The 287,298-nt window shown below is 47.8% G+C and overlaps 4 protein-coding genes and 2 long non-coding RNA genes across 7 annotated transcripts in view; 4 read left to right on the top strand and 2 right to left on the bottom strand.

Annotated features, from left to right (window-relative positions):
• The first annotated feature begins 34,101 nt into the window (after positions 1-34,101).
• On the top strand, positions 34,102-42,633 carry KCNK18 (potassium two pore domain channel subfamily K member 18). The gene is made up of 3 exons (XM_040992487.1): positions 34,102-34,594; positions 36,002-36,130; positions 41,831-42,633. The coding sequence occupies exons 1-3, from the start codon at positions 34,102-34,104 to the stop codon at positions 42,631-42,633; spliced, it is 1,425 nt and encodes a 474-aa protein (XP_040848421.1).
• Positions 42,634-59,530: 16,897 nt separating this feature from the next.
• On the top strand, positions 59,531-91,286 carry SLC18A2 (solute carrier family 18 member A2). Its single transcript, XM_040992046.1, has 15 exons — positions 59,531-59,651; positions 60,708-61,065; positions 70,296-70,354; positions 70,557-70,640; positions 70,953-71,045; positions 72,173-72,262; positions 72,354-72,397; positions 72,480-72,540; positions 73,157-73,252; positions 80,573-80,651; positions 80,825-80,876; positions 81,476-81,539; positions 83,514-83,633; positions 83,763-83,896; positions 89,561-91,286. The coding sequence occupies exons 1-15, from the start codon at positions 59,531-59,533 to the stop codon at positions 89,660-89,662; spliced, it is 1,557 nt and encodes a 518-aa protein (XP_040847980.1). The 3' UTR covers positions 89,663-91,286.
• A 2,216-nt stretch (positions 91,287-93,502) lies between these two features.
• On the bottom strand, positions 93,503-152,438 carry PDZD8 (PDZ domain containing 8). The gene is made up of 5 exons (XM_040992044.1): positions 151,299-152,438; positions 134,143-134,265; positions 118,707-118,809; positions 99,440-99,602; positions 93,503-97,741 (listed from the first exon to the last, which is right to left on the bottom strand). The coding sequence occupies exons 1-5, from the start codon at positions 152,168-152,170 to the stop codon at positions 95,541-95,543; spliced, it is 3,462 nt and encodes a 1,153-aa protein (XP_040847978.1). The 5' UTR covers positions 152,171-152,438; the 3' UTR covers positions 93,503-95,540.
• Positions 135,772-137,947, bottom strand: LOC121164121. The gene is made up of 2 exons (XR_005885027.1): positions 137,302-137,947; positions 135,772-137,009 (listed from the first exon to the last, which is right to left on the bottom strand). It is a non-coding gene; the product is annotated as an uncharacterized LOC121164121 (long non-coding RNA).
• Positions 152,439-152,590: 152 nt separating the features above from the next.
• Positions 152,591-216,470, top strand: LOC121164119. Its single transcript, XR_005885026.1, has 5 exons — positions 152,591-153,022; positions 168,853-168,931; positions 185,580-185,704; positions 199,338-199,440; positions 216,313-216,470. It is a non-coding gene; the product is annotated as an uncharacterized LOC121164119 (long non-coding RNA).
• Positions 216,471-284,417: 67,947 nt separating this feature from the next.
• EMX2 (empty spiracles homeobox 2) overlaps positions 284,418-287,298 on the top strand; it is a 4,418-nt gene continuing 1,537 nt past the window's right edge. Inside the window, exons 1-2 of one of the 2 annotated variants that reach the window (XM_040991763.1) lie at positions 284,418-284,823; positions 286,721-286,905. In XM_040991763.1, coding sequence (XP_040847697.1) covers positions 284,418-284,823; positions 286,721-286,905 — 591 coding nt within the window. The remainder of the gene's footprint in view (positions 284,824-286,720; positions 286,906-287,298) is intronic. The other variant, XM_040991765.1, reaches the window with a different exon arrangement.

The raw sequence follows: 287,298 nt of genomic DNA, 5'->3' as shown, positions 1-287,298 counted from the left end.
TGGGGTCCAGGACAGCCAGCTAGCCAGGGTGCTTGGCTGATCCAGATAGTGGATGACAAGGCTGATTCCATCACACCAATTCAATATTGCAAAGCAGTGATCAGCAAGTAGTATTTGTTAAGGGCTTGTTGGCTGCCACTGTCTCCTTTAATTCTTTTAACAGCATGTGTCTACCCATTCAGTTGGAGCAAAGGTGGCCATAGAGTCTCTGTCATTCTTCTTACAAGAGGCAGAGTCACTGAATTTTGCTTTTGTTGATAAAATGAGGTGGACTGGACCCTGAACTACTTCTGGGGCTGGGCTTTCAAGGGCTCGGAGAGCTTCTGTTCTGCTGAGAGATCCTGACAGCTCCATGTGAGGCAGAGGTGAGCCATCTGTGCTGATTTCTAGTTGTTGATTTCTTAAACCACCGAGCTTTAGGGAGGTTTGTTATGGTGCAGTGGGTAACTAAAGCACTCATAATAGGAGAAGAGACTAAACAACCTGTTTCTCATGGCTGAGAAGCATCCCAGGCTAGACTCAAAATCAGGACTGTCAGGGCCAATGTAGTGGCTTTGCATAGTAAGCTGTAATTTTGGTGCCAGCATCTTGCACTGGAATGCTGGTTCAATTCCTAGATGCTCTGCCTGTGATCCAGCTTCTTGTTGCTGTGCTGGGAAGGCAGTAGATTATGACCCCAGTATTTGGGGCCCACACCAATGTGGGAGACCTAGATGGAATTTCTGGCTTTGGCCTGTGCCAGCTCTGGCTATTGTGGCCATTTAAGGAGCAAACTAGTAGATGGAAGATAATACCTTTCCTCTCTTTCTCATTACTCTGCCTTCCAAATAAATACATATTTTAAAAAACAAATCAGGACCAGCGCAATGGCACAGTGGATAAGGTCCTCGCCTTGCACGCCCGGGATCCCATATGGGCGCCGGTTCTAATCCTGATGGCCCCGCTTCCCATCCAGCTCCCTGCCTGTGGCCTGGGAAAGCAGTCGAGGACGGCCCAAAGCCTTGGGACCCTGCACCTGTGTGGGAGGCTCCTGGCTTCGGACAGGCATAGCATCGGCCGTTGCGCTCACTTGGGGAGTGAGTCATCGGACGGAGGATCTTCCTCTCTGTCTCTCCTCTCTGTATATCTGCCTTTCCAATAAAAATAAAATAAATCTTAAAAAAAAATCAGGACCTTCTAGCACCAAAATCCGTGATCATCAGCAATGAATGGTTCAGCATCTGCATGGAATAACTAAATGCTGAAGAATAACTCAAATTCAGCTTTGCTATTTTTCTATTGAGAACATTGCTTAATGTAAACTGGGTTGAAAAGTGAGATAATGTGTTACCCTTATGATCACAGGAAATAAACTGGAAATGGAGCAAAAGTGGTCTCTGCCACTGTCTTTACTTTTCAAATTATTTGTTTTTAAAATTTATTTGTGGGCCAAGCACGGTGGCCTAGCGGCTCAAGTCCTCACCTTGAAAGTACCAGGATCCCATACGGGCACCGGTTCTAATCCCGGCAGCTCCACTTCCCTTCCAGCTCCCTGCTTGTAGTCTGGGAAAGCAGTCTAGGACAACCCAAAGCCTTGGGATCCTGTACCCACATAGGAGTCCTGGAGGAAGTTCCTGGCTCCTGGCTTCACATCGGCATAGCTCCGGCTGTTGTGGTCACTTGAGTGAATCATCAGGTGGAAGATCTTCCTCTCTGTCTCTCCTCTTCTCTGTATATCTGACTTTCCAATAAAAGAATAAATCTTTTTAAAAATAAATAAGTAAAATTTATTTGTTTTGCTTGAAAGTGTTACAGAGAGAGGGAAAGAGAAAAAAAGTCTTCTATTTGTGGCATTACTCCCCAAATGGCCACAATGACCAGAGCTAAACAGGTCTGAAGCTGGGAGCCAGGAGCTTCTTCTATGTCTTGCATGTGGATTCAGGGGCTTATGGCCTTGGGCTGTCCTCTGATGCTTTCCCGGCCCATTAGTAGGGAGCTGGATCAGAAGTGGAGTTGCTAGGACTCCCACTGGTTCCCATATGGATGCCAGCTCTGCAGGCGAAGTATTAATCTACTGTGCCATTTGTCTGCTGACTCACTCCCCCAAAGGCTGGAACTGGGCCAGCCAAAACTCAAGAGAGCTTCTTTCCTTGTCTCCCACATGGGTGGCAGGGAGTTTGGCCCATCTTCCAGTGCTTTCCCAGGCCCCATAGCAGGGAGCTGAATCAGAAGTGGAGCAGTCAGGACTGATGCCCACATGGGATATTAGTGTCACAGGCAGCAGCTTAACCTAGGTGCCACAGCTTTGGCCCCCAATCTTCACTTCTTAAGAATTGAAATTCAGAGCTCTGAACTTCTTTAAAATGTCATTATTTCATGAAAGGTTAGCGGGGGGAGGCGGGGGACAGGGTAACTGTCTCCCATCTGCTGATTCACTCTTCAGATGCCTGCAAAAGACAGAGCTGGTCCAACCTGAAGCTGGGAGCTGAAAACTCAATCTGTGTGAAGGACTCAGCTACATGAACCACCATGTGCTGCCTTCCACAGAATGCGTTAAGCTAGGCATGCAAGAAACTAGAATCAGGAGCAGGGCTGAGCCTGGCACCCAGGCCCCTTGATACAGGATGTGGGCATTCTGAGTGGCGTCTTACTTGCTGTGCTAAACATCTGCTGCTCTGAATTTTCTTTCTAAAGAACAAAGAGAAAAATGAGTGTGTTCTTCCTTCACCTTTAGGAAATCAGAGATACATCAGCACTTAGGGTGGTGAATGGAAAATGACAACAGGTGGTTGTGTGGCTTTTTGAAATTCTCCAAGTAAAGCATTCTAGGAGAAGGAAAAGAAAGCATGATTTTATTACAACATTTTCTGGGTCACAAAGAACTTTGAGAGTTTTCTAGGAAACCTGGCTTATAAATTTTGTATCTTTCTGATAGCAGTACATTTGTGTTACAAAGTGTCTTAAAACCCATCATTTTCTAAAATTCCTTACTGCCTGCAAAACTACTGGAGCCATTTATTCAACAAGCAGCAATGACACCTACTCTATGCCAGTCCCTAAGAATTCCCTGTATCAAAACCGTGGAGTGTTTTTATTTCAATGTGGAGGAGGGCTTGCCTGGAAGTCGCTTGTTCTATAATCTTCACCCCACACAGAATCGAGCCATACTGGAAAGCAAAGAAGACAAGGCCACTGCGCCATCCAAAGCCCTGTGTCAGGGTGTGGAAATGAACACTTCAGTTTTTTGCTCAGAGGTGATGTTTTCTTGGGTCATCATTTGAAGCTGAGTTATGCTTATCTGAAAAAAAAAAAAGAATTTATTTTCATGCACATTGAAAGGCAGAGAGAGATGTTGGTAGATGGAGAGATGGATAGATGGATGGAAGGATAGAAGCTGCATAGCTGGAGGCATAGCTTTCTTCCTGCTAATCTGATTTTTTGATTCCTCAAATGCACACAGTAGCCAGGACTAGGTCAGGTCAAAGTCAGGTGCCAGACTCCATTGGGTCTCCCACATGGTTTGCAGGACTCAACTCTTGAGCCATCATTGGAAGGAAGGAACTTGGATTTGAACCAGCATCTCAATATGGGATTTAGACAGCCTAAACTGTGGTTTAATCTGATCATTCTAGTAAGCCTAATCCTCCTATCCCCTCTACCCTTGGCTGAAGACTAAAGGCAGCAACAGGAAAAGAAAGTCTATTTAAGGCCGGTTTACCGAAGACAGTGAGAATCTACAACGGCAGTTTTTGGAGAGGGATGGAAAACAAGCCAAGGAACGCTAAAAGGATACCATGCTAAAGCTGTTCTGCTTGTACACAAATGACGACAACCTCAAGTGCTCTCAAGGGCGTGAATGCGGCAGAAGGCAGCGTGACCGTGGTTAGTCAGGAAGATAACCCTCAAAAGCATGAAATTGTGTTTCATTTAAGAAGGCAGACACAAAATAAAACATTTGAGATCTATTTTAATGTAAAGTAAGAAATACCACATTTGTTGCATTCATTTCTTTAAGGAATAAGGGGGAAGTCGCTGTAATTTTGAAAGGCAAAACCATATCCCTGTGGAAGAAGCGTGAAAGCACTGCTGATCTCCCTTCACTCCTAACTTAATTCTGGCCAAGATAAGGCAACAGACCAGGAGTACAGGACTGAGCATGGCAGTGTCTGTTGGCTTAAAGGCTGAGAAGTGACAGACATATGGAGCTCCTTTACAACACAGGGAAAGGGAATGTGGAAAGCAGAGAGATTAAATGACTCATGCAGGGTCATTCAGCAAAACCAGAAGCTCAGTGAGAAAAGGGGGCCAAGAGGAAAGGAGTGCCTGGTACATGGGAAGCATTCATTCATATCTGAAAAAGGAGGAAAAGAAAATGGGGAGACTCCTTGTTGTGGGAAAAGATGCTTGATCTGAGAGTTTGTAAAAGCTAAACTACTGCCAGAAAGACTGTGGTCATTGGGTCACAGATGGCAACAAGTACTCTGGAACCCAACCTGACCCTAAAGGAAAACTCCTCGGGGTGGAGTCATGGTGGAAGCTGACACAGGTCCCCAATGAGAAAGAAGGGATGGTGCTTATGGACTGACGATGCAGCAGAGTGAGCCGAACAGCTCGTTCCTGCTTAGTACTTGTTCTGCACTTTCCCTCTTCAAAATGCTTTGCAAATATTAACTAATTGAAGCAGCATGACATCTGGAAGGGAAAATTGAGCCTCTTTAATCTGTTTGAAATCTCTGAAAAAGCTAATAAAATTAAGGTATAATGTTCATGAAAAGGAATACACAGAACCACAAACAGCTTTTGTGAGGATTAATTATTGGAATATGGTGATGGCAGTTGATGTCTCCCGAAGCTGTTGATGGTGACTAATTTTATGTCATTGCCACGTAGCTGTTGATCATTGAAGACCAAGTCTCAAATTCCATGCAAGTTTCCTTGCTACAAGCAGCCTGGCCACTTCTTGCTGGCAAGGGCTTCTTGGTCCAGGTTGCAGTAAGAGAAAACAGAAAGGTGGAAGCCTGCCTCGTGGGCCAATCAAACTCTGGGACTCCCACGTGAGTGACAAGAACCCAAGTACTCAAGCCATCGCCTGACGCCTCCCAAGGCACATATTTCAGAAAGCTGAAATTGGAAGTGGAGCTATTGTAAACCCGGACACTCAGCTATGGGCATCCCAAATGGCATCTCTGCATCTCTGTGCCAAGAGGCCTGACCTCTAATGATTAAAAATAAGAGGTCTTCATTTAAAAACTTGAGTTCGATCACAGCCATGCAACGCGTCATGGACCGACAGGAATGCTGACATTGACCTCCCTACCATCAGTCATTTTACAAATGAGAAAACTCGGGCTTAGAGGTATCAAAGGAACAACGCTAGTTAGGAGCTCATCGTTAGCTCCTTCAAGGCCTGCATTCCCTCTCCTACCCCAGGGAATCTGTGGAAAATGCTGTGGATTGGCATTTGCCCTGCTCAGATGGGCAGCCATGAGATAACACAGAGCTATGCCTACAGCTGCAAAGAAAGAAGCCTTCAGCTCCGGAAGAGTCAAGAAGAAAAGTGAAAGGAAGGCCTAACCTGGAGAGACAGGTTCAGTCATGTGGCTGGAATGGAGAACGGAAAACAACAAAGCCATCTCCACCGGTTCATTCACTTGGTACTAACCCAGTCATCTAGGTAAAGGCCTCTCTCTCTTTCAAATATTTATTCATGTATATGGAAGGCAGTTAGAGAGAGACACGGAGAAAGATAACTTCCATCTGCTAACGCACTCCCCCAGGTGGTTGTAATGGCCATGGCTGAACCGAGCTGAAGCCAAGAGCTTCATCTGGGTCTCCCGTGTGAGTGAGTGGCAGGGGCCCAGGTGCTTGGGTTATTTTGCACTGCTTTTCCCAGGCACATTAGCAAGGAGCTAGACGCAAGTGGAGCAGTCAGGACTTGACCCAGTGCCCAAATGGATATTAGCAGTACAGGCAATGGCTTAATCTGTTCCTGGTAAAAGTCTCTTTAGATAGCTTGTCTTTGCCAGCCAAAAAGGAAGAGAAGTACAGAGGAGCAGAATTGTAACTGTACAGCATGGTGACTACATAGTAAAGAGACATTGCCACACAGGACCGTCACTCAGGTGGATGCCGAGAGAGGGACAAGAGAACTGTTCTCACAGCCAGAGAGATAGGGCAGAAGAGGAGTGGCAGCCGATACTGGCATATAACTAGGGTCCCTTGCCAAGCCTGGGAAGGCTGGGAAAGGGCATGGAATCAGGACAGATGTAAAAACACGGAGTGTGTCTTCTGACTTCTCTCTTGCTTTACAACACATTTTAAAATTACTGTTTTTTCAAAAAACAAAGACAGAGCTCTCCGATATGCCGGTTCACTTTCCAAATGCCTGCAGCATTTGCGGCTGGGCCAGGTTGGAGGCAGAGCTGGAACTCAACCCAGGTCTCTGAGTGAGACAACAGAGACCCAACTGGCTGGGCTGCCTGCTGCCCCCAGGGCCTGCTTTAGCAGAGTGCTGGAATGGGAAGTAGAGCTGGGACTTGAACCTGGGTGCTCCTGTGTGGGATGAAGGGACCCCAAGCAGCGTATTAATCACTGCATTAATCCACACTCCAGGCCATGAACATTTTTGAAAATGAGATCTCTTCTCTCCAGACTCTGCCTGGGCCAGCCTATGCTTCTGGCTGTGAGCACATCACAGAGCCAGACCCATCTGAGCAACGCCTCCTGTGCTCTGCGACCAACCCCCTTAAAAAATTGTTTATTTTCATTGGAAAGGCAGATCAGACTTACGGAGAGGAAAGACCTTCCATCTGCTGGTTCACTCCCCAAGTGGCTGCAATGGGCAGAGCTGAGCCAGTTCAAAGCCAGGAGCTTCTTCTCGGTCTCCCATGTGGGTGTAGGGTCCCAAGGCTTTGGGCTGTCTTCCATTACTTTCCCAGGCCATAACCAAGGAGCTGGAAGGGAAGTGCAGCAGCTGGCACACAAGCCAATGGCCATATGGGACCCTGGCATTTGAAGGGGGAGGATTAGCCAATGGAGCCATTGTGTTGGGCCCTCCTTCACCCCTTTATGTCTGCCCAGTGGTTTAGGGTCTTGTCAACTCATGCCTTTCCCGAGGTGATGTTTTCTTTCCAGGTGCATCACTCAGGAGTTCTAAAATTTTGCTTTATTTCCATCTTCCTTTTTTTTTTTTAAGATTTATTTTATTTTAATTAGAAAGGCAGATATATAGAGAGGAGGGGAGACAGTGATGAAGACCATCTATCTGCTGATTCACTCCCCAAGTGGCCTCAATGGCTGGAGCTGAGCTGATCCGAAGCCAGGAGCTTCTTCAGGGTCTCCCTCATGGATGCAAGATCACAAGGCTGTGTGCTATCCCTAACTGCTTTCCCAGACCACAAGCAGGGAGCTGGATGGGAAGTGGAGCACCTGGGACTTGAACCAGTGCCTATATGATATCCCAGTGCGTGCAAGGTGAGGATTTTAGGCAGTAGGCTACCACACCAGGCCCTATTTCCATCTTTAACTACATTTAACCAAATCTTTTCCAGCAATGCTAATAGCTGACACTAAAATGGTATCCTAAGAGTTTTCATATATTACATATAGTAATGTATTCTACTTTATTTTTTTAAAGATTTATTTATTTTTATTGGAAAGTCAGATATACAGAGAGGACGAGAGACAGTAAGGAAGCTCTTCCATCCGATGATTCACTCCCCAAGTGAGCGCAACGACCAATGCTATGCTGAGCTGAAGCCAGGATCCAGGAACTTCTTCCAATTCTCCCACACGGGTGCAGGGTCCTAAGGCTTTGGGCCATCCTTGACTGCTTTCCCAGGCCACAAGCAGGGAGCTGGATGGGAAGTGGAGCTGCCGGGATTAGAACCGGCACCCATATGGGATCCCGGGGCGCGTTCAAGGTGAGGACTTTAGCCGCTAGGCCACACTGCACCAGACCTAATGTATTCTACTTTAAAGGATGCATTTATTTATTCAAAATAGAGAAAGACTGAACATGCAAGCTAGCTTCCATCTACTGGTTCACTCCCCAGGTAGTAACAGCAGCCTGAAATCAGGAGCCAAGAACTTCATTCAGGTTTCCCATGTAGTGGCAGCAGCCCAAGTACTGGGAGCATCTTTGTTGCTTTCCCAGGCACATTAGTAGGTAACCGGATCAGAAGCAGAGCATCCAGGACTCCAGCTGGCCCTCCAACAAGGAATGCTGACTTCACAGTGGCAGCTTAACCTGCCATATCCTGACTCTGGCCCCTAACCTGTTTAACTATGGACCACCACTCTGCAAAGCAGTGACTCTAGAGATGAGAAAGCCAAGACACACAGAGGTTATGTGACTGTCTGAGGTCAACCAGTTACTAAATGACTGTGTGAAAGTGTGTGTGTGTGTGTGTGTGTTAGAATGCCACAATAAAATAGCTACAGACTGGGAGCTGTAAAAAAAATAGAAATACATTTTATGCCTGTCAGGTGGATAGAAGTCCACGGTTGATGTTCCATTGAGGCTGACTTGAGGTCACTAGCTGGCCAGTGGATGGCCGCCTTCTTGTTGCATGCTCATGTGGCCACTCGTAAGTGCTCACATTCAGAGGAAGGACAGCATTGCTGTCTCTCCTCTTCTGGCAGGATGCCATGCCTCTTGCTTTAGGGCCACTCCCCAATGACCTCATTTGACTTTGATTTCCTCGCTGAAGTCTCTATCTTTAAATACAGTCACCTAGGCCAGCAGGACTTCAGCATATGGATTTGGGTGTGTGTGGGGTGGGGGTGGAATCAGTGTTCAGTCTCTGTTTTTCTGCTCTGCTGAGCCTGCAGTCATTGCCTGACCCTGGGAAGCAGAGCGAGTAGAGGAAACGGCAAGTCTGGCTCTATGGGGAGAGGCTAAGAGCAGACAGGAATGTGGTAATTCAGTGAGTTAGACGGTCTCAGACAGCACTGAGCATCCGAGGACATCGTCAGGGAACACATGATTGGGACCATTTTGGCCAAGCACATGCAGAACCAAGGGAAGAGCATCTGAGCGGGGGAAAGGCAGGTGGAAAGGCCCAAGGGCATGGGAGCTCCTCTAGTGTATTAGCAAGGAGCCAGGCTGGAAGTGAAGTAGCTGATTCTCAAACTGCTAACCATATGGGGTGTAGGCTTTAGCTGCTATGCCACAACACCAACCCCAAAGTCCCTGCCTTTAAGAACTCATGATCAGGGCCAGCTCCGTGGTGTATCAGGTTAAGCTGCCCCCTTTGACACCAGCATCCTGTATGGAGAATCAGGACAGTAAGCACTGTGGAACGTGCCACTTGGAAAGCTGACTTGGCTATTAGAAAAGCTGAAACTAATCTGTCGTCAGGGACCTTCTAGGATTTAGTGAAAATCAGATGCAATGTATACGTGGAGGCTTTCTACAAATTCTATCAACTCCAAATCAACAATACCAAGAAAAAAATCGAACGTCTTGTTAAATCACAACATATAGGAAAAGTACAAAATTGTGATTAAATCTTAAAAGGTCCCAAAATGTGATGCCAGGTTGAGTAGTATGGTGCTGTTTCCATCTGGCCTGGGGGAAGAAGGCAAATGTGATGGGATTCATTGTGTTGTGTTACAAACGTTGCTAAGAACATTTATGTGTATACAATTTGAGTGACGGAGTCTTACTATCCCCATTTCACAGATGAAAAGACTGAGGTCGATGGAAGGAGAGGCTTGCCCCAGATCAGCAAGATAGAAGCTGAATATGTATCTATCTTAACCATTTCTGTTCCCCCCTCGTTTTGTGTTTTCTTTGTCCTCTGTGAATGCTGTGTTCATTCATTGTTCATTTCTTCCCTTCATCCTCAGTGCAGCACTGGATCCTGCCAGCCCTGCCTTTTAACCATGCTGCCTTTAATCAGCTGAGTCCCTCAGCTTCTCCCCTTCATTGTTTCCTGTCAGTGTAGTTCTCCAACAGCTCTTTCGAAGGTTTATTTATTCATTTAAAAGGTAGAGTTAGGAAAGAGAGACAGAAAGAGAGAATATCTTCTATTTGCAGGTTTACTCCCCAAATGGCTGTAACAACCAGTGCATGGACAGATCCAAAGCCAGGAGCCAGGAGCTTCTACCAGGTCTCCCACATGGTGCAAGGACTCAAGCACGAAGATCATCTCCACTGCTTTCCCACACACATTAACAGGGAGCTAAATTAGAAATGGGGCAGCTGGGATACAACCCACCACCCATATGGGATGCCTGTGACCCAGGGAGTGGCTTACCCCATAATGGTACAAAGGTGACCCCATCCCCAGCTAATCTTGACTGCTGGCAGAAGTGGGAGTTTTCTCTGAATCTCCTTCTGTGGTATGAGACAGCAACACACATCTGCGTTATCCCTCTGCTGGTTTTCAAGTCCTTCCTGTTGGGAGCTGAGTCTGCCATCACAGGCCCTGCCCAGGTCCCAGCGCTCTGTTGAGCAGAGGTTGAGTGAACTTGTCTGCAGATCAAGCTGGGCCTGTTGCAGATGTTTGGACTCCACCTGTCTGTCTTTCCATTTAGATCGTACACCCGTCCTTGAGCGTCTAGGTTGAGTTTTTTTTTTTTTATCTTCGGAGAAGCCATGTTCCATGCTCTAACCTTGCTTCATCCGAACCTTCCTTTCTTCCGGACACCTGCACTTGCAGCCTGACCCACAAGTACAGCTCCGGGTGATGTCTTCACTCTTGACATTTTAGTGAAAGAGAGTGATCCCCCACCTGCTGGCTTACCTTCTAAATTCCCACAGCATCTAGGAGTTGAGAATTCAGTCTGTGTCTTTCTCACAGGTGGTAAGGATCCAGCACCTGAGCCGTCCCTAACTGCCTCCCAGGTACACATTAGCAGGAAACTGGAACTGGGGGAGCAGGAGGGAGTTGAACTCCAATGTGGCATGTGGGCATTACAAATGGCATTTTATCAAATGTTCTCCCCCACTGACTTTTTTTTTTTAAGATTTACTTATTTTTTTATTGGAAAGGCAAATTTACAGAGAGGGGAGACAAAGATCTTCCATGCACTGGCTCACTCCCCAAGTGGCTGCAACTACCAGAGCTGAGCTGAGCTGATCTGAAGCCATGAGCCAGGAGCTTCTTCTGGGTCTCCAACGCAGGTGCAGAGTCCCAAGGCTTTGGGCCATTCTCTGCTGCTTTCCTAGGCCACAACCAGGGAGCTGGATGGGATGTGGAACAGCCGGACACAAACCAGTGCCCATACGGGATCCTGGTGTGTGCAAGGCAAGGACTTTAGCCACTAGGCTACCCTGACTTATTCTTACACGCAAAGCCACTGATGCTTGAAAAGGGAACACGCGGATGTTTATGACTACCACAAGGTCAAAAGGAAACACCACAGCATCCAGGTCACTGTGGAATACTGGACGGTTTGCAAATATAACACATATCCAAAGACATGTAATGGGGTCACATCACAAATAAGTCAACAGTACGATCTTTGGAGCTGATACTGTGACTCAACAGGCTCATCCTCCATCTGCAAGTGTCAGCATCTTATATGGATGCTGCTGTCCCAGATGTTCCATTTCGATCCAGCTCCCTGCTTGTGGCCTGGGAAAGCAGCAGAGGATGATCCGAGCCCTTGGGACCCTGCATACCCACACTGAAGACCTGGAAGAGGCTCCTGGTTTTCTTGCATCTACTCTCATCCACAAAAACAGCATGTTACACTCACCACAATTTTTTTGCGATGAGAAGTAACCAACACCCTTTAACAGAGCACGGCCCCAAGCAGCACATTTGCAGGGTTTTTATAGGGGTACTTTACAATCGCTTGTTGTAGCTAGGTAGCCTGTGTCTGCCTCTTCTCTGGTCCAGTATCAACATAACCAGACTTAGACCTTGAAGCCACCTGTGAGATAACTAGACTCAGATCTTGATTCTTGGGACAGAACTATCTGTACTGAAGGTCATGTGGGCAGCTTGGCCTGCGGGCTCACACAGACTCACATAGTTTCATAGCCGGGCAAGCAAAGCGGAAGTTACAAAAGCAAAAAGTATTGCAGTTAGCAAAAAGCCATGTTAACTCCATTTTTAAATTTCTTTTTTTTAAAATTATTTGTTTACATTTTCTCTTGGATTTACTTAAGAAAAAAAAGATTTACTTATTTTTATTACAAAGTCAGATAGACAGAGAGAAAGATCTTCTGTCCAATGATTCACTCCCCAAGCAGCCACAACAGCCGGTGCTGTGCTGATCTGAAGCCAGGAGCCAGGAACCTCTTCTGGGTCTCCCAGACAGGTACAGGGTCCCAAAGCTTTGGGCCATCCTCAACTGCTTTCCCAGGCCACAAGCAGGGAGCTAGATGGGAAATGGAGCAGCAGGAATTAGAACCGGCACACATATGGAATCCTGGTGCGTTCAAAGCGAGGACTTTAGCTGCTAGGCCACGCTGCCAGGCCCCATTTTTAAATTTCAACTCTACAATTTTGGGATGGGCTCAGCTCCAGCCATTCGGCTGTCTGGAGAGTGAATCGGCAGATGGAAAATCTTTCTCTCAGGTTTTCCCTTCCTTCTGTAAATCTAAATTGCTAATAAAAAATAAATAAATCTTTAAAAGTATGATCTGAAAATATAACAATTCCAAATTAGTAAATTTAAGATCAGGGGACGTCAGGGAGAAGCAAGTAAAGACAGCCATACAATTTAAGAAAATTCTCTCACACTAAACTGAGCAGACCTCTTTCGTTTGTAGACTTTTCTAAGTTTCAAGTCATCATGAGGAAAATGAGAACTTCCCACAAGCCACCAATCTGATCACATGATTGACATTAACTTGAAAAGAAAGTCTCCCAGTCTTAGGCTTCCCTTAGAAAGGCTGGACTGTGGTTTGGCTCCTGCCCCTGACTCCAGCTTCCTGCCCACGCACACCCTGGCAGCAGCAGGGGGCTCCAGTGGAACAGCTCCTGCCCCTGACTCCAGCTTCCTGCTCACGCACACCCTGGCAGCAGCAGGGGGCTTCAGTGGGAGCAGCCCCGCAGCCCACAGAGCAGATCCCGAGCCTGCTTCCTGGGTGTGAGTGAGCATCGAGGGAGCGACCCAGTAGATGACAGCACTCTGTCCATCTCTCCGCGACAAGTAAATAAAAACAAAATTAATAAAAGTATAACCCAAATTGACCCAAGAAAGTTCCCTCTTGTAAGTCTCCTGGGATCCTTGGCAACCCATCTGGGAAGAACTGCAGGGCTGGCATCTGTGATGGACAGTTCTGTTTATTATAACCACCTGTTCAAGTTAGAGTCACTAACAGCGAGTTCTGACTGCTTAGCACAGTTAGGAATTCACTCAGCGGCACCCAGAGAGCCAGTGGAAGAGCCAGGATTCAAACCTGATCGTGTCTGTCTCCAAGCTTCAGCTCTGAAGCCTCTGCCACCTCATCCTCCGTCAGAGCTCTCTCACTCTGCAGCAGGACCTGGGCTCAGGACATTCTACTAGCTGATGGTGGGTGTGCACCAGTCGGCCCGGGGGAGGGGGGCTGCTGGAGACCACGGTCATTTGCTACCACCCAGAGCAAAGCCAATCAGCGTAAGACCTTGGCTTCATTAGCACAGATTCAGTCTCCTCAGGTAGCCAGCCTCAGCCTGTTACACTTTTATTACACGCAGCTGTTACATGTGTTCGTCTCAAGTTACTCCTAGCTAAACAGGAGCTATAAAGAGACAACAACTACAACAGTGCTGACGGTCAGTTGGCTTCAAGTCCAAGAGCAAAGCCACGCCGGACATGTCCTATTGACTCCTCAGGACAAACAAGCCTTTGTGCCACCAGTGTTATAGGAAGCTGCCATGCAGGTCTGGGTTGGAATTTGTAGGGTGACAGAGGCCATGGTTGACCAGCAGGTTTCTTCCCAATCTGTGGCCTTGGCCCTGTTCTGTGGAAGATCTTAAACGCACCAACATAGCTCCAATGATGTTTGTTCATCAACATCTGTCACGGATCCCAGAAACCTTGACATGTTGTCCTCTGTCTGTCTCTGTCTGGGAGTGTGCATACATGTTCACACGCCACATATAATTCACATCTGTATTTTAAAAGAAACAAACGGGGAACGGTGTGGTGTGATGGAAAATGTCGGAAATCCTCTCATTTCTGATCTTTCAGGATGTGATAGGCAACAACACAAAATTATAAATCTTTGTGGGATTCGCAATTCAATAACACGAGACCAAAAAAATGACACAACTGCAGATAAATCCTATCTGGCTGATTTAAATTATAGAGCTTGAGCAGCTTGAGCAAAGCCTCATGCCCGAGCCACGGTGAGCTTCCTCTTGATTGAGAAGCGAGTTTCTGGGCTATTTTTCAGAGAATGAAATTACAAAACACAAGATAGCAGATTAAAAAAAAAAATTGTCGCCAGGTATCCCTGCTGGATATCAAGTGATTGGGTCAGAAGCTCAGTCGGAAACTCAGCTTAAGGAAGAGTAGAACAAATCCCCCTTGCCTGGCAGGCCAAACAAAACATTGTTTTAGTTCCGCAGGAGATAATGACAATGGAATAGAACATTGTCCCAGGTAATGGTCTCCCACTGGTAGGGAAATGCTGAGGCAAAAACAAACAAGAGGTTGACCAGCTACCCCTCTTTTAAAGCAAAAATGGAGGCTCTGAAATAGCCCCTCCTAGCAGCTTCTATTCTGCTGTTTTCGGTTTGGTCTGACTTTTAGAGGCGCTGTGGGCCAAGGGTCGCTGGCTGGGGAGAGAGCAGGTACTGAGGTTAACTCAGCTCCTGGCCCCCCAGTGGTTTTGAACTGCTGGTTTCAGAGTTGGGTTCAGGGGACCATTTTGAATGTCTTCAGCCTTGCAGTAAGAGAGGGGGTTCAGGGACACTGTTCCCCCTCCGAGACTATATCAAGTTTGGCTTCTTAGTTAAGATGTCCCTGCAGCAACATTTCACACCCGCCTTGCTCTGGAAGATAAGACTGTTGGCCAGTCCAGCTCTGCGTCTACCAAAGAGAAAAAAAAATCTTAATTTTTAAGTGCCAATTAAGAATACCTTGACGAATAAAACCACTAATCCATTCCTTTGACTCAGAAAACCAATACTTACTTCTTTTTCTTTTTTTATTTGTAAAATCATATAAAATGTCACAACTGTCTAATGCTCATCTCAAAAATAAAACTGAGACCAAAGTGAAAAATGTTTTGAGGGTCTACATTTGATAAGATAGCCTTTTATTTATATACGTTTTTTTAGGAGGGACAACAAGAACAAATGAAAATTCAGGGCAAAGGCCGAGCTTCTGCCAACCGACGTATTCACAGAACTCGCAGCTCAGACTCAACTGCATGGATGGGGAAGCAGCTCGAAAGGGAGCCGGCAGGATTCCTTCCTCCCACCAACTTCGATGCTCTCCTTGATAGCAGCCAGGCATTCAGAAGGGGAGGTCCAATTCATCATTGCTGTGAATAAGACATTTTACATTTTACGAGTGTACTTTTTTCCTTGGGAAAAGTTTTTGAATTGAGTAAAAACAAGTGGGAAGTGAATATTTAAAAAAAAAAAATTTCTCCCAGACAACTCCTGCTCAGACTGGTGATTGGCTTGCTAAGAATTCTCTGGGCAAACATTTGATTTCTGATGCCTGCCACTCCCCCCCTCCCACTCCAAAGTCTCTCTTCTTGGGGCTGACACAAAACCTGAAAATACTCATTTGTGCTGCTGGCGGTCCTTCCTGTATTTCAACAAGAGGATTGTTTTATACTCCAGATCACGGTGCCCCCTCCAACTTTTGCATTTCCTCTGTGGCCAGGTTTTCCTACAAAGAAGGATGTCGAAAGAGTTGGCTAGCGACAGGATCTGAGCATTTTGGGGGTCAGACACCATTTTTTTTTAATGGCTTATATGGACAAAGCATATTTTTATGGTATTCCTAACAACAAAAGATCCTGGCCAGAGAACCCATTGGAGAATGGCAATTTATGTTTTTTTTGGTTACAGTAATTCAGCTGATATTTGTAATTTAAAGACATTCGTTAAAAAAAAAAAACGCACCGATTACAGCAGCGAGTTTTTGCGTGTCCCCCCCACCCCCACCTGGGTTACCCTATGCGACGAGCTCATTTTCCCCCCTGGCTTCTCCGGGATGATGAAATGCTAGTACAGTAGGTGAGAAAAGGCAGCAGTCCCCTGGCCGGACACTTTGGAAATTTGGTCATTAATGTAAATCGCCGTCCAAGACAGCTCTGGCGGTCGGAAGAATATGTGAGGGCAACAAGAAGCGAAGAAAGTTTTTGTACAAAGATAAAGTTGGGGGCGGGAGGAGTAAAACTTTCAAAGAGACTGCGGAAACTCTTTACTTTGAAAATTCAGTTGCTAAAGAACCAGCCTGAAGAGTACAGTTCTGAGTTAGGCAGGATCAGCTCACATCAGCTGCTATTTAAAAACACGGGGAGAGACCCAAGAAAACGGTTTCTCGGGGAAGGCCCCCAGACACTGTTGGTCAGCCATAACAAGAAAAAGAAAAGGAATGACCATCATTCATAAATACAAGGACGCCTTGCCACCGGGACGATCCCCATCTTAATGCCTCTTCTCCCTCAATACGCCTTGTGCTGCGAGCACAAGCAAGGGATGGCCTGGAATTGTATATTTCAGCCTCGACATATCTGATCAGAAAGTTTTTGTTTCCACCTCATTTTTCCACGAGGCCCAAAATATTTGCTGGGATCCCACATCCCAAATCCGAATGGCCCAGATATCCACTGGGGTTCGTTCTTGATTTTGCCATAAAGCAGGGTTCTCCAGGAAAGATAAAAGGATAAGAACCTGTGTTTCAGCGAGAATAAAACACCCAAATTCAAAGGATCTTGCAGGAAAATTGATTTCTGTGAATTTGGGCTCCAGCCGTCCCTTCTTTCTGTAAAGAGTCCCAGAAACATGATGTTGAATGTGAAAAAAGTTTGTGGGAAGCATTTTCAAGTTTCAGGAAAAACCTGTTTGGTAAAGGTAAAAAGTTTGTGACTTCAGAGGCATTTCCTTTTTTTTTTTTTCCTAAAAGAAACAAATTTCCATCACTTTAATATACACTTTAAAGTAATTTATGATAACTATAGCCTTGCAATGACTAAGGTTACTGGGAAGTTTCCAGGTTGAAGCATTCAATGGTCGTATTCAGGAAAAGTCCTCTCGACAATTCAGAAGAATATTAAAAATATGGAAGCAATTGTAAAATCGCTTTCACCTGTGCAATATCCTTCCTTGAATGTCTCCAATTACATAGCGAAGGTTACAGATTTTCACAAACACAGTTTCATTTCTGATAGGTGGCCGTAATTCCAAGCTGCGATTTCACTCTATTGAAAAGTGTGGGGCCATCTTTGCCCACCCAAGAAAGCGTGCAGAAATTAAAGCAGAAGAATGGAAAACAAGAGGTGGAGATCTCGTTCCAAACACCGGAATCCACCGCGTGAGAAAAAGCCCCTCGCAGCGGTGGGGTTACCTCCCAGCCCCGCGTCTTCCATCTGGACAATGGGCTAACGCCCTGCGCTCGGGCCGTTCGGGGAGAAAGTTCGTCCCGGGCCAGCACAGGGCCGTTAAACACAGCCCGCTGTCTCCGACTCGGAATTCGGGAAAGTTTTCAGGCCTCTCGGAGGAAATCGCTCCAAATCCACCCCGTGGAACCACGGGCTACCTTTCTTTGGAGTTGTGGCGGGGGTGGGGGTGTTCGAGGTCCTCTCGGGACAAACTGCAGAAGAGCGAGGGCGGGCGGGGAGACTAAGCGGGGTGGAAGGAATGGGAGAGGAAAGCGAGAAGCCGGGAGGGTGGAAATGCCGAAGGCGAGCAGAGTCCGGTGAGGGGCCCGAAGAAGCGGGGCGGATCCCTGGCTGGGTCGCCTGGGAGAGGGGCCGCGCGCCCCGCAGCCCGACTGGACACCCCTCCCCGATCGGCCTCTCTCCGGGAGATAGAAGCCGCGGAGACCCCGCACTGCGCGCCTGTCCCCGCAGGCTCGGCCCGAGCCCCGCACCCGGAGGCTCCGAGCCGCGGCCGACGCAGCCCGGGGTCGCTGGCTCGCCAAGGCTGGGTGGGCTGGGCGCATTTTGCCGGCGGCGTGGGTAGGAGGGGAGGAGACAGCGCCACCCGGGGCCTCCCGGAGCATTGCGGGCCGGGCCCGGGCTGGGGGCAGGGGCAGCTTCCTAGTGCAGACGCCAGTCCCGCTCTCTGCGCTCTGCTGCTTAGCAGGTGGCGGCCCAACGCGAAATGCATTAGCGCGGGTCCCGAGCCCCCAAGTCGCTGCGCTGGCGCGGATCCGCACGTGGAGCCCGGGAGCTAAGCCTGGTGCGGGACGAGCTGCGCTCCTCGCTTCCTGCGCGCCGACGGCTGCGAGCGCCAAACCTCCGCTCGAAGCTGGGGGTCGCGTCCACCTCGCAGTCCAGATCCTCCAGGGGTGAGCTTGGGCGCGGATCTCTGGCCGGCCGCATCCCTACCGAGCCCAGAAGGGCCTTCTCGTTCTGTCCTACCCAGGAGGAAACTCCCAACTCCCCGATCTTGCTGCGGAGAAGGCGGGAACACCGAGCAGCACCCCTGGTCCCGCCCGCGGCGCCCCAGGAGCACTCCAGGCCCCGCGGTGTCACCACCCCACCACCCCGTGGGGGCGGGCGTCGAACCGGGCCTCCTGACAGGGTCACCCACCGCGACTTAGGCTTTCTCCTTTGGTTGGCGCCGGGGGAGCTGCCCCTGCCCTCGGAGGAAGGCCGCGCCTGCACCCAAAGGTAGCCTGGTCGCCCTGGGGCGTGGGGCTGTAGGCTGGGGGTGTCCGTTCATCAGAGCCACACGGCAACGTCCAGGTAAAAAAAAAAAAACTTCGGGTGGGACCGGGCCGGGGATAGTTTGTTTTGTTTTTTAAGAGTCTCAACTTTTGTATGAGGCCTTTCTGCATGCATATATGTGTATATATTAATGGCTATGTATTTCTCTGTGGCAGGGAGGGGACAGGTGGGAGAAGGACCGGCCTCCCCTTAGGTCTGCGTCTAGGTCGTCTTCCGTCATGGCCTTTTTTACACTGTGGCCACCCCAGCTTCCGCTCCAAACAGGTGTCTCTGTAGAACCCTGACCTTAAAATGGGCGATTTCTCCGCTTGGCCAGAGGTTGCGCGGCGGCCTCTGACCCGCCTCCAAGCCAGCAGCCGTCCACCGTGTCCTCCGCTTGCTATGCACCGTCCCCTAAGCTTGTGACCACAATCGTTATCGGCATCATCAGAGCAAGTGGGGCCCAGGCATCTCGGGAGAAGTCATTTACAGCTACCCCTTCTTGGGGGTGACACACACACACACCCTCGGGGGACCCGTGTGTCATGTGTACTAACGGTGGCTCAGAACTGCCAGGGTGTGTGTGTGTGTTTTTAAAATGATCTATTTACAGACTTGTTAATGTCTTCCCAGCAATCCTGTTTATCAGCCCCAGAGTTGTGACAGGGTTGGAAAATCAGTTTAAAGTGTTAATCGGCTACAAAAAGGGTCTGCGATCGGCGCCTTCACTTACCTTTGAAAGATCATAAAAGCGACGTGGCACACTGGGATGAAATTAGACAGCGACAAAAATCATTACCTTGGCTTCCCACAATAAAGCCAGCCTTAAAAGAGGGGCTATTGATGGTTTCAAATGACATATCGGGGTTTATAAGTTCTTCCTCTGCGCTTGCGGAAAGCAATTGCAAAGTGTGAATTTTTCAAAGAGCAGCCACTAGCATTCAAACACCGACAGGCAGCTGCCTGCCTATTTTATTTATTGCAAAGCGGCTATTTAAAAAGAGACAAAACCAAAAATCCCGGGCGAAGGAGGCTGAGCCTGGAGGAACCTGTCGGGTTTCGCTTTCACCAGGCTCCAGGCTCCAGCGCTTGGCCTGGGAGCCAGGCCGGCCCGGCCTCTTCCCACCCCCACCCCCGCTCCTCGCCCCCTCCTGGGGCGGCTGGGCGCAAAGGAGTCCTCCTCGGATGGGACCTTCCCGCGTGCGTGTCACCGAGCCCCGTGTGCCCACGGTCAACATGGGCGCAGTCTCCTTTTGGGACAAACGAAGGGCATTTGCCAGACACACCGATCCAAGGAGTGGGAAGGGCCTGGGGCTGCGTCCCTGCGCCACAGGTCAGCCTCCGACTCCACCTAGCTTCTACTTGGCCGAGGGTGGGCCCTGCCTTCCACCCCCGCCTCTGCTCCAAACGCTCTCTAAGTGAATCCGAGCAGTCGGCCCGCCTCGAGCGCTTTCTTTCGCTCTCCAAGTTTGGCGTCCGCATTCCCAGGACTCCCAGCCCAGGCTGACACAGTCTCCCCAAACCCGGCCTCTATGGAACCCCACGCTTGCGCTCTCAAGCGCGCGGCCTGCAACAAACCCGACGGGGCGTCCCCGCCCCCGAGTCAGTGGGCTAAACCCCAGCAGGTGGCAGCTGTCGGTGGCAGGCTCCAAGACTGGCGCGGCCTCCCGGAGCGCAACACGGGGGGCGGGGGAAGCCGGGCCCCCTTTAGCGTGTCACAGGCCAGCGGGGCTGCTGGGGTCTGGAGCGCTCCGGGAGAACCTTGGCAGCTCTAAGGAAAGGCGGCGGGGGACCCAATGCTCGCGCCTCGCTGGGTGGCCGGCTGGGGACGGCGCATTCGCTGCGCTGCACTGCCCCCTGGTATCCGGCGCCGAAACTGCCCTGCTGGGTCGCAGCTGCCCAGGACGAGCTTTTCCTCCTTTCCTGGCGGCTAGCCCTTCTCGCGAGGCTGTCCTGGAGGCCTTGAGAAGGGTACCGTGCCGTGTTTGAGGCGTTCCTCTCTCACCTCCTCACTTACCCAAAAAACACCCAGGGCAAGGCTGCTGGAGCCAGGGCCTCAGTAACATCTGCGCCTCGTCCTCTCTCGAGCCCTTCCAGTTTTGGCGGGACCGGCAGGGAGGGGGCTGGAAACGCAAGAGCTAGGGGGCGACCTGGACCACGGATCTGGGCATGTGCAGACTCTCTTGATGCTGGGAATGCTCAGTTTTCAAGAAACATCAGCTCCCCAGGGCGACTTGCATCGGTGCCTGGATTCCCCGGGGGCGAGGAAAGAAGCCAGAGTGGGGACCAGCCCATTCTCCTACCCTGGGACGGAGAGGTACGGGAAGCCCCGGTGACCCAGCCCAGTACCACCAGAAGACACAAATTTGGAGCTCTGAGTGCCAAGGCAAGAGCTGAGCTCCAGGCCAGCTGCCTCCTTCTCCCTTGGTGTGGCTCGCCACAGCCTTTCTGAAGGTGCTAGAAGACTGCCCCCAATTGCCAGCCAGCCTCTGGCTTGCAGAGAGGCGGAGAGGGGCAGAGAGGTCTTTGGCCTGGAGCTGGCTGGAGAGTAGGGCTGGGGTTCTGGCTCAGCCTCCCTCTGGCTGTGTGAGCTTGCAGGAGTCACTCCAATGCTTCTCCCCGCACATTTCTTCATTTCTTGTTTGTTTTTCAGACGTTGCAGCAAGAGATGGCGTCTGGGATGCACCTGCGCATTCAAAGTAGTCTGCAATGGTCGTGGGACTTATTCTGTAGCCAGCCTCTCAGTTTCCAGGACGCATTAGTGTCCTCAGCCCTAGGGGTAGAGTTCTGGAGGCCCCCCAACGATGCTCCTGGGGTCTCATATATCTCCCAACCCCACCCCATCCCTGCAAGCCATGATTGCACTGGTTGGAGAGCATGTGCTATCAAGCCCCCAGTTTGGGCCCAGAACTAAGTGCTGGGCGCTCATGATCCCATTTCACAAGAGCTGAAACTCTCTCTGTCCCCAACAGCAGACTTAGAAAAGTTAACCGAGCTTCCAAGACCACACGGAGGGGAGGGAGTCCGTGGAGGGGCAGGGACTTAAGCCACATCTATCTTCCTTCAGATTCCGAGGCCGCTCTCCGGGTTTCCTCCTCTGGCCTTGGGACAAACAGAAGCCGGCCTCTGGGGATTAATGCATCCAACCCGTGCATCTCCAAAGAGCCTCCAACCAGCTCTGAGCTCTGGGGGTGTCCCGAGACCTCTGGTCGAGTGCTCTTGGGGTTTCTGGTCACCCCAGCAGTCTCAGATCACAGTGACGCCCCAGCCAGCACCATCCAGGCCTGGAGATTCCACTCCACCGGAAGTTCTAGTGGGGCCAGGAATGAAGAGGTCGTTGGCTCCGAGAGCCAGCTAGGCCCTGGGGTTTGCACGAGGCCGGAGCGCTGCAGGACTGCGGGTCGCCTCCCGTGCCCTGCTGCCCCGGGCCCGCTGCCCTGCGCCCAGCCCTCCAACCGCGCGGGGCTCGGTGCCCCCTGGTGGCACGAGACCGAGCGCACACCTTGCCTTCGCGGTTCTGGGATCACCCACCAGCCGGGTCTGGCATCCTGTCGCCCGCGCTGCCAACTCGTACTGTGGCAGTCGGTCTGGCTGGCTTGGATGGAAGACATCTAATGCCGGATAACCCAACTGTGGTTGAGAGTCCAAGGTCAGAGGTTCGCACCTGGACAGCTGTATCCACCAGAACGGACACACCTTTTTGTCCGCCTCCCATCCCACGCCCATGGCGCAGGAACCTTCCAGGCTTGTCCCGCAGGGTACCACACCCTCACCCCGAGCCTGTCTGGGCGTAAAAACGCTGCTCTCACTCGGAAACCCCATGGACAGAGGCGGCTCTTGCGAAATCGCCGACAGCGCTCCGAAAACCCAAAGAACTAGTGGATAACAGGTGTCACCCACCCTGTTCCCAGCCTGGCGTGGCACATCACTTCCTCCACCCTAGATAGAGGGCCCTAGGGTGGAGGGGAGGAGTTGAGAGCAGAAGTCCCCGCATTCTGCAAAGTGGTTCTGGGGCTCTGTGGAGCTGGGGGTGACGGGTCCCTGCAGAGGCCCAGTAGAGCGCGAGGACAGAGTACAGCAGGCATTCATTCCAGCTGTAATGGTCCAGGTTCTCGAAGCAGCTTCACACAGAGGCCGCTCCTTGGGGGAAATGAAGCTGTCAGACTGTGCGGGGATGTGGAGGCGGAAGGGTGAACTTGAGATCACGCCCCCAAATTTACATGTCTTGAAAATCATTTGATGGAGAATTTCTAGCATGCGCGGAAGCAGAGAGGCCTCCCTCCCTCACGCACCCCTCTTTCACCTGCAGCCATAAACTCCTGCCTCAGCCGTGTCCCCGCCCCCTCCCCACAGTAACCTCCCACACCCGCAGCCTCCAATCCGCAAGCATTTCCAGTTTACCTTGGCAAAAGAGACGGCGACATGGCCACAACATTGTGCGTGCACACACAATGCTGTGCCAACCCTCCCCTACCGCCCCCGCTAATCATTCTGACTTCTACTGGACTTTGACCCTAAGGAAAGCACCTTCACCACAGAGGACTTCCGTCCAGCTACTCACCTTTCCTCGGAGCTTCAGTTTAGTGCCGGCTCTCGGGGGGGTTGGTAGCAACATTCAAACCAGTTGCATCGTGTCTTAGAACACCTGCACTTAGATCCACACTCTGCTTCCGTTTCCAGCCTCCTGCCTGTGTATGTCCTGGGAGGCAGCGGGGAGGGTGTTGAGCACTTGGGGAACTGCCACCCGTTTGAGTGACCTGAGATGAGTTCTTGGCCCCTGGTCTCAGCCTGACCCAGCTCAAGGCTTTGTAAGATGAACAAGCAAATAAGGTTTTTCTTTTTCTCTCTCTTTTTCAAATACACAAAATAATAATTAAAAACTACAAAATGTGTTTATAATTTTATTTTTCATGATACAGTTCCATAAGCTCAGGGATTTCCCCTCCCTAAACTACAGAATTCTTAAAAGCCGTGCACGTAGGGGTTGGGGCTGTAGTGTAGCAAGTAAAGTTGCTGCCTGCAGTACTGGCATTCCATATGGGCATTAGTTTAAGTCCTGACTGCTGCACTTCTGATCTGGTTCCCTGCTAATGGCTTGGGAAAAAGCAATGAAACATGAACCAAATGCCTGGGCCCCTATCATTCATGTGGGAGACCCAGATGAAGCTTGCTCCTGGTTTCCAGCTTCAGCCTGGTCCAGCGCTGGTCATGATGGTTGGACATGAAGAGTGAACCAGTGACTGGAAGACCTCCCTCGTCCCCATCTCTCTCCATTATCTATAACTTTGAATAAATAAATGTTTAAAGCAAAAAAAAAAAAAAACCCAAACAAACAAACAAAAACATACAGGATTTAACATATGCCAAGGAAAGTTACCTTGATTATTTTTTTTAAGAAAAAAAAAAGATCTATTTATTTTTATTGGAAAGTCAGACTTGCACAGAGAAGAGAGACAGAAAGATCTTCCTTCCACTGGTTCACTCCCAAAGTGGCCATGACAGCTGGAGCCAGGAGCAAACAAGGGAATAACATATGGGCACCAGTTCATGTGCCAGATGCTCCACTTCCCATCCAGCTCCCTGCCTGCTTATGGTCCGGGAAAGCAACAGAGCCAGCCCAAAGCCTTGGGTCCCTGCACCCACGTGGGATACCTGGAAAAAGCTCCTCGTTTGGATTAGCTCCTATCTGGCCATTGCCACTACTTGGGGAATGAACCAGCAGATGGAAGATCTTTCTCTTTCCCTCCTTCTCTCTGCAAATCTGCCTTTCCAATGAAACTAAACAAATCTTTAAAAAAAGAAAGCTCATGTTCCATGTCAGCCTGGCCGGGTGAGGTGGAACCTCAGGTTTTCCCAGGGACCTAGCCATATTCTTGAGCTGCAGAGGGCAGGGCTGGCCTTCCTCGCCTGTGTGTGGGTGGCAGGTGGCAATGCCAGAGATGGGCACATGAGACCAGCGCTGCCTGCCATGCATGGACGAGATCAGCCTATCATATCGTCTTTGTATGGGCTGTTTGCTCTGCCCACCTTCTCCGTGCCTCACCTCTCTAAATGAACCCACCCCCATCTCTGCCCACTGCCATTAGAATCACATAGTTGGCCTCTGTTGAAACTTCCCATACTCTTGTGTGATTTGTAGATGGCTTTTTCTTGCTAGAAGCTTCTCCCTGAAGGCAGAGATCGCAGCTGTTTTCTCTTTATTATGTCCTCTGCACTTAACACAATGCATAATTATCCAGTGACTTTTACATACATACATACATAGTAGCTAGACTCAGCAACTGGTTTAACCCTCATGTTCACCCTCACCCATCTGCAGCCGTAGTAGATAAGCCACAATGCACCATTTCAATGTGCTGTATTGGAAATTAGCCTTCAGATGCATGGCCTGGCAAGCTATTCTGGAGGGGACAGAATAGAGAGGCTACAGAGCATGCGAAGAGGCTTGAAACACAGATGATCAAATTAATTCAAAACAGCCAGTGAGGTAAATGGAGAGAGATGGAGCAGGTTAATGTGACACCATCACGTGGGAGCAACTCACTGAATCCTGGGAGATGTGCCATCCAGGGTCCACTGCAGTGATAAGGACCCAGACCTGGGGTGGGAGGGGCAGGGACCCATCGTGGGGAGCTCCCAGTAAGTGGATTTTCTGCTCCACTACCCTGGGCGTGGCTGTGCTCCCAGGACAAACACAATCATGATCACAATCAGGTGTCGCCTACGAGTGGTTGAGAGATTTCTAAGAGGTATTGCATTGTCAGCTATCTGACTATATGGCATGACTTGCTCTCTGGTTGGCTGAGTGTGCCTGGCACCCTGGTTTACTGTGTCTCTGGATGGCTGAGTGTGCCTGGCACCCTGGTTTACTGTGTCTCTGGATGGCTGAGTGTGCCTGGCACCCTGGTTTACTGTGTCTCATAGCCCACGTATTCCTTCCACCTTTAACACATCACACAGCTGCTGGTGGACTCCTAGCTCCTATGACTTGAGCCTGTACCCCATAACCTGCTGGTGACTCATCCTCTCTCTACTTAGCACACTCCAGGGGCTTCACCCCTATCTTGTAATCTACCCATTTGCGTGCTATTCACATCTCACGCTTCCAGCTGTCTTCCCTGTCTCCAATAGTAGGTCTGGAGATTGTCAATTAATATAGTATACTTGTGCTTCACATTTAGTAAACGCTTACTATGTACTAACCATCGATGAGACTCTTTGGCAGCCTTCCATCTAGTGGACATAAATGAAATAAACACCATAGTCCTATGGAAGGACTCACAATGATAACAGAGAGACATCAGGTACTTGCTGCTGTATGAACACGGGGTGGGCAACCAGGGAGGGCTGGCCTGAGGAGGTGACACTTGAGCTGAGATCTGAAAGGGGGGTACTCCATAGCTCCAGGGTTCCAGAAGTTCTAACAACCAAATAGCAAAGAGAAAGGCAATACTGTGTCCCATCCCAGTTTTGCTTCTTCTGGGTCTCCCACATAGGTGATATGGGCCCAACCATTTGGGTCATCTTTCACTGCTTTCCCAGGCATGTCAGCAGGGATCGGAAGTGGAGCAGTCAGGGCTTGAACCAGAGCCTCTGTGAGATGCTGCAGGTGTCAGCTCATACCTGCACACCGCAATGCCAGTCAGGCCCACCCCAATTCTGAGTCATATTCAAGCCTGCTTTCCACCCAACTTTCCCAGGAATTACCAACCTGTTCCAAGCCTTCAAATGCGCAAATGTTGTGTTTTACACAATAATAAGCATGTAACATACCTATTGGCAGAGCTGCGTTTTAGGCATCTGCCTAACACGGACCAGGGATCAGCAGCCTATAATTAGAATTTAACAATCTGAGAGAAGAGTGCTGCGTGCCCTGCACGACACACTGGAGGCTTACCTTTAGTCCTGCAGGTCTGGTGGGTAGATCAGTCCCCACCTTGCCTCCCACAATAACTGTCCTGCCGAGGTAAACATGTCACAACAAGAACAATGAGATCGCCAATAATATAACACTAATACCATAAACAAAAGGAACGCCACCTTCAGCTCCAGGGGGAAGGAAAAGCACAATATGGACCAACTCACAGCGCTATTTAAGAAACAAATTGCTCCCAACCAACCCTCCTAGCTCTCCAAAGGCAATTTTCTGGGAATGTTCGTGCGGGCAGAAGGTTTTCCTGAGTCCCACTCGCCTGCGCCGCCACGGACGGTGCTCACAGATCCCAGGCACCGCACACAAAGAGACCCGCGCCCCCACAACACACCTGTGACATTTATTCCCGCCCATTCCTCCCACTTTGCTCCTGAATGGAGGCATTTCTAGGGTCACAGGTGACTGTAAATGGGGACTGCGCAAGTGGACCCCCATCGGTGCCATTTTCTCGACACCCCAGGCTTCCCCCAAATGCCAAAGCCTTCCCCTCCCATGCCCGGCATCCTGCATAAGGCTGCTCTTCTTTATTTCCCTGTGGACTTCTAAACAGAGGACAGAAGGTCAGAAGGGTGTTTCCTGATTAGTTGGCCCTCCGCTCTGTTTTGTGAATGAGGAAATGGGCTCCAAGTCTAGACCCCAGATGACACAGAGGGCACTGCGACAGAGAAAACAAATCAGGTGAACCAAGAAACAGGCTGTGCCAATCAGCTCATGTTTGTTTCCTCCCACCCCAAGAATCAACGCGAGGCCTCTGCCAGCTTCCACGTGGATTGACAAGAGAAGTGTTGACAGAAGCCAAATCCACTGTGGAGGATGGACTGAAGGCGACGTTCAGAACAAGATGGCCTCTGAACCAACTCACACGGGCTTAAGGGCCAAAGGCCTTTGTTGGCTCACGCACTCCGGTCAGGCACAGCTGGGTCCCCAGACCAACGGTGCCATCTGGTCCTGCTCTGTGATGGACGCCTCTTGGTGACAAGATTGCTGCCAGATGCTCCATGCTTGCATCCTTCCAGAGGCAGACTGTTTATCTCTCAATGCTTCTGTTGGGTTGTGTGTTCAAGCCTCCACCATGCACTGGCCATGGGGAAATGCAGCACCGAGTGGCTAAGCCTGGGTCACACACTCATCTCCAAGGTAGGGGTGAGGCATGCAGAGGAAAGGAGGGCTGCTGAGTACTGGGTACCAGAAGCAAATATGTCCACATTCTATGCAGAACTGGACACATGCAGCAGGCCAGTGCTCCCGGGGGAGATGGGAGGGGGGAGCCTTGGCGGTTCCCAAATGCACGTGGCTGTCCCCAGATTCCCCGAGCTCAGGCACAGCCTGCCATCACCAGGGAGCGCCCCAGCTTTGTAGGACCTTCTCAGTGATCTGTTGCAGAGACCATCAATTTCGCAGCTCTAAAATCCAGTCCCTACCTCAGCAGGCTCCGGGAGGCTGGTGTGCCTCAGTTTGCCCAGCTTTGTGACAAGGACAGTACAAGGAAAGTGCAAGCTGTTTGCAAAATGCAAGTCATCCCAGTGAGGACAAGGGGCAGCCAGGGAAGCAGCAGGAGGCAGATCCCATGGTGCAGGGCTGATGCCTGGTGGAGGCTGCAAGCTGTGGCATGATGAGGCCCTCGCTGTGGGGTGGCTGAAAATCATGGCTGAAGGGGCCTGAGGGTCCCTGAGCCGGAGCCCCACATGTGCAACTCCCTGCACAGCGAGTCTGCAGTTAGGGGTATGCATGAGATGAGAGGAACCACAAATATGCTTTGGTCCTGGAGTTCCGAGCCCAGACGCCCACCTGGGATGCTAGTCTGTACTGCCACGTGAGACCTGGGGGCAGCAGCAGCTGCATGCTGGTCCGGACACCTGGCTTGCTGAGCGCATGAAAGGCACCAGTTAAGGAACAGCAACTGGTACAGGCTGTGGATGTGGCTCCTGAATGCCCACACCTGTGAGTCAGGGCCAGTGCCTTCTGCCACTACCACAGGTGGACCCTGGGTTCCACCGGAAAGCCAAAGGCTCATGGGAGCCCAAGGGATCACCTTTCTTTACAGCTCTGTCTCCAAATACACAACAAAGAAAATTGCCACAGGAGCAAACTAGCCCCCAGAAGAGGGAAAAGCTGTGATATCCTCACGTGGTAACAATGATGGAAACACACATGGGAGACCTGGATGGGGTTTCTGGCTCTTGCCCTTGGCCCCGCCCTTCCTGTGCTTGTGGGCATTCGGGGAGTGAACCAGCAGGTGGAAACTATCTTCCCCCTCCTAGCAACTCCTGTCACTTTGCATTTTAAATAGAGAAATCTTTAAATAAGAGGGGGGAGGGGCACAGGAATCCGATAGCCAGAAATAATCTCCAATTCCCATGTCTGGATGAAATGGAACTTGTGGTCTGGGGACCACTGGATTTTCAAACATTTGAACCCTCCACGAGAGCAGGCATATCCCACCAGGCATATTTTTCACGTAGGAGAGGTGAAATTAAAGCGCTGGGCGGTTTGACCCACCTTGGCACCTCCAGGAAGCGGCCTCGCCCCGCCCTCTTCCCTGAGCCGGGAGGAAACAAATTCTAGATGTTCTTGGAGCTCCCTCTCCAGCCGCTGCCAGAAACGATGCAGCTCGCAGGAGTTCAGTGAGGACTGAGCGACACACTCAGGCCTCCTCGGACACGGGACGACAGGCAGGAGCAGGAACTTCTCTGCGCCCTTTCGGGGTGGGGCGGGGTCAGCCGTCTGCGGGGTAGCGCTCTGCGGCTGTGCACGCGTGTCGTAGGAGTGAGGGTGAGGGTGCCTTGGAGGGCGGCTCTGGGCCCTGCTGGGATACCTGTCGCTAGTTTGGTGTCAGTCCGGCCGCCGGACTGGCAGCTCTTAGCGCTGGGAAGGCTTGTTGGAGGACCCAAGCCCGGTGATAGGTGAAGCGCAGCGCAGCGCACGCACACACGCACGAAACAGGTGCAGATAACCCAGCAGCCTCCTGTGGCTTGGCATGCACGCCCCAGCCCAGTCTCGGACTAGATTTGGTAGATTCTGTGCTGTCACTTTTGGCTCCGGAGATGGGGCAGGAGCGTGGGGGTGGAGATGAGCTAAGCTCCTGCCCTCGCGCAGGCCGGACTCCAGCTGAAGGCAAAGCTCTGGCGGTCGGGAGGCTGTGGCGCCAGATGAGCCAGTCGCTGCCCTCTCTGTGCCCAGTTTCTAGATTGGTACAACAAAGTGGTTGGACATGATGTTTCCAAGAGAGGTTTTTTTTTTAATGATTTATTGGTATTGGGAAGGCAGTTACAGTGATCGAGCGAGAGAATCATCTGTCCGCTAGTTCACTCCCCAGATGGGCACAATGGCCGAAGCTGAGCTAGCATAAAGCTGGGAGCCAGGAACTTCTTCTGGGTGTCCCACGTGGGTGCAGGGGCCCACGGACTTGAGCTGTCCTCTGCTGTTTTTCCAGACCATTAGCAGAGAGCTGGATAGAAATAGAGCAACTAATACTGTGATGTGGTCCTTGATTTACTATTGATTTGGAAGACACTAGAATACATTTTGGATGATGTTAAAAAGTGGAAGTGCTTGTGGCTAGTGAGTGGCATACCACGCTAATCCACTGACAGCAATGGCATTCCACATGGGCAACAGTTAATGTCCCGTGTCCCAGCTGCTTCATTTCTGATCCAGCTTATATCCTGGAAAGGCAATGGAAGACAGCTCAGGTCCTTGGGCCTCTGAACCCACATAGGAGACCCTGTAGAAGCTCCTGGTTCCAGGCTTCAGACTCGCTGAGTTCCACCTGTTGTGGTCATTTGGAGAGTGAACCAGTGGATGGAAGATCTCTCTCTCTTCCTCTTTATCTTTCTCCCTTCCTCCCTCCTTAACCCTCTCTCTGTAACTCTTTTTTGTAAAAAAAAAAAAAAGGAAATCTTTAATAAAAGAATTTTCAGTGTGAAAATAAAGGAAAAAATAGAGCAGCCAGGACTCGAACCTGTGTCCACATAGGATGCTTGCTGGTGCTACTTGTGGAAGCTTAATTTGCAAAGCCATTGCTCTGGCCCCTCTGAGAGAGCTTTTAGGAGAACCAACATTCACTTAAAAATTCATGTGACTTTTTTTCTTGATGGTCGATGGTGTGTTTAGTGGCTTAGGAATATTTGCTATCACTGTTAGTTGACAGAAATTCAAGAATTTGCCACTCAGAGCAGCCGGGAGGCCATCGCCTGGATACCACTGCCCTCTTGTGGTGGCGAGTCTAAATGTGCAGGGTGGTGGCGAAGACTCCCCACAGTTAAAGGTTTGGCTCTGGTAGCCCTGGGTTTATGAGGGATCATGTCCCCAAAGCTCTTTCCAATCCGGGGAAGAATCCAGGCCTGTGACCTCGATGCTCCTAGCAACTCACCCTGTAATGCCCTGCTGAACCCTCCACACCGATACTGGGAAGCAGTCTGTAAGTGGATTTACAGCCAGATTACTTAAAGCTTATTTACAAATTAGCTACCAGATCAAGACATGCGAGCCTGAGGTCGAGTACACCCCTCCGCCCACCCCAAGAGGATTCATTGCAAGGGGAACAGGCAGGGAGCCCAGGCGGCACCAGCAGAAATTAAACCCCCGTGGTTGGGCGTGCCTTATAGTCAAGGGATATTAACATAACACAACACCAACTGTTTCCAAGCGCTCAACATCATTCAGGGCATGCCACAGAGGTCAACACCTCTTGCTGGGTCCAAAACATGTCCAGCTTCCCCCGGAAAGACCGCAGGCCTGCTGGCTGTTAGCATTCAGCCGCCATAGCCTTGTCTATCCTAGATGTTTAATGGGCATGACATCGAACAATGTGTATCCCCTGGAGTCTTAACTCTTACACAGCATGAGGCTTTCTGATGTTCGTATGTAAGGCAGTGTATAGTAGCGCGCCGTTGCTTTTCATGGCTACATATTATTCCACTGCTTGTCCACACTGCTTGGTTTATCCATTCATCTGCTGATGCACATTGTGGTTGTCTCCACCCTTGAATATCACAGATAACGCTGCTGCGAGCACTCATGCTCAGCTACACACTTTGGTCTCTGAGTTCAGGTCTTTTGCTTGTCTATCTAGGAATAGAATTTCTGAGTATTTTTGTAGTTTTATATTCAACTTTTCCAAAGAAAGGAATCTTCAGAGTGAAGCATATTAGGAGAGAAGGCAGCAGGACCCAGGGGCTGACAATCCCTGGGTATTCTTCAGCAGCCACTGCAAGTCATGGACGGGCTGGGCTGGGGCCAACAGCTCCCAGACACATGCATTCCTCACCAGGCATAACGTGCAGATCACGGGTCGGTTGGTTTGGTTTGGGACACAATGGAGATCCAGGAAGCCCGACCAATCCCTGCAAATACATCCCAACCCTCTTTCTGGCATCGCATTTGCTACCCTCCTCTTGACCCAAGCGAGTTACATGAGCACACCCACTCGTGGTGGAAGAGCAAGGCTATCCTCATGGAATCCACTGGGGGACGCTGCCACACCAGCTGGCAGGTGCAGTGGCTGTGTGTTGACCTACAGTAGGCAAGCAGAAAACTGGAAGCAGTGCCCTTCGCCACCATTCCCAGGGTGGCTTGCTAAATGTTAATGTTAGTTGTTCTTCTAAATGTTAATATACATTTTCTCTGTCGTATTTCCATTTGCTTAGTTGAGAGACAGAGATCTCCTGTCTGATGATTCACTCTCCAAATACCTGCAACAACCAAGGCTGGGCCAGGTTGCAGCCAAGAACCAGGAACTCCATCGGGGCCTCTCAGGTGGGTGGTGGGAGCCACCTTCTCCCACCATCACCTGCTGCCTCCCAGGGTGAACGTTAGCAGGAAGAGAAAGCAAGGTGGGACTCAGACTAACTGAGGCCCTGCGATGTGGGAGGCAGGTGCCTCAGGCATCATCCTCCCCAGGCCATTTGGGCCATATTTCCCCTTCATCCCAGCGACTCCCGGTCTTAAGGCAGAAGTGTTTTTACTGTGGATGTTTGTAGGAACCCACCCCGTCCTGGGCTGGGCAGCAAGGCATGCTGCCTACAGGAAATGCTCCCAGAAAGTTGGGATTCCACTCAATGGAAACTTTTAGGTGTATTTAACCCAGCCTCTTAAGGATGATGATCAGTAAGTGGCATAAATTATTCACTACCAGGAGCGTTCTCAGAAATGGCCCCAGCTGCAGAGCGCCCATGGGTGTGCCTTCTCTCCAGCGCGTGCCCACCCCTCGGCTCACCTTCTGAGGGCTGGGCTGCTCTCCCTAACATGGCAATGCTGTACATTCGGGCACCGAGGGAGAGCGGATCCAAGCAGAGACTTCCGTGCACAGCTGTGTGTCCTTTCCAGGTGTCCGGCACAGTGTGTCCGAGGCCAGCTTCTTGCAGACTCACACATGTGCGATCCTGATGGCCAGGCCTACGTGGGTGCACGATGCCAGGGAGTGATGCCCGGGCATGACGAGCCTCCGAAATTCACACCATCTCAGAAACCCATTCTGAGAACCCTGCCTCTAGGGAACACTCAGAAGGCAGAGGCTTTGGAAGGGAGGAGACACATTTTTTCCCAGCATTACCCTGGGGTGCAACCTGAGTGACTCCCCTCAGAACTAATCTGTCCCAGTCACTGCGGCTGGCTTGATCTTCCCCAGACTGGAATTCTCTCAGCTGTGCAGTGGGTCCCCATTGCAGGGTGGAAAGGGGGAGCCCACGTCCTCAGGGGACCTGACACAACCTCTGCAGAGGAGCAGGGGGCAGGAAGGGAGCACTGGAACCCTCACTACAGGTGGCAGGTGGCCACCATGGGGGGGGGGCAGCGCCGGGTAGGCTCTTGTCCCCCTGTGTGCTCAGCCACAGGGCAGCGGCGGCCCTGAGAGCAAAGCTCACAAGTGGAGGCCAGCACTGAGAGAGTCCGTGATGGCCACTGGGGGTGGTGCTGCTGGGACCTGCCTGGAGCAGGACCTGGGGCCGTGCGTCCCTGCCTTTGCCACCTGGATGATTTTCTGTCCTGGCAGACAAGGTCCCAGTCTGGCCACACAAGCACTGGGCAAACACCAGCACCACCTCAGCCCTCCGTCTTGCATTGTACCTGTCAACCCTGAGGGCTACGGCAGGTCAGGTGGTCCAACCTTCAGGGAAGGGTCATACACCCTGTACCCAAGGACGGGGTACACCCATGCCCACCATGAGGCTGCTGCAAGGACAGAAAAGTTACAGGTGTGTAAAGAAGTGGGGCCATGTATCAGGTCCACCTGGGATCAAAGCCCTTGGGAAACTGGAGGGCTCTGGCTGGGAGCCCAGGTGTGCCAGGCCGAGGAGTGCTGTAGACAACCCCCAGGAAGGGAAGCCCTTGGTGACACCCCCACGAATCAGATTTGGTACCTGGAAGCCAAAACTGTACTTGAGGGGTGGAAAAGCCCCAACGAAGGAACATGAACCTGGCACGCAGCTCCAAGGTCAGCTGTGGAGATCCAGAGCGACTCAGGGCGCCAGCGGGGCAGAGCTACTCCAGTGAACAAAACGCCCTGCTTTCCCGACGGGAAGCTTGCGCCCTCCTCCTAGCGCCGCAGGATCCGGCCACTCCCAGCACTCCCGCCTCCTTCACCTGCCTAGCCTGGAAGCTCCCGGCTCTTGCAGCAGCTGCTCCTACTCCAAACTTCAGCTCGGGTCCCGCCCTCAGCGCTCCGGAAGGGATGGAGGCCGCTGAGGGGCCAACGCTTGCACCTGCCAGAAGGTGCTGCCCGGACGCCGTAGGAAAGCTGTTCCCCAGCGTCTGCTTCCTCTGCTGCCTGGTGACCTACGCTCTGCTGGGAGCTGCGCTGTTCTCCGTCGTCGAGGGCCACCCGGTCCGCGGGGCACCGGACAACCAGGAGTTTGAGGCGTTCCTGGAGCAGCTCTGTGGCATCTTGGAATGTAACACAACAGGTAGGAGCCTCCCCCAACCCCTATTCCCCGCGGAGTTGAGAGCAGAGGCCGCCTTGAAAGAGGCTGAGGCTGGGAGCTGCCTGCAGCATCCTCCACTTTGCTGGATGAACCAGGCCAGCTGCAACCTGCGGGGCCTCAGTTTGCTCCTCTGGGAAATGGGGAGACTAAGGACCACTCAGGGTTGCAGTAAAGAATGCAGGAAAGGCACTGAACCCCTAGGTTCATGCTGCCTCCCCAAGAGGGGGACACGGAAGCTCTCAGACAACTTCCCTAAAGGAAACTTGCAAAGGGGCATGTTCCAGGGCAAATGGGAACAAGAGAGAGAGCAGAAAAGATAGAGACAAGACAGGCTCTAAAAGTCCCAGGAAGAATCCTGGACCGACGGTCCCCTGGGGTCTCAGCCACCTGCTTAGGGGCTACCTGCCCCTTGCTTTGGGTAGGTCTGCTCTGAGGATCTGCCTAGGCAACGCCTCTTGCCACTACAGTCACCCTGAACCATCCAAAGGTCTGGGTTGTTGCAAGTCCAGAGCTCACCTGACAGCCCAAGATGGGCACCCTCCAAGGAGCTGGTTCCCTGGGTTCCTCCCCAGATCCTCATAATTGGGCTGTCCAGGGCTGAGCTGGGCTCCTGAGACCTACCATGCTTTCCGGGTCTTTTCAAACACACAGCAAAGTTAGGGAAGCCAGGGTGGGTCCGATTCCCCAGGCACTGTTTCTAGCTCCCTGGAGGCCTGTGCTGGGCCCTTTTCACACAGCGTCTCAGTCCTTATAGCAGCCGTAGGCAGGAGGTGTGCGGGGTATGTGCTGGCCTCCTCTTTCAGATAAGGACCTGAGCCAGTGAGAGAAACTTGTGCCAGCCCACAGAACAGCAGAGCCAGGGAACTTGCCCTGACTGTCTGGGCTTCAGAGGCAGCCTATGCAGACTGCCTCATGCTGAGGTCAACAGAACCCATTGGGAGGCTTTTGCAGAAACCAAGGTGCCCAGGCCTTCTCTGTGGGCCCTGGGGCCAGGGCTGTGGAGGAGGAATCAGCCAGAGCTGTCCCCCAGGCAGCCCAGGCAGCCTAACCCTGCTGCCCTTTTCCCTCGGTGGGCTCCACACTTTCCATTTGCACGAGTGCTGTGAGAGAGGCAAGAAGTTGTCACGCCCTCCCCTTAGAAAGAAGAGAGAAGTGGAGGCTCAGAGAGCTAAGATGCCCTCCCCCCTGCCCCCACACCTGCATCACAACCTCAGGCCAGGGCGGCCTGGGGCTGCCTCGTAGCCCTAGAGTTGGGGTGTTAGACCTAGGCTGCTGAAGTATTGCAGAAGCAGGCTTTAAGAACTGCAGATGGGGCTGCTTGTTGTTGGGGAGGACCCCCTCCTCTGGGAAATGAGCTCCTCCCTCACCGCGGTCTCTCTCTTCCTGGAGTGGCCAAAGGCAGGCAGGCAGCTGTGCGGAAGCACCTACAGCAGCTGAAGCCGCAGTGGCTCCACAGCCCGGCCAGCTGGACCTTCCTCAGCGCGCTGTTCTTCTGCTGCACCGTGTTCAGCACCGTGGGTGAGTGCAGGGGGCAGAGGCTGCGGGAGGCCAGGAGCAGTGCTGGGACACTCAGTTAGTAAATGGATGGAGGAGCGGTGGGGCTAACCCCTGGTCTGCAGATGTTCTCCAGCCTCCAGCAGTGAGCAGGGCTGCCCACAAGGTGCCCCTGGGAGACACATCCTCCCCGTCTCAGGTGGGAGCCCCTTGGGTATGGCCCCAATAAAAGCAGAGCAGAGATGGATATCCGTCCCTGCCTGGCTTCCCTAGACTGGGTGCACCTGCCCAAAGTACAGCCTGACTGGTCTGGGGAGGGCGGGTTTGCCTGGATGTGTCCTACATGGGTTGAGCCAGTGAGGGCAGCCGAGAGAGTGTCCTGGGCGGGGCAGGGATCTGAGGTAGACGCTGAAGCTCCAGGTTCCTTTGAGGCTAAGCTGGATGGGTTGGAGGGCAGGGGAGATGCTGTGGGTGGTCAGACTGCCCTGGGCTGGGAGGATGGTGCTGGTCTCGCACTTAGGCCTTGTGTCATGGGCTCCAGGTTGGGTTGCTTGGGGGGAGTGGCATAGTGGTCCAGGATAAAGGAACTAAGTCAGGTCTGGCAGGAACCCCTCTGCTGGGTCAGGGGCCATTGGGAGAGGAAGAAGTAGAGCTACCCCCAAGCCTCAGCATGGGGGTTCTTGGGTGAGAACCTTCTCAGGAGTGTGGCCATGACCCAGGCCCTGTTCCTCTAGACCAGCCAGAAGGGCTACTCAGAGAGTAGGTGTCCATCCCAGAGGGACCACAGTGCCTAGGGCCTTGTGTTTGGGTCTCAGTAGATCCTAGAGGACCCATCTGCCCTGGCCTAGAGCTGTGTGGTCTCCAGAAAAGGCATGTAGCCCTCAGCCTGGAACCCCAACCCACAACCCTCCTGGGCTTGCCTGTCGGGGTCCACCCGGGGTCAGCTGCTGACCACATGTGGGAGCGGCAGCCAGGAAATTCCCCACCCCAGGCTGCAACCAGCATGACACCCAATCCATCAGGCTTCCAAGTTCAGGAAAACACATGGCCAAGGAAAGGAGGATTCTGGAGGGATGACAGCCGTGGGGCTGACGGGCAGCTCGGCTGTGGCACTGCATGTGTGCTGCTTCTGTCCTGTGAATTAGAGAGTTGCCAGAGGACCCGAGGCTCTGCCCACCTCAGTCACATCTGACAGAGGTAGGGTGCATATTCCTTCCACAGCTGTCAATCAGCAGGGCCGTCTTCCCAGAAGCCCCCCGTGCCTCCTACCCACACCCAAGCCAGGGCCCAGCAAGGGGGTTGAATGACGTATGAGCCCCCCAGCATCCTATGGTTTCTCCTTTTGGGGGGATGCAGATGCAGGCAGCAGGTGTCAGGCAGAAAGGATAAGGGAGAGGCCTACATGGCCCAGCAGGTGCCCCCACAGGGCAAGGTGCCTTAGGGACTTGCTCTTATTTTGTTTTTAAAGAGAGAGAGGTGTCTTCCATCTATTGGTTTACTCTCCAAACAGAGAGTAATGGCCAGAGCTGAGCTGATTTGAAGCTTGGTGCCCACTGTACTGGCCCTGGTCTTACTTAATTCTCACGGCCCTGGGGGCTCAGGTGCTGGGAGAGAACTAACAGGCATCGAGGCAGAGGCAGGGCTGAGGCCCTGCTGCTGAACCTCCAGGGACAGCCAAACCAGATTTCTCAGCCTCAATGCTGTAGCATCTTTGATTGGATAATTCCTTGGTGTGGGAAGGCTTAGCCTGTCCATTGTGATATAAAAAACAGAGGGAGTCAGAAAGGAAGAGAATCCCATGTGGTGGTTCACTCTGATTCTTGCAACAGCTGGGAGTGGGACTGGGCTGCAACTGACAGCTGAGGGCTCACTCCAGGCCTCCCGTGGGGGTGGTGGAGACCCCTGTACTTAATCCATCATGGCTGCTCCCGGGCGGCATCAGCAGGAAGCACTAGGGTCAGGAACCAGAGTGGGGTTCAAGGCCAGGCGCTCCGATGCGAGATGAGGGCATCTTGGGTGCTGAGTCAAACACTCACCCCCGCTGTGAGATGCTGAGCCGTGAGCTGGCCTGCATTCACAGATTCAGGCCACTTTCTGTACCAGAGCACCTCCAGATTCAGTGTCACCCCCACTGTGCAACAGCACTGCGGGGGACCTTGTCACAGTGCAAGTACATTCTCAGGCCCCAGCTAGGAATGGTGGCAGAGGGACCAGTAGCCTTCACAAGTTCTCCCCGTGATTCTCATACACCCTAACATGTGCAAAGCACCAGCCCAAGGCACAGGGAGTCAGTGGCTGCTGCCCGGTGGACTCACCTGGATGCCTTTGTTTCCGTGCCTGGGTCCTGCCCCGGGCCGATGGAGCCAATCTCCAGGCGCCAGGCCCAGGCCCAGGCGTCCATGATCTCAGGCCTCCTCCAGGTGATGCTAATGGCTGTCCAGCCAGCAAGGCGCTGCTGTAATAATGGAGATACATTAGCTGACTAAACTCATAAGGAGGTTATGCTACACCACCCACAGTACCGGGCGATTAAGATCTCAGGCCACTGGGTAATTGGAGCTGGAAGATGATGTGGGGGAATGTTCACCGTGTGGAGGTCCCTCTGGTGGTAGCACTTCCTGCTTGCATCTCCCATCACTGGGAATGTACTTGGCCTTGGTCCTAACCAAGGGATGCCTGACCTGTGTATGAAGCCCATCAACAGCCTCCACCCCCAGACACTCCCAGCGTTCCCTTTACGCTAGAAGTGCATGCATTATGAAATACTTGCTGGCCGCATGCAAGCTGGTTGGGTTGCCATGTGTGGATGCATTAGGAGCAAATGATAAGATTTTTTCCACTGTGCACATTTTCAGAACTGGGCTGGGTAGGTCCTTCCTGGCACAGGGGTTGTGTGCAGAGACTTGCTTCCGTGTGTGGGCAGGTCTGTCTTTCATCTGAAGCCACAGCTCCCCCAGGCACGTCTCTAAGTCACTAACCCGCCTCTGCCAAGGAGAGCCCGGGGCTTGTCATGTCGGTGGGGAAGGTCTTCAGGGTAGGAATATAGGTTCCTGTGGGCTGTGTGGCCCTGAGCTCTTCACCAACCCCTCTGTTCATTGTGCATCAAATGTGGGCAACATTAGGAGTTTTGACTTTACAATACTGTATAGATTCTGGCGAAAAGTGTTATATTCTTTAAAGAAAAAAATCTTTTTTTACTTATAATGCAGAATAACAGAGATCTTCCGTCTGCTGTTTCACTCCCCAGATGCCCACAAGAGTAGAGGTGGGCCAGGTCAAAGCCAGGAGCCAAGAACTGTACCTGGGTCTCCCACATGGGTGGCAGGAACCCAAGTTTTAGGCTATGATGTGCTGCCAAGTGAATCAGAGGGGGAGACAGGACTTAATCAATCCTGCAGGTGTCCTAAGTGGTAACCTCATCCACTTACCACCAGCCTGTCTCTTATTCAAAATAAAACCCAGGGGCTGCTGAGGTGGCACAACAGGCTAATCCTCTGCTTGTGGTGTCAGCATCCTATATGGCTACTGGTTCGTGTCCCAGCTGCTCCACTTCCCATCCAGCTCCCTGCTTATGGCCTAAGAAAACAGCAGAGGATGGCTCAGGTCTTTGGGCCCCTGTACCCACTTGGAAGACCCAGAAAGAAGCTCCTGGCTCCTGGTTTTGCATTAGCTCAGCTCCAGCTGTTGTAGCCTTTTGAGGAGTGAACGAGCAGATGAAAGATCTCTGGCCTCTGTAAATTTGTGTTTTAAATAAGAATAAATAAACATTTAAAAAATGAAATAAGCCCAAGAGGGACCATTGGCCTGAAGGATAGCATAATGTTTGGGGAGGGAGGGGTTGGTCCTTTATTCTGGTGGGGGAGGAACTTTCCTGACTTCCCTGTGGGGACACAGATCAGGACGCTGCCGGGGCTCCTCCTGGCAGCAGCAACATCTGAGGGCTGGCAGCCTTGCAGGGCCCATGCCAAAGCTGCCCCTGATGCTTCTCTGGGCTCCTGTTACCCTAGGAGTGGCTGCCGGCGCCCTCTACAGGGTGTGACTTCTGCCCCTTCCTCCCTGGAGCCTCCAGCCCCACCCACACACGTCTGGCATTCAGTAGGAAGTCAGTAGTTGCATATATTAATGCAACCTCTATTTATTTGTTCACACAGGCACTAAATGAGGCACTTGTAGGGCCCAGGAACAAAACAGACCGAGATCTCCATGGTGGTGAGGCTGAGAGTGCACAAACGTTCAGAGTTGGTCAGACGGCTGTGGGTGTTAGGGATGGCAGGAAGGGAGGAAGCGTTCGGATGAGGGATCAGGAACTCCCCTGAGAGGATGCTGTCCACACACAAAATGGAAAGAGCTGCCACATGGCTACGCAAAATGCAAACCTTGCAGGCAGAGTGGAGAGACAGTGCAAGGGGCCTGAGGCAGGTGCCAGCTTGGAACAGGAAGCAGGTGGGTGTGGCTGCCGCGGGTGGGACTGGAAGCTGGCTCTCACAGGCATGGGGGTTTCCATCCTGTGGGAGATGAGAGGCTCGGGAGGGTCTAATCAGGTCTGGTGGGAAGCGATTATTTGATAAGAAAGAGGATGAACTATCGCGTGCACAAAGAGCACAGCGCGGTGGTCATCACTGCTGTGGGCATGGAGCTGGGCATCGATTGTGGCTTACTCCCCATTCCCCAGGAGTCCAGAGCTGCTCCCAGGTGTGACAGATGCTCCGTGTACCAGCCAGAGCCACAGCTGGGCAATTTCCACTCTAGCCATTCTATCACATGGCCCAGGGCTCAGACCCATGACCGCACTGACATTCCGGCCCCACCTCTCCCTCTGCAGGAGAGGCACACAGAGGCCAGGTCGCCTGTCTGGGGCCTTGAGGACATCAGCAGGTAGGGCTCTTACTGAGATGCTATTCTAAAGGCGTGGTCCTCCACCCACTGCTTCAGCACTGGCATTACTCAGCCTGGTGTGCATGGGGAAACTGAGGCACCTGTGACAAAGCCCATGGCCCCAAGTCACACAGGGCACACAGGAGCTGACTGTAGAACACCTGTTCTTAGCCACCACCCCACACTCGTTGCCTGTCTTCTGGGATGGTTCTGGATTTAGTGAGGAGTCCTTAGAGAATCGCTCTGTGGTTGAGGATTCAGGGAGGCCTGCTTTCTGTTCCACTCCAAGTTTCTTCTTGATTCCCCAAAGCCGAAGCATTCTTCTACCCCATCTTGCCAAGATTTCTGTCCCACCGGAAGCATGGCAAGCCCTCGCCCTCCTCCCAGTTCCCACGCTAGCCAAAGCCCCCATTGCATCCCCCCCGGAGGAGTGTCAGAGCCTCTGCGCCAGTCTCGCTGTGTGCCAGGCGGCCTCCTGCTGGCATGCATGTAAGTGAGGACTGGCATTCTTATCTCACAGATTAAAAACCCACAAGTGGGACAGGCATTTGGCATAGCAAGGGAGATGCCATGTCCCACACAGGAGTGCCCAGGCTGCAATCCCAGCTTTGCTCCAAGGTACAGGGCAAAGATCTGCCCAGGAATTACTCCCTGTTCCAAAGAGAAGTTGCTGCTCCCACCACAGCTGGCCCAGCACCGGGCACAGGATGGCACTTTTCCAAGCCATGTGTGAAATGGTACGCCACAGTGGGGACATGGAGGCCCATTGTTCAAGATTCCTTTGGTGGGATGTAGGCGGCATGGGGAGGAGGGAGCAGACCATGACCCCCGGCCCCTGTCCTGTTTCAGGGTACAGCCGAATCTTCCCGGCCACCAGGCTGGGCAAGTACCTGTGTATGCTCTACGCCCTTTTTGGCATCCCATTGATGTTCCTGGTCCTCACGGACATAGGCGACGTCCTGGCGACTGTGTTCTCGGCCTCTTACAATCGGTTCCGCAAACTACCTCTCTTCACTTGCCACCCCTCCACGTGGCTGTGCTGGAAAGGGCAGCAGCCAGACGCGACGCCCCCCAGGCAAGATCACAGCACAGTCCCACAGATCGTTATCAGTACCGAGGACCAGGAGCTCCCGGGTCCCAGACCTGGCCGCTGTTCCTCGGCTCCGGGTTTCAGCACGGAGCTGCTGGAGAGACTTCTGTCCCCCAAGAACACCCTGCAGCTGTCGCCACGGACCTTGGAGAGGAGCAGCTCCTGCCCGGAGCTGGCTGGGGGGCAGCTCTCCTACTCCATTATCAGCAACCTGGACGAGGTGGGGCGGCAGGTGGAGGCCTTGGACGTGCCCCTGCCCGTGGTCGCCCTGGTGGTGTTAGCCTACATCTCCTGTGCGGCGGCTGTCCTTCCCTTCTGGGAGACGCAGCTGGACTTCGAGGACGCCTTCTACTTCTGCTTCGTCACCCTGACCACCATCGGCTTTGCCGACACCGACCTGGAGCACCCGCACTTCTTCCTGTTCTTCTCCCTCTACATCCTGGTGGGCATGGAGATCCTGTGCATAGCCTTCAAGCTGGTCCAGAACAGACTCCTGCGCGTCTACAGAAATCTCCTGCTCTGCTTGGCCACGGGAAAGCCTCACCAATTCGTTAAGCAGTGAGGTGACCTGCCAGCACCTGTTTCGTGAAAGACGTGGGCTGAGCTGGTGGTCAGGCCCTGTCTTTTGGGGTGGCATAGTCAGAGAATTTGAGATGCAGAGACAAACCCATCTGGTCGTTGGTCCCTGCAGTGAACTGGCCAGTACAGCATCCTGCCTTCCCACCAGGACGTTGGTGGGGTGGGGGTGGGGAAGCAAATAACAAAACAAAACCAAAAACCCTCACCATCCTCTGGGGCCTAACTCGTTCCCATGAATGCAATTTTCTTTTTTAAAAAGACTTATTTATTTTTATTTGAAAGGCAGAGTTGCAGAGTGAGAAGGAGAAAGAGAGGGCAGTCTTCCCTCTGCTGGTTCATTCTCCAAATGGCTGTAACAGCTGGAGCTGGGGGCCAGTCCAAAGCCAGGGGTCCCCTCCAGCTCTTCCATGGGAGTGCGGGGTCCCCAGGACCTGGACCATCCTCTCTTGGTTTCCCAGGCCAACAATAGGGAACTGGAACAAAAGCAAAGCAGCCAGAACTTGAACCCGCACCCATATGACTTGCAGGAGCCACAGGTAGAGATTTAGCCCGAGTAGCCACAGTGCTGGCTCCTGGCTCCTGGCTCCTGCTGACTACATTTTAAAAACAGCCCCACCAAATCCAAACCTGTCTGCTGAGTGCCACAGGTTTTCTTGTGACATGAGAAGAAAAAAAAAAAAATCACCTTGGCTCTTGCGATTTGTCCTTTCAGCTGCAAGCACTCTCCCCAAGCTGCCCCCGTCACTCAATGGCAGCGTGAATGCCCGTGACACCGGTCCCAGGCTCTGGGGGGGCATGGACACCATGAGTGGAATCACCACTGAGTTCACAGCCACCTGGGTACTTACTGGTATGAGTCTCTGAAGATGACTTCTCTCCTTCAGTGACCTGTGGCTAGTGCACCTGCACAAGTCAGCACGTGCAATACTGATGTCTGGATGAGCGGCCGGTTCCTGCAAATGTATGCATGCACTGGGTGAATGTGCAGCTGAACTGCTCACATGTGGTTGGGTGGACCTGTGGGTGGGCTGGTCAGAGTCACACCCACACAGCCTGGCACCCCAGCACTCTCTGCCTGAAGACTGCTTCACACCATGGGTACAACAGGGCAGGATGGAGTGCCCAGGAGCTGGTATCTGGGAAAGTTGCCTCTGGCTACAGTGAAGACATGGCACCCTCCTTCCCTTGCTTCCCAGGGACTGAGTGTGGGGCATAGCCAACTCCAGGGGCCTCACTGGTACTCCCCGGCTCAGCTTCCTCCATATCCTCACTTCTCGGGGCTTCCCAAGACCACCTCCCCATGTGCCCACTCACCTCGGGGGTCATTGGTGGGAACCCCAGCCTGAGAGAGAATGTCAGCAAATCCCTGTGGAAATGGGTGGGCATACATGCAGATCAGCACCCATCTTACTGGCTCCCTCATGAATTTTTGCAAACATCTGGGACTAGTGTCATGGAGAACATCTTGTAAAATCCACCAATGTCTTGTGATCAGGGAAATGAGTCAGTTCCAGCAATGGTCAACATTGCTGCAAGTGTAGCAGAAATGCAGAAGAGGCCCTGGGACCGGAGAGGTGGAACCCTATAAAAAGAAGGGGGAACACCTAGCCTGAAGTCTCCTCCATTCTGTCTTAGGTCCTGGCCATCACCCTGACCTATCTCTGGGAGGGTTCTAGGGTCTTCCTTTCTAGTTTTTCCCCCACAAATATTAGGCCTTCTTCCCCTTCAAGTCTTGAGGACCAGGCAGTGGAGCTCAAGAAAGGTGAGAAAGATGCCACAAAGACTCAGAGCCCTAACAGGTGGCATCTCAAGCAATATCTTCACACTCAACTTTGTCCCAATCCTATAGCTGACACATTGTTCAGGAGGAACCGGAGCCCTCCCTGGGAAGCAATGGTCAGCCCTGCAAGCCCCTTCTGGGGCCTGCAGCAGGCTCAGGCTCTTGGTCGTGTCTGCTCCAATGCCATGGTGCTGGGACACAGCCAGGTCCTGTGGTCCACCAAGACCGGTGTACCTGGGATGTGGGATTGAAGACAACCGCGGAGCTGTGTCTGCAGCTGAGGGGGTCTCACTGCCTGATTCTGTTCCTGCCAGCCACTGGGACACTGGCTGGGGCATGCCAGGGCCACAGGACTCTACTGGACACTGCAACAGGGTCAGAGGTTTGTTATTACTGTTAGCATCTGGACATTGCCTGGTGTGGTCAGCTCGGGCTTGATTCTCTGAACATTGCTTTGATTCCTGATGCCCAACCGAGACTGGAGGACATGGGCAGGCCTTAGGGGGTCCCACCTGCATCTCACAGTCACTGAGCCAAGAGCAACCTTGGGAGTGGACAGCAGGCCTGAGGAGGCTACTCGGGGAGGGGATACACGCCGACACACGTGTGTCTCATAGGGATGTGCCTGCAGCTGACACAGGCAGGTGCAGACTCCACCCACCTACAGGCACCGATCAACAGGTGGATGCACTCAGGATCTGCCCAGCATGAGGCTTCACCAACCCAGCCCTGAGTGCTCCTGGGGCTGCTGTCTGTCTGAGGTTGGAGCAGGGTGTGAGGGCCACACAAGCTGACTCCAAGTTGATTATTCTGGGCCCCATGAAGCCCAAATGGATCTGACGCATGGGAGCACAGGTGTCCTCCTAAAGGTTCCATCCGTGTGCACCTGCTGGGAGCGCAGGCTTCACCAGGAGCCAGGTCTCCTTGCAGCCCTCCTCGGCTCCCTGCAAGGCTTGCTTTTGCTTTCTGTGAGTAGTTGGGGGAAGGATGGCCAAAGCCACCGGAGGCTGTGAGCACCAGATGCTCACTCCCCGAGGATGGCTCCGGGGCCAGAGGGGTTTTGTGGAGCTGGAAGAGGGGTGACACGCTCATCTTCCTTTTTCCATGCAATGCTGAGACAAGGCACCGAGTTCCTGGCTTCCTTGGCTCTTGGGAAGGTGACCACCGTGTGTACCTGCACTTCTGCTGCCTGCGAGGCTGAGCCCTTAGAACTGGGGGGCCTCCTGTTGCGTGCACTCCACATGCACAGACCCCAGGCTACTGCCTCTCACACCAACAACATCCATCTCATCCTAGGGACCCTCGGGACCGCCTCTCAACCTAGTCACCTCCCCAAGGCCTCAGTCCCCAACCCCCACAGTATTGGGAACCAGGGTTCTAATTGTTGGGGCCCACAGCACCCCAAGACACAGATGCCATTGGTCTGGGGCGTGTTGCCTGGGCCCTGGGATGTTTGAAGGGTCCCAAGTGACCTGCATAAGGGCTGAGTGGAGAAGCAGGACAAAAGTGCTTGCTGGACCTAAAGTGCCTTCTTCCACGATGAGGCCCCGACCTCCGGGTTCAGCCCCTCCTACCTGTGCCAGGTGGTGTCCCTGATTCCTCTAAATGCACCCACCTGCCCTGCTTGTAACCAGATCATGATGCTGAGCTGCTTGAATAAAACCATCATGGTCTTGCCCAGGATTGTTCTTGCTCCTGGAATGTGGGAGATCACCCCGGGATCTCTGCCTGCTCTCTGGGGGGCACGTGACCCACAGCCTCCCTGCCAGTCTACGTGACCTGTGACATGATTGGAAGGCCTAAAGGGATAGACGTCATTCTAGCCAATGACAGTTGGGTGGGAAGACTGTGGGGGCAATGCCTGCTGCCGTCCCCTTTCTTAGTCTATATAAGCTTGTGCCTGCATTACAATAAATGGACATGCTCATTCCGTCTCCGGTGGTTCTTCTGGATGAAGAACCTGTAGTCCCATCCCCTCGGTGGTTTAGGGGGCCTGCTGGCAGAAAAAAAACCCAGAGACAGGAACCCTCCCAACTCTATCTGCCACCTACGTGAGAACTCGAGGAGGACCTCAGGTGCACACAGGTGCCAAGGACAGTTGCCAGCCCTGGTGGCACACCTGCTCATGCCAAGCCTCCCATCTGAGGCCTTAACATACACCCTCTCACCCCACGCTCTGTGAACCGACAGTTATGCCCAGTTTTCCCCATTTCACAGGTGAGTGAACCAAGACCCAGGGCTTCACTACTGGAGGTAAGTCATGGGGCCAGTCACTGCCAGGTCTAGCCTGACCCTCAGTGGACAAGAAGCACTGGTGTCCCCTGGAACTTGCCAGAAACGCATGCACGCTTGCAACTTCCACCCCAAACTGTCCAGGCAAAGCTGTGCATTTGCACCAAGTCCTACAGATGGTGTTAGATTCAAAGCGCTGAGTTCTCAAATCTGAAAACCACGCCTTGCAAGGACTGGGCTCACAGGGCCCTGCATAGGGAGCACAGAGGACAGGGTCTCGCCAGGACAGTAGGAAGAAAGCGCTGGAAAGGGTCAGGACCTCTGGGCCGCCATGCCGCCTGCAGACTAAACCGTTCCCACAAGAGGAAGAGCGCAGGTGAGCTGCTTCCTGCCTGGCTCCGCCTCCCCACACCTGGACTGAGTCCTGCGGGGGCCGCGCGGCCGGGCTGCGCTCTTCCGAGTGGCCAGCAGGTGGCGGTCCCCGACCGTGTGGGGCGCGTGCTCCGGGGGCCGGCAGGTGGCGCGCCCGCCTCGCCACGCGCCCGCCTCGCCACGCGCCCGCCTCGCCACGCGCTTCGCCGCCGCCGCCCGACCGCGCCGCGGGGGAAAAGCAGCCAGCGGAGCCTCCGACCGGTCTTGCGTCTCTTGTCCTCACCTTGGTCCCCGGGGAGGGGCGCGTCCTGCTCGGCTGAACTCGGTGTTGGGCAAGTTTCTACTTGGTTCACCTGCGCTCTGCGGTCCTTGATTTCAGCAAAGGCTCCGCTTCCCCAGGCCGTTGCCTTCCCGGCCTCGGCTGCAAGGGACTCGGGGGGCGTCTGAGTTACCTCCGGGCCTCCCAGCCTCTGGGAGAGGCCCAGAACACGTGACGACCTTGGCAGTGGTTCTGCTTTCTGCTGTTTTTGACCTGTGGGCAGGGCTGGGGTGCGGAGTTAAGGGGACTCCCCAGGGGGAAGGCAGGCACATGACCAGGCTGGTCCAGGCCAGGAAGTCCTGCCTCCAGCATTCTCACTCTCCTGCTGACCAGGAAGTGGCCGTGTAGCCTGGCAGTTAACACCTCTGAGGACCCCGGTGCTTGGCCATAGGCGTGGGAGCAGCACTCATGTCCACGTGTTGCAATGGAGGGAGGAGCTGACGGGTGGGCAGCGCTGTGGCACCACACCCGGCTTGGCAAGTTCTCCAGGCAGGCGTTGGAGCTGCGGTTCCAATGCTTGCATCCCCTGTTGGAGGACCCCGGTTCCACTCCACTCCTGGTTCCAGCTCTCTGCTGGGGCACCCTGTGGGAGGCAGCGTGGTGGCTCGTGTAATTGGGTCTGTCACCCACACGTGGCTGCTCTGGGCTGCAGCCTGCTCCAGCATTTAGGAAATGGACCAGCCACCAGAAGCGCTGTTTGCCTGTTAAGACAAACAAAGCATGCAGCTCTACCAGGAGGTGGAGAGAGGCATGGTGCTGCTTCCTCCAGCAACCCTCCTGCTTGCGCCGCAAAGAAAGAGGCCTGGGCTGAGGCACAGTTAGCCAAAGCTTCTAATGCAAGTGTCCTGAATGAGAGCAGCACTCAGAGTCCCAGCTGTCCCACTTCTGGTCCAGCTCCCTGCGAACGACCTGGGAGGCAGTGGATGACGGCCCAAGTGCCTGTGCCTCTGTACGCACCTGGGAGACCCAGATGGGCTTCCTGGCTCCTCCTGCCTTCAGCTTGACCTAGATATGGGTATTGTGGCCATCTGGGGAGTGAACAGGCACATGGAAGATCTCACTGTCACTCTGCCTTTCAAATAAATCATTAAAAAAAAAAGAAATAGCCTCAGGCCTGGGGTATTCTGCCCTGGCCTGCAGGACATTTTCACTGTGACATCCCTTGAGATGCCAGTCTGCCTGGCCCAGCCAGTGTGGCCAGCCCCCGCACACCAGGCACTTGGACACCTGGCACACTGAGGGTGGGCTCAGTGCCACAGGCTTCCCCAGCCTGGGCGGTCACTTTCTGCTATGTCCTAGAACGCCCACCTCCTTTGCCGCTGTTCCCGTGCTCCAGGGCTTGCACCTGTGGCCTCTGGGAGTTCCCGATCCCTGTGTGTAACCTCCTTTGGTCCCATCACTCAACGCCGTCTGCATGCCCACGACACCCCCACTGCTCCAGACACCCCACTGCCCAGCAGTACCTCCGACTCCACCTCCACTCTCATGCCACCCCTCTAGGCCTGCCAGCTGCTGCTGCCCAGGCACACAGAAGTTACTTGGGCACAGCCTCTCCAAGTGGGGGCCGGACCCTTCACAGAATGAAAACTCAGGGCATCCAGGCTGTCCTTGAACTTCCCCATTCCCCAAACACTGCCTCCCTCCCTGTGTCCCACCCTGCTGTCTTGGAAGCCCAGCACGCACTGAGGAAGGAGTGGCCTGGGTGGCTCAGTGGTTGTCATGGTGACATGCTCACTGTCTGCCTGGTAGAGGTCGTAGACGTTGCTTGGGACTCGGGACCACAAAGAGCGCATGTCTTGAATGCAGATTGTGACCCCCCCACAGCTTGTCCTCTGTTCTTGACACTTGGCCCGGGACCCTCTGTAGAGCAATGAAGGACCAAGTCCCCCGAGTCCTTGGGAAGGGAATGGCATTTGTTGACTGTGTGGAGGATGCCAGCGTCGCCTCCCAGCCCCATCCCGTCGACTGAGCACCTGCTCTCTGCTCAGCAGAACCCCGGTGAGTGCCTGAATACAGCACGGCACGAGACCCACCTGCACTCTGCCTCCAGGCTCATGGTTAGGATAACTTCTGTGCCTCAGTGTCCCCAGAACGCAGCACTGCCCGGCCCTGGTAGTTTCCGAGTGGGAAGATGCTTGTCCGCCATGCCTGCTGTGGTGCAAACAGCCTGGCTTCGCTGTTGTACATACTTGGCTTTCCAAGAATCATTTTCTCTTTTTAAAAATGAAGGCAGAGAGACAAAGAGAGTAAGAAAGATGGACTCTGCCAGTTTACTCCCCAAATGGCTGCTAAGAGCTGGGGCGGGACCAGGCTGAAACCAGGAGCCAAGAATTCCAGCTGGGTCTCCCAAGCTCTTGGGCCATCTTGGCTACTTTCCCAGGTACATAAGCAGGGACCTGGATTGGAAGTGGAGCAGCCAGCACTCCAGCAGTGACATGGGCAACCCTGAAAGTAACTTTACACACTGCGCCCTGGCGCTGACCTCTGTAACATTCTTCTTGAAAGAAGAACTCCGTATCTAAAAGCCGAGTGCTGTGTAAGGATGGAGACCGACGGCCAAGGTTTTGCTGGCATGTTTTCCAGGTGGAAGGTTCTGTGTGCTGACAGCCTGGGGCTCATGCGGGTGACTGATACTGCCTGGTTTTTAAGTAGAGCAAGCATACAGAGTGCTGACACATTGCCAAGGGCTTTATTCCCAAGGAGCATGCCCTGTTCGTGGCCCCTCACTTGCCCACCTCACGGAGCATCAATGACAGAGCAAGCCCTGCAGGGGGTGCTGGCTGCACACAGGTGGGCCCCCCAAGACAGTGAAGTGACCATCGCTGGGCTTTGCGGGCTCCTGCAGACACTGGGTTTCCAGGCTTTTGTTTAGTGCGATTCTGAAGTCATACAAGTGACTTCACATACAATAAGTTTCTTTTTAAAAAAAGATCTATTTCTTTTTACTGGAAAGGCAGATTTGCAGACAGAAGGAGAGACGAAAGATCTTCCTTCCACTGGTTCACTCCCCAAATAGCCGCAACAACTCAGCTGAGCTGATCTAAAACCAGGTGCTTTTATATGGGTCTGCCACACAAATGCAGGGTCTCAGGGACTTGGGCCACCCTCCACTGCTATCCCAGGCCACAAGCAGGGGGCCGGAAGGGGTGTGGAACACCCAGAATGTGAACTAGTGCCCATATGGGATCCCAGCACTTGCAAAGAGAGGATTAGCCAATTGAACCATTGTGCCGAGCCCAAAAAATCTAAAAAATTATTTTGTTCCTTACTTAAAAGGCCAGTAGACCTCTTGTCTACAGGTTCACTTCCCGACATGCCCACAACAGCCAGCACAGGACTAGGCTGAAACCAAGAACTTGGGTCTCAATTCAGTCCTCCTGCAGGGTGGCAGTGATGCGAGCAAGTACCTGAGCCACCACACAAGGTGCACATGAATAGAAGCTACACTTGGAAATGGAGCTGAGATTCTGGCGTGGGTGCGGGTGGCCAGGCCACGTCCCAGTCCGACATACAGGTATGCTCATTTTTGAGAGCTTTTTGTCTTATCTGGGCTTCTTAGCATTTGGAGTATTTTCCCAGTGCCATGGGTGATGGGCAGCATCTGGCCATGCCATGCTGCCCTTTAAGGAGGTTCACGGTTGTTCTGGCAGGGAGGAGTTAGGACTGTGCGGTCTTAGATTCCAGAGGCCACGCTGCCAACAGCAGTCACGGAGCCTGGGTAAAACCTATGAACCAGAACCTTTCCAAAAATCTCTCAGAAAAGAGGCAGCTCTGTATGTGTGTGCACCTGTGTGTATCCCTGTGGCACCCAAACAATGGTTTCGCCAACAGCCAACCTCCCCTCGCAGCACATCAGCAGTCGATAGCAATCCAATCTGGCATGATGACTGGGTATCTCTCGCCCGTTGGAGATGGCGGCAGCGATTTCTCAGGTGCCTTTCAGTTACACACACGTTTCTGAACAACATAATTAGGTTTGGGTGTTTGCGGCCTGCCCTATTGGACTATTGATTATCCACTAAAATCTCCTGCCCGGCAGATGTCTGGGGGCCCAGTCGGCATTGCAATTAGGTGAGGATGGCTCCAGCGGGGGGTGCGGGAGCCTGCACAGGCGGTGCTTTCCAGCAGCTCAGCCCCCCTCCTGAACCCACCTGCCCACGCTGACCTGTGGGCACCTACGGCGTCGGACATCAGCTGCCCTCAAACCGCTAAGGTCTAGGAAGTGAGATCCGGTTCTCACTGTCCGGAGCTCCCAGCTGCGTGGCCTTGGACAAGGCACGGCTGAGGGTCTCTCCCCCGGCCCCTGAGTCTCCTTTCTTGTGTGTCCGCAGACCCAGCCCTGTGGATCTGCACACGGGCTCTGTGCCTCATGCAGGGGGAGTGGTGGGGGGCCGTTTCCTCGGCCTTCAAAGGCCTCCCTGCCCGGTCGGAAAAAAGAAACGAGAACACACCCAGGTGAACCTGGTGGGCAACAATGCAGGCTGCAAATGTTTTGGTGGGAATGGCTGCCCGTGACCTTGAAGCTTTGCTAGAGGCCAGTGGGGCTCCGTGACTATTTTCTTTCTTTTTTTTTTTTTTTAAGATTTATTTATTTTTATTTAAAAAAAAAAAACAGATATACAGAGAGGAGGAGGAGAGACAGAAAGGAAGAGCTATTCGATGATTTGCTCCCCAAAGGGCTGCAACCACGGGAGCTGAGCTGGTCCAAAGCCAGGAGCCTCTTCCAGGTCTCCCAAGTAGGTGCAGGGTCTCAAGGCTTTGGGCTGTCCTTGACTGCCTTCCCAGGCCATAAGCAGACAGCTGGATGGGAGGTGGGGCTACTGGGGCACAAACTGGCGCATATGTGAGATCCCAGCATGTGCAAGTTGAGGATTTTAGCCACTAGGCTACTGTGCCAGGCCCTCTATGACACTTCTCTAGACAAGAAGAACTGTGCCTTGTTGGTAGGAACCCCACTGTGAACCCTGACATGCGCAGAGCATTTGCGCAGGCACAGGCTTTCTTGGCCTCTTCCTCTGTGTCAGGCAGCTGGCGGTCCTGCCCTTCACACAGATCAGCAATGGGGTGGAGGCAGAGAAACGTCTTCCGTCTACTGGTTCACTCCTAAAGCAGTTGCAGGGCTGGCGCTGGGCTGGCCTGAAGCCAGGAGCTTCTTCCAGGTCCCCTAGGTGGGTGATTTCCCAGCCATAAGCGAGGACCTGGATTGAAAGCATAGCAGCTGGGTCTTGAACTGGTGCTCATATGGGATTCTGGCTCTGCAGGTGGAGGCTTAGCCTACCTGCCATGGCACCAGCCCCTCATCTGTTTGCTTTCCTCTCCCCTGTGTCTTGACTCAAGCAGTGAAGGCTTAGAGGGAGTGAACCAGCTAAAGGGGCATAGCTTCTGCCAAGGCCCTGGGGTGGAGAGGAGACTGAATGAGAACCAGATAATCAGGGAGAGAAACATCCCGGGTGGAAGCAGCTTTGTTGGAGAGATGGGGGGGTCTCAGGTTGGGGCCCTGGAAATACACCAAGATGGATACACCAGGAGATCGAGGTCAGGCAAGAGACCCCACCAGCGCAACTGAATCAGATTGAAGACTAGAGGCAAGGCTGGGATGGCAAATGCAGCCGGGGGCAGTGAGCAGGGCTGCTCAGACTGGTCTGTGGGAACCACCAAAGACCCTCAGATCATGTCCCATGTGTAGGCACCCATGAAGGGTTCCAGACAAGGCCCAACCTGGCCAGTGTGGTTTTTTGTGGTCTATCAATGAGAGGACTGGACTATGGGAGGCCTGGGTGGCTGGTTGGCAGGCTCTGGGACCCATAGGGGTAGGGGTGCAAGTGAGAGTGGGCCAGGCACAGAGCTCATGGAATACTGCTCTGCACAACCAGCCGGCTCCCCTGCAGGCTCCAATTACAGTAAATGTCGTCAGACAGGTTAGTGATTCTATTAAAGCAGCCAAACCTGGAGACCCACAGCCACAGCTCCTCCTGCACAAAACCAGTTAATGCAGGGATTGAATTATTCAGTTAGAGCTTCTGGGACTTAATTTCATTGGCCATCAGCAAGGCATCCTTCAAGTCAATTGACATTTGCTTTGCCAGGCCCTTGGCATCAGCACAAATCGATTTGGTTTAATTTTCTAAAGAAAATGTGCTTTTGAAGTGTCACTGTGGAAGGCCCCAGAAAGGCATGCAAATGAAATGCATTGTTTAACTTGTAGTATCGTGATCTGCATGAAGGTTAAACAACTAATAGAATTGGTGTTGGGGGGGGGGGGAATGTCTACCTAAACAAGAGACATCTGTGTCGAGCTCTTCGTTCCATGAATACTTGAAAAGCGTGCCAAGTTGGCTGCTGTTCAGCATGAAGATGACCCACGCCTGATGCTTTTGTCTTGCTCTTCCATGTCGGCTGAGTTTTCATTCAGGTGTTGTGGCATTTGTTGAGGACCAGGTGTTTGGGTTTCTGCTTGCTGTGGAACTGCCTGCTTCTGTCTGTTTGTGTTTCATGTGCTTTCAGGACCGCAGACGGGGACAGGCGCACTGAGACAGGGACAGGCGCACTGAGACAGGGACAGGCCCGCAGACGGGGACAGGCACACTGAGACGGGGACAGGCGCACTGAGACAGGGACAGGCGCACTGAGACAGGGACAGGCGCACTGAGACAGGGACAGGCTCACTGAGACGGGGACAGGCCCGCAGACGGGGACAGGCACACTGAGACGGGGACAGGCGCACTGAGACAGGGACAGGCTCACTGAGACGGGGACAGGCACACTGAGATGTTTGTGTCTTGCTCCTGATTTGTGTCTCTGGGTGATGTTTGATTCTGAAATTTATGTGGACCCTTCAAAAGTTTGTGGAAAGTGCAAATACAAGTTTATTCAATGCAAAAGCATTTCAAAATCCATGTGTAGTGTTCCCATCATGCACATTTTCCATGGACTTTCTGGAGACTGCCTCATCATTGAGCTTCAACGAATGGGCTTCAGCTCTGATGCTTTCCGTTTGCCTGTTGGAACTTTCCCATGTCCCTGTTTGTCGTTAAGGAGTGTTTCATAGACAGCTCATAGTTGAGACTTAAAAAAAAAAATTCCTTCGGATAAGTTGTTGTTCTAATTGCAATGTCCATGAATGCATAATGGAATTTGGAGTTACCCGGGGGTCCAGTGACCAAGTGGCCTTTCTCAGGGGACACCCCCAGCTCTTGACTCACGTATCTCTTGGAGGTGGGCACCAAAGTAGACCTGCCCTGGTGCTCTGCCCCTGGAGCCGGCAGGAGGAGTGCAGCCTGCAGGACCCTCCTGCTTTGGACCCCTGTGTCAGCCCTGGACGCACCTCCTGCCATCCCGTCCTTTGTGCCCACGCCTGACCAGCCACAGTGGTGGGAGCAGAGCCCCGCCCTGTAACCACTCAGTAGCACCCTTGGCTCTGCCAGGGGAGCTGCGTGAGCACAGGCCCGGTTCTGCAGGGAGCCTCTGCTGAGCTTGGCTTTAACTTGGCTTCCTGGGGTAACGGGAGAGAGGTTTCTAGATCAGAGGGTGGACGCTTACTTCATTCTGCCCAGAACTCCTTGCAGGTGGTTGTCAGGAGGCACTGGCCTGGAAAGGTCCCATTGCCTTGCACCCTCACCTGCTGGCTTCCTGTTGCTGCCCGGCCTCTGGCTGTGGCACTCTGACACATGCTGGGCAGTTCAGTTGCCCCTTCTCTCCCAGAGTTTGCTTGCCACTTGAGGGCCCCCCTGCCTGCTTGGAGGTGCCCAGCTCTCCACTCCACCTTCCCCTCTCCCCGTGTTAACTAGCACAGCAGGTGGGGCTGCCTAGAGATGGCTGTGTCTCTTTTGGACGCCTGGGTTCTGATCCACTGCTTGCATTCCACAGCTCCTTGCCCATACAGTATGTTTGTTTTCCTTAATTCCAAGTTCTCTGATGGAGGGGCACCTGAGGGGCTCCTCACGGACCACTGACATCTTTTGTCTTTAGTGCCTCTGTTTTCCAACACAGAGGGCCTGTGAGAGTGTGATCACAGACGATGCGTGGGGTGCCGTGCACACGGCTGCTCTGGCCTGGTGTCTGTAACCACTCAGAGGAGGGAGGAATAGGAGGTATGAGTGACAGATGGGAAATGGAGGCAGGTGCACAAGGCCAAGTACCTTGTAACTGCCTGGCTAGGATGCCATTGATAGGTTCCCACTCATGGGTCTCAGGCAGTGGCTACTCCACGTAAGCACTGGGCTCCATTGGCCTTGTGCCGCAGCGTTCCTAAATGGTGAAGTGGAATGCAAAAGCCAACCCTGTTGGTAGCGCTGCTCCATCTCAGTCCCTAAGGTCTGCCAGGAGTGCACGGGGCCGGAGGTAGGGGGCTGGGTGGCTGAGCTCCTCGGGGGGTCCCAAGCAGCTTCCCCAACACGTCCAGTGCAGCAGCTGCTGGTGGGGGAGAAAGCCGGAAGCGTGGCCTTTCCCTCCCAGCCACACGGGCCCGCAGGCTCTGCGCAGGGAGAGACCCCTGTGCTGGCTCACGCATCCTCCTCGTGAGAGGTCAGGAAGCACAGACTGGGTTCTAGGCTGTCAGTATGGGACGAGCAAATAGTACCCAGCCCTGGTACCTGGGGAACAGTGGTTCTATGGGGTGGGGAGGTCAAACGGAGGGGCCTGACATGGAGTGTGTAGTTCAGCGAAGGCTGGCCTCTCCCTAGAAGGGAGCTGAGGCTGGAAATGGGGAACGAGAAGGAAGAAATGAGGAAAGATGTGCAAGTTTCTCAGGAGGAGGAAAGGATGTGCAAAGGCCCTGTGGCAGAGAAAGAGAGGAACCAGGAGACTGAGTGGTAGGGGAGGAGGCGGTATAGGGTCCAAGGCCAGGCAGGTCCCCTTGGGTGCCTTCAGCTTGGGGTGCCAAAAGCCTAGCAGTACGTCAAGGTTTGCTTCCCTCTCCCTTTTAAGAAAGATGTATTGGGCCCGGTGCGGTGGCACAATGGTTAAGGTTCTCGCCTTGCACGCCCAGGGTCCCATATGGGCACCGGTTCTAATCCCGGCCGCCCCACTTCCCATCCAGCTCCCTGCCTGTGGCCTGGGAAAGCAGTCGAGGACGGCCCAAAGCTTTGGGACCCTGCACCCGCATGGGAGACCCGGAGGAGGCTCCTGGCTTCGGATTGGCTCAGCTCCGGCCGTTGTGCTCACTTGGAGAGTGAATCATCGGACGGAAGATCTTTCTCTCTGTCTCTCCTCTCTGTGTATCTGCCTTTCCAATAAAAATAAAAAATAAATCTTTTTTTTTAAAAAGAAAGAAAGATGCATTCATTTATTTGAAAAGTAGAATTAGAGAGACAGAAGGAGGAGCTTGAAGCCAGGAGCTGGAACTTAGGACTCAACTCCATCCTGGTCTCTGCATGGGGAAGACCCACACATGGACTCCCCAGCAGCTGGGTCGTCATCCGCTGTATCCCAAGATGTGCATGCTTGGGAAGCTGCATCAGAATCGGATTAGCTGGGCTGGAATCAGGCACTCTGATGTCCCAGCCAGCAGCTTAACCTGCAGCGCTGCAACACTACTGGTTCCAAGTCGTGCACTTCTAACAGAACTTCCCCTTAGATGTGGAATAATTATCTGAATTCATATTAAAGGTATGACATTGAATCCTTTATATACCACTAATAAGTGTTCAAATCATATAGTTCTATGAGGAATGTCTAAAACTCAGAGCCTGATATCCATAAGGAATAATTTGTTTTTATTGGAAAGGCGGATGTACAGAGAGGAGAGACAGAGAGGAAGATCTTCCTCCAATAATTCACTCCCCAAGTGATTGCAATGGCCGGTGCTGCGCCAATCTGAAGCCAGGAGCCAGGAACTTCATTCCGGGTCTCCTACACGGGTGCAGGGTCCCAAGGCTCCAGGCCATCCTCGACTGCTTTCCCGGGCCACAGGCGGGGAGCTGGTTGGGAAGTGGAGCTGCTGGGATTAGAACCGGCACCCATATGGGATCCCGGTGCATTCAAGGTGAGGACCTTAACCATTACACTATCGTGCCGGACCCCAAAAGAAAAATTTTTTTTAAATGAATGCATATTCATGGTACAGTTCACATAATAGATAAGGTTGTGAATAAGGAAGTTAAGTGAGGACTGGCGTGTGGCTCAGGGGCTGAAGTCCTGGCCGTTGTGCCCATATGGGTAGTGACACAGCACACGGAAGGTTGGTCCCGGTGCCTGTGTTCTGACGCTCGCTCGGGAGCTGGCACTCCAGGGCACTCCACACAGGTGGCGCCTTCACTGCCCTCCACGCAGCTGTGTCTGCCGCCGCCTCCCGCGAGTTTCCTTCTCCGCTCTGTGTTTAATATTTCAGCTGCACACGACCTGGGGCATCTTGGGGACCGGTGTGGCTGACCCACTTACCCAGCCAGCCGTTTTTCTCACATCTTGGGCTGAGAGCACAGGGGGTCTCCGGAAGAAAAGCAAGGAGGGGGACAGGGAGGGGTCACCGCGCCGGGGCAGCTGCTCAGCCAGGCTTCTGCTGACAGCAGCAGACAGGAACCAAACAAGGGCAGGCTGGTCGGCGATGGCCACAGGGGCCACTGATGCAAGTGGCTTCCCAAGAAATCAGCTTTGATCCCCTGGCCTGCGATGGTGGCGTAGGGTGTGTGTGGTGTGTGTGTGTGTGTGTGTGTGTGTGTGTGTGTGTGTGTGTCTGTGTGTACACAAACCCCTGAGAGTGTGTGTGTGTCCCCCGCCCCCAGTCTGATTATTTCTACTATTTATAAAAGGAACCGGAAATCAAAGGTGTAAATCTTACCCTCGGCAGTGGAGACACCAGCTTCATCTTTTTTCTTCTCTTTTTAAAAAGATTTATTTTTATTGGAAAGGTAGGTTTACAGAGAGAAGGAGATACAGAGAGGAAGATCTTCCATCTGCTGATACACTCCCCAAGTGGCTGCAACAGCCAGAGATGTGCTGATCCGAAGCCAGGAGCCAGGAGCCTCTGTTGGGTCTTTCATGTGGGTGCAGGATCCCAAAGCTTTGGGGCCGTCCTGCTCTCCCAGGTCATAAGCAGGGAGCTGGATGGGAAGTGGGGCTGCTGGGATACGAACCGGCGCCCATATGGGATTCTGGCAAGTGCAAGGTGAAGACCTTAGGCGCTAGGCTACCGTGCCGGGCCCCTGCTGCTTTTTCTCACCGCCTGGGACCTCCGCCCCTTCCCCAAGAAGTGTCACCTTCACCACCTTCAACATCATCAGCTGGAGACGGCCTCCGGTCCAAGCCGGGGGTGGGGATTGGGTGTGGAGGGCAGAGGCTAGAGAAGTGCCTCACTGCCAGCGGGGAGGGCGGCTTCCCCATGAGGGCGAGCGAGGTCTGTCCCTGGCTCCCGGCACCCTAAGGACGCCTTTTCCAGGCATTCACCCATCCTCATTGGCCACGACAGGAACAGCGGGTGCCAAGGACCTGCTAGACGCAGCTCCAACCACTACTTGGGACCAGAAAACAGCATTATTGGTGGTCGTCTCCTCCCTCAGCTTGGTCCCCGACTTCTCACCCCTGGCCCTGGCTTCTGCCTCGCCTCGCCGTTCTGAGCCTCTGGCTATCACAGGCCTCAGGTCTTCAGGGCGCCTGGCGCAGGGGCGGCTCCTCCCGAGGCGACGGCGGGGCGGGCACACATCCGTGCCCCCCGCCCCCGCCCCGTGCCATCCATGACGTCAGAGGCGGACCCGCTAAAGTGAGCTGCGGCGGCGACTCGGAGCCTCCAGCACGGACGGAGCCCACACAGCCGCACAGAGGACCCCTGCTGGCAAGCCGTACAGGACCGGGAGGTACCTACTCCCTGTCCCTGCCTTTGGGCTGGAGGAGCGTGGGGCTGGGGGAGGGCAGGGGGAGCTTCCCCAATGCTAGGGGCGCGGGGTTCCGGGGCCCAGGGGGGCTGGGGAGAGCTGGGGGCGCAGGGCACACGGTGTGCGGGTCCCCGTGGCGCGCCTTGAACGCATCCCGGGAAAGCAGGGTGCCTCCGAGTGGCAGGGAGCTGGGCAGCATCCCGGGCTGGGCCCCCCGACGGCGGTCACGGGCGCTGTTGCCTTGGCGCGCAGGCGCTCGGGGTAGCTGCCCGACGGCCCTGGTGCACTGGGCAAAGGCGGAGCGGGCACAGGGTGCTGATCCCGACTCCATCGCCCTCACTTCGCGCTGCGCCCACAGCCGCGCCCCGGAGCCATGGCCTTGAGCGAGCTGGCGCTGCTGCGCTGGCTGCGGGAGAGCCGCCACTCGCGGAAACTCATCCTTTTCATCGTGTTCCTGGCGCTGCTGCTGGACAACATGCTGCTCACCGTCGTGGGTACGTAGGCGCGCCCGCTGCCCCTGCGCGGCTCCCCAGTGCCCGGAGTGCAGCCGAGAGCCCAGGCTTTGCCGAAGCGCTGGGGAGCTGCGTCTGTGGCTAGGCTTTCCTGGCCACAAACTGCGACTTCCGATGAGAGTCGGCGCGCGTGTTTCCTTCTGATAGTGGCCGGCTTCCCCTTGCCCACCATCTCCGCGATGAGAGAGATTTCTAGTAGGGCAGTAATTCTCAAGAGTTCAGTGAGCTGGTCTACTTTGACTGCTGGGAAACGTGAGTGGAGAATTTGACGTGACAGCTGGGGGAACGCGTCGCCATTTCCATGTAGAAAAGTCAGGGAAAAGCATTTGACTGGAAACAAGAGCAGCTCGGAGCTCGTTGGCTCTAGCTTTTGTCTTACATGGAGTGTGGAAAAATTCAATGCACATTAGAAACCCCAGAAAAGGGATGTGGAATACTTTCCCTTAAAAATACCCTGGCTCTTCCTGACTTTAGTCCCTTGGACCCCTCTCTCTTTGGGAGGCGTTCAGACTCTCAATCGGGCTTTCTGGGTGATCAAGTGTGACGAGGCACATTGGGGTTCAGGCGCAGGGTCTCAGCACACCTCGGTCCCCCTGGATGGCTGCTGGGTGCCTGCCTCTTGTATCTGGGTCTCCTCAGGTTGCCCGTAGCAGTGCGTGCCCCCCACCTGCGTGGCAACGCTGAAGAGGGTGTGTTGCTCAGTTTTAATACTGTAACTTCCTGCAGGTGGATTGCTACCCTCTCCCACCCCCCCAGAGAGCAGGAGGACACTGAGCCCTCTGCTTTCTGAAACCATTCTTGATGTCTCAGGAGCTTTCTTCTAAGAGCGTGGGTTGAGGCTGGGTCATCCTTGACTTCAGGTTTTGTCTCCCTTTGCTGACATGCTGCTCAGAAGGGACACCAATGGCAGAGGTCCGGGTCACTTAGCTCCACACAGCCACACCCAGCCTGGGTTGGTGTCTGGCCCAGTTTGGCTGCTGTCACCCAGGGAAGGGGTGTTGGGGAGCTCACCATGCCCCACTGTGCCCTTGTCTCCAGTCCCCATCATCCCCAGCTACCTGTACAGCCTGGAGCACCAGAAGAACATGACAGAAATGCCGACAGCCAAGCCCGCACTGCCGGCCTCCGGCCCGGGCCGCTTCCAGAACATCTTCTCCTATTATGATAACTCCACCATGGTCACTGGGAATGCTACCGGGAACCTGCAGCAGGGGCCTCTACTCCGGGCCTCTGCCACCACCCCGCACCCGGTGACCAACGTGACTGCCACCCCCTCCGACTGTCCCAGGGAAGACAAAGACCTCCTGAATGAGAACGTGCAGGTTGGCTTGCTGTTTGCCTCCAAAGCCAGCGTGCAGTTGATCACCAACCCGTTCATAGGGCTGCTCACCAACAGGTAGGTGCCATGCTGGGAGGGCGGGCAAAGGACTTGATGTTCCTGCTGCAGTGCTGCTGGGTGCTTTCCTGGACGCTGAAGGGCCCCTGCTGGCCACCCCCCCCTCGTGTTTGTCCTCCACTGCTCCCCACTTCCCTGTGTCCCACGTGGTCCTGCTCCCCTCAGTTGCTCAGAAAATAACAAGAAGGTAATTAGCAAAGGCAGAGAGGGAGGCCATGCTTTTGGCTGCAAGTGCATCTTACCAGTGCCTCTGGCAACAGGAGCCCCACGCAGGCACAGCCACGCCCTATTAGGTGGGAGGTTTTCTCCTTTCTTCTCTCTGGGACCACAGACTTTGTTCTATTAAGGACAGGTGATTTCTTTTAGGGCCCAAGCCAGCGCAGGGCACACCAGGAGGGGTCTGTGGCTGATTGATGCCTGAGGTGCACCCTGGACCTCTCTGTTCACAAGCACAGGGGGCAAAGAACAAGGGTGGGGAGGGGCTGCCATCTGGGGAAGGCAGGTCCCCCAGCCAGCTCTGTAATAATCTGGGTGTTCTTGATTCTTCTGGATCCACATGTGTGAAACAATTGTTCTCTTCTGTGTCACTGGTGATAGCCTGGCTAGTGTTTGTGGCTGGGGTGTCCCGGGTCTGCCTGGTGACGGGGACTCGCGAGGCAAGGCACAGGGGGTCCCTGAAGGGGTCCCCTGAGAGGTAGTCAGAGCCAGTAGGGCTGCATAAGTGACGGAGGCCGCAGTGTGAACCGAATAGCCCCCAGACAGAAATGCGCAAGGGAAGTGTGCGGAGGCCAGGCTGTGTGCCAAGCCCTGAGCAGCAACTACGAGCAGAGAGGCTGGAAGACGGGGGGCGGTTGGGGCCGAGGAAGGCAGTGCTGGGAGGGGCACGGGGTGGTTGAGAGGCATCAGAGGCAGGCGTTTGGCCTTGTGGCCATGGGCCGACTTGGCACATTGCATCTCATGTGGGGTTTGAATCCAGGTTCTTCCCTGATTCCAGCTTCCTGCTGGTGTGTTGCCTCCTGAGACACAAGGACCTGGGTCTCTGCCAGGCACCTGCCAGCCAGCTGTGGCTGGGGCAGGAGAGGGAACTAGTGGGTGGGACATCTCCTCTCTCTCTCTGCCTTTCCAATATGTAGCTATATCTTAAACAAGCCATTCCAAAGTCAAACCAAAGAGCTAACGAGCCAAGCTGAGGGGGAGGGGACGAGGGTCAACTTCCTCATTGGTGGGGCGCAATGCCAAGTGAATGTGAAAGCCTCTAGTATGGAGATTGGGCATTTAAAAAAATATTTGCTTATTTTTATTCAAAAGGCAGATTTACAGAGAGAAGGAGACATAGGAAGAACATCCATCCATTGGTTCACTCCCCAAATGACCCCAACCACCAGAGCTGAGCTGATCTGAAGTCAGGAGTTTCTTCTGGGTCTCCCATGTGGGTGCAGGATCCCCAGACTTTGGGTCATCCCCTGCTGCTTTCCCAGGCCACAAGCAGGGAGCTACATTGGAACTGGAGGAGTGGGGACATGAGCCAGTGCCCGTATGGGGTGCTGGTGCTTGCAGGCGTAATATTAGGCTGTTGAGCCATCACACTGGCCCCAGAGATTAGGCGTTTTGAGACAAAGCAGCAGAGCATTCAGGCAATTTGAGGAGCCCTGTACAACTCTGAGGTTGGGGTTTAGGAGATGAAGAGCCCTGGGATGCTCCGAGGAGGGTGATGTTCACAGTCAGTGAGAGTTGGCTTGGACACGTGGAGGTGGCTGGTGCTGAACTTGGTAAGGCCCTCAGGAACCCAATCTCTGTGTCTGTGCTTGGATTTTCTGCATCAAGTGATGGCATTGAATGATTTTCAAGAGCCCTGAGCCCAGTCCGGCCCTCTACCCTGTGCAGAGCAATATTATGAGGTTTTCAGCCGATTAACCTAGCGACCGGCTCTTTGTGCGCCCCGCCCGCTCCTGCCCCAGCACCATTATCCTGGTGACACTTGGAGGAGGTGCCTCCATTCCCCAGGAGGAAAACCAAACAGACGATTGCAGTTGTGGGATTTGTGTTCTGTTTTTTTATTCAAGACCCAGCCCGCTGCTCAAATGCATCTGGCGTAATTACAGAAAACGGCGTAGGGTTTTGTGTTCCGAGAGAGCAAATACTGGATGTGAAAATGGAGTACATTATGATAATAGTGCCTTGCCAGTCACTTGGATGGGCACGTTAGTCGCCAAACAGTGGAGTACTTAGAAGCCTGGTGAAACGACGCAAGCTTTCTGATCTTCTACACGCGAACGGCGAATGAAAAGCTTTTCAGAAATCCCATCCTCGTGTTTAATGATTTGCTTATGCCATGGGCAAGAAGCTTGTTTAAAAGCATGGCGGAGGGCCCACCCCTGTGACATGCTGCACGTGCTTGGAGCACACAGCTACCCACGGCTCCTGCTGGAGCTCCCCAAAATCCATTATCCAAGCAGGTTTTCAGATTGCTGTCAGCAAAACCATTAAGCGAATTCTGTTGTGCCTTAAAAATGATCAGGCTCTGTACTTTTCCCGCTATGTCCCAAGCCCTAGGAGACAGGAGACTGGAGAGTGACTCTTCCTCTAGGCTTTGCCACCCAGCTGCCCTGGCCACCCCTGTCCCCAGGGCTCAGAGGGACACTGGCAGAAAGGACAGATACGTCCCACTTCCCCGTGTGAGCCGTTGCACGCCGCCTTCAGATGCAATTTGTGCCAATCATCCTCAATTGCTAACAAGATGTCATGACGCACATTGTCAGTGTTGTAAGCAGGTGTGTTGCCAACAGCCTTTTAAGTATGGTTGATATGTTTCCGATGAAAGGGTCATTAAAAATCTATGTCACTCACTCTGTTGCTGTTAAACAAGCATACGCCCATAGCGTTTTCAAGCAGCTCGTGTGAAGGGGGCATCAAGCAGCTCATGGCAAATGGATTGAAAGGTTAGGTGAATGCAAACAGTTTTGAAATCCATGCAGTTTCTCCCTAACACGTGTGTTCTGAGAACTTTCTGAAGTGCCTTTGGTGTTCTTGATTGGAGTTGCTGATGGCACAGGGCGTCACACCTTGCAGGGCTGGTCCTGGTGTCTCGCAGTACAGCACCGGGCACCGTCTCTGGCCTCGGCAGACCCCGTTCCCACGGGAGGCTCTGTCCTCTGCGTCCTGTCCTTCCCACCTGCTCCCTGTTTGTGCTGTTAGTCAAACTCTGGCTCTCTTGCATCCATCCGTGTCCCTCCTGGTTATACCTGGCTGAGTAGGGAGAGACCCAATAAGTTGTTGATTTATTTATTTTTGTTGGAAAGGCAAATTTACAGAGAAGGAGAGAGAGAGAGAGCTTCTGTCCACTGGTTCATTCCCCAAATGACTGCATGGCCAGAGCTGAGCCAATCTGAAGCCAGGAGCCAGGAGCTTCTTCTGGGTCTCCCATGTGGGTGCAGGGTTCCAAGGCTTTGGACCATTCTCTACTGTTTTCCCAGGCCACAAGCAGGGAGCTGGAAGGGAAGTGGAGCAGCCGGGACACAAACTGGCACTCATATGAGATCCTGGCATGTGCAAGACAAGGACTTTAGCCACTAGGCTCCCACACCAGACCCTGCTGATTGCTTTATAAAATGTATAGAGAGACTTTACAAAGCAACCAGCCTGAAATCTTTTTCCAGCTTGTGGTGTGAACTGGTCCTGCTTAGCTCTGTATTCCTGAACCTCATAGGGCAGACTGCTTTGGCCCCCTGGCCTGGATTTAAGTGGGAGCTGCTTTGAAATGGTTCCCCCTCATCCCAGCAGGCAGCAGCCACGGTTCCTGTACCGATGGCTGTGAGGGCGTGTTGGGCCTGGCTTATGTGTGTGTAGTGAAGTAGAAAAGAAGGCTGCTTTTCTTTTGTGTTAAGACGTGGATAAGATCTCAGATCTGACCCTGAAAAACCAAAGCAGCCGTTCCTGGGAGGCCTTTAGGTGCTGGCCGGGCTGTGCTGGGATACAGCTTAGTCTCATGTGTGTGCTTGGGGAACTGTTTGCTCACTGAAGACATGTGACCAGGGAGGGAGTGAAGGATTTGGGCAAGGCCCGAGGCTGCCTTAGTTGAGTGGGCATCTGTCTTGGACACATGGGCCACTTTCAATTGCAGTGGAACTGTCTGTCACCCTTGCAGTTACGTGTAGGTGACAAGGGGGGTGGGGATGATAAACTAGTTACGGCTGTCATGATTTGGGCCCGTGAATGAAGCGTAGACCTAGGCGACTGTGTGTAGGAGAGGAATGTTCTAGGCACAAACCTGGTGTGATGCACCTTTGCCTCTCCCTGTTTGATGAGCTGGGTAGGGTTGTTGCACCCGGGTCTTTGCTCACTTAGCCTGAGGCTGATGGATGGCTGGCCTCTTCAGGAGCGCCCTGATGCTGGGGCCACATCCTGCGACCTCCTCCTCCGCTTGTCGTGGTCTCCGTGGTCTGCTTTTTATCAAGCTGGTGTCAGGGACTTAATTTATTTCCATAGTGACCTAGTGTATTTCGGAGCGATTATTCTCCCTCCCACTTCTCAGCTCCCAGCGGATCGGGGAAGGAGGAAGGAGGCCAAAGGCCATGAAGAAAATCTCTCTGAAATCTCCTGTGGTCACTCCCCGCCCCCAGTGTCACAGCCATCGCCAGGAGAGGGCTGCGAGGGAATCGGCAGTGACCTTTTCAGCTGCAGGCGGGGGAGGCCAGCAGCCGCTCCGGAAAGGGGGTTTCGCGTCTTAGAAGCTTCTAGAAGCCGGCAGGGAGGGCGTGCCGGGTCCTCTTCTGTAAAGCCCATTGAGTATTGAGTATCGTTCTGTTTGCTTATCGTGAGGAATGGGCCCAGAGCATTGAAGAGGGGGAGTTCACCCCCTCCTCTCTGCATGCTGCAAAGCCCCTCACTCTGGCTGTCACTCACCCTCGTGGAAGAAACGTGGCGAGCAAACCTTTGGTTATTGTACATATTTTTCTAGAGATTCGAAATGTGATTTTTTTTAAAGTCTCCTTCAAACTGGATTAGCTGCTCCCTGATTGTGGGGATGGCCGTGGGCTGGGATGACTCACGAGGATGCTCAGGGAACGTTGGGTTAAAGGTTGGCTGAACCTGCTCTGGCCATGCTGAGCAACGCTTGAATGGAGATGGCATCGGCTTGAGATGAGATGGCTATGAGTAATATCAGCTACATTTCCGTCCGTTTGGGGCCGTTGCTGTGCTGCATCCTCCTCCATGGCCCTGAGGCATCGTACGGCTCTGCGTGGCTGTTCAGGGGGCCAGGAGGACGTGGGGCGGGGGAGGACCACAGGGCCACAGAGGTCTGAGCAGGGAGGTCCAGGTTCAGGAGGATGCGCAAGCTACCCACAGCAAAGATGTTGCCCAGTGTTATCCACCGGGCAGCCCTGTCGACAGCTTGGCTGGTGCTGAAACCACAGAATGGATTGGGGGTGGGGCGACATCTCCAGCATGGTGGACCTGAAACCCTCAGCCTGTTCTGCGTCCCTGCTGAGCTGCTCCACCCCCAGAGCTCAGCTTGTTCCTGGGTGCGGCCGCTTTGGGCGGGCCAGCCTTTGAGTTTTCCATCTAGCTTTGCCCTCTGCTTACTCCCTCCAGGCTTTGTAAAATTAACTGCCAGAGGAATAAAGGCAGGAGCTGTGCTGTTTGTAAAGACAGCCCAGTACCTGGTGTGGTGAGGGTACAGCCCATGGCTTCTGGTGAGGCTTCTCTGGCCACTCACCATTGGGAATTCCTGCCTTGCCACCGGCGTCCCCGGTCAAGGGCCTGTCAGTGGGGCTTACTGCATGTTAGACACTCACAGCGCGCACATCATCCTGAGGCTTGGGGTACAATCTTTACCTTCCCCTAGCCTCAGGGTTGACCATCTAAAAAGTGGAGGCAGGGCCCGGCGGCGTGGCCTAGCGGCTAAAGTCCTCACCTTGAACACGCCGGGATCCCATATGGGCGCCAGTTCTAATCCTGGTGGCTCCACTTCCCATCCAGCTGCCTGCTTGTGGCCTGGGAAAGCAGTCGAGGACGGCCCAAAGCCTTTGGGGACCCTGCACCGCATGGGAGACCCTGAGGAGGTTCCTGGCTCCTGGCTTCGGATCGGCACAGCACCGGTCGTTGTGCTCACTTGGGGAGTGAATCATCGGACAGAAGATCTTTCTCTCTCTGTATATCTGACTTTGTAATAAAAATAAAATAAATAAATAAACTCTTTAAAAAAAGAGTGGAGGCAAAGCTGGCTCCTCCCCATGAGCTGGCTCCTCCCCATGAGCTGGCTCCTCCCATGGGCTGGCTCCTCCCCATGGGCTGGCACCTTATGTCCAGGAGCCCATGGGTCTTCTGTGGCTGCCAGCCTTCCCCTGCTGTGTCCTGACAGCCAGCTTACTTTGGCAACTGGCTCATACTCTCACTGGGTATGGTGTCCCTTAAACATTAGTTTAATGAATAGAGACAGGGACTGGCAGAAATTTCCGGTCTACTGGGGTACCACCTGGGCCTGCGACAGCTGGGGCTGGGTTAGGCTGAAGCCAGGAGCATGGAACCCATGAGGCCTCCTTCATGGGTGCCGGGACTCCACCACTTGAGCCAGCAGCTGCTGCTGCCCAGAGTGACTGGAAGCAAGAGGCAGAGCCAAGGCTTGGCCTCAGATACTCCACTGAGGGCTGTGAGTGTCCCGAGTGGCATTTTCACTGCGCTACCAAGTGCCTAACCGGTTGCCACGTTTGACCAAGATTTGTCCTGAAGCCTCCCCAGGCTTTCCTCTACCGTGTGCAAAGGGCTGCTGTATCTTGTTTGGCCAGAAGAGCTCCATGCACAAGCCTTCTCAATCAGCAAAATGGAGAACCTGTGGAGGTAGAATTAAGCTTCAGACTCCAACATCTTTGACCCACGCATCGGCTTCTTACTTCAGCTGCTGGGTTTTCTGAGTGTTGTGTGGCAAGGAGTGGGAAGCCCCTGTCTCCACCTGGGCAGGGCTGCGAAGTGTGTGGTCATGTGTGTGTGCTTTGCTGATCGTGCCATCATCATTAAACACCAACTACTGTCCAGGTCTCCCTTTGAAGCCCCTGGGGACACACCCCTATTTAGTGTCTGACTTTTGGCGAGAGGCACTACTGCTTGTTTCTGTCTGCATGGGGAAACCAGCTAGGGGTACAGAGCAGGCAGCCCGGGCTGTTGGAAGCTGCCCCCTGACGGTGCCCCATGAGCTGTTCACAGACTGGCAGGAGAGGTGGTAAAATGTAAATGTCCCAGGCTGGTGGGCATGGCCTGAGTGTGGTTAGCTGCTGGCCTTTGCCTCAGACCCCTCATCTCAGGCTCCTCCTCTGTCTGCAAGGTGGAGGGAGATGGTGGAGTGGCCCTAGGCAGATCCTGGAACTCTGGGGTGCAGAGCTTGGTGAGCTGAGAGTGACCTCCACTTAAAAGGGTTTAGATTCTAGACTCACTGTGACAGGCTCCCTTCCAGGCACCTCCTGGGCCTTGGCCCACTTGAACCATCTGTTCTTGTGGTTTTGTGGGCACCTCTCCAGGTTCCTGAGATTCGAGGCTGGAGAGACAGCAGGCCTGGGTGTCTCTGGCTCTGGGCTGCTCTGGGGTAAGGGCTAGGAGGAGCAACAGAGTGAAGATACAGAGAGGTCTTCCATTTGCTGCTTCACTCCCCAGTTGGCTGCAGCCACGCAAAGCCAGGAGCCTGGAACTCCACCTGTGTAGGAGCCCAAGCACCTGGACTCTGTTCTGCTTTGCTGGGCGCATTAGCAGAAGGTGGGATTAGAAATGGAACAGCCCATAGGCTGGCATTGTGCTGTAGCGGGGAAAGCTGCCGCTTGTAACGCCAACATCTGATATGAGCACTGGTTAAAGCCCCAGTCCAGCTCGCCGCTAATGTGCCTGGGAAGTATGCTTCCTGCACCCACTTGCACGATCCAGAGGAAACACCGGTCTCCTGGCTCCGACTTTGCCCAGTTCTAGCTGTTGCTGCCATTTGGGGGTGAACCAGCAGATGGAAGCCCTGTCTCTTACTTTGCACCCCTTCCTGTCCCTTGAAGCCCTCCCTCTGTCTCTAGCTCTTCTGTTGTCTGTATAACTCTATTAAATAATTAAATATACCTTTAAAAAAGGGAACAGGATTCAAACAGGACATAGGCATTATTGCAGCTGAGCTACAGTGCTGGCCCCAGAAAGTGACGTTTCTAAAGCATGTCCTGTGCCCTGGGCACCGCTGGGGACAGCTGCACACACACCTCTTTTCCCTCCAGGGGCCTGATTGGAGATTTGCCTGAGTCAAGTGGTGGCGCCCAGTGTCCAGCCTGACATGGGGCAACGGGAAGCCAGAGCCCTCTTGTCCCGCTCTCCCTGCCTGCTGCTGGAGCCCCTTGTGTGGGCAGGGCTGTCGCTGAGTCCTTTGGATACTGATTTTTAAATTATATATATAAATATAAAGATTCGCTATTTTTTGGAAGGCAGAGTTACAGAGAGTATCTTCTATGCCCTGGTTCACTCTCCAAATGCCCACAGTTGGTCAGGCTGAAACCAAGAGTCAGGAGCCTCCTCCAGTCCTACTTCGTGGGCACAGGGCCCAAGCATTTTGGGGGTCATCCTATGCTGCCTTCTCAGGCCATTAACAGAGAGCTGGATTGAAAATAGAGCATCTGGGATTCAAACTGGCAGCCGTATGGGATGCTGACTTTGCATGTGGTGGCTTAGCCTACTGTGCTGCAATGCTGGCTCTTGGTTTGAATTTTTGCACAGCAGGTGAGGCTGCTCCTTCTAGGCTGGCCTTCCCTAGGCCAACAGGCAGCAGATGTATAGCGTTGTTTCCCGATGCACTTTAGATGTGGTGTGGTTGCCTCTGCTGATGGTCGAGTTACCTGACAGATTTTTTTAGAATCACTTGGTTTTAAGGTGTCCCTTTGGGGAAGGACTAGAATTAAGGAAGTACATTTTTTTTTTTTTTTAGAGTGACAGAATAGAAGCTATGTATTTGACTGCATTCTGGCCTTTTTGCCAATAACACGTTAACATTTATTCCAGCTCCATTTCTCTTTGGAGCGGCAGTCTGTAAAATGTATTCATGCTCCAAGACGAGCAAACACGGAAAGGTCACATAGGGAGTGCTGAGTAGATGAATACTGAGAAAAGTCGACCAGATGCTTATTCACCAGATCCCCAAGGGTGCCAGAAGAGCTTTGGTCTAAAGCTTTAGAGAAACACCTGCGGGCACCAGCCTTTCCCATGCTTGTGTCTTACAGGATCGGCTATCCCATTCCCATGTTTGCCGGATTTTGCATCATGTTTATCTCAACCATCAGTAAGTGTGTGACGTCTGTCTTCCCAGGCCGCCACCTGTGGACTGAGGAGGAGGACACAGCCTGGGGGGTTATGGGAAGTGACAACAGTTGCTGGAAGAAGTGGGTGCAGAGAGGGCTTGGTGGGGTGGTGGGCCTGGGAGGTTTGGAGCGCTCCAGCCCAAGGGCCAGCGTCGACACAGGCCTGGGCTCTTTTCTCGGCAGTGTTTGCCTTCTCTACCAGCTATGCCTTCCTACTCATCGCCAGGTCACTGCAGGGCATCGGGTCTTCCTGCTCGTCTGTGGCTGGTAGGTATGGAAGCAAGTGAGTGAGCAAGTGAGCAAGAGAGAGAGAGAGAGTGTATGTGTGTGTACATTGCAGAGGGAGTTCCTCTTTAAGCCCAATTGAGCTAATTCAGGAACTTGGGGTGGGATAGGGCATGGCCGTGGGGATTCTCTGTGGAGCTGTGCGTTGTCCCTTTGGGTCCTGCCTGGTTTACACTGCAGGTTAATCTGGCAGGTTCCAGGAGATCAGGGGTCTGCTTGGATGCGAGGGATGGTGTGGGCACTATTTTGGCACCCCCGGGAGCTGGGTCCCCACTGTTTCTTTCCCCTATTCAGGGATGGGCATGCTGGCCAGCGTGTACACAGATGACGAAGAGCGAGGCAATGCCATGGGGATTGCCTTGGGAGGCCTGGCCATGGGGGTTTTAGGTGCGTATGGGCCCCCTGTGCAGGCCAGTAAGCGGCAGCAGCCTACCTGGTGCTGGGCCTTGGCCAGCGGCCCTGGACACACTAGAGCCAAGGCCGCTTTCACATGAACTGACACCCCAGCTGCCACCCTGATTTCCTTTGGGTAAGGATGGGAAGGGCCCAGAGCTGAGAGACCCCAGGCTTGCTGACTCTCTGACCCGAGTCTCCCTAGAGCCAAGTTTAGACATGAGGATGGAATAGGACAGTGTGCCAGAAGCTTTCCTCCGTGAGCTACCAGCTGAGCTTCTGCCTTTGCTGCCCCTCCTGCCTCGCCATGGAACAGCTGCGGTGTCCTCAGCCTGCACATCCTGGCCTTTGCGGTATAGCTTGTGCTGTTTATAACCAGTGATGTCCTTGCCACCCACCTCCACCCGTACCACATGGGGAGACAAGCTCTGTGACCAGGATCTCACTTGGCTCAGATCTTGGCCTTGGGCAACCTTCATGCAAAATACAAGATCAGTAGATACATAGGTAAACATGTGTATACATATATTTATTTAGGGGAACTGTATAATCGAGGCAAGTATATTGTGAAGTGAAGATACATTGCAGTATGCATCTCTACTGCTGAATAAAAGATGGACTCCCAATGAAACTGTTAATTACATATTGACAATGGGATACTAGACTTTCTACTGTTGTCTACACCTACAATGTCATGATACACTTAAATAGTAGAATGATGGACTTGTGACTGTTGTTCAAGGACTCTGCTATTGTAATAATATAGGGGAAAACAGTAGGGGGCACAGGGAGGGTTCAAGGGAAAATCCCTGAACCTAAGGAAGTGTATCATGAAAAATAAAAATTTAAAAAAAAGAGAGAGAAAAAGATAAAATAGGAGCCAGTGTAGTGGCATAGCTAGCTAAGCCTCAAAAAAAAAAAAATCTTGTCCTTGGGGTGATTCTTATTCATTCGTCAGATATTAAGCTGCTTGGAGGGAGTTTGAGGCTAACAGGGCCTGGGACCAGCACCCTTAGCCACTGTGAAGCAAAGTGGAGAAACACGGAATGCCGGATTGTGCTGGGAGGAGGAGGGCCATGGCCCTGGGGGCCGGCACCAGCCCCTTTTCCTAATTCTTGCAGTGGGCCCCCCCTTTGGGAGCGTGCTGTACGAGTTTGTGGGGAAGACAGCTCCGTTCCTGGTGCTGGCCGCCTTGGTGCTGTTGGATGGAGGTGAGTGAGGTCTTGCGGGCACCTTGGCCGTGATCCTGGCATACCTGTCGGACATGCTGGTCACAACAGCAGCTGTCTTCTTCTCTTGCAGCTATTCAGCTCTTTGTGCTACAGCCATCCCGTGTGCAACCAGAGGTAAGCAGCTGGGGGTGGGAGTGGAGGGCTTTGGCACGGCCAAAACCACAGTGACAAGCTGACCCCTGCTTTTGGTTGGCAGAGCCAGAAGGGGACACCTCTGACCACCCTGCTGAAGGACCCGTACATCCTCATTGCTGCAGGTGGGTGCCCGGTATGCTCAGTTGGCGGGGGAGGGGGTGGAGTAGAGGAGGGAGTGGCCAGGGACATTTGGTGTCTTGTTGCTGGGGTGTGGCCTTCAGGAGATCATGACAGCCAGCAACGTCTAAAAATGCAGCAAATGGCGTCCTCCCACACCCTACTGAACCCCAACTTCTGGTTTCCATTTGTTTTTCAATCTGTTAAATATTTTTTTCTAAGATTTATCTTAGAGGCAGAGTTTGAGAGATTCATCTGCTGGTTTCACACTCCAAATGGCTGAGTTGGCTAGGGGTGTGCTAGATGGAAGCCTGGAGCTTCATCTGGTTCTCTCCCTTGGATGTCAGAGGCCCAAACACTTGGATCACCTTTCACTGTCTCCTCAGGCCATTAGCATGGAGCTGGATCCAAAGTGGAGCTGCCAGGGCTCAAACTGGGATTGTTAGTTTTTACAGAATGGTAATGCTCATTTCCCCTTACTCTCCCCTTGGCTTGCTGCTCACCCTGTTTTATATTAGAATGGTCTCACTGTTGGCTGTAGGCCATGGGGTCTGCCCATGTCTGGGGCCAGTGGGTGTTGCAGGAGGAAGCAAAGACACTAACCTCCTTCCTCCCTTCAAGGCTCGATCTGCTTTGCAAACATGGGGATCGCCATGCTGGAGCCAGCCTTGCCAATCTGGATGATGGAGACCATGTGTTCCCAGAAGTGGCAGCTGGGTAAGACCTCCGTGAGCACTGCCTCAGGCAGTGTTGGGGTCCGTTTCTGCTCTGGTTTTTACATGGTGTCTGAGTGGTGCTTCCTCTGGGTGAAATGTTCAAGTACGTTGGTTATGTAACGATGGAGAGGGAGATCACATTCACATAAACATTATCATCGTTGTCATCATTCTGTTTTGTGTTTTGTTATTGTGGATTCTTTCTCTGCCAGATTGATAAACTTGGTCATGGACATATTTTTATAGGCAGAATATACAATATATAGGACTTGATGCTATTCTCGGTTTCAGGCACCAGTAGAGCCTACAAATATAGCCCCTGGGTGGGGAACGCTGCTTGTGGTGCAGTTTTTTGTTTTTGTCAGGTTGGAGTACAGCATTGATATTCTTGTAATTATCGTTCCAAGCTGAGCAATGCAGAAGACCATGATTAGTTTTCTTTATCTTTTGCAAACTTGTTTTCCCTGGAGTTGGCTATTGCCTTGCCCTTTCATCTTCTTGGTTTTCTGTGACATTTCTGACTGCCCCACAAGCCTGTGTGGCAGAGATGAAAGGTCCCCTCGATGGAGCTGGGCATATACCTGAACCTGGCCTTTTGGGGTCGTGGCTCGGGAGTGGATGTCTGTGTTGGCTTCTCTAGTCTCTACTTGTTGCTCTCAAGGTCAGTCTGGGACTTCTTCCTTCATCACCTGTGACTTCTCTGTCCTTGCATCTCCTGTGTGTTTCTCACCTGTAGTCCTCTCCCAGGCTTACTCCCTTCTTGTGGAATGTATCCTTCAGCAGCTTTCTGAAAGAGAGTGTGCAGCAAGTGAAGCCAGGAGGGATCCAGTCCCCATGCAGCCACTACCCTCTACCCTCCTTCTGCCCTTGGTTGATGTGGAATTCCAATTTGGAATTGCTTTGTATTGGAGGTTTAAGGCCAGAATTCTATTGTTTTCTAGCATCCAGGGCTGCTCTTGGGGAGAACAGTGCAGCCTATATGCTTGCTCTTCCTTCTGGGTTGACTGTCCATGATGGAGATGTGCAGAGTGGTGTCTCTGCCTCTGCAGTGCTGAGTCCTTGTTTAAGTAGCCCTTTCGCTTGGGGGAACCACCTCTGATGTCGGCATGGAATGTGTTCATCTCATTCCAGGCTCGTATCTTATCCTCAGGCAAGCATGCAAAGTGCAGACACATAGGAGGTGCATAGAGTGACTGCAGATTTTATTCAGGAGGTGAGGACATGAACGCCATGCCTGCATGAGGCTGGGTGACCCCACACAGAGCAATGCATGGCCTGAGTGGGGGAGGGAGATAGTGTACCTGGTAGACCTCCAGCCATGATCTGCAGCTGTGATGAGAGAGCCCCTCCCAGTTGTTGGCCTCTTCTGTGAGGTTTGGGCAGTGCCTTCCCAGGCGTGAAGCCACGTGGGAGTTATGTGGCACCTGTACAAGTTGCCATATTTCATGGCATTCCCTTCTCCCCCACTTAGTCCCGGATGCGTCTTGGAGAGGTGGTGTTTTGATTGACAGATAGAAGGATAGAATTGCATGGGGGCTTGTGACTTCTAGTTCTAAAGCTATCTGCCTACCCACAGCACCTCCTTTAATCCTGAGAAAACATTCGTACTATTTAACCAGCTCCCCCAACCCGTTTTACTTTTCCAGTTGGTTCTATATTGGACCCTTCTTTTGTCTTTCCCTTTTCCACCTTCATTTACTCACCTTCATTTTTCAAACTATTCAGTTTTTAAATCAGTGCTGTTGTATCTTAAAGAGCCCCTTTCTATATACACAGAGTGGTGTAAGTTACTTAAATTCTTGTTTAAAAAAAAGCATTGTTTTATCACTTTTGTAGGAAGATTTTTTTTTAGAAGATTTATTTTACCTGAAAGAATTAGAGAAAGAGAGAATGAGAGATAGGGCAGGATCTTCCACCTGCTGATTCCCTCCCCAAATAGTCAATACAGCCAGAGTGGGGCCAGTCCGAAGCTGGGAAACAAGAGCCTCTTCGAGTCTTCCATGTGGGTGCAAGGACCCAGGAAGTCATCCTCCCCTGCCTTCCCAGCACATTGGCAGAGAGCTGTATTAGAACTGGGACACCTGGGACTTGAATTGGCACCCATAGGGATGTGGGCATGGCAGGTGACAGCTTTTACCCACTGTACCACAGCAGAGGACCATTCCTTTGATATTCAGCAATGCTATCATAATTGTGCAAATATTGTTCCAAACAGAGGTGTGCAGAATGGCAGTGGAGGAAAACCTGGAGATAGAATCTCCCCTAAGTGCAGGCCCATCCTCCATCTTCATAGTTGCACATTAGCTTCCTTTGATGGTTATAGCCAAACTTTCATTCCTCTTGCTGGGCATTTGGATTAACTCCAGTTTTTTGTCATTGGAACCCCACCTCCCCCACTGCAGAGATTGCCCCTGGCATGCATTCGTTATCTATAGGACACATTGCTAAAAGCCAAATGGGAGTTTTCCTGTTTGGTAGTTAACTGTAGTGTCACAGGTATGATCAGTGTTTTAGTCTTTCTCAACTGGATGAATGAGAAAAGAGGTTTCATTTAAGTGTATTCTTTTAGAGTGAAACTGAACATGTTTTCATATGTGTGTTGGCTATGTATATTTCTTTTATTGTGAAGATTATTATGACTTATTATTTATGTTGAGAGCAATAGGGAGAGAGAAAGAGAGAGAGAGAGAGAGTTGGCTGAGAGCATGAGTGTCTGCTGGTTCATTCTCCAAATGCCTATGCTGGCTAGAATTGTAGGCAGGAGCTGGAAATGCTATCCAGGTCTATTCTGCCAACATTGGTGACAGGAACCCAGAGCTTGGAGCTGGAGAGCTTGACTGGAGGCGGACATCTTTCCAGTACTGGGGGAGCAGCCAGGAATTTGGCAAGGGGCTGTTGCTAATGTACACTATTGATGCTTTCCAGCTTTGCCCCCTCCCATTCCCCTTCATGGCAGAGACCCAGGCCTCAGGAGCTCAGGAGAGGTGCCCTCCTTCTGGGAGAAGTGGGGGGTACACATGGCTGGGCAATTAATGCCCCGCCTTTGCTTTGCAAGTGCTCTTGGACACGGAGGCTGCTGCTCATTGTTTCCGCTGTCTGCCTAACTGACTTATGATCCTAATTGAACGTGTCCTAGCCGCAGAGGGCACTTAGCTGCCGTGCTCTTGGCCTCGCCAGACTAAGCCCGAGGCTCTTTCTATAAAGTCTTTAAGGTCAGTCAGAAGGCCAGGGCCATCCGGTGAGATAGCTGAGCACAGGCTGCTTACACTGTCATCAGGAGAGGTCTGGTGGGTTTGTTGCCAAATGAGATGTTTGGGATTGGACTGACTAACCTGGTGTCTGCGTGTTCCCCCAGGCACTTCCTTCCATTTGCTTCCCAAACTTACTTGCCTTTCAACAAGAGAATCCCATTTTTGCATCTGTTTCTTGTGTCATCTCTAGTGAGAGGAACACACTTGCTTGCATGAGTTTCTGTAACTTGGAGCCTCCAGGGCCTGAGTCTGGGGGGAGGAGTCAGCACCCCACACCTTGCAGCAGCCCTGTGTGCACTTGCTCTAGCTTGATGCCACCTGCCATTCTGCTCCCCTCGTCCTCCCTGGAGAAACTCATGTGAGAGGTTGAAGTGAAACTGCTTGCTTCACAGACAACATGAGACCACTGTTGTGCAGTGTGAGGTTTAGGGGAGGCATAGATGGCAGCGCACACTCCAGCTTGTCCAAGCCAGGAAGTTCTGGGTCTGGTTAAGTGGAGACAGCCTCTTTTCAAGGCGTTCTCTCTTTACTCTTTTAAAGATTTATTTATTTTTATTGAAATGCAGGTCAGATTTTACAGAGAGAAGGAGAGACAGAGAGAAGATCTTTCTCCTTTTGGTTCACTCCCCAAATGGCCACCGTAGCTGGAGTTGAGCCAATCCAAAGGTAGGAGCCATGAGCTTTTTCTGGGTCTCCCATGCAGGGTGCATGGTACTCAGACTTTGGGCCATCCTCTACTGCTTTTCCATGCCATAAGCAGGGAGGTGGATGGATGAGAAGTGGGTCAGGTGGGATTCAAACCAGCGCCCATATTGGATCCTGGCACATGCAAGTTGAGGATTTAGCATTGAGCCATCATGCTGGGCCCAAGGTGTTCTCTCTTAACCTCAAGTTCTAGGTCCAGTGACCTTTATCAGCTTGAGGCTTAGGGGCAGACCCAGAGTTGAGGGGGAGGTTTGTGGATCTCAAAATCAAGCTTAACAGGCTCTGGGCAAGCACGGACCCAGACTCTCTTTGTTCTGATTCTTTGAATCCAATTTTCTGTATTGAGATGTGGTTGTGCAGTGAGAGGTAGAGGGAGGGACATTGGAACTGCTCTGCTCCTGCCAGCTTGAACCTCAGGCTTGTCCTGTGCACCCAAGCTGTATACCAACACGCAAGAGGTATACTAACATCCTGTGGCTGCAGGGTATGACAATATCAAGTCTTCTAAGCCCCCTGTGGGGTAGGGTAGTGCGAACCCATCCGTGTTCCCAGCTGAGACCTTGGGGACACTCAGGGCCACCTTCACTGGGAAGTAACAAGGACTCGCCTGGACTGTCATTGCTGTGGATGAGCTCTTATGTCAGCTGCCCTTGGTTTGCCTGATGGTGCAAAGTTTTCCCTTGGGTGCTGACGGAGGCTGTGGTTGAAGTCAGGTTACAAAGTGCAGCATGGTCACTGGCAAACTTTCTAGTGTGAGCAGAGAGCAGGGAGGCCACATTGCTCTGGGGAGGGAAGGAGCGGCTACCAGGTAGAGGGCTGGTGTGTGCGGGTCTGGGGACGATGTCGGTGTGCAGCAGCAGGGTCTGGGGACCAGAACGGAAGGGCCGTTTGATAAGGATCTCACTGTGAGGTGTTTGTTCAAAGCTGCCTTGTGGAGAGGCAGATTTTATTTAGAGGAAGAGAAACAGATCTTCCATCTGCTGGTTCACTCCCCAAATGGCCACCACAGCCAGGACTTCTTCCAGGTCTCCCATATGGGTGCAGAGTCCCAAGGCTTTGAGTCGTCGTCTGCTGTTTTCCTAGGGCATAAGCAGGGAGATAGATGGGAAGTGGAGCAGCTGGATAATGAACTGGTACCTATATACAATCCTGGCATTTACAGGGAGAGAATTAGCCAATTGAGCCATTGCAGTGGGCCCCCAAAGCTGCCCTATGCCTATGAAGTATGTTCCGAGGGAGCAGTGGGTATTTCTTGAGCTCTGAGATGGCAGAGTGCCCTGCTCAGCCTCCAGCTAGCAACCTCATGCTTCCAGCCTTCTAGTACAGTGCTTCTCTTGATGTTCATGAGATGAATTTTGTTGCCCAAGAGTTTTGCCTGTTTGTGGAAAGTAAGATGCACCCTGCTTTTGGGTCGTGTGGGGCACTCAGCCTCATGCAGGTTCAAAGGGGCAGCTGTCCTGTGGCTTCCTCTGGGGCTTGTCTGATCCCTGCCTGAAGCCTTGGTTTGGAGATGCAGTCCAGGCTCCACTCCTGGAATGGGAATCCAGCAGTAGGTGTGGAACCCAGGTCGGGTTCTCTGGGAACCGCTTCCCTTGACCAGAGTTCAAGATGGGCAGCTTGTAGATTAAGTTTGACCCTGAATTAGGTTCTGGTGGGCTACAATTTTGTGGGACTGCAAAAGCTTTCTGTTTTATGAAACTTCATTACCAGCATTTCCAAGTCAGGAGATTTCCTATTAGGAATCTAGAATTCCAGCTTATCGAGAAAGCACAGATCTTCCAGCCCTAGCCTGCAGTTCCCCCAGGGCAATGACTGGCTGGCAGTGGCAGATGGGGTTTGGGTGCTTTAGCCCACACTGTTAATTTTCTTACAATTTGTTGCTTTATTCACTTGTGCCTTCTGGGCTTTGGAGACACTTCATGAGACAGAGCTCATCACATATGCTTAATATCTGAACTCTCCATGTTTAGTGTGGGAAGTTGTACCATGTGGCTTTTGAAGCCAGCTTTTAGTAGCATCTTCTTGAGGCAGCATCACCAGCTGTAGGATCTGAGCTCCCATAGCAAGGCATCCGTCATTTTGTTGTATTAGTCACAGTTCAAAGTTCATCTGATTTTTTCCTTAGAGACACTTATGACAGGACAAGAGCCATGTTGTCTAGGTCTGTGCTACAGGCCAGTGCTGTGCTGGACACGTGACTATCAGTACGTGCTGGCTGAGTCAGATGGCGCTGAACAATTAATTGGCCACTGCATATGATAGGCATGATAGAAATGACTTTCTGGGATGTAAGAGCCTTTTTCCAGCATCTCATAGTTTAAAATGATTTGATTTGGGATTTAACTCAGGAAAATTCCAACTATTAGGAGGTCCAGCCTCCTGTGTGTTTGCTTTAGTATTCTGACACTAAGGAGACAAGGTCACACTTGTCCCTTTTGTGATGGTGATCTCCCAGGACCAGAAAGGCCCTTGGGCCAGCTACAGTTGTATGCATTTACCATGCATATGTAATGTCTGCAATCATACAATGGAGAACACTGCAACTTGTACCGTTTGTGGGAACAAGGCTTGGGATCAAATGTGGTATGTCCAGTTTCTGAAAGAAGTTTGGAGAGCTGTCTATAATATATTGTTCTAATGCAAGGATGCAGATTGCTGGGAGCAGCGTGGGTAGAGCTCTGGCACCCAAACCTTTTCAATGCAGAGGGCATGTTTGGCATGAAAATGTCAGACACATATAGCTTGATCACAGAGGGTGACCACATAATTGACAGTTTTGGGCTAAAAATATGTTTATAAGGTTAGTGAGAAGGAATTAGAATATAGAGCAGAAGGTATAGTACAAGCCTGTGGGTTTTTTTTTTTTTTGAGACCTATGTATATTTTATAAATGTGTATGAACTCATAGGGAAATCACTGGTGATTTAATGAAAGTGTTTGGGATAATTTCTACCCTTTTTGGCTCACCCAGTTTTCCCCTATTCTTTTTATGACTGCCTTACCTCTGTCACATGAAATTACACAGGGAAGGAAGAGGCTACCTGGCTTAGGGACGTAGAATTGCCCAGCTCCCACAGTCAGGGGCTGTTCGTGTTGGTCTCCACGTACACCAGCCAACAGGGTGAGATGGAGCATTGATAGAGAAGTGATTTTCATTTCTGGAGAGTCTCAGATGCTTTGCGAGACAGATAAGCCCGACAGGGTCCAGACAGGAGCCGTCAGCCACCGGATATGAGCTGCCTGGGTGCAGGCCCCAGGCACCGTGTCATCTGCTCTAATCGGCAGAGTGGTGTCTGTGATTATTAGGTTTTCTCACATGTGCCTGATGTCAGCACTGATAAAGTGTCCTTTTCATAAATTTACAGGCATTGCTTTCTTGCCCGCCAGTATCTCTTATCTCATTGGAACCAATATTTTTGGGATACTTGCACACAAAATGGGAAGGTAAGATGAAATGAAAACTGCTCATTCTAATATAGTTCTTAAAATGTATCTCAGGATTTCTGCTGTAACTGTTAGAAGCCATCATTTTTATTTTCATTGGAAATTTTGAATACTTTTTATTGAAAAGTATTCTGAGTGCTTGTGTCTTAATGCCCCGCCTCTTCTTTCGACAGGTGGCTTTGTGCTCTTGTAGGAATGATCATTGTTGGAGTCAGCATTTTATGTGTGAGTAAAAGATGACACTTGACAAGTTTGCGATGGGGACTTTCTTGTTTGGGGCTACAATCACTAAGCCACATTTTAAAGCTGCTTGTTATTTGGTTTTATCACATTTTTCATTTTATCTTAATTTCTTATCATCTCAAACATTTTGGATAAGAACTCTGCAAGTGATGTATTTTTGTTATGTCAAAGATTGTTTAGAATGTTTTTAGCATGCTCTCATCACCACCTGTCACCCTGCCTCCTCAATCATCTTAAACATTTACAATGTCTCACACTGTTTCGGGCAGAGCGCCTGCAGCAGCAAGGTTTTCTGGAATAAAACATTTTCTACCGATGGTGGATGTCCACGCTGGGACCTTCTCTGCTTGTCAGAGTCTGAGCGTGGACCATGCTGGCCTGCACTGGGGCAGCTGACTAGGGTTCCGGATGGTCACAATCATCAAGCTTTGATGTTCCCTCCTGACTCTTCTTTTCTTCCCACTTACCTCAGAAAGGAACAGGCACACTAGACCCAGGAAAACATTTTTAGATTTTTTTTTCCAAGATAATTTTTGAGTTGAGTAATGTTATTTGACAGTAACACTAATTTCCACTTACAGATTCCTTTTGCAAAAAACATTTATGGACTCATTGCTCCCAACTTTGGAGTCGGTTTTGCCATTGGTAAGTCACAGTGGTTTTGTGTCTAAATTTAAAGCTAGTCTCGCACCAGGAAAGAAATCTCTCTTTCATCAACTGTAGTTACTTAATTTCAATTTCTCAGAAGTCAAAGCAGCTATGGGCAGGTTAGCTCAATTACAACTTGTAGATTACCCATGCAAAGATTTCTGCCTCCATGCCCTAATCAGTTATTTTCTGAAAACCAGCATTCAAAAGGCCTCATGCTCACAGAAACAAACTTAGCTGTCCATTGCTGTGTGTGGGCAGTGGAAGGAAGCTCTTATCCAGGTCTGTGAACAGACCTTCCTGGTTGGAACAGGGTATCCTGAGAATGACCATGTGAGCTGTAGGGATTTTCAAGGCAAAGCAGGTAAGCCTTCCTATTTTTAGGGGCAGTAATGAACATGTTAGGAAAAATCTTATTAATGTAGGAGATGAAGAGTGCATTTTTCTCATTTATATTCACTGGTCCTGACAAACTTTATCACACATTAAGCCCAAGTTTATTCTTTGAGTGGTACAACAGGAAGACTGACCTGGCCCTTTTCTGACTCTCAGGTGAGGTTGGGTTCACTTAGTATATGTGAAGATACTTTAAAAGTGTGGAAAAGTGGAGTGAAAAGTTAATTTTGAAGTCTGTGTGTGTGTTTAAAGATTTGTTGCTTGGGCCCAGCACGAGAGCGTAGCACTTAAAGTCCTTGCCTTGAACATGCCAGGATCACATCTGGTCGCTGGTTCTAATCCTGGCGACCCTGCTTCCCATGCAGCTCCCTGCTTGTGGCCTGGGAAAGCAGCTCCAGCCATTGTGGCCACTTGGGGAGTGAACCATTGGATGGAATATCTTCCTGTCTCTCCTCTTCTCTGTATATCTGCCTTTCCAATAAAAATAAGTAAATCTTAAAAGATTTGTTACTTGAAATTCACAGAGAGAAAGAGGGAGTGACAAAGAGAGAGCTCGTCCAACTGCTGGTTCACTCTCCAAATGAGTGCTGTGAACAGAACTGGGCTGGCTTGAGAGCAGGAGCTTCCTTTGGGTCTCCCACATGGGTGGAGGGACCCAAGGGCTTAGGCCATACTCCTCTGCCTTCCCAGGCCATTAGCAGGAAGCTAGATCAGAAGTGGAGCAGCCAAGACATTAACTGATGCCCATATGGGATGTCAATACCACAGGCGGAAGATTAGCAAGCTATGCCACCAATGATGGATCATTTTTTGTGTGATGTGCTCTTTCCTTGAACTTTTTGAAGTGCCTTTATATCTTCTCACACAGCATCCCTCCCTTTCTTCAGCACCTTGCACATATGAAGCAATGAACCAATATTATTTGAATGAGAGGAATCTCCCTCACCTGTTAGCCACTGCCGCCATACAGCTGAGTGCTAACATTTGAGTTCCCCAATGAATGAGCTCGTGAAACCCAGCGCGTCATAGCCAGACACTAAATCCCATTTTATGATGGGGAAGGTAATGTTTACAGAGCTAGGCATGACCACTGTCACTCAGTCAATGATTGAAACCCAAACTGAATGCATGCACTTTCTTTCTGCTGCATGCCCCAGACCATCCAAGAGACTTGAGTGATTCAATCTCTGCTTAGGGTCATCATTCTTTTTAGTTAAGTTGAATGAACCAGCCTCGGAGTTTGTTCTCCACGTGGGGCTGGACTCCACTGAGATCTGGTACCCTCTGATCCACCTGTGCATTTCCCCATTGGTGAGGCCCAGGGGTGGAGGCCCTGGCTGGGTGAGATGTCTGGTTTGGAGGAGGACAAAGTTAGGCATGGCTAAGAGCAATTGGTGGCCTACAGGTGACTTGAAGAAGGCCCTGGGTTTCATGGCCAGCTTCAGCAATTACCAACCGTGCTGGGTGACAGTATGCTACCAGGCTTGGCCATGAGACCCGCAGGGAACATGGCACAGGGGAAGAGCTGGTGGGTGGCTGTTCAGATTCTACACCCTGTTCCCTCCTTGTCCACAGGGATGGTGGATTCGTCAATGATGCCCATCATGGGCTACCTCGTGGACCTGCGGCATGTGTCAGTTTACGGGAGTGTATATGCTATTGCCGATGTGGCTTTTTGTATGGGATATGCAATAGGTAAGAGCACTGGCTTTTCTGAATAACCATCTGAACAGAGGACAGAATATTCTTATGAAAATGGTTGAAATCTGCATCTGTCTCCCAGACATTTGAGGCAGCTTTGTCTAATTTTCTGTTCCCTGAAAGGTCCCTCTGCCGGTGGTGCTATTGCCAAGGCAATTGGCTTTCCATGGCTCATGACAATCATTGGGATCATTGATATTCTTTTTGCTCCTCTCTGCTTCTTTCTTCGGAGTCCACCTGCCAAGGAGGAAAAAATGGTAAGAAAAAATGTAGGATACAATGGTGTGCGTGTATGTGTGTGTTTTGGTATAGTCTTCTGGGTACTCTGAGTAATTTCCTCTGTTTGACTGAAATATTTCTTGCCAAATGCATTTGTTTAGTTTCTAACACATGCTTTATTTAACTGCTTTCACTTAAACTTGAAGAATCAAATTATGCTTGTATATAATTAGCATTTATATAGTTCTTTTGTCAACCAGATATAAACCTGTCATAGTTCAATTTGATTTTCTAGGGTTCTTGTAAATCTTGAATGTAATTTTCTGCCTTCTGTATTCAATCCCAAGATCAGCCATTTGTGCTACTGTCTGCTTCTCTCCTAACCCTTACATCTTTTGGTGGAAGATGATGTCTTGGTGTGTACTGTATATAGGATTCTGGGACTGGGCATAGGTTTTTTATTCTTGTATATACAGTTGGGGTACAAACATGAGCATGTACAGCTGTGTACCTCACAACCTCATGAATAGAATCTTTGTCAGAGGCAAGAGATCGTGTCCCTCTTTTGAACAACTTGAGCTGTTTTGACTCTACCTGTGAATTTTCCAAGTCATTTTAAGCTAAGGTGTTTACCCAGCAAGGAAAAACTCAAGTGTTTCTGAACATCATTCATACCTGGCAATGACGCTGTGATGTTTTAATATCAGATGTTACCAGATCCTTGCCAGCTGAAGGAATGCCTTGCACTTAGGATGAACAAAACAAATGAGGGGGATACTTCCTGTGTTTATGAATGGATGTGAGATTCATTTGGGATGAGCATATTACAGTGCTTGGAAATTTTCTGGACTGCCCTCCCATGACTCTCCAACTATTTTTAACATTCATCATTTAGAATATTTAAAAATATCAAGCAGTGGGTACTGGCCTTGTACCCTTTATCATAGAGGACTTCACATAATTTTGAGCTATTCTGGACCCATCTGACTCCCAGAAAGAGTGGAAGGAGCTTGGGAAATACCTGGTTGGCTACATCCTCTTTGGCTTTGATCATCCCTGGCTCTGTGCGACCATGGGGTTTCCTCAGGGAGAGATTTTCTTAGGAGTTTAACTCTCTCCAGTCTAGGTGTATAAATTCCCAATCCATCTTTGGCTGATGCTTGCACAGAAGCTTGTCCAGATAGGGTCTGAAAGTTCTCAGTAAAACACAGGAAAACATTTGTTCTGTTGCTGTTGTATCGATTTGATTAAGGCTGCATGAAGGTTAATTTCAACCTTTTAAAATTGCTCACAGTTGCTGCTGTCACCCAGGAGTCTGTTGAAGGTTCCTGGGAGGTAGCAAAGGACCAGTATGGGCCAGGAAGCTGAGTCAGCCCCGCCAGGCAGGGTTGGTAAGACCCTGTTTTCTTTTGCATTGTGTGGCTGAGGAAATGGTAGCAACTACCTCATGGGTTGTCATGAGGGTTAAAGGTAAGAATCCCAACAGAGTGCTGGGAACTGGCTCAAGAAATGTGTTTTCACTCTTCTTTCTCCTATCTGACTCTGGCCAAAGGAACCAGATTTTTCTCCCTTTCTTCTCTACAACATGCAGGAATTTTCCTTTTGCTATACAGACTCTAGGATAGCTGAGCTGGCTCATCTTGTCAGGCAGCAGTTAGTGGCTGTGGTGTATGTGTTTAGTGGAAGTTGCATGATGGCTTATCTGAGGCAATGAGGGAAGTGAGTGAAGTCTACTACTTTGTTTAGCAAAAGGAATGGCAAGAGGAGGCCTCGGTGCCTCTTCTTTCCCTGTTTAGACCAGTGCTTTAAAGCTCACCTAAACAAATTCCCAAAGGAAGTGGAAGAGGGAAAATAATAATTACAGGTTTCCAGAAAACCCAGTTTCATTATAAAATGTCACAATCATTAGAATGGCTAGCACATCATTAAAAACTTAAGAAAATATGCATCTTCCTGTTCATAATTGGTGCCCATAAATGGAAATATGTTGGATGCCATTTGATTGGCAGAATGCTAACATTTGAGGGTGGAGGACAGAGCTACAGCCTGCTCATTGTGTAAGCAGGAAGGAAGCAGGTGGAGGCCGATAACTCCTAATGATCAGGGGATATGCGGACAGCACAGCAGTATGCCACGGAGGAGAAAAAATTGATCGTTGTGCACTTGAGAAAATCCAGCAGAGATGAACACTGGCATTCAGGGACACCAGTTACCAAGTTCCGGTGGATTTGAGAGTCACAAGGCAGGCATTCAGCCCTTGGCAAATAAGTATCTCATTACACAGCATCTTGATAATAAGGAGTTTGGACCTAAGTTGTCAAGCCACAGAGTTATAAATTAGCTTATGAGCACAAATACTGTTTGGTTTACTTGATTTGTTTTTCTTCACTGTTGTCAATATAGGTGTGGAAATCACTGCTCAAGTTGTCTGTAAGAAATGCCAGTACTGCCATTTGAGAGCTATGTGCCAGTTTTGGTCACATAGGTGTTCTTAGTTCTTCTCATCTCCGGCTGAGAATAGCTGTGCTTGATGAGGGTTTATTCTCCAGGTAGAAGAATTAAGTTTTGATTGTTTCTAATTATTGTTCAGGGAAGAGAACAGGTGGTTTGAAGACTGCAGCTTGCTTAACTGGATGGCTCTGGTGGTCATTATAAAGACCTTGCCAACAATTCTGTTTTTGGGGATACCATGGGTTGGGTCAGGATGACCGGTCAGAGGCTAGGGAGAGCCAGGGTGCTCTGAATATTATGATCCACTTACAGGAATCTATTCCTTTGCAGGACATATCTGTAGACACAAAACCAGTTTTCTCTAATTATGTGCAAGAGAATACATTTTTTTTCCAGTATGAACCTCTGGTACATTTCTAAGTTTCAAATATGGGGTTCTTACTTTTTGAGTATTCTTACTGTTTTCCTTTCAGACTTCACTTGGTCCAATTATGTTCTTACCACTTGGAGACCCTGACTCTGCTCAGTGAGATGTGAGCTAGCATTTGGCAGGGGCCCCAACTCAGCTCTCAGTAGCTGGGCTTTGCTTCGAATTCAACATGAATTCTCTTCTTTTGCGTTTTCTCTTCTCATAGCAGTGTGTGGAGTGTTGCTTTAAATTTATCTGCTTGTGTGACGTGCCATTTTGCCCTTGTTCCTCATGCACTTGACTCACTCAAGTTCATGCCATGTCTGAAATACTACACGCTATCCTGCTTAATCACGTGACATGAAAAGTATGCCATATGTATTTCCTGTGAGGATCAGAAGTCTAGAACCTGTTTTGTTTTTAAGCTGCTGACAAATACTGTTCAGCTGAATAGATAAAATCTCATGCCAGTCTGCATGATGCCAAATAATCAGTCTGACTGAACTTTTTCCCTTGCAGTGTAGTGTTTCAAAAGTATTTTTTCAGAAAAATTTTATTTTAAAGGGAAAGAGTGAATTCATTCCCCAGGTGGCCACAACAACCATGGCTAGCCCAAGGCTAAAGCCAGGAGTCCCATGCAGAATGGAACCCAAGCATTTGAGCATCGCGTGCTGCCTCTCAGGGTGCACATCAGCAGGAAGCTACATCAGAAGCAGAGTGGCCAGGAATGCAATCAGACTCAGACAGCAGAAGTAGGACTCTGAAGAAGAGAGTTATCTGCTGCACCCAATGACCGCCTTGCGATGCAGTCTTATTGAGTTCATAGTATGTGCACAGTCCTGGGCCTCAGAGTCCCTTACACGTTGGCATGTATCTACGTTGTCTGATGGGGAGTGAACCAAACAGTGGAAGACATCTGCAAGGCAGAGTATGGGCCAAGCAAGAATCAAAGTCAGGGCTGGCATTCCTTCAGTCTTTGGTTTGTCTGCAGCTATCTGTCTCATACCAGGTCTCTGCGGTGGCCAGGCTGGCTTAGTGTCCTGTTTAGGCGAAGACATGTGCTTTGCTTGTACCATTTTCCTTGCTGTCTAGATCCTTTCTGTGTTCCAAGGTTCACCTCAACTCCTACTTCAGATGTGTCTCAACACCATGTGTGAGGGTAGGGACCTGAAATTGCATTTTTAACCTCTTCTGTCATTCCCATCTCTAAATTGAACCTTGGGCATGTATTTCCTTGAGAATCACTCATCTGTGGAGAGGAGACATTTAACTGTCATGGGATAAAGCTCCATGTAATGTAAGACGGGTCCAGATATTCAATGTCTAGTCTCATCCAATTTTAGAAGACAGTTAAGTTTGAAGCTGACAGTTTCAGCTGGCTTAGGGGATCATGGAAGTCCTTATCCTCATGTCACACAGGTGGGTCATTTGAGAATTTCTTGGAAAAAGATAAATCTGCAGGACAACAGTGGAGAGTAACAGCTAATAGACCCCAATACAGGCCAACATGTGACACATTTTAGTGCTTAGATTTGAAAACTGCATGAAAGGGTTTTGGGGGGAATAGTTCACACCATAGCAGGAAAACTCTAGCAGACTTATTTGATGAAGAGACTTCGCCTGAGCTACAGGTGACATCCTCAGCAGTCTAACTCCTGTGGATTTACAAGTGGACTCTGCTATGAGGCTGCATGGCTTCTGTTTGCTGAACAGCCACCCATCCATACCACAACTTCTGCATGTATCAGTTCAACCAACCACAAATAGAAAGCATTCAGAAGGAAAAAAACAAAAAACAAAAAACAAAATCAAAACCAGTGTCCTCTGTGGAACATGTATATATTTTTGCTATTACTCCTCATGCATCTGACTTACATAAGTTGTCTCACACATTAACAGTGTGACAACTACTTACATAGCTTATACAGTTAATACTAGGCACAATCCAGAGATGTGTAGATTCTACACCAACTACTCCATTTTACATAAGGGACTTGAGCATCTGCAGGGGGTCATGGAACCTACTCTGTACCCATGTTTTGAGCCTGCACCATGGGGTTAGTATAAAGCTGCAGTTTTGCTTCTAGAATGCTCAGCATGGTGCTCGCACGCATGGCATCAGCTGCCTTAGAGTACAGGCTTGGTTCTGCACATGTTCAGGAGGAATAAGGACTCTTGATGTGTAAGTTTAACATTCTAGTCCCTAGTCACACAGTGCTTTTAAATGTTAACTATCAGGAGGAAGTAAAAAAAATTAGAAAATTACCATTAGAAAAAAAAATTTAAATCATACATTTGCAAGAAGATGAAAGCTTTCGAATGCTTAGACACAAGTGTCAGGAGCCATGGTGACATGGCCTTAAACTGTTTCCACAGTAGTCTCTGTATATAGCTGGCTAAGAGAACTGAGACTTTGGTTCACTCATAGCTATCTTTCTAACCTGAGGGTGCCTGTTGTCCCACCAAGGGCACATCCAGAATGATGCAAACAAGCTGGCAGTGGTTACTTCTAGAATCCTTATTCCAACTCCAGAAGTCTACAATGAATGCTTCTTAAACCCAACCTGTTCAGCCAAGCTTCCCAGTTGGTTCTGAGCACTGACTTACGGTTCCCAACAGGCATGATCTAAGTTGCACAGAGACCACGTCTGCAATCTCCTGTTGCCTGGAACTGCCCTGAACTCCAGGTCTTCCAGGCATTGCACCTGCTGATTCCTCCAAATGACTAGTTAATAGCAAATAATAATACAGAACTTTCAAATAGTAATCTCTATGAACAGGTAAAAACCATCTTTCGAAAAAAAGCATAAAATTAATATTCTTTTCCTTCGCTCTCTTGTAGGCTATTCTCATGGATCATAACTGCCCCATTAAAACAAAAATGTACACTCAGAATAACATACAGTCATATCCACTAGGTGAAGAAGAATCTGAAAGCGACTGAAGCCCTCATCATCATCAGAGTATTTAATTGTAGGAAAGCTTCTCCAGTGACACGACTCATCCAGAACTGTCTTAGTCTTACCATGCCTCCCTGGTGAAAAACAACCAAAGGTCATTATTTCTTTTCCATGGTTATGATTGATTGCCAATAGCCTTATAAAGAAAAAGCTTTTCTAGGGATTTGTATAAATAGTGTTGAAACTTTATTTTGAGTATTTGGTTTTATTAAATATTATACAATATATTTTCACGAAATATGTAAATCTATAAATGTTTGAATCCAAATCAAGTATTTTTTAACTTACATTCACAAACACTTGGGCAAAAGAAAAACATATTTTTTTTTTCTGAATATTGGTAATGAATGTTTAAAGCACATACTGAGACTCTTCCGACGAGACACTAGAAGTCTGCCAAATAGAATCCAGACAGCGTACGTTATGTGGTGACACTGAACAAGTGGTACGAACTTGACTTATTACTATACCCACGGTTAGAAGCTAGTTATCTTAAGTGCAAAGGACAAGGATTTGAGTCAGTTACCTTTTAGGCTCACCCACAGATCTCACCTGGCACAGGTTTTCTTTGATACCCTACCCGGATTGAGATGGCTGTCAACTGTGTTTACCTGTCATGTGGTTGGCGGCAAACTGTAAAGGTACAAGGGAAAAAACCAGTAATGTTCTGGAAACAGAAGCACCCAACTATTCAGTCAGGAACAAGAAGCCTTCCTTTTACAGTGTACTCTTATGAGAGAAAACTAAGTGTATCTTACATTGTCAAGGTTGCTTGAGCATAGTACAATTTATCAACACCAAGTTCAAGTTTTAGAAAAGGAAACTTAAAAAGCTGCTGTGACCTGAGCAATCAAACTACATCTTTGACTTCTTTCTAGATCATCTAAAGTGTTTCTTTGGGATTAATTTGGGGTTGTCTGAGACTATTACTTTCCAGACTCCTAAAAGTGTTTTACATCTCCAATGTTAAAGTAATTCTTAAAAATTAAGGTAAAAGAATGAAATTGTTCTGAATAAGGGTAAAAGTAGGGTGATAACACATCCCCTTCCCCAGGCAGAAAAAGCAAACATCTGAATATGTGTGTCCCCGTGTCATCTTGTGTGCTGTGTACTCGTTTTCTAAGCATGATTACACTGATGTGCCTTTTCCGTGTATCAGTAAATAGGAATCATCAGTTTGCATTGTTTTCTATGATTGGAGAGTGAACATAACGTGCCACACAACTCTAGTGATGCTTAATTCTTCACTTTTGTAACCACAAACAAAAACTGACCTAATGTCAATTAAGCTAAGTTGTGCTTGTGTTAACCTGGACATCAAGGAACAAAAACCTTAAGAACAAAGACTCCTCAACAAACTGCTTCTTACTGTCTAGGATGAAGTGGCTAAGACTGCCCTTGCTTTATGAGCCTTTCCTGGGGAGCTTGTGATGGTCTGAAGCCTGCTTCCCAAGTGCAGGTGGTTTCATGCACACACACTTGTTACTACTTATCTGTACTGGGCAGTTTCCACAGATGTGTCCTTTCGGGAGAGGCTGACATGGAGTTATATGGGTAAAATAAAAGGCAGGAACACTGCTGCTTCTAAGGGAGGACAGACTTCAAATGGCTTTCCTTGCCACCACTACCACATAATTTCTTCCTATTTCATTTGTGTCCTTAAGGCCCCAGTTTACTTTCAGATGACAATTCTGGGTTAGCCAGGCTGTGAAGCCTTTTTAGTGGGAGGGGGAATTACGTATTTAGCAGAACCAAACATGGTTCTCTGAACGTTTGTTTGAAAAAAATATATATTTTGGTGTTGGTGGTTGTCTGTACCTGGTAACGTAGGTACAAGAATTTTAATATTCGGCCTTCTTTATTGACTGCTAAGTGTATCTGTCCAAATTATGTTTTAGGCAGTTTATTTAATAAATATTCTCAACCCTGTACCATGACTGTTTGTATTCCTTTATAAAACAAATATTGCCGTGGGAATAAATTATTGTTTTGACGTGGATATTGAATTAAAGACTATTCTCTAATGCTTGTGGATATCAGGTAAAAGCCATTTCAAGTTAATATGAAGACATACTTTCTAACTTTCCACAACTTGCTTATGTTGAAATAGTCATATTAGTGTAGAAAAAAAGCACCAAGTTATCATTGTACATTTTTATGGTTGTCCTGACTGCTGTGAAACAAAAACTGGTGAAAATATAATATGCAGGTGATTTGCCCTGACAATGCTTAACATGAGGGCCACAAATGCCTGACATGTTCCCTAAAGTCTGTGACACTGGGGACATCTGAATGGCTGTTCCCCTGTGCTTCTCATAGCTCCAATCGGATCACTAAAGGGAGCTGCCACCCAGAAAAGATCAGGGCAGTTTTCTTGTTGCTGTTAAAGTTATCATGTCAGTCAGAAATTAAGTCCTCTAGGGTCCAGCGTAGTGGTTAAAGTCCTCGCCTTAAACACGCCGGGATCCCATCTGGGCGCCGGTTCTAATCCCGGCGGCCCTGCTTCCCATCCAATGCCTGTGGCCTGGGAAAACAGTGGAGGACGGCCCAAAGCTTTGGGATCCCGCACCCGCGTGGGAGACCTGGAAGAAGCTACTGGCTCCTGGCTTTGGATTGGCTCAGCTACAGCCGTTGTGGCCGCTTGGGGAGTGAACCATCCGGACAGAAGATCTTCCTCTCTGTCTCTCTTCCTCTTTGTATATCTGACTTTCCAAAAAAAAATCTTAAAAAACAACAACAGAAATTAAGTCCTCTAAAAGTGAAAAAATTGAAAATCATTTTGCTTTAGACACAAGTTGTGCCAAGGTTTTAAAAAGCTGAGGGGCAGAGAGCCAGCTAAACTATCATTCACTTGCACCAGGTGGGTTAGGCCAGGCTGAAACAGAGTCAAGTCCTCAAACCACGTCCCTGGTGTTAGTGGCAGGGACCTAAGTACTTATCACCACCTGATGAGTCAGGAATGCATTAGCAGGGAGCAGGAACTGGGAGGATTCAAATCTGGGTACTCTCATATGGGATACAGTGTCCAAACCTGCATCTTAACTAGCTCATCCTGAGACCCATCTCCAAACGTTCCAAGATATTATTCTTTATTACAATATTAGTAACAGCCAAATAATTTTAAATTGTTAGATACAGATTTAGAATTTGATAGTAGTATCCAGAATTTTTAGGGTTGTTTTCTCAGAACACACAAAAAGCCCATAGTATTTCAACAAGTTCCTATACTGAAGAATGTAAGGTTTGAAATGTAGCATTTTATGATTGCAAAATAATGCTCAAATTTTGCTGTTTGTCTAACCCAGTCTTTCAACTAAATATCAATATATGAATACACTTTAAACAGACTAATTAAACAGGCAATTCCGTAAATCTGAAATTTTACAAGTTAAAAATTAAATTTTAATGTTTATCGGCAATTTGCAAAATAACCAGTTTATTTAGCAAAAGTAGACTCTGCCTGGCCAAACTGTACCAGGCAACTGTCCACAGTGACACAATGCTTTTCTTTGATGTTGTCAAATGAAGATTTGTCTTCTGTGATAGGCTCTATTAGTTTTTTTAGCTATTGAAAACCTAGCATGGCAGCCAGATTACATCAGTAACATTATACAGTTGTTTCCACCGAAGCCACACACCTTTCTATGCGCTGGGCTCTTTGGAGTGTCCCCACCCTGCACTAACACCACGGTGATGCCGCCACTGCCTTTCCCAGGATATGGAGCTATTGCACTACATTAAAGGTATACGTAACCAATGTCATTAGCAGCATTACTGAGCTTTCCGTAACTGTGGTTCTACAAAGTTAAAATACTTTAAAAAGAAGACTGTTATGTGAAACCAAGCTTTATGTTACTTCTACACCTCTTTCAAATGCATCAATTTCAGCAGCATGTTTAGGTATCATTACTTTTCCATGATTTAATCCACAAATACCACCCACTTACAGATACTCTGCCTTCCATGTTATCAATGATTAAGTTGTTGTTTACAAGATGAAATGTGGGTATATGTTGGGCAAATTGTTTCAAGCATGTTATTGGAACATTTTAGAGTTGAGAGAATTTGGTATATTAAGTCTGCCATGGTAATGTTCTCTTAAAATGCAGGCATGCTTAAATAAACACCAGAAAAGGGGGCACACAGAGATCTCTGTTTGCTATAAACTTAGCCAAGGAAAATATTCAGTGTTCTAATATTTCACTAAATCAGACAACAGGTGTGACAATTAACTCTTGACTTTAAATGTGGAGTAACTCAACCCTCAAGAATGTTCTCATTCATACAAATAAGACCTTTCATGTGTACAGTTTTGGACCATTCGTAACACTGTTTCCCTCACAACAATCATGTGAGGTAGTTAAAGTGTCATTCCCATCTTAGAGATGGAAGAACCTGCAATATGGAGCCCTTTGGGACTTACCTACAGTTAAACAGTTCACTAATGGAAGAGCCTGAACGTAAACTCTTGGAGTACTGGACTAAAAACCCAAGCCACAATCCTCAATAGCATTATATGAATTTTCCAGCCAATTATAAAAGCTGTTCCATCTAATTTAATTTCATGTTAGTTTCACTGTATCTTGGTTAACATAGCAGTTACCTACAAAAGGGAAAAACACATCAACTGAGTCAATTACATATTTTCCTCACTCATTCATTACTGGAATCCCTAAGAGGGAGTCAGAGTACATCCTCATTTCAAAGAACTCGTTCCAATGACTGTGTGTATATATTGTCCATTTTTCACTTATCTGTCTTTAACAAAGAGTCTGAACTATACAAGTACTCAGAATGATCACATTCCTTTATGCCTATGTCAGATGAGGCAATTTTGCATGATTCTTTTTCACAACATATTCCTGCAGGTTTTAAAAACCAAACCAGCCAAAAGTAAAAAGTAATTTTAAGAACAGTCCTCTGAAACTTAAATATCCTTGCACATGCTTTATTTCCTATGAGAGAACTAAAGATGAAAAAAATCATCATGAATATTTAAAACTTCCAGTTAAAAGGAAAGCATCAACATTTTGAAAGATATTTCAAAATCCTATTGGTTACTGTTTTTCAGTAAATTTTTGTCATCCTCCCACAAAATCCTTGACCAACTGCATATTGTAATTCCCTATTACACAGTACTTTTCAGTGCAAGCTCTTCAAAGTAATCACTGTTTTATCTTCAGCTGCACAAAAATTTTGGGAAAAAATTTTCACAAAAGCATAGAAAGCAAGCAATATATGTAATTTAAAAAATCAAACCTGCATAACAGACTAAAGCTGCAGCATCTGCTTTCATGTTACATTTGGCAAAAACAAAACACCCCTGAGAACCCCAAAATAACAAAAATATCTCAAGTATATTGAGATGATAAACTTTATAACAAAATATATATTCAAAACTTGTTCCCTCAGTGACTGCTGTCAATCTGGGCATGCAGCAAAGCTGTTATATAATCATGATGGCAATGAAAACATTGAGACGCTGGACAGTATCCTTCTTCAAACTAACTCAAAAGCTAAGAGGAAGGAGAATACACTGACACATCACACATACATAAACATGAAAAGTTAGCTTACATAATTACATAATTAGAAAAAGTTAAAAATAAATTAGTAAAAATGAATTCCCAGTATAAACCCAAAAAAGCATAGCTATAAATGCAACCTGAAGCAACCAATTTAGTGAGCTGGTCATGTTTTTGCCAGAAAACAACCTTTTTCATTCTTGTTCTTACACAAGCAAGTAACTGTGGAGAAGCAGGCCAAAGTGCGTCCTTAGAGGATTTTAACATAGTTGTAGCTGTGGTACTTGAGATGCAATTTTTCCCCCACTGTCACGGAAAACCTGAAGCAGCCTGTGTGTTACACAGACTCAGAGGGGCTAAATAAGTCATCTGCTATGCTGCTGAATGGCTGTGTGTCTATTAGTTGGCTTATTTCATTATTCAGATCTTCTTCTGCATCATCTGTGAACTTGCTTACTTTTTTGGAGTGCTGGTCTAAGGACAGGCTTTCCAAAGTTTCGATATCTTCGATGCCTGCTCTGTAGTGGATCATAAGAAGTGTCAGAGCTTGGAGTCTTTCACCTGATTTAGCCAAAGCAGCAGAAAGAAGAGATTTTTTCCTTGTATCAGTTGTATCTTTTTCTTCTCTAACAAGGGAATTATTATGTTCTAACTCCTGATCAATTTCATTCTGCAGCTTGTCCAACATGAACTCTAGTTTCTGGACCCTCTCCTCGGTAGGCAAGCCCCTGTACAGATCCCGGCCAATTTCCTTGACGGCAATGAAAACACTGTCATCCAGCCCACCTTCCTTTCTCACCAACTTAATTCCCGCACTGTTTCCCCGCTTAGAAGGACTGTTTGGACCACAGACCTCTGTGTCACTGCCTTCGTTGTCTGATGTGTTGGGTGTATGTTTTGGTGAAGGTTCTGCAAGATCAGTCCCTGGTTCAGAAAGGCGGGTTTTAGAGACTTGACGCAAATTTAACAAACGTGAGCTAGTGTTGATGATGTGCCTGGTTAGACCAGTTGTTCTGTTGACTGACTTGCTGGCCTCTGCGTCAGCACGAGGCAGGCTTACAAGAGGGTCCTGTCCATCAAGCCTGAGGTTTTTCAGGGTCCGGTCTATTCGCCTGTCAGTCGCTCCACAAAGAGGTGTCTCAGCCAGACACTTTTCTTGACATTTTTTATGGCAAACGTAAGCACAGAACATGCACTGGGAAGCAGCTTTAGTCCAGACTTTCTTCTTACAGTAATCACACCAAGTTGGATTCTGGAATTGAGTATCCTGAAAACTGTGTTTATTTTCTGCAAAACTCAGCTGCCCAGCAAGGTGCTCTTCTTTAGGGAGGGCAGAACCTTCTTCCACCAAATGCAGTTCTTTTTCTTTTTCTATGTTAGGAACAATCTGGTGGTCTGGTTCTCCTTCTTTCAGATACTTAAAGTGAACAGTAATGTCGCCAAAGCAAAACTTGTCATTGAATCCTTTTTGCACACTCAGATTGCGGAGTGCAGTTCTAGTGACGACAGCCTTAGGGGAGGGGGCTTCCAGTCTGAACTTTGAAAGATATTCCATGTTTGATGTAGCTAGGCATCCTAAAGCCACCTCTTCAAGTTTTAAACTAATGTGTCCCAAACAGATGAGACCTCCCAACTTGAAAGGATCCCTACACCACAGTGCAATGTTTAAGTATTTGTGGCAGGCTTCTATGTCAAACACACAGGACGCTCTGGTTCTTGTCCATTTTCCTAGCTTATTACGGTAAAGAATTTCTGAAGATTCCCATGTTTGAGGATCGTCTGTATTGTCCTTAGTAGGGCAGGAAGTTTCTGAAATAAAATCTTTAGCCACTTCTTGCTTTGCTACCGATGGCTTGGGTACAGTGACATCTTCTCCGTGGTCCACAGTTTTTGCTTGCTTTTCAGTGGATTTATCTGTAGCAGGAGGAGCTGCCAGCACCTTCTCTGGCTTTTCAACCACATCTGGTTCTGCCTGATTAGGAGCATCAGCAGATGGCAAAGCAACTTTCAGCTGGGGTCGTGGTGGCACAGGTGGTTTGGAAGTGGATCCCTGGGCAGGCTTTGACATTTGTGCTGGATCTGTTACCTCAGAAGTTTTTAGGGTTGAGGGCTTATTTCCTTCTTTGGGTGGGATTTTTGGTGGTACTGGGTGACTTCCTGTAACTAATTTGCGGTTTAAAACTGGTGATATAGCTCCCAGGGGTTTTATAGAAAGTGTTGTTGGTGTACGTTTGGGACTATGACTTAATGCTTGTGCCTCATCTTTAGACTCATTTTGTGTCCTGACATCACTCGCCAAATCTTCAAATTCAGATTCCAGGTCTCTGTTTTCAGCATCTACTGCCAACCCTGTGGCCTCGTCTTCATAACTCGGTTGGCATGTGCCTGACAAGAAGTTTTCTTCTAGTTGGCCGAAACTATCTTGCAGCACTGCCCCTGGGTTACTCTGACCAACAGGCCTTTCATAGTACACCAGGACTCGGTCACCAGCCTGCTTAATAAGCTTCAATACTTGCAATGTCGATGTTATTTTCACACCTGTTTTAAGGGAAATCATATACATTATTGCAATAAAAATTGCCAAAATTTGTTGAATATAAGCTTCCATTGCCTCACAGTTGCTGAACTAATGGAGGAGTAACAGGGAAACACCAAAATATTTTATTTGGTTTTTACATGACTCAGTTATTTGCAAAGCTGGACACACTGTTATCCTGGATTGTTGACTGTTCTGAACCAGATGATAACACAGACCTTCTGAGAGTTCAAGCTGCTAGCTTCTATCCCCTCTGGAGTAACAAACAATGGATTGCTTGGTGTGAACTGAGAGGGTAAGCAGAGGAAGACCTACTGGAAAAGGATTCTATGATTGATAAGGTAAGGATGATGGGTCGCTATGATTTAGCAAAGGAAATTCCCAAATATCCTAGGGCTCAAAGTGATGTGACAAATGATTCAAATTATGAGACTAATGCTTGAAATAGACAGTAAAACACTACTCTATGAATAACATACTCTTTTTAGACTTGTTCATTAAACTTCTTTTTCCAGGACTGGGAAGAACAATAAGGAATAAATTACTTTAGTCAGGCTGGTGTGCTCTCACACTGCAGCTGCTTGGGGAAGATGAGCTTTGACCTGTCACAGCTGGGAAAACTTTCTACATCACAGATCTTCGACTTACAATTACTTTCTGTCCACAGTCCACTATTTTCTTCTTTTAAACTGTTAGGATCCTATGTGCTAAGTGAATCCTTTTAGGTAATCTCTTGGCCCAGCCATTCATTCATCCTTTGGATGGTGCTTTTATCTGTACTTTAGATATTATTCTTCCATCTCTCTCAGAACTATTTTAATTAATTATTCTAATTTATTTTCTTCCTTTCGTAAGTTCTTCTTTTGCTATTGAATCTGGTATGCATCTTAACATTATATCTGGGTGACTGGCATACACATTAGAGTTTGGGAAGCACTGCTGATGCCAGGGTCATGTAACAAGGATAACTGATTTGTTACTTTATTGTCTTATCAATAAAGAAAACATGCCACACTGCATATAAAAGATAAACTAAGACCAAGCACATATTTGATAAATCTCTTAACAAGCCTACAATTGGTGGGTCATGTCTTTGAATTTCTGACAAGGCTTAGAGTCCCCCCACTGCTGCGTATAAGTCCTGCTGCTCAGCCATACATATCCAAGCAAAGAAACTTCCTAGCCACAGAAGTTTTCGCTGCTGTTAACAATTTAATTGATACAGACATGCAGGTGACACTCTCCACCAATGATCTGGGCTGAAATTTGAATGAACAATTGCTGGATATTCAGATAATGTGGGGCAACAGGCTACATCAAATATACCCTCTTGGACCAGGAAAATTACTTGCTTCTCTGTTTGTTATCTGACAAGTGATAAGGACAATAGTGCCAATTTATTGTTGTGCCAATTTAAAGTTATTGTTGAGATATCTTTTATACTCGATGAAAAATGTAGGAATAGAAGGTAGGAAAGGAGGGGAAATAAGAAAAATGGTCTAATGTTGAATTTAAAGGCTTGTGCTTTAGGACTAAAATGGCATGCGAGGCTTCCTTAAGATTTTTATTTATAATAAACTTTATTTTTGTAACTTTCTAAGCAAAACAAAACTAACAGGCACTTATAAAAATATGTAAGGGAAAACTTCCAACTGCTCTCCAGTTTCTTTGTAAAATACACTGCATATTAATATAATTACCTCCAATAGCAATAAGTCGATCTCCTCGCTGAAGATCTGCAATTGCAGCAGGCGAGTTTGGGGCCACTGTTTCAATTATGACGTGTCCAGCATATCCATCAGTTGACTGGACTAAACGAAGTGTAAGTCCAACACTTTGTAAATTTCCTTTTATTAACTCAACCTTTGATAAAGAGGAAAAAAAAAAAAAGAATCAACTTCAAGGATTCACAGTAGATTACGAAAACAGAATACTGAGAAGGCCCAAAGTTGCTGCTGTTTATACCACCATGGTGACTGCTATTATGGAAAAACAAAAAGAGGGAATCTTTTCCCTAAAACTAGAACTTATTTAAAAGGCAGAATGACACAGAGAAAAGAGACAGTGATCTTTCACCTCCTGCTTCACCCTTCAAATGTCGACAACCCTGAGGGCTGGGCAAGGCTGAAGAAGGGCAAGGTATTCCCTGCTGGCCTCCCCGATGGTGAGAGAGGCCCAAGTACTTGGGATCTTCTGCAATCCTGAGTGAACCTGCAGGAAGCTAGATGAGATTGCAGCACTCAAGACTGTCTGACGTGGGATGCTGGCACTGCAAGCATCAGTTTACCCACTGTGCCACAATGGCAACCTGGAAATCACCATTTAAACTATATAAATCAGCATATTCCCAGACTATACTATTAGGTCATCAAAAACAACCCCAAAAACCAAGCTAATAATTGTGTTCAATCCATGATCACTGTAGAAAATTTAGGGATAAAGGTGAAATGAAAGTTATTCCTCATAATACTCTGTAAAACCATTCATCTTTCATATTTTCTGATATATCTTAATGCAAAATTGAGAACTTTTAAGGCTGAGTCATTATAAACATTATATATAATAAATGAAATTCTGAGTCCTGTTTGCCTCAAATTTAACAGAAGTAATATATGTCTGATATATCTTTGAAATCCCCCTTTTGACGGTTATCCTCTGTATGTGCAGACTTTCACCTGTGGATTCAGCCAACCAGAAAGTAAAAAAACTGTATCTGCACCAAACAATGCAATATTCTATTTATGTAACATTCATACTGTGTTAGATATTGAAAACAATCTAGACATAAGTTTAAGAATACCAGAGGATGTGTGTACGTTATATGTAAATATTATGCCATTTTATATAAGAAAACTTAGTGCCTACGAATGCTATACACAGGGGGTTTCCTGTAGCTAGCAAGAGATAGCTGAATTTTCTCTCTGGAGGGAGGCAAAGAAAACAGCTTACATTATGTTTTACTCTGAGTTAATGAGATACTCTGCTCTGATTTATATGATCATTTTATTTTTTAAACAAATTTGTCATCTATTTATGAGGGATATGAATCCCAGATTCACATCATTGTGAATGCAGAAAGGCACACTAGTTCTAATTTTATTCAAATCAGTAACTTTAAAAAAGGCTAGGATACCACATCCCTCCAGATGACAAGAATTCAATCGTTATTTACTGAATTCAATTACAAACCAGTCTAACTACTGCCCACTTGCCCACATCCCTTACCTGTTCTCCAGGAGTATGACACAAAGAACTTTGCAAAAACCCTGCTAATATCCACATATGTCACTATGCTGCTTTAAAACACAAACTTCAATGAGAAATTCAATTTTCCTACTTGTCAGTGCTGGATGATAAGATAACATTTATTTGAAGATATTCTTTAATTTGGGCATTAATACATTTTGTAAAGTTATTTTTATTATAAAAAAGTCTTATGCTCTGAAAATGGGAAATATAGTCAAATTGTGGACTACCTGAAGATTTATAATACAACCCCCTAATCACTTGTATTTCAATATATCCAAACGCCCACCTATTCTTGCCATATCACATTGTAAATAACTTATTTATAATATTAGATTTCATTTACCAACGCCCTCAAGGACACATTCCGAGAATATAAAAATATTTTGTAGTAAGCAGTAACAAAGTTGAAATTTAGAATGCAAATTTTTTTAATTACAGGAAGCTAAGGACAACAAATGAGTAAAAACCAAAGCTGTATGAATCTGAGTACAGTAAAGTTTAACAGTTGAAATGTTTTTCCTTTTTTTTTTTTGGTGATTTACCTTTAGCTTTTAATGTAGAACCAGGGCTGAACCAAGAACTGAACCGAAGTTAGTGTAGGTATTTTTATTTCTTTTTTTTTTAAAAGATTTATTTATTTTTATTACAAGGTCAGATATATAGAGAGGAGGAAAGACAGAGAGGAAGATCTTCTGTCCGACGATTCACTTCCCAAGTGGCTGTAACGGCCGGAGGTGAACCAATCTGAAGCCAGGAGCCAGAAGCCTCTGCTGGGTCTCCCACATGGGTGCAAGGTCCCAAGGCTCTGGGCCGTCCTGACTGCTTTCCCAGGCCACAAGCAGGGAGCTGGATGGGAAGCAGGGCTTCACACAGAAGCAGCACATCAGGAAATTAGCCCATCATGATATTATCTGTCAGTTAAGATTTACTGGAAGATAATATCCTATCCTGTTCATAACAGAACATGTTTTAATAGGAAAAGCATGTTTCATAGACAATAGAATCCAAATACTGTGGTTATCTAATAAATAAAATATTACACAACATACTATCTTCTAATCAATATGCACGATGCTTATAACACCAATAATATCAGTCTGTCATAAATACTTTCTAAAACCTGCACTTTATGGCATAAATGATATTTTCTAAAAGAAAAAAGAAATTAAGTTAATAATACTTATAAGTAATGAGTATATGCTTAGTAAAACACACCAACATTTACTAAGTGTTCTCTGGCTTTAGGACTGTCCCTGCAGCCCTCTAACCCAGAGTATGGTGACAGTGTGAGCTGTCCTGCTGCTGTAATACATGTTCACTGTCTTGCCACACTAGATGGCACAAACTGGATCCAAACTGTATCAACTGAAGTTTCTTTCTGGATATCTAGAATTTTGATTCAGAGATTCTTAAGATGAATATAATTAGTGGCTGTGGTCACCTGTGTGGATTCCTCTGGACTGGAAGTAGAGAACGCTTGCAAGAACAAAGCACACCAGCAGCTCAGAACAGGGAGACAGCAAATGGTGTTTTACTCTCTGGTTTCAAGTTCTCTCTTCCCGTCTGTCTCTTCCTCTCTGATTTATTTATTTCAAATCAGAGCCATGGAGGGAAGGATAGAAAGATCTTCCATACATGGATTCACTCTCTAAATGGCCACAAAGGCTGGGGCTAGGCCAGGCCAAAGCCAGGAGCTTCTGGGTTTTCACACGTATGACAGACCCAGAGATCTGGGCCATCTGCTGCTTCCTCAGGCACATTAGTAGGGACGCTAGATTGGAAGTGGAGCAGCCAGGACTCAAACTGGCACCCATAAAGGACGCTGGTGCTCCAGGTGGCAGCTTAACTCTATGCCATAGCGCTGCCCCCTCCCTCCATCCCCCGTTTGTTTCTAAGGCCTGGTCATACTCTTGTTTAAACTTCTTGTTAAAATCTGATGCACACAACCATGAACGTGGCCATAATACCTGCACTCAGGTCCAGCAAAGATTCTGGTATCCTTTCTAAACTAAAACTTTAATGTTTAACTTACCAGGCATTGTGTCAGAAACTATCATACCCATCATCTCATAAAACCCCAAGAGTTACATTACATTGGAAAGTGACAATATTTAATAACATATAGAATGTAAGTATTTATATAGCATTTAAATTATAAATATGTAAAAAATAAATAAATTATAAAGGTAGGATACACTCTCTGTTGCTGGGCCTATATGAACTGATTTGCTATTTGTGGAAACCAAGCAATAGATCTTTACTGGGCTAGAAATATAGCTTCAATGGTACTCAAAACAAGGCAAAAACAAACCAAAAACCCCCTAAGTTAATTATCAAAAATTGCAGACGCCTGCTAATTATATGTGTTGGCTCACAGGGCCCAATATCCACAACACTGTAGACAACCTGTACTTAACTTCACCAATAATGTAAAAAAAAAATCCAGCCACGTGTTCATCCTTGCTGTAGCGAGCAATTTGGCAACATCGAGACGGGCTTTAAGAGCTTTCACACTCTGACATCCACTTAGCCTTTCTTGGACCCAGCTGTAATGTCTTATTTTCGCTTAGGGTGAGGGGGTAGGGGAAAACATATTGATTTTTTAATGTCTTTCTAACACAGATAATAGTGTAGAATGGATAGAAGCCATTTCAATAACACATCAATATAACTTATTTTACAAACTGTTCTCCCCGTATGAGCTTGTAACACTGAGCAAAAAGACCTCAAACTCTTCAAAATAGTAAAGAGATCACTAAATGACAGACTCTCACCTGCTGGGAGCAGGTACACTCTGAACATACATGCTTTCATACAGCAAGTTTCTGAAAAACACATCATGAATACTATTCCACAGCTTTGTTTTATTTTGTTTTCTGTCAAATAGTGGAACAGGAAGGGTAAAATGTGACATGAAACACAATATATACAATGTCAGTATAAAACAACTTTTTCACAATATTTTTTACAAATCCCATGTTTCAAATTTCATGGAGTTTTCTAAATTATCCACATTCAAAAGTTAAAGTCCTGTAGACTCAACTGAATATCCAAAACAAGTCTAAGACTCTGAAAATACAGTAACAAAGTCCTTGCTTGTTTCAGGGAAATCTGCAATCGAGAAATTTTGATGAGGATACCAGTGATTTGACGAGAATACTCAAATAGTAGGGAACTGTGAAGACAGAACACCTAACTCTTGAAGGTATAAAAACAATGGGCATGTGGTAAAAAGGCCAGGGTGTGGACTCAGTAACACCGCAGTTCGCTCTAGGCTCCTGGTCCAGTTCTGGCTGGGATCCGGGAGGAAGGACCTATGATCTATCTCCTTTCCACTTATTTGGGCAGATAGAAACTTAGTCCCCTTCTCCCTCCCTTTTCCTGTACAGCAGGTGAAATGCTGAGCCTTCCATCAAAAAGCCAGGACAAGATTTAATGGGGAAGAGGCATCCAGTAACTTGACACTTAAGGCCACCATGATCTACAGTAACAGATCTTCCCACAGAAGTTTTTAAGAAGCATGCGCTCACTTGGGGAGTGAATCATCGGATGGAAGAGCTTCCTCTCTGTATATCTGCCTTTCCAATAAAAATAAAATAAATCTTAAAAAAAAAGAAGCATGATGATAAGAGATGGCAAATGATATGCAGCATCAGGTTGTAAAAGAGGGGAGTCTTGAAGGAGTCATACATAGTTTAATTCCTATCAATCAGACATTTTTTGGAAGGGTACTTGCAACTCACTGTAGAACTCCCTTCTTGAGCAACTACTATTGCATTTGTGTGCAGTGAATTTGTTGCCTACATTTTAAAAGAATTGAAATATGATTTCTGTTGGTGTAACAATGACTCAGTAAACTGAACAAGGAACCTTCACTTTCGCACAGGTTTTATGGAAAACCCCATGTTTCTGCTTTTCCTTCATTTTCAGAATTGTTACCTAGAGTTGTTTCTGGCTTCCTTAGTCATAGTATCCCGGAGAAGTACATAATCTTTGTTTCAGTGCTTGCTAGATAAACATTACAAGCAACGGAAACAAATGTTCTACAAATAATTTGTTTACAAATACATGTTGAAAGTAGAACTATTTGGTTATACTGTGCAAGTGCCCTGGAAATGGAGATTCTCCAAAGTTAAAAGTTGTCTTCACAAATCGGTCTACTAATGAAGTATCTAGGCATTTCTGTCAAAACGCCTCCTGCATTTGTAAAATATAGTTGTTGTGTTCCTAAGAATATGCAACAGTTCCTTCGGTCCAGCAACCAAAATTCTATAAGCCCAGGAGCCCCCACCCCCATCCTGCCCAGAAGGTGACTGCTATGAACTGACTACCTGATGTGTCCCCACTCCCTAATTTGGAGCTTCCTAGCCTTCAGAACTGTAAAAATAAACCTTTGTAGTTCATAAGACGGCTGTTTTATGGCATGTAGATATAGCAGGCCAAAGGGCTAAGACAGTGACTATATCACAGCCTGGGATGGACCAGCATACAGGTCACTGGGGCTCGGCTTGCTTTGGGGGCAGGTTAATTAGATTCTGATCATTAGGAACTCTGGACATTCTAATTAGAGCATTAAAAGATTAGAGTGTTAAATGATCAGAGGATTAAATGATTTTCCTCCAAACACCTGCTTACAACTGAGAAATCATAACTAGAAAAAAATTTATATTAAATAAATGAACTATTTTACACAGTGAGCATCTATTCATACAATATTTGTCACAGAGTATGCTAAAAATCTAGTTTTCTAGTCATTTCACTAAATAACAGGTGTCAGGTCAATCTGCTTATGGGTACAGAGAACAAATTACTGCCAGGCTAGGTGCTAACACTCTACTGCCCATCCCAACTAGAAGCAACAGGCTTTCTTTGAACAGATTTCTATCTTACCACCTATGATTTTAAAAAAGGCAATGATCTAACTAATGATCTAGCTCCATTAATACTATGACAAATATTTACTACGGAAAGTATCCTGTTTGTGTTTCTTGCCTCCTGTTCCCCTCATCTGTTCCTTCCCTCTCCCACACAAATGAATCACTTGGATATAAAATAATATGAAATAATTTAGAAGTCAAAAAACTAAAGAAACAAAACCATCATTCAATTTGCTTATATAGCATATTTCAGCCAAGTTACACCTCTGAGAAGCTAACAAATCTTTTATGCTCAAGAGTGAAAAAGAAAGCAAGAAAAAGTAAATTATAGTCTCTGAGGGGTCATTTCATATCCACCTGATTTACCTCTAAGCACACACAGATTTTATAGCACAGAAAACACTTCATGAAATGCTTCCTAGGCCCGTCGGCACCTTAAATATTGTCCTCTCTGCTTCCATGAATCTCACTAAATCCTCAATCATGTTTCACTCAGGTCTATCACTCTAACGGAAAAAGTCAGATACTGTGTTTATGAGGGATTTTCAAAAAGTCTGTGGAAAAGATATGATGAAAAAGTATGTGTGGATTTCAAGCAAATGTATAATTCTATTATACATTTATTATACATGGGATTAGAACCAGTGCTCTGGCCCAAGATGGTGGCCTAGTGGCTAAAGTCTTCGTCTTAAATGCACCGGGATCCCATGTGATTCTAATCCCAACGGCCCCAATTCCCATCCAGCTCCCTGCCTGTGGCCTGGGAAAGCAATCGAGGATGGGGCCCAGAGCTTTCAGACCCTGCACCCGTTTGGGAGACCTGGAAGACTCCTAGCTCCTGGCTTCAGATTGGCACAGTTCCAGCCATTGCAGTCACTTGTGGAGTGAATCATCAGATGGAAGATCTTCTCTGTCTCTCCTCCTCTCTCTCTCTATATATCTGACTTTGCAATAAAAAATAAAACAAATCTTAAAAAAAAATAAAAGAACCAGCACTCATATGAGATCCTGATGTGTGCAAGGTGAAGACTTTCGTCACTAAGCTACCGTGTCTGGCCCTTCAGTAATTAACTCTTAAAGGATAGCTGGAAAAAAATATTACTCAACCATGGCAGATGCAGAATTCTCTCACGGGAAACTGAACACTGTGTGGGGGTAGATTTGTACTTAGGTTTGGGTTTTGGCTTTAACAGTATCCTACAGCACTTGGACTGTCAAGGCTAAATGGAACTATAGGCATAAATATCTAGCATAAGCCAGTCACTTTTGTTATCTCCCCTGGGGAAGATTCCTTTCTGGGTGAAAATACGAGAGAGGTCCTTCAAAGCTGAATGTCAGCCCGCCATCTGACCAATCGGTCCCTAAAGCAAACACAGGTGAATCAGAACTGTATTCCTTGGTTCCCTCATCTTAGAGACAACAAAGACTCATAAATATGCTGATAAGCTCCATTATCCAAATAACCCTATCCAGGGAGATCTAAGAATAAAAAGGATCCTCTGCTCAAGTTCAAAAGGCTAATAGGAAAATAATTACAACTGAGCAATTACCTGTACTGCACTTTGGTCTCCTTTCTTCTTGGCCTGACTGAAGTTTCCATTAATGTTATGATTTAAAATGAATCTGAATTTTATACAACCATCACAGTGAAATAAGCTCAGAAAAGTATACAAAGGCTAACGTTATGAAAACAATTAGAGTAGAGCATTTGATCTTTTTAATTCTTCTTTTACACAGAAATACCTTATTCTGAATTACCAAGTCAGTCCTGAGCTAACTGTCTTGTCCTACACTTCTGTCGGGTGGTTTATATCTTACTAAGGAAGTAAGAGAACCTTAGAGACGGACAGCTGGCTTTATTTATTTTTTTAAATAGCCTTTTATCTGGAAATAATTTCAAGCTTACAAAAAGTTGCAAAAATGCAACAAAGTGTTTCCAATTGTTAGTACTTTGTTACATCTGTTTCCTTTTCAGTGCTTTTGATTTTCCTGAGCCACTGGAGGTAAGCTGTAGATGTGAAGCATCCTACTGCCGAATATTCAAATGTGTATCTCTTAACACCACATTCCCTTACAATCACGATACAACTGTCAAAGTTAAAAAAAGAATTAGCAGGGGGATTCCATATGGGCACCAGTTCTAATCCAGCTCCCTCTTGTGGTCTGGGAAGGCAGTCTAGGATGGCCCAAAGTCTTGGGACACTGCTCCTGTGTAGGAGACCCAGAAGTTGTTCCTGGTTCCTGGTTCCTGGCTTTGGATCAGTTCAGCTCTGGCCAATGCAGTCACTTGGGGAGTGAATCATCGGACAGATGATTTACCTGCCTTCTCCTCTCTTTGCAATAAAAATAAATACATCTTTAAAAAATTTTGGAACAGTAAGATAAATGACAGGCCTTATTCCAAATGGAAAGCAGTTTTGAAATATGTGTTAATCCCTTTTCATTTCTGCATAATCTGTGACCAAGGTTACTTAAATCAGCAGCAGTTAGTATACTATGGTCTGTGGACTGTTGGTAAGAAGGGTGTGTTAGAAACAGCCCTGCTCATTGTCTACAGCAGCTCTGACAGCTACAATAGTACAGGGGAGCACTTTGAACAGTGACTACAAAGCCTAAAATAATTATTTGGTTTTTCTATACAAAAAGTTATGTCACTCATTCTTCAGAATAAATGAGCACAAATATACACATACTGGCAATAGAAATTTCTTGAAAGCATCATAAAATTGGGGAAAGATCTAATGTTTATTAGCAAGTGAAACATTAAATTAAGGAACACAGTCTGCATATTTATGCAGACAAAAAAACAATGACCTGAGTAGCCAGAGAGAAACACGACCTTAGTATATAAAATTATCAGGTAGGTTACAAAAAGAAATGATAAACTCATTTTATTCTTTAAACACATTCTATATGTGAACAGTATATGTAAGTATACATTTTATATAGCTTTTCTAAATCAACAGTGACCTCTCTGAACAGGATTATGATTTTGTAATCTTCTGTATAGCTTCCTGAAAAGTAGTCCAAACATGTATATCTTTTATCTTATAAAGTATACAATATCAGAAAGCAAAGGAAGATGGCGCCTGCACCTGCGGGAAATGTGGACGAAGCCCCTGGCTCCTGGCTAGCCCGGATCCAACCAGTGCAGCCTACCAGGAGGAAAAAAGCAGAGGGAAGATCTACTTCCCCATGCCACCCCCTGCCTCTGCCCAGAAGCCTTTCCAAGATATAAAACAAATCTTTTTCCAAAAAGAATCTGCTTTTCACGATATTTACTTTCTTATGTTAAATGGATTTATACTTAAATTGTTGACAACATTCTCAGTGCTGATAAAGTCAGGAAAGCTAAGGCACACACTTCCTGTTGGAAAAAGAGATGCCATCTGTTACACTCGATCACTCGCTAGTCTGTAAAGAAATGTTAATTAACCAGAAGCAGTCTCATTCACAGTGACTAACTTTCTTCTCCAGTGTACAGCATACCTTTTATAAAATTTCAAGTATAACCCACTTATTTGTCTAGTACAACGTAATATCAATGTAAATCAAAATGTTTTCAAATATAAACAAAGATGTCCTCAACCTCCTTAACCTATCCATGCTCAATATTTGTGGAGAAATTTACATCACCTTATGGAATTATAAGACTGATTTTTAACAGGCCATTCAAATTAAGTGTTGCTGTTATTGTCTATTTAAATTTGTCTGTTTGAAGGCAAAAGCAAAAATTTCAACTTAGTTTTACTTTCAGCTTATTTATTTTTAAACTCCTTTCAATTACTAAATCATAGAACTTTACTTTTAAAAATGGTGACTCACATTAAACCCAGAAGAAGCTGCTGGTTTCAGTCTGGCTTAAAAGCAGTCTGAGGAGTGAACCAGCAGATAAGGTACCTCACTGTCCCTCCCTCTAAATCTGCCTTTCAATGTTTTTAAAAAATCTTGAAAAAAAAAAAAGGGCTCTTATATTAAAGAAAACAGCAGTGACTGCCAGAGGTCTCCGCCAGGTTAGTACCAGGTATTCCTATTTCCTCAATGTCCTAACAGTACATTATTATTTAGATATCTATGGCATGACATTCACACTCTTTATATCTAAGAAATTCTTGAATCTGAGTCTTCCTGAAACTGAAATTTTTCTCCATACTTTAATGCTCAGTTGAAATGGACAGCAGGTAGCTAATCTCCAGCTTTCTACAAGAGCCTTACTAAAATTGCTCATGTTCTCAAGTCATTATTTGAAACATTACTTAAAATTTAAAACAAACAAATTTATGTATTTATTTGGAAGCCACTGGAGGGGGACAGGGAGAAGGCGACATCTTCATCCGCTTGTTAACTCCCTAAAAGGCTCCAATGGCAGGGATTGGGACAGACAGAAGCCAGGAGACCAAAGTGCCATCTGGGTCTCCCATGTGCATGGCAGAATTCAAAGCACTTGATCATCACCTGCTATTTTCCCAGGCGCATTGGCAGGAGGCTGGTTTGGAAGTGAAGCAACCAGTACTTGAACTAATTCTTACATGATGTTGACCTTGCAGGAAGTGGCTTACCTACAGTGTCACAATGTACCCTCCTAAAAAAAATTTTTTTTAAGGATTGTTTATTTAGAAGGTAGACTTATATGGGGAAGAGAACTTGGAAGAGGGAGGGAGAGAGGGAAAAAAAAGAGATCTCCCATCCACTGGCTCATTCCCCAAATGTCTGCAGGCCTAAGCCAATAGTCCCATGTGTGGCAGGAACCAAAGAACTTGGGCCATCACCCACTGTTTCCCAGGTGCACTGAAGAACAACCAGATGGGAAGTGCGGAAGAGACAAAACCTAATCACAGGCAGTCTGATATGAGTTGTGAGTATCCCAACAAGTGGCTTAAGCCTCTGAAATGGCCTTCCTTGGCCCTCCACCTGGCTATGTAAGGAGTTAAAAGGGAGGGCAGGCCTGAGTTTGGTGCAGCAGCTATCCCACGTCAGAGTGCCTGTGGGTCGAGTTCCAGTTCCGCTCTTCATTCTGGTTTCCCACTCGTGGGTAACCTGGGAGGGAGCAGGTGACAGCTCTTGTTCTGCCCTTGGGACCCAGGTGGCCCAGCCTTGGCTGTTGCAGCCATTTGGGGAATAAGAGAGAAGACAGGGGAAATCTCTAACTAAAGAAACATTTAAAAAGGGAATAGATGCAAGGAACATATAAGATCACGCAGATATTTGCATAAAAGCAGGGACAAAAGAGGTAGCAAATAGCCCAATTTCAATAATAAATTGTTATGCACTAAGCATTTTACTTACATTTAGTGCTTATACACACTGAGGCATTTATCTATTTTGAAATGTATCTATTTGTTTGAGGGGCAGAGGAACAAATGGGTGGAGAGATGGGCAGATGCAGTAATTGCACCTTCTGTTTCATTTCCCAAGGCAGCAATGGCCTGGCTGTTCTGAGGCCAAGGCCTGGAACTGGGACAGAATTCATGCTGCCCCAGGTGGGTGGCAGGAGACCAACCACCTGAGCCATCACTGTTTACTCACAGGGTCTGTGGTACAGATAGCTGGAGCCAGAGCTGGGCACTCCACCCCTACGAGGGACACAAGTATTTGAAGCACCAGGGCAAACGCCTGGTCCTATACCTCCATTGCAGAGCTTATGCAAGGACTCGTTCCTAGTCAGAGAACTGGAATAAAAAGTTTGGATTTGTGCACATGATATTAAAGTAGGGACAATTACCAGTGTTAGATTCACACTAACTTTCTGGGATGTGGGACAGACTGGACTAGTCTGCTGCACATACTGGCAAACCAGGGTAGAGGGCGGGCCTGGTGGGTGTTATTGTGGGTCGCTCTGACTAGGCTACAGCTCCCACTGGTTTATGTGAGGGCCAAGTATGTGCTGGGCAAAATCAGGCTGGACTGTAACACCCATTGGTTCCAGTGGAAGACAGAGCTGGAAACAGAATCAACCCAGCAATTGCAACCACCAGGTGATCGGGGTCATGGACTGTGCCGGTTCCTGTACTTGTTAGTTCATACAGGAATCTGGTCTAGAAACACCTCAGACAAAGTTTTTTTGGGGATCTCCCCAATCAAACTGCCGGACTTGGAACCCTAACCATGAAAAGACAGAGGCCAGAACAAGCCAATCAACCACCTCAGCCATATGTTGGCAGTGAAAAACTGGACAAACGGAGACTGTATGATGGACTACGTCAATCAGTGTATTCTTCAATGATCATCATGCTTGGAGTGGCGAGATTAGCAGCAATTCATAACTGTTGAACTATCAAAACCACTTGAGCAAGACCCGCGGAGCATGCCCCACATCAGGGACCTGGGGTGGGTGGGAGACTGGGTGGGGCTTCTCCCTTACTATCTCCCTTTACCCCAGATACATGAAGGAAACAATGTGGAAATAATAGTCTTACCCACTTTCCTGTAGCCCTTGAACCTTTTTACCCCAATTAACTATGAAAAGATTGTCAAAAATATAATTTAAAAAAAATATATATAAATGGGAAAAAACTCCCTTTCTGGACTGACCTGTTTGTTACTGCACCTTAAACCCAACGTGCTCAGAGTGAGAGCCCTCCTCTCCTCTTTCTTCTTCCTTGCCAAACCTCATCTTTCTAGTTTCTTCTTTCCTCTGAAAGCCCCTCTGTTTCAAATGGTATCCAAAACACAGGGATTCTATTTTGTATTTCTATTTCCACTAGCCTGGCTCACACGGTCATCACCCCTCATCTGTTTCAGATCTTTGCCTTGCAAATCATTGGACGTTATTTACCAGTTGCTGCCATTTTTGAAAAACACCATTAGTATTGATATGCCAGACATTTTAATATAGAATCTCATTTAGCCTTCAGATGACCCTGCGCAGCCTCTTAGCCCACTACCCAGAAGAATGAAGTGCTTGTGGATGAGGCAGGTTTAGGAACTTCATCTGAGGTCATGCCGCCAGTAAGTGGCTTTTGGTCAAGTCTGGCCAACGGAAAATTGCGATTAGATCACTTTCATTCTATTGTCTCAGACAGTAACAGCCAAACCTCCTAGCCTGATATGTAAAGCACTGTAACGGTCCAATCTTCCCCTTTCTGCTTTGCATAATCATCCTATGTTACCATATTCTTTACCTCACTATAGCCTAGCCATACTGAGACATTTTCCCTCCTTACTGTGGTTTTACCTGGTTCCCACCTGGAAATGCTCCCTCTGTCATCTCAAAAGTCTACATATAGTGTGAAGCTTAGATCAAAAAGCACTTTCTTGATATATTCTTTTCTGGTTTTCCCTAAAGAATGTTATTTTCCTGTTAAGTATTTTATTCTAAATCTCCCTCACAGCAATACTCAAAGGACTGCTCAACCTGTTTTCCCACTGCTTCTTTTCCTTGAAGGGAAGAATTATACATTGCTTTCCATTTCTTATCCAGTTTTCTCAAACTCAACAGTAACTTAATGTTGAATTAGAGTTTATGTTCCTACTCTTTTCCAGAAAACACCTGAAAAGGGAAATTGCATTTTTTATTTTTAACCAAGATGAACTCAGAATGGAAATGCTTGATGCATAGGATTTACTATTAAAGTTTCAAAAGCATTTAGTTGACAAAAGAGTCCAAATTATAGAACCTTATGTATGGTTAAAATTTCATCGAGTCCCTACTGTATTTGTAAATATTACCAAATTGAACTAAACCAGACTTTTCATAAAAACTGACATTTTCAAAAAAAGCTTTATTTGCTTTAATCTTTCTCTTCCTTTTGATAAGATTAAGACTGTAAATGGCAAGTGGTTAAACAGGAGCACCAAAACGCTGTGTGCAAGGCATCTAGCCTTAAACAAACACTGCAAATGCCAACTTGGAAGCTTCTGGGCTCACGTATTTATGAGTCTGTCTATCTTGGATGTTCTCATTTAAAACTGCAGTTCTTCAGGGAGAGCTCTTTTAAACTCTTTGCATGAACATTCAGTAATATGTGCATAGATCTAGACTTTGCAGGTTCATTCAATATCACTCAGTAAGACTCTACACAACTAAAAAATAGAAGTAAAGCAAATAAAATTTGAGATCATATCTAACCATTTTATTTACACTACACTGAACCTGTACAGTTAAAAGTTCTTTTGATATCTTTGGCAATGCCAAATACGCTCATTTGTAAACTATAATCCTCACTTTAAAAATTAGGCTTTTCCCAAAAGCAGCATTAAGAATGAATTTCATTTTGTGGACTCCCTCACCCTAAATGTTTTTATTTGGTTAAAACACATGAGAGACAGGCTTGAAGGGAGAAAAGTAACAGAAGAGTGACTAAAATCTATGTTGAGATTCTGGAGGTCGGCAAGAAAAATGACCAAGGGTAAATGGAGGCTTATGGAGAGGGAAGTCAGCAGTCCTTCTAGAAACATTTTCTGAATAGCTGCTGAATGCCTAGGATTATGAGAAAAAAGCAATTATTATGCCTGCTGTAATCAAAGGCATTACTAGAGGTAACACTGATCAAATGAGATTGATCATGCACATATAAATGTGAACTCCTCCCAACTGTGATATGTAGTTAGCACAAAACTGCATGGTAATCAGGAAAGGTCTCCCAGAAATCTTTTTGTATGTAAGTCAAGTTCTGATACAACCTCACAGTACCAAACAGGAGATGGTAAGGAATCTGATAAGAGCAGCTATCAGAAGTCGTTATTGGTTTCAGGCTGAAAAGACAAGGAGAGAAGAGAGGTGGCCAGGTGCTACAACACCAGGAAGCTGGGAGCACAGCAGACCTGTCGTGTGAGAAGCATGTGGCCATAAAGGAGAGTGGCTGCAAAATGCACAGAGGAGAGCAAGAGCGTCTTGGGTTCCTCATCAGTTATTCACACTAGTCAAACTCAGCTGAATGCTGGCTGTAACTGAAGATTTGAAATACAACCTGCAAAGGTCAGCCCTCTAAGACACACAGCTGGTAAGGTGCCAAGAGAATGTCTAAGGCCTGAAACAAGCAGAGCGCTGTCTATGAGGGAGAAATGAGTCAGGGAAGGATACGTGTGTGTCAGACAGTTTAGGAATACAGTAAGTAGAGTACGACAGATAGAAAGGAGTGAAACTTGGTCAGCATGGTTAAATTAAAGCAGAGAATGGGAGGGCTGAAGGGAGAGCAGAGAAAAATAGAGCAGGAGGTAAGGAATGACTGTTGGTTACACCAATGATTTGTGCTTATTGAATAAGCAGTAAGAAGTCACTGAGGGATGTAGGCAGGCAACGGACAGAATCAGGTTTTCTATCAAGAGACCACTTATCTTCCCAGGACGCTCCCTGAACAACTTTAACACTTAATTCTACCAGGTACAGGCCCCATAACTTAAACAGTATAAAGCCTATCCATGTTGCTGTGCAAACTGCAGCATGCAGCCCAAGTATCATCATCAAAGAGCGTTTAATATTCGTCTGATTATCATCAGGAAGGTCATATTGTCATAGTCCCACTGACTTGGTTTTTTACCCAGTAAATTTAATTAACTGTCCTAGTGTTAACTTTCCATGTTAATTTTAATTCTCTTTCTTCCCACCTTATCCATCTTCCACAGTCTTTCCAGGTACATTACCAGGAAGCTAGATGGCATTTATCTGGGCCTTGAACTAGCACTCTAAAGTCAGAAGGAGTGACTTCACCTGCTATGCCACAATGCTGAAACTTTTGTAAAATTTGAAAACTCCTTAAATTTGTTTCCTAGTGAAAGACAAGCAAATTATCATCAAAGACCCTTGTGCTAGGACTACCCCTGCAGCCTTCCCAGGTGCGTCAACAGGAAGCTGGATGGGAAGCGTAGTTAGGCCTTGACCTGGCATTCTGATGCACGAAGAGGGTGTCTCAAGTGGAACTTCACCTGCTCTGCTGTATCAACCACCACTTACTATTTTTGAAGAGGAAAACCACAAGTTCACTCATTTCTCTTCTGACAATGAGACAAGCAGTGCACTAATCTCAGCATATTAGCTTGTCCCAAATTTTCCTTGGATTTCCAATAAGGTATTTCTAATGTTGGTTTTATTTAGGCTAGTATTGCTTTTTTATTCTACTACTTTTTATGCAAAATCCACTTAAAAATAAAATTTTATCAGTTGGATTGGCCATTTTCTGGACCGGCAGCACAAAAATCATTCATAACTACCCATCCTGTGGACCTCTACTTTCTTTTTTTTAATAAATCCTGAAAATTTTCTTTTTAAATTAGAAAGTCAGATACACAGAGAGGAGGAGAGACAGAGAGGAAAATCTTCCATTCACTGACTCATGCCTCAAGTGGCTGCAATGGCCAGAGCTGAACCAATCTGAAGCCAGGAGCCTTAAGCCTCTTTCGGGTCTTCCACGCAGGTACAGGATCCCAAGGCTTTGGGCCGTCCTCAACTGCTTTCCCAGGCTACAAGGAGGGAGCTGGATGGGAAGCATGGCAGCTGGGACAGGAACTGATGCTCATATGGAATCCTGGCACCTGTAAAGCAAGGACTTTTAGCACTAAGCTACTGCGCTGGGCCCTTGGACCTCTACTTTAATTGTTGAAAAATTAAGATGGTTACCTACATTTCCTTGTCACTGGAAGTCATGTGATCCAATTGTGACCAGTGAGACTTAAGTGGAAACCCTGGGAGGATCTACCATCTCAAAAAGCCCCTGGCCTGCCTTAGTCTTCACTCTTTTTCCTAAAAGTTGCATATGTAGGAGCTGACATGGTGGGGTAGCACGGTGGTCCTCAACCTCCAGCACTGGCCTCTTATATGGGTGCCAGTTCGAGTTCTAGCTGCTCCACTATCAATCCAGCTCCCTGCTTATACAAGACCTGTGAAAGAGGTGGAAGCTGGCCCAAGGCTACTGGGTTCCAGTTTTGAACTGGCCCAGCTCTGGCAGCTGCTGTGGCCTTCTGGTGAGTGCATCAGCAGAGGAAGACATCTTACCCTGCCCCCCTCTCTGCAACTATAAAATCAAAGTTACATTTGTAGAGGTACTAGATGTCTTGCATCCATGAGACAAAAAAGGATAATGTAAAAGGAAGCCATGCTCTTAGTAACAGTATCTTAAGACTTAAGAAAACTTAAACATGGAAGGGATTAGTTTCTTTTATTCTGTGTCAATGTTGAACAAGAACTGAAACCTAAAGTCTGTGTGTACAAAGACAGCTTACTAAACTCATCAAGTGATTTAATATATCTGCTTTTTATCTGGTTCTGTTTTCTACCCAAATCTAAAATAGATCTCAAATGATCAAATCCTGCTGTGTTGGACAGACTAATTTTCCTTAAAGTGATTAAATTTAGGGCCTGGCACAGTGGGCTGGTCGCTAAAGTCCTTGCCTTGAATGCAATAGGATCCTACATGGGCACCAGTTCTAATCCTGGCTGCTCCCACTGCCCATTCAGCTCCCTGCTTGTGGCCTGGGAAAGCAGTCGAGGACGGCCCAAAGCTTTGGGAACCTGCACCAATGTGGGAGACCCGAAGAGGCTCCTGGCTTCGGATTGGCTCAGCTCCAGCTGTTGCAGCCACTTGGGGAGTGAATCATTGGACAGATCTTCCTCTTTGTCTCTCCACTTCTCTCTATATGTCAGAGTGTTCAATAAAAATAAATAAATCTTGTTTTAAAAACTGATTAAGTTTAGACATATGTAACTAATGCCTGCAGACTCTTAACTATTGCTGACACTGTATTTTCAAAATTATCCATGTCAGACTAACATTTGACATAATGACTTAAGATTAAAGTATTATTAACTTGCATTATAAAATATTAAAACTGTCTACTCTCATAGCTTTTAAATATGAGAAACAGCAATGCCAATTAGAGCAGCAAGTCAAAACCAGTTCAGAGGAAAGCCAAAACCTACCCAATATTTTTTCATGTAGTAATGTATTTCAAGACAAATTCTAAAACTAGTTATTTCCCTAAAGAGCTGTACTAAATTGTTTGAGATGTAACTTAAAGGAACACTGGGACAAGAACAGCCATGAAAGAAAGGAGAAATCTCTCCTACCATCTGCCTTGATGATGTTACCATGCTCAAAATCTTCACCAGCTCCTCACTGCTTCTCTAAGTCCCAAATCCCCGGGCCAGCCCAGCCTCCTGTAGCAGGTTTATTTCTCCTTATTTCTATACTTTGATCGAAATCTATTTCTTCCAAAAGAACGCTGTACTGCCTGTCCTTTTATGTAAACATGTTCCTAGTGGTGATGATACAGAAGTTAGGAACATCTGAAGCAGAGTAATATCCCTAATGATACCACATGATTGCCCATAAAGATTTGGAAGCATTTTGTTCCTTACAATAAGAAGGATGTATTTACATTAAAACAATTATTCTAAAACTAATTTTTTTTAACCTAAAACTAAATTTACCTAAAACTAAAATTTAACTGAACATCCCAAAGTTTCTTCCAAGCCTATTCCACACACACTCTTCTAGTTCATGTTGGTGTCACAGGGAGCGCCTCTTTAAGCAGCTTGAATTGTCCTCCAGCATCTAAAACAGGGGACAGCACAGAGTGCAGGGAAATACCTTCTTCATGACTGAATGCTCTGAATTCACAAGCCTTCTAACGTGTTTAGTAAAATTATTTCTAATTTTATAATTGAAACATGTACAAAGTTCTAGAAGCAAAATTAGACTATTTTGGTTCAGGCAATGTGCATGCTAAAACTAGTTTCATGCAATTTGTTGCTGTTATTGTATTGTGACAAGGCAAACAAGTAAGATTATTCATAATTATCTGTACATAACCAAAAGTAGCTCTAGGAATATAAGAAATATTAATATAAAGACATGCTTATCAAATAAACTTTATACAGGTGTAAATCTATGTAAATCTATTTTACCGTCTTAATAGAACTCCTCTGTTTTTCTTCCCAAACACTACTGCTCAACTCAAGTGTGCAATGAATATTTGCCTCTCTGTCATAGGATCCAAAAATGAATAACCTGTGGTACAAAAATAAAATGAGAGTATTATTCCAGTTATACACATTAAAATTTTACTTCCTAATCATTTAACCAGAAAAAAAATACATTACTCTATTATTATTAAAGTCTTAGCAAAAGAAAAAATAGTAAAACATTTGGTACACCCTCTAGTGGAAGACTGAGGCAAAGGTTAAAATTAGGTGAGATTCCACAGCTTGTTTTTCTCTCAGCATGTAAGTCAAATAATAGCATCTATGAGGAAAAGAAATCGACCAGGTTCCTCACTGTGGCGGTAAGCGCTACAGAGATCTTCAGAACAGACAACTGAATCTGAAGCAACGCTACGCAGTGGTTTCTACAGTGCATCATCTCTGCAACAATTAAACACACGGATGTACACAGCAGTTGTTTATAAACACACATAATTCACCATCTATTACCTCTCTCCATCACCTGTTAATGTGCCCTTGGGCAAATTGCTTCACTCTAACCCTGTCTCCTCCTCTGGAACAATTACAGCAAATGCAGTACTTACCTCTGAGCTGAGAGGGTAACAGAGGACACGTACACAGAGCATTTGGGTAATGCCTTACAACAAACAACAAACGCATAAAAATGCCTACTATTTCTATTATTATCTTGAAAATAACTGCCATAAAATGGTACCATTCAATTTTACTGTTTAGAATTCTGACCTAAAAAGGACATTTGAGGTCTAAATTTAAGATTATGAAAAAATCTCTATATTGAAAAAGAAAAAAGTGTTGCCCACCTTCTATGCTGTCTGTTAGCCCAGACGGCCCGGGGCATATGGAAAGCCCCCAGGTGGCGGCAAAAAGTTCTAGCCGAGAATAGCTGCCCAGGACTCACTCAAATGGAGCCAACCAATTAGAAGACAATACATGCCTTTACCTCAAACTCCATGGGCACCACTACCTAAGCTAGGCACACCTCTGTCTGGATGCGACTTCCCTGGCCCACTACTTTGTGGACCTCACCTGGTGAGCCTCACCTGGGAGCAGACCCCAAGAAAGCCTGGTTTTATCATCATTCCGGTCTCAGTAGCCCTGCTGTCTTGGTACGGTTCTTATCTAACATTCGGTTCCCTGACAGGGAAGGGGCAGGAGGGCTCCTTTAATTGCTTGGAGCCCCTCCTTCTTCTTCTTGCCTCTGGACTGCCAATCTCCATCGCCCTTTCAGGACCCTGTCTTCCATCGCCCTTGCCTGCTGAGACACAAGATAAGTCTCTCCACCAGCTCCTTCGGTCCCCAAAGTCTCCCCATCCTCCTCAGGATCCAAATCGAGCACGTCAATTCTTTGATTTCAAGCCCTCGGCGAGACATGAGCCATCCCCCTGGGCTGACCGGCTCTCTCCTCCGATTCAGAGCCCTCAGGGAGACAGGAGACGTCTTTCCCACTGACCCGCCCTCCAACAGGGAACAAGGTTCCTTCCTAGTCCAACTTCCAAGGTCGAGACGCCTTCCTCCCATTCGGATTAGCTGGGAGGTACTTTGTCAGAACAGGACGGGCAATGCCAAACTGCTGGAGGAAGGCACTTTTAATTTCAATTTCCTCTTGGATTTGGGCAATTTCTGCCGTCACAACGGCAAGCAGTCTGAAGTTCCATATGTCCAGGTTTTTTTGGAATCTTTTCCCACCCATCCCTCTGTTCCTCCTACTCCTGCCCTTCCCTTTGTTGTTCTTGTTCCCTGCTGAACGGAAGATCCTGGCCCTATGCCATGGCTGCGTGGAGTGTCCTCTACCCGAAGCCAATGGAGGGTCCATGTCCTCACCCAAGAATTCTCTGGCCCCTCTACCGCCATGTTTTCTGAGTGGCCCCCCCATATGCCAAACTACTTGGGGTTCCTCCTAACTCGGAACCTTTTCCCTCCATATCCTTCACTTCCTGTGTGGACACCTTGCTCCCAGTTCCCCTCTTCTCCACTTCCTGCCCCGCTGCCATCTTTCCAGGTCCCTCCCCTTCCACTTCCTGTTAACAGACCTTGTCTGCCATCTTGTTTTTCTCCATTCTCACCCTCTGCCTAAATACCTCTCCCTCTTAGGTTCTTCTGACTTAACCCCAATAATGCCCCCTCCTCCTGCCAGGCCACTTCAGGACCTAAGCTCTCTCTTGCTTTGCTGCCACTACAGTGACTGCACATTTTGCCAGCTTTAACTTTTTTCCCCTCTTTTGTCAATCAACCACCTGCTTAGCTGATAGGGGGTGGGGTGGGTAAGAGATAAGCTAATTAACATCTATTTAAAAGAAAAAAAAACCTGTTACTTGCCAAACTTGTTCAGTGATTTAACACTTATGTATCAAAATAATCAGGTATAGAGTTGTTCCAATCCACTGTTAAATTATTCCAAAGCATGAGATAAACCTATGTGCTCTTATCACTGGTTTTACAGAGTATTTCCAGGTTAAAGCATGTTGCAGAAGAGGTGGGAAGTCATGAAAGGGAACTTTTGAGAGGAACACATCGTGTATGATTTATGTGCAACGTAAGTGATCATTGTCCTTAAAAACTGCCTGTAGCATTTTCTGAATATTTATTAGTTATATTACTGCTTTTTTAAATGTACAGTGTAGGTTAACTGTAAACCTGTGCTCTTGTTTCACATTCATAGCAGACTTCAGACCTTTGGTAAATGTTTTCTAGAGCTGTTCTTTGATAGTTTTCACTTGATAATGTTATTATTATATGTAATTAATCTGGTTTTTGTAACTTCTTTCTTCATTCCTCCTCCTCCCCTCTCTCTGACGCTAGTTTGACTGCCAGCTCTTAAAGTGATAGCTAACTTGTTAGACCAAGGAGCCTAATTATTTTCTCATGGGCATTATCTTATAATTGTCAGGATGTGCCTGTGACTACAAATTCCTAGTTCAGCCTATGAAGGGATTTAGGGATAGAACTGAGCATCCCCTTGGCTGACATCCCAAGGCTGCCTCTGCTGTCCACTTCACCAGAGGCCCAGAGGAAGAGTAGTGAGCTAGGCAGCTGGAGGCCCGTTAATGTGGCTTTATACAGTAACCTATTCTCAAGGAGACCCAGTAAGGCCAGGCTGCCCTTGAGTAGCACCTGTTTGTAATGTGGGAAGCTACAAGGTTGGGGAAACAGCTGCCAAGTGTGGCTTTCAAAGAATCCCGTCAACTCTGCCAAGAGCCAGGCCACTGGAAATGGAACTGTCCTAGTGGTCAAAGAATTCCTGGGTCAGAACCATGGTGGGCCACAAGCTAGAAGGCCCTTCCCTCTGCCCAGGTCCCAAAGCACCCACGGCTATGGAGGGATGGCCTAGGTCAGCGACATCACAGGTAAAGCTGTGTATTTCATCCAGAGACACCATCTGTCCTATACCAGCCTCCTTTTCAGGCTAGCTCGCCTCTCTGTCCAGCCAGGTAATGGGAGTCAATGAGATGTCTCCCCAGGGTTTTATTTCTCCTTTATGATGTCTCTTCCAGTACCCCATGAAGAGATAAATGGTCCTGGGCCTCACATACACCTGGCGAGACCTTAATAGCCACCTAATTATCAAACCCTCCTGTCAACCTCTGGATTTGGATAATAGCAGAACCTTCCTGGGTGCATCCAGACTTGAAACTCTAGTGCCCATGTGTGTAACACCTCAGAAACAGTTTTTGCTGGCTGGCACTGTAGCCTTGAAGGCCACTGTCAACTGCAGCCCTGGCCTTACCACAGAGGTCCTTACTTAGCTCCTGCTGGCAGCCAGAGTTCCCATGAGCAGGAGGAGGGAAAGAGCACAGGCCCAGAAGCAGGTCAGACTATCTCCACTGGAGCATGAACACTATACAATCAGAAGAGTTTCTCTTTTCCAAAACCAAATGTTATTTTTGTTTGTTCTTTTTTACAGCCTGTTCCTCAAGGCTTAATTTGACAGTCTTGATCAACTTTTCATGTATGTTCCAGATAAGCCTCCCCACTAATACCATACAACAAAAGGCAGCGGTATTGGGGCTGAGCAGCAGTGACCCCAGTTCCCTGCCAAAACCAAGCGGAGACTCCACCCAAGAATGGCTGGAATGGGGGATCTGCACAGAAGGTTAACACCTGCCAGGATGATCCATCTGTCACCACAGAGGCACCCCCGAGAGGCTCCTCAAGACCAACCCTCAGAGACTACATATTCCAGCGAGCTTCAGGAAGAACTCAAGCCTTCTTTTCAAAAGGACGTTTGATAACTAACCCCTCCTCCATTCCTGTGTCAAACGTAGCCACAAGAAGCCATAGAGGAGAACAATGCCCCTTTTCCTTTATACATAACTCTCTCCACGTGGATTCCCGACTCCTTGTTCCACTTTTTGGACCCTCTGTTCTACTGCCCAAACTCTGTTCCACTATTTCCCCTCAAGGACCCCTTAAGCCTAAGTTGGCTATTTACTAGCTGTGGGGACATCAACCAGGCGAGGACTGGCAGATCGATTTCACCCATATGCCCACCCATAAAAGCCTCTGCGAGAACACACGGACAGCTGTCTTCCAGGCCTGGCTGCTACCACACCTTTGGACTCCAACACCTCTCCTCTCCAGCCTGGCAACTTGCTCTTCCTCAAGACCCTCCGCCCTCGCTCACCTCAATCTCTGTGGATTAGATCTCACACAGTGATCCTGACCACGCCTACAGCTGCCAAACTCCTCAGTCACAGTTCCTGGTATCATGTTTCAGTGTTATTATTCCAACAGCTGTGTGGCACTGGGGAAACCCAGTAGCATTCCGTGGTCCTCATACAGGGCTACATGGCAGGGTGTCCGGGATCTCTACTGACCAGCCCCAGCCCCATCTATCAGTATAGCTCAATGAAATTTACTGCCTCCAGCACCAATTCCTCTTTTGTGTCATTTTCCTCAGCTGTTATGAATCGACTGTTATGACTGTTACGACTGTTATGAATCTCCTAGCAAGTGCCAACCTCAGGGAATCAATTACTCCACAGAAAGATCCAGAAGGGGTTTAATAAGCACACGCCCGGGTTCTATCATCTGCTAGAACTTGCTCCCAACTGCTTGCTAAAGCGACTGTGGCAGAATCCAGAATATGGCCCAACGTGACCACATCAATGGATTATGCAGCAAACAGAATTGGAGCAACAGATAGGATCCGGAAAGCGTACGAGTCACAAGGAATCAGATGCTCCTCCACTCGGAACCTTCCCACGCCCCCTTCGGTCTGCCCATTCAGACGCTCTCCTCCTGCATTTTTCTTTTTACCAGTCAGGTTCTCCAGGTTCCTTTACTCCCCGAGTCATTACCCCTATTCAGCAAGCAGCAGCCACAAGCCCAGGGGTGCTCTATTATACCAAAGAGGTGGAAATGTTAGCCCAGAGGGTCCGGGGGCAGGCGGAAAGCCCCTAGCTGGCTGTTGTGGGCTAAGGAGTTGATCAGCGCTAGTTGGGATGGGTAGGAACAGGAACTGGGTTTGTAGCTAAAAACACCTAGACTAATTGGACTCATCTATATCCAATTTCCTGGCTAAATTAGAACTTGGGGGGAAGAGTATATAAGGAGAGGTGAAGGAGCAATAAAGCAAGACTTCGCAGAGACTTCTACCATCACTGGTCTCCTGTGGGTGCTTCATCCCCAGACCCTCTCCCTGTTCACGTTACTGGCTCTGCTGCTGGGAGCAGGTGGCAGCAAAAATTCTGGCACTGCACCAAAACAGCAGTACTACTGAGACTAGAATGATAAAACCAGGCTTTCTTGGGGTCTGCTCCCAGGTGAGGCTCACCAAGTGAGGTCCACAAAGCAGGCATGCCTCAGTCCGGGTGCCACTTCCCTGACCCACTACCTGTGGACTTCACCTGGGAGCAGACCCCAAAAAACCCTGGTTCTATTACTCTAGTCTCAGTAGCACTGCTGTTTTGGTGCAGTTTTCATATAACACTATCTAGCCTTAAAATCAGAATGGAGGGCTCGGTGGCGTAGCCTAGCGGCTTAAGTCCTAGCCTTGAACACGCCGGGATCCCATATGGGTGCCGGTTCTAATCCCGGCTGCTCCACTTCCCATCCAGCTCCCTGCTTGTGGCCTGGGAAAGCAGTCAAGGATGGCCCAAAGCCTTAGGACCCTGCACCTGTGTGGGAGACTCGGAAGAGGTTCCTGGTTCCCGGCTTCAGCTTGGCATAGCATCGGTCATTGCGCTCACTTGGGGAGTGAATCATGGGACGGAACATCTTCCTCTCTGTCTCTCCTCCTCTCTGTATATCTGACTTTGTAATAAAAATAAATAAATCTTTTTTAAAAAATCAGAATGTAAATCTGCCTAGTTCTTTCTGGCACAAGCTTGGGAATGGCTTCGCCATTCATCAACATGGTGGCTGTTATTCTACTACTTTATCACAGGGTAGGAGCGAGATAAAAAAAAAAAAGCAAATAAAGCATTTTAGAGAATCTGAGAAAACTCTGTCTTAAGGTTGGAGTACTCAAAGAAATCCTGTTTGTACCTCCCAACTGATAAGTCTGAATGAACTTATGGCAACAACAACAAAAAGTGGGAGAAATTTCTACAGTTCCTAATAATCACACAAGGAATTTTAAACTTACTGCTTCACAGCCCAAATCCAAAAATAAGATAGACCAAATACATTAAGAAGATTCATAATTACAAATTACTAAATTCAGAAAATTGTGTATTTTCATTCACCAAAGCTTTGCTGCCCCCTTCTGGTCACAGAGTAAACTACCTGAGGGTCTTGGCATTCAGGCCCAGAAGGCTGTGTGTTGGCCAAATTCCTGACAGACACCAACTACCTTCAGGATTCAGGAATGAGAAATAGTGGCCAGGAATCATAATACTTTAGGGATGTTTTTAAAAGGAATCACAAAATTTAACAACAATAACTCAAAATGAGTCATGGGACTAAAATTACTAAGCCTCGCTGGAAAACATATAAGCAAATCTTTCTAGCCTTGGACTAGGCAACATTTCTTAGATATGATAACGAAAGCTTAAGTATTAAAAGAAAAACAGACAAAACAGACAAATCGGACTTCAGTGAAGCTAAGACTTTGTATACTTCAAAGGATACCATCAAAAAAATGAAAAAATAACCTACAAAAATATTTGTAAGCCACAATATCAGACAAGTGCCTAGTGCCCAGAAAAGAGGAAAAAATGTTAGACACAACCCCAGATAAAAATGGGCAGAGGTAATGAGTAGATAATTCTCATGCCATCTGGAAAATGCAAACTACAGTTTTTTTCCACTGAAATGGTTATAACCAAAAAGAGAGAATAACAGGGATAAGAGGATATGTAGAAGCAGTCTTCATAATATTGCTGGCGAGAAGAAAAAAATAGTGCTACAATTTTGGAAAATAATTGGGCAGTTACTTTAAAAAGTTGACACAGGGTTGATACATGGTCCAGCAATTCCATTCATAGGTTATAAATAACAAAAGCATATATTCATATAAAAACTTAAAAATGAATTTTCACAACAGCATTATTCATAACAGCCAAAAATTAAAATGTGTATCATGACATCAATGAGGTCAATAAAACACAGCACATCTATACAACAGAATATTATCTGGCAATAAAACAAAATGAAGTACATGCTTCAATATGGATTAACCTTGAAAAACTTCTACTTAAAAGAAACCACTTACAAAAGGACATATACTATATGAATTAATTTAATTCAGTGTCTGAAACGGGAAAATTATTTCAGACAGAATGAACACTGATGTGTTAAAAATTTTGGTAGGCCATTGTCTTGGATTGAGTTCTTGCTTTACCATCCAACAGACCAGAATGGAGTTACTCATGCCAAATAACACTTAATAAAACTGGACTTTGGCATACTGAAATTTATTGTGATTTGTTGATAAGCGTTTACTTCAGGTTGGGCAGGAGAAGCAAAGGGAATGGGAACTGCTAATGGGTGTGGGATTTCTCTGGGACAAGACTGTGACGACAGTTATACAGACGTGCAACTATACCAACAGAGAATTGAGCATTTTAAATGGATGAGCTGTATGGTATGTGAATTATAAAATGTGAATGTAAAAAAGAATGAATAGAAATTTCCTGTGATAGGTTATATCAAAAGTTTAAAAAACACTAATAAATCTTTAAGTTAATATTACGCATCAATAGGGTTCAGCACCATAGCATGGTGGTTAAAGTCCTTGCCTTGCACATGAGCTGGGATCCGACATGGGCACCAGTTCTAATCCCAGTGCCCCGCTTCCTATCCAGCTCCCCGCTTGTGGCCTGGAAAAGCAATGGAGGACGGACCAAAGCCTTGGGACCCTGCACCCGCGTGGGAGACCTGAAAGAAGCTCCTGGCTCCTGGCTTCAGATCAGCGCAGGTCCAGCCATTGTGGCCACTTGGGGAATGAAGTATCAAATGGAAGATCTTCCTCTCTGTTTCTCCTCCTCTCTGTATATCTGCCTTTCCAATAAAAATCAATGAATCTTTTTTTTAATCAAGGAAGAATATTTAATAATAATTTAAGTTTCTACAAATACAAAGTGAGAATTCCTTAATAGTTCATTATACTAGTCCCACAAGGTCATAACAAATTAAATAAAATATTGCAAATAAAGTACCTAAATGGTGAGGAGACCAACTAAATTCTAAATATATATGTGGTTTCCATATATCACAAACCGTTCATTAGTAAATAGTGGATTTTCAGTCTGATACAAATTTTGGAAGATTAAATTTGTTTTACAGAGAATACTGAAACATGATCACAACACATTTTGCTACATCTTTAAGAAATAATTTTCGTAGTTGCTCCACTTGCATTTTTATCTAGTACATATTACATTTCTACTTTACTAAAATGAACTAATTTCCACTTAAAATGAGATTATAAAGCATGAATCAGTTCTCCTATCTTTCTCTTGCTAAGGGAAAATAATATAATAACTCGCACTGTCAGGAATACTATTCACTCATTGTTTCTACTTTTTTTCTGCTTGACAACAAAATATTCTGCTCTTATTTTCTTCAACACTGACAATCTTGAAAAAAAATTTAGTCATTCTTTTTACACTGAAGCTTTCCCTTTTTGTATCATCATTACAGACACCTTCAGCAGAGTAACTGGGTAACAAAATTCATGAAGGCAGTGAATATTCTCCCTATGCGGGTCTCAGAACAGAGAAATGTCTAACTAAAAAATAAACCAATCTTTAAAACAGTTATGCATCAATATATAAGAATTTGTCTCATTCATAAAATTTATTTCTGGCAGGGAAATATTTCTTAGAATCTGCATAAACTACAATATATACATAAAATTAATAGTTCTTCTCTTTGCAAGAACAGCTATTAGCAACAGATAGGGCAACAGCTAGCTAGCCTGTCTGGCTCCTGGACTAATTCCTAGCATTTCTTGTGCCTGTTTTTGACCTGACCTTAGTGCATTCCTTCAACCAGAATGACTTCTTATTGACTGTAGATTTCAATTTCTCAAAATCACACTTTATTTCATTTTTCTGATTTCTTCACTGATACCTTTTCATATGTGAAGAATATGTAAATTTCTGAAGACATCAGGAAGGACTCTCCCACTAGAACACTAGTAACAGCTGGACAAATTTAGAAGACATTCTCGTTAATCTTAAAATGAACTGAAATCACATTTAAACAGGGCTGTGGGAAAATGGTGTTGCAATTTGAACATCAGCGATTTGAAACTTTATGAATTTAAAGTGGGTCTTAAGTATCAGGAGACAGGGTGTAAGACCAGCAGGGCTAATATATGAATGCAGCCCTAACCATATAATCCAATCCTAGGTAGAGTATAACTGCAAAAAGACAAAACAAAACAAAAAACCCTGAACACTTTATAGTAAGAATTTTTTTTTTAACTTGTATGGACAAAACAAGCTAAAGTGAAATAAGTTGAAAGTGAAATAAGAAATGTGAGAAGAGCCAAGACAAAAAACAACCCCACAAGGGTGGGCTGGAATGGGGATATTAGGTCAACTCAAGTTTCCTAAGCCAGGAATGTTAGCTACATATGTTTGTGGATGTACACAGTAAGCGATTTAATTCTGCCCACTACTGGTATCTAACGCCTTTCTTCATTAACCAGCTGATTCTAGGATTGTGGCAGAGAAGACAAAAGATAAACCTGTGACCGACTGCAGGTCGACTGCTGTTCTGAAGTCTTAAGGATAAAAAGAAAGCGGTGAATTCATGGCACACACACAGGTGCTGGCTCTACTGGCCCAATCCAAGACAACTTAGGCATTCAATAATTAAGGACAGTAACGAACTATAATCCATAAGAAAACAGGAATCTTTGAGTCCATGCTGATAAGTGAGGGAATAAATGAAGATTCTTAGTAACAGAGTAGAACGTCAACTATTATCATGATATTCATGTTGTATTTAACATTAGAAAAATGTTCAGAGATGTGGTTTTTAAGATGTTTTAATTAATTAATTAAGAGAGGCAGATATACAGAGAGAAGGACAGACAGACAGAAAGATCTTCTGTCTGCTGGTTCACTTCACATTGGCCACAACAGCCGGGCTAAGCCAACTGAAGCCAGGAGCCTAAAGTTTCTTCTGGGTCTCCCACACCGATGCAGGGTCCCAAGGCTTTGGGCCGTCCTCTACTGCTTTCCTAAGCCACAAGCAGGGAGCTGGAAGGGAAATGGAGGAGCCAGGATATGAACTGGCCCATATGGCATTCCTGCAGATGCAAGGCACTGATTTAGCCACTAGGCTATTGTGCTGGGTCTCAAAGATGTATTTTTGAAAGGCAGTAAGATAAAACATTCTAACAGCTGTTGAGACAACAGTGTTTTCTTTAAGAACAATGTTAAGTGTGACTCAGTGAAAAGCTGACCTTAATTATACTTTCCTATTGCTTGTAATGAGTACAGCTGTCTTTCAAAACTGCTGTGGAGGGCCCAGTGCAATAGCGTAATGGTTAGGCTCCTAGCCTTGCACACGCCGGGATTCCATATGGGCACCGGTTCTAATCCCAGCTGCTTCACTTCCCTTCTAGCTCCCTGCTCATGGCCTGAGAAGGCAGTCAAGGACAGCCTGGAGCCTTGGGACCCTGCACCCGTGTGGGAGACCTGGAAGAATTTCCTGTCTCCTGGCTCCAGATCGGCATAGCATCGGCCATTGCGGTCACTTGGGGGAATCATCGGATGGATGATCCTCCTCTCTGTGTCTACTCTCTGTATATCTGACTTTGCAATAAAAATAAATAAATCTTTTAAAAAAAACTGCTGTGGAATCTGGCATTTTCACCCAGCTAAACTTTACACTTCTGCTTTCACTATCATCCTGTTTTTTAAAAAAGAATTATTTGCCGATTTAAAATCAGTGTTACAGGGGCTGCATGATGGCTCAACTGGCTAATCTTCCACCTCCAAGCATCAGCTTCCCATATGCACCAGTATATGTGCTGCTTCCCACCCAGCTCCCTACTGGGGCCTGGGAGAGCAGGGGAGGACGGCCCAAAGCCTTGGGACCCTGTACAGGTGGGAAACCTGAAGGAAGCTCCTGGCTTCTGGCTTTGGATCAGCTCAGCTCCAGCTGTTGCAGTCATTTGGAAAGGGAACCAAAGGATGGAAGATCTTTCTCTGTCTTTCCTCTCCGTAAATCTGCCTTCCCAATAATATAAATAAATTTCTAAAATAAAATCAGAGTTACAGAGAGATGGGGTGGGAAGAAGGGGAAGGAGAAAAGGAGAAAGGGTGAGAGGAAAAAGAGATAAAAAGAATCTTCCATCTGCTGATCCACTGCCCAGATGGCTGCAATGGCTGGGGTTGGGCCAGGCTGAAGCCAGGAGTTGGGGCTTCTTCTGGATCCCCCATGTGGGTGCAGGTGCCCAAGAACTTGGGCCAGCTTCCGCTACTTCCTCAGGCACATTGGCAGGGAACTGGACTGGAAGTGGAACTTAAAACAAATGGAATGTGGGTGTCCTAGATGGCTGTTTTACCTATTATCACTCATGTAACATGCAGATCCATATCTTAACTTTTTAAAACATGTACCATACTGACAAAACTCAGCACCCTAACATGTATCCATTTTATTATTCAGCGTCTCCTACATCTATGTGACACACTTCTCTTAGAAACTGGAGCTAGAATATTTTCTCCTGAAGAAAATGCCATTTTATTAGAAAATATGATGCATGTGATAATACATTAGCCATCTTACAATATATGTTTCAAAATACACTGCACATGAAATGCACATGATTTTTGACAATAACATTTACAAAGTAAAGGTTAAACAAATAATTTTCTTAAAAAATGAAAATAAGAGCTAAATAATCTATCAAGTTTCCTCTGTTGCCTTGACTACTGTAAAATTATCCCTTTTCAATACAGACGTTTTTCATATTATTTATCTTCTACTTAATTATAACTGAGCATGTCTTCTTTGCAAAGCACTTCATACCCTTTAGATTAATTCTAAATTAAAAATAATATTGTAATTAACAGCAGGACTAAAAAATAGCAATTGAAATTATTTGTGGTTAAAATATCAGTTTTTGTCAACTCAAAAGACAGGCAGTTATTAAGAACGGACTGTTTTTTTTTTAGTACTTGATAAAAATCAAGTGTTGGAATTCTAACCAACAAAATTCTTGTTCTGCCTTCTAGTTATTGATTGGGAAACTGAAAGCTATATTGCAGATAATAAAAAAAAAATCTTTTTTTTCCCCAGCAAATTTTAACTCTGATAAACACACAAAAGACAACATAGTTTGGCTGAAGGATTCCTTTTCTTTATAATACTGAATCAGAGTATCAAGAGATAATGACAGAAACTGTCTATGGCAGACTCAGCCATTGCAGCTAACTGATCTCAGATCACAGTTTTTAGCACAGTGGCACATTTGCCTAATCAAGCAACAGTAAGGTCACCAGACTAGAATGTGAATTCAGTGCTTCCAATACATAAAAATGTGTATCATTTCCATTTCTGCTGCCTTCTAAAGCATGAAGCTTTGGGCTGTACAATTTCAATATATTGCTAAAATTCTATTAATGAGTCTAATTTATGGTAATATTGAGAAAATTCAGTCGTCAATTTTATAGTTCCTTATGAGAAAAAAGCAGGTTAGTATTTTTCTCAGTCCAACATGACTTACACCATGCCTGACTCTACTTTCTCAATGCCTTATACAATTTTTAATTTCACAGCAGGGTTTAAGTGAAGCATGTAGGAGGTGAAGCAAGAGAACAATGGTCAAATAGCCAGGCTAACAGACCTGTAACCAAGCCACAACCCTACGGTAACACTAAGGCAAAAAAGCTTTTTCTAAATATCTCACTGTTATACCTATTTTAGTGTATACAGGTTTTTAAAAAATACATATATAACACATTAAGTCTATTATTTTAAAAAATTCCTTATCAACCTGACTTTGATATATAACACACAATCGTGTTACCCTAGAACTTGGGGAAAAAAAATATTTAAAATTAGCCTGTTAGCAAGGATACAATTGTATTAGGTACAAAATATAATCTGGGTACTAACGTCTTTATTTTTAATATGGGTTGGAAATAAAAATAAATGATAAGTAAAAACTAAGTAGTATAAAGAAATGTCACAGAAAGAAAGTGTAAGGATAATACGCTTGCATTTAGAATGAGTAAGAGATATGGAGGTACAAATTTTTCTTATTTACATAAGATTCATTTTTAAAGATTTATTTTGTTAGAAAGCCAGAGTTACAGAGAAAGAAGAAGGGCAGAAAGAGGGAGGAAGGGAAGAAACTAGGGAGATTCCATGCTGGTTCACTCCGCAGATCAGATGATCAGTTGACAGCCAGGAGCTTCTGCATTTCCTACGTGGACCAGGGACCTAAGCACGAGGGTGCTCCTCCCTCCCTGTCTACCTAGGCAGACTGGCATGGAACTAGATGGAAGTGGAGCAGCCAGGTCTTCAATCAGTACCCATATGGGATACCAGTACAAAAGGCAGTGGCTTTACCACTAGGCTTCCTAACCCTAAGGGGGTAGCTTTTACAACACACTATGAGGTGCCTGCATTGTGGTGTGGTAGTTACAGTTGGAGTTCTGCTGCTCCACTTCTGATCCAGCTCCTTGTTCATGTGTCCGGGAAAGCAGCAGAGCATGGCCCACGCTCATGGCCCTGTACCACATGAGAGATCCAGACAGCTCCTGGTTTCTGACTTCAGACTGGCTCAGTTCCAGCTGTTTTAGCTGTTTGAATAAAACTAACCAGCAGACGGAAGAAATTTTTCTCTCTCCCTTTCTCTCCCTGCAACTTTGCCTTTCAAATAAATAAATCTTAAAAAAACACACACACACACACACACACTGAAAAGTTAATTTCAGAGGCAAAGAATGGAGTAGGCTAGGAAAAAAGCATAGAATTAACACACAAGGCTTGATATTTTAAAAATCTATGCAGAGAATGACCAACTTCATTCCATAGTCCAAGCCTGTCTACTGCCTCTGGGCCGCTGGGTTCAACAGAACATTTCATGACACATAAAAATGATGAAGTCCATGTCAAATTGTAATGGCACATAGCAATCAATTAACTTAGATACTGTGTACGAATGCACTATAAAACGGCCTGGGCAGATGCAACAGACCATATGAACCACAAAGCCTACTGTTCCTTCAGAGAAAAAGCCTGCCAACCCCTTCCTTTACGAAGGCACATGTAGCTGAAGTGTTATGAATGATAGGACCAGGAAAAGAATGGTGAGAAAGAAGCGGGAGAGGCAGATGGGACTTGCGGGCGCTGGGGATCTGGTCCACAGTAACAAGAACGAGGAGGCTCCTGAAGAGCTGGAATTAGGAGAATGACAATTCGGTTTGTATTTTGAGATTCCTCTGGCTGTTATGCTGGGAAGCAGTGTTAGAAGGTAAGTAAGGCCAATGCAAAGTGATTCCAGCACAGTGTGAACACAGCCGGGATCATGGTGTTGCAAAGTAAAATAAAGAGGTTAGACAAGGTTATTTCTAAGAGCTCTTCTGGTTCGAAAATGCTAAGAATTCATATGGGCTCAAAGTCTGAGCTTACTGCTTTTCTGAGTATTCCAACTTCTAGAAACAAAGATCAAATCAGTGGTAATAGAACAGTTTTCCAGCAGGTGTAGTAGGTTACAAACACGCACAGCACTATGCAGCTGAAAAGTCTGACAATCACTGCAGCTCTTCTCCCCCAGCGCGTTCTAAAACATGCTGTATGTATTTGGTAATCTAGAAAAGACCATTTTTATGAAATTGAATGTATAGTTAAAGTATCTACAAGTAAATAATAGAAACACAAACGGGAAATAAACAATTACTACTTAAGTGCATTTTCACCCCACTTTATTTCCCATAAGGTGCTAATGACAAAATCAAGAACATACCTGCTACATTCTAACAGTGTGACTTTGAGACGGCCTTCAGTAAGTGCCCACTGTTGTACATGAATATGCTCTTCATCTTTTTCAAATCCTTGCAAGGTTTGGTATGGGAAAAACGGCTTAAACCTGACAAAAGTAAAGATACATCTAAATTTTTGAATTAATCAACACCCACAGTTTAAAGCATAACACAGCCTACCCATATGAAACACACACATATACCTAATACTGCACGTATTCTACAAAGCTTACCACACTCTCCCATAACTGGCAACAAATGGTGCCTTCTCTGCAGCAACCACAGTCTGATTAACAAGGCAGGACAAGCAGAACAAAGGCAAAGTCCAGAGGCTGTCAGTAGGTCCTGCAGTTTGGCTCTGGCAGGAAACACCAGGGGGAAAGAGCATGCCTGCAGCACCAGACCAAAATTCAGATTGTGTTGTTCCACAGAAGAATACGGAATAGACAGTTCTGCGTTCATGATGATGATACAGTGACAATGGTATCAACACCAGACATGGTATTCATCGGAGATACTGTCTGTCAGACTGCGCTAACTGCTTCGGCCGCTTATCTCACTGAATGCTCACACCCTGCGCTGCTGGTATTACTAGCCTCTGTCTCTAAATGAAGAGTACGGCTCAGAAATGCTGAAGGATTAGTTCAACTTTACAGTGTGCGGCAAAACCAGAATTCAAGCCCAAACTACCTAACACCTCAATTTTCCATGAATAATTATTCAAGCATTTATATGAGCAACACTAGTAGCCTTGCTTTTTACAAAGATGTTTGCACTGAATTATAAACTGCAGACTTCAAAAAACTTCTTAAAAATCAGTTATTTATTTCCAACTCAGAGTTACAGAGACAGGGAGAAACAGTCTTCCAGCTGGCTGGTTCGCTCTCTAAGAGGCCCCAACAACCAGGCCCAAACCAAAGTCTTCAGCCAGGACTCTGCAGTGGGGAGGTAGAGACCCAAGCACTTGCACCATACTCTGCTGCTTTTAGCCCCTAGCAGAAGAGATGGATCAGAAGTGGAGCAGTCAAGAGACACACCTGGGACGTTGGCATTGCAGGTGGCAGCTTAACTTCCTATGCCACAACACCAGGTCCTAAAAAACTTGAAACACGGTTCATTTTCCTTCATTAAAGGAAGGAACAAATAAGGTGATAGGAATGTAGCCCTACAGTTTTTTTATTATTAATTTTTTTCATTGGAAAGGCAGATTCACAGAGAGAAGGAGATACAGAGAAGAGAAAGATCTTCCATCCACCGGTTCACTTCTTAAGTGACTGTAATGGCCAGAGCTGAGCCAATCTGTAGCTAGGAGCCAGGAACTTCATCCAAGTCTCCCACGCAGGTGCAGGGTCCCAAGGCTTTGGGCTGTCCTCGACTGCTTCCCCAGGCCACAATGAGGAGCTGGTTTGGAATTGGAGCAGCCAGGACATGAACTGCTGTCCATATGGGATCCTGGCATATGCAAGGTGGAGAATCAGCAACTGGGCCATTGTACCAGGCCTATACAGTTTTTAATTCACCTTACATACCACCATTAGCCATAACTTGCCTATTCAAATGTTTTAATGGAGTTCCACTAAGAGTCACAAAACAAAACCAAAAAAAGAAAACAAACCAACAGTCAAAAGTACCAAAAGTACCTGATTTTACATGCAAGGTCTACTACCATTAAATTTTCCAAACACATTTTCCTTAATAGGCACAGAAACTTTCTAATGTAAGAATTCACCTAATGTCCACAGAAGACATACATATTACTGGGTTCAGGCCTTCTATACCAACTGGAGGTTTGTCCTACGCCTCACAGCCTATGCAAATGCTACATACTCTTCAAATTTGGCTTCAGAACAGACCACAAAGCCTGGTAAACTGTTGCGCATTCATGTCTTGAAATCTCAAATAGGGCCCAGTTTTACAATTGTCTACGTCCCTTATACATGATCAGGACTTGCAGATGTGTTGCACTGATTTATAAAAATTCAATATGAAAAATGAAATAAACACTGGAAAATATCTATAGCTCTCTTAAGGTAGTAATGTAGAGAGAGAGGCAACAAAGATGCTGTTTTAGGGCTTCCCAGTAAACAGCATCAAAATGATCAGCATTCTTCTCTTGTTTTCCGAATTAGTACAGAAAGCAGCAAGGTCTTCACTTTCTCCCAACCATTGTGCTAATCTGTATTTGAAGAGATTTGAATCACACATACATAAGCATCAAATTTCTGGAAGGAGAAAAATCTATGAACTAAATTGGTCATATTAATACAAGGAAAATCTAAGTACCTTTAAGACATAGGTCTTATGGTTCCTAAAATACATGTAACTCTGTTACTCTACAAAAATATCAATATCGGGCCCAGCGCAATAGCATAGTGATTAAAGTCCTCGCCTTGCACACGCCAGGAATGTCCTTTTTACTCACTTTATAAAAACCATTAGCATGAGTTTTCATGACTGGGGCATAGTTCAAATGCTAATATTTCAATAAAAGTTTGAAGGCAAAAATATTTAATCTAAAAATGTATATTACCTTAGTAAAACTTAAAAATACATAGTTAAATCTTACACCTACAAGAGAAACCAAGCCTTCTCATTATGCATATCCTTTTTAAAATCTACTATGTTTTTCCTCTAAGACACCTCTGAGATTGCTCCCTAGGCAGCACGAGTGCCAGCCGGTGACATCTCCGTCACATGGCAGCACTGTAACTGTCTGCAAACATTGCAAGCTTTAGAGAAAGAGCGCTTACTGTGAACTCCGTAGAAACAGATGCTGAGGTCTAGATCTGCTCTTGACTTCAGCTGGGCTTCTTTGTTCTTGCCCAAGTGACAAATCTGCTCAAGTTTTCAGCTCAATAAAAAGGAAAAATTTGTAACAATTAGAGCTAGTAAAAAAAAAAAAAAGTGAGGGGCACATGGCTGTCTCAATGCCTTTTATCTCTAGAAATGCTCAAAGGACATGGAAAGATTCTGAAGTTTAAGGAATATTTACCTCTGTCACTTCTAGTGACAAAGTGCAAAATGAAGTACTTTCATTCATGCCCTAGCAAGAGTGGGGAATTTTTTTTTCTGCCAAGGGTCATTTGGATACTTACAACATCATTTGTGGGCTATACAAAATTATCAACTTAAAAAAAAATTACCTGCTATGGATTTGTTGGATTTCAAGTCCTATCTGAGTTGGCCTTAGCATGACTAATCCAAATGACTTTGCAGATTTTACAGTCTCTGAGCTGGAATTTCTCCACCAGATTTCCTCCTACATTTAAAATACAATTTACAAAACAACTATCAGAGGGCCAGTGCTGTAGCAGAGCAAGTAAAGCTGCCACTTGCAATGGCAGCTTTCATTACAGGTGCCAGTTCACATCCTGGCTGTTCCACTCCTAACCCAGCTCCTCAGGGATAGTCCTGAGGAAAGCAAAAGATGGATGGCTCACAGGTTTGAGCCTGTCACCCACATGGTAAACCCAGATGAAGCGCCTGGCTCTTGGCTTGAGCCTGGCCCGGCTCCATCACTGTGGCCAACTGGGGAGTGAAGGGAAGATTCTCTCTAGAGCTCTGATTTTCACATTTTTAAATTCATTAGTCATAATTCTTGTTGTATATTATTATGAAAACTATAGTATATCAAAACAAAAATAAGCATAAGCCAGAAAAAATAACTGGTCAAAAGTCTTAAATGTTTGATATTCATAAACAGTAAGCCTGAATTTCAAACTTTAATGTTACTTGACACTTCATTTGATGTTACATGATGGCTGCCCAGGGCACTGCAGATGAGGGGCTGGTCTGCTCCAGACCCGGCATGTCTCCCAGGCTTCAGCCTGGAACAGGAGGGGCCACTGGAGCCAGTTACGTCACTGACCTGGCGGGATTCCAGTTGACCAATGGCGCACCTGAATGGACATTCCTTACATAGTTGGGGCATGGACAACCCGTTTGCCTGCCCACGTGTCTAGAGGGGTATAAAACTCCTCCACACGTATCTCAGTTGCTCTTTTCGCTTCCCTCTTCCTTCCCCTCTGCGTGAAGGGGGCCCAGGAGCAGATTTTCCAATAAAGTTTCCATTACAACTCTGAACAACTTGCCGAAATTATTCCACAAGGGGGCAGTCGGTCGGTGGTCATCATCTAACGTTACACTGAAACAGTAAATCATAACCAACCTCTTTTACGCTAACCAAGGTCAGTTACTACTAATTTTTCTTGAGAAACCACCTGCTAATCACTCTGAGCCCATCCCAGTCCTACGTTAAGCTCCTTTTATCACTCAAGTTTTCTTCAAAGTCACTACATTTTACAACTTGTCTCCCTCCTCTACCATCTGCTAACTGCTCCTTTACCTGTGTTCTAAAAGCTCTCTCATATGTACTCTTGCCGTGCTACTAAGAACCCTGTCTATATGTCTGTCCTGTTTTTCTAGCTCTTCTGATACATCTGCCTCCCTGACACTAAATTGTGAGTTGCCTAAGAAAAAGCAGTATACGCTGTAGGCGGTATCAAATAGTGGTGAGAGAAGACCTGAGGCTACATAGTGGTTAAGAACAGAATGAAGACTACACAGCTTGGCATGGAACCCACTTGTGCAGCATCTAGAGCAAACAATATGTTTAGCACTCCTATGCAAAAGGACAATTACACCTATCTCACCGTGCTGTTATAAGGACTGAATGAAATAATTAAAAAGGCTTAGCACCATGCCAGTAAACACTCAATAAATATTATTTTGTTCAGTATAAACTCTTGGTATTAAGTAAAATGCCTGACACGTAAATTGCCATTTAACATACATCTACTGAAATAAAAAAAAAAACTAACAACAAAATAGCAGTAAGTCTTAAAAAATTATTTGAAAGACTGAGTTACAGAGAGAAAGAGGGAGATTGTGCAAGGCAGAAAGGAAGAGAGATTTTTCATCTGCTGGTTCACGTCCCAACGGCACAACAGCAGGAGCTGAGCTGATCCGAAGCTAGGAGTTCTTCCAGGTCTCCCACGTGGGTGCAGGGGCTCAAGAGCTTGGCCTAGCCTCCAGTGCCTTTCTAGACCACAAGCAGGAAGCTGGATTGAAAGTAGGGATACTGGCAGGCAGAGGGTTAAATTGAAACAGTTTCAAATATGCCAAACAAAAGAATTATATTAGAGATTACAGGTTCTTCAAGCAGAACTCAAACAACTGATGATTCCAAAGTCAATCAATGTTAATAGCCTATGCTCTGTTATCAAATGAGATGAACTGATCAAGAACCAAAGTAGTTTTCTTCACCAAGTCTGAAAAACCTAATATCAGTGTACGTTTATCACAACCCACAACATGATGGTTCTTTACAATAGCCTATGATCCATTTCATGAAAATACTAAGCTTTCACGAAAAAACAGGCAAATTCAAAGTTGTCGTCCTCTGTACTAGCTGCCTCCCAAAACATGCTTTTGAATAAGAGAACATAAAATTTATTTTATATATTTCAAAATTTTTCATAAATTACAAAATACTGTGATATATAACCTTAATTCTCACAACTCATATGCTACGTGGTATTATATGTTTTATTTGCATAAGAGGAAATGGAGATGAGGAAGTTCAAGCAGCTTTGAGATTACATATAGTTGACAGCCAAAACTGCTGGAAACATACTCTGCACAATATCATACCAAGATAGACAAGCAATACTGATACAAAACGAAAATTATGTATCTAAGAGTCACCTAGGCTGACTGAAAACTAGAGGCCACCGAGGTAGTTGCTTTACATATGCTGAAGAACATGAGGAAGCAGAGAAATAAGGAGAAAGTTTGAACGTACACTTTCTCCTAAAATTTCTATAATCTTCTTCTAAATCTGCATCTCTCAGTCTATAATTATCTAAATTTGAAAGCTATTAAATGAAAATATTCCTGCATATGTAAAATACCTACATCAGACTTATTCCAGGACAAAATGTAGTATACACAAATAACAAGGAAATGTTATTTGTATATATTATGTCCATTTACATATTCCTGAAGAATTTTTAAGACTATTTTTATTTCATTCAGTCAAAAATAACAAGTCACATTTTTTTTGTGCAAGAATATAACAATCCAACAAATCATTACTGATTTCAGAAATAAAACAGAAATTCCTTAGCATCTATAATCCTTCTGATTCAGTGTTGCCATGCTAGCTGCTTTCAAGATAAACTTGAAGAGTACAGATACTCCTTGGGTTCCAACAATCATTACTATCAAGCTCAATTCAATAAAGGCATGTTGCCTGGCAGAAACCTCAGAATTACTGAGTCCAAATCCTAATTCTGTACTGAAAAATACAAATATTCTAAATAATTTACTCAAATGTTTTATGTGGATAATATACTGTTATTTTAATAGGCAATTTAATAAAACATGGACTATAATTGATACACTATACAAATGTTAATGTGCTTTACTTCAGACTAAAATTACCAAGAATATTCTCATAACATTTCACTCATCTCAAAATATCAAAACTAAACTCTATTTACACTACCAACCATGTCTGCAACAATAAACAAAAGTACACATATTTTACATCTTTCTTATATCAAGAATTTAACATTCTAGCCCTGATTAAAATACAAAGTTAAATACTGAGAATAACTTTTTAAAATATTAACATGAGCCAGATATTACCTGCCCTAAACTTTACAGGAAATAACACATTTAACGAAAACAAACAAAAAAAGTTCTCAGAACATTGCAGAAATCATCATCATATGAATGGGATCAGTTCTATTAGAATGGCTCTTCAGAACAAGTTTCAGAGAACTAACAGCTTTGAATTATTTATGTGCATGACACCAAATGACTACAGCAACAACTGCGCAGTGAGCCACCACGTCATCCCCAGAGTGTCAGCGTCATCGGGGACGAAGGACTGTTGTGTGAAAAGTACAAAGTAACGCACTATTCACAATGCAAACATTATTATCTGCATGGAAGACTTCTAAGAATACAACATACTTCTTCAAAATACAGACTGTTGTAATCAACTATAATCTCTCCACTATTGATTGCCATTTAAGATTTTACATGCAAAAAATTTAGTCAATTATACTTGAAGATTATACAGCTAAGATAGTAATTACAGCTGATCCTTCAAGAAATCACCACTTTTCAACACAGTAAGTTATCAAATACCTGTTAAACTGGTACCTATCTTATTAATGATTCAAGTACATATAATCAGTCCTTAATAAAAAAGAGTAAACCTAACAGGGTTATTTTTTTTTTAAACTGTGGTTTTTTTTTTTTTAAGTGCATAGCAACAAGAATCAATTATACTGATAGTGGGGTATTTTCTAGGTTTTACTAAAGTGACATAATCAACCATTTCAACATTTCGGTATATCGTGTATCATATCAGCAGTTCCATTCTCCTTACAACATATGAAGAACTCACGGACATAAACACCCAAGGTGCTAATTAGAGAACAGAAACAAATATGTTCTACAACATTCTAATTTTTTGAAAACTGGCAAATATTCGCCATTTTGCTTTCTCTCTCACCTTAAGGTAAGTAGAATCCACTGTCAGTACAGACCTTTCTAACAAGATGTACTTAAAACCCAAGACTTCTGAGTGATAAAAGGCTGCAAATGTGTGTGTCTGGCCTTTATTTTGAGTGTGTGAAGAAGAGGAAACAATGCCCCCATGGTTTCTGGACTCTAAATTACCTGTTTGCATGATCAAGACAGAATGGCAGGATGAACTGCTGTGCTAATTATCCTCTCTCATAATTGTATATACTAATTATGAGAGAGAGAGAATGGTAGAGACGGCACTCCTCTTCAACACTGACAACACTATAGCATTTGGTTATACGTCATCAGGCTGTGTTTATTATGATGGCCTTTGTTCATTAAAAAGTTAAAATATATTCCGTGCATTGTTTAGTAAATACAGAAAACAAAGGTATTCTTTAGAAACAGTTCATACAAATCACCATTTCAGTTACATGATTCAGCTCATGTGGAATCTAGCAGCTTCTGTACATACATGTTAGTAAAAAGTTTTTACAAAAAAAATTCGGTATTTACGGGGCCCGGCATGGTGGCGCAAGTGATTAAAGGTCCTCGCCTTGCACGCCCGGGATCCCATATGGGCGCCGGTTCTAATCCTGGCTGCCCCGCTTCCCTTCCAGCTCCCTGCCTGTGGCCTGGGAAAGCAGTCGAGGATGGCCCAAAGCTTTGGGAACCTGCACCCGCGTGGGAGACCCAGAAGAGGCTCCTGGCTTCGGATCGGCATAGTATCGGCCCGTTGCGCTCACTTGGGGAGTGAATCATCGGACGGAAGATCTTCCTCTCTGTCTCTCCTCTCTGTATAACCGCCTTTCCAATGAAAAAATAATAAAAAAATAAATCTTTAAAAAAAAAAATTCGGTATTTAAAAGATTTGTCCTACATAGGATATTGAAAAGTGACAGATACCTAAAATGGGAGAGAGTGAGCTCTGGGGCTATGGAAAAATTCTGCCGCCCCAAAGGAACAGCAAAGGTCCTGGGGTGGGAGCACAGCAGGCTGTCCACCACGGGGACATGAGCAGATAAGACGAGATGAAGATCTGAACCAGACAGAAGAGTTGAGGGTGGGATTAGAGCAGTGAATGTGACAAATCTATACAGACTGGAGGGATGTCCATGTTACACTTGTACAAACCGATCTGCAGGGTCACATTTCTATTTAACTATCACTGTATGAGAGAAGAATCGAAGAGCAGCTCAGAGAAGGGAGGATCTCAGTGGAGACGTTTGAGCATACAGACTTTAACCTCAGTACTGAGTTTATCAGGAAGACAAAACTAAAATGGAAAGGAGGTTTCTACTAATATAACATCTCGCTAGTAGTGTTCTAATTACTTGCATCTTTACCTCCTCAATACTACTTGTGTGTATGAAAAAAAGGCAGAAACAAAGCAAATCAAAAGCCTAAAAAGAATATAGCACCTATACAAAGAAATATGTAAGAGAATGACTAAAGAGAAAATAATAGTAATAATAATAACTCAAGGAATCATCTAGCTTAAGTACTACTGACAAACACAACTTGATGTATTTGTAAGACAAAGTAGGATTATTTAGGAAGCTGAAGACACAATTTATTAAAAAGAAAAAAAAAACCACTAACAACTGAGCACTAAGTACCATTCTGATTTTATAAGCAAATTATAACCCATCTATGGATAATTCCAAAACAGTAATTTTCTGTAAGAAAATACATTCATAAGGCATATTCATTTTTATATTACGAATTTTTTAATATTAAAATATACATGATCCACCATGTACTGGTTTTCTCCTCAAATGATCACAACAGCTGGGGTAGAAGTAGGGCAGAAGACCAAAACCCAGCTCTCTCGTGTGGGTGGCAGAAACCCCATCATCAGCCATCGTCGCTGCCTCCCAGGTCTGCAGCGGCAGGAGACGGGTCAGGAGCCGGAACCCAGGCACTTCAGTGTGGACTATGGATGTCTTAACAGCTAGTCCATATTATAAATACTCCATGCTTCAATTTTAAAAGCAGAAAAAATGAACATATCATGCATACAATAGAGCTAGTAAGATACCTGACCTATCTCTAAAAAAGCATCTTATAAACATAGGGCACTCAAAATCCATGTATTCTGTTAGTAAACAAAGCAAAGATATTTACTCAAACAGCTATTTATTATCTCCAATTAAATATTATTCCAATTTTACAAATGAGGAAACAGACTAAGAAAAGACAGATGTTTTGTTCAAGGTCTCTTGCCTGGTATAGAACTAACACCTAAATCAGCTCCACTTTACTCCACAGCTCTAGGTACCTGAAAAAACAACTAAGAATTTCTCTATAGCCTCAATAATGTATGTATGAATATTTCCATAGTACTAACAGGCTCTACTTTTAACCTGAAGCTCTACTAATGTAAAGGTAAATAATTAACACTCACATCTCTTTCTTCCCTAGCCAACTACACTAAGCATGCAGTTTTATGCTAGTTTCAGCAATATGGCAAGAGAGATTTTGAAACGACTCTGTAAAATGTCAGCTAATGATCAGGTAGCTGGCTTTATGGCTTTCCAGTGAAGTGTGATATACTCTGATGCCATGCCAAGAGAGGTGTCAGTACTCTGTGAGAAAGCAGCAAAGGAACTTATTTGCCGCAACACTGTTCTCAAAAACGGAGACTGTGGTGGGAAGAAATATTGGATCAATAACAAAAATTTTTAATAAAGATTTATTTATTTTTGTTGGAAAGGCAGATTTTACAGAGATCTTCCATCTGCTGTTTCACTACCCAAGTGGCCACAATGGCCAAGACTGAGCCGATCAGAAGCCAAGAGCCAGAAGCTTCTTCTGGGTCTCCCACTCCAGTGCAGGGGCCAAAGGACTTGGGTGATCCTCCACTGCCTTCAAAGGCCACAAGCAGGGAGCTGGACAGGAAGTGGAGCGACCAGGACATGAAAGGGTCAGATACTCTCACTGAATCAGAGAGCCTTAGTATACTACAAGGAATTTTACCTAAGTAAAATGAGACACTGCACAGCTTAGTTAGAAACACCCAAGCCATACGATTCTGTACACTTCCCAAGGGGTAAGCAAACTTACAGAGTTTAATAATTAGTTCAACATATTGGTTTTAGTTGTATTTATGGGCGCAAAGCTGTGTCCTTTTGTCTAACTTGACTTTTCAATCTGGAATCTAGGAAGCCAAACAGACTTCAAGGGGACTATGAATTCTATGAAAATATATTCATGCATTTTGCTAGGAAAAAATATCCAGATTTCATTAGCTTACTAAAAGGGGAGTACTCTCAAAATCAGCTTAAAGTTCTTTCATGGGGCCCGGCGCGGTGGCGCAGGGGTTAAGATCCTCGCCTTGCATGCCCAGGATCCCATATGGGCGCCGGTTCTAATCCTGGTGCCCCGCTTCCCTTCCAGCTCCCTGCCTGTGGCCCAGGAAAGCAGTCGAGGACGGCCCAGGGCTTTGGGAACCTGCACCCGCGTGGGAGACCCAGAAGAGGCTCCTGGCTTCAGATTGGCACAGCATCGACCATTGTGCCCACTTGGGGAGTGAATCATCGGACGGAAGATCTTCCTCTCTGTCTCTCCTCTCTGTATATCCACCTTTCCAATAAAAAACTAATAAAAATAAATCTTTAAAAAAAAAAGTTCTTTCATGATACATGAGTATTACGGTCCTTGATAGGCATTTTCAAGCATAATTTTTCAGTTTTTACTTGTTCATTTTTCCCAAACAGGTTAGAACAGGGATCAGCCAACCTTAGAAAAAAGGTAGGTAACACATTTCAGAATTTGTGAGTGCATATGATTTATCCCTTAAATAGTTTCAAATATAAAATTTAGGAATATAAAAGCCATCCTTAACTCACAGGCTTAAGAACGTTCCACTTGCAGACCTGATTTACAGTAATAGTTGGTTTGCCTCCATAGAAAGAACACAGCATGGGCCCTGGAGTTAAAGATGTTTTTCTTGTACTTAGGACTTTGATAAAGTCACTCACCCTCCCTGAGTCTCCAGTTTCTACATCTGTACAAACAGCAGCCTTTCCACCGAGGAGTTTACAGTGCCTGGCATAGACACTTTCCGAACTTATTTTGTTACTCCTGCTCTTGTCCATGTCATCAATTGTTAGAAACACCTTCAAGTCACATCAAATGTTTGGTCAGGCATGCTTCTCCAATATAATAATTTCTAATGGTCTGTTTTGCTCACTTCCAGGAACAAACTCTGATTTTCTGGGACAACAGAGCCACATCTGACTGATTAGAATTTCATAACATCCTCATAACTACTCTTCTCTCAATGTATAATTCTAATTTCTAAAGCAAAGGCTTACTAATACATTATTTTACAATTAAACTTTTAGAAGCCTAAATTACAATAATCCAAAAACTGTTTATGGAAATTCAAATTGCAAGAAGTAAAACCAGCATTAAACTGCAGTGTAGCTGGGGACACCTAAATATAACACGGTGGTCTCTCTTGATCCTTGGGAAGTAGGTTCGAAGAGCATCAGCAGATGTTCAAAACCACATACATTGCCAAATCCTGTATGCACTATGCATGTTCCTAAACACTGGTCATTCATACTACAAACTAATCAGTGTTTACAAAATATCAGAGGCACTAAAACTTCCTCTTCCAGTTATTCACAAACTGAAGGGCTTAAATGCTCTCAAAGCATGTGCCAGTATGAGTTTTCATTGTTCTGTCTTCCCTACAAACACTAAAAGGCTGGAGAGCAAGACATATCACCAGTTTTACTGTCTCTACCTAGAGATGGCAGTCTGCAGTGACCACTTACTGACAACTAATGACAAATGACTCGTTAAGTCACTTCATTATTTACCTTGAATTTCATTTATACAGAGGTATGAAAACAGATTTCCTGTGAGTAGGATCCAGAAAATGACATCATTACTGCATGACAACTACTAATGACATCATCACTGCATGACAACTAAACAGTTTTGAACATCTGCTAATGTTCCACCTGGGGCTTCTCCTTCCAGCTTCCTGCCAGTGCAGCAATGGCTCAAGCAACTGGGTCCCTGGCTTCAGCCACAGTCTACGGTACGGGTACCAGCTGAGGGGGGGACAAGGAGATGAGAGCTTGTGCAATTATATTCTCTTTCACTGTTTCTCTCTCAAATACATAAAAACATATTTTTTAAAGATTTATTTTTATTGAAAAGTCAGACATACAGAGGAGAGGCACAGAGGAAGATCTTCTGTCCAATGATTCACTCCCCAAGTGGCCACAATAGCTGGAGCTGAGCTGTTCCGAAGCCAGGAGCCAGGAGCTTCTATGGGGTCTCCCATGTGGGTGCAGGGTCACAAGACTTGGGCCATCCTTGACTGTTTTCCCAGCCACCAGCAGGGAGCTGGATACGAAGCAGGGCTGTTAGAATTAGAACCAGCGCCCATATGGGATCCTGGCACATGCCAGGAAAGGACTTTAGCCATTGGGCTATAGTACTGGGCCCATAAAAATATTTTTTTAAGAGAAAATCCTATAGGTTTTTCTACGTGCAATTTAATTAAAAAAAAATATATAATGTCTTTCAAAGTTGTGTTGGTTAGGAACAAGTGTCAATCAGCTAGGTCATCAGGAAGCAACTGAGGTTTCAGCAATCCTAGGTAAAACACTAGGATCTGGCAGACTGAATAGGCCACTTCACTTGAACAACATGGAAAAGGAGAAACAAATGAAGGAAGCTTTGCAAGGGCAACATACTTCGTTATGTAATGATGAAAAGCCCACAGGATCCTAAGACTCAACCGAATTTTCTTAATGCTTTAGTTCTACTAAGACGATTAGATGGCTAAAATAGATAAACTAAGCAGCACTTTTTATTTGGAAACACAATCTGCTGGATTATAAAAAGGGATGCTATGTGGGGCATCACCCAAATATACAACCTTGTCATTTAAGAGATCCTCCCAAAATTTCTAATTTAAGAAAAAAAAAGGCTTTATGGGTTCACACTATTCAAAATTTAAAGTTAACTTGGAAATACACTGTAGGTATACAATATATTGATGGCATACTTAAAACACACACACACACACACATATACTGATCTTATCACAATATGATTTCACCACTTCACAATAGTGTGACTTTAATAAGTTATCTAGGTACTCCAAATCCCATTCTGCTACCTATTAAAAAAAAAAAGATAAAAACGGCTACCGTTGATTTTCATTGTGATACATCTTAGATGTGTTGTAATTCATTCTTATCTGATACCCGTACCACATTATCAGACACAGCATCACCAGTTCAAAACACCCTGGCAGAACAGCACACAAGAGGGCAATACTTCCTGAGGCAGCTTTTTTCATCCTCATACTTTTATTTTTCTTACATTAAAATCAGTCTCCTAATTATATGTTCAACCCCATTCTAGTTTTCAATCTTATTAAGCAAAACTAACTGAATTCTCTTGAAACTCAAAGTTCATGAGGGACTTGACACTATTTCTGTTCAGTCTCCAAGCCCAGCACCTAGAACAGCAGTAACACTTAGCAGATGTGCAATACACACTCACAGAAAGAGTGATGTGTTCCAAGCTGTATTTTTACTGACCGACTAATGAGATGCTAATACAAGCAGCAAAGATGTAGCACTGCTGGAGGGAACCATAATGCCCAAAGTTCAGAAGCTGAAACAGCCGAACCACGGGTGGGTACTGGGCCTAAAGGCTAAGACACCGCCTCGCGTGCAGAACTCCTGGCTCTGGTTCCTCACTCCTGCTTCTTGCCAGCAGATCCTCCAGGCTGCGGATGCGGATTTATGCAGCTGGCTCCTTGCCGCCCAAAGGGCCGACCGAGACTGGGGGCCCAGTTCTCAGTTTTGGACACTAGGGGTGAATCAGTGGGTGAGAGCTCACGCACACACACTCTCACAATTTAAAAAATATTTTGGGGGCCAGTGTTGTTGTAGACTGGGTTAAGCTGCAATCTGAGCTGCTGGCATCCCACATCGACATGGGTTGAAATCCTGGTGCTCCAGCTCTGATCCAGCCCCCTACTAATAATGCACCTGAAAACAGAGGTTGGCTCAAGTGATGGGAGCCTGCACCCACGGAGGAGACCTGGCTGAAGCTCCGGGCTGCCCATTTCAGCCCAGCCTCTGTGGCCATATGGGGAGGGAACCATCAGATAGAAGACTGGTCTCTCTTCCTTCCTCCCTTTGCCTTTTTCAAATAAATCAATTTAAAAAACCATTTTTTAAATAACATAACCAAATTCATGCTCTGCTTTTTAAAAACTCGTTAGGATATGGCAAACAAAAAGTTATTTTGCCATAATATAAATGAATGGTGATGCTTTTCAAAGATAAGAGAGAGACCAATAAGGAAAGCTTAGAACTAGATGGGAAACGGTCAGCTCTGACTCACATATACCTTACTAGGCAGGACACAAAATTAGTTACTCCGCACTAAGCTATCAAAGATTTCTCTGCACACCCCTCCTAAAACTGTTCTGCGCTTCAACTGTTGACATATGCCTGTTAAGAGTTATAAGCCAGTTTGAACTACCCTAAAATTTGCCAAGTTCAGTAAAAACTATGCTTCAATACTATAAAGTGCTAAATATAAAAATGAAAATATACACAAGACAGCTGAATAGTATCCTAAAGCCATTTTAAGGTGTATAGCAGCCAGTTATGTATAAATTAAAATTGAAATGTCAATGAAGTAGTCACAGGAAGTGGTTAAGAATTTGCATTTTCTAACATATCAGTCATTCAACACCATGTCAATTAACTCCATAATGTTGTAAATTGTTGTTGATGATATGTTGTGGCTTTTCATTGGACGGGATGATATTCTGCCAGCTCTGCTTTCAGACCAGAGATGGTCTCCCCAAGAAACTGTTGAATTGATCTGGACAATAAGATGCTGGACTCTATGCATGGTACATGCTTGCAATGAAAGAATCATGACTGGATTTGAACTGTAATACTGCAACAAGGTAGAAGAATCCACCAAGGGGGGAGGGTTAGGGGAGGGGTTGGGGGAATCTCAGAGCCTATGAAACTGTGTCATAAAATAAAATGAAATTTAAAGAAAAAAAAAAGGTCCCTTCAAAGCAATGAACTCAATGGCTCCATAACTTAGTCAGAACTTGTTTTATACTTAACCAAATTCCAAGTATGTATTTCTTAAAAATCTCAAAATTATATGCAACCTGTCACTAACTAGTCTATAAGGAAACCAAAAATACTAACCTAGCAAAATCTTATCACCTGAAAACTACTCAGAAAAATCAAAACTGAAGTTTTGATCAAAGACCAAAATCTATAACAACTTTTTCTCATGACTTTCTTAGTGACACACTGCTATAAATAAACATCTCCCTGCCTAAACACTAGACTTCATTTATTATTTACTCACATATTTCAGGGCCTAAAGGTAGGTTTCATAAAGTATGTTCTACGTCACAGAACCGGAAACTCGGTGAACAAACAGTTCACATTCCTCTCAAAACTCTGGACATATTTCCATCTCTAATGTAAATTTCTCTTGTCACCCAACAGCTGTCATTGTGTCACCAGCGTAAGCAAAGCATCATTAGTAAGGTTCATCTTCCTGCGCATACCCTAGTCAGCAGCCGTTTCAAACTCAGCACTTCTTCGATGATCTGACTCACGGATACCTGAGACTCTGGTGGAAAATTAGTGGTCTAGAAATATGCAATTTCATTCAAGGGCATGAAGCCAGCAGGCAAACACAAGATGGACAGAATTCTACAGCAAAGGCTCACGCCTGAGTGAGGACAGCAAGGGGACTGAGCTGTGACAAGGGAGCGCCGCCGGGAGGCCCCCCTTCCCCTCCACGGATGAAGCCGCTCGTCCCACCAAACTTCCTTCCCCGCTGGAGGCAGGTCCGCGCCTTCCCCGGGCAGCACGGGCAGCACGCAGGTCCAAGGACCGCACGGCCAGGACGGCAGTGTGCAGGGGGTGCTCCTCAACTGCCCGACCCGGGCAGGTGCAGGCAGCGGGGCAGCGCGGGGCAGCGCGGGCTCCGTCCCCGCAGTCCATCCCGCGGCCAGGGGACGACTTGTCCACGGGGCTGCAAGGATGTTGCCAAAGGCGGCGACCGCACGCAGGAAGTTTCTCAAGGGCCCCGGCCGGGGGTGCGGGGGAGGGGTGCCGGGCGGGTCCCCCACCCCAGGACACCCCAGGACACCCCAGGACACCCCAGGTGAGCGCCCTCGGGGTGCCCTGTCCAAGGTAGCAGCAGCAGCAGCCTCGGGGAGGTGCGGGGGCGGACCTGGCGGCAGCCTCAGCTCTCGGTCCACTCGGGGAGGGGGGCGGCCAGCAGCGTCCCGCCCGGGGTCCCCCGCCCCCCACCGGCCAGCAGCGTCCCGCCCGGGGCTCCCCGCCCCCCACCGGCCAGCAGCGTCCCGCCCGGGGGCCCCCCGCCCCCCACCGGCCAGCAGCGTCCCGTCCGGGGTCCCCCCGCCCCCCACCGGCCAGCAGCGTCCCGTCCGGGGTCCCCTCGCCCCCCACCGGCCAGCAGCGTCCCGCCCGGGGCCCCCCGCCCCCCGCCCCCCCACCGGCCAGCAGCGTCCCGCCCGGGCCCCCACGCCGCCCCTTCTCACCTGATCTTGTAGTTGGGGAGCGTGTGCTTGCGCTTGATGACCTTCTTGAGCTGGTTGACGATGATGGAGGTGAGCTGGGGCATGGGCCGCCCTTCGAACTGGGAGCGCACCTCGAAGTCGATGAGCGGGTCTTCCACGAAGGAGAAGAACCAGTGGGTGAAGGGCACGCGGGTGAGCACGAAGCGCAAGCGCCCCACCACGCGGGACAGCTTGACGAAGAGGTAGGCGGACTTGCCGAAGACCAGGTCCACGTCGATGGCCAGGTGGAAGCCCCCGTTGTACTCCACCTCGGCCTCGAAGGCCAGCTCCTCGGGGCAGCTGGCGGGCGGCGCGTCGGGCTCGGCGCCGTCGGGCTCGCCCGTGGCCGAGGCCACCACGGGCCGGACCAGCCGGATGGTCTTGATGAAGGGCACCGTGTCGCCCAGGAACACGTCCCGCAGGCTCAGCCCCTCCAGCAGGCGCCCCGCCGTCTTGGTCTGCAGCAGCTCCTCGAACTCCACCTTGATCTTCTTGGTGACCCAGCGGCGGGTCAGCGCGGTGTCCCGCAGCTCGCGGAACAGGAACAGGATGGTGGCATTGAGGAAATAGCACGTCTCCCGCGTCGGCGGCCCGGGGGTCTCCGGGGCCGGGGTCGCGCCGCCCTCGGGGGCCCCTCCGGCCGGCTCCTCAGCCCCGCCGCCGCCGCCGCCATAGAGGTACTCCCTCAGGGGCAGGCCCGGCACCGGCTTGAGGTAGCGAAAGCCGTCGCCCGCGCGGGCGGCCTCGTCCGGAGGCGGCTCGGGCTGTCGGCGGTACAGCAGCAGGAACTGGGTGAGCAGCGTGAGGAAGGAGCCCAGCACGGCCGACACCAGGATCATGAGCAGCAGCCCCATCCCGCCGCCGCCGCCGCCGCCGCCTCCGCCCGGGCCGCCGGGGCCCCCGCTCCCGCAGCGCCGCCGCCTTCCTCACGCCGCCTCCATCTTGAGGACATGGGGCGGCGGGAGGTCGGGGCTGAGCGGCTCCCTGGGCCTCGTCCCGCGGCTCGGGCTGGCGCGGTGCGGCGCCGGAGCCTGCAGCGGCCCGCGCCTCCTCAGAGACGCTCCGGGGGCGGCCGGTGTGGCGACGGCCGCGGCGGCGGCGGCGGCGGGGGCGGGACGGCGCCTCTGGAGGCCTCCGCTCATTGGACGGATGCCGCGTGACGTCGGGAGCGTGCTCGCTCCCGGCTGCCGGCGTCCTCTGGCAGCGGGCGTCCGGGCGCGCGCACGCGGGTCCTTCGGGCACTCTGGGGGCGCCCTGGCAGCCCCGCCCCCCGCGCCCACATTCCCCGCCGCGGCGGAGCGCTGCACGTGGTGGTCCTCACTTGTGGCCGGGCAGGGAGGCACCGTGGACCCGGGATATCCGGTGGACTCGAGGCGCTGGCCATCCCCGGTCCGTGCCCGTTACCTCTGCAGCAGGCAGAGTGGCGCGTCCCGCAGTGGAGAACTTCCGCTTGCGCCTCCCCTGAGAGCTGAGCTGGCGGCGGCGTCTCCTCCGGGACGGCGCGGGCGAGGACACTTGGCAAGCTGACGGGACAGGGCAGCCATGGCTGGCCACCAAGCCTACCAGCGGGCCCTGGGGCTGAGGGACGGAGAGGAAAGGGCGTGGGAGGCGCGGCGATGTTCCCACCCGAGTGCGTGTTCTGCAGGAAGTTTAGAGGAGGGCCTGGACGAGTCATGACTGAGAAGAATTTGCCAAGTGTTTGGCAGGTGCGTTAACGACTCTCGGTCAAGCTTGTTAAGCCCCTGTCCGCCTACGTGAATTGCCACACTCATTCCCTCCGTGAGGCAGTTAAGTGTTCAGCCCTGTCTTAGGGCTGCTACCAGAGGAGGGGAAGGTGTCGGTTGCAGAGTTCTTGGTCTGCTTTGTGCTCCAACAACACTGAGATGGCCAGAGTCCCCAGGGACCTGGCAGTTCCCTAGTGCACAGGAAGGGAGAGCTGCGGAGAGGGGCCTGGGAAAACTTCAGGGATTACTGTACAACTTGGTGCTTTGGCTAAAGCTACGTTGCCTGGCAACAGTGTTACTGACACCTTCTGCTTAGGTGTTGCATCATAAGTGTCTGTGTCCTTCCAGTCACTTCTGGTCCTGGAAGGTCAGGTAATTCCTGCCCCCTCTGGCTGGCTTTGAGACACAAGGACAGGACTCTTCTCAAGCCCTTGTCCATCTGCAAGCCAGAGAGTCTCTCGGCTCTAGATGATTCTGGAATAACAACAAGCAGGTTTCTGATGCACGTGGGGCACACACAGAACTTTGAAACCAGCTGTGAGACCAGAAGGGCTCCATTACTGGGAAGACAAAACAGGTGTTTGCGAGGCACTTCGCTGAGATTCCTAGGAGCTCCAGGTGCCTTTTGCTCCTGGGGTCCCCTGTGGCTTCTGGGCTGCGCTCTCCATTCTATGCTGTTTCAACCCAAATGGGAAATGTAGGTCTTTCCTCACTTTCCACTAGAAATCTTAATTATTTTAACACTCAATGCCATCATAGTCATAAATGTTACAGAAGCTGGAGGTGGAGTGTGGTGCAGGAATCCGTATTAGTGAAATACCTGGATCTTATGTGCTGTCCATGCTGCTTCCCCACGGGGAAAGTGTGTGGTTTTCTTAGGATGAGTCGGCAGCGTGACAGTCTATTTTAAGGTTCCTTTCCCGTTTCTATGCTCACCTATTCCTTAATCCTCAGAATAACCCTGGAAATCTCAAATCTTCACCATCCATGATGTACATTCAGTGTCCTCTCACTACCTTAAGTTAAAAATGGCTAACATTTATTGAGCAAAATTAACAGTACGGAGAATTGACTATGTGCCAGGCACTTGAGAACAACTGGCCCCAACTCTGAAAATCTGTGATTGTTGGTAGGCTTTTGAAGGAGGTAGTTGTACTTAGCCTGCCTACTGACCTTTCAATGCACCTTAAACATAGGCAGAGTACTCCTTATAGGAAATGATTAGCATCAGGAGTGTTTCAAATTTAATGCTTCATATGTGTGAGTTTGTTGCTTTGGAATGTGTGTGTAGACTTTAAAAATCAAACATTTCTAATCTGAAATCCAAAATTCCATGTTCAAAAGTTTTAAGTCTTGCAAACATGTTCAGATTGGAGATACTGAAGCTGTACGGTTGAGGTTAAGCTGCCAGTAGCGTGAGCGCGTTTCCAGAGTCAAAGCAGCTGAATGCTGGCAGACTAAGGGTGTGTAAGACTCCTGTGCCCACCAGCACAGAAGGCTGGGTCTCTAAGGCTGCCCAGCTCTGGCTCCTTCCTCATGACCACTATATAGGATGAGAAAGTCGGGGCATGTAAGTAGCATAAAAGACAATTTGATAGAAATGATATAAAATAATGCAAGGGGGCAAAATAGGAGAAACATGGAGAAGTTTAGAATTTATGCTAAATGAATGATCATTGAACCATTTTACGAACTAAGAGTTCTAACCAATAGCTGCGCTTTGAGCATCCAGCATGTGCCATGCTCTGGGAATGCTGAGTGAGTTGGACAATGCCTGCCTTCAGGGGTGCCAGGCTCAGGTGGAAGCAGACGTACACTATAGGACTTTGCTGAGAGGAGAAGATGATCCCAGAGAGGGACGTGCCAGGTCCTCTGCCAGCAGAGCAGGTACAATAGATGTGAGGAACAGAAACTGCCTCAGGCCAGCCCAACTGAAAATCTCAGGAACTCAGCAGCAAGCTCCTCAATTGGGGCTGACACCAAAACCTCAGAACGTGAGGGCTGCTTGCATCTCTCATTCCCTGCAGCTCACACCCACCCAGTCTCTGATCTCTGCGTCTCTCTACAAGTCTGTACCAGTTTGTTCTGTAAGCCTCCTGGTGTCCGCTCCCCTCATAGTCTCAGCACACAGGCAGCTTTGGAAAATGCCAGCTCTACACCCAAATCTGGAGGATCCTTTGTCTCTGGTGCCTATTGTGGCCTGTTAGCTCAACCTCAGATTCTGGGAAAGATCTCCAATTGGATCCTAATAGCTATTCCTGATGCCAGCTTTCCTGTGAGACACTTCCATCTGCAGTGGTAAGCAAAGTCTAAGGAGGCAGGACATCTGACATGGCAGATGGGCAATTCTTTTTTTTTTTTAAATATTTATTTTAACTTGAAAGGCAGGGTTACAACAGAGAGAAAAGAGAGAGGGAGAACTTCCATCTGCTGGTTCATTCCCCAAATGGCCATGACAGCCAGAGCTGGCCCGATCTGAAGTCAGGAGCCAGGAACTTCTTCTGGGTCTCCCACATGGTTGCAAGAACTAGGGTTGTCTCTCCTCCAATGCCTTCCCATGCCATTGACACGGAGCTGGGTAAAAAATGGAGCAGCTGGGACTTAATTTGCATCCATAGGAGCTAACACTGCCAAAGACCAAGGTTTAATGTGCTATGCCATGATGCCTGTCCCTAGGCAACTCAGATGGGTTGAAATAAGGGTGTGCCCAGTCTCAGTGCCAGTTCAGACTGGGGCTTATATGGGTATGAAGTCCGTATTTCTTGTTTCTCCTTCTTGACCCTATGCGTTCTTGGATAAAAGGCTTCCTGGGTGTGAAATTCATGAATTCCTCCCAAGGTTTTATTATCCAACATGTTATTGACTGGGTAGCCTTCACTGCCCTCGACTGGGAACCTTGACCTGATGTGTTCCAAAGGAGAAAGGCTGGGAGTAACCCACAGTTACCAGGGTGTGGGCAGGACCTTGATGTGTAAAATGCTGGGCTACTTCTTAAGGCTGCTACATTGCTTCCTGTGGGAAATTTTATCTTCTCCCGTCTGGCTCTTTCACACATGTGGGTTAATGTCTGCCTTCCTACTACCCACGTGGGAGACACAGCTTTGATCCCTGGCCAGTTCCTGCAGTTGGAGAGTGAAAAAAATGAATGGGAGTACATGATCTCTGTCCTTGTCATTATGCAACTGAAAAAAAAATTTTAATGTTAAAAACAGGATATAAAACCAAATCCCGAATCTTTTTTTGTGCTGGGATGATTCTTCTATTTGTGCTGTGGCTCTTACTCCCCTCCAGAGTTTGTTTTCTTCCTGTCAAGCACCTAACCCCCAAACCACATTAACATTATGAACAGTCACCCTGCTGTGCAATGGTAGCAGAACACCTTTTTTTGCTTTTTATACATAACACTTTTATTTAAATATAATTCACATATCGTGTACCCATTTCAAGTGGTTCACAGAAAGAAATGCCTGTGTATATCAGTATTATTGCAAATGTGATGTTTTGTCAAAATTTCTTTTTAATATTTGTCAGGCAAATTGGTAGGAATACATGCCACTACAGTCTTACTGATTCTGTGACTGTTTTAAACTTACCTTATATGAGGGAAGGTAAATGTATTTTCACTTGGTTATTATGCACAGTCCTTGTCCATTTTCCCGTTGCACCATGGCCCTTTAAACTCTTTATTTAGTGGAGCTGATAAGTCTTTGATTATAATGTAAATTTAAAATGTTATCTCAAAAAACACACCAAGAAATGAAGAAATACATTAACCTAAAAAGTGTACCTTTCAAAGAGTTTTAGTGTCTTTTCTGGGTAGTGGGTCACAGCAACAAAATTTCCCAGCGTTTTCATCACCTGAAGAGGACAGGTTATTGTCATCACTGCCCACTCCCATCCCTACAAAGCCTTGGCAGCCCAGGTGACTGGATCTGCTCCCTGTGTGCCTGGCTTTTCCCCTCCTGAGGTTACACATGATATTTTGTTTTCAAGGCTCATTCTTGCTGCAATGTGCATCAGTACTTCATTTCTTTTTATGACTGAATACCATGACAGTGTGTGAATATAAAATTGTTTCTCCACTCAGCAGTTGATGAACATTTGGGTTGTTTCCACGTTTTGGCTATTATCAACACAGCTACTGTGACCGTTTTAATCCAAGTTTTTCCGTGGACAAACATCTGTGGTTTCTCTTGGATTTAAATCTAAGAAGGGAATCTTATTTCATTTTTGAAGGAATTGCAAAGTAATTCTCCAAACTTCACCAATTTATAAAGATTCTCACCAACATTTTATAAAGATTCTGTTTTCCCCATGTTCTCACCAACACTTGTTAGAAGCCATCTCTGTGGGTGTAAAGTGGTGTCTCATTGTAGCAAACTATGCTTAGTGTCTTTTTGTGTATTGGCCATTTGTTTGTCTTCTTTGGGGAAATATCTATTTAAATTGTTAGCCAGTTTTTTTTTTTTAATTAGAAAGTCATATACAGAGAAGAGGAGAGACAGAGAGGAAAATCTTCTGTCCAGTGATTCACTCCCAAGCAGCCACAATGGCCAGAACTGCACCAATCTGAAGTCAAGAGCCCGAAGCCTCTTCCAGGTTTCCCGTGCAGGTGCAGGGTCTCAAGGCTTTGGGCTGTCCTCGACTGCTTTCCCAGACCACAAGCAAAGAGCTGCCTGGGAAGTAAGGCCACTGGGATTAGAACTGGCACCCATATGGAATCCTGGCACTTTCAGGATTTCAAAGCAAGGACTTTAGCTGCTAGGCTACTGCTCCAGGCCCACCAGTTTTTAAGTGGCTTGTCTGTTTAGTTGTAAGAGTTCATTATGTATTCTAGACACAATCATCAGATATATGATTTCCAAACTTTTCTCCCATTTTGTGCCTTATTATCATTTCACTTCTCTATGGTGTACTTTGACTCACAAGTTTTCATTTTGATGATATCCAGTTTATCAATTTTTCTTTAATTGTTTGCACTTTGGTATCATTTATAAGGAGCTGGTGTCTAACGTCACAAAAGATTTAAAGTTACAAAGATACTCCTATGATTTCTTCTAAGAACTATACAGTTTGGCTCTTAAATATAGATCTTTCATCTATGCTGTGTTCATTTCTGTGTGTGATATGAGAGCAGGCTCCGACTGCATTCCTTTGCATACAGACACCCAGTTGTCTGGCGCCGTTTGTTCCAGATACTATTCTTTCCCCAATAAATTGTCTTGTCTCTTTTATCTAAAATCAGTTGACTACTAATGTGGCAGTTTTTCTGGGATTTCACTTCTCTTTCTTTGACTTATATGTCTGTCCTTCTGATGGCGCCACACAATATAGATTACTGTAGCTTTGTAGAACGTTCTGAAGTGAGGAAGTATGAGCCCTTCAATTTGATTCTTCTCTCTCTCTCTCTTCCTTCCTTTGGCTAATCTGACTCCTAGTTGGAGATTCAATGAATGTTATGAAAATATGTCTTGCGAGAGGAAGTTGTCACTAACAATCAATAAAGGACTCAATAAATATTGCTTGACTTTAAAAAGGACTGCTCTGGCATAGGGATTAGAGTCCAAGACACTGCTTTGGTTACGTGGCTGACATCGGAGCTCCTTCTGACCCAGCCACCGCGTGGGTCTGTTTCTGTGTGTGTAATCAGAGAAAGCCAGGCCAGCCCCGAGTATAGAAATGAGAATGTGAGACCTGCTTGTGGGGGAGGGGGTGCTGAGAGGTCATTGTGCAAACCTTCCAGCCTGAGGAAGAGCAATCCAGTTCCAAATCCTGAACAACCAGAACCGGCTCTGGGAAAGATCAGATAGCAGCATTCCCTTAGGAATTCCACAGGGAACGGATTCCACAGGGACTGTTTGGCTTTGTTGCCAATAAGAACAACACAACGGCCTTCCTGGCCTCTGATGGCAGAATGTACAGTCCTCCCAGTATTTCAACGACAAAAGGAGAATAATCAGGACCCTTCTCTTAACCGAGTTAGCTTCCAGGAGCCGTGATCTTGCTGGTGGCCTATAGGTCGTTCAGCTCTGCACGTGCGTGTGTTTTATGTTTAATTCCTGGGTGCATTTCTAAGCTACACCTACCAGTATACCTCGAAACAGTAATGGAGCTGTCATTTTGGCCTGCCTCCACTTACTGCCTGTTCTCACTTTTAATTCGTTCAGAACTTGGGTAGGAAACACGAATGTTATTGATTGATCTTTAAAAATCTTGCCATTATTTTGTGCCCATAAGTGATTAAATATGACTGAAATCACCTATTCAGACGCTTTTCTTCCTTTTTATTTGCTTCGTTTTTATGGCTTCTACTCAGTCATAAAACCTGCGCTTATTCCATGATTCTCTTAGGCTTCCTTCTCTTTTTAAAAATTTGTGTTCCTGTCTGGATGGTGACATCATCCCAAAGACTCCAATGAAGACTCCTCAGCTTTCCTTCTTCCCTGCCTTCTCTCCAGACCTTAAATTAGCAAAAGTCCCTCCTCCGGCAGAGACCTCTGCCTGCCTGTTGTGGATTCGCCCCATTCCTTAATAATAGATTTCCCGTTTGACCATGACTAACAGTGAGTCTACCTAAATGACTCATTACTCCACTGCCTTACAACTAGATGCAGCCACGTGACTGGCCGTGATCCTAAGACATGTTGTGCAGCACGTGGAAATCTTTTGAACAGAATTGACTCAGCTGGAAGCTGTGCTGTTTGCTGTTCCTTCCTCTAGCTATCTGGAATGTAGTCAGGATTTATTTTAGAATCTCGAAGTAGCTTTGTAATGGGAAGCCATATGCTACGCATGGCAGAGAAGGAAGATCAATGCCTGGATCCTTGATGATCTTTTGGAGCCACCGTAGTACAGCAGTGGTTCTTTCTATTGCGTACAGTCAAATCTAATCCTAGTTGTTTTACCCTTTAGCCCTCCCTTCCACAGTGGCTCCTTCTCTGTGTTTTCAGTAATGATCTCACCACAGTCCATGCACAAGCCTGAATTCCTTCCCTGTCTGTCCACATCTTTTAATTCTGTTTTCTTACCATAGCCTAGATTTGTCCTCCATCATCTATTGCCATTAGTGCCTTATTTCAGGCCCTCTTCATGTCTCTTTGAAAAGGTTTTATTGCGTTTTTTTCTGACTCTGTCACTCTGCCTCTCTTGCCTCCCATATTCTCTTTCTAGTGCAGATCTGATCATGTTACTCCATTGATAAAAATCCTTCAATGGCTCCCATAAAAATCCTTCAATGGCTCCCCATAGTCGTGTTAATGACAATGGCCCTCATACATCAAGAATGTAATGAATGGGAAGTATTGTGCTATGCAGGGCAGAAGCATTTAGACTCTCAGGGTTGTCCTTTGGGGCAGCTACTAGCATCTCTATTTTATGAGATGAAACATATTATATAAGGAAACTAATCTAAGGAAATAGATACTGATGCAGATAAATAAGCAGTCAAAGGTCGCCAAGCGAATACATGGGAAAGTGGAGATTTGAACAAGATGTGCCTAACCCTCAAGCCTCAGATTTTTAGGGCCTTTCCTTTAGGATATAATCCAGACTCATTCACATGGCCAAACAAGTGCTTTCTCGTCTGGCTTCTGCTGACCCTTCTATTTCCTCTACCACTCCAGAAGTGGATTTTGGAAATACTGATGAATTTAGTCCTGTTAAAACCAGGAAAGTGATATTACAACAGATTCTGGCTTTGGTGCTACAGGGGTAGAAAAGTATAATACATTTTCTTACTCTCATAAATCTTTTTTTTTTAAGATTTATTTTATTTTTATTGGAAAGGCAGATATACAGAGAGGAGAGACAGAGAGGAAGATCTTCCGTCCGATGACTCACTCCCCAAGTGAGCGCAACGGCCAATGCTATGCCGGTCCGAAGCCAGGAGCCTCTTCCGGGTCTCCCACACGTGGGTGCAGGGTCCCAAAGCTTTGGGCTGTCCTCTACTGCTTTCCCAGGCCACAGGCAGGATGGGAAGCGGGGCTGCCGGCATTAGAACCGGCGCCCATATGGGATCCCGGGCGTGCAAGGTGAGGACCTTTAACCACTGCGCCATTGTGCCGGGCCCTATCATAAATCTTACACTGACATTCCTTTAATAAAAGTTCGATTAACAAGAGGAAAACATGGATGTGTTTAATCAAACTACCACATGACAGGGGAACTTTCAGAAACAAAGATCTAAAGGTCCAGGGAAATGTCTACTTTTGTGTTTATGCTTGATGAAGGATGGATAGCCATGGAGAACTGGGATTGGACAAAAGGCTATAATGTAATAATGGTGGTAGACTGAGGGGGAAGCCAGACAAGCCCTGTCTGTCCAGATTCTTCCTGAACTCTCTGCAACATTCCTGCCTCCCAGGTGTGGGGCAGGACTGCTGTGCAATGCAAGTTTTCTAGGGAGAGAGTGACATTTTTTAGGTTTTTTTTGGCTTCCTTCAGAGGAGAGAGCTTCTAGTTTCAATGGCTTGGCTTAGGGAAGAGGAATTCTGGTGTCTGTGAGTAACGGGAGGATGAGGTGGATAGGAAGAGACGCTGCAGGTAGAAGGCGGAAGTCAGAGACTTGACCTGAGGTTGCATGGCCTCATGCCTGATTTGTGACATCATTGTCTGAAACCCAACAGAACAGACATTTAAACTGAAAACTATGTGAATTTTCATATAATAATTTTTCAAATTTTAATTTTATTATTTTTCCCATTTATTATTATTTTAGGATACAGTTCCATAGGCTCTGGAACTTTTCAAATCCCTTCTCCCTGACTGATTTCCCCTGTTATTACTATAGCATAGTTCTTCATAAACAGTCCACCAGTGTGGGTATGGACAATGGCAGAGTCCAACATCCTATTGTCAAGATATATTTAACAGTTTCATTGAGAGTCCATCATTGATTTGGAATTAGAGATACATACTGCATTATTGTATCGTCACATCTGATATGATAGTCTCTACTACACAGTTGCTATACATACCCTTAGATGAAAAGCCATAAAACAAAATTAACAGGAAGAAAAGTGGAAATTTACAATGCCATCAAGTTAAATCACATAATACTGAATAACTAATGTGTTGCTGAAGTAATGAAAAAGAAAAGCAAGAACCTTCTTGAAGAAAATGATCCTACTGTATGACTTATGAGTCAGTGAAGAATTTAATATAAGCAAAAAATGTTTTGAAGAGTTGAAAATAAAAACAAAAGCATCAACATCCATGAGATATAGTTTCTGCTGATCTTTGTTGGTGAGATGTGTCTTCTATAGGCAACAGATAGATGGGTTTTGTTTTTATATCAAGTCTACTAATCTGTTATGTTTCATGGATAAGCTGCTTACATTCAGGGTTAATAGGAACAAGTGGTAATTTGGTCCTGTCATTTTAACAATGGGTTGTTCATTGTTTGATTTAGTCTTCTGTTGTTATTTTACTGGGATGTTCTTCACATTTGCCTTTGTTTTTGATGGGTGCTATTACTTTTCTCTGCCGAGTGAAAATCCTTAAGCATCATTTGTAGGGCAGGTCTGAAAGAGGTAGGTCTGGAAAGGCAGATACAGCCGTTGCCGTCACTTGGGGAAGTGCCGTCACTTTCTATTTCTCCTCCTCTCTGTATATCTGACTTTCCAATAAAAATAAAATAAATCTTTAAAAAAAGAGATGACTTTCTCATCTCTATATGCTCTGTTCCCAACTAACCTTCTGGTGATAGCCTCACAGAATAGATGAGTGGGTGGATCCGTGAGATCAGTTTTATGACATAACTAGTGGTAGATTGGAGAGGGGGTGGGCTCTGTGTTGCAAGATAATAGGGTTCATGAAGAGCCTTTACCAAAATCCAAGAAGGAACTGATAAGAGCCTGCATAAGCACAGTACTAGTAGGTTGATTTAGGGCCTGGCATGGTAGCCTAGTGGCTAAAGGCCTCACCTTGCACACTCCAGGATCCCATATGGATGCCAGTTCATGTACCAACAGCCTCGCTTCCCATGCAGCTCCCTGCTTGTGGCCTGGAAAAGCAGTTGAGGACGGCCCAAAGCCTTGGGACACTGCACCCATGTGGGAGACTCGGAAGAAGTTCCTGGCTGCTGGTTTTGGATTGGCTCAGCTCCAGATGTTCAGGCCGCTCAGTGGATGGAAGATCTTTCTCTTTGTCTTTCCTCCTCTCTCCAATAGAAGTAAATAAATCTTTTGACAAAGAGATATTTTAGGGGAAGAATTGTTGGAATTTGATGGAGAATTAAGTGGATGGAGAAGAATCTAAAGGCAACTAAGGCTTTGTACGTGAGTGAGTAAAAACACTGGGATTCCACTAACACAAACAGTATTGCAGGAAGAACCAGTGACAGGATGATGCAAACCAGAGGGATTGCTTGGCCCCTCTTCAGCGTCAGAGCCGGACCCCTAGCCCTGGGTACTAAGTCCTGCTGCCTATTCCCCGCCCTGTCCTCGGGCTTTTCCCAGGCTTGATTCACAAAGTATTGGTTATTTTCTTTCTCAGTTGAAACTTAAAAACACTCCTTTTTAATCATACACTCAAAAGAGGAACAAAAGTTCCAAAGTCTGTTTTACACTTTAATTATGATACCTGCCGAATCTGAAAACTTACCTTTCAGTTGAGGCTATCCTCCAACATGAACTCTCTCTTCTTACAGTTTAGACACTGAACTAAATCCTGGAGCTTTGCATCTTAGGTCATGTTGATAGACCTTCCTTCTGAGACACTTGTAATTAGAGTCTGTTTAAATACATGGGGCCTAACTGAGTACTTCTCTTCCTTCCAGACTGTTCTCCTAACATGTCTATTGCTCCCCGTCCTCTGACATCAGTCCTGTCCAGGCCATTATTGTCTCTTGCCTAAATTCCTGCCACTGCTTTATGTCAGAGACCGCTTCCCATAATCCTCTCCTTCCTTCATTTACTACCCCGGTTCCAAGCCCAGTTAACCCACCACTGGCTTGAATTCTCCCAACAGCTTCCCAGAAGCTCATTCTAACTCCTACGCAGCCTCCTTTAGGTCTTTGACATCCTACCCTTGGCCACCTCTTATACCTATCACCCGTCGCTTGAAATGCTCTCCTGTGCTCTCTCCCTCCAGGTCCCCGTTGTAGCTTTGTGTTTCTCTTGTCCCCTGGCTTTGGCACACACTGCTTCTCCCATCTGAACCTTGTTCCCTTCTCCTTTTGCAGGAAATCAGTGTGCCCTTCCAAGCAATCTTCCAGGATAGATAGAACTTCTCTAGGATACTCTCCCAGGCTCTAACCTAGACCCAGAACTTGGCCCATGCTCATAGTGCATTTTGTGCTTTCCCTGTCTTATTGACCGTGGTGGAGACTGGGGTTATTTGCCCCGTGTCTATTCACCCCTTATTTTGCTTCAAAGAAGAATTTGGGATCATCAGTCAATCATCTTAAAAATGTTTCCTAACCAGAGGCCAGCTCAACAGGCTAATAATCTGCCTTGCAGCACCAGCATCCAATATGATGGCTACTGGTTCTAGTCCCAGCGGTTCCACTTTCCAATTCAGCTTTCTGCTTAGGACCTGGGAAAGCAGCAGAGGATGGCTGCACCTATGTGGAAAACTCAGAAGAAGCTTCTGGTTCCTGGTTTCGGATCAGCTCAGCAACCAGTCATTGTGCCCATTTGTGGAGTAAGCCAGGTAGAAGATGCTCTCTCTGTCTCTCCTTCTCTCTGTCAATCTTTCAAATAAAAAAATGAATAAATTTTCTTTAAAAAATGTTTCCTAACTTGACTTGAAGCTAGAGTAGACAATGAGATTTAAGCAAAAAATAAAAAATAAACTTACTAAATAGAAAATCTTCAAAGGGTTCTGATTTCAGTTTTGTTCTCCTGTCATCTTCACTGCTGCCTGGAATACAGATGTGATGGCTGAAGCTGCAGCTCATCAGCTGTGTGGAGCCTGTGGCAGCCCGTGGACACACAGGGATTTCTGCTAGCTCCTTTCTGCTGCCTCTTCCTGCTCAGCACTTGGTGACACTCCACACACATTTGTGTGTCCATGAATAAAGGCTTTTTCTTCCAGCCTGCACATCCTGAAAAACTGCTATGTGGGTTTTTCTCACAACTCAGCTTGAGTGTCATCTCTATCAAGAAGCTTTCCCTGACTTCCCTGTTGCCTGCCCTCCTGCCTTTCTTTGAGTCTGGAGTGGAGCTTTTGCATTGTCTTCAGTGCAGCCTGAGCTCATGTCACAGACAGCATTCCTTACTGTGCTCTGAGATGCTCTGGCACTTGGTGTGTGAACCCAGCCTGCTTCTGAGCTCCCTAAGGCCTCACAAGAGGACTTGCTCGGACCCTGCCACCTCTCGGGTCTCCCCTCTGGTACCCCGTGGAACTTACTCTTCAGGCTCACCTGCTTCTGCTTCAGTTGCGCTTCTCTGTAGAATGTATGGATGCTTTTGAGATGCTTCATTTTCCAGAGGAAATGAAAGAGAGGTGAGTTACCCACACTCACATGGCAGGAACCTCAGTACTGCCAGCAGCAGCAGGAACTGGTAATCTACTGTTTCTCTTATGTTCAATGTTCACTTAAGGCTCCTCTCCCAGAAAGCCTGTGGATAAGCTGTTCCTGGCTGCTACTGAGTTTGAAATCTTTTTCCAAAGAAGAGGCCCCTTTGCTGTCTGTGTTATTCTTTGCCCTAAGAGAAGCTCGTTCCCTGCTGTATGAGATTCAACCACAGAAACAGTTCCCGTTCCAGACATAGGACGGGATACCTGAGGCATCAACACGTGCTGATCAAGACAGAATTCCATAGGCAAGGACCAGCCTGGCTTTCCTTCAGCCAGGGATCTAGAGCAAGTGGCCAGGTATTCTTGGCAACATCAGTTGGAGCACTGCTGACTCTCCCTTTGTGCTGACTTAGCATTTGTATTTTCAAGTAAGGTGCCTTGATTGGTGTGCTCGCAGGCACTCAGAGGAAACTCACGCCAGATCTTTGTGTCCAGTCACCTTGGAGCTGCTCAGCTTCCCTTGTGCTCAGCAAATGTGTGTTGTATGCTTTTCCAGGAATGATCTCTGGTCCAATCATTTGTGACCAGGAGCACAGAGGTGGCTCATAAAGTGTGTGGGTACCACCCTAACAGGGTAGGGACATGCTGTTTGGTTTTGTTGTTGTTTGTTTGTTTATTGACCTGGAATTCCTTTCTTTTTGGAAATCCCCTTTTTCCTTTAAAGCTGTTCTCTTGGAGTCCTCAGTCCCAGGCCCACCCCTTGGCAAACAGTACCCCATCTCTTTGATCACAAGTATGGCAGAGATGGTGTACATGTGACACAAACAAGACCAATCAGAATCTCACCTGAGAGGATCAGACTCTTTCTGATCAAGGCCTAAGCTGGGAAACCTTGGACCTGGAGTCACTAAATGGAGAAGGTCACCCATATGAGAAGTCAAGCAAAGTCAGGTAAAGCAGTGAGGCATGTGGAGGGCTGGTCCTCAGCACAGTGACTACCTGTTCAAGTGAAGCAGACTGCTTTCTCTTTGTAGCAGGTTTATGAATCAAGATGTTCCCTTCGTGCTTGGTAACTGCCATATTCTGTGCTTCCATCATTTGCTCCCAAAGGAATCTGGTTAATAGAAGAACTTACGTAGGAAAAAATTCACTAAGTGAAGAAAGGTTTAGAATTTATGCTGGCTGTGAGATTAATGCCCCCGTTCCCTAGGGAGTGTTTGGAGGGTCTGACCTGGCATAGCCTGAGAAGACAGTGATGTACTTGGTTCCTGAATATGCCTCAGGAAATCAGATCTTCTTACTCCTTGCCCACTACTTTCTTGAAACACTTTGCAAGGTTCCCGTAGCTGGTATGATAAGGGCCACACTCCTCTATGGCTCTGCAAGGGCTGGCCTCCATTGCCTGGATCAGAGGTCTGCAACTGGTTCTGGTAGAACAGGGAGAAAATGTTTTAGTCCTTGAGATTCATGTTCCCACTGGGTACAATTTAGCTCTGCTATTGTTGCTGACAGTAGCCATTTGGCATGAGGATACTCGTGCTAAAACCACTAACAGTTTATGAAACCAGACAGTAGTCTAAGTTTAGCCCATGGGCCATAATTTGCTGACCCTTGGTTAGAAAGGCCTGGAACCTTGTCCCAGTACTCTTTTCTGGTCTCTCTGGGCTCCTGCCAGGAATCTCCTTCGGACCACAAGCTCACTCCTCTCACAAGGCCTTTGCTCATACCATTCTCTCAGTCTGGCATGTTCTCCCAGATATTTGGATGGCTAGCACCTGTTCACCACCATGATTACTGCTGAACTGTCATGTCCCCAGGTAAGATTTTCCTGGTACACCACGGCTGTGCCAGACTCTGCTACCACACCCTAACTCTCCTTCATGACATTTACCATAGCTGCAATTTTTATTATTTCCACATTGGGTTGCTATCTGCCTCTCCAGCACATGGCAAACTCCCATAAAGACCCTGTCTATTTTGTTCAGCACCTAGCATAGTCCATGATCTATAGTAGTAACTCAGCATGTGTTTCCTATAAGTGAGAGAGAGAGAATTTTTAAAGGAAAGTATTAATAGATTCTCAAGGTCATAGAAAATGCAAAATTGTTACAACACAATTATCATTTCTCATGTTAATATAATATTAATACAAAGAGAACAGATTTAATGTAAGTCATAGGTATGATTCTAGGAAAAAATGAGTTTTTCTTTTTCTCTCTCACTTTTAGTTTTTGAGACTACATATTTTTAATTTACATGATTGCTAAAGGTTTAATGCTCCACTAAATAAAGAGTCCAACAGCTAAGAAGGCCGTGGTTTGGGAGCTACACGGCAAGGACAAGTGAGAAGATCCTGTGTACGTTTCCACCAGGCTCGTCAGCAGGAAGCTGGGATGGAAGCAGAAGTGGAATTCAGTTCCAGACACGCCGTTATTGAACGTGGGCATCCAAGTCACTTAACCTGCAGCACCACAATGTCTGCCCCACGGGCAAAACTGCAGCATTTCTGAGATTGAAATCAAAATATCAAAGACAACTGAATTCAGTTATTACTGTACATTGCTGTTGATAGTCCTGAAATATTTGGATGAGTGATAAAATAAGGACATAGTCCATGAGTTGTTATGTATGTACTAAATTTTTTTCTTTCGTGGCAGAAAAAAAAATCGCTAATTACAGAATTATAACAAAAACATACACATAATTTATGTGCTTTTGACAATAATGGTCTAAAGGATTGAGAATAAGAAATCGTGTTTTTAAAGTTACAGCATTAACTTTATTTGCATCAGAAATAAGAAATGAAATTAAATGTAGAAATGGAATATTTCTGAATAAAATTCTTTTTTTTTCAGCATAAAAAATATTGGCACTAAAAAGGCAGAAATTCTAAATGCTGAATGTAAAACTTACCAAGTTTTTAAAATAAGGGTGTGATTTTATTTAAAATTTGGCACTGGAATAAAACATTAACATTTTTATAATACTTCACAATTTCAGTATTCATTCTCTAAACTTAGTTGTCAGTGCAAATAGCATCACACTTTATTCATGTTGTGCCTAGGCATATATGTTTGTGTGTGTGTGTGTGTGTGTGTGTGTATTAAGGTAGTGTTAGCTGTTTATTATTGTGTATTTCTCAGTGACCTATCTACATTTTTTCATGATTATCTAATTCATGAGTGTTTTATGCACTATAAACAGGACACAAATGAAAGAACAAAAAAGAAAAAGGTAATTATAGGAAATGTAATGTAAAATTCTCTGTGCAATGTTAAATTCTCTTGCATTCATGCTCTCAGGCAGGGAGGTCTGGCCAAGCTGATTACTCTTCCTTTTTTTTTTTGAAGGTTTCTGCGTGTTTAAATCTCTCAGCAGCTGATGCAGTATCCATTGTGGAAGTGGACAGCAGCAACCACATGATGCCATGTGGGTCCGGCAGCCTTGGTTTTAAGGACAGGGCAAAAAAAATGTGGAGAAGGATTCCCTGGGGCTGTGCGGTGTTGGACCCAAAAATGCATGTCTAAGATTAAGGTGAGTGACATGGGCATGTTGTGCCACAGAGGCACCCACTGACTCGTGTGTGTGTGAAAGAGAAAGCGGTGTTCTCACTCAGATCTGTGGGCAGTGTGAAACACGTTTGCTAATGGCTTCATGAAAGGTTATCAGTGTTATGAATAGACTTCTGCATAGCCCCAAAGAATCCATGGAGGGGCCAACGTTATGATGCAGTGGGTTAAACCACCCCTTTGCTATTGGTATCGCCTGAGAACAAGGTTAAGACCTGGCTGTTCCAATTCTGATCAAATTCCCTGCTAATGCACATGAGAAGGCTGTGGAGGACCGCCCGAGTGCTTGTGCCCCTGGTGCCTTTGTGGGAAACCTGGATGGAATCCTGAGCTCCCTCCTTTTGCTGGGCCTGTGGTATTTTGGGAAGTGGACCAGTGGACAAATGATCTCTGCCTCTGTCATGCTGCCTTTCAAATTCACTAACTGATTAATTAATTCTTAACAACAGAAAATGGATCCATTAAATGATTGAGGACTTAGAGGGGCAAATTGAGCCCAGAACGTTGACCAGTGCTTCCTGCATGAGTGTCTTTTCCTGCCAGCACACATCAGAAAGGTGGAGTTCAGTAACTGGGCATCTCACTCTGACTCGGCTCTGAGCACTTTTGCTGAGAAACAGTACAGCCTCATTTGCTAATGAAATGCATCCTCAGCAGTTGGAGATTTTAGTTCTTAATTTGCTGACTGTGGTAGCTGAGTTGCAAGAAAGTGCTTTGACGAGTAACTTAATAATAAATACATAAAAGTGAAGCTAAATTAATGGGCAAGGAGGATAAGATCTTGATCTACAGAAAAGGACAGCACTTTTCATTTTTGTTTTGTTTTTCATTCACTTTATTTTAGAGGCAGAGGCAAAGAGGTGGAAAGACAAAGATCTCCCACCTATGGTTTTCTCCCCAAATACTTGCAACAGATGGAGTTGGGCCAGATTTAAACCAGAAGCCTGGAAATTACCCCAGTCTCCATTGTAAGTGTCAGGGGCCCCAGTAACTTGAGCTGGGGTGTCACCTGCTACCTCCCAGTAAGGGTATTAGCGGGAAGCTGGAATTGGGAGCAGAGGCAGGACTCAATCTCGGGCACCCAGTGTGATTCAGGGGCATCCTAATGCTTGCTCATTTTCTCTTTCAAGTCAGGGGAAAAGCGTGAAGATATTCCGCTCATTAATGCTGAGAAAGAACCTTTGAAACATAAAGGTGGCATTTATGGGTCTGGTGCAACAGGCTATGACTTTAAATAAAAACTGAGATTCATGAAGGTCACCCACTTTACAGGAGAGGCAATGGAAACACGGAGATCACACAGCTGTCACGTGGCAAGAGGCAGCATCCCTAGCCAGGGACATCTCTGTCCTCACCTCATTACCACGGTGGTACATTGGCTCTTTGCTTTCTTCCACTCCATATACAAAGGAACCAAAAATGAACATCAGCAAGGAAAAGTGTAGTGGGAACCCTGGCCAATCACCTTTCTTCTGTTCATTCTTCACCATCCCCTCAAAAGACAAACGTAATTCTCATTAACACTGTGCCGAGAGTTAATAGGCGGGTGCTAGTGTTAGGTTACAAGATGTTCTAAGCAAAGGCTTGCCCACCTACTTTTGCCTATTGGATAAAGACTTGACTTCTGAACTTTGGATTGCCTCTAGTTACAACATATTGACTTGCATCATCCTTTGAAGAACAACTGGCATCGCAAAGTTACTATAAGTTGAAAACATGCGTACAGGCTCTTGAGTCCTAAGATGAAGAAACATGTGGTAGTTCTACAAAAACATTGGCAGTATCGTTGTTTTGCCAGAATCTTTATGGTTAATGAGATTTTTAAACAGCTTTGAGACATTTTTCACGTACCATAAAATTCACCCACTTAAAATGCACAGTGCTTTAATTCTTAATGTATTCAGAGTTGTGTTACCATCACCACTAATTTTAGAAAATTCTCAACACCCTAAAAAAAAAGCCCACATTCATCAGCACTCACTCCTCGTTTCCTCCCAACCTAGCAACCACTTAATTACTTTGCCTCTTAGAAAGTGATTAATCTAGATGTTTCATGAAAAATGAATGATCTGTGGGGGTATTTCTGAAAGTGTATGAAAAATGGAACTAAAAGCCAAATTTATTTTGGTGCTAAAGGGGTCTTTGAAAAGTTCATGGAAATGAGTATTATGAAGCCCTCCATGGATTCCAAACTTTTTGGCATCAAAGTAAACTTATCGTTCAAGTCTACTTTTCTGGGTATTTAATAGGGCAAGGAAAGAGAGACTGCTCATATACTACTTTAATGCACAAATGCCTACAACAACCAGGTTGGGCCAGATCCAAGAGCCAGGAACTCAGTGCAGGTCTCCCTAGGGACCCAAGTACTTGTGTGTTCATCTGCTGTTTCCTAGGGTACACATAAGCAGTAAGCTGGGTCATCCCAGGCACTTTGTTACAGCATGTAGGTGTCCTGAGTGGTAATATTAACCAGTGCACCAAATTCCTGTCCCTCTGTGAACTTTAGAAAGTTCCCTCGGGCTTGGTGTGGTAGCCTAGTGGCTAAAGTCCTTGCCTTGCATGTACCAAGATCCCATATGGGCGCCGGTTCATATCCTGGCTGTTCCACTTCTATCCAGCTCCCTGCTGTGGCCTTGGAAAGCGGTACAGGATGGCCCAAAGCCTTGGCACTCAGCATCCGTGTGGGAGACCCTGGCTCCTTTTTAATAGGAAAAGGATCCAAAACTCCTGACTTTGGATTGGCACAGACCTAATCATTGCGGCCACTTAGGGAGTAAAACAGCAGATAGAAGCTCTTTCTGTGTGTCTGCTTCTCTCTGTAAACCTGACTTTCTGATAAAATAAATAAATATTTAAACAAAAAACAAGAAAGTTCCCTCAATCTCTGATGTTGTTGCTGTTGTTGCTAGCGTTGTACGTTAATTACAGTACTGCCAAGTTTCACCCATGTGGCAGCATGTATTAGTGCTTCATTCTTGATTGTTTTTTTTCCCAACGCCAGATGATGTTCCACTGCATGCACATACACTTGGTTTATGTATTCGTCACTTGCTCAGTGTGTAGGCTTTACTGGACATACATGTACAAGCTTTTCCATGGATATATGTTTTCATTTTTCTTGGGTATGCACCCAAAGTGCCAACTGCTAGCTCTTTGTCTAAGCATTTTTGGGGGGTCAGAACCATAAAGTATGCATCTTATTAGATTCTACAGGACAAAAATGGGGAAAGTAAGTCCGTCAGGAAAAATCCATGGCTTACTGGAAAGAGCTGACTTTGGTATTTGTTGTCTCCTGTCAAGGTGTCTCGTGTGCTCCCTTGGTTTTAGCAGACACTGCCTGCCCAGTTGTTGGGCATCCTACAGAGGCCCCAGTGGGCCTGCAGCTCATGTGAGAGTGGATTTCAGTGGGGTGAAGTGGTGCTGAAGAGAGACACGGTTGTCTGTGATCACTGACATTTATCTTCTGAAGTCATCTTTCTCGTAGATCCTTCTTCTGTAAGGGTCAGGTGGATGTCAGCAGTCCATCCAGCTACCACTGTTCCCATGAATAGGGTTGCAGTGGCTGAGGGAGGTCTGCAGGTTGAGACTGCTGTATTCATATCAGTAGCCCTCGAAGCCCTGGTCCTTGTAGAAACTGATCATTCCAGTGATGGAGAGAGGAAGCAGGAGTTGGTCTCTTGGATCCTTGAAACTTAATGATTGAAGAGGTGCTAAACTAAATTTCAAAGCATTTTACAGTCTAAGCAGCAATTCATGAGGATTCCTATTTCTCCATTTGTTTGCCATTGTGTATCTCTTTTTTTTGTTTGTTTTTAAAGATTTTATTTATTTTTGTCAGAAGTGCAGATTTTAAAGAGAGGAGGAACAGAGAGAAAAATCTTCCATCTGTTGGCTCACTCTCTAAGTGATCTAAAGCCAGGAGCCAGAAGCTTCCAGGTCTCCCACGTGGGTGCAAGGTTCCAAGGTTTCAGGCCATCCTGTACTGCTTTCCCAGGCCACAAGCAGGGAGCTGGATGGGAGATGGGCAGCTAGGACACCAAATGACATCCATACATGATCCTGACTCTTACAAGGCGAGGGTTTAGCCACTGAGCCATAGTGTATGGCCCATGTGGCTTGATTTTTCAACCTTCCTACAATAGATGTGAATTAATACTTCATTGTGGTTTTCAGTACATTGTCTTAAAGTTTAATGATGCTTTTCTTTGGAGGAGCAGTTAATTTAAATTATTTGATCACTTAAACATCGAGCTATTTTTCTTTTAATTATTAAGTTGTAAGAGGTTTTTTTCCTTATCCTGGATACTAGTCCCTTCTCAGGTATATGATTTACAAGTATTTTCTCCAATTTTCTGAATTGTTCTTCTAAGTTTTGATGGTGTCCCTTAAACCACAGGCATTTTTAATTTTGTAGAAATTAAATGTATATGCTTTGTCTTTTGTTGTTTGTGCTTTCTGTGTTGTACATGGCCTGATCTCTCTTTTAAAAAAAAACTTATTTAATTTTTATTGCAAAGTCAGATATATAGAGAGAAGGAGAGACAGAGAGCAAGATCTTCCATCTGATGGTTCACTCCCCCAGTGGCTGCAACGGCTGGAGCTGAGCCAATCTGAAGCCAGGAGCTAGGAGCTCTTCCAGGTCTCCCGCGCTGGTGTAGGATCCCAAGGCTTTGGGCCGTCCTCGACTGCCTTCCCAGGTCACAAGCGGGGAGCTGGATAGGAAGTGGAGCTGCCAGGATTAGAACCGATGCCCATATAGGCTCCTGGCACATTCAAAGCGAGGCCACTGTGCCGGGCCTGGCATGATTTCTCAATTCAACAATATAATGACTTGCTACTATATTTTCTTATAAAAATTTTACCATTTTATTTCTACGTTAAGGTTTCTAATAATTTTTAAATTGATTTTAGTGTATAATAAGAACAATGGGGTCCAACTTCATTCATTTGCATACTGAATGTGCTCTCATCCACTTTTAAGGCATCTGGCTCTTGAATCATGGATGCAAAAGTCTTCTCACTCTCTAAGTTAGGATCATTTTTGAGATTGTCTTCTCTCTGCAGTTTCTACTAGGTAGCTTTTTTCCCATTTATTTTGATCTCTACATTCATATTAAATCTTTGCTCAGCAGTCAGGTGACACTGGTTGTCTACACATGTGAAGAGTGGTAAGCCAGGAAACTGATGAAATCTCTGAGTGTGTTGATGAGTTTGTTGATTTTGAGTGTACACGTGGAATGACCTGAATTAGCCAAGATTTGGGTCATTGCTCATGCTGTATCTTTAGATATTTCCTCTTGGGTGAGTCAGATGCACCATGGATCCCTCTTTGATTCCCCTGCCTTGAAGGCAAAGACTAAAATGTCAGTGTTCAGGAAACAGACTGAAGGCAGGAAGCAGGAGGAACCTTGCTCGTTGACAGACATAGATTTACTAACGTTCCAAGGCGTTTCTCCAGGGATTATGCCTCCAGTTTCTGCTCAGAGCTAGGGAAGGACAGTTACCACTAATGCTAGGTGAGAGAAGGGGATTGACTCTTGAGTGTTCAATCAGTTCTAATTTTAATCTCCCACCTTCTCCCTTTGGTGCCATCAGTTCCTGAGTCTTTGGGTTTTTTCCATATTCAATAGCATCAATTCAGTTCTCAGTTTTCTCCAGCACCAGTTTTAGGATTTGGCTTCCTTGGGTCTGTTTAAGTCCATTAACATTCATCCATCTGTTTCCCAGAATTTTGATACTTCCCACCATCTACCAAGATTTCATGTTGTCTCCTCGCCTACGTTCCCTGTCCTTGTGGGTTTAGGTCAATACACAATATTTCCTTAATGTAGCTTAAAGTGAGATTTTTAGAGGAGAGAAATTAGATACTTGAGACCAACACAGTCTCCCTGCCTGTGATTATGATGGCTATTTTCAGAACACATCTTTCTAAATGTGGTGAACCTGTCTTCTCATTCATTCTCCTTTTTCACCTTGATTTCCATGATTTTGTCCTTTCTCAGCTACACTAGAGCTTTGGTTATTAATTCTTGGCTTCTTTTTGCTTCACCCTCCTCCTCTCTAGGCCCCTCAGTGATAGGCACCTCCAGACTTGGGCCTTTTGTTCCCATCTAGGACACTCTCAGTGTACAACCTTCAGAAGTCATCATATCAGAATGGCCTTCCCAGGCCAAGCTCTGTAGATGGTTACTCACATTACTCAGTCCTGTACCCTTGCTTATTTCCTTCATCACACTCATAGTTATGTTTATTTGCTTGTTCATTCTTCCTTGTTATCAGAGAGAAAATTCTGTGAGGGCAGCAGCTGAATCTGTCCTGTTCACTGCCACATTCGACAGTAACTTCCTGCTGTATAAGAGATGCTAACTCTATTTGAATCAATGAGTGAAAAAAACCCTGCCCTCCCCTAAATTTCCATACCATCCCATATGTGTCTTCTCTGTCTCTACTCATCAAACATAAGCACTGGCAATCCCCTAAAATATGTGGATCCTCTACGCCACAGTGCCTTTGCATGAATTGTCTCCTAGTTCTCTTGTCTACCTGTCAGAATCCTCCTTTATTTTTGAAGAAGAAGCTCCCTTCTCTCTCTAGGCATTCTGACCTCTCACCGCTCTTTGGCCCTCATCTAGAACAGACTTCTATCTCTGCTTCTGTCACTCTATATGGTTCTTTAATTTACTGATACCTGCCACTCCACTTAGACTGTGGTCCTGGAGTGCAAAGACTATGAGCTTATCTATTCTTACATCTCCAGACCTGGGAATTCAATGTGTACTGAATAAATGATTTGGATATATTTGGCACATATGCCTTCCTGTGGATTCAAGCACATACTCAAATTTTATAACTGTTAGTCCCACAAGGCACATTTGTGGGCTTATTTTTCCTTTACAAGCTGAATAAGAGCTTGGATACTTACTGAATTCATTGACAGGTACTAGTCTATTAAGAACCTTTTTGGGTTTTTATACATACATTTTCACTTGAGTACCTGAATTATCTCAAGTGCCTGAATGCACTGCTTAAAGAAATCATGTTTCTCAAAACTCCTATTCTTCTGAAGCTCTACAGAAATTGACCTCAACTCTCATTCAACCCCAGCAAATTCTGTCCTTGTTTATGCAAAAGTCACTTTCTTCAAACCACTCTGGGCTGTTTGCATCCTGTTGTACTTCCAAATCAATAGATGCAAGAAGCTTACATGTTTGGGCTTTTTGTTTTGTTTTACCCTCACTGTCTCACTTCCTGGCTTGGACCAAAAACATCTCTGGATTGAAGATAGACCAGAAGCTGGCCTAAGAACATTAGTCCTGCTGATTTTAGACCCTGTGACTTTTTATAGCTGTTCCTACCAGCATGAGGGGAATAAAGAGTGTCCCTAGACTGGGGTGACTTCATTCCTTTTCACAGAATTGCTTACCTGGACAGACCTTTCTTCTTCTGGGTTCTTTGATTGCCTAAAAAGTCTAAAGGATAGGTAAAAAACAATGGATCCATTTCTTTCTTTCTTTTTTTAAAAACAAGTTTTATTTATTTTTATTTGAAAGGTGAATTTTACAGACAGACAAGAAGAGAGAGGTCTTTCATCCTTTCATTCACTCCCTAAATGGCTGCAATGGCCAGAGCTGAGCTGATTTGAAGCCATGAGCCAGGAACCTGCCTGAGTCTCCCATGTGAATGCAGGCTCCTAAGGACTTCAGATATCCTCGTTTGCTTTCCTAGGTCATAAACAGAGAGCTGGCTCAGAAGTGGAGCAGCTGAGGCATGAACTAGAGCCCACATGGGATGCTGATGCCAGCAGGTAGATTGGCTTTCTTGAAGAAGAGGGGTCAGTTTCCTTGACCAAGGATGGTGTCCCACTGTAACAGTTAATATGCAATTCATTTATTCTCATAAATGAAACAGGCACACACATCCAATGTAATATGAAGGCCACAAACATTCTTCAAAACTATTCCACATCTTTACTTCGCAAAGCCCCAAAGGACTTTGTATTACTTTTAACCACAAAGTCACATTATAAGTGGCTTTGCATAGTCACCCTCTACCTGCAGGCTTGTTTCAGAATGTAGAGGTCATACATAGATCTTGAAAAAGTTGCATTTAACATGTGAAATAAAAACTCACTCTCTCCCTGCTTAAGCCATAAACATTTAAAAATGAAAAGATAACTATTCACTCTACTGCTATGATAGGTGCAGGATCAAAGCAACCATTACAGAAGGAGCCAAGGAATGAAAACTAACGATCTGCTTGGGGAAGGTTTGACTGGAGAGCAGAGAGGAGAGAGCCTCCTTTCCCTTCAGTCTCCAACCGTGTGAATCATTCTTTGTGTTCTTCCATGGGCACAGAAGCCAGCAACCTTGCTCTGATGGAGATCCTTCCGGGTGGAGCCAGAAAGAGGCAGGGACTTGGAAACAGATGGCAGGGAGCAGTGAGCTGCCCTCTGCTGAGAAGGTCGGGCTGCTTTCCCCGCTGCAGCCCTGAGGGCTCTACTTTGCTCAGGTGTACTATGATCCTCAAGGAAGAGCACAGGGCACAGGTTCCTCCAAAGGCATTTGACCATGGAACATTCTCTTCTCAAATCGTCACTTCTCATGTTTGGCATTCCATAGCACATACTTTAAGAAATGTTGTCTACCAAATTTATGAGATTCTGACCTTGGATTTGTATAAGAATTCCATTTCCTTCTATCTGAGCCTGGAAATCCTCCTGTCAAAACATTCCCCAAGGAGAAATATCCATATTGCTTAGCGTATCAATGACTTAATTCTGACTGTGTTATTCGACCATACTCAAGTCATGTCCTCCATAGCAGCCATCCAGGTGGTATTTTCAGTTCTATCTATCTGAATCCTGTGTCTCTTAATTTGTCCAAAACTTGACAGAATTCCTTTACTAGATCCATGAAACCCCCCAGGACCCATTAATTTAATGGGTGTCCATGACAGAATGGAAAGCAAGGGAACATTATGATCAAATCAAGAAGATGGGGAGACCTGATAGAGCCTAGAGATGAGAAACAGAGGACCTAATTCAGGGCAAATACAAGAGAGAGAGAGAGTCGCTGAGGGTGAAAAAGTAGGCAGGGCTTGATGACTGGTGACTCTTGGGCAGCTGAGGACGTTATCTTGATGGCTGACTGTGTGGCTGAGGCCACACAAGGAGGAGGAATAAAGGGGTAAGACAGGTTATGGCCTTGATCTTTTCAACTTGTAAGGGTAAAGGAGTGTAAATAGTACCCTGGTCATCAGGAGGAAGACGGAAATGACAAGAGGTGAGGCTTCTGGAAGGAAATCCTCTCTTGGGGTTGAGGCTGGACATGTGCTTTGGGAAACTTACCCTTAGGGACCTGGGAGGCTACTTCACTACTTCTCATGGGACGTGACCAACAGCTTCTCACCCAGGAGGAGTTCATACTTTCTCATCTTTGGTTTACATTGGTCAGTCGCCTGTCTGTGGCCTGTTTCCATTGGTGTTTGTGAATAGACCTGTGCTTTAAGACACTGGACTGTCTGAAACTTTGTCCTTCTGGCATTAGCAGGTGACAGCCATGGAATCCCTTTGACAGGTATGATTAACCTTCCATGAATTTCTGCTTCAGCTTTCTCACAGAGGGACTATAAAGATCAAATGAGATCCAGACAGCGGTTGACATAGAGTAGGTGATTTCTGCTCCAAGTTCATCTCTGTGTTCAGACCATAGCCTCATGTGCCTGATATTCAAAAAGTCATTCTAAAGAAGAAAGTCATATCCCAGTGAGTATGGTTCCTGGGGATCATAATTCTACTCTCAGAAGCCCAGGAAGATTTGATTTGATATGATAGTCCATGTAAAGGACCAAATATAGCACCTGCAGCTAGCAGTACTAGCTGCTTGACTGTCTTTACTATCATCAGTACAAACCCAGCAGGGATTAGAGAAGACATTGATTCCAGGTATAATAACAAATGCTTCATTTCATCCTGGCATTTTCAAAATCAAAAGGCTTTTTCCATCGAACCATTTTTTCCATAAAGAACAAAAATTGCCTTATCCGTTTATCATCCTTTAAAATCTATAAATAGCTTGTTTTGTGGGCTGTGCATCATCTGGTGACTCACACTCTGCAGGGCTATTTATAGATATTTGGTAAACTCATTTTAGGGCTCAAGAGACTTCAAAGTGTGGTAAGTTGATTGGGGATCCCTTTACAAGAAATATCTGAGTCCTATCTCCTGGTTCAAAAGATGTGAGAAAGGTCTTTGTCGGTATAATTAAGTGAAAGGTCAAAATCATCCTGAACTAACCAGGTGATCCCTAAGCACGATGACATATGTCCTTCTAAGAGAGAGAAGAGGATTAGACTCAGCAAGAGGAGGAGAAAGCCCAGTGAACACAGAGGCAAAAATGAGAATGATCTTGACTCAGCTGTAATCCACTAACACCTAGAGCCACCAGGAGCTAGAGGAAGCAAGGAGAAATAGTCTCCTGGAGGGTTAAGGAGGAGTCTGAGAAAATCGGTCCCATTATGTTGAATCACCTGGGTGGAGGCAAATTGTGAAAATAATCACAGGAAAGTGGTATACAACAAAGAGAAACACACTCAAATGAACTTTGACATCAAAAAGTTGGAGGAAGGAGATTTCTAGGAGGATCTGAGTAGATATTATGGATTTCAAAGGCAGGAGCTTCAGGCCAGCCTCACAAGGGACAAGGCCCAGGAAAGACATAGAGAGTTGGGACTAGGGTGGCTGTCTTGGTCAGGACACATGATCTTGCCTCCCTGGTCATTTGTGCCATGCTCTATGTGCAGGCCTGATTCTGGGTCTTTGTGCTCTTGACCAAGCTGTCAATGTGACCTGTTTTCACATCCCCTATCAAAGTGCCCAACAGACCAACAGATGGCTCTGGGGCTTCACTCCAGAATGTGAAAATTACCCTTGATCCAGTCAGTTCTTTTCAAGCTCTGGGGGTGAGGAGGCAACCAGCAGGTACCTCCAGAGGTCTCATGTGAATGCCAGTGAGACTTTTGAAGCAGATGAGCAGCCAGCTCAGTTTCCTCTATCCACTAGACTAATAGGTCAGAAGAGAATACAATCTTCTTTTCCAAGCCTCCTGCCTGCTTTTGATGATACCTTCAGCCTTATCATCTTATCTTCTCAAACTCTCCTATGTGATATAGCTGCATCATAAACTGAAGCCTTGGTGGTCAGGGAGAGATTCTCTGTTTGCTTTAAACTTGAACTGAGTCTACTGGAACCAAAACATTGCAGATTTGTATTTGCTATAGTCTTTTACCTGGAACAATAAATATGTGCTACTATTGGTGTAATAGCTGGCTTGTTTGGGATAAGACATTAAGAAAACTTCTGGTTCATTATTTTTTCATGCTAAGGTCACACTGCTCCTACAGGCCAAGTGATACAGGAGAGGATTTGAAAGCTGAATTATGTTATATTACCTTTGACCATAAACAAAGACATGATCAAAGCTAAGCCTTTGCTCTACAGAAACCCATACCAGGCAAGGTATGTGGCACAGAAGGAGAAACGGGTTCCAGGGAGAGTCCCAATCCTTGAGTCATTTAGTAACCAACAAGTGTTTGTTGAGTGCATGCTAAGAGCTGGGTCTGGAGCTAGCTCTAGGATGTACAGGAGTGAACAAACAGGACCTTGTGCTTCCCATGGGAGTTTAAGGCCATGGGAGAGGCAGGCAAAGATAAAAGAAAATGACACAAATGAATGCGTAATTGCAGGGCATCAAAAATGCTATGGTGGAATGGGGTCCTGGTAAGATTAAAGTGAGTCACTGGGGCAACCTCCCATAGGTCAGGCGATTTTGGGGGGCAAGTGGGTGTTTAATGAGGTGATGTGGTGGTGGAAGGTGCAGAGAGGGCTGTTCCAGTCAGAGGGAACATTGTGTGCAGATAATCATTATCCCATCCAGAATAATCCATCAAATATAAACACACATAGGTGTGGAATAGATGTGGAATAAAGATGAGCCACCAGGCAGTTAGACTTTGCTTTTGTATCATCTGCAGGGAGAAAAAGCTTCTAGATTCTTCCCTCTGGCTCTCTGACCCCAGGTGGATGTCTCTAGAGCAGTTTTTGGCATGTCCCTGAATCCTAGGTCCTGTGAATGTCCCTGGGGATCTCTGATTGACCTCCATCACAGTGGACCAAGCAGTACTCTATCTAAAGGGGCCCAAGCAGGCAGAAATAGATGTGATGGCAAAGAAAACGAACTTCGGAAGGAGGAGCTGTCTTGTTTCTCTGGATTCCATTGCTAGAGAGGATGGGATTCATTGGGAGTTCTGAGCTGCCAATCCAAGGTCTGCCCAGCTGAGGTCTGCCAGTTCTCCTAAGGCTGCCTGAGGAATAAGTTCACTACCCCAGGAGCAGGAAATACCGTAGTGATTAAAAAATGGAGGACGAGGGCCCAGTGGCAGGAGTCCACCCCTTGCATGCACCGGGATCCCACATGGCACCTGTTCTAATCCCAGCAGCCCCACTTCCCATCTGGCTCCCTGCCTGTAGTCTGAGAGGGCAGTTGAGGACTATTCAAGGCTTTGGGACCCTGCACCCACATGCAAGACCTGGACTCCTGGCTCCTGACTTCGGATGGGCGTCACTACGCCCGTTGCAGCCGCTTGGAGAATGAGGCAAAGGAAGGAAGATCTTCTCTGTATATCTGCCTTCCCAATACAAATAAATAAATCTTTTTTAAAAAATGGAGGGCATGCATAAGAGTAACCTGGCTTCCGTCTTGTCACCTTCTGGGACATACTTCACAGACAACTCCTCTCAACGTGTCCCAGAAGTGTGTCCTGGGAACAGGTGTCTCTCCTGCCCCGCTTGGTCATGCTCTGCCTACCTGTCTGTCTCGCCTCCTTGAGTACTGGGCTCCTTGGGTGTGTCAAATTTCTGTTCTGTGCCCAGCACCTGGCATCTACATGATAAGCATTCAATAAATATTTGTTAAAGGAATGACTACCTCGACCTTATTGAGTCATACTGTTTCATTTGCTCAACATTTTGAAACTGAATGATTTTTTTAGGTAGGTGAAACTAAACTAAGGTTTTTATTCACATGGATGTAGCTGATGCTTAATGGGGCACTTTACTGAAGGAGTGTCTATTAATATCTCTGTATTCATGCCCTGGAATGTTTGTGGAGTATAATTTATTTCTTCAGTGTATTGATTTTGTAACAAAGCAGCACTTTGGGTAGCATTCCTACATCCTGGAGCTGGTGACTTGAGTGAGGCCTAGAGTTCTTCCAACTGCCATTCTCTGTCCAGAGCAGTAGACAGGTCTGTCCCTCCATTAAAGAGAGAATGCAGGCATAACGAATCCTGCCAGTTAAGACCGTGAGAGAGGGTGGGCAGGGATGGCAGCAAGCCAGGGTGGCCTGTGGCATTTTGATAAACAAACTTCAATATTTATCAGAGCTGCTCCAGTGTGCTGCCCTGGCTGTGAGAATAGGAAGCCCTTCCTGGCTGGGGTAGAGCTTTCTCAGTATGAGATAAACGCTTGGGGCCAGTCAAGGGAAAACAAAACAAAACAAAAAAAAGAATGTTTGTACTCTGCTCCCCAGCTACCTAGGTTAATTTACCACACTAGGAGGTCTTGTAGTTCATTAATAATATACAAATAGAAATCAAGGAAATAAATTGCCTTGTTAATTGACTTTTGTGATGCTAATCTGAGCCTCCTTGGCTTTCAACACTATCCAATAACCACATTCGCACCTCCCTGGAACAATTAATTTTGGAGACAATCAGAAGCTAGATCACGTGGATAAGAATAGAAGTCATGGCTGCTGGCCTTTGGAAACACTCTGGCCCTGTGTGCCCTGCTTAGGATCTGGAGGAGGAGGGCACATTTATAAGAGATGAAGAAGTAAGGGTAGACTCAAGTGTCCCATGATACAGCCTAGTTACGTTACAAGAGAAGAAAATGTTGGGCTGGCCTGGGCTGACCTGAACTGTGGAAGGTGTTGTCCAGGACCTGCTCCTGCCCACATGACTGCAGACTGAATAGAGGGGCTGTAGTGGATAAAGTTGCTGCCTGCAACAGTGGTATCCCCATATGGCTGCCTGTTGGTGTTCTGCTGCTCCACTTCTGGTCCAGCTTCCTGTTAACGGCCTGGAAAAAGCAGTGGTGATGGCCCTGATACTTTCATAGGAGACTTGGCTCATAGGAAGTGCCTTGCTCCTGGTTTCAGCCTGGCCCAATGCTGGCTGTTGCAGCCATCTAGGGATTGAATCAGGGGATAGAAGATCTCTTTCTCTGTATCTCCCTCTTTTCTCTTTAACTCTGATTTTCAAATAAAATGGATAAGTCTTAAAAAAAAAACAATTAACTAGAAATATCTTGAGATGCAGCCAGTTGGTCCAATTAGGAGTAAGGTTCATGAGTCTTAAAAAAAAATCACATATCTGTCCTCTACTGACACCCCTGGGTGGAATTCTGCTTCTCCTGTCTTTTCTGACCATTGCCTGTAAAAAGGTAAGTTTACTCAGTTCAATTATAATGAACCAAGAATAGTAGAGTTTAAGGAGGAGGCTTCCCAGGAGTCACTCAACCCAAGTCCAGGAACTGGATGTTCAAGTCGGTGAATGTGATCTGGACAGCAGCAGCCTCCCAGGCCCCAGCCTGAGCTCTGAGCCCTCCGGGGCAGCCCGGACCGCCTGGCTGACAGATCTGACTCAGCCTCCAAGACTCAGAGACTTGAGGCCAGATTGTATAGCAAGTTGTGGGTGGAGAATGGGAGTCTTTCAACTCCTGGCTTCAAACAACCTAGTGCTCTTGTTGGATTTTTCTGTTCTACCGGAAGTCCTCCTGGATCATTTACCGCTGGGGTTTCTCCTCTGTGGCCCTGCTCTTGGAAGCTTCCTAATTCCCTCTCTTTCTTTCTTTTTTTTTTTTTAAAGATTTATTTATTTATTTTTTATTGGAAAGGCGGATATACAGAGAGGAGAGACAGAGAGGAAGATCTTCCGTCCGATGATTCACTCCCCAAGTGAGCGCAACGGCCGAAGCTATGCCAATCCGAAGCCAGGAGCCTCTTCCGGGGCTCCCACACAGGTGCAGGGTCCCAAAGCTTTGGGCTGTCCTCGACTGCTTTCCTGGGCCACAAGCAGGGAAGCTGGGTGGGAAGCGGGGCCACCGGGATTAGAACCGGCGCCCATATGGGATCCTGGGCGTGCAAGGTGAGGACCTTAACCACTGCGCCACCGCACTGGGCCCGGGATTCCCTCTCTTTCTTACCCACTTCATTAAAAGAATAAGAAAAATGATTTGGAGTTTAAAGCTTGAGATGCATTTTACTCTTCTGTGAAATGGGAATAAACACTCCTAGCTCAGAAAGCAAGAGGTGGAATTAAAGGGACATTACCTAATGTGAATTCTCCAACAATGTCTTTTCAAACTTGATCCACAGTATCAGGTTCACAGTTGCTTCCTGCATGAATGCAAAGTGCAATAAGGTACAGCAGGAAATACTGGTGCACATCACCTGTCACAGGGGCAAGTCTGTGAATACTTCTGGTTTTATACACTGTAAATATGAAATAGACTTTCTGCTGTGAATTATGGTTTTAAAAAATTTGAAAACATTTCTCTAAGAGCTACATGGTTTAAGGCATTGGTTGTTAAAACCTATCTTCAGCTTTGAGGTGGTGTTCTCAGAGATTTATTAAGTCATAAAAACTTTGACGCTGAAAAGATGAAAGATTTCAGTCCTTAACCAGGAGATGAGTGAATTAACACCAGCAGCACAATCTGGTAGCTCAATGATTTAATTCTGTCCATGGACATTTTGTTTAGGCTCTCAGAATATTTATCAAAAAATTTAATTAGTTGCTAGCATTGGAAAAATCAGGAGATTAGCTAAATAAGAAATCCAGGTTTCAGCTTCTCTGGAAAACTTGAAGAAGTGGCCACAGGTGCTGTCTTTCCTACAGGCCACTGCCTGCACCTGTATTCATCTGCTTGAATCCCAGGGAAGCTTTCCAGCTTCAAACTCTCGGTCAGTGTCATGATACGGAGTTGCTGCTCTCCACCATTCCCCTTGGAGTCCTTCCCTACCTAATGCTGGTCGGTGGTTATAAAGAACCACTAAGTTGGAACATCCCTGAGGTGTCCTTTGGTCTTCCTGCTCTTTCGTCAGTGGAGCAAAGGAGTGCTCACGAATGAAAGAGGTGACTCATGCAAGGTCATGTGGATCAGATGAGCAAAGAACCCAGGGCTCCATCCCTGTGGCCTAGTGTTCTGTTCAGCCATGGGAACTGTGGCTGCCATCCTGCTCATCAGGAAGAAGGCCTTGTGAAAAGAAGTGCCCTGTTCACATCCAAGGTAATCAGCCCCCATCTTTTCTCTCTGGGTTCAGCCAAGATGAATGTTTATCTTGCAAAAGTGAAATTAGATCCTGAGTTGTTCCTGCTTGGCTGACGTAATGTTGAATTGTCTCTGACTTTGCCCTCTGTGACTTCTCACGGTCTTGCTGTGGTTGCAGATGCTTCGAGGGCAGCTTCTGCGGGCAGAAGGCACCTGGGCAAAGGGACCCTCGTAGGTGGACATCTGCAAAGGACACTGCTGTCCACTGCCAGCTGACTTTGTCTCACCCCACTGGCACTCAAGGTCAGAGGCAAACAGCTGAGGGGTGGTGGGTGGGAGGGGAGTTGTCCCACACAGTCGCAGGCAATGTCAGTATCAGCAGCCTGCCCTCTGTAGGATCCCCTGAGCGTCCCAGGGAACAAGGGCAAGGTGGACCCGGCTAGGGAGGGATCGCTTTGATGGAGGAAGAACCCACTCTGAGCTTGGCCGGGCTGCGGAAGATATTTTGGTGCTTTTGAGTTTTAAAAAATTACTTTTGTGTTCTGAAAATAGTCAAACACATACAAAAATAAAAAGCATATTTTAATGAATTTCATTTACCTTTTACCCTGATTCAACACCTATCAAATTTTTCCATGCTTCTATGCCTCTCTCCTTCCTCTATTTTTTTTTTTAAATATTTATGTGAATGGCAAAGAGAGAGAGAAATCATCCATCCACTGGTTTCTTCCCCACGTGCCTGCAACAGCCAGAGAACTCAGAAACCTTCATTCTTATCTCAAGATCTTCACCCTCTTCTCCCACGTGGATTATAGGGGCCCAAGTACTTGGCTATTGTTTGCTGTCTTCCCAGGGGCATAATTAGGAAACTGGGTTGGGAGTGGAGCAGCTCGGCCTGAAACCTGCAAATCTACTAGTATAGAATGCTAATGATGCAAGTGTTGGCTTCACCAGCTGCACCTCAACGCAGGCAGCGTTTTTAAACTTTTACTTTGATATATAATTCATATACAATAAAATGAGTGAATCTTAAATGAATGTATTGATGAGCTTTTAAGCTTCTATCATTTTGAAATAATTGCATACCTAGAAAAAGTTGCAAAGCAAAAACAAAACTTTCTATATTTCTTTCTTACTAAGATTCCTCAGATGTTTACATCTCACTACATCTGTCTTCTCATTCTCTTAGCATGCTTTATGCATTCATACTCTATTGTTATTCTTCATGTTTTTCTGAAAACACAGACGTTACTGTTACTGCTCAGAACCATTTGCAGGCCAATGCGTTTTGACCGCTGCTTACCCCGCTACTACCCTTGCTCAAGTCAAGTTGCATTGCAGAACATTATCAGTATTCCAGAAAGTTCTTGGGTGCTTTTTTTGCAAAGCAACAGATGTTTTTAGTTTTATCACCATGAGCTATTAGTTTTGCCTGTTGCTGAACTTGATGTAAATAGAATCAGTCTCTGCTTTATTTTTTGCTGAATTATTTAAAAGGAAAACATGGGTTCTTTTTATTTACATATGCCATATTTCTAAAAGTCATGGGCATTTTCTTAAGTAATTATGATGCCACTGTGGCTCAGTAAAATGTCTTCACAACAAACTACTCTATTTCCATTTCACAAGTAAATGCACAGGCTCAGTGGGTAGGACATCTTGGCCAAGGCCACCCGGGGAGCAGGCAGTGCTCTTTCATGGCCTGAACTTGCAACTGCTTAGCTTCTGTGATTTCTCCAGGACCACGTCCCCAGCAGGTGTCTCGGCTGCCCCTGGGGTAACAGGAAAGGCCACATCCTTGCTAACCCTTTCTCCTGCTGTCTGTGGTTCCTCCCAGCTGGGCCTTCACAGCACAGGTCATTTCAGAGATGTCCTCAGAGGGGTCTTTTGAGCTGGCACTGCTGTATTTTACGGATGCTGCCTGCTGCCTCTGGCGGCTTCTCTCTGAAGACAGAAGAAAGGGAACACCCAGTCCCCAGCGGCCCAACAGATGGGGACGGGCTGGTACACTAGATTGCTGCAGAGAGCTTCCTGTTCATAACAGTCTACACTTGAGAAAAATGTTGAGGCCAGTTAGGTCGTCAAAATGCAGCAAAGACACATGCCTTCAATATTTTAGATTGTATTTGCAAATGAATTCTAATAATACATTGATTCACATTCACAAAAAATGAAGCTAAAACCCATAGTAACCTGTTACTGCAAGAGACATTTAGATGGGAAAAAAATCTAGATGAATATTTCCCTCCTGCAGGGAGGGAACAGAGCTCACCAGGAACAAATAACTTCTTACAAACCTTAGTCAAGTCCTATTAATCACAATTTTATTCTGTCTCATAAGTTATAAGATCCATGTAGCAACTCTGTAAGTCAGAGATTTAAATGCAAATCAAACCCTATACTTTCCCTGAGGATGGATTTGATCTGGAAAAATCTTTCTGTTGCTTATTTCTAAAGCAGAGCTGGATGGGGCTGTTTACAAATAGATTTTCAGCAAAAATATGTTTCCCATTACTTAGAAATAGCTTCTCTGCTCTCCACACGCTGCGCCTGGTGGATTTTACAAGGTTCCTGGGCTGTGTTCTCTTTCCTGGCATGGGTCAAGAGAAGGGTCCTGTGGCTCAGAGGAGCGGGGAGGAAGAAGCTGCAGTGGGAGAGTTGGGGCTCTGGAACTTCCCCATCCTTCCTTCCTTCCCTCCTGGAAAGCATAGGGCTCCTCACAGTCTGTTTTGTGTACAACACTTCTGTGTAAGATGCTCTTTGGTCTTGATAGTTAGCAGGGCAGCCATTAGCCTGTGTGTATAACAGGGGCCAAAGAAAATTGTGTGTGATTGAATAAAAAAAAAAAACTGAAAAAAAAAAAGAGTCTGCCAGGAGTTTGCCGAACTCCAAGGCCCACCTGTGTTTGTCTTGGCAGGGTCAGACCAAATGTCTTAGCAGGCCATGTGAGGAGTCAGAGGCTTGCCAGCCCTGCTAGACCTTCCTCTAGCAGAGGACATCAGCTACCAAGCAGGCCAGCTAACGAACAGGCTCACTGGAAATTCAAACACAGTTGCTGTTCGTGTGGAACATGGTGGCATGGAGCTGAGGTCTGGGACCAGGAGAAGTGCTCTAGAACTTTCTCCAGTTTGTGGTGCCGGGGCCCCTCTGTGCACCCACGTTGCCCCATCCCCTGTAATCTGTCATCTCATCATCTCAGGTGTGCTTCCTGAAGCTCTGTTACCCCACCCCACAACGGGGAGAGAAAGGTTCCCTTCAGTCCATCCAGCATCAGATGTTAAACTCTAGAACCCAGTGCTCCAGAACTGAATACCCACCAAGGAACAATGGAAACATCGCTGGTGCTGTCCCTGCATCAGCCAGCAGCCTGTTTGCTGGAGATCTCATTTAATCCTTGTGGCCACCTCATGAGGCAGGAGTTGTTTTCACCACTTGCCAAATGACATACAGAGAGCAAGAATAAGCATGTCAAGGTTGACAGGTTGCAGGAACTTGTAGGGGGACATTTAGTGCAGTGGGATGTTCACATTCCAAGTTATTACCTCTGGGCTTGTGTTCTGGCTGTGCTCCCTGGTCAGCTTTCTGCTAACGGCTATCCTGGGAAGCAGCAGGTGTATGGCTCAAAGGACTCGGATCCCTGCCTCCCGTGGGAGGCCCAGATTGAGTGCATGGACTCTGCTTTTGATCTTGCCCAGCCCTTGCTCTCATCGTTGTGAACATGTGAGGAATGAACCAGTGGATGGAAGAGCGCTCACTCTCTCTTTCTCTCTTACATTAATGGGGAAAAATCACAAGAATTGGGGTTGGAGCCTCTCTCTCTGGTGCCTCTTGTCCCACAGCCTGGCCTCTCAGCCTCCGTCTCAGGGACATGGTTTCCTGGCTTTGCCAGTCAGGGATCTCTTCCGCACTCACCCATATTTTGTATTTGTTAAAGACAGGAAGTTCCATGTGCAATGCACATATTCATTTTTGTTTCAGGCTCTTATCTCCCTCAGCAGGGTTAGAAAGACTAAGCAGAGACTATAAATTAAGAACAGAATTCTTTGGCACTGAGAAAATAAATGCATTTTTACATGTGATATATATTAGACTGCCCCAAGCTGAGGAGTACCCAGCATGGGTGGGCCACAGAATTGCTCATAAAATAGAAAAGAGAAACCAAAAACCACCCATTGCTGGAAAGGTCCCCAAGAGCTTCACTGAGCAGAGTGCACATGAGAGCTGTGGAAAGAAAATGCAACCTCCAGGCAGGGCGCGGGGCATAAAAAGAGCTCTCTCCCACAGTCCACTTCTTTTTATAAGGAAGAGGGTGGCATCCCAATTGGTCATACAAGCCTTGTCTTGGTCCTGGAGATCCTAGCATCCTGGGAAGCTAGGCACTCACTCTTAAAGAAACAGTATCCTTTTGCAAGCCTGCAAGAGTTCCAGCTCTCCTAAACTAACTTCCTGCCTACTTACCCCATATCAGAAGGACTCTTCTACATCTTCTCCTGCCTGGAGAAGCAAGTGAGGCCTAACTGCCTGCAAAGGCCAGCCCTTTGCAGCACCAAAAGCAGAGAAAATCCTGGGTGCCCCCAAACACTTCATGATTTCCCCCCAGAACCTCATGATCTTCAAAGAAATGGGGCAGGAAGAACTCTTTAGAGAGAGACATTTTCATTGCATTGCATTCTACAAATACACTGAGGGAAAAGAAAAACAAGGCCTGCTAATAGAATTTCCAAGTCAGCAGGTCTAGGCAAGCAATTCCAAGTAGATGGAAAGCATCCTAGCACACCTGGAAATTGATGACAAGTCTGGAGTGAGGACAGCTGCTCTCACTCTGACCACACCTGCATCTCTTTCCCCTGCATTAAAGAGGGGGCTTCCCCTACAAAGTGATGAAACAGCAGTCCAGCCCCTGCCTGCTGTCTAGAGCCCTTGGCAGAGCAGGATGCCTTCTTTCTAATCTTGGTCTGGTACCTGCAGCTCTATCCTGTGGCAGCCTCCACACTGCCCTCTGCTGTCTGCCCTGCTGAGCCCTTCTCCCTGTGCCATTCTCATTTCCTCTGGTCTCCCACCCCTGCCAGGCAGCTGACTGTGGTAAGGAGCTGGCAAGTGGGCAGGCTCGTTTGATGGAGGAATCAGCTATGCTGAGGGCAGCAGAGAGGCCCAGGCTGGGCTTGGCACTGACACCTGTGCATCTCACAAGTCATAAGCACCTTCCTGGAGCAGAGTGCATGGTTGCTCACTATTTAGGGGGAATAACCTAATCTCCTTAGATGACATTTAAGCCTTAATGAACTTACTCTTAACCTTATGTCTTATGTTCAGGCAGGAAGGTTCCAGAATGCCCCACACTCATGCAACTTCTTTCCCTAACCATATTCTTGCTTGTTCCTCTCTCAATCCTGGTTCCAGCATCACCTCCTCCTGTTCCTGGAGAGGTTCTCTCTGTTCTGACTTGCACATCTTGTCTTTCAGTTATATAACCAGTAGGAGAATATTACCCACCACTCTGGGCTCTTAAACCCAGTTCAGTGCCCACACCAAGGAAAGAGATGCTTGGAAGAGGTGTTGTGGGCAATACTAGACGGTACAATAAGAGAGGCAAGTACTGGTTCCATTCCTAGCACACGGTTCCTAAGGAGGTATTTCAGGTCTCAGTTATTCAAAACATCTGCATGGGCCTCAAGACCATCATTAAAAACACTTGATATCATTCAGTTACTGTCACTTTAAAAAAATTATTATTTTCCATTTTACAGTTTTGTAGATATGGGCTTCCTTTCTTTCCCCTCCTTTTTCTTCCTTCCCATTCCTCCCTGCAGTTTTCCCTGTGTTATTACATTAATAATAGTCCTTCACTTACAGTCACAATTCCAGTATTCTGCTATTTACACGTATCGTGACTTTGTAGGTTTAGGTAATAGAAGAAAATCTAGCATCAAAGTGTCAAGGTATATAATAATTTCATTAGGTTGGGGTCCTGTTCTTACTCAGTAGTAGACTTGCTTTCACATTTAGACCCGGCAGTCACTGCCAAGGTGTTGAGACTATTGGTAGTGAGCATCAACTATGTCTTCAGGTGGGAGAGATGGGTACAGAACATCCAAATGTCCCCTTGCAGTACAGTGAGCCCCAGGGGCTCCAGGAGTGCTGGTCCTGATGGGGTGGGAATTGGGATACTTGGATTTTGCCAGGTGCTGCCATTGTAGACTGCTCGTTTCCTTCTACCGCTCACATTGCCATGCAATTTCATCCTGTTTGGCCAGGTTTATTTTCCAGGCCCACTGGGCCCTCTGGGTACCTACCTGGCTTTCTGCGTGGATGAGGAGCCAGCAGAGAGATGTTCAGGTCTGAGAAGAATGTTGGGGTTATGGAGGAGCCAGCATCCAGAAGCCACAGGTGGGCAGGAGTAGGCAGCAGCTTGACTGGTCAACTGACCCATTCTGATTTCACCATCTAATAATGCTCAGAGGTTGGAGAGTCATATTATATTATATTATATTCTATTCTATTCTATTCTATTCTATTCTATTCTATTCTATTATATTCTATTATATTATATGAATAAAGAGAAACAGAGAGAGCAGAAAGACAGAGACTGAGAAACAGAGACAAAGACAGATTTCCCATTTGCTCGTTCATTCCCTACATACACATAACTGCCAGCGCTGCCTTGGGGCTGGGACTGGGAGCCAGGAACTCCATCCATATCTCCCATATGGGTGACAGAAACATGACTGCTGACTTTCGTTGCTGCCTTCCAGTGTCTGCATCAGCAGGAAGCTAGAGTTGGAAGTCTGAGGTGGTGGCTGCTGCTGTTCTGTTTTAATTTCTGAAGAACATGAATCTCAGTAACTTGTGAAGGAAACTGGGTGACCTGGCAGTCAGAACTATCCAGCACAAAGCCCATGATGGGGTGGATGCTGACAACATAGCATGGCCCTTCCTTGGTGGAAGCTAGACACTCAAAGAGTAGGGCCAAGTCTAGATCATATGACCCCACGTCTGGGTCATACCATGGAATTGTTGGCTTGGTTGTGGACACCTGACCCAAGTGGAACCCATCAGAGTTCTTCCCTGGAAATTTTCTAAGTCCAAATCATTTAGAAGTGGGAGGCATTTGAATTAAAGGTGGAATCCGTGCATTGGTATGTTCTCAACTGGGTGAGAACTGAGCTGTAGTGGGAGAGGGTGAAGGCGACAGGCCGAGGCCCTGGTCTCAGCAGTTCTGTGACTTAGTGGCAGCTTTTCCACTCAGTAGTCCACTGAGCGCCCTCTGGGCTGGATCTCACTGGAGTTGCAGCTCTGCCACTGGTGACCCACAGAAACAAAACTGTCCATGCATTTGCCATGCCAGGAACTCTGTTCTTAACTCCTCCCAATGCCCACAGCTTGTACTTAAGAGACAGACCATTGTTTCTATAGATGACATCATGAGAGTTCAGGAACTTGCAGATGTCTGTGTTGAGGTTACTCATTCAGCTCACAACCAAACAAGTCAACACAACACAACCTGTAGCTGTCCTAACTTCAGATCTTAAAGTTCTTCACTGCCACTTCTGATATGTGTGTGCCGAGGGGCACTGGCCTGAGAGTTCTGATCCTGCCGCTTCTCAGACATATGGTGTCAGGCTAACCACTGAACCTCTGTGGAGGTTTTTGCCTCTCACCTCTTCAAAATTACACCAGATTGAAACATGTACCGGAGACTCACATGCTGATGAAGTTCCAAGTTGAAGTTCTGTGATCATATCTCAGGAAATAAAAGCAAAGCATGTGGTCTGGCAACTCTTAAAAAAAATTCATTTATTTTACTTGAAAGACAGAGTTACAGAGAGAGAGAGAGAGAAAGAGAGAGAGAGAGAGAGTCATTTTCTTACTCCAAATCGCTATAACTCCAAAGCTGGGCTGCTTCAAAGTTAGGAACCAGGTGCTTCTTCCAGATTCCTCATGTGGGTGGAGGGAGCCAAGGGCTTGGGTCATCTTGCACTGCTTTCCCAGGGGCGTTAGCAAGGAGCTGGATTGGAAGTGGAACGGCCAGGATTCAAAGCAGTGCTGATACGAGATGCTGGGACCACAAGTGGTGGCTTTACCTACTATGCCATAGTGCTGGCCTCAACAACTCATGAATCATTTAACTTAATTTCATCCCAATGAAAAAGTGACAAATGGCTACCAGGTGCCAATTTTGGTTTGGGAGTTGAAGATGCTGTCTTTTGCAGGACAAGTGGGAGTTGTCGATTGTAGCTGACATTCATTAAAGTGATAGAAGTTCAAGTCCTTGGGCCCCTGCACCCACGAGGGAGACCTGGCTGCTGGCTTTGGCCTGGCCCAGCCCTAGCCATTATGACTCTCTGTAATTCTACTTTTCAAGTAACTAACTAAATAAATAAAATTATTGAGAGGACAACAACTGCACAAAATGCCCACACCTGCTTCTTTTAAATTAAGGTCAGCTAGGGAGAATAAATTTTTTAAAATTCTGCTGTGGTAATTTATGAAAGATGATAGCACCATGTTCTGTGTGAGACCCAAACAGCATTGCTCTGTTTTCTGCCTGTGCATACACTGTGTTTTTGCCTTTGGCCATCCCATCATTTTAGTAAGAGAGCCATTGCAATCCAAGTCTTTGGCCAAATTCAAGTGGAAATGTAAGAAATGAATTGGAAGGAAATTTAAAAAAGGTATGTAGCCCTTCAGTTTGTTATTATTATTTTTTTTTACAGTTAGCTGTCTATTTATTTCAAGAAACATTTTTAAAATTTAATTTCATTTTATGACACAGTTTCATAGGCTCTGGGATTCCCCCAACCTCTCCCCATGCCCTCCCCCCATGTTGGATTTCTCCACATTGTTGCAGTAGTATAGTTCAAATCCAGTTTGTTTTTAACAATAGCTTCCTTTAACAGGCTCATTAACGATGAGTCATTTTTCTTTTGAGTGATTTTAAGACAAAAACTTGCTTAATGTATCGCACTTCATTTCTTTAAAACAATTATTCATGTTTTTATTGGAAGGGCAGATTTACAGAGAGAAGGTGAAACAGAGAAAGATCTTCCATTCACTGGTTCATTCCCTAAATTTCTACAATAGCTGGAGCTGAGCTGATCTGAAGCCAGGACCCAGGAGCTTCTTCTTTTTCTTTTAAGGTTTATTTATTTTTATTGGAAAAACAGATGTACAGAGAAGAGGAGAGACAGAGAAGAAGATTTTCCATCCAATGGTTCGCTCCTCAAGTGGCTGCAATGACTGGAGCTGAGCCAATCCAAAGCCAGGAGCCAGGAGCTTCTTCCAGGTCTCCCGTGCAGGCACAGGGTCCCAAAGTTTTGGGCCGTTCTCGACTGCATTCCCAGTCCACAATGAGGAGCTGGATGGGAAGCGGGGCTGCTGGGATTCGAACCAGCGCGCATATGGGATACCTGCCGGAGTCCAGCTCCAGCTGAGTTCAGAACTTGAGAAGGGTGTGTGGATGAGGCGTAAAGAGGAAAGAAAGATGGACCACTAGGATTTCATGATCATAGTGGACAATGCGGGAAAGCTGTCTGCTTTATTTACATAGAAACAGTCGAACTCTGGCTCAAACTTTTTATGTCATGGTCAAGCGGGTGTTTCTAAGGATAATTCTGCCATTTGTTTACCTAAAAATAATATAAGTTCCTGCTACAATTCTTATTCTACAACTCAATCTTGTATCACAAAGAAAAGGGGAACCTAAAGACTGAGGAAAGAATGAAACCCTAAATATAGGTCCCTTGATTAGCATATGGTCAATGGGGACAGCCAAGACAGTATGAATAATAGAAGACCCTTTTGCAAGACATTATTATTGACATTATCCTCCAAGCTCATATTGAGTAAAAGGCCAGCCTCACAGTAGCAAACAATGCCTGGATGGATTAGAATTCTTCCTCAGGGTGGTCTGGTGTCCATGCAAAGGAAGGTGGAGCTGCATTCAGGTGATTGTAGAGACATCCGCCGGGCCCTGCCAAACAGCGGGAAGTTCCTTGCTGCCCTGCCTGCAATGGAACAATACTCTTCACACCTTCATGTCCCCCACACCCCCTGCACGGACCCCAACAGATACCAGCGCATTCAAGGTGAGGACTTTAATTGCTGCACTATTGCTTCAGGCCCAGGAGCCAGGAGCTTCTTCCAGGTCTCCTACGTATGTGCAGGGTCTCAGGCTTTGGGCCATCCTCAACTGCTTTCCCAGGCCATCAGCAGGGAGCTGGATGGGAAGTAGAGTAGCTGGGACATGAACTAGTGTTCATATGGGATGCCAGGACTTGCAGGTAGAGGATTGGTCAGTTGAACCATCACACCATCCACTGATGTATCATTTCTGTACCTTCAAGGCAGTCTCAGCATTTATCCCAGAGATCAAAATTTGGAGAACAGAATACCCTGTTTGCCAAGATCACAGCATTCCACAGCTGTGTCTCTGGGGGCTTGTGGGGAATTAGCAATTGGCTACGTTGCCATTTGACCAAATCGTTTGCGTCTGACCAAGTGCCCAGTGTCCTGGTACTTGCTAGCATCTCCCCACTAGCTCTGCTTTGCCCTGCAGATCATCACCTTCTCCCCAAAAGCTCTACAGGGAACTGCTTTTGCATGCCTGCCTGTTGGGTGTGACCACAACCCCTGAGGCTGGCAGCACAACAGGCATCAGCCTCACCAACAAGGGGGGAAGTTCAAGAGCAAAGAGTTCAAGGGTCTCATTCAAGGTGACGCAGGTGGTGTGCCAGGATTGGACTCAAGATTTCTAGCTCAAACTCCAGTGTGTTTCCTGGAAGGCCAGCAAGCCACTGGGTTTTATTCTTTGTGATCTTTCCCCTTTGTGCATAGTGGTCCCGTTTCTTCCTCTGACTCTGGGTCAGCATTCAGATAACCTCTAGGCTAGAGTTCTTTGGCTGCAAGACACGTAATTCTCCAAGTGCACAGAGTTGGTTGCTGTCGACCACCATCATTCGTTTATCTGGGTGATAAAGCTAATTCCTGTGGCCACTGGATGTCAGTACTGATCTGTGTCTGATAACCGAACCTCTTGCCAGGCCAGGCAGTACCAGCCGCATCATGGTTTAAGATGGAGTAAGAGCACTGTTTGCCAACACCAGGGTGCACATCGATCACAGTTTTAAACTCAGCAGCTGGATTTCTTTGGCCCCAGTTTTGAGAGGCTGCCTTTCTTGGATTCCTCCTCTCCATTGCTTGATCTAGCTTCTCTGGATCTGTTTTAGCAAGACTGAGAGAACTACCCTTCCAGATACAGGCTTAAACATCTCTGTTGGCCAATTGATTCACGTTCTAAGGTTAATGCAATAGCAAGTGTATCAATAGTATTGCAAAGCAAAGGGCTGAAGTAGTAGCTTTTGAGATGGGGAGATTGGGAGGCAAGAGTCTTAGAGAGCTGTGTGATGGGAACAGGTAACTGAAGTGCAAACAGAAATGAGGAAGTGTTCAGCAGTCACCACATGTAGAAGGAAGGGAAAAGAGAGAAGGGAGGCCTGTGGGTGTGGCACAATGTACAAGGTGTCTAGGCGGCTCTGAGCCAGGAGCTTTCCTTACACTAACACACTTCTCCCTTTGCTCTTCCGCAAGCCCACAAGGCAGGTGTAGAAGAGGAAATCAAGGCTTAGGGAGGTCAAGTCCCAGGTGGAACTGGGCTAAAAATCCAGCCACACATGATTGCAGAACTCAGGATCCTAACCATGCTGCTACTCTACTTCTGTCCCCTTCCCCCACTGGAGTTAGGTGACTTGTCCCAAATCACACAACATCCAGGCCAAAGGAGGCAGAACGAGTTCACACTAAGGGTTGAAGTTCCTGAATTGTCTTGAGTGTTCTTTCTGGGGCCTCACTGGGCCGTGTCCAGAGGTCTGCAACGGAAGTGGGGGAAGGTAGGGCTAAGGCCACTGCTCCCCCATTGCTGTGGGGGAGGGGTCCAGTTGGCCATAGTAGCCACTGGGGACAGGGAAGAAATGCTGGTCTGCATAGTCCCTTGGCCAGTGTCCACCTCCCAGGTGCCACCCCTGAGCCTTTCCCCGTGGATGCTGAGGGCCCCAGCTGGCAGGTGGTGCTCATCTTCCGTTGCCTCCTCCCCTGTGCCTGGGAGCTGTTTTTAGTCCAAGGCAGACTTCCAGCCTCTCCATCTACTTTGCACATTGTCAGAGGCCCAGCCCCAGGGTCTGCTGCAGGGCTCCCACAGGGTCTCAGGTCTCTGTCCAACTCTGAGTCTCTCCACACCTCCCTTGTCAGTGCCCCTTATTCCTTCCTGCCTTTCAAGAAACAACCTCTACTGAGATCTCACCTGCAAAACATGACCCATCTAGCTCAAGCACAAGAGTCAATAATTTTAAGTTACTCACAGATCTGTTTAACCTTACCATAGTCACTTTCCAAAATATACCCTGGCCCCTTTAGGAATCCCCGTCTAGTTCCTTCATTCCCATGCTACCAGACAGACCCAAACAAGCACTTGTCTATTTTCTGTTCAAAACATTTCCTGTCCTGGGAATTTCTGCACAGAATCATTGATAAGGCTTTTTGTGACCCTTTCACTTGGTTGTAGTGTTTCCAAAGTTTATTCAAGTGGTAGATGGATTCATACTTTGCTCCCTTTTATGATGGATTAAATTCTAATTCTCCCATCCTTCAAGGTTCAGCTTGATTCCCACCTCCAGGAAACCTTTGTCACTTCTTGGGCCTGCTTGACCACTCCCTGTGTTACTCACAATGTCGTACACAGCATTCCTCTCTACTGCATGAGAGCCATTCTTGTGAACCAGACCGTATTCTGGGCCACTTCCTTGGGAGCATGCCCTGGGATGGAGAATGGTTACTGGGGACCATGCTTGGTTGCCACCTCATCGAGGAGTTGTAGGTGCAGGAGTGGGTGGAGTGAGAAGCTGAGCTGCAATGTGAGTATTTCACCAACCTCCAAGAGTCCTGGAGTTGACGTGGCTGCAGAGCTGAGTGGGCACTGGGCATTTTTATTCCCACATCCGCATAAACTGGTGCCATTGGGTGCAGCTATCCGAGGAAGGTGTTGTGACCATGTGCAGGTTCAAAGCAAGTCTTGCCAAGGGACTCAGTTGGGGGATAGCAACAGGCATTCCTCCCAGCAATGTCATGGTGTCAGGAATTCTGTCCAGAGATCAGGGTCATGAAAGAGCCCAACTGGTACGGGTCTGGTGGTGGGGAAACTGCTCCTTTGGCTTCCAATGTATCAGATCCAGCCCACACTGAAGGGTAAGGGAATTTGAGTCCTTGCTATTGTTGCCCATTACAAAAGCGAGAAGCAACGCAGTGCTGGATTTCTATCCTAGGAAACAAAACAAAGCCTACTGGCCTGGTGTGATGATCCAGCAGCTAAATCTTCACCTTGCATGTGCTGGGATCCCATATAGGCAACAGTTTGTGTCCCAGTTGCTCTACTTCCCTTCCAGCTCCCTGCTTGTGACCTGGGAAAGCAGTGGAAGATGGCCCAAGGCCTTGGAACCCTGCACCCATGTGGGAGAACCTGAAGAAGCCCCTGGCTCTTGACTTTGAACCAGCTCATCCCTGGCCTTTGCAGCCACTTGGGGAATGACTCAGCAGATGGAAGATATTTCTCTTTGTCTCTCCTCTCTGTAAATCTCCCTTTCCAAAAAGAATAAATACATATTTTTAAAAATTAAGAAGAGAATCAGACACATCTGAAACCTTTTGTGAACCTCTCCCGTGGCCCCAGGGCATCATGAAAGCCATAATCCTCATTCTTACAGATGTCTTGGTGCTGTTGCCATACACGGATGAGTGTATAGGTAATAGATCATCTTCTGTTCATTTTAATACTCATGGTAATGACATTGTCATGTATCGTGCTTTTTTCAATTGATAAAATGCTCCACGTCAAATGAGATTTGCCTGTGGCTTAAACTGCAGCTCTGGTCCATTTGTTTCCTTGCAGTAAAGTCCTGCTCCTGAAGTGTTATTAAAGGCCAGGGGAGAGAGAGAGTCTTACTGAATTGCTCAGCTTCAACATCTTTCAACCATCCTCATCTTCCAGAGAGGTAGGTCACCTCGCTGTTACAGCCTGATTTTGTGTGTGTGAATTCCCTGGCTGCCTCTTCCTAATAGGAAAGGCTTGGGCAGGCTGCTTAGTTTCCCCTGTGGGCAGCACAAGAACAATATCTAACAGCTCCGCTATGGGATTGTCTGTGGAGTTCCGAGTGCAGGGGATGTTTCGCAGGGCATGGTCTGCAGGCTTCGTTTCCTGTCTCCCTGGGGTTGTTTCTAAGCAGATAGCATGAAGCTCTGCTTCATGAGGCATGAACCCAGGCCCAACACTTGATAAACCGAGAAGCTGACGGCATCAGGAAGCAGACTGTCCAATTCTTCCCTTCTCTTTTCTGCCTGGGGCTCCTGGTACGATTGGGAAGAGAGAACACTCAGCTTCTCATCCGCCCCATCTTGGGTCTGCTCAGCTTCCGGACTGCTGCCCTCCCCGAGGCTGCAGTCACTGGCTGATGCTCAGTGACATTTCTGAGAAGTCAATGAACCTAAGTCTCCTAGCTTCAAATTCTGTCAGACTTCCAGCCCCTATGGGTCCTTTCCAGCTGCTGTTTTGCTAGCAGGCAGCGGTGGGAGCAAAGGGTAAACAGCCCTTTCAGGACTGCTTCCCCTGGCCTCGCATACTCAGCAGGCAGTTCTCAGAGTGCACTTATAGAACTTGGGAGCGTTCTGAGACTCTTCTCCCTAGTCTTACCCTGAGGACTGCAGTGGAGCCCCTAAAATGTATTTTCCAGAATCCCTAAAAAGTTGAAAGGCATGCAGGGTGAGCATTAGGGGAATGTGGGAATGATGATGTGTGTGAACCAGAAAGTGGTCAGCCCACGTGGCTGTCAGCCATGCAGGCATACATGTTCTGGCCTGTTCACCTTCAAAGGGAGTTTGCACAAAGGAAAATAGCTCAAGGTAAACCCATCGTCACCTTTATGTCCTACTGCTACTCTTGCGTGCTTTTGTAGAATTCACAATGACAGAACTCACCACCATCATTAGTCTCTGTTTCCATCATAAATCCAATTTTTTGCAGGGGGAGTGAGGTGATGATATTGGATTATGTCATTTCCTCCCCCTAATTTTATGCATTTTTTTCCTATTTTTAAAAAATGGAAGCAACTTGTTTGAGTGCATTTTAAGAAGCTAAAAGCCTGGGCCCTGGAAGATAATTTACAACATGAATTTAGGGAGCTACGGGATAGCAAATAAGTATGAACTTGGACCAGTTGCTTGCAGGTATCTGGAGTGTCCACTGAGCAGGTGTCTGAGACCATAATTACCTTTTACAGTGAAGAGCTGTGATTGACTAGTGATGCCTGTTCTGAGCCCCACAAACCTTCATCTGCAAACCAGAGTAGATTTTCTCCCATGGGAAACCATGACCTCATTGTACAGCTTTCTTATTTTTCATACACTTCATTTTTATTTAACTATTATGTCAACTGTGTGAACTCAGTAGGGCTAATCTCTCTTTATATGAATCAATTTATTTGTCAACTATCCATTGAGCAGTTATTGTACTAGGCTGGGAAGATTGTCTCTAGGGTGAGTATGGCCAATGTCTTCTCTTCTTCATGGCCTCACATCAATAAGAGGGGGCTTATTCCCTTACCTGTCAATCTGGGTGGTTCTTTTGGATTTGTGTGACCAGATTGCAGCTGGAAGGAAATCCCACTTTTCAGTTGTGCTGTGGTCTTCTTGTCACATTTGCATTTGGAGCCTTTTTCTGCCATATAAGAAGATCAGTGCTCTTCTGGAATGGCCATGCGGTCCAGCTGAGGACAGCCATCTAGCTGGACCACCAAGACACCAGCCATGTAACGGGTGGTCTTGGATCCCCAGCCTATGCAGGTGTCAACTGAATATTGCTGAGACACCCAGGTGAGTCTATGTAGAACTGAAGGATCACCAAGCTGAGTCCTGCCTGAACTTCTGACTCATAGAACCATGAAGTGAATCGATTGTTATTGAAAATGACTAAGTTTTGGGGTGGTTTCCTATGTGGCAAGATTATGTTATGTAACTAGAACATTAACATTTGGCCTTAGGAGAAGTATAAGACCTAACTTCTTTTCTTCTCATTTTTCTTCTTTTAAACATTTATTTTATTTGTTTGAAAGAGTGAGAAACAGATCTTCCATCCACTGGCTCACTCCCCAAGTAATCCAAGCCAAAGCTAGGAGCCTGGCACTCTCTTTGGGCTTCCCGCATGGATGGTAGGGCTCAAGCACTAGGGCCATCTTCTGCTTTTTTCCAAGCACTGTTAGCAGGCAGCTGGATTGGAAATGGAGTAGCTAGGAGTCAAACAGGGGCTCATATGAAATTTCAGCATTGTCAATAGTGGGCTTAACTTGCTGTGCTACAGTGCCCCAAGCCATACTTTCAATCCATAGTCACTCCAAGTCACTTGGAAGTAAATAAACAAATGAAACACAATTTGATGGAACCACACATACATAATACAGAACAGCAGTCCCTGAGTCAGGGCAGGGGGATTTGTTCTGTAGGGGAAGGGAAACCTTCCTGAAGGCAGTGGCTTTGGATCACATTGCTGCTGGGAGTCAGGACCCACCAAAGGTTACTTGTTTTTCTGTTTGTTTGCTTGTTTTATTTTTCTGGAAACACTCTAAGTATGAGAGAAGGGTTCCCAATGACCAAGCCTAAATTGGATGGCTGTTTTCTTGGCAACAGTTGGTAGATGTTGGGGTGGCTAGTACTCAGGGTCTTCCATATCAGTGAATCCAAGTTTGGAATGGAAGGGGCTGGGGGCGGTCACTGACACCAAACCATAGCAGCACCCTGCAGCGGAGTCTCCCTAGCCTGTTTTATCGACATCTGGGCTGGTGAACTTGTTGTGCACTGGAGGGCGCTGTGGTGCACTTTGCTGAGTACTTGGTAGCATCCCTGGTGTCCTCTCAGTAGGTGCCTGCATTTGGTAGGAAGATGGAAATGAGCCTGCGTGTATGAAAGGGGCTCAAGTCAACAAAGCTCCTAAGAAATGCAGGAGCCTTGGCAAGCAGTGTAGCACTTCACATTACAATGTCCTCACCATCCCCCAGTAACTTTGTTGGTGCTCCCAACCTTGTCTCCAAGAAAAGCATCCAAAGAGAATCATCTGTACTGGGCAACCAAGAGGGCTGTTCAGCTTGACATCTTTGGGCAAGAAAACCTTGGGAGGAACCCCATCTATGCTGCCTTCAGGAAAACCTTTGTCTAGCTGAAGCGGTGGGAAGCAGTAGGTCCCCATGCCTATCCACACCCCACTCCGAATGTAGACTGGGCTCAGCTCCATCTGGAGATGTGCCCTTCCATGCCCACAGATGCAGTACCTGCCTAAACCTGGCTCCCTTGCTTACCACTACTGTCTGTCTCAAGTCTGAAATTCTTAAATGAAGACAAAAATCTTGCCTCCAGTCATCTCCGTGAATACCCAGGGCATCGAGATCCCCCAGTTATGATTAAAAACGTCCCCAGACATGTCACGTATCCCCTGCAGTGACTTTGGGGAAGAATCATCCCCATTTGAGAACTGCTCCTCTACAGTGATGACCCAGACCCCAGGAGCTGCCTTATCCCAGTCCCTGCAGAGACAGTAGCTAAACATCCTCTCTGCGAGGCAGCAGAGGCAGCTAACAATCCAGAGCCATTTTCCAACATTTTGTAACCAGGCAAATGTTGATCCTATGGCATGGCATTTCTCACAATCCTGAACTTGAGTGGGCACTTGGGGCAGCAGGTGGCCCACCGAAAGGTGCTGGGCAGGTCTGGAGCAGCACATGCAAGGTAGGCTATAGGTCCTGGGACTACTTGTGTTTAGACCACACTCAAGTGTGCAGAGCAGGAGCTGTGACTCCTGAAACCTTGGTAACTCACTGGAGTCTGTGTGTTCCTATGTGGGCAGGGAAGAAAGGCTTGTTAGTAGCTGTGAAAAGCAAAGAGTGGAGACTTTGGAGCCTGATACTTCATTGAGAAGATGTTCTTACTGTACAATCACTGCTTAGGCTCTGACCTTGCCAGTGTTCTAAGCCAGACTGAAGAGAGCATTTGGATTAGCCTGTTGCTCACATTATCACCTCAATGTTAGATCTGGGTCAGCTGGATAAGAGCGTCCTATTGTCTCCTTGGCTCTGTGCTGATGAGAATCTTTTGGATCACAGGCAACAGAGAAAACAGGTCAGTTAGAGTCTTGGGTTGCTTCATTAGGAGCCCCCCCCATTCTTCCCCACAGCCATGACACAGGAGCAGGTGCGCCCTCCCCAGTGTGGTAACTCAGCTCTTCTCTGCTTCCATTGCCACTGCTCCTGCCACGGTCTAGTTATCGCTTTTCATGAAGTCACAGGACTAAGATCTCTAGGAGACAATTTAGCTGGCTTGGGCTGTGGTATATAAAAAATGACTCTATAAGCTATAAGCACTGCCTTGCAGGGCTGAGCCCCCCACTCCCAGGAGAACCAGCATGGTGGACCCTTTGTGGAGAGAGGGTCTTAGGAGGACGCATGGCCTCTGAGGGTCCCAGGAAGGGAAGCATCTGAGACAGGCACCATTCCGAGTGCTGAAGTTGGGCTCAGCTGTGCTGCTGGGTCTTGCTTTTCCTGTGGTCCAGCACTAGGTACGACCAGAGGAGGCCACTTCTGCAGAAGTGCTTCCTGGACTCAATTCTCGCAGGATTGAGGAAGCTCAAGCCTCAAGCAAATGGCTCAGTAGAAGCTAGGGGGACTGCTCACCACCCTGTCTAGAAAAGCTATGAGGCTGTGTGGGAAACTGCAAGATCTCCAGGAGGTCCAGCTCCACCGTCTGACAGAGTCCCCTGCTGCTTGCATTTCCTCCTCTTCCTCTAGGGAGTGTGGCTCCCTGATGCTCTGAGACCCTCATGGTAGTTCAAGCAGAGCGTCTTCTCCAGGAACCCAACCCTGGGTCGGAAGAGGAGGGGGCATCATGTTCTCAGGTATGGAGAGCCCAACAGGGGCTTGCTTTGCTGAAGCATAAGTGTCTTCAAGTGAAACTCCGGTTGACTCACATAAAGCCATTACTCATCCCTTACCAACAAAGTTTGAAATCTCAAGAAATTCTTCCAGTCTTGGATCAGCTGTGTCTTTTGGTCACCATGTCAATGTTTGCATCCTTGGCCTGTGGCAGGCCACTTGCCAGCTAGAGGGAGTGATGTGGGGCAGAAAGACGGGCTGAGGATCCGGGCAGCTGGCATTCTAGTCCTGTCTCTAACTATCAGCCCCTCTGAGCTTCGGGGAACCAGACAATGGAATAGTGGATCTCAGATGTTTTCCATCAGGAACATTCTACAGCACATTATGAGTACATGAGACTGCAGACTTACGGGAATCTAGCAAGTGAAACCACTGGTGCTGGAGTGATTCCATCACTCCCCACCTTCCAGCTCCTTGATGATGATGGGGTGAAACAGAGGCCTTTCTCCGCTCACGGCCACCAGGGGGCAGCACTGAACCTACACTCAAACAGCTGATGCTGCTTGAGAATTTTCAGAGGGATCCAAAGTGGCAGCGGTGGCAGGGCGGCAGGGGTGGGGAGTGCCAGATAGTACCAACAGCGATGTTTCCACCAAGATTTTTCCCGTGGCATCAACCTGAGTGTGTTGACACTGGGAACTTCTGCTTCCTGTTTCTTTTTGTGTGCAACTCAAAACTATCAGTAGGGATTTGATATTTTTTCTGCTCAGCCAGGGTTGATTTCTATTGGTTGAAACTAGGAGCCTCGACCAGAGCCATGTTGAACTCGTTAGCCCAGCTTGCCAATCAGGATTGGAACCTTTTATTTTAAACACATTTATTTATTTATTTAATTGGAAAGTCAGATACATGGAGAGGAGGAGAGACAGAGAGGAAGATCCTCCATCTGTTGATTCATTCCCCAAGGGGCCACAATGGCTGGAGCTGAGCCAGTCCGAAGCCAGGAGTCAAGAACTTCCTCTGGGTCTCCTACATGGGCTCAGGGTTCCAAGGCTTCAGGCCATCCTCTACCACCTTTCCAGGTTACAAGCAGGGAGCTGGATGGGAAGCATGGCAGCTGGGACAGGAACTGGTGCCCATATGGGATCCCAGCACATGCAAGGCAAGGACCCTAGTCACAAGGTTACTGCGCTGGGCCGGGGATTGGAACCATTTTAAGATCCTACCTAATCCCAAAGGTATGTATAGCTTCAAGGATGCTGACATTAGCAATATTGCAACCCCAGGTCACCTTATCTTCATGTTCAGCTCAACTGGCGTTGGCTGCTTGGGGCTTTGCTTTCAGTAGGATTCTGAAGCCTTAATTCACCAGAAGGAAGCGTACGAATAAGGAGGTGGTTAATCAAGCGAGTTCTCCAGCAAATGGATGCTCTCTGTGCCTGACTCAGAGGAGAGGATTTCCAGGTACTCAGGAGATCCCCTTTCCGTTGCCGATGGTGAGGAGTCTCAAGTCCCCTCAAGTGTCCTGTCTCTACGGAAGGCATGGTAAGCGTTCTTTGCCACTCGTCTGAGCAGAAAAGTTTCTCTGAGAAGTCAATGGTAAGAGAATCCTTTGTCCTTTCTGTGATCTCGAAGGCAGAAAAAGACCCAGTGGGAGTTGCTGCCACAACTGCAGCTGCAAAACCCAAAGGAGCATTCATGGAGTCAGATCATCCCAGGTGTCAGGGAGGTCGCCCGTCACAGATGGGAACACAGTGAGGGAGGCGGGACTCGCCTGCGTCCCTTCACTCCGTCCAGTGGGTATCATGCATCACTTGGCCTGCAGGTCTGTGTGCGCGCATCACCACCATCTCACACGTGTTCCACAGTCCTCTTCCTTCCTAAAGTCCTCAGCCTCTTTATTTGGAACAGCTACTGTTTAGCTTCCCTACAGCTGTTACCACAAATTACTAAAAACTCAGGGGCTTCAGGCAGCACAAATGTATCTCATAGTTCTGTAGGTCAAAAGTCTGACATGTACCAACCCCATAGGGCTAAAGTCAAGGTCAGTAGGGCTGTCTTCCCTCCTGTGGCTCTGGGTGTCCAGTCTGTTCCCTTGTCTTTTCTGGCTTTTGCAGGCTGCTCTTTCCTCATTCACCATTGAGGCCAGTTGTGGGCTGAATGTCATGCAGCAGCACACTGACCTAACCTCTTAGTCCTTCTCTCTCTCTCCTGTGAAGAAAGATTTAAAGAGAAAAGGAAAGACCTTCCATCTGCTGGTTCACTACCCAGATGGCTGTGATAGTCAGAGCTGGGGCCAGTATGAAGCCAGGAGTTTCTTCCAGGTCTCCCATGTGGGTATAGGGGACCAGGAATTTGAGCTATCCTCTGATCATTTCCCAGGCCATGAGCAAGGTGCTGAATGAAAAGTGGAGCAGCTGGAACACGAGTCAGCACCCATATGGGATGCTGGCACTTGGGGATGGAAGATTGGCCAGTTGAGCTAAAGCACCAGCCCCCTCCTTTCTCTACTTTCAAGAGTGCCTGTGCTGACTTTGGGTGCACTCTGATAACCCATGGTAATCTCTTGATTTTAAGGTCAGTGATGAACACCCTGGACTCCATTAGTGGTCTCAGTGCCTCTTGTCATGGGAGGGAGCACACGTATAGGTGCCAGTAGGTACTAGTTGATGCCAGGTTCTGCTGATCTCAGCACTTCAATGTTGTTCCTAGCCATTGTTCTCATTATGATGTCCCCTCTCCCAATCAGACCTTCAGGGCCTCTACTCTGATCTACCCTCTCAGCTTTTCAGAAGGTCTCCCCGCCTCCTGAGAGATGTAGCCACCAATTTATGCAAAAAATGTGGGGTTTTTTGGTTAAAAATTCTGACATGGGGGCACCACAGTGGTATAACCAGCTAAGCCTCTTTGTGGTGTCACCATCCCATATGGGGCCAAGTTCATGTCCTAGCTGTTCTACTTGTGGTCCAGCTCCCTGCTAATGGCCTGGGAAAACAGCAGAGGATGACCCAAAGACTTGGGCCCATGTGCAGCCACTAGAGAGACCCAGACACTGCTGGCTTCTGCTCATTGTAACCATTTAGAGACGGATCCAGAAGATGGAAGATCTTTCTGTCTCCCCCCACCCTCTCTTTATGCCTATGACTTTCAAGTAAAATAAATATTTAAAAAATCAAATAGTCCCATTAGTAGGATAGCATTATCACCATTCTGTGGGCTAGTAAAATAAGCCTCAGTAAACTAAGAACTTGCTAAAGGATGTGGGAGGTGGTGGACAGAGGATTGAACTCCAGCTCCAAGTCTAGTGCCTATTCTGGTTCCTCTCCACTGCCTTAGCATAGTTGCCGACTGAATTTATGGACAATTGCATAATGCTACATCTTTCATCTGTACCACACAGCTCATCTGAGACCTTGGCAGTTTGCAAATAGAATCCTTAAGCAGCTACAGCCTTGCCCACTGCTCCTAAAGCAAAGGAATGCTGACATCTGGGCCTCTCAGGATTGGGCATCCTCTCTCCTCCTGAGTGAGAGGATGTGGGAAGAAATAAGAGGAGTCCATGAAAAGCACTGAACATTGGGCCTGGCGTGTGATCATCAGTGAACACTCTGGCCATCCTGTCAGTCAATCATGGCTCAAAATCAAGGTCATGGCAAGGACGGGGTGATGCCCCAGATGGGGGGCCTTTAGTGTCCTTCTTGTCCCCCTCTGTAGGACAACATAAGGCTCTGGGTTGTGTCTTTGCTGAGTGACAACCCTGCCACAAGGTCCTGTGCTTGTCTACTCTTTATATACCCACTTTCAGACTCTTCCATAGCCATAGGAGGGAAGACCGAGTGTTTCTTCAGTGTTGAGGCTAGCCTCACACATAAATATTCAGTCAACAATGGGTGGATGGATTGATGAATGTTTGGATGGAATGGATAGTTTGATGGATAAGTGGATAGATGGGTAGATGAGTGGGTAGATGGATGGTTGATGAAATAGATGGATCGAGGAAAAGAGTTTCTAGTTAAAATGCCAGTGTGAGACATTCTTCCTCTCAGTTTTCTACTGAGTTGACCTACTTTACCCCAATGAGACAGCTCCGCAAGGACAGGGCACCTAATCAGTTATGAAGGCTCCATGATAGAGGTCCTCCTATGCTCCACCCACAGTAAGACTTCATGCTGTGGCACCCTGGGCTTCTCTCTAATTGACCTTGAATGAGGTGGTGTTTACAGCTACAGCTTAGCAGCTATTGATCTTGAATTCATTAAGCAAGTGTTTTTCAAAGGAGAACTACAAGAACTGGGACAAAGAACCCCATGCTTGGAGGAGTTCACACCACCTACCCACTCCTCCCCTCCACACATCCAGTGTGTGCACGCAATTTGAAAAACAAACAATTCATGACAAACTGTAGAGAGGAGAGAAGTGGGGTCCAACTTTCTCTTGGCAGGAGAGGGCAAATTGGTTGCCAGGGGCCTGAAAGGGTACTCCCAGACCTTCCTAGTTTGAACTGGGAGTGGGGCTCTGTCCAGTTCCCCCCTTAAGTGGTCCCCAGGCTTGGGACTTCATCTGCGATGGAACTCTCCGCACCGGCCGTTTTGTGGCAGTTCCAGGACTTGGCAGGGACCCTGTAAAAGGGCAGGAAGCTTGGGTTCTTCTCCTCTTGGCTTGGCCTGGCTGAGCTTGACTGGGCAAGGCACTTTCAGGACCTTAGACCACCCATCTGTGAAATGAGGGGCTTGGATGAGAACAGTCATTTCCAATTTTTCAGCATTTGCCCTGGAATCTTTGAACAGAGCCTAACTGAGCCACCTCTCTCCCCACAAAGTGGGGAGAAAAATGGAATGGGGAGAGGTGGTGTGAACTCACCCCACTCCCCATCTTCAGCCTGAGAGGGGGGCCCTGTGCAATCCCTCAGCTCCTGCAGAGCAAGGTTCAGAAACCTCTTGGTCTCATCCCACTCTCAGGCAGTTGTTCCTCACTACAAGGAGCCTAATGCCTTGCCAGTTGTGTCACAGGTGAGTGGCTGCTAGTAATAAGGCTCTTACCAAAAAGGGTTGGAGTCAATTAGGAGACCATTCATTCATTCATCCATTCATTCATTCATTCATTTGGAAGAGTCCAAGGCTGGTATGGCAGCTTCCACATTGTCACCTAGGCAAAGACCCCAGCCTCCTTTTCACTTTGTGTTCCCTTGTCCTAAGTGTATGACGGTCATTCTGAAATCAGGCTCATGGTCAGAAAGTAGCTGCTGAAGCTCTGGGCATCAGACTCTAAACAAGAACAAGGGAGGAAGGAGGAAAGGCAGGCATGTGGAAATTCAACGTGCTCCCTTGCAAAAGCTTTCCTGGGAACACTCCCATGTCTCCTCCAGCTAATGTCTTCTTGACAAGATCTATCACGTGATGGCTTCTGGCTACAGGAAAAGCTAGCATCATTAGATTTTAAACAGGGTTAGAGTGACATCCAGCATAGAGCCAGGATTCTTCTAAGAATAGTGATGCAAAGAATGGATTTGGAGTAGGCTGCAGGAGCACAGTACGTTAACATCCATTGAGAATTTACCAAGCATCAATCTGAGAACTTCACAACCATGGGCATACTTCACTTGCCTAACTGTCCAGTGGGGCAAACACGCATCAATCACATTTTACAGCCAAAAATGTTGCTGCACAAAACAAGTCTCTTGGCCAAGATTCCATAGCAAGTATGTGTTGCAGCCAGGATTTTTCCCCAGATGCGGAAACACTAGAACCCAAGCTCTTACCGACCAGACAAGTCTCTTATCCCCAACACCTTCAAAGCAAAGACTGAGAAGACTTTTCATTGCTGGGCCAGCATCTCTAAACAAAAGGAGGACACTCAGCTCTTGGCACCGGGTGCCAGCCCCTTCTGCTTTTCTGCAGTTTCCGTATCGTCTCTCTTACTGATGAAGGCAGGGGTGCCAGGCTGCATGAGACAGGGTACATTGATCAGGAGGTATGCCTTTTAGATACGGCTTGTAGGGCTGCAGTGGGAAACGGTTCCAGGGACTTGACTTGCAGGAGTGATTTATGAAGCAAGATTCTAAGAGCTAAATATATATGGGCTGGCACAGAATGAAAAGAACAAGAAAGTGAGGGAGGAAGAAGGCACGAAAGCAAGGCATACAGACTGCTCAGTGTTCCAGAAGTCTTGGGGCGGTCTGTGGTTGGGTGAGGCCAAGGGGTTGCGGCTCAGAGGAAAGCAGCAAGCACTTGGTCGCACTGATCAGCTGTCCTTCCAGTGCTCACTCTACCATAGGCCCTGGGAGGTTGAGGCTGGGTTGACGTCTGCCTTCATGGTGCCTGGGAATCAAGAGGTGTACTTAGAAATGGAGCCAGTATGGAGGATGGTCTGGGTGGAACTTGGTGGAAGCTCAGTGTTCCCAGGGATGGAAGTAACGTCTTCAAGTCAGGTTCTGTAGCTACAGGTCGCTGAAGTTGTTTCCCTCTTTAACCATCACAATGATAGCATCCCCAGTTTTTACATGAGGCAGCTAAGGCAAAGCTGGTTCAATCAAGTTCAGGTTCAGGTGACATCACACACTCCCTGTCAGTGGGATTAGCAGGAGGAACGACATTCCCACAGCTGTTCCCTCACTGGGTGCGGCAGCTGAGCCATCATGGATATTCACTGCATCCAAGGCAGTAGTTGAGGCACCAGTCGGGACGCCCTCATTGCATATCCGTAGGTCTGGGTTGAGTTCTGGCTCTGCTCCCTCCCTTAGCTTCCTGGGAGACAGCTGGTGTGGCTCAAGTAACATGTCCCTATCACTGACATAGGAGACCTGGATGGATTTCCTGGTTCCTAACTTCAGCCTGAGCTAACTGCTATGGTCGTTCAGTTGGGGAAGTGGACCAGCAGATGGGAGAGCTGTCCATCATTCTGCTTATTCAATAAACAAAAATAAACCAATTTAAAAATTCTCTCTCTATTTAATGCGGCTTGTCACTAAATGGTCAGTCAGGATTTCCCTAGGGAAGTTCAGCTTTGACGTCACTTCCTTTGTCAAGAGTGGCCCTCCCTGAAGAGAAGCTAGGAATCTAACGCTCTATGGCCAAGCAACGATGCAGACGAAATTCCCATGGGCTATATGGAGTCAACCAGCTCCTAACCTGGAGTTTCATTTTATAATTAAATTCTCTTTAGGCACAAGGGGGCCTTTTAGAAAGTCTTGGTAATGTTCCATGTCTTAATCCACTTGAGAGAGGATTCAATGAGTGTTAGCATTTTCATGCTTTCCGTTAACGTATACTAAATACATAGAATGGTCTTCAAAAAAATGTGGTCTCATCAACAATGTCAGATCCTAGGACAGCATTCTGGGTAAGATTGTGATGTGGCTGAGACCAGTGGTGTATGCTACTCCCCCTCTCATCCTTTAGAAGATAGCTCCTAATTTTGATGGGACACAGGATCAGTTAGAATAACACTTTCTAGCTCCTCGTAACTGGATGCAGCTGTGTGACTAACAGGATGTAAGATAAGCAGAGGGTGCAGTGACATGCCCTTCATTCCTTCCTTTCTCCTTCTTTCTGTTTTGAAAGAACATACAATGGCTGGAGCATGGCAGTTCTCTTAGTCCTGGAAGTGGACATGATGTTGTGGCGGTGGATCACAGGGTAGATGTTCTGCAGTGTCTTGGGGCTCCCACCCAGTGCTGTATTGCTTCCTTCCTCCTCACTGATTACCCAATGAATATGATTCTGTCTTGATTAAGCAACTATTTGACATCTCTGTTATTTGTAGCCAAACTAATCCCAGCTGAGACACAGGAGGATACCAAATCCAACTTCTTCCAGAGAGGGGGAGAGAGAATGTGATCAACTTGAACCAGATGATTGGTGCTGTTTCTTAGGCTATGTGGTGGGCACACCAGTGCCAATGAGGTTGTATTTCACACCTGTGTACTTCCTGGGCCCTGGGTGCTTCCTCCCCAGGTCACTGTTGTCCCTTCTGGCTGATCTGACACAGCTGAGGTTGGACCTGGGCATTTTGGAAGATGAGAAGGGGAGTGGAAGAGAAGACAGAAGAATAGGTCAGTGGACCAGAGATTGACTCAGACTCTGGGTCATCTGCAGGGCCTCCTAGGGAAGGGGGATGGAGACTCCTGTCCACCCTGCTTCCTGCTCCTACATCTCAATGGTTGAATCAGACAGTTAAGAGCCTGGAATTCTCCCAGTTGCCCTATTATCACCTTGCCTCCTTCGCCCCTTCTACCCTCAGCTTGGTGCCTGCCAACACGCAGGCCCACATCCTGTGGCAGGCCTCATCATGGAGCCCATCTGCTGGCATAGGCACAGCCTCAGTAAATGCTCACAAGACCCCTTGGACACAAGTAGGTCTGGCCCCTCTTCCAAGTGGGTAAACTGAGGCCTGGAAAGGTACAATGTCCGAGGTCGCACTGGCTATAACAGTTTGCACTGGAGCTGAACCCTGATCATCTGACTCATGGTATTAACACCTCCCGTAAACTGCTGTGACCTATTTTGACTAAATGAGAATGTTGTGATGACCAGACTCTGTTTCATCTGAGCTCACACTGCTGAGTAACACATAAAGTTTGGCTGAAGGCCTAGTGCAGAATGAGCATGTGATGACTGTCAGCTATTGGAATAATGAAAACAATGATTATACAATGGGGAATAGCTGGCAGTAGGGTGCTGAGGTTTGACAGGAAAGCTGAGCCTCCCCACACCAGAGCTCCACACAGGGGGTGCTTGCAGTCCTCCTTGCATCTCACTCACTGATGGCTGGCAGTAGGCAGTGGTGGTGGTGGTCCCTCCACATTGCTCCAGCACTTCCAAATTACTGTCATGGCCTTCAATCATTTTGTTTATTTGAAAGGTGCACGCACGCGCACACACACACACACACACACTTCTGTCTGCTGATTAACTTCTCAAATGCCCACAGCAGCCAGGGCTGGGCCAGGTCTAAAGCCAGGAGACAGGAACTCTATCCTGGTTTCCCACATGGGTGACTGGGTCTCAATCATTATTTGCTAATCTCAGGCTCTACTAGCTGAATGGGAAATACTGTAGCTGGGACTTGAATGGGCATGCTGATAGGAGATGCAGGTGTCCCAAGTGGCAGCTTAATGTACTGTGTCGCAATGCCAGCCCCGTGACCTAGGTCTTGTCTGATCCTCACTAAAAGATGGAGAGAGCAATGCGCTGTGTTCCTAGTTCTCAGATGAAGAAGTTGAAGCCCAGATGAGTTCAGCAAAGCTCCTCATCACAGCCGGTTGGGAATGGACCAAGTCTCCCCCTCTACTTCCAAGTGGGAGATGTGTGTCTAGAGAAGATCACCGAGTATCCCAGGTGCTTGGGATGGGGAAGCACTGTAGGAAACACCGTACTCAAGTATTTGTTTGCCCAATAAATGGGCCAAAGAGCAGAGAGGGGATGCGACTTGTCCAAGTTTGCAGAGCCGTAGGAGAAGATGTCCCCAGAGAGGTTCTCTCCTATGGCTGGGGATATGAACTGACCAGGGCCATACAGAGACAGCACTGACACACATCATTTTGCTCTGCTGATGCAATAAGGAATGAAGCTGCTGAAGATGAGCAAAGAAAGCATTCTGTGAAACTTGTGCATTTTGGAGAAGGCAGCGGAGCAAGGGTCTCTGCCTTGCAGGCATAAAATTTCTGCTTCCCAGCTGAGTCACCATGGGAAACAGACTTCATCCCTCTCAGCTTCACTTAACTCACCTACAAAATGGGAGTGGCCATGCTCACATTGTGTATTTGTGGATTGAATGTACGCAAAGTACTTAGTTCAAGACTGGGCCATGGTCCAGGCTTTGGAGAAAAGGGAATCCTACTCCACTGCTGGTGGGAATGCAGGCTAGTTTAGCCACTATGGAAGTCAGTATGGAGAACACTTAGGCAATTAAAAGTTCACCTACCATATGACCCAGCAATACCACTTCTAGGAATATATCCAAAAGACTTGTTATATGACAAAGCAACATGCACCCCAATGTTTTTTGCAGCACTATCAACAATCACAAGAACATGGAAGCAACCTAAATGCCCATCAACAGAGGACTGTGGTTCATCTACACTATGGAATACCACTCGGCAATTAAAAAAAAATGAAATGCATTACTTTGTGGCCAAATGGGCCAAACTAGAGACCATTATGCTAAGGTAAATGAGTCAATCCCCAAAGGCCAGATATTATATGTTTACTCTAATATAATATAATATGATGTCAAATCTAGATATCATATGTGAATCTTACTCTATGTTATTCCTTATTTATCAATACCTAATGTAACAATAACTTGTGATGTAATTCATTAATCAACCATCCACAAGAGGTTGAGTGTATATAATCACCTGAGATGGTCAATGTCCCCTTTATCACTGTTATTGATACTGACCATAAACAATGAAGGCCTAGGGCTGGGAGACACTCCAGTGGAAGCATGATGGACTTGGGAAAATTCATGATGGACACATATTATGAACCTAGAGGGGAGAACAGAGTGGAGGAGAGGAAACTGGGCAGTGGGGAGAGGGGGAGAGGAAAGCCCACTGCCAACTAAATTGCATCAAAAAACAAAACAAAACAAAGACTGGGCCATGGTGAGCGCTCAGTGAGTGGGGCCACTGTTATCAGCTGTGTTACTAGAATTGCTGGGATGTACTCTGATCTGCTCCAGTGTCTTGCAGAGTGCCGAGCCCAAAGAACAGAGACTGTGGGAGCTTTGTCACTCATCTCTGCATCTCTGGTGCCCAGACAATGCCTGGCACCAAGCAGCTGTCTCTTGGTAAAGGTGTGTTGGGTTGAGCTCAAAACTTGCTCCTGTTCATGGTCACTGTGGGGCACATTGTACCTTCTTAATCCTCTGAAGACAGGATCCACTAGAGCTTCGCCAAGTGCCCAAGGGGCCAGGCTGGGCCAGTGAGGTTCCCATGCCTGTGTTGCAGCACAAGAAGGGGAAGGCTCAGAAGTTTCCTGCCCAAGTCACGAGGTTCAGCTGAGATGGAGCCATGACCTCAGTGTGAACTCCATGCACGGGAAACAGGTCGCAGAGGGACAATTCTCTTCATCAAATTCCTAGGCCCCTCACCCCCAGATTTTGAGTGTAGTTGGGTAAGGTCATGTGGTCTACAATGACCTTAGCTCTTCTCCTATGCGCGCTCAACCCTGCTCTGGGATCAAGGTCTAGCTGGATGCCAGCCCATCAGTAAGGACCTTGGAAGCTGCATGCACCCCAAATCTTCTCAGGCAGGGACTGCCTGGGGCAGCTCAGCTACAAGACACCCACAGGGCTGCATCCTGGCCCAGCTGACAGCCTCACTGACAGGTTTATTACCAAGTTTTACAACTTCCAAGCTTAGTCATTGCTTGTGTCAGCCTGCCCAGAACCAAAACACATAGCTTAGCCCTGACCCAGACACTGAAGCTGGGAAAGGCACGCCCGCCCTGGGCAGAACTGGCTCCCACAGCCAGAGCCGGGGCCTGGGAGGCAGCAGGGCTGTGGTTTGAGTGTGCTTTGATGATCCAACCACTGTAGCCCTCATTTTCATCTGGTCTCTTCCACTGAGTGTTCAGGGCAGCTACCACCTGAAAACCTGATGGAGGCAGGAAGGGGCTATCTCATCTAGTCCATTAGCATCTCTCTGCCATGGCAGAGAGAGCCATCACAGCACCTCTGCTCACAGGTGGGGGGGAAAGCCAAAAGGCAGTGGGAGTCTTGACTGTGGGGAGCCAGGATGCAGGAGTTAGGGGTCGTTCTCCTGTTCTCTGAACCTTCCTCCACCTGACTGAGGGCCCCACCCAGGCTGGAGAAGAGATAAGGAAACAATCGCTCTGGAGACTGACTCCTGCCTGCAGTTGGGGACCAAGTAATTGGAGGGTTCACCAGGCTTGCCCAGGTCTTCTGTAGTGTGGCTTCTGGGCATTTGGATATGCATCTGTCTTCCTTCTCCAGATTGTCATTGAACACACACCCCAATCAAGCCCTCACTGTTGCCTATTCGATTGAATATGAGAGTCTCCTTGTTGATCTGCCAGGAAGACAGCCTCATGCCAGCTCCTTGAGTTGAAGAACAATCATTGTCTTCTTCTTTCCCTCTAAGGGAATTTTACCTTCTCAAGGACAATCACTTTCCTTCATTTCTCCTCTTCTCTTTGCCAACAGACATTGGTGGCTTACTCTAGAAATTGCTCTTGAATTCTGGCTGATTATAATACAGTATGATCTATTGCAATGTTAAGCAATGGAGACTCAATATTAACATGTGTGAAAGTGTCCTCACTGCAATGTTTATGTAATGCTGAGGTGGCCCTGGGCCACTGGGCAGCTCCAGGCTGCAGGGGTCATTTGTCTATATCATATCCAGAGCCACATCCCCACATGTGTGCCTCATGACTGGGCTGGGCTGGAACAGCACCAATGTCTGCTATTTGGACTTTCAGATCTAGAAAGTCTAGATGTAACCTCAACTCTGCCCCTTATTCATTTGACAACACAGGCCAGTACATTCCAAATTCCTTTTTTAAATATGCAAAGTGGTAGTAAAATGGTAGAGAATATAGTCTAACCTCAGTGAGTTGTGAGGTTCCAAACTGTACTATGGAAGGCATTTGGCTAAGTGTCATGCTATACACATTGAGACACTCGCATTCAGTTTTGGAGTGCCTAGACTTGAGTTCTGCCTCCATTTTCCTATTCCAACTTCCTGCTAATGCAAACTCTGGGAGGCGCCAGTGATGGCTCAGATCATTGGGTCCCTGCCACCCAGATGGAAGACCTGGGCTAAGTTCCAGGTTCCCAGCCTCAGTGTTGGCTAGGAGGCTATTGTAGGCATTTGGAGAGTGCAACAGTGTGAGAAAGTTTTCTCTCTCTTTTTATCTCTCTGCCTTTCAAATAATAAATAAAATACTTGATTAGCAACTAATGCTGTGCAATAACCCACCCCATTTCAGGCTTCGCACAATACTATTTATTCCTGTTGTTTTTGAGTATTGGCTGGCACCTGCTGATGTGGCTGGGCTTGGCCAGGCCCATCTTTCTTCAGGCTACAGGTCTTGCTGACTCAAGTCTACACCACCAGCCTCAAATTGAGCCCCTCAAAGTGTGTAGAACTTGGTACCTATGCCCAACACTCTGCCCTTAATTCTCACCATTGGAAGGTCAAGAATAGTGTAGCAAAGATGGTCACAGCAGGCTGTACTTCCAGCTTCTCGTCCCAGCCCATCAAGGGCTCCCCTGTAGGCACAGAGGCTTTTGCTCTGGATTGCAGTCCCTCTCTAGCTTCAGTCCTCTCTCTCGCCACACCTTCCTTCGATCCCTTGGACTCAGGTTTGTCATCCAGTGAGGTCATGTTGCTAAAGCCTTAGACTCATGAAAATATTGAATCCTCTCATGCATGATAAGTGGAGGTAAGATTATCAGTTGCCAAGGAATCCTGCCCAGGGCAGCCCACCTCGGTGGGTAGGACAGGGCAGGGAGTGGGGCCAACCTTGCAGGTGGCCTGTAGGTAGCAGGGCAACCAGCCACTATGCCAGAGCTTCTCTGCTCCCAGACCACGTGATAGACACTTGTGTCCCCAGTCACAGCAATGCCTTTGGAAGAGTGGCCAGCCCCTGCCTCACACAGGGAATTCCTAGCTAATGGCAGTCAGAACAAAGAACAAAATCACTCCATAAATGAGTTGGTAATTCTTACAAGGATTCTATGAGTGGTTTGTGCTGCCATGTTTATCACTAATAAGCAGCTTCAACATCGTTTTAGTTGCTTAGGGAAAAAATATTCTTTAAAATGTTATACAGTGTTTTATGATCCAGGTTGTAAACCCTTCTCACATCTCCTGATCTTAGTGTCCCCTCAATGCCCTTCCTAAGGTGCCCCCTTGCTTCTATAGTCACTCAGTTCCATGTGGCTTTGCACCTGAGCCTCAGGCAGGGGAAATGCAGGATCAGCATCCTACCTTTGTCTGGACCAAATGTGGTCTTTTCTTGCACCAGCACTCCTGTGTGTCTTCATGCTGAGTGTCCCCACCTTGAGCCTTGTAATAGTTCATACAATGCATGGATGCACTTGGCTGCAGGAGGGATTCAAGCATTGTTCTGCACTTCTCTGTGAGAGCGTTTTTGGGATGAAATTAACATTTAAAGCAGGAGACTGGGAAAAACAGATTGCCCTCTGTGTTGGAGGAAGGTCTCATTTCCCTAGGTGAAAGCCTGCATGGAACAGAAGGCTGACCTTCTTATAAGCAAGCAGTGGTGCCTCTTGCCCAACAGCCTTGAGCTGCGGTAAGCGTCTTTTCCTGCCTTTGGACTTCGGCTTAAGCATCAGCTTTTCTTGGATCCCTAGGCTGCCAACTTTAGGACTGGAACTCATGCAGTTGGCTCTTTTGGTTTCTAAGCCTTTGGACTCAGACTGGCACTATACCCAGGGCCCTCATGGACTTCAGACTGTTACCAGAAAAACTGTTTTTTTCCCCTCAGGTTAGTATTGAAATAAAAAGCTGGAACTGGTTGCAGACAGAGAAGTTTCATTTGTAAAGTGACCAGGCGAACGTGAAAAGAAGAGGGAAGGGGAGAACACCTCCCACGAGAGGGCTGGAAGGTGGGGTACCTTTTGAAAGGGGAGAGGGAGAGACTCCAGATTTTCCAAAGAGTCTTGGGATTTTAAGCATTCTCTGACCCCTCCTTGTCTGTGCAGGAACCTGCGGGGAAAACGTTCCCCAGTGGTAGTCTCTCAATCAGTTAGGAAATGGCTGGGCAACTCTTGTGCCACCCACTTGAAGGTGTGGCTAAGATTTTAGCAGGCTTGGGAAGTCTTACAGATCACAAACATTGAGACTTCTCAGTCTTATAACCTCATGAGCCAATTCACTATGATTAATTAATCAATCAATCTCTCTGTCTTTTCCCACTCCCAACAGGAAGAGGATAGTTGTATATATATGTAGGGATATGTGTGTGTGTGTGTGTGTGTGTGTGTGTGTGTGTGTGTGTGTGTGTGTATCCATCCTGTTTCTTTGGTGTCTCTGGGGGTACCCAGCCTAACACCAGCCCAATTCCTCATACCCGTTTTTGCACTTCTTCTCTGGCATACTGGTAGTCCCCAAGAGGAACATGAGAAGAAATGCCTTCCACCCCAAGCAGCTCTGGTCACTGCTCCCACATATCTTATTGTTGCTGCCTTCTTTCTTTCTTGTTGTTGCTTTACCACAGTGTCCAGTCCTGGTGTTGGGTGGACACAGAATTCCCCGAAAGATGATCAGCTGGCCTAGAGGGGTCATTTATCCTAAAGCCCTTCCCAAGTCCCTGGACTGGGACTTGCTGGGTGCTGGTTTCTGTGGTGCTTGCTGTTGTTTTTTCAGAGATTTGAGGCTGAATGTCAGGGCTGCTAATCCGTCTCCAAGAGGCTGCTGGCTCAACTCACATGGAATTAAATCCAGAATTAAAATTCAAAGATTGTTCTGAAGTGGAAGGGCAAACTTAGTTATTCCCTTGGGAAAAAAGAACATCTCAACGATGGATTGAGAACGGTTTGGATCAGGGTCTGCTGGGCCAGTGGGCTGATTGTCTGCTGCACATTGAGGGGAGACAGAGTCCCTGTCACCACAGGTTATACCGATGTCACGGGCAGCCTGGAGGGGGGAGCACAGGAGGAGGCAGCTTACTACCCTCCCAGTTCTGTCCTGCAGTTCTCCTGACAAGCCAAGGCTCCCACAGTCCCTTTCTTGGGGCAGACATTTCCCTGTTGCCTTGCTTCAAGTGCTAACCACTTCCCAGAAACCCTGCTCCAGAAGCTGCCTGTGCCCGTAACTGGAGAAACGCAGGAGACTGAGATCCCACAGGCAACCTGCTTTCAGCCACGCTACTGAGCCACTCAAACCACCACTCAGCCACGTCCACGGGCCAGCTCCCTGGCTCTCAGTGTTTAGCCCAAACTCATGCAGAGAGGCGGCACAGTATAATGGCTAATTCTAGAAGGACTTTTTGGATTCAAGCTCCAGTTCTACTCATTAGTAGTTGTATGAGCCTAGGAAATGCAGTTTATTCCCTGTGCCTTACTTTCTTCATCTACAGAATAGGAGGGATAATGGCTTTCATCTTTTCATTTTCGTTTCAGTTAAATGAATGAGGATTAAATGAATGAGACCATCAAGGCCAGAGTCAGCTCTCTCATAGGCACTCGATTTGCTTGTCTTAATTATGATCAATTGCAGGATGGCCACTGGAACCTTCTCTATATTTTCTCCTCTGTTGAATGAGGTGAGCATTGCAAGGTGGTGCCACGTACAGGGTGCACAGCGGGTTCTCAGAATTCTTGTTCCTTCCTTGTCTCCTTTGTGAATCCCTTCTGATTGGTGGTTTATAGAAGCAGTAACCAGTGAAGCCATAGAGGTGTTAAAAACAGACAACATCGGTGCCCTTACCTTGATGGCTTCTACAGATATGGAGAATCCCTGTCTCAGGATTAGGGCTGGAGATTGCTGTCTGAATGCCCAGCCTACTCGCTCACTGCCACAGGCCTTGCAGATCTTGCAAAGTGAGCTTGCATCAGGGTCCCGCTGCTGCAGACTTAGGCAGGGCTCACACAGGGGGTCCCTCACCCTGGACCTGCCAGCAGGTGTGCAAGGTGGCACCCTGTTGTCAGCTCTCTTTTGTTCTCTCCATCCTGACTCAGAGACCATCTTTGTCTCCCTTTTTGGGTTGGGAGCAGCAGGTAGCGGTGCATGTGATGATTCCTTTTCTGTGTTGGATTGGCTGGGCTGTGTGGTACCCAGATATTTGGTCAAACATTGTTCTGGGTGTGTCTGTAGTGGTGTCCCCGGGAGATGAGCACCTACATTGGCCTTTCAGGTGAAACAGATGGTCCTTCCTTATGTAGGTGAGCCTCTCTCTACCCCTGAACAGCTCCACAGAACCAAAGGCCAGTCTTTCTCTTTGTAAGAGATAATTCCTCCTGCTTTCAGACTTAACTCTGCAGCCTGCTGTCTCCTCCTGCTTCCACCATCCTGGGAGCCAGGCCCTCGTGGTACCCCCATCCCTCTCCCGGTCGATACATCCTGGTGGTTCTGCTCCTGCAGGGAATTCTGACTACTTCTGCCGCCAAGCCCAGAGGTTCTCCCCAGCATAAGCAATGCCATTGTGTGTCCTTGTGTGGGATTCACTCTCTCCTATACGTGGAGACATTACAGGACATCCTGGACATTGAGAGAGCTCCATTTGGCATCAGAGGGGCACAGTGCCAATTCCCTCATCAGGAGGTGGAGAGAGTCCCACAGATCTGATAAATAAAACCCCTCAGAGAGGCTTGACCCAACCACCCAGGGGGCAGCTCGTGCAAGAAGCAGCCTTGTGACAAAGCAGGGACCAGATGACCTCAATTGGGAGACAGTGTTTGTCAAATTGAGTTGTCAGCAGATTAACTTTGCTCATATGACTAAAAATGATATTTGGGATTAAATTTCCGCTGTGCTGAATGTATTACTGGATTTCTGCTTCTGGTCATTAGAAAAGGGCCACAACCTTCACTAAACCCGGCTATGGGGACCGGGACAGCTGGTAGACCGCCGAGTGTGCAGACTAACCAATGGGGATTAGGGCCCCGGAGAACTCATTCCACACTGAGAATAAGCTGATCTGCTTCTGGTTTTGAATAAGCCGAATTACAAACTGGCTGATGCTCCTGTAGGCCTGTGAGAGCATCCTAGGGCAGAGCTGTAACCCGAACAGAACAGACAGCAGAGCCAGTCTCAAATCACTGCTTCTCAGCAGCCTCTGAACAGCCGTGGTGCAGCCGCTCTTGCCAGGGACCCCTCCCCATGCCTCCCACTGAGTTCCCTCGCCTTCCTCACTCCCTCCCCTGGCTCCCCTGGAGACCCTGCCTTCATTCTAGAGTTCTTTATTTTTTTAAGGTTATTTATTTGAAAGTCGGAGTTACAGAGAGACAGAAGATCCTTCATCCTCTGGTTCACTCTCCATTGGCTGCAGCTGAAGCCAGGAGCCAGGGGCTTTATCCAGATCTCCCAAGTGGGTGCAGGGACTCAAGGACCTGGGTCAGCCTCCATTGCTTTCCCAGAGGAGCTAGTAGGGAGCTAGATCAGAAATCATTTCACAAGTTTTAGCTAAAGTGAAGTGAAGTTGAAAGAGGCATTCATGGAGAGAGGGTCTCCTTTTGGCTTGGGAAATGAAGATCCAATTGCAAGGTTTTTGAGGTGCTATCTGGCACTGCCAGCTACCACATAAAACACACATCTCCTGGCACAGCAATGTGTAGGACTCTGGCCTACAAAAACCCAAACCAAACCAAACCAAACCAAAACAAAACAACACCAGCAGAGCAGGCAAGGTACACAGGAATTATTTCAGGGTCATTTACAGTAATAGCAACAACAAACACATACACACAGTAATAGCAAACAAACAAACAAAAAGACATGCGCAAATAGAACTCCAATCTGGAAAGAATCAGAACGACCATTAATGGGATTCTTAGTGCAATTATTAAAATGGAATGAGTCAGATTGCTGCCTCAGGAAGTGGACTATATTGTTAAATGTATAAAAAGCAGAGTTAGGGATGACATAGGGTCTTTCTTTTTCTCTGGAGGTAGGGAAATCTAATAGGTAAATGTGTTTTATAAGATAAGAAAGAATCAATGATCTACATCAAAGCAGTAATCGTCAGGGTGTGAGATGAGAAGCAGAGAGAAGCCATGAGCTGCAAAATCATGTGCTGTGCTGTACATAGTGTGTGACTAGTTTTAGATTTACACAGTGGAGTAGGAGGGAAATCCCAAATCCTCTGAGGAGGAGCTGCTGTTTCAAGCAGTGGGCAGTAGGTTCTGGAGCTCTGTGAGTGCCTGACTTTTTGCTGGGGAGCAAAGCAGGACATTTAGTACCTGAATCTTTGCTCCCTTTCCAGCAAGTGCTTCTGCTAAGATGTGTGGGGGGTTTTAGGGTCATTGGGTGAGAAGAAGTTGTCGCTTAAGCTGTCTCCATAGACCCTCTTCCTCACACATCTTCATTCACAAAACCTGCTGCCAACCCCAAAAACGGGAGTCGGCGGGGCTGGGCGGGGGCTGTGTGGAGGAAGCCAACTTTGTGTTAAGAATAGGGTTGCTAAGATGAAGGCTAGGTCCACATGAAAGGGAATAAGAGGAAAAAGTGACAAACCTGAGGAGATACTGGCAGAAACCCAGGAAAACCTAAATTACCTCCAGACTTCAGTTTCCCTGTGAAGGCTTAAAGCCTCCTCCTCTCTTTATAGGAAGAGCACAGCTGGCAGAGGGAACACTGAGCAATGCTGCTCCCAGACTAGACATCTTCCCACTTCCCGTGCCTCTACTTCCTGTCTTCCACCCCACTTTCTTAGTTTCCACTTCTTGTCTCTCTACCTACCATCTGTCCTCTTGTTCTTACCTGAGCATCTTAACCCGATGCTCAGTGCGCTTTGGAGCTTTGCCACTCAATTCCTTTCCTGGTTTTAGTTTTCTCTTCTGCTAACCTCCTCTCCACTTTTTTCTTTTTTTAATAGGAAAACAAACAAACACATTCCAGGGTGCAGGAAAGTTAGGAGGGAGAGCAGGCTTTGAGAAGCTTCTCTACCAGGTGAACCAGGACTTACACTGAGAAAGGCTGGGATAGGGGTGGAGGTGCCAGACTGCTCAGCTTTCCCAGGTTTCCACATCCCTGAAGGTCTAGCAAGAGGCAACTGGACAGTGGTTCCTCAAGCAGGGCCTTCCAGGAAATCTTCTAAAACACAATCCCTGGGGGCCCTGGCAGCTGTGGGCTTTGGTCATTCCTCACACACACACAAATATTAAATGTACAATGACTCTGCAAGCAAATGGCATCTTGCCATCGGAAAAATTGTATTTTCCACTTGAAAAGCTAATGAAAACCAGTCATGGTGAAAACCCCAGCCAAAGGGAGGATGGAGGCTCGCTTTTCTTCAGCAGAAGTCCAAGTTCTAGGCTGGTGCCTTGTGGATGCCACACTCAGGGAGAAGTGGGGATGTCACCATTTGGAGTCCTCCCAGACTCTGGTAGGAAAGTGGGTCTTAGGGTGGTCAAGGCTGGGGAGCCAGGGGACAAGCTTGTTGTGCTGAGGGACATGGGAAATGTTGGGACAGCAACTAAATATAGCAAGCAAGTCTGAACTGCAGATAGAGAGTGGGCAATCAGAACTGGCTGTTTTAATAAAAGGAATACATTCTGAGTTGATTCTTCTTAAGTTCTCTGTACTGAGGTGAATGCAGAGGCCACTGGGGTTTAGTCTAAAATGCTGCAAGTCCCCTCACCTTGTCCACAGCTTAATTCAACAACAGCCTTGCTGCCAACAGGCTTTGGCTGTCTTTATCTGGGAACCAAGTGTTAACTGTTACTGTTTGAGGGTGTTGCTACCAGGTGGCTGTGTGGCTCACTCCCCATCCCCCATCTTGGGGCTCATCTCTGGGCTCACTTCTTCCACTCTGTAATCTTTCAGATGCTCTCTCTCCTCAACAACCTTCAATGGCTCCCATTTTGCATCCAGAAACTTCACACTGTAGGTTGCTGATCAAAATTGTTTGTAGCCTTATTCATGCCTCCCACCAGCACCCTGAAAACCTCTTTAAATCCAGAGTTAGATGATTCATGCCTCTTTCCTACTTTCTTCTATACCCAGGTGTTTTGAAGCTACCGTTCCTGACCAGGAGTTCCTTTCCCTTCTGCCTTGACCAGTGGGGATTCTTGGGGTCCTTCAAGAAGCAGTTCAAAGGTTGTCCTCTCACCACAACCACTGCTGCTCTGAGAAGCCAGCCCCAAAGCCCTTCTTGCTACATGGGCCAGTTCTTGTGGGATCCCTTTGGGACACCAAGTGGCAGTGGTTCAAACCTCAGACACATACCTCTTCTGGCGCCTCAGCTTGTATATCTGAAAAGAGGGAATAATGCATGACAGAGGTGAGATTCCAAGTGAACCAAGCCTGCCAGGATCCCAGATCATGTTACTGGGTGATGGGCATTTTGAGGACACAGTATGTCTGACTTCCAAGATGGAAGCTGGTTGGAGAGTTTGCTATACCTGGTTGTCAAGGAGAGAGCTAGCTTGTGGGTTGACATTTGCCCCTCTGTCTGGATGCATACCCCCAGCTAGTTCTGATCCTTTTTTGGTTCCTTGGTTTGCCATAGGTTGCAGAACACTGTGGTCCTGCCTAGAGAGCTAGGAGGGGAAGAAACTGACATCCTAGTGCTGTCTCCCAGGATCTCCAGGACACAACTCCCAGTGGTCTCCTCTCCAGGGACCTGAGGCTGAGGCCACTGGCCAGCTCCTGTAATTGGGACTTAGTTAGCACTACTTGGGAATGTGAGAGCTCCTTAGATAACTGGGTGTCCCTGGCATGGGTGAGACAGAAGCAGAAATGGCAGCGTCAGGGACAAGTGTTTGGCACAGTAGGTTAAGCTGCACATGAAATACCAACATCCAGTTTGAATGCTGGTTTAAATCCTGGCTGCTCCATTTCTGATCCAGCTCTCTGCTAATGTGCCTGAGAAAGCAGTGGAGGATGGCCAAGTGTTATGTCTCTGCACCCCTATGAGAGACACGAATGGAGTTCCAAGTTCCTGGCTTTATCATGGCCTCGTCCTGGCTGTTGTGGCCATTTGGAGAGTGAATCAGCAAATTGAAGATCTCTACCCTGCACCCCTAACCCTCACGAGCCTGTGGAGCAGTCACTGTGATCAGGCCAGCATCTTACACAAGGCTAAGCAGCATGTTAGTAGAAGGGATGGAAGCAGCACACAGACACTCCTGATTCTAGACTTGGGCCACACAGATCTGGCGTTGGGGAACATGGATGGGCTGTGACAGCACATGTGTGTGGCCTCTCCTCCACAGTCCTAATCCTGCTCAGAGAATGCTTGCCCACTCCCAGACTCTCCAAGCTAGAGTTTCATCTGCAGCCACAAGAAAAGTGGAACCCCTGAGGGTCTCTGGCTGAACTGCTTGAGACCTTGATCCCTGTGTCCTCCCTGCTGGGTATAGAGGCTCAGCTGCCTGGCCAGGGCTTTGCTTCTGAGCAGATTCTTCTGTGGGGGTCACAGAGCCCAGGCTCTGTCTGGGTCCTTCCTGCTAGTGGTGACCATTCTCATGGTAGGGATGGAGCTGAGCCTGCTACCTCCATTATTAGTGTGACTGCCCTCAAATGTGTGCCAAACATGGAAAGAGATTCTCCCTGGGGCTGCAGGCAGCTGAATGGAAGCTTTGTTTGGGACCAGCGTGAAGTTTGAGAGATGCACCAAGTTTACTTTCATAAATTATTAAAACTTGGGCCGACGCTTTCATTACACATTATTATGGAACTTGCACTGGCACCGTGGCATAGTAGGTATGTCTCTGCTTGCAGCACCAGCACCCATTAAGTATGCCAATTCATGTCCTAGCTGTTCCACTTCTGATCTAGTTCCCTATTTGTGGCCTGGAAAAGCAGTTGAGGACGGCTCAACGACTTAGAATCCTGTACCTACATGGGAGACCCAGAAGAAGCTCCAGGTTTCTGGTTTCAGATCAGCTCAACTCCAGCCATTATGGCTATTTGGGGAATAAATCAGCATATGGAAGATTTTTCTATCTCTTCTCTCTGTAACTCAGCCTTTCAAAAAATATTTTAAAAAATTATAAAGCATTTGTTCATGTCCTGGCTACTCCACTTTCCTTCCAGCTCCCTGCTTTTGGCCTTGGAAAGCAGTACAGGACGGCTCAAAGACTTGGAACCCTGCACCCATGTGGAAGATCCAGAAGAAGCTCCTGGTTCTTGGTTTTGGATTGGCTCAGATCTAGCCATTGTGGCATTTGGTGAGTGAACCAGGGGATGGAAGATCTTTCTGTCTCTCCTCTCTGTAAATCTGACCTTCTTTTCAATTAAAAGAAATAAATCTTTTTAAGAAAGCCAAATTATTAAAACCTTGTGTTTGAGACTGAGAATAGGGGTTCTGGGGTAAGAGGAGGTCACATCGTCACACAGTGGCAAGGGAGGTCCCCAAGTATTTGCAAAGTTCAAAGCTTATGGGGAGAGCAGGAAGTCCAGATCTCATGGCGCCACTGGGCAGAGCCTCAGCCCTAATCGTCCATAGCTACTGTACAGGAGGCTGGACAGGACCCCTGTAGGTGAGAAGTCCGGGGCTCCTCACACAGCCAATACTGCCCATTCTAGTGGACAGGTCTGAGTCCAGAGAAGGGAGGGGGCTTTCTGAGTTACTCATGCATGTGACCCAGGTCAGGGCTCAGACCTAGGAGTCCAACCTCCAGTCAAGGGTGAAGGTGGAGATAGAAAATGGATGATGAACACTCTCACCAAGAGGTCAAAGGTCAAGGGTCAAATGATAACCTGAATGTCACCTCAAGTGCAGGAATTGGGGTGATGACCTAGGGAAGGCCAGATCCCTGTGGGGGACTGCATAAATGACCTTCTTATTTGATCCACATGTTCTTTCCAACACATGTTCACCAGGGCCTAGTTCCTGGGAGTGACTACCCTATCAAACTTCACACATTTCTGTCCTGGGCCTTGTGTCCTCATGGCTCAGTGAAAGAATTCTGGGAGGTTGCCTGCTCCTAGAAGTAGCACCTTTGTTATCTTTCTGGGGCCTCCTTCCAAGTCAGCATTGGGATGGGGCCAAACAAAGCTTCAGGTGGAAATGGAGATTTCAGGACTTCAAGGATCAGAGAGGGAGCAGAGTTGGGGCTTGGAAGAGCAGATCCCAGCCTGAAGCAGACTGGTCCTGGGGTTAGATGGTCATTATGTGCCAACAAGCAGGGCTCTGTGCTGTCCAGAGCCCCTCCTGGGTGAGAAAGCAAACCAGCAGGACCCCTCCGGAGAGCACACAAGCACCATCTCATGGAGGTTACATGGTCTGTCCCCCTAGGGCCAACAACTACACTTGGAGATGTTTCTCTGCCATCTGCCAGCTGCCTTTGCAGGTGCAAAGTTTGCAAGGTCTTGTTTACTTAGGAGAGCCGTGAAGCCCACTTCATTAAGAACAGCTGATCCAGCCTGAGCTCCAGGACACATGTATATTATGTTCAAAAATAAACAAATGAACAGCAACAGCAAGAGCAAGGAGCAGAACAGTATGTATACCACACTCAGGTGGAGTAGTTTTCGTAACATGCATGCTTTCTAGACCCACAAGCATTGCCAGAAGAACACATGGGACCAGAGAACATGGTTGCTTGAGGAAGGTAACAAGGGATCTGGCAGATCCTTTTGTTTGGTTGGATTCCTTCTATCTTCTTCAATGCATGATGTATCGGGTCCTCCCTCTGTGTGTCCATGCCACATGGCTGCAAACCAGGGTGGGGAAGGTGACCTCTGCCAGCGAGACTTATGGTGTAGGGGCCCCATGATGTCCACAGGGTAAAGGTGAGGATGAGATTGTCCTTTGGCATATCTGCTTCAGGCCCAGCAGCCCAGGCCTCTGCTTGGTGCTGGTCAACACATTTGTCACTTCCACTTCTGCAAGAGTCAGTGGCACCTTAGCCCAGGGCTTAGAGTCACCCAGTTGGGGTCCCAAGGCTGTTGGAATTTTCTCACAGTTTCTCTGCCAATCTTCAGAGTACCAACTGTGTCCTAAGTACCTTGCAAACGCTGTGAGAGACTTTGCAGTCAAGAAACCTGTTTGATTCTGTAGCCACAGATTTCTCAAATTTCTTAAGAATCAAGGATTGTGATCTAATGGGGTTGTTGGCCACTGGGGATTAGGACCAGGGTCAAGTGAACAAACCCACAGTGTGCCAAGTGTTGCATTCAAGCCTGCTGCCATGGCAGGACAATGGTGGAGGGGCCCAGGAATGCCCTCTGCACCCAGGCAGCCAGGCCTCCTGCACATGATGCTCAGGCTATAATATGAGAGGTGAGAAGGAGCCAGGAGATGGAGGGGGGTAGCAGCCAGGGGTGGGGTAGAGCTCCAGACAGAGCTACATGGAAGGACAGAAGGGTAACAAGTCTGGTCAGAAACAAAGATAGGGGTGCTAAGGGAAGAGAGCAGGGGACCCAAGGGTGCTTTCAGGTCTGTAGGTCATCTTCCTTCTTCGAAATCAGCATTGGCCTTTTTCTGGTCCCCTCTGGCTTCCATCCACTCCAACGGTGGGGTGTGATCTTGGCAGTCACTCCTACCCTGGCCTCCCAATGTACTCCTCATAGACATAGGTCCTGGAGTGAGAGTTCTGCAGGAACATGTTGTAGCAATGGCTGATGAGGAAAGACAAGTCTGAATGGTGTGATTGGGAGTGGTGGCGAAGCTGTCTCCTGCAGCTGTCCAGGAAGACGCCACATGCCACGGGCTTCAGACAGCAGACACCTTCTCGCTTGCAGGTGCATAGCTCCTGAGTGCCAGCAAGGTGTACTCCCTGCTGGGGATGCTCCCTCACCCTTCTGCTTTCCTGGCAGTGGCCAAAACCTTGGCTTTCTTGGGTGAGCAGCTGCACCTGTGCCATCTCTGCCCTCATTGTCGTGCTGCCCTCTCCCTGTGTGTGCTTCAGTGTCTTCACGTGGCCACCTCCTCTTTGTGTGTCTGTGTCAGCTGTCCCATGGCTTATAAGTCACTGGATTAGATCCACGGTCACCTTATCTTCAATTGATTATTTTCACAGAGATCTGTCACCTAAAAAGGTCATGCCCATAGTTGTAACCTAACTGTGCAGGGGATGCCATTTTGCCTGTGACAGACACTTCCCACTTCATCTGAGGCCTGAACTCTGAGCCCTGTAAAGGATCCATGGCAGAGCCCAGATCCTGCAGGTATTCCTGGCAGCAAATGAGCCAACCCCTTTGTGTGTCTCATAGAGGAGCTTTGCGTTGAGCCAGCGTCCTTCAGTGCATTGCCCTACAAACACACACTTTTCCTACTGTTACCAAGCCAGGTGTGTGGTGGAACAGCAATGCCAGTTGGCACAGAGCCTCACCCCCTGCTAGGAAGCAGAAAGGGATGCAGCCAAGTGCTGTTCCTCAGCTGATTAGGCATCCATCTGCCAGGCATCAGGCATGTGGCTTTGCCAGCAGCCCAGGCCCACCTGGTGCCCACCTCTCCACTCTAGCCCTCAGACCTCTCTGGGCAACATGGATGCGATGGAAGTGGGAATGGAGTGAGTATATAGGTTCTGCTGGTGTGGGCAGCTGGTGGCAAGGTTGCCTTCCCCTTGAATCACATGGTGCTTCCTCCTGGATTTCCTTAGCTGCTGTAACAAAAGCCCTGTGCCCAGGTATCCAAACAACAGATATTAATCATCTGAAGGATAGAGGTCAGAGGTCTTCCTACCAAGATTCCTTCCGTCCAACTCATCCTGAGCGGGATATCCCAGGCCTCCTCCCATCCCTTCATGGTTTGCTGGTATTCTGTGCTAGCTGAAGCACCCATTTCTGCCTTTGTCTTCACATGGCACCCTCTATGTTTGTTTTCAAATTGTTCCTTTTTATAGAATGACACTAAAAACAGATCAGGAACATCTACTCCAATCTACCTTACCTAACTAATTGCACCAGCTGTGGTCCTATGTCCAAACAAGGTTACACAGGACCATCCTTAGGGGCAGCAGGTTCATGCAGGAGCAGAGAACACAAGGCTTAGCAGTGTCCTGGGTAAACAGAGGCCAGCTAGGAGCAGACTCCTCCCCGCAGTCCCCACCCCCAAAGTGACCAGCCACAAGGTAAAAAACGAAAACTGGATGCAGTTATTCAGCTACGTGATAGCATTTACAGCTAGAGGCCATCAATCCTCTGGCCTATTTAGGCTTCCTCTTGTCTGTTTTGGGTGACAAGGGAAGGGGTTAGACAGTGCTGTTTAGGGCTTTCAAAGTGGAAAGAATTTCTGGGCCACAGTGAGGGGCCCCATGGGACCTGAATTTAGGGAAACAAACTTGTCTTCTGAGATTTAAACTATGAAACATGCACTGCAAGGTCCAAAGCAGAGACTGGCAAACACTTTGTTCCATCTGGGTCACAGTCTTAGCAGATGCCCCTGCCAAGGAATGTGGTCAGAAGCGTGTGTGTGTATGTGTGTGTGTGTGTGTGTGTGTGTGTGTGTGTGTGTGTGTGTGTACAGCCTGGAAGAGGAAAGAGAAAGATGCTGCCTTTTCTTAGAAATGTATAGCAAAGGCAAGCAGTGTGTTCTCAGCTGTTCTCAAGAAGAGCAAGGAGAGGCTGGGGCAAGAATTAGAGCTCCCGGCTTGTGCCAAAGGCCAGCCCATGCAAAGGAAGCATACACATGTATATCAGATTATTGTACCATGATGCTACTGTGGTTAATGTCACCCACACCATCTAATGCTGCCCTCCATTGCCCACTCACTCAGCAACCAAAAGCCACTGATTTCCCAGGAGGCCCCTGCTCCTCCAACTGAGGGAATATGCCTGGAGCAGGCACTGAGTCTGCACTGGGGGGCCAGCCTGCCTCGATTTTCAGCTTGGCTCCTCTGCTGCATGGCTGGCATCCTGAGGAGGTTCCTTGTCCTCTCTGAGCCTCAGTGTCCTTATCTTTGAAATTGTTTAACAATATTACCGGCCAAAGGCTGGTGTAGTGGTACAGCAAGTTAAGCTGCTGCTGCTGTGATGACATCATCCCATTTGCACAGGGATTCAAGTTCATGCTGCTCCACTGCCAACTCAGCAACCTTGCTACCACACCAGAGAATGCAGTAGAAGATGGCCCAGATGCTTGGTCCTGACCACCCCCATGACAGACCCGGATGGAGTTTCAGGTTCCTGGATTCAATCTGGCCCAGCCCTGGCCACTGTAGATATTTTAGGAATGAATCAGTGGATGGAAAATCTCTCTCCTCACTCCCTCTGATTCTCTCTGTAACTTTATCTTCAACTAAATAAACCTTAAAATACAAAAGAACAGGGCCCAGGGTTCCAAGGCTAAATCCTCTCCTTGCAAGCAGATACTACGTGGGCACCAGTTAGTGTCCTGGCTGCTCCACTTCCCATCCAGCTCCCTAGTTGTGACCTGGGAAAGCAGTGGAGGATGACCCAAAGCCTTGGTCCCCAGCACACACATTGGGGACCCAGAGGAAGCACCTGGTTTCTGGCTTTGGATCAGCTCAGCTCTGGCCATTGTACCCATTTGGGGGGTAAGCCAGCAGATGGAAGATCTTTACTTCTGACTCTCCTCTCCATAAATCTTATCTGCCTTTCCAATAAAAGTAAGTAAATCTTCTCTTAAAATCCACCCAGAATATATCTGCTGTATAGCCTGTTGTGGGAATAAGGTGAGCCAGTAACGTGCTTAACACAATGGCTAGTATTCAGAGAGCCTTCAGAAGGCAAAGCTAGAAATCAGAAAAGACTTCACAAAGGTGTGGGGAAATGAAACTGGACAGTAAACACATTAACTCCTCTCCATATGCCCCATTAAGTTCAACACATGTTTGCAAGCTATGGCACAGGCTATTGAGCCCATCCCCAAGGAACTGGGGGGCCGAGGGCTTCAACAAGTTGATCTGTCCTTTTTGACACCTTAAACAAAAAACATGGATGCCCTTCAAGAGTTGTGAGGAGGACGCCTCCTGATTTCCTGTAGATGTTCTTCCTCAAATCGCTCTTGCTTGATGAGGCAAAAGAACATGAGCATTGGCACGAGGGGAAGGACTCTGGTGAACTTGGTGGGCGTTTTTCTGTGAAAGTTTTGGTTTTCTCCACATGCCCTCTTCAGAAGCAAGTGTCATTTAACACAATATCTCAAGCACACTTCCCAAATCCATTTCTATGACTTCTGCTCTCAACCAGTCTGCTCTGACTTTGCCTGGGCTGCTTCTGCCTCTTGGTGCTTTGTGTACAGGATCATACTGTTACACTCCAGGATCTTGATCCCACTTGTTTAAAATCCCCTTAGGAAGTTCTGCCTTTGTCTTCAGCTGATCTGGGTGCAGCAGCCGTGGCACCCACTGGGCAGAAAGTTTGCTCAACTTGAGTTTTTCCGTCAGGATTGTGTAAGCAGAGCCAATGGAGATGTCTATGGTGTTGGCTATTGCTTCTGCCGTGAGTCGTCGGTCCTCCTCAATCAGGGCCCGGACAAGATTAATTTTTTCCTCGCAGATTGACGTGGATGGTCTGCCACTGCGGGCTTCATCTTCCACATCATCTCTTCCCTTCTTAAACCGAGTTACCCATTTGTACACTGCTGATTTCTTTGGGGCGCTGTCCCCATAAACTACTTGTAAAGCATCAAGAATTTTGCCATTCTTCCACCCAAGCTTGACCATAAATTTGATGTTTGTTCTTGCTTCAATTTTAGCAGAATTCATGATACTGTAATAGGGGCTCATTTCAAACCAATGTCTTCTCTTTCTGGGTGCCTCCACCTACTTCCTGTTTAGACCCATTATAGCGAGTGGATTTTGATGTAAAAGTTATTTAAATCTATGCAGTCTCTTCATAATATTCATGCTCCACAAACTTTTGGAAGACTTTGTATGTTGTTCCTGTAATAAATAAAAACATCAGCATTAGCTTTTACCACCATCCTTGAGGAGTGGGCCTCTCATTCCTGATCAGGCAGTAAGCCTCATAAGAGAACCGTCTGTTACAAAATCTATCTTTCCATCTCATCCATTGTGTACTCTCAGTGCTGAGCTCAGGGCTTCATGTATGACAGTTTCTCGACATATTTTGAAGAAATGAGTGAATAAATGAATGAGTTAATAAGTGGCAGGTCATATTTCTGACTCACAGGTCTGGACAAAGGTGCCAGGTACTTGGTGATGAGTCTGCCTCTCTCTGGGGCAGCTGATCCCAGTGGGACATGTCGCTCACAGTTGGAGGGGCAGTAGGGGAAAGAGCTGGAGCTGGAGTTTCCTGAGTAGACTCCTGGTCCACGGGCCCAGGCTTTGGTCATTATTACTAAACTTCCATGACCATGACACTCAGCTGCTCATTTCTGCTCTGGTTTTACATGAGGTTGGAGTGATGCAGAAGTGCAGAAGCAAAGCCAATATCCTCAGGTACCTTGCTCCTGATTCCAGAAGTGTTACATGGGTCAGCAACATTGGCCTTGTCTAACAGCTTTGAGAATTGCAGGATCTCAGACCAGACCTCAGGAACCAGAATTCACATTTCATCAGACTCCTCACAATGTGTGTGTATGAAAGTATGGAACAGGACCATAATTCACTTCCCATCCAGCTCCCTACTTTTTGCTTGGGAAAGCAGTAGAAGATGGCCCAAAGACTTGCAATCCTGAACCCACGTGGGAAACCCAAAAGAAGTTCCTAGCACCTGGCTTCAGATTGGCTCAACTCCAGCCATTGCGGCCATTTGGAGAGTGAACCAGCGGATGGAAGACCTTTCTCTCTGTCTTGTCTTTTCTCTGTAGATCTGCCCTTTCAGTAAAAATAACTAAATCTTAAAAAATAAAAAAGAAAGCATGAGACAGCTGCCCCAGGCAATGCTGCGAGAACCCTTAGTTTAATGGAGAAAGTCTAGCATGTAGGAACAGCTGTTTCTCTCCCTTCCCAGTTGCACATCCCAGTGTTGTCCCAGTAAGAACAGGCAATCCCAGGCATGGGCTGGGTTCTATCTCCTTCATGCCATCTTCTCTCCTTTGTTGAAACTATTCCCCAGGCCAACAACCTAGGCTTCCCTCATAATCATGATGTGAAACTCCTGTGCTGCTTGCTAACTGGCATTTCCTTTCTGGAAAAGCATGTTTCAGTTCAAGGAAATTATTGTCAAGGCATGTTATAACACAGTGTGTTTTATTACCACTCTCTTGTCTCCTGGTGGCCACCACCTCAGGCCCTGGCATGCACTGTCTGGCACCCAAGGAGCAAGTGACAACCCTCTACTTCCTGGGCATCCCGCCCCACCTCCTCCGCACCTTGCCTCATCTGTGCAGCTGGGTAGACCTGTCATGCGGGCATGCCCTGCCTTCATTTGCCCTGAGTCATACCTGCTTGGGACAGAAAACAAACACTTGTCAATGACAATGCAGTGAAATGTGATGACAACTGGAGAACCAGACCTTCCAAACTGCTGCCTGTGCTTCCTCGGCCTTGATGCCCTGGCCCGCTGGCACTGGCCCATCTCCAGCTCTGGTCCCAGCTGCTGCCATCTGGTGCCTGTTCTCTTAGCTGCCTTGGGAGACACAGGGGCTCTAGATTTCAGCTTTTTCTTACGCGTTATGTTGGACACAGTTAAGATATAGGAGCCCTCTTGGCTGGGAAACAGAAACTTTGCTACAGAAAGGGCCAAGTTGACCCTCTTAGAGGTGAGCTGACATCTTGGCTGGCTCCTGTGTCCCACAGGATTTGCAAAGAACTTTGTGAGGACAAAGATCTGTGGATACCCTGCTCACCCATGGGTACAAAGAAGCCACTACTTTATTTTCTGCTTTTGTGTGTGTGTGTGTTTTGTTTTGTTTTAGTTTAGAGAAGAATCATCTAGTCAACATGGGGGAAAGCAAAGCCACTGAATATTTATTTCTTAATGAAATGTAAGCTTTTAAGGTCTCTTTTTCCAGCTGAACAACCTACAATTAGGCAAAGTGGGCTCATTTCCTGTGTTGTGTCAGCTTCCCAAAGCAAAGTCCATACCTCAAGACCTAATAAAAAATAACACATTCATATTATGTTTCTGGTAGCTGTGAAGAAAAGAGCTAGCTCCAAGATGTAGGCAGGAAATGGGGAAACGGAAGGAGCTGGCAGTCAGTCCACACGGGGCTCACCAGCGTGGGCCTGAGGCATGAGAAACGGAACATATTACTGGGATCTGGACACAGATGGACAAGTGGAGAGATTGCCTGAAAGGAGAGTGGTCCTTGGAACCCCACAGGGCAGTTGCCTGAACTGATCCATGGGAGCTAGTGCAACCTCTCCCTGCTCCTCGAATGTACCGGAGCCCCGCATTGGTGAGACCTTAGCCGGTGCCCACAGGGCAGAAGCTTGTTACTGAAGTACGTTCAGGGCACAGAGCAGTGTGGGAAAGGGTCAAGGCGGCTGGCAGGGGAGAGGTCAAGAGCAGCTATCCAGCACTGGACTTACTCATCTATTCCTACTGGAACCTATCTAGCTCATTCCTTCTTAAAGTTGGAACCACACACAAAATGCCTTGGCATATTACTCCTCCTCTCTTGGCTTGTCCATTTACGGGTTTTTGCTTTGCATTATGTAGGTATTTTACCTGTTAATGCCCTGTGAGTTCTTTTTGTCTTCCTCTGGATCCTCCTATGACTGAATCTCTTCGTTGCACACTACATGTGCAGGTGTGTGTGCGTGAGTGCACGTCAGCATGTGTACATGCATGTGTGCAGCAGCTAGGATAGATCAGGTGATGTTGCAGGAACCAAGTCACAGTGACCCCTCACAAAAAATGATTCTCTTGTTCAGCTTCCCATCTGTCTCTCTATTCTGTCTATCTATTACTCTACCACAATCCTGGAGACTAGGCAATAGAAAGCAAAGTAGTCTATTTGTGTTCATGGTTCTGATGGCTGGGAAGTTCAAGAATATGGCACCAACATCTCTCAGGCTGCCTCATCACGTGGTGGAAGGATAGATGGGGTCTCATGGTGAGATGGGAGGAAGGGAAAAGCTAAGGAGGAAGCACAGCATGCTTTGTAATCACCCACCTTTGTGAGAACGAACCCCTTCCCGCTGGCACTAATACATTCCCCTAGAAAGACTTTCCTCTTTCTTAATGACCTTATTATCTCTTTTAGGACTTTCTTCCCAACACTGCCACAGTGGCAGTTGAACTTCAGCATGCACATTGAAGATCAACCATATCAACCTGCAACACCATCCAAAACAGATCTGCATGGGGTGCTCTGTGTGTCCGTCACACCGGGACCCACGGTGGTGTCATCTCTGTACACTCATCCACAGTCACAGCCAAAGAGAGGAAAAGAGAGTGAGTCAGTCGCTGGCCTGCAGTTGCTGCCGGCTGCTTTCCTTCGGCACACGTTGCTTGGTCAGAGCAGGCTTGGGGTATGTCCAGCTTGCACAGTCAAGGAGGTTACCTCTGTATGTGCTCAGAAAGCTGGGAGTGACAAACACTTTGTGGCACAGTCACCAGGGCAATTCCACCAGGGAGCTGTGGAGGAGTGGTTAGTGTTTGGGGGGCTCTAGTTAAATAGTATGTATCAGCAGAAATTAAATGAATCCAGACCTTTTGACATACTTAGTTCAAGGCAGTCAACTCAGCAACAGCATCAGAAAGTTAGCAAATAAATTCCTAGGAATTGGAGAAATGGGTGACTGGGTTCTGGTTTCAGCAGAATCTATGTTGTTCGATATGAATTCTGCCTGAGATGTGAATTCTTCATTTCTCTCCTGCACTATCAAATTGTGGCTTTTTCCAAGTTTTTTCATATCCTTGTGTCTTGGCCTTGTCTTTAATAACGGACACGGATGCAGATTTGTTCACTGGCCTTGATGCCTTCTCTAGTGTAGAGCCAAGACTTACACAGCTGTGGTCACACCACTTCCCTTGCCTTTCATAAGGAACCCAGGCACCAAGCTACAAAGCTGCCCAATCCTGGTCCCTTAAGAAGTGCCTGGATCTTACAGAAAATCATCTGGCCTCAAAAGTAGAAAAGGATCTGGGCAATTACTTTGTGGAAGGAAAATATGAAAAAACTGAAACCAAGTTCTGTGAGTTATTTCAATAGTGAGAAAGCATATTTACCCGTCTTCTGAAATTGTCCTTACCCAAGAACTCTTGCAGTAGTGACCTTGGGTGCCTGGGGTCGCCTCAAACTGTCACCCACTTAGCTTCTCAATAAGTCTTCTTTAAAACATATGAAAGGTGGGGCTCCATTCTCTTTCCCCTGTTTCTTATCCTTGAGGTTATTAGTGTCTTCCTACCTGGTTGAGGTGTTAGTATAGCTTTCCTGTTCGCAGGTGAGCATTTAGCTGGGTGGTTGATCACTGCTTGAGACTCCCACATTGGAATCCCTGAGTCCCATAGCTGTTTAGGCTCTTAACCCCAGCACCCTACTAAAGCAAAACTTGGTGATGGCTCAGGCAGGTGGGTCTCTTCCCCCCATATCGAAGCCCCAGGTTTGTGCTCCTGGTTTTTGGCTCTGGCCCTGGCTTGGCCTTGGCCCTTGTAGGCATTTGGGGAGTAAAGCAGCAAATGGGAGCTCTCTCTCTCTGCCTCTTAAATTAATTAGTAGTATTATTCAGATACAGGATCAAAATGTATACAGTATTTTTTTGTAGCTTAAAATGGACATGAATGGGGCTGATGTGGTGTAATGGATTAAGCTGTTGCCTGTAATGCCAGCATCCTATATGGGGTACCAGTTTGAGTCCTGGCTGTTCCACTTCTGATTGAGCTCCCTGCTAATAGCCTGGGAAAGGAGTACAAGATGACCTAGATGCTTAGGCTCTTGGCACTGATGTGAAAGACCTGGATGAAGCTCTTGGCTCCCAGTTCCTGCTCATCTTGGACCATCCAAGCCTTTACAACCAACTGGGGAGTGAACCAGTGGATAGAAGATTTTCTCTCTAACTCTGGCTTAAAAGAACTATTCTTTATAAAGAACAGCACTAGCATTATATAGCGTCTCTGGTATCGATTCCTCAACAATTACCCTTGCATTCTTTTAACGTGTGTACACACAGCTAGGTACACAATACCCACACTCAAGGGATTGAATGCTTTCTTTGGAATGATTGAAATCATGTTAGCATCACATGTGACTATAATCAGCTCTGTGAGAGTTCGTTACGCCAGCACCTGGCATAGAGTGGGTGCTCAATATATGCAGAAACATGACTAATGGATTCCTTGGGAGCCCACAACTATGGCAAGGGAGTATTGGCCTTTGCAGTGGAGCCGAAGCTGGGAGGTGACGGTGATCTGGGAAGAGGCAGGTGTGGGATTCAGAGTTAATTAACGCAGCCCCTCAGTGTCTCACCTCTGTGCTGCTGTGGCAGCAGATGGGGATCCCCCTGCAGGGCAGGGCTAGGCTCCAGCTGGCTGCACACCCGAGACTGAGGGTGCAAAGCACAGGGTGCAGCAGGAAGGGTACCTCCCTCCAGCTGAATTTGCAGGGCTGAAGAAGGGCAAGTCTAGCCTGCTGGTGGGAAATGCGCCAGGAGGGCAGGAGCCCTCAGTGACAGGGCCTGGGCACACAGGGCAGGAAAACAAAGCTGAGGGCTCTGGCACAATCCCTCCTGGCAAATAAGCATTTAACTGGTGGGCTTGTGGTATGAATCGATTTGAGCAAGCAACAGTTTCAGTTAGAAAACCAAGCTTTTGATTGCCTAAGGAGTTGTGCACATTCACAGCACCCACATCTCCCCTGTTGCACACAGACATTCTCTCTCTCTCTCTCTCTCTCTCTCTCTCTCTCTCTTTCTCAGACACACACACACACACAGAGGCACCTTCAACCCAGGTGCTGGAACTGAGCTTCCTAGTTTTACTTCTTCATTGGCTGGATGGGCAAAGTGGGATTTAGTAGAGGGGCTTGGGCTGCTGCTGGCCCCTTTTTCTGTGTCTGGGATTGCAGCCCAGAGCCTCAGTGCCTTGGGGACCCTCTCTAGTACAATGACTCTGAAGCAAAAGCCACATCCTAATGTTAAAACCCTTACCTGTGGTGTACTGGGTGATAAGGCCTTAGGGATGGGGGTCACTGGGGGTAGCAGGAGATCATACGGGTGGGGCCCTGGTTTGGGGATGAGGGGTCTGCAAGACAGGAAAGTGGACCTTCAACAGAAACTGACTGGCCAGCCCTCAACCTGCTATTTCCCCTTCTAGAACAGTACAGGAAAATCTACTACTGCTGCCCAAGCCACAGAGTCTCTGGGACTTGAATGAAGCTCCCAGGATCTTGTGCCCTCCAACTGCGGTGTGATTCTTCTCTGTGGCCGCCCCCCAGCCTCCGTGATGCCCCCTTATGGTACAGCATCCATTTCTGCCCCGGGACCTATCCGCTCTGCCAGCCATACTCTTCTCCCATGGTGAATCCCCTCATTTCCCTCAAGCTCTGCTTCAAAGCTACCTTAAAAACTGTCTAAAATGGTCATTTTTTGGGTGAGCAGGTATAGCTGTTAGGCATGGTAGCTAGGATCATGACTGAAATGTCAACATCCCATATTGGATCGCCTATGTTACAGGCCCAGCCCCTGCTAAAGCAGGCACTGTGGGGGCAGTTGTGATACTTTCTCCCTGGTCCACCCCCTGCTGTTGGAAGCATTCGGGGGACTGAATCATTGGGTGTGAACTCTGTCAGACTGGTTTTCTCTCTGCACAATTCAGGGCCTGCATGTTGGCTCAAATGGCTAAACCTCTGCCTACAAGTGCCACAATCCCATATGGGTGGTGCTGGTTCATGTCCTGGCTGACCCATCTTCCCATCTAGCTCCCCGCTTGTGGCCTGGGAAAGCAGTGAACAATGACCTAAAGTATTGGGACCCTGTACCCTCATGGGAGACTCAGAGGAGATTCCTGGCTACTGGATTCAGATTGGCTCAGCTCCTGGTTTCAGATCAGCTCCACTCCGCCCTTTGTGGCCATCTGGGGAGTGAACCAGCAGATAGAAGATCTTTTTCTTTGGCTCGTGTTCTCTCTGTAAATCTGCCTTTCCAATACGAATAATTAAGTCTTAAATCACACACACACACACACACACACACACACACACACACACACACACACACACACAGCTGTAACTAACTTTTTCCCATCTATCACTTCCAATCTCCTCTACAATTTTCTTTAAAAATTTTCCATGTACTCATCAAGGCTGTAATGCAAGGAGCAAGGATATTATCTATTTGTTGTCAGATAAACCAAGTGCCTAGCATCTTGACTGATGTACAGATACTTCTCCACAAGTGTTCCATGACAGAGCCACGGAGCCTCCCTAGCCTTAGTGCCTTAACCGGCTGTCAAGGATCCCACGCCATCCCAGGACTGCCCAGCAGATGGCAGCCGAAGAATATGAGAAGTGGCCAGGAGGCTGCACTTTGAACTCTGGGTTCTCCCAATTACCTGCAAGATTACCATCTGGATTATAAAATTGTGTTCCACTTGCTGCTAACACACTCTTGTAGCAAGGAGGTTGGATGAAGAAGGCGAGCTGATAAAGCCTTTATCTACTAGAGGAGATTGTTTACCCATAAGTTAGAGTGAAAAATGTAAACAGCTGTCTGGAAGAAAGAGGCCTAGGTCCTCGCACAGTAGGAAAGAGGGTGCAAGGCTGACCTGTGGTGGTGGAATTGCATCCTGCTCCTTCCAAGAACGCCAACTCTTCCTCTGGGCCCTGCCAAGCTGCCCTTGTCCATCACAGGTGCTTCATGTTACCTATTTAATCAGGGAATTGAGTTGCAGTGGTAACAAACCCTTCCAAAGGCGAGTTCAAGGTGAAACCGCCTTAGCTCAAGTTCGGCTTTTGAGTGTGTTGGGTTGGGGGGAGACGCCACGGCAGATGCTGTCCCAGAATCTGAGTTCAGAACAATGTGAGCCAGCTGCTGTAGCTTACTCCTGCCCTGACTGGGCACTTCCTGGGTGCCTCACCAGCATGCTTGCACATTCTCAGAGCAGTTCTCCCAAGACCATGCTCTCCCCACGTCAGCCATGTAGATGACACAAAAGAGGTTGTCACTCCCCCAGAGATGTAGACAACTCACCCCCAACCTGGAGAAGGGGGCATCTGTTGAGCTGCCTGAGTGAGTCTCCACTCCTGAAATTTTTCCCACCAGTAGATTCTCCACCTGGAACTCTGGCCTTCCAGGCAGATGGGTTCTGGCTCTTGCAGCCTTCAGCTGACATCCTTGGTCAAGCCGCTCAATGACCCAGCTGGCTCACTTGTTGGTAAAATAGTAATTTTGGTCTTCTCAAAATATTGCCTTATATTTTGGGTCATTGCTGTCCAGCGCAAAAATGCTGGGAGCCACAAATGTAAGCCATGGCTGTGATTTTATTTCAGGCATTCATTTTTAAAGATGTGTGTATTTATTTATTTGACAGGGAGAGACAGAAAGAAAGATCTTCCATTCGCTGGTTCCTTCCCTAACCCAGGGTCAGAGCCAGGAGGCCTTGGAACGTTATCTAGGTCTCTCAGGTGAATGGCAAGGGCATAAGCACTTGGGCCACCTTCCATTGCGTCCCCAATAGCAGGGAATTGGATCAGAAGCAGAACAGTTGAGTCTTGAACCAACCCCCATAAGCGACGTCAGCCTTGTAGGCACTGGATCATCCCACTATGCCACAATGCCAGCCACTATATATGTAATTTTACATTTTCTAATATCCACATTAAAAAAGGTAAAGGGAACAAGTGAGGGCAAGCTCTTGGTGTGTACACACCATTATTAACTTTCATGATTTGTTTCATATAACTCAATATCTTTAAAGGATCATCATTTCAATATTCTGTCAATGTTCAATTGTAGTGAGATTTATCTTTTTAAAAAATGATCTGTTCCTTTATTTGAACGTCAGAGCTACAAAGAGACACAGAGAGAAATCTTCCATCTACTGATTCACTCCCCAGACCTGGGCAGGCTAGAAACTAGGAACCAGAGTCTTCCTCAGTGTCTCCCAGGAGCCAGGAGCTTCCTCAGGGTCTCCCATGTGGGTGCAGGGGCCAAGCACTTGGATCATTTCTTCTGCTTTCCCAGACACATTAGCAGGAAGCTGGATCAAGAGTGGAGCAGCTGGGACTCAAGCCAGCACCCATAAGAGATGCAGGTACCGTAAGTGCACTTTGCCTAATATGCCACAGCAGCAGCCCTACCATGAGATTGATTTGCACACAGAAGTATATGCATTGGGCAACTACAGCACATGTCAATTTACATTAGCTCAGATCAGATGCTCAGCAGCACCTGTGGTCAGGGACAAGTGTATTGCACAGCCCTATCTGAGGCCTCAGTCATCTCTGAGCACCTTGATCTGTGGCTTATGTCTTTGAAAATTTATTTACTCTTTGAGTGAGACAAACCGAGAGCTCCCTCCTGCTGGCTCACATTGGAGCCTGGAGCCGAAGCCAGACACCACGATGGGGGATGCTGGCGTCTTCACTGTGGGACCAAGCACCTCCTCCTAAAGTGTCCTTGTATTTCCACCTCATCCTAGGCCAAGGATGATCAGCAGGGTCTCTGGCAGCTTGCGCAGGGTCGGCCTTGGGCTTGGTAGGGGTATCACAAGTACCTAGCCCTTCTGCCCACTCAGCAGCTCACTATGCTGCCTTTGAAAATTTCCCCCCAGAGCAAGCTCCTCCAGTGCACAAACAGGACTTGGCTGGCTCTCTTCAGAGTTGTGTCCCAGTACAGGTGAGTGTCAGCAGCAGGCTCTATGGACTGAAGTGCACAGCAGAAGAGACTGTGCTGGTAAGCCCTGAAAGTACCACGGCCTCTCTCTAAGAGGCTCCTTGTCCTGGCGCAACCTGAAGTCCAGGGCTCTGTCACAGTGGCATCTGGACTTTCTGGATTTTTCTTCATGTTCCAACGTAGCGCCTCCCTTTGTGACTGTGACTTGACTGTAGTCTGGCCTGAGTACCCTCACTCTGTGGGTATCCATGCCATTAGACAATGATTGGGTGGAAAGAGTGCCATAGTACCCTGGCTGTGCCCAAAAGAACATGAGATGGTTCCGGCAAGCCGCCTCCTAATCAAAGCACCTCAATCTTCACCCTTGCAACCAAAATACTCCCTCAACACCCCCTCCCCCAAGAGACTTGCTCCTTCCACCCAAGCTTTCCACAGGGCCCCCAAGGACCCCATAGCGCTGGATTTGTTCACTGCTGCAGCCGAGACTCCAACAGCAAGATGTTAGACGGCGCCTTTCTGTTCAGACTAATGAGCAGCGAGAGCAGGGAGGCGGGAGGGGTAGGACGGCAGGAGAGAGCAATTACACCCAAATCTTTTCTCTGTTGATTAGGGATTCCTTCTCCAGCCTGCTTTGGCTGCGGCTAAATCTTTTTCTAATGAGATGTGGCTTATCCAGATCAGGGCGCAGAGAAAAAAGTTGCAATTAACTTTAAGAAGAAAAGGAGAGAGTGAGAAAGAGAAGGAAGGGTGGAGGGGGAGGCTAAGCCTGTGAGAAGAGCTTGGGGAAGGGCTGGGCAGGCATGTTGGGGAGGAGGTTTTCCTGCAGGTGCAGGGCACAGGTGGCCATCTGCCTATGGACCAGCAGCCCCTCTGAGGCTGTGCTCCATCGTCCTTGCATTCCAGAGTATAGGGACAACCCTAGGGTGCCTCTGCCCACCTGGGTCTCAAATCCATGGCAGGAAGAGTTGGGGCTCCTTTCCCATGCCCTCACCCCACCTTCCTGGCTATGCCACTCTGTGCTTGCCTGTTCTTGCCAAGAGGCAGGCCACAACCTGTGTCTGGGCTGTGCTATTCATGCCTTAGGAGCCACTGAAGTTGAACTGCCCACTGAAGACCAGGTATCACGGCCCTGGAGATGGCCTTGGGCATTGCCTGCCACCAGCACGGCTGGAATCCTCTACCACCTGCCTCACTTTTCCTACCTGGTGGGCAGGACTCCATTTATTTTCCTGTGAGCCACCGAGAAGGGTAGAGAAGTTGGAGGATTGAAGGAGATGTTTCATGCTGGAATGGAGAAGATACTTCTCCAGGAAGAGAGACATGAGCTAGAGCAAGCCACAAGAGCAGATAGCAAGTGCTCCTCTGTGCTTAGTGCTTGCCTCTGCTCGGAACAACAGAGAATGGGGCAGCGACTCCTCCAGGTCAGCCCTCATGTCTTAAGCCCAGCAGAAGGCACAGTCATGGACTCTGAGTGTCTCCCTGGAATCTTCCCATCATCTCCAACCCCTGACTTCCCAGCTGAGCCAGGTGCATCCATAGGACAAGCTCCTCCCCAGGCTGAAGCTGGCCACTGCCATATTTGACCACAAACATCCAGCACAGCCTGCAGGAAGGCTTGCAGCACCATGATGGAGCCTTTGGACAAGCTAGACACCTGTGACTGCTCAGGGACTCCAAGCATGTATTTGGATGGACTTAGGCTAGGTGGAGTAGGTGGTAGGGCAAGAACAGGATGTGATCATGAACTCATGAACGCTAAGGAGGTCTAGGCATAGTAAAAGCTGGACTCCATCTTCTATCCACAGCATTTCCTCTTCCTTGCTACGGAGCTCCCTGTGTATGTTAGAAGGGCTTTTGATGACATGGCTAGGAACTCCATGGGAGCAAGTGCCTGTGAGTCCTACCCCATTGAGCCAGCTTGCTTTGTCCCAAAAGAAGGGTCCCTGTATGTTGGTGGCTACAAATGGACACAGGGCTTCTCCAGTGGGACGTTTGGGGATCCCTCACCAAACAAGCTATGAAGATGACCCCAGGTGGTGGTGATAGGGGACAGGTGAACTGGGACAGGTGAACTGAGCCTGTCTTTCTTATGTCTAAGTTCCAGAGGGGTCACACAGGTGCCAAGCTGATGCCCCAGGAGTCTATTTAGAACCTGGGTCGCCAGGACTGCCACCAGTCCCCCTTTTCTGTCACTGCCTTCTGCCATCTTCGCTGCTGGAGACAATCTGGGCTTTCTCCTGTCTCCCTCTGGCTGTCACCAATCTAATAAGCATATGTGCTAGAAATACTAGCTGGAGTGCTAAGTTAGAAATTCTTCTTAAACATATAGCAAGGTCAGGGGAAGGGAAAAAAAAAAAACCCAGAAAACAAAACACAAGACCCCGAAGCAGAAATTGGACACAGGAGGGCAGATGTAGACTGAACAGGAAGTGCTGGCCTTAGGCTAAATGAAACAGCTGTCGCCATTGTTCTTGTACTGAAAACTGCCTTTGCAAACTCGGCGCGGGCCAGGCTCTGAAAGCAGATGTTAGTAATTACAGCACATGAAACGAAGGGCACGGGATTAGGCAAGTGACGAAAAAGAAATGGTACCGGTAGATTTATAACTCGCTCGGGCAAATCTGCCTGAGCTACGGTTGGGGCGGTGGGATGGGGGGCGGGGACAGCCTCACCGTGGAGGCCCCCACCCAGTCCTCTGGCTATTTTGGCATTCGGGCTGCTGCCATCATCTCTGAACTTGTTTTGCTCTTTGGACGATGGTGGGCTGTCGTGGCTGTTCCTGACCACTTTTCCAGAACCTTCCGAGGGCCACAGCCAATCGCCTCTGATGTCCAGGAGCCAGACACAATACCCAGCACTCTGTCCAGGAACGCAGAGAGGATGTCTCGTAGGTTAACAGGGACTTCCCGGGGACTCAAAGCCAGGCCACCATCCTTGCCTATTGAGTTCACTGCCAGCAAAATGTCTAAAGGTGGAAAAGCCAGGAGTTCAAGCTCTTGGCAGATGAAATGGATTCACACTTTCAAGTCAGCCAGACTCTAGCGCCTTGGAGAAGGTCATGGCTGAGTGGTAGGAGAAGGCTGGGATGAACGCAGAAAGGGGACCATAGAGCAAGGGCAGACTCCGGGGGCAAATTCCTTAAGCAGAGAAGGCAAGGGATTCCCAAGTGCTCCAAGCCATCTGCAAGGCTTTTCTGTGTGAGTCAGGATTGTAAACAGCAAAAGCCAACACCACACTCACATCCACAAGAAATCCTCCCATCCCATCCCACCACCCCCTGGAAAGGACGTCTCCAGCAAAGGTTAGGAAGAAGGTAGAGCATGTGTTTGCCATCTTTATGCCTGATATGGAAACCATATGCTTAAATACACTAGCAAACATACTTAATATAACACTCTCTTTTATTAAATGTGGTTTTATAAACGCTTTCCCCAGCCAGGGTACCTTCACCGTGCTGGAGGCTGAAACTTGGCAAAATAATCTTCCCGCTGTTACATCTATTGATACACATTTTTTAAAAATGAGTCTCGGATTCTTGGAAAATAGACTGGTTCTGATTATTATTGCGAGAGAGAAGGGGCACAGGAGGGCATCTTTTTTCCTCTGATAAATTAAAAGAACTGTAACGGGTGCTTTCTGCAACCTGCAAAAGGGCAGGGACATCTGTGATTCATTTAGCAGCTCCTTACAGAAGATTTATTTGATTAATTCGGTCAGAAGAGAGAGAATATGGATTTTCTGCTTCTCGGCAAAGCACACACACACACACACACACGCACATAGGCCCCCACTCATGGGCAGACATCTCAGGAATGAAAGATGACTAATCGTGTGATTGGAACTGGTCAAGGTGGAGCCTCCATGGGGAGAGAGCTCCCACCCTGCCTGAGGGAGAGCAGTTTCATAGCTTCACATCCCAGACCCAATGCCACCGGTGAGGAGTCTGCAGTCTTAAACAACCATGGAACCGTGAGTATCTTGTTGCATCGTCATTGAAAGAGTCCCTTTGGGGGAGGTACTGCGTAAGCACTTCCAAAAGTTCATGGAAAACTGAATTAAAAGGCTAGTTGATTTGGGTGGAAAAAAAACTATTTTGCAATCTGTGCACAGTTACCATGAACTTTTGGCATGCTTGCAAGATTCATTTGCAGCCATATCAACTTTGAATTCCTCTTTTCCATGAGCTTCTTGATGTTTTCATCTCTGCAGGACAGACAGAGAGACTGCCTAGTTCCCAGCAGATGTCTGCTCAAAACACCTTTCACATTCTTGACATGGCAGTTTGCTTTCTGGGTCTTCCATGCCCAAGCCTGGGCAATGGCAGCCCCTTTTTGCCTTTGCATGTGGTGAGCAACTTTAAAAGGGCTTGTCCACACTGGCCATCTGACACCTGGGGAACTCAGTGCGAGGTGACCAAGGAAGGTCTCTCTTTCAGGCCCCTTTCTGGTCTCAAAAACCGTTGGTCTCCCTGGCCTTGGTTGTCTTTAAGTTATAGGCTCAACTCTGCAAGCAATCACCTGTAGGCGAGTCCTGTTGAGCAGGAACACCCTGGAAATCAGTCTTTGGGGAAGACAATGAAAACAGTACAGCAAGTGCAGTCATCAACCCTAAGCCAGAGAGGACTTTGCCTATCAACATCAGGAGGTGCAGACACACATAGGCACTTCAAGTTTGTGGAAAATGGGTATTACAAAAAAAGCCATCCACAGCGATCTCAGAAAGCTTGCAGCAAAGTGAGATGCACCTGTTAATTCTGTTTCCTTGTGGCAAATAAATGTGACCCTGCTTTCTGTTATCCTTGCACATGGCAGACATTGCCAGTTGATCCCAGTTCTCTCTCTCTCTCTCTCTCTCTCTCTCTCTCATTCTTTCTCTCCTGTTGTTCCCTGTTATTTTGCAAAATCTGTAACACAACTCTCCAGGTCTCAGACATAGCATATGGGGCAGATGCTATTTTCAGTCTCTTCCAGTTGAAGGTTTCTTTTGCTGGAGGGAGAAACCAGGATTCAGAGAGGAGGCAGCTAGCTATCAAGCCAGTCAGGAAGCCAGTTCTCAATCGCACTTCTCCAGCCTTTTCTCCCCAATATCTTTTGCAGCTACAACAGTGGGGCTGCCTAAAGCCAAGGTACGGTGAGTCATCAACCTCTGTTTTATTGAGTCTCTGCTCCTGCTGCCCCCTACCCAATAGAAGCTGCTCAGCACAGAGGAAAAATGACGTCCCTGGAAACCTGCAGGAGGCTGTAATCTCCCTGTCACGCTTAGATGATTAAGCCCCAAACTGGGACGGGTGGGGCAACCTGAGCCCATAACATGTTACAAGCCAGGGTCGAAGGTTCTAGAAATAGCATAAGGAGATTTCTTGTTAGAAGTGCTGCGGTCTGCAAACACTCCCCCTCTCCCTTGTGGACCACAGGAAATGCCTGCATCAAAGGCAACCCCGACTCAACAGGCTTAAGGTATTGAGGGCTTGTCTCCCAGCCGCAGGGCCATCACCCTGGCCTCAGACTTGTCTGCTGGATGGAATTTTTCTAAAGGAAGAGCAACAGGCTTTTTTGAAAGGAAAAGGGGCCTCTGGGATCAGACAGTCCCTCAAGCGACCTTTCTAGCTGGACCCTGCCTAGGACCTACTCTTAGATGCTTCTCAGCTTGCAGTGACTTGAGGGGGCTGGGGGGGCTCATCATCCTCTCTGGCTGAATATCTGATTGGCAGAGGAAGCTTTTCCATTGAAGAGTGGGTCTGATCAGCAGGATTTGGGTCCCAACAACTGCAGAATGAGTCTGAAACAGCACGCATTTGGAGTGCTGTGCCTTGCCAGTCAAATGCCCCCTGGGTCTTTGGGAAGCACTCCTGAAGTGTCTCCTGCATGAGGAAAGACAACGTATAGTCAGACTCACATCTGAGCCCCTGGGCTGCCTGCACTGCCTGGGTTGCTTTTGCCACCCTACTGCCTCTCACAATCCTGGATGCTACAATAGCACATTGTGTTCAGGCCACAAATCATGTGGTTTCACTGATATGAAATGTCTAGAAGGGACAAATCTATAGTATGGGTTGATTGGTGTTTGCTTAGGAGCAGGGAATAGAGGCTAGAGAACCAATAGCTAGAGGGTAAAGGGTTACTCTTTGACATGATGAAAGTATTCTACTACTGTGATGGTCACCCATAATGATACAGATGTTAAGAACCATTGAACTATACGTTTAAAGCAGAAGACTCATGTATTGTGCGACTACCTGAATACAGCTGTATTTAAAGCAGAAGCAGCCATGTACCCTAGTGGTGAGGACGCTGTCTATGACAGCTGTGTCCCACATCAGAGTACCTAGGTTTGATACGCCGCTCCTTACTCCAGTTCATGCAGACCCTGAAAGGCAACAGCAGTGGCTCAAGCAACTGAGCTCCTGTCCTCACTGTGGGACACCTGGGATGAGTGCCTGCCACCCGGACTTGCCCATTTGGGGTGTGTAAGGAGTGACTCAGCAGATAGGGGTACTCCTTCTCTCTGTGTGTCTGCTAAGAAAACCTTGTCTTATTTTGTAAGGAATCACGGGTACAATGACAGGGGATGTGGAACTTTTGATAAATGGAGAGAACTTGTTTCCCTAGGGACATTCTGATCAGAGCAACATGCAAGCAGGCCAGCATAGCCTCAGTTTCCAGGGGAAGTGTCTTGCTCAAAGGGATGCTGGGAAGAAAAGAGTCATGACTCACAGGCTGCACTTAGGACGGAGTCGGGAAGATCCCAGCATGCAGGGGTAGGAGCGCACACGAACAGTGCATGGATGGAGTCTAGAATTTCACCGTGGAGGATGGGGAACCACAGAGTTGGGAAGGAAAGGGAGCCAAGGATCCTGGGGGCCTGTGTCCCTATAAGAGAATGCATTCACACTTTACACAAGGTAGGGAACATGTCTGCATGGAGTCAGAGCAATGGCATTTGTTACAATCCTTCAAACTTGAGGCTGGTGTTGATGACAAAGGACTTGAAGACTTCCCAATCTCTGCAAGCCACTTGCTGATGTCACCATTGCTGTGAGAAATTCAGGATTGAAGACAATGGCCAGGTGCAAAAGGCACTGGACAAGTTCAAGGGGCTGGGTCCTTGACCAGACTCAGCTACTCATTCACTGTCACTGCAGTGTTGCTGACTGTGACATGAGAATATGGTGGGTGCAGTCCCGGAAGGTCCTTCATGCATCGTCTTTGGAGTCTTTGATCTGTGGTCAGGCCCCAGTGAGCCAGGCTTAGCCCTTCTCAAGGATGCCCAACCCACCCCAGATGGGAAGTTGGCCTTTCTGTTCCAAGGACCTTGAACTCTGGAAACCTAGGCTGAAGCTCATAGCACATGGGCTAGAGAAGAACCGTGGGGGCTCCTGATACTGCAGCTTTGGTGTGACTCCCTCTCTCTCTGACACCGCAGATATTTCAAATTCATGTCCTCTAGCCCCTATGGAGGTAGCCTCGTAGAAGCAGGGTCATTAGAGCTGTGCAGGTTTAGATGACAGCACCTTGGAAGCAAGTGGTCCCAACCTACTCTAATGACTGAGGTCTTCCTAGCGAAAAGGCAAATATGGAAGCAGACATAGAAAGGATAATGCTGGGGAACATGGAGACAGACGGCAGTGATGAGTGCACAAACCAAGGGATGTCAAGGATAGTCGGCCACTGCCAGTAGCTCAGAGAAGAACATGGCACCGATGTTCTCTGAAGAAACTGACCCTCGGACATGATCCACTGAGGTCAGTGGCCTCTGGCCTCTCCTCCATCCCTGTACCTCTGTGCCTTGGAGACTCACATGTTAGGCTGAGCATGTTTTTGAATCTGATTCTTTGTGATCCCAAGCATGCGGAGAAAGAGGAATTGGCCTCCTGGGTTTCTATGGTGGCAGGTGGGCCCTACCTCTTCCCATGACAACTTGCAAGGGTGGCTCTCTGTAAAGTCAACTTGGGGTAGGGAGAGATGGGTTTGGGAGGCTGCGTAGGCCGACCAATGAGAGATGCCCACAACTAACCTTTAAGAGCTTGTGGGCCTGCTTCTTTGTGGTTCAGGCCCTTTGGTGTTTGTCTGATCAATTTGGTATTTGTCTCACCAGTTGGGACATAACCTCTCTTTATCCTGCAGATGCCCCCTCTCAGCTGCCTCAGCCACTGGGTCTGCTGCATTGCATGGGCATGATCAGATCCCCTTTCCTTCTTCCCTCTGCTCTTACAGCAGAAGCCTCCTCTGGTAGGGATGGCTTCCCTCAGGGTTGCTGCCAGTTGGACAGTATCTCACTGCAGGTTAGAAAATGGAGCCTCATCCGTAAGACATGTGGCTCTGACTGTAGGAAAATTGCTATGTCAATTTTTATCAGAACACTGTACTGAGATTTAGAAAAATGTAACAAGTACACAAACCTACAATCTATAAGATGTGAATGGCATCCTCGTGCCTAGATTAATACACCATGATGCACAACCTATCCAGCTGTGTGAAATGGTCTGGCTTCTAACTTCCAGACAGCCTGCCCACTGCACATAGCCCCATCTGTATCCTATGGCTGAAGCCTGGAGGTGGGGTTTGAGGCTCCAGCCCAGGTTTCCACCCCTGGCCTCTTCTTGTTGGTGGGTCTAATGTCACAGTATCTTTCTCATATTTATGGCCCCTGCTCTGTCTTCTTCCTGAAGGAGAGGATGTTTCCTGTGTGAAGTCTTAGAAGAAGAATCAAAATGCCCTCCCAGGAGCATTAGTTACAGCATGGCAGCAGGAGAAGCCAGCACTTACCAGTTCTCAGTACAGCCTAGCAGTTCTGTGCTCATTCAGCCAGCTGTCCCAAAAGACACTGTGACCCTGCTGTGGATGTCGTGAGAAAGGGCACCCTGGGCACCTGAACTTGTTTCACCCAGTCCCAGGGCAGCCTCTGTACTCAACCAGGCTCCTAGTGCCCCATGTGTTTTGGGGGCCAAACATCAGCTAGACAGCTCCCACAAGCTTTCCTTACCAACCCGCATGGCCTCAGCACAGAGCCTGGTATGTGGATCTCTGCAGTGGCCCACAGCAGTCAGACTGGGTGGGGATGAAGGCTTGGCAGTGCCTGAGAGCACAAAGCCCTGGGACCTCAGGGCTGCAGGCATGGCTGAGATTGTTTTGTGGATTCCTGAACATTTTTGCAATTTCCAGGAATTTCATGGAGATGATGTAGTTGCTTCCAACAAGGCCACTGGGGCTGCGTGACACGTCACATTCCTTTGTGGTGATCTGGAAATGACATCAGCTGCTTGTTCCTGTGATGATCAGAAACTGCCTGAATGTCTGCAATGGAGCCAGGATAAGCCTTTGAAGATAGGGAAGTGATTGGTCTAAAATAAGAAGTGCCTTTGCCTGGTAGACGAATGCCTTCCAACTTGTAAACAAGGAAGTAGACAGACAACAATGGTCATCAGAGGCTGGGAAGGGTGGAGAATGGGATGGGGAGAGGAATGGTCCCAAGTACTGGAGTGTAATAGCATAGGACCATCTTAACATATTTATTTTTATTTATTTGAAAGGCAGAGAGGAGAGGAGGGGCAGAGGAGAGATTATTCATCCACCAGTTCACTCTCCCATTGGTCATGACAGGTGGAGCTAGGCTAGGCCAATGCCAGGAACCAGGAACTTCATCCCAAGTCTCTCACATGGGTGGCAGAGATACCAGAACCTGTGCCATTTTCTGTTGCCTACTCAGGTGTATAAGCAAGGAGTTAGATCAGAAGTGGAGCATCCCAACTTGGGCCAGTGCTCTGGTGTAGGATGCCAGCTTCACACAAGCAGCTGCAAGAAAAACTTGTCTATAGCACCGTCAGATAACTCTGCTTGACAGCACTAAGTTGTATGGGGTGGCTTCAAAAAGTTCCTGGAAATGCATATTATGAAAAAACTATACATGAACTTCAAAGCATTTTGCATTAAAATAAAGTTCTTTTGATTCCATTTTTCCACGAATGTTTTGAGGTGGTTACTGATGCTTCTAAAACCACTGGTGGAAAGGATGTGAAAGATCTTGGCATAAAGAACAGCAGGTATTTGAGATGGTGGAGGTAAAAGAAATGCCACACTGTACTCCATTAGTATGCACAATTGGTAATGCTAATTTTTTAAAATTAATGTAGGTCTGTAGGGAGGAGCCAAATAATTGAAGGCACCCTTGGGTATAGCCCTTCACTTTGTTTAATAAATGTCTTTGATCTCAGCATTGAGAAGGGCCCTGAGCTGGGACAGATGGGGATGCCCCTACTCCCAGAGCTGTTGGGTTCACTATGGGAGATGGTAGAAACTGGGAGACAAACGCCACCTGCTAAAGGAATTCCCGGTCCCCAGATTTGGCCTGGCCAGTCCCAGCTGTTGTACATTGGGGGAATGGACCAGCAGAAGTAGTATCTCTCTCTCTCTCTCTCTCTCTCTCTCTCTCTTTTCTCTCTCTCTCCTTTATAAAAAAATATTTTTTAAAAAATGATCTTAGGCACTTAATAAATGGCACCTATTTGGGGCTGGCATTGTGACACAGTGGGTTAAGCTGCCACTTGCAATGCTAGTATCCCATTTTGGAGTGCTAATTTGAGTTCCAGCTACTCCATTTCTGATCAAACATTTTAGCTAATGCTCCTGGGTAAGCAACAGAAAATGGTGCGAGTGTTTGGGTCCCTGCATGATATGGGAGATTGGGCTGGAGCTTCTGGCTCCCAATTTCAGTATGGCCCAGTCTTGGCTACTGTGGGCATTTGGATAGTGAACCAATGGATGGAAGCTTGTTCTCTCTCTCTCTCATATTCTCTGTCTTTGGTAAATGAACAGATAAATAAATAAGTACTGTAGTGATTTGGACTGTTACACAGTCGTTATGACCAGGGCTATTGAATACAATGAGACAGAAAAGTGTTCACAGCTATTCACTTGATGAACAAGCATCAGATGAGCACCTACTGTGTTGTAGGCAATACGCTGGTCAGAGCAGAGGTAGAGCTGAGTGAGTGACAGATGCAGTCACCAGGGGTCTGCACCCACACGGTGGTCCCTGACAGTGTGGGTACAAACCATGTCCCAAGTTGCTTCAGAGAGGCAGCGGGACTGAAGGGATCCCTGGGAGGAGATGCCAAGGCAGCTGGGCATGGTCTCACAGACAACTGCTCAGTGCCTATTTCTCAGCCCTTGGGCATGAGAATGAGAAGGAAGAAGGAAGAGGGTCCTGGCATGGCTAAGGCTGGTGGAACCCTTAGCTTGCACCTTGGTTGGAATGTCCTGGGCCTGCCCATCACCATGGCCACAGACATGACATAGGAGAGAGACCAGCCTGGCCCTACTCACTTCCATTCCTCGTGGCTCTGAGTTTCCCTGCTGGCTTTGAGTTTAATCCCACTCAGTTTGACCTGGCTGTGAAGATTCTTACTGTGATGTCTCAAGGTAACTCTCCAGCTCGCAGGGTCACTCCATCCCTGTCCCAGCCCAGATCTGTCTTCCTGCTTGCTGGGCCATCTGGGGCTCAGGATATGGGGTGGGGAGAAAATGAGGGGTAAATGGAACTTTGGGGTAGGGAGCCTCCCTGTGGTGGTCCTCTGAGTGGACCCATGGGGGCAGCATCCAAGGTGATCACAGCAGCCCGTCTGTTGGGCTGCCTGGGCTGAGGGAGTTAACAGCTGAGAGAATGCCTGCCTCACTAGAGTGACCCTATACTACATCTGTCATCAAGGCTGTGGTCAGAGGTGGCTCAGGGAGACTCCAACACAGCCCTGTGCCAAACAGCTGCATTGCTTCTCAGAGTCCCCTTCCTGCCTTTTGCACGGTGCAGTCCACTTCCCTTCCTCGTGTGCCTATCCCCTTCTTCCTCTGACTCCTGGCCCAGTTTGGCACACCTGACTGCGGTTCTGACTCCCAGCATCTTCCTGTACTCCTCCTCCTCCAACTCCTGTTTGCGCTGCCTTCCCCTGCTCCCAGTTGCCTGATGGATCTTCCAGCCCTGCTCCCGGACCCCGTCGATCTCACTGACTGTGGAGGAGAGTCACCTTTATAATCTTTGCGGAAGACCTCTTGTACTCTGATCGTTGGCATTCAGTAGACCTGGGAAGCCCCTGCCTGAACTTGAGTCTGGATTCCACCGTGACTGAGTTGTAACCTAGAGAAATACATGCACTCTATGCCCCCCTATTTTATTAAAAAAAAAAATGGAAATAAGTATTCTGGCCTGATTGACAGTCCAAGGGTGTTTGAGGATTGCGAGAGCAGGGATATGTTGGCTGTTTACAACCTGGGAAGTATCTCACTATTACGCTAGTTGGGGACCACACATAGATTTCCTTCTCTAGGCTTTTGTTCATGTACTTCCCTCCACCTGGAGTGCCTTGCCACCCTCAGCAGCATCTCCCAGAGCCCTGCCCAGTTCCCCAGGAAGCTGCCTTGAGTGGTGGCTTCCTCATATTCCTTACATTGTGGTGCTCACACATGCCAGACGCGTGTCTTCCTGTCTGCCGGATCTCCCTCCTCCTACTGGGAGCGGCCATTTCCGATGCGTGCTCTGGATTTTCATGTCCAGGTTGGACCCAGAGTACCTTCCAGGGGCAGAAATAGGGCTGGCGGTGATGGAGGGTGTTTGTTTGGGAGCTGCATTCCAGCTCCCTCAGTGGGGCCTGGCGTGGAGGAGTGAGGGTGAGTCGCTGTAGCTCCTCTCCCCTGCCCTGGACACACTTTCCTGGGGTAGGGGAGGACAGCTTGGAGAAATGGCCCCAGGTGACCTAAATCAGGTCTTGTCATTGGGCACTGAAGCATGGGACAGAGCAAAGAGCATGGGACCCACGTGCTCCCTCTCCAATAAGCAGGGCTCAGAGTCTGCATCTCGGGTAGCACCCCCACACCCCTGCCCCACCAACCACTCTCAACCAACATATATATTCCAAGGCTGCACATCTCTCTGGCAGCACGGAGTCTTAAGCATTTGAGGGCCTGATATCTATCTCTGTGTGGATTTTCATTTTGTTGTGTGGCCACTGGAAAGTTTTTTGATATCTCTTCGAAACAGATGTCAGCCAAAGCTCCTGCACAGATCAAGGACAGGTGGAGGCCTGTGAGATGCCTCTGATTGCTCCTTTAACATTGTTCCGTCTAATACCCAAATCTACCTCGAGTCATTACCCTGTTTCTATAAGAAGCCCCGAACCATATGTCGAGGAACTAATTAGGCATAGAAACCAAGCCCGGGGATCAGGTGGCACTTTGTTTAAATATCTTAACCTTTTATGATGATCTTCATTTAGAGAAAATTCAAAACACATTCAAAAGTCTTAGAAAATGAACTAAGTAGGAATTTACGGGCCAGCTTCTCTTCTTGATGTTTGGATCCCTTCCTTCTTTACGAGCCCAGCCCCAGTTCTCAGGAAGTGCAGGCTTTGGCAGGGCCTGGGAGGCTCAGTGTGGGTCCTGCTGCACCTGACTTCACCTTCCCCCGCCCCGGCAGCTTTGTCCACCCCAGCCGCACGATTCCCCTACTCCCAGCCCAGATGTCTCCCGCATGCAAGGCAAGGGAAGCTAGGCTCTGCACTTGGAGGTTTCCTCTTCTTCCCTAATAAAATATGGAAGGCATTGCTGGGATCTGTTCCTGCAGTACATGTTGTTCTGGAAGAAGCCGGGCTGGGGAGCCTGGTTCATGATGAAGTGCACAGGCCAGGTGAGTTCCATGATGACTGCAGGTTGCTGGAGGGAAGACAGGAGACCAGCCAGCGTCCTCCTTGCCACTTTCCTGGCTGATTATGGAAATGGGGAGCAGGAGAGGGAATCAATCTTCTTACCTATCCCAAGTAAAAGGCTAAAGCGCACCTGCTTAGCACACTGAATTGACTGCAAACAAGGTGGCCTTTTGGCTGCCCATCCAACACACATTTATTTAACACTTACTATATACAGAGCCCTTTGGAGGCAGAGTTCTACTTTTGACCCCAGTAGCCAGTTAGTGGACCAAGTGCTGGTAGGGTCTGACCATTATCCTTTTATAATGTTCTCAGCACTATTCAACCTTTAGGATAAGGTTTCCAGATAAGCTACAGGCTGCTCAGTCAGATTTAAATTTCAGGTGAACAAACAGTATGTCCCACATATTGCATGGGCACACTTACACAAAACACTTATTTGTCAATTATCTAAAGTTTAAAGTTAATTGATTCAGTGCAACACCTGTATTTTTCCTTGTTGAAAATTGCAGTGTAGTGGGTTAAGCTACTGCCTGTGATGCTGACATTCCACACACGTGTGGATTGGAGTTCTCCCTCAGATTCTGCTTCCTGATAAGATCGAAAGCAGCAGAAGACGGGTCCTGCACTTAGGCTCCAGCCCACTCCACTCCTTGTGCCTGTCTGTGTAGTAAACTAGTGGATAGAAGATCTCTCTCTTTCTCTCTCTGTAACTCTGCCTTTCAAATAAATCAAATAATTCTTTCCTTAAAAGTCTTACTACCTGGGGCCTGGCACGGTGGCTTAGTGGCTAAAATCCTTGCCTTGAATGTGCCAAGATCCCATATGGGTGCCAGTTCTAATTCTGGTGGACCCGCTTCACATCCAGTTCCCTGTTTGTGGCCTGAGAAAGCAGTCAAGGACAGCCCAAAGCCTTGGGATCCTGCATCTGCATGGGAGGCCTGGAGCAGCTCCTGGCGCCTAGCTTCGGATCGGCTCAGCACCGACCATTGCAGTCACTTCGGGAGTGAATCATCGGACAGAAGATCTTCCTCTTTGTCTCTCCTCCTCTCTGTATATCTGATTTTGCAATAGAAATAAATGAATCTTTTTAAAAAATCAATTGTTAAAAAAAATTTTTTTTACAACCTGGGGCCCAGCATGGTAACCTCACCTTGCATGTGCCGAGATCCCATATGAATGCTGGTTCATATCTCTGCTGCTCCACCTCCCATCCAGCTCCCTGTTTGTGGTCTAGGAAAGCAGTCAAGGATTGCCCAAAGCCTTGGGTCCCTGCATCTGCATGGGAGACCTGGAACAGCTCCTAGCTTCTGGCTTCAGATTGGCTCAGCCATTACAACCACTTGGGGAGTAAACCAGTGGATGGAAGATCTTTCTCTCTGTCTCCTTCTCGCTGCACATCTGACTTTCCAATAATAAATAAATAAATCTTTTTGGTAAAAAAAAAAAATCTTGCAATCTGACTTTAGAAGTAGCTGCAAATCAATGGGAGTGGTTTCCGATTTCAAATCTCAGCTGGGGGTTGGGAGAAAGGCAACCGGATGCCACCTTGGACCAGAGACCTCTGTATTCATGTTCTGCCACTAGACTTCACCACAGCTCCCTTAAGTATTATTATGCCTGTTTGTCTAAGCACAGAGAGGTGAAACAACTGCTCTAAGGTTGCCCAACTCTGTTGGACTTTGAAGCGTGGACCCTTTCCATGGTGCCACACTGCCAAGCTCATGTTTATCTTCCTGGAGTATTTTTCTAGCTCACCCTGTCTTCGTTCAGTCCTCCCCTTTTGTCCGCCAGTGTTCAAGGAAAGATTCACTCCCATCAGATCAATGTCAGGGCTGTAATGAAAACCACCACCCAAGACCACGAAGGATGAGATCTGTGGGACCCTAATGAGAATGGTTCCGATTATGCAAAGAGCAACCTCATGGTTATTCTAATGTTACAAGTAAATATAAAACATTTAGAAATACTTGGCTTGGGCTTTTTTTTTTCAAGTACAGATGTCTGACTCCCTGCCAGTTGGTTATTAAAAATGCTACGGTGGTTTGGGTACAAAGATTGCTGTAAAAATAAAAGCTGATGTACTGTGGGCCTTGGCTCTGACTGCAGGGAAGCCAGCAACGGGGAGGCCAGAGCAGATGACAGCTAATGGTGGCTTAAAAGTGGAGACCCCAACATGCACCGCTCAGGTACCACCCTGCAGGAAGCCACACGGGAACATCCCACTGCCCCTCCAGCTGTCCCCAGCCCCCTCACCTGGCATGTGTGCACTAGTCCTGTGTCCCTCCCAGCTCTTGGTCCAGTGCCTCCTCTCACTCTCCTGCTTTGGGACTCTCTGATATGGGTGCCCCTCCCACCTCCAGCTGCTAGCCTATCTCAGCTCTCTGCCTATTCTTTCTCTTTCGTCTCTGAACTTAGCTGGTTCATCTTGTGCCTCTCACATCATGGAGGAGGGTACTCTATGTATCTTTCACACCCAGAGCAATATTTGAGACATAGTAGTTGCCCAAAAAAATGCTTGCTGAGGGGCCAGTGTAGTGGCACATCAGGCTAATTGTAGGCCATGTGGTGCCAGCATCCCATATGGCTGCCAGTTTGTGTCCCAGCTGCTCTACTTCTGTTCCAGTTCTCTGCTTATAGCCTGAGAAAGCAGTGGGGAATGGTCCAAGTGTTTGGATTCCTGTATCCATATGGGAGACTCTGAAGAAGCTCCTGGGTTCAGATAACTCAACTCTGGCTGTTGCAGTCATTTGGGGAGTGAATCAGCAGGTGGAAGACGTTTCTCTTTTTGTCTCTTTATAACATCTGCCTTTCCAAAAAAAATAATTATCTTTTAAACATAATAATAAAATAGGTCCTTGTGTGATAAAGTTTTCACCTTGTATGTGCCAGCATCCTATATTGGTGCTGGTTCATATCCCAGCAGCTCCATTTCCCATCTACCTCCCTGCTTGTGGCCTGGGAAAGCAGTCAAGGATGGCCCAAAGCCTTGGGACCCTGCACTGTGTAGGATACCAGGAATAAGCCCCTGGCTTCACATTGGCTCAGCTCCAGCTATTGCCGCCACTGGGGAGTGAGCAGTGGGTGGAAGATCTTTCTCTCTCCTTCTCTCTGCAAATCTGCCTTTCCAATAAATAAATAATAAAGTAAATAAATAAATGTTTGCTGAGAACAATGAAAGCACCAAAGCCCCTGGAGTCCACCTTGCCCACTCCCCTCTGAGACCATGTTCCAGAACAGGAGTGACACCATCTTTAGCTGGCTCATGGGGATCATCACCACTTAGGACAGTCCCCAAACTCTGGCAATGGCAGCCTCTGAGTCTAGGGGCGTTTCTGGGACAGTGCCCCACATTGAAGCTACAGAAAAGCTGCTGTTACTGTTCAGCCTTTAAGTGAGGAGCAAGCTGGGAAACAGAAGTGCCTGGACATTCAAAGGCATCCATATAAATACCATTTCCCTAAAAACCTCTGATTCCAAGAAAACATGTGATGTGACCAGAGCAGAGTTGGGGGATGTTGTGTGACAATGTACCTTTAAGACACTTGGCTTGGTGGCTCAAACACCTGCCTCTCATTTGACTGCCTGATTCTGTCCCATGCCTTTCTGTGTGCACAGCCTGCCTTTCACTGGTGTGGAGTTGTCTGCCCACTGCTGTAAGCCCTGCAAGCCCACTCGTTTGTCCCTTTGTCTTGTTCTGTAAAAGTCCCTCCACCTTGGGCCTGGCATGGTGGCATAGCGGCTAAAGTCCTCTCCTTGAACGCGCCGGGATCCCATATTCCCGGCAGCTCCATTTCCCATCCAGCTCCCTGCTTGTGGCCTGGGAAAGCAGTCGGGGACAGCCCAAAGCCTTGGGACCCTGCATCCGTGTGGGAGACCTAGAAGAAGTTCCTGGATCCTGGCTTCGGAGTGGCATAGCATCGGCCGTTGCGCTCACTTGGGGAGTGAATCATCGGATGGAAGATCTTCCTCTCTGTCTCTCCTCCTTTCTGTATATCTGACTTTCCAATAAATAAATAAATCTTAAAAAAAAAAGTCCCTCCGCCTTCTTCTCCCTCAATGCTCGCTCACTCCCAAGGGCAAATCTAAAAACTTCTTCTTAGTCTTCTGTCTCCTCTATCCCACCTGCAGACATGTTTTCCCCCATCTGAGCTCTCTGGACATCCTGTCCTTCCCATCGCCTTCTGCTTGTCAGCAAGTGGCTGATGGGCAGGAACCGGCTTCATCTCAAGAGTCCTCTGTTGCTCCATGCAGTCACTGCTGTTGACAAATGAGTGAATGACACTTCTTGGGATCCACAGCTCGGGTATTCACTGTGGGCCATGGGGTGCCCCATCAGGAAGCCACAGCTGATCAGAGTCCCTGACCTTCCTCCATCCCCAGGAATGGGCTGACCAAGTGGATAGTCTACCCAGTGTCTACAAAGCCCCACATCCAGAAAACAGCCTGAAATGGTCCTTTTTCCAATCAGATGTTTTCCTGTCATTTGGCCAAATGCTGGAAACTGTGGAATTCCTGGGTGCCCAACAAACCTCTTTCATTCTCAACTTTCCCCAATGTTTTATTCCAAAACTCTATCCAAAGAACCAGAGGGGGGAAAAAAATCCCTCAAGAAACTCAAGTGCTAACACTGAACACATGAGCCCAAGAAGCAATGATCCAAGTGGAAACAAACATTGTTTTTGCCAGGTGAAGGTTATCCAACAAATGAGCACACAAATATGTGTATGTCAAGTGGGTTATCAACAAAGCATGCATCTCACACTGGGTCCACAGCCACCCACAACAGGCAGTGACCTGTTCTAGAGAATCACACAGACGTGGCCAAGGACCCTCCCTTTCTACATCATCCAGGCGATTTGGAAGTGTTCTCTGAGCAGTGTGGTTTTCAAATGAAACCCAGCGCAAGCTTTTGATGTACATAGGCTAGGACAAGACTGTATGCAGCACTACTGAATCCACAGCCTGAATTTACCCACACTCCCTGCATGCTCAGTCTGGAGTTACTACTTGGTTTGGGGATGCACATGTCTCTTAACTCTTCACACAGGAAGGCAACTTGACAAAATTCATGGAAAATGAAATTTAAAAGATGGGGTCTACTTGGATGTAAAAAGTTCTAAAACCCAGGCATTGTAATTTTTTCATAATATGCTTTTTTTTTAAAGAATTTTTTGAAGAGTTTGCCAATGTGAACTTCAAAATATTTTTGCAATGAAACTTATCTTTTCATTTTAGCTTCCTTCAGACTTTGCAAAGTGCCCACATATGTGACAGCTGGAGAGGTTGAGGAAGGAACCGCCAGGGCTCTCTATGGCTAACAAGTGTGGCCTTGGCAGAGCTGGGACCATTGTCATGTTTTCAACAAGGGATCACTGTCAGAGCAAGTAGGGAAAATGTTTCTCTGAACTCATTGTGGATTGCAACAGGAGGAAACACTCCATCACTGAAAAGTGACACTAATGTATTCTATTAGATTTGCTTATCATGTTAAAGAGCATATTAAAAGGAAATGTTTGGAAAAGGGATGCCACCACGTGGTATGATGGATTGAGAATTCCTAATTTGGAAAAAATGCGCTAAGACAACATGATTGATGTGAATGACCTACTTTATTTTATAAGAAAGTATGAGTTGCCTCAGGCCCACTGGTACACATATTTGGAAAAAGTTGTTTTTTTTCCACATTAAGTTTTTATTAACATTTTCAAAAGAGCAAAAGCACCATAGAAGGATATAAGTTACGACTTGTCAATGCAGATGTGCTCACGGCCCTTTGCTGCTGTGAAACTCACTCCTTTTGCTGGAAGGGTTTCTGAATTAGGTGAGTCTCTTGCCAGGCCAACACCTGACAGTGAGAAATATGACACCATGACACCGTCCTCTCTGCTCCATCAAAACCAACAGACAGACAGACAGACAAAAGCCCTCAGGGAAGGGACACTTTGTTTAGAGCACAGAGGGAACTTCTGCTGCTTGCCGGAAGTGCTTTCTATGGAAGTGGACTGCTGGCCACCTCTGGAGGACTGAGGCTGAGTTAACTGTCTGAGCTCAGCCTTAGAGGACGGAGCCCAAAGCCGAGGAGTCAGGTGCAGTGCCTGGGTCTGGGAGTCACGGACTTTTGGGCAACAGGAGAAACTCCCAAGGGGGGTGCGGCCTGACAAAACATTGGTGTTGCCAGTGAGTTCTGTTTTGTTTTAAGATTTACCATATTTTCATTGGGAAGTCAGATACACAGAGAGGAGGAGAAACAGAGAGGAAGATCTTCTGTCTGTTGGTTCATTCCTCAAGTAGCTGCAAAGGCTGGAGCTGAGCTGATCGGAAGCAAGGAGCCCAGACCCTCCTCTGAGTCTCCCATGTGGGTGCAAGGTCCTAAGTCTTTGGGCTTCCTTGACTACTTTCCCAGGCACAAGCAGGGAGCATTGACATCGCATATGAGCACTGGTTAGTAGCCCAGCTGCTCTGCTTGCCATCCATCTCCCTGATTGTGGCCCTGGGAAAGCAGTAGAGGACGGGCCGAGGCCCTAGGACGCTGTACCCATGTGGGAGACCCAGAAGAATCTCCTGGCTTTGGATTGGCTCAGCTCTGGCTGTTGTGGTCTCTTGGAGAGTGAATTAGCAGATGGAAAATGTTTCTCTCTGTCTCTCCTTCTCTCTATAAATGTGACTTTCCAATAAAAATAAATCTTTAAAAAACTAAAAGCACTATGACTCCTTCATGCAGAAAATATCTAAGTCCTGTTTAGACTCAAATAAGAAAAAATAGTAAAGAAAGTCTAAATAGATATTCTGTTTCTGGTTGGGGTGGCTAAATATGATGATGCTTTCAATTCTTTACCAAGTTAGTGGGTAACATTTGCCTCATAGCAACACAATTTTTGATTAAAATAATTGGCAGGTTGATTGTAAACAGGATCTAGGAGAATGGAGACCTGCAAATGGACAGTTTTCAAATAGAAGATGGAAAGAAGCTTGCACTGTTTAGATTTTAAAAGATATTGTAAATTCAGAGTCACCAATCAGTAGCTATATGAAATATGTTAATGAATATGATCAAATATAAAATGGAACAAATAGAATCCAACAAGCTAATGAAATAAAACATGAGAACCTAGTATGTGATAAAGATTATTACTCCTTTGAGTGGAGAAAGACTGACTTGTTCCATAAATCAGAGTTAAAGCAATTGAAATCCTTTTGGGGAGAAAAAAAGAGGAGACACATTCATAGCAAAAACAAAACAAAACAAACCCCACTATTTTGCCTGGATAAATAATGAAATCTTGAGTGTTGGAAATACATGCTATAAATAAAGGACAAGCTAGGGAAAGAAAATGTAACTTACATGAAGAGTCCTAGGAACTTGTCTTGTCAAGCACTGCTTTACAAGAAGGCAAGGAACATCAGTGGGGAGGGAGGAATGAGCTGTTTAGAGCAGAAATACAACCAACCACTGCAGGTACGAGAAGATAACCAGGCAAGGTAGAATCAGAGCCATGCACTACTCTTTGCACTCACTGTCAATGTTCTAAGAAGGAATGATGCATTTCATCTCAGGATCTCTGCCTGCGGTTAAGACCTCCGGCAGGCGCCGAAGAGGCTGGGAGAACACGGTCATGGAACCAGGGAAGCTGGCTTTCCCATGGATGTGAGCCCACGTCTTATCAGCAAAGCAGACAGTAAGCCAGAGAAGGAGGCATCTTTGCATCCTAACTCCTGTCTGAGGAGCACGTGTGGTTGTTGGTGTGGCCATTGATGGCAAGCTGTCAATGTGGTTTAATGGAAGCCAACTGCATTTTGACTTTTCCTTCCTTTATCATGTTTACCTCTGTTATGATCAACAATCAGGTTTGTGATATAGAAAATAACACACATCTGACAAATCTGCCCAGAGAACTAAAGTGACTTGGCCAAGGCTGACAGTGTGTGAGGGAGGGGCCAGGAGGAAAACAGGACCATGGTGCTCCCCGAGTCCCTTTTCCTATTGACCATGGCGTGGCCCCTCCTTGCAGAGGAGTCCTAATTGCCCTGAGAAGGTCACTTGTGACTCCCTGTTGAAAGGCAGATCACCCCACCCCCTTAGCACTTGGCTTGGAGAAGCCACCTGGAGAGCAGTGGTTTAATGAGTTTCAGGGTGGGGCTGCTCTGTCCATGCTGGTGCCAGCTTGCCCACTCCCCCAGGGTTGGTGCTCTTGCGGGATCCTCTCTGGCCCATGGAGGATGCAAGAGCCAGAGATGTCTGCATTTGCTACTCTGGGAGACCTCAGGCAGCTGATGGAGCCAAGGGTCTAGGTAGTGGTGTAGGTGCAGAGGGAGGGATGAAGGGGAGGCAGCAGAATGATGCATTGCTTCCAAGTATACACCAGCCACATCCGCTCATATTTGAAAGTGTTTTGCCATGTGCTTTTCCACCGAGAATGTGGCCTGAGCTTCAGAAGTGTCCTTGGAAGGAAGGGCAGTAGAACTGTTCATTTCCACCTGTTAGATGAAGAGACCAAGGCTCCATAGCAGTCATTTGCCTGGTCAGGCAGTTAGTGAGTGTGAAGAGAGAAGCAGAGGTTGAGTCAGCTTGGCGCCGATTCTTCCACCAAACCTTTCCTTTTCTGAGCAACACCATCTGCCCATAGTGCATGCTGTAATTGCTCAACCTTGGCCTTGACCAAGGGCACTGTGGAATTTCCTGACACAGAACAGGAGCACATCTGATCCTCAAGCCACCCACTCAGTGTCCAGCATGCCTGGCCTCCTCCAGCAGCCTTGTTCTTTGGGCCAAAGCTCTGAGGGCTCCAGAAAAGAACACAGACCTGAGGGTTGTCCACTTGGGTGACACTGTCCTGCCCAGGAAAACTGGGCCTGGAAGCACTAACACCCTGGTCTGTAAGCTCAGGCTTATTGGCTCACTCGCACTGGTGCCCCTACAGTCTAGCCAAGTGCGTGACATTGGGCAGGTGTTCAATGAGATTGGCTGAATCAGTGGATTGACCAAGGGGGCCCTTAGTTTCACCTGCAGTTCTCTTACAGCTCACCCTGACCTCAGGCCATGTTAGTCCCTGCCCTGAAACCTTTGGTTGTCCTCTGCTTCGTGGGTGTGCTCTTGGTCTCCCCAGCCTGACCCAGGTCTGCCTTTGGTGTTTTAGAACAAAGGAGCTGGATGATTATAGGCCAGCATTGCCCCCAGGGATGCGGACTGTGATGTAAGAGGAGAGGAGAGAGACCACTTCTGTTCAGTGTCCACTTCCCAGGTTCACCAGCTTCCCCTCCCCCAGTCACTGGACTCCATGGTAAATAACCTCTTCAGGTCCAGGGTCTTGCCACTTACCTATCTGTTCCCCTACCATCCTCGACACACACACAAGGCAGATGCATGTCAATGAAAGGACAGCACTCTATTGCCACAGCAGCCCTAAGAGCAATCAGAAGTTGAAGGTGGAAAATGACATCCTGGGCCACACCATCCAACTCCTTCCATCACTGGCCCAGAAACAGCCAAGACTCGCCCAAGGTCTGGGCAGAAGACATGAGCTGGTTGTCAGAGATCAGTCACAGTGAAGGCCAGCTGGCTTGCTTTGGTGCAGGAATCAGGAGGACCCTGTTGGAAACTGCCCCGGACACACAGGCTCCACCCACATCAGCTCCAGCCTGAACTCAATTTATTGCGGGAGAGGCCCAATACTCTTATAATGAAGTCATATCTATCGTGGATATCCTTGAGGCTTCTTCACTTTGAGCTAATTACATGTCCCTCAGAACTGGGTGATCAAGAGTTTCTGTCCAACATCCCATGATGCTCTTAAAGAAGGTTTCAGTGCAAACTGCAGACGGGCTGGGGAGAAGCAAGTTTCAGGCTGGGACACTGTGCTCTGAACCTCACCTGTGAGGCTCTGGCACCAGGCCCTCTGCATGCGTGCAGTGCTTATAGATGTGTTAAACCCACATTAAAGGGGATGAGAAGCATAACAATCATCATCCCATAATCATAATGCTGCAACTAAACTGCACCAGCCTCCTTGTTGAATTGCACAAGCACTCCCATTGTCAGCAACGGAACAACCCAGAAGTCGCCGAAAGTGCCTGGTCCACGCCTTCTCTGCTGTTGCACCTTTCTCTCGGGGAAGCAGCACAGTTCTTTTCCAGAACTTTCCTCTGAGTAACTGCATGTTTTCTTTAAGACACACAGCATTAAACGCTAACGAAATCACATTGTGGATAGGTTCTGGAATTTGCTCGTACTGACTCTTGATAGATTTTGGAGCTCTTTCCGAAGTACCACGCATTTGAGACAGCAACTTCTACACGTGTCAAGAGCCACACAGTTTTCAGCAGCACGGAAGCACCAAAATATTGTTTGCACCGGATCCCAAGAAAGGACACTTGGGGGGCTTCTAAATTTGTGGTGTTCAAACAACCAGTCTGAAAAGCTTGAGTTCTCCGCCTCTTGTCTGTGGTTGCTCTGTTTTCCTTCACGTCAGCTGACAGCTTTGGGGATTGTCAGATTCACAAAGGCAAGAATTCCACGTTTCTCTTTCTCTGTGTGTGTGTGTGTGTCTCTTTCTCACACACACACACACATGAACCACGAACCGTGAACCATGAACCATACCTGGCTCAGCACACCTGCACAGCAATCCATGTTGAATGCATTGCTGACAGGTCATGAAGGACATTGCTACAAGTCATCTCACTAATTAACATGTGTCTAATGCCAGCATATTACAAAGGCGTTTTAGCTCCCCAATCAGATCTTCTCCTCAGGACAGCTGTGTGAGATCAGTAGCTTCCCTCTGCAAGGCCCTCGGACTTTCAGATGAATGTGGCCTGAAATCGCAGGCCTTCGCAGTCAGACCAAGATGTGAGCCTGCTCCCTGTCATTTTCTCTGTACGTCTTTGGAGAATTTCCTTCACCTCTGCGGGCCCCAATTTTAAAATTCATGTAAGACAATTCCTCTCGTAGAGCTGGATGACAATTAGAAGTGACAGTAAAAATACAGTACTTGACCTGTAGTTCAATCGGTTGTTGTTCTCTCCTTGTCTCTAGCTCAGTATTTTCTTCCAGCATCAGTCGCCTCTCCCCCTGCTTGTCATGTGTCAAGTCCACCAGTGACTGACAGGTGTCACTGTTGCTCTTACAGAGGTCCTGGTCAGTCCCCTTTTGTCACAAAGGTTTCTCAGGGAAAAACATATGGTAACATTTGCCTTCAATCATTCCAGTGTAACACCAATAGCTTTTCTGCCTGAGCATTTGATGTTTGGACACTTATCACAACAAATGATAGTTAGCTGTCTAGTTCTTAACTAGTTTTTGAAGGCAAGGACTGTGACTGACTAAATTTGAACCCTCTTTTTTTTTAAATTAATTTTTTAATTAATTACTTTGCATTATGTGACACAGTTTCATAGGCTCTGGGATTCCCCTAACCCTTGCCCGTGCCCTTCCCCCATGGCGGATTCCTCCACCTAGTTGCAGTATTACAGTTCAAATTCAGTCAAGATTCTTTCTTTGCAAGAGTATACCAAGCATGGAGTCCAGCATCTTATTGCCCAGATACATTTGAACCCTCTTACTTGCAAATCTAATGCCAATTTCCTTCTAAATGGTAAATGCTCAATATTGGTAGAATGAACAAAGGACTCCAAACCCTATGAGCAGCTGATCTTCAGTGGTCAAGTGTAAATGAAAGCTGTGAGGGCAGAGGGTCTCCACTTTGCCCTCAGGACAGCAGCCACACGATTCTGTGCCAGCTACGCATCGGGTGCTGATGGGAGCAGCTGGCTTTTCTTTCCTCTCTAGGGTTGATGTTTCAGCTTTTGTTTCCCTCACTATCCAGTCAGTTCTACCTCTGGTGGTGCTTGTCCAAGATTTATTTATTTATTTGTTTGTTTGTTTTACTGGAAAGTTGGATATACAGAAAGGAGAAGAGACAGAGAGGAGGCTCTTCTACCCATTGATTTACTCCCCCAAGTGGCCACAACAGCCAGAACTGAGCTGATCCAAAGCCGGGAGCCATGGGCTTCTTCTAGGTCTCCCATGCAGGTGCAAAGTCCCAAGGCTTTAGGCTGTCCTCAACTGCTTTCCCAGGCCACAAGCAGAAAGATGGATGGGAAGCAGGGATGGCAGGAGCAGAATTGGTGCCCATATGGGATCCTGGGCATGCAAGGTGAGAATCCTAGCCAACAGGCTATGGCACCAGGCCCACTTGTTTGAGATTTTCAAACCTTTGGAATGTTCTTCCTCTCTCCCCTTGGAATTTCAAGTTTTGCCCATCTCTACCTCCTTTAAATAATGTGAAAGTCAAAACCAGTCCATCCAGGCTGGGCTAACCAACTGTACCCACTGGTACACCCGGGAGCAATGGAAAAACCCACCTGTAATGCTTTCGGAGCTGGGAAAAAAAGAGTTGTGTAAAGGGGAGTGGAATTAAACCCAATGCCCCTCAAATTCCATGATCTCTTTGAAGCTCTTGAAGATCTTTAGCTAATGCCTTACACCCCAGCAACTCTCCTTTCCTAAAACTTTATTCTCTCTGGTCAAGCAACATTCACATTATGTTTCTGCTTTGCTTAGTTATACAAGCTTGATCACAGCAGCTCCAAGTGTCCACTGCATGCACCTATTGACCAGGTAGTCTTCCTCTACTGGACAGTGAACTTGAAGAGTATCGCACAGGGTTCTTCAGTTTTGAATCTCAAATGCCAACCTAATGCCTAGCATACAGAGACAAGGATTTCTGGGGAAGATGTGAGGACACTTCCTATAATTTTCTTTTTAAGGTACACAGTCATAAAAGCTCAATTCATTTGCCTTCTTCCCAAGCTTAGAATTCTGTACTTTGTATGTTTGAACCTATTTTATAAAAATAGGTAGACATAAGCATGATTGCCCTTTATAACATGGTTCCTATGAACCCAGATAATGACTAAAGAGATCATTTTGGAATCTGTGAAAGGTTATCTACCTGCTCTCCCCATTGAGCATGTATTCCTGGAGGGCTTTATGGAAGCAATGGAAAGAATAGCGTCTCCTCTGAGCATGGCAGGCCAACATCGCTAAGGAAGAGCAAGTGTAGCAATGACGGTCACCCCAGGATCTTAAGACAGTTCTGCTTTGAGGGAGCCGGCCCTCTTGGATTGACCTACAGCTGGAATGGCGAGCAGAGATCCTTGTTTGCCTTGTCTTAGTCTACACTCTGCAGCCCAATCATCTGCCTCTTTCTTGCCGCTTCAGTTTGGTCTTTTGTTACAGCATGTGTCCGTAATTGTCTCATTTCCTTAAGGTGTAAAAATGGACATTGAAAGATCTCAGCCTCTTTAGTTCTGTACTTATCCAGGCTGTCATCCCCGAACTGGGATACAGAGCAATTCCAGCAGCCCCAGTGGCCCTGGGCGCCCTTCCAGAGTCAACCACTCATCTGAATCTCCTCTCCTCATGTCTGGGTTGCCGTCACTCTGGAAAAGCAGAATCCTGCAGCCCACTCTCTCACTTCCTCTTATTCCCTTAGCAACAACAACAAAAATGGGTAGACATAGTTGCATCTCTTTTGTTTTCCAAGATGTCAAAAATAAACATCCTGGGCCTAGCACGATAGCATAGTGGTTAAGGTCCTCGCCTTGCACACATTGAGATCCCATATGGGCGCTGGTTCTAGTCCCGGCAGCCCGCTTCCCATCCAACTCCCTGCTTGTGGCCTGGGAGGGCAGTCGAGGATGGCCCAAAGCCTTGGGACACTGCACCCACGTGGGAGACCCGGAGGAGCTCCTGGCCTCTGGCTTCAGATTGGCTCAGCTTTGGCCGTTGTGGCCGCTTGGGGAGTGAACCATCCGGATGGAAGATCTTCCTCTCTGTCTCTCCTCCTCTCTGTATATATGCCTTTCCAATGAAAATAAATAATAAATTAAAAAAAATCTTAAATAAATAAACATGCTGGCTGGGCCACTGCTCCCACAGGCAAGTGTGAGAACTGGGAGTGGGGCAGACTAGGCTGGGCAGGTTTGTTGCCCTGCATGTGAACTGGGCTAGAAGTAGAGCCAGGCTGGGCTAACTGCCTGTACCCGCTGGTACATGCTTAAACCAGAGTTAAGAGCAGGCTGTTTGGGCTTTGCTGCAGCATCAGTTGGCAAGTGCTGGAACAAGGGGCAAATCTGCCAAGCCAGACTATAGAGTCACCTGGAAAGTGCAAGACCCGGGACTGGGAGTGGGCCCAGTAGGGAAACTGGGCACCTCCCTGATGGACTGCAACTCCTACTGGTGAGCATGAGAACCAGGTTTGGGGCTGAACCTGGCTAGACAGGTGGTATTTCTTGCTAGGTACACCCACTGATGTGTACGAAAGCTGAATGGGATGTAAGATATAATGGACCAATGTATTGCATATATTGGCAAGTCAGGATCCAGGGCTGGAAGGGAGGGATGGGCTGGTGGAGGTTTTGGAGGGTTGTTACAACTAGGCTATAGCTCCTGCTGGTGTATGTGAAGACCAAGAGTGTGGTGGGCAGGGTTGGGCTGGGTCATAGCATCCACTGGTTTACATTAGAGACAGGCCTAGAAACGAACTGACCCAATAATTGCAACTAATAGTGTGTGCATAGTCTGAATTGGGTGATGGACTGAGCTGGACCCATTCTGGCAAGCACACACAAGAATCGGATCTGGGATCACTTCAGACAAAGCTTCTTTGGGGATCCCCTCAAATGAATCGCCGGACTCAGAACTCCAACCATGGGGAGAATCTTAGGATCTGTGGTCTGACCACAAAGTGCATGTTCAGAACTGGGCCTCCTCAGTGACTTAGAACAGGGGATGGCATACTCAGATGTGGAGGACGGAGGATACGGCAGTCCATTGGAGCCTGCAGAGGACATCTGGTACCATGACAGAGGAAGGAGAACTGAGCAAATTGGGCAACCACTCTAGCAAGTGATGACAACAAATATCTGGCTGAGTGGAGAGTCTAAGGCAGGCGGACTATGTCAGCCAACGGACCTTGGGAGGATTTCTGCATCCTTGAATTGGCAAGATCAACTGGGCCTTTCAGAACTATCAAAATCGTGTGAGCAGAACCCTACGAGCATGCTCCATGTCGGGGACCCTGGGATAACACTGGGTGGCCGTTCACCATCCCCGGGTACTGAGGCGATTGGGAGACTGGGTGTAGCTTTTCCCCTTTCCCCTCTTCTCCCAGAAAAAAAAAAAAAAAAAGAAAATTTGGAAACAATGGTCTCATCCACTTTCTCCTTATCCTCTGACCCTTCCCACCCTAGTCAACTATGTAAACATCATCAAAAATAAAATTTAAAAAAAAAAAAAGGTAAGCATTCTGAAATGCCTGTGCCTTGCTAGCAGGGACTGGAGTGACGTGGACTTTGGTACTCATTCCAGTGTAACATAAAAATATGTGTATGATGTTATAATCCTGACAAAAACGCTTTTCCGTGGGGTGGTAGACTTGACTCCTAGGCAGAATGCCCAGCCATCTGGAGGCTGGGAATCCCCCTCCCTGCTTGGTAAGGGACTTGGTACATTTCCACTGTGTCAGAGACCCACTCCTTGGGCATTCATGGTCATCTCTGTACACAGAGGACCACTGGGTCACAGGATTCCTCCTCCCACGAACTCTTCCCTTTGGATCCTAGCAAAGAGGAAGCTGTTTAAACTAAAAAGGAAATAGTATTATGAAAGCCCTAGTACACAATTGTTAAGCCCTTGATCACCTAGTTGAGTGTTAGTGATACGTGTAAGGCAAATGATAATCAATCCAAATATAGGGACTGCAGATGATCTGTAGTCTGAGTGTACCCTGCCCAAGGCCAAGGGCAGCTCCTTGTTCTTGCCCCTTGATGGCTCTGCCATGCAGATGGGTATGCACACGGGGACATGAGTGGGCAGGAATGAAGACCAAGTGGAGGATCCTGAAATGTAGTTACAGGATCACTGATAATGTAAGAAAGGAGAAAACAACCTTGCAGTTTCACAACAGAACCCAGAGCTCAACTCCATTGGCTAAATGGTCCCACATGTGGTAATCCGCAAAAGTGGGAGGCTTGGAATGGGTTGGCCTCAGTGATGCTAGGGCTCTGGGCAGTGAACAAGTTCTGTAACCTCACTGTGCCCATTTCTGCCTCTCCAAGATGGGGCTGGTGACGGGGCGACTGAAGCGGTGTGTAGGTGGACTTTTTGTGACTGGTATGTATTGTCTCTGCTGGACCTGCAGTAAGTGCCTGGAGGGATCTGGGATCCAGGCTGTGTATCGTCTATGGGATTCAGGCCCTGTATCCTGCAGCAGTGGATTTTTTGGGGGGAAGGGTGGGAGGTTGTGCTAAAGAGCAAAGGGTTATCTCTTTTCTCACCCTGTAGGATTTTTACCTACTTGGTGGGGAAAAAGAGGCGTTTTGGTAGGAAATCAGAGGTGAGAGGAGAAGGAAAAAGCTGCCAGCATCTGTTGGGTCTGGGTTGGAATTTAGACTCCTGGTGTATTAGCTGTGTTTGTGTGCGTGTGGTGTGTGTGTGTGTGTGTGGTGTGTGTGTGTGTGTGTGTGTGTGGTGTGTGTGTGCCCGCCCTAGGGTGAACTCTATACTGTCTTACAGCCCCAATTTTCTCAGGTGGAAAATGGGAATCCACTGCTGGGAGGACTGGATGAGATGAATCCTAGGACAGGTGCCATTGACCCCAGCAGTCAGCAAGAAATGAAATAGACTCTGAAGTGCTCACTGCACACCTGTTCAGTGGCCCATTGAGCCAGAATCACAAGGGCTTAGAATCAAGGGCAGAAAAGGGGGAACTCTGGGCCCAGCACGGTGGCCTAGTGGCTAAAGTCCTCACCTTGAATGTTCCTGGGATCCCACATGGGTACCAGTTCTAATCCCAGCAGCTCACTTCCCATCCAACTCCCTGCTTGTTGCCAGGGAAAGCAGTCGAGGACGGCCCAAAGCCTTGGGACCCTGCACCGGCGTGGGAGACCTGGAGGAGGTTCCTGGCTCCTTGCTTCGGATCAGCACAGCATTGGCCGTTGTGGTCACCCGGAGAGTGAATCATTGGATAGAAGATCTTCCTCTCTGTCTCTCCTCCTCTCTGTATATCTGACTTTGTAATAAAAATAAATAAATCTTTCAAAAAAAAAAAAAAGAAAGAAAGAAAGAAAAGGGGAACTCCAAAGACGGCTATGTGCCTGAGCCCTTACCATTAAGTTAATACAAGACAGATCATCTGGATGGAGAAATGCTGCAGGTGGATCAGATGTGCAGCAAACATGTGGGGAGTCCACGTCCACAGGGTTGGCACTGCCATGCCCTCCTTGTCCAGGAGGCCCTGCAACCTGGGCTGCTAGAGCTCAGACGGCTCCCCTGCAGCCAGGCCCTGGGGAGGGAGAATGAGCTGTTTCCTTTTGAGCAACAAGACATTCTTATCCCTCCTCCTATCTCTCTCCCACCCCCTCCTCAGTTCATCTTGGCAGATAGCTGGGATGCCCTAGGGGACAGGCACAGCCTGACCTGGACCTCCTCGCCCCCAGAGGCAGCTGAAAATGGGAGCTCACGCTGTCCCCTGCGTGGGTTTGAGCCAAGTTTTAACATCTCGTTTTAGATGTGCACCTAACAGAGTAACCGTTTTGGATTAAAAAAGAAAAGTCCCCTGATCCTCCACCTTCCTTTTACCCGAGTGCGTGGGGGGGGGGGGTGTTTTTCCTGTTCCCTCCCCACCCCAGTTTCCCTACCCAACCCCCAAGGCTCTAAATCAAATCTAGCCGGGACCAGCTGAAATGAGTACTTCAGTTGACTGTACCTGAGCTCGTCGGAATTTTCTTTTCTTTCTTTTTCTCCTAAACCGAACCCCTTTCACAGCCCAGACCTCGGAAAGGGGCAGTAACAAGCGGACAGATGTCTAAAGCCCCACCTCTCCCGACACGCTCCGCTCCCCACAGACCCCTCTTCTCCTAACTCTGGCATGGGAACCTGGGTTAGGCTCCTCCTTCCCTAGGACCCCACTCTCCGCTCCCGCAGGGCGGCCGCGATCCCCTCTCTGCGCGGGGCGCGCTGACCCGGGCCAAGCCGGCAGCCTGTGATCCGAGCCTGGGAGCCTCGCTGCCCTCCCAGGCGTCTCAGCTGAGAATATCCCAGCTTCTTGGTTATTCATGACATCCCTGGAGGGACTGTCAGAGCCTCAAAGGGTCCCACGCACAACACCCTGCCCAGCACCGCAGCAGGAGAGAGAAAGAGAAAGGACCGGGCACACCCGGGTTCCTAACAGCTTTTACTCTAGTCCTGCCTGACCCCCAGGTGTCTGCTGTAAACACAGGGCTGCTCTCAAACTGGCTTCCATTAGGACTTTAGATAAGGGTGAAGACGATTAGGGACCGCTTCGCACACACCCCTAAATGCGTTTCTAAGAATGCATGTATCCAGGACTGTTTACAAAATACATTACATAACAAAACCATGCACATTATATAAGCAATGCAGCAATAACGCGATACAGGAACTAGCTATTAAATACATTCAAATAACATGTTAGATAACGAGATCATAGAATGCAATTATATGCATATAACACACACCAACCCATTACATCCATGCAATAACGTTACAAAGGACAAGCGCTGTTCAACACAAACAGACCGCGTGGGTTACGGCACAACCCAGTGGACCCGAGTGGACCAGGCACAAAGTCCCGATCTGAAATACGCCAGGTGCTGAGCAGGCGCTGAGATCGATCGCTGAGCGCCAGCTCCGTGAGCGCCGTGTAGGGCGCGGGAGCGAACGGAACCGTGCGCGTCGCGGGTCTCCGAAAATGATGCCTGCCGGGTCTTACGAGACCCCAGCCTGTCAGCTCCTTCCTGCGGGTAACGAGTTAAGAGATTCTCTCTGACACAGGTCAAACTCCAGTGGCAGAAAGGGCGCCGATGACGTCAACAAACAACTCCCCAGGGGCAGCCTCACCCCACTCACCGCCAGCGTCTCGTGATCCGCGTTTGGTCCGTGAACACAACCCAATCGGTTCCGCCCCAGACACCAAAAGCAAGTCAACGTCCCAGCCTCAGCGCCAGCCTTCAGATTTCATTCGGAAATCGAGAGAAATCGTACTATGCCAGAGCAGAATGTTTCAGAGGTTTTTCCAGCTGCGGGTGGAAAGGCAGTCAGGGGAGCCGCGGCTGAGCGGATCGAAAGCAAAACAAGGCGCGCCCCTGGAAACGTGGCAGGCACGGCGCCCCTGCAGTCTTAGCTTAAAGGTCACCGCAGCGTGGGTTCCCTCGCCTCCCAGAAGTTACCCTAAGAGTTGCACCGTCTAAGAGGCAGAAAGGACTCCGACCCGGGTCGGCAGACCGGCAACCTGCAACTGTGTACAGAAATGAGCTACCTGGAACAGAACTTTACGAACAGTTGGCTAGGAGAAGAGTGTGCATGTTTAATGAGGGCTGTTTGCTATGGGAACGCAGACCGCCCCCCTTCCCAGAGAGGCTTCGGACCGGAGCCCCTCGCGCAAGTCCCAGAGCCCCACGCCAGGCCCACAGCGCACGCAGCGGCCAGCGCCCCGCTGTCTGGAGGGCGGCTTTCGGGCCCTGGGGCGCGCCGCTGCAGCCGCGGCTCTATTTGCAGTCTCTTTAACTCTCCACTTGTGGTTCTCTTCGAGCGCCCTGCGGTGGAGTGTTAGACAAGCCCTGTCGTCTGTGGGCTCTCACTTCAGAGTCAATATTATCTCAGATGGGCACAATAGACTGGAATGAAAAGCTAATATTGAACCAACGTAGTCCCTACCGGCGCCACCACCGTGCCACCCTGCACTGCTCTACCCTAGGCGAGCCGCAGACGGCCAGGCTAAGTGGCGGTGGTGGTGATCCGGGCCTCTCCGGCATCCCACCTGGGGGGGGGGGATGGAGAGAAAAGGAGAGGGACCTTTCAGAGCCAGCGCAGAGGCCCCAGCTACGTTGCTACAGGTCCCCAAACTCACCCTTGGGCCCCACTTGCGGCCTCTCTTTCATCGCCAGGGGCTGGCCTAGGTGCACTGGGTCCCAGCACGCTCCGACGCGGAACCAAACAGGGCAGTGGAGCGTGCTGTTTTCCCGCGCAAGAGCCCGTGTCTGAATGTGGCGGTGGGCTGTAGGCTGGGAATAGATGACCCCTTCCCCTCGCCCTCGCCCCCAGTTTGAGGGCAAGTTGAAGGCGTGTAGGGCTGGCGGTTCAGGAGGGGTGGGGTCCCATCACAGCACTGAGTTGCTTAGGCTAGCGCCAGGGAAGACTTGGCACACCCAGCCTCTGTGGGTTGCCGACATTCAGCACTGGCACGTGGTCCTTGGGCTAGGGAAGCCCAAGGCGAAGCCACTGACGGTCCCTGGATTCCCCACTGGAGCTGGAGTTGGGGGGAAGAGGAGGGGAGTTCAAGGAAGAAGAGAGAAAGGCCTGGGGCAAGTGGCCTGGAAAGCAACGGTGGATGAGTGCCTGGAGGCCAAGACTATGCGAGCCTTGCTGCCCTGCCACGTCTGCTCTGAGAGTAAGGGGTCGTTTGGGGGTGGTCCCTTTCCTGCCCTTTTTCCTTGGTCCTAGCACAGGTGTCTGGAGACTTCTGGAGGGGTGGGGATAGGAAGAGCCAACCCAGGGTTCCTCCCTGCAGTGACCCCTGCACCCCTGCCTAGGAGGTGGGGGTACACCACGTGCCTCTGTGCCCTCCTGAATGCCTCAGCTTCTCATCTGGAAAATGGGTATGAGGCTGCAGTGGTGACTCACGCCATGCCGAATGGCCTGCTCGCTGTGGTCACTGTGGGAGTTCAGACGCTATTAATTGCGCTGGAGAGAAACTGACACCCCTCTAAGCCCTCCGGTTGACTTGAAGCCCCAAGTGTCAAGGTGAATGGCCATGTCAACAGAGATCCACTCAAGCTGCCTTTACTTCCTCACTTGGCCCCAATTCCCATCCTAAGCCCAGACCAGCCCTAAAGCCTGGAAAATGGGCAGCTCCTAAGAGAAGAGACCCTTAGCTTTCTGAAAGAGCCTGGGCAGACTCCACCGGCTCCCTGGCAGGAACCGACCTCTCCAAGGAGTCCCTGCCATTCTCGCGCCAGCCCACCCCTGGACCACGAAGCCGGCCAGGGGTACCAGAGAGGGAAACCTCCGTCCAAAAGTTCACAGGGAGCAGAACCCTGCATGCTATCCCCACGCCTCTCCCTCCGGCTGGCCCAGCTTACAATCAACCTCGCCTACGACGCCTCCACCCCCCATGAAGGCGCAGCTTTGGGGGAAAATTAGTGGGGCTGAAACAACCCCATCCCCTCTCCGGGTCTGGACGGTGCGGGACAAAGCTACCCTCAGTTGCAGGGCTGAGCACCCTTGACCCCAGCTCCCGGATCCCCATCCGTCTGCTCTTGCTTCGCCTTGGGCTTTCATTTGAAGGCAACACAGGGAGAGCGAAAATGAAGCGTCTTTGACCTTGTTCAGTTCTTCTCACCATGGATCAGACCGGTGTGTGTTGGGGTAATGACAGACCCCACGGCTGGCATTGGTCCTGAGTCTGGAAAATTGGATCTCAAAACCTGTGCAGAACCTGACCCTCGGGGCTGCCACCGATGTGCGGAGGACGGCACTAGGTCCAGAGTGGGAACCCTCCCTGGAAGGCTCGGCGCTCCAGGCAGCACACGGGTTCCATCAAGCCCCTAGCAGATTCCACAGCCTCGCCTCACGGTAGGAAGCAAGCTGCCCAGAGACCAATGTCCCATGCGCCCAAGAGGCAGGACCAAGTCACGGAGCCCGAACGTGGCTGTCTGGCCTTGCCGGGCCGGTCAGTGACGGAGGACCGGGGTCTCGGGCGACCATGGCCAGCCGCGAGGGGGCGCGAATCCAGGCTTCACGCGGCGACCCCAGCTCCCCCGACCCCAGCTAAGGCGCACCGCCCCGAGGGTCCCCGGCGCATTCCCTGAATCGCCGTCTATAGCCGGGGGATCTGATACCTTTTCAGGCACTGACTTGCAGCTGCATTTTCGCGATACTCAGCCATCTCCCGCGTGGTCTTGGTCGCCAGGCCTTCAGCGCTGCCCCTTTCTCCCCGCCCCCTGGGAAGGAAGCCTGACTCCCAGGGAAGCTGGAATTGCAGCGTGGAAGTGGAGAACTGGACAAGATAGGTGGGGCACGGGAAGAGGGAAGTGTTCTCAAAAGATCCGCGCTCCTCTGTCGCCTCAGACTAAACTGTCCGGCGAGTTCTCGCCACCCTGTCCACTCCTTGGCGCGCCCGGGGCGCACCAGCTCCGGGGTGCAGCGGATCTGGGACTCTCGATTCCGTGCCGCTAGGCGCCGCTGCACTCACACCGAACGCGGCCAAGCAAGCGGCCTTTGGGGAGGCCCCCAGAGAGGGAGTTGCGATGTATTTTCAAAAATGCTTTCAAAGCACTAATTCTACCTTTTCGCGGACACCTCTTTCCTAACCCAGCTGCTGCCTTCGTTCTTTCAAGAGAGGCCGAGGTAGTCCCCAATTACAATAGGGAGCGTAGGGACTCTTATCCAGGGTTTTGGGACATCTTTTGCGCGTCTGGAAGCCAGGGAAAGGGTTCGTGGGTCCCTTGCACCTTCTCTCCGCTAAGGTGCAACCCTGCACGACCCGGATGCAGCGGAGTGCAGCAGGCGGGTTAGGATCACGCAAGGCCGTGGTGGCATTACTCTGTGAACCCTTTCCACGCGTCGTAAAGTTGTTTTCCCCTTCTCACAGCTGAGAAGAGGCACCCACCCAGCCTGAGTTGCAGGAATGTTGGACCACCGGCTCCCGCACTCCACTGACCCCACAGGCCTAGCCTGAAACTGCCTAGGAAGGGTTGCTGCCTTGCGGAAAATACGGAAGGGAGAAGGAGGAGGGGGGTGGCAGAAGGTTATTCCAGAGGGGCCAGGAATCCAGGCCTCATCCAGGCCTCCTGTGCCCCCAACACAGGAAGTTTCTGGCCTTTGGAGAGATGAGGGAAGGCACGCAGAAGCGAGCCGGAGGCTCAGCTCGGGTGAGCCCAGCGTAAGCTCAGGTATCTGACAACTGTATAGCTCAGTCTGCGGAGGTCAGCCTTAGGTCTGGAGGGGAACAGGAAATAGCGAGAGGCCGGGGGTCAGGAGCTGCTGCCAAGGTTTGGTATGCAACGGGTGTACCAGATGCTCTCTGAATACTTTCGCGTGGAGCAATCCCAAAGGACCAAGGTACTGTCACATGTACCTATTTCAGAACAGGTAGAGGCACAGAGAGGGCCAGTGGCTTGCTGCAGGTCACACAGCCCACCTGTGAATGGGGAGGAACAAGGCCACACGGGGCAATCCAGCCTTTGCAGTGCGTGTAGTACGGAGATTTGAACAATGCAGCCAACTGTATAAGTGGGCAACGAGAAGGTCAGGAGTGGCTGCACTGGTGTTGCCTAAAGTCGTTAAGTGACATCCAGGATTTAAACCTCCGCAGGTGTCTGCACCGAAGGCAGAGTAGCCACTGGATGGCTTGTTTCCCACCGCACACACGGGATTCCTAATCAGACCCGGACAACATAAGCCCGGACTGCTTCTGCGAGGCACCTTGTGAGCGTGGCGGTGGGCTAGGAAGGAGCTCCTAGGCTCTGCCCGCCCCTTATGGTTAATCAGTTACTTTTCTGGTTAATTCCCTTGCACACTGGGGGCGAAGGGAGCCTTCCTGAGCTCCTCTGGTCTGGGCGCATGTATTAGCATAGATCACCAAGATTCCAACCGCACCGCCCCAGCTCAACGGAAACCCTCATCCTGCCTGCCCCCCAACAGGGGCAAGGGCAGGGCTGGGACTCCGGGTGATGAGGGTGGGGAGCTTAGGACCAAGAAACTGGTTCTTCAGCTCGCCCTCACCCTCGGCCCACCTGCGGCCATCCAGGGCCCTTGAAGGAAGATTTGCCTCAGGCTGGCGAGCTGCCCTGGGTGACAGTGGGGTCTTGGGGCAGATGTCACCTGCCACCACCAAGGGGCTGGAGGGCCAGGTCTGCAGTTTGTCACTGATTTCCAGTGGACTCACCTTGGTGCTGGGAGTGGGGGGACGGTAAAAGGGAGGAATCACTCCCCAGACCCTACCCAACTGGTCAGACTGTTCCCCTAGCCCTCAAGTTCAGCGACTTGTACCTATGGCTAAGATCCTAAGGTCGGCCGGGCAGTGGACGACCATTGCCTACTCCATAGCCCCACAGCCCAGCCTGGGCTTTCACCAGCCCGCTCTGGGACTCCAGAGTCTTAAACCAAATGCAGAAGGCCTGGCTTAGAGGAAGAGGCAGGGTTCTTGCCGCACAGTCCTTCCCTAGAGAATCACTGGGGGAAGGGCAAACATGGCCTCTCGCCCCAGGATCCAGGATTCACCTACTGCTTAAACTGGGTGCTCATTCCAGTGGTCAGAAACCAGAGGGCTGACCCCACCTCCACTCAGGGCTGACAGCCAGAAGTGGACCACCTTTCAACATGGCTTCAGGCTCCCTGCTGCTGTAAGCGTGAGGGAGGAATTTTCCTGGAGGACTGAGGTGTGTGGGGTAGTGTGTGTGTGTGTGTGTGTGTGTGTGTGTGTGTGTGCGTGCACGTGCATCATCGGGTCTGGGGAGTAGGGGAAGATAGAGGGGCCTCCAGGAACCCAGCCAGGACCTAGGCAGGAGTCGGGGTCCAAGCCTAGTGAAGCCAGGAGGGCAGGGACTTCTGTCTCTCCAAGGGCAACACAGGCACACAGATGCTTCATGTGTCTCTGTATATGTCTTCATGTCTGCCCATCTTTGTGTGTCTTTGCATGTACCCACAAATGCTGGGACGGTTGAGAGAAGAAACAAAAACAAGAATGTTCCCCCCCAGAGCTCCCCACTAATGCTTTGGGGATCCCCCATCAACCCCAGAGAACTCTCCTCTTTGCTCTTGTACCTAGAAGAGCTCCTGGGGGGGGGGGGGGCACTGTACCTGCCCCTCACACACTACTGCGCCTGAAATAGAAATGGACACACCGGAGCCCACAGCGGGTGAAATGGGGCAGGCAGAGGGGGACGAAGGGCAGGGGCTACCTGGGGTATGTGGGGCGTCAGCCCAGCTCCCTCACGCTCCCTCCACACACACTCCAGGGTCTTACACAGCCTCGAGACCAAACCTAGGTGTTTCTTTTTGGTCCTGAAGATAAATGACAAGGGCCTGGGAGTAATAGATTTAAAGGACATCAGGTTTTTTTTTTTTTTTAAATCATTAATTGTAAACGTCCAGCGTACCTGCTGGTACTTCACTTTAGAAGAATGTAATTGGCAAAACGGGGGGGGGGGGAAGAGGGGGCTGATAAATAGATAATAGATCTTTAACCACCAATAAACAGAGAGCAGCGCCAGGAGCCTGGGGGATGTGATCATAATTATGCCGCCCAGCGAGCCAATGGGGACGAGCGAACTCGGTCCTAAAATCATCCCCAAACCGGTGGCGAGTTCGAAAACGCGGACACGGCACAGCACGGGAGATGCAATCCGCAGTCCCCACTAAGGAGCCCTGAGTTTGCGCTGCAACCCAACCCCGGGACAACAGATGGCGGAGTCCTAACAGAAATAATAATAACAACAATACCAAGAGAGTCGCACGGGCGACCGCAATAACAGCACGAACAGTCAAAACACGACTGCATCAGCCCTTGCCCTCACCTGGGGACCGCCCCACCCTGGCCCCGGAGAACCCCCTAAGGAACTGTTCCGGGACAGGCAGTGCGCACCCCCACCCAAGGCAGAAAATGCGAGAGCTGGTCCGGAGGGCGCGGGTCGCACACCTATCGTCCAGCGTAGTTGCCGACTCGGGCCCTAACTTGCAGACATGCTGGACCTTGTATCGCGAGTGCACAGACTCCGGGCCCTTCAGGCAGCGCCTGGTTGGACGGGTGGAAGGACACCCTCCCTTTCGCTTAGGAAACCCCCGGGAGCTCGGTTGGGTGGTGCTTGGTGTCCCAGAACGGCGCCTTCAGCCCTCACGGGGAGCCAGTCCCCACCCGCTTACCCTCGCGATGCTCCGGGCGATCCCAGATCCCCGACTCGGGGTGACGCGGGGCAGTAGCAGCTAAGCGCTGGGCGCGAGGATTCTTCCCGTTGGTCTGTCCGTCTATCCTACCAGCGCGGGCGCAGTTGGCTCGGGATCCAGGAGGCTGCAGTTGGGGCGGCGCCGGCCCGGGACGCGGCAGGGACCCTGGTTCCCTGGAGGGAGTGGAGGTGGAGGTGGTAGAGGTGGTGGCGGCAGTGGTGGTGGTGGAGGAGGAAGAGGAGGAGGAGAAGGAGGAGGAGGAGGAAGGGGAGGAGGAGAAGGTTGAAGAGGAGGAGGTGGGGAGAGAGGAGAAAGAGGAAGAGGAGGAGGAAGAGTAGAGGAAATCAGAGGAAGAGGAGGAGGCGAAAGAGGAGAGGCCGCAGCTGGCGCCGCGGGAACGAGTGAGCTGGGAGCGCGGGACTAGGGCGCGGAGAGGTCGGGAGGGAGGCTGGAGGCTCGGCCCGGGCGGCGGCGCCGACTCCGTTCCACTCTGGGCCCGGATCCAGGCCTCCGGGTTCCCAGGCGCTCGCCTCCCTCTGACGCACTTTAAAGAGTCTCCCCCCTTCCACCTCGGGGCGAGTAATAGCGACCAATCATCAAGCCATTTACCAGGCTTCGGAGGAAGCTGTTTATGTGATCCCCGCACTAATTAGGCTCATGAACTAACAAATCGTTTGCACAACTTGTGAAGAAGCGAACACTTCCATGGATTGTCCTTGGATTTAGGGCGCCCTGCCCGCCTTTTGCAGAGCACAGAAAACTTTTTTTTTCTCTTGCCTCCCCCAAGAAACTTTACCCCCCCCTTCTCTGCTTCTAACTCCGATCCCCCCACGCCATCTCGCCAAAAAAAAAAAAAAAAAAACCCACCCCAATCCACGCCTGCAAATTCTTCTGGAAGGATTTTTCCCCCCTCTCTCCAGGTTGGGCGCGTTTGGTGCAAGATTCTCGGGCTCCTCGGCGTTGCCTCTCCCTCCCCTCCCCCTCCTTTCCTTTTTCCTTTCCTTTCTTTCTTCCTTTCCTCCCCCCCACCCCACCCCCAAACAAACGAGTCCCCAATTCTCGCCGGTCCTCGCCGCGGGCAGCGGGCGGCGGAGGCAGCGCGCCGCGGTCGCCCGGAGCTGGAAGCCCGGGGCGCCGGCTCCTCGGCGCAGCATGTTCCAGCCGGCGCCCAAGCGCTGCTTCACCATCGAATCGCTGGTGGCCAAGGACAGTCCCCTGCCCGCCTCGCGATCGGAGGACCCCATTCGTCCCGCGGCACTCAGCTACGCCAACTCCAGCCCCATAAATCCGTTCCTCAACGGCTTCCACTCGGCCGCCGCCGCCGCTGCCGGCAGGGGCGTCTACTCCAACCCGGACTTGGTGTTCGCCGAGGCGGTCTCGCACCCACCCAACCCCGCCGTGCCGGTGCACCCGGTGCCGCCACCGCACGCCCTGGCCGCCCACCCCCTGCCCTCCTCGCACTCGCCACACCCCCTGTTCGCCTCGCAACAGCGGGACCCGTCCACCTTCTACCCCTGGCTCATCCACCGCTACCGATATCTGGGTCACCGCTTCCAAGGTACGTGCCAGCTCGCGGGGACTTGCTGCGCGCGGCACCCGCCGCATCCTTTTCGGTCCCCAGCCTGTTGGAGGTGGGCACTGGGCGAGGCCTGAGCCGAAGCTGCTCCCCTGGCTCGCTCGCGAGGCCCAAGTGCTCGCTTCGGAAATTGGGCGGCGTGGGACCGCTGGTGTAGGCTAGCTCCCCACCCTCCGAGGCTGCGGCCGATTTGCAGTGCAATCTTGCCCGCCGTGGGGTCCCCTCGTAAGGGGCGCTGCCGGAGAAGTTTGCGGGAGTGCGCTCTGGTCCCGACCGGTGGAGATAGTCGGGCCCTGCGCGTCCACCGCCCGGAAGCCGAGAGCCCGCGGGGTCCTCTCGGCGACTCACCCGCAGGTCCCGGCTCCGAGGAGTGTGCGGGGAGGTTCCAGCCACCAAGCTCGCCTTGGACTGGGATGTTCCCTGGGCGCTTCCTTCAGCCCAGACCTGCGACTTTCTGGTTTGGCACAGTCTCTCGTGCCCCCGGAGCGAAGCACCGAATTTTTCTTCTTCTGCATTTTGGAGACGAGGAGGCGCGTGGGGAAAGCCTGCTGGGCCTGGCTCCCTCGCAGAGATCCGCTGCTTTGGGAGAGGGGCACCGAGCGGCCGCAACGGGAAAGCGGGTTCGGTTTTTGAGTATTTATTTTATGAGAAACGGACCGGATTGGAGATGGTCTGGGAGGGAGGAAAAAGACCTGCTTGTTTGCATCTTTTCTTTTTTTGTTTTTAAAAACAAAATTGGTTTTCTCTGGGTTAGGGGGATGGCGAAAAAGTTACAGCTGAGCGACAAAAGGGGGCGGGTAAGTAGTTTCGGGTTCGGAATGGGTGAAAGTCCTTTCTAGGTCGGTCTCGGTCAGCAAGGGTCAATATTGGGCAGGCTATCCGTCCATTAACCCTTGCGTTGCTGCCAGACCGAGTGGGGAGTTGTCACCCCTGTCCCATAATTAAGACCCCCCCCACAAAGCCCCACACCAAAACTCCCCCCTTCCCTTACTCCCAGATGGGATTTGCCTCCATCACCACCTGGGCTGTCAGCTTGTTGTTCTTTGTTTGTGCTTACAGAGGCTCGCTTTCCTACCCAAAGAAGCGAACCTGAAACTCTTGCCCTTGCTTGCAAAGTTTGGGGCGCCCCTTCCTCATTCTGTGACAGCCGAGGGTTCCGTCTCTGCACAGGAGCCGCCTTGGTCGGCAGCTTCCAGGGCCGCAGAAGATTGGAGACCCCCGGGTTTCGATGCCTTGGCTGGCATCTTTTGAGTTCTCTGGAGCCGGGTCCTCTCGAGGACGCAGCGGCGAACCGCACAGCCGCCAAAGGCGTTTTCGTCCAGGTCGTACTGCAACGACCCGCCCGGCTCTGGGACTGGCCGGAGGATGCGATGGGGTAGGGTAGCTCAGGAAACAATTTTTCATTAAGTCCACCAACTCAGCACAGCGTGTCCCACCGCCTCCCCACCTGTGGCCAGGGTTCCGCGGGAAGCTACCCAGAAGACAAGAGCGGGTTTTTGGGGGGCGGGGATGGTACTGGATATTTATCCCCCAGCCTGGCTCAGACCCTCTCTCTTCTTTCTTGGGCCCCGGATGGGGAAGGTGGCCAGGTCTGCGGTGCTAGGACGGCTTCCCTGCCCGCCGAGGTCAGGAGCTTGAGAACTGGCCCGGCCGGTGCAGTAGCTAGCTGGGTGTCTCCAGGTGCCGTCCTGGTGGTTCCAGCCAAGGGGCTGAGGCTGCGACCCCTTCGCCAGCCTCGGGAGGGCCACTGGCCCCTGCCGGTCGCGTGGCGCGGGCAATGTGGACGTGCAGAGAGCTGAGCCACGGCAGCCCGTCTCCGGAGAAGCGTGCTCTGGCCAGAGACCCTCCCCCCAACAGGACTTCTGTTGTCCCCCTGCAGGGAACGACACTAGCCCTGAAAGTTTCCTCTTGCACAACGCGCTAGCCCGAAAGCCGAAGAGGATCCGGACCGCCTTCTCCCCATCCCAGCTTCTAAGGCTGGAACACGCCTTCGAGAAGAATCACTACGTGGTGGGCGCCGAAAGGAAGCAGCTGGCGCACAGCCTCAGCCTCACGGAAACTCAGGTGGGTGCGGTCCAGATGCCACGGTCCCGGCAGGCGGAAGCCCCCTGCTTCAAATCTACTGGCCAGTGCAGCTGGCCCCCAGCATCCGAACAAGCACGCAGCCCTACGAGGGCCTTCGGCAAAGGGCCGGGTAGCTGGATCCACGCTTGCCCTCTGGTTTTCTAAGTTTGGAGGTCTTTGAGGGCAGTGCCAGGGCCACGCCACGTCGCCCAAGTTGTGCAGGAAGCCCCGACTCGCTTCATCAGCTCGGCCGGGCTGGCTCCATAGCGCCCGGCCTAGAACTTCTGCACTTTAATGCAAAGGACCTTGTGGTGAGAGGCATGGGTTCGAAGGCAGAATGCATACCAGGGCAGCCCCGCATTGGCGGCCGAGGCAGAGCAAGCAGTCAACTAA

Source organism: Ochotona curzoniae, unplaced genomic scaffold (assembly GCF_017591425.1).
Source record: "Ochotona curzoniae isolate NIBS_2020 unplaced genomic scaffold, NIBS_Ocur_1.0 contig_66, whole genome shotgun sequence".
In the NCBI taxonomy this organism is placed as follows: domain Eukaryota; kingdom Metazoa; phylum Chordata; class Mammalia; order Lagomorpha; family Ochotonidae; genus Ochotona; species Ochotona curzoniae.
This window is presented reverse-complemented; position numbering and strand designations above follow the sequence as displayed.

Coding starts and splice junctions, on each gene's coding strand:
- KCNK18 (XM_040992487.1), top strand. CDS start 34,102: ATGAACCTGGCACGCAGCTCCAAGGTCAGCTGTGGAGATCCAGAGCGA. Junction 34,595..36,001: donor CTTGGAATGTAACACAACAG/GTAGGAGCCTCC, acceptor CTCTTCCTGGAG/TGGCCAAAGGCAGGCAGGCA. Junction 36,131..41,830: donor CACCGTGTTCAGCACCGTGG/GTGAGTGCAGGG, acceptor GTCCTGTTTCAG/GGTACAGCCGAATCTTCCCG.
- SLC18A2 (XM_040992046.1), top strand. CDS start 59,531: ATGGCCTTGAGCGAGCTGGCGCTGCTGCGCTGGCTGCGGGAGAGCCGC. Junction 59,652..60,707: donor CATGCTGCTCACCGTCGTGG/GTACGTAGGCGC, acceptor CCTTGTCTCCAG/TCCCCATCATCCCCAGCTAC. Junction 73,253..80,572: donor TTCCCAGAAGTGGCAGCTGG/GTAAGACCTCCG, acceptor ATAAATTTACAG/GCATTGCTTTCTTGCCCGCC.
- PDZD8 (XM_040992044.1), bottom strand. CDS start 152,170: ATGGGGCTGCTGCTCATGATCCTGGTGTCGGCCGTGCTGGGCTCCTTC. Junction 134,266..151,298: donor CTCCCCAACTACAAGATCAG/GTGAGAAGGGGC, acceptor TACTTTTGTCAG/GTTTAAGCCGTTTTTCCCAT. Junction 99,603..118,706: donor AGAGGAGTTCTATTAAGACG/GTAAAATAGATT, acceptor TCTTTATCAAAG/GTTGAGTTAATAAAAGGAAA.